Here is a 243,978-nt window from a genome sequence, read left to right on the forward strand (position 1 = left end):
TGATGGGGGTTAACCTGGATTAACCCTGAAGCTGGGCCCAGGCTTCATCTTTCATATCACCTGCCAACCCAGGTCCAGCCCTTTGTCCCTGGGGGACCGAGGAAAGGGTCAAGCTAAGGGGTCACCTACCAGGTCTTTTCTCAGGTTGAACCAGTCTGGCTGGATTGGGTGGGGAGGGGTGGGGGCCTCCAATTCCCGATACTATGCAAATGTATGCAAATGACATGACTGTCGTCTTGTCCACCCTAGCTTCTGCGGCAGGAGGGTCTTCTTAGCAGTTCTGAGGGGGAGGTGCTGGGGGCAAGAGGAGGCCCTCCGGAGGGAGGACAGACACCCCCACCCAACTCCTCACCCCTGGCCAGGACCTTCCTTGGGTGGGGGGAAGTGCGAGCCGAGCCGCCTGACTAATGGGCTCATGATTCATCGCTGGGCTCTTGTCTGCACTAATTGGCTCTGCTGGCCGCTTGATTCATGGCAGGGAGCCGGGCTCTGGGGGACCCCCGTGTCCCTCCCCCGCCTCCCACCCAGGATGGCTTCGTGAGGCTTTTAGATCTAGGATCCGTTCCAAGGGACTACTGCCCGGCATCCATCACTGCTGACAGACTGGGACTCCAGGAAGGGGGTGCAAGCGCTGCACCAAGCTGCCATCTGATGCTTCCGACCCCGTCCTAGCCACCCCAGCCTAGCCAGAGAGGGCTATGCAAAGCCTGAGGTCTCAGGGAGCAACACAGGGGAACTCTAGGTAGGTGTGGGTGGTGAGGGGTGGTCTTCTAGAAGAAGGGGAGATAGGATGCGGTTGGAAATGGAAAGAGCGTGGGGGGCAAGAGGAAAGGCTTGGGCAGAAGCGTGGAAGCAAATGAGGGTCTGGCTCAAAGGAAAGAGGGGATTGTGAGAGATGAGGCTGGGGAGTGGCTCAAAGCAGAGACCCGTAGTGCCCCAAAGTTTTGTCTGAAGTTGCACAGAGCAAGACGAAAGAGACCTGAGGCTTTGTTTGGGAAATAGCTGTGTGGCCTTTGCTAACTAGCCCGAGCTTCCACATCTCAGGACCCTTAGTAGAAGACAATCACCCCTAGTCAGAGACACTCTTGGGGACCTTCCTCTGCCAGTGTCTTAGTCCCGGCATCCAAGACTCCTGGGTTTGTCATTCATTAGACTCCATGATGTCAAAAAGTGTCCACCGTTACCTGCGCTCCCAGGGACAGGGAATTGGTGGGGACTCCAGCCCTGGACAGGGACACTCCCCACTCCTTCCTCCAGAGCATCTCACTACACAGAGAGATTTTCAAGCTCTCCCAGGCCCCTGACGTCTGCATGCCACACCTGGGCTGAGACAGCGTATGAAGCCACACCCTCAGGCTGGACAGGGGCCGCTGTCCACCCTCACTGCCAGAAACAGGGTCCCGGCTGGTCAGAGCAGGACAGGGGGCTGGAAAGAGCCTGGTTCTGGAGCCCTAGAAATGCCTCCCGTGGGAATCTGTGAATGAACAACTGTCCCACGGCCTCTGCAGAGGGAAGCCTGAGGCAGGAGATGAATGGAGAACAGTCCACAGCGAGGCACCGCCAGCCCCTCGGCCACTGCGGCCAGGAGCCCAGGCATCATCTCCACGCCCCCCTTTGACCCTCTGCCACAGCCAGTTATCAGCAGAGCCTGCTGGCTCTCATTCCAAACCAAACCTGCAGCAGGCTCCTCTCCCGGTCTCCACGGCCGCCGGTGGCCGCTGGTCAAACACTGTGAAGAGCCTGGGTCTTGCTTCCCTTCCCGGCCCCCACTCCGGCACCTATAATCCATTCTCTCCGTGGCAGCCGGCTCTTTCGAAAACATAAATCAGATCTTGTCACTCCCCTAGCAAAACCTTCTCATGGTTCCCCATCACAGTTAGCAGAAAATTCACCCTCCTCGCCTTGCCTCGCAGGGCCTCCGGCCACCCCTGTGACCCACTTCCAGCCGTCTCGTCCCCTCACTCTGGCCTTGCTCTGGCTCCGAATCTGCCAGGCATCAGGGCCTCTGCACCAGCTGTTTCAGGGCCTTTGCAAAGGCTGTTCCTTCTGTCCAGAGAGCTTTCCCCCCAGTTCTACGTACAGCTGGCTCCTTGGCCTTCAGGCGTCGCCACCTCCTCAGAGAGGCCGCTCTGACCACTCCATCTGTTGCAGGTACTCCCTATCACGCTGGTCTGTTTTATTGTCTTCAAACCCTTAAAGCTGCGGAATAAATTCTCATTTATTTGCTTGAAAAGCAGCACTCCCTCTCAGAGTCCCTCCCTGCGCTGGCTGTTGTTCTTCAGGGGTGGCTCCCAGAATTCTGAAGGTTGAATGAAGGGCTTAAAAGGCAGGCCTTCCCACCAGCTTTTCCTAATGGAATATTTTTCGACTTTCTGTGTGAAGTGTTTGTTTTCTCCACGCCCTTTCCCCGCAGCTGGATGCTGGCTCTCTCCCGTGGTCAGTCCAACCTCTTCACAGCCTCCTTCTCTGTCCTTATCACTGCCTCCTCCAAGCAGGAAACTTAGGGTCAGAGCTGCGGTGGGGATGGGGGGTTGGTCACCAGAGTGTGGTTCCCCACCTCCCCCTTAAGGTCTTCGTGGCTTTGTAATGAGATAGGCGGCTTGTGGGTTCCTGAAGCTGGTGGGGAGGGGCAGTGTCCCGGAGTCCAGCACCCTCTACACCACCGTACCCCCCGGGAGGAGGAGCCAAAGGAGGCTGTGTCAGGAGAGAGGATCTCCCATCTAGCTGGGGGTGGCCACACCCTCTAGGGCCACTGCCACTAGGCCAGGAAGTCCTTCCAACCTAGTATCCATCCACACTGCTGTAATTCAAGCTCTCAAGTGACCCGAGTGGCCCTAATTATCCCATAGGATTTATTTATTTCCCTTCCTCTACTCCATACAGAAGAAACTGCAGGTTGGGTGAGAAGGTCAAGTTCATGCTCTCAGTGCTTAGAGGCCAGGGACAACAGGGAAAGGCTTTGATCTACAATGAGCAATTATCCAGGTTGGAGAAACAAATCCCCATTTTCCAGATGGAAAAACTGAGGCCTGGAAGGCTGGTTGGTTCCACCTGTCTAAAGCCAGGTTCTTCCTGTTACTCCCTGTCTCCTTCCCCAGGGGACTTTACATAACCTCCCTCCCTCCACCTCCCCCACCAAGAGGATTCCCTGACATTCCTGAGCATCCTCTGCTGCTCCTCTACTCCTTCCTTCCCTTCGGAGGGCGGGGCCTCCTAAAGGAATGTGACCTTTGACCCTGATGGTGGCCACTGCCAGCTCTGCCCGGTGCCCACACCTGAGAGAGGCTGCTTGCCTTTTTTAGCCAACTCAGTGAGCACTCTCTTCCTTCTCTGAGCCTCAGTTTCTCCATTTGCGCAGTGAGCCCAAGGGTCCTTTCTAGCTGTGCAGCCTTTTGTTCTGTGAGGTCCATCTAGCTGGGGACCTGGGGGAGGCGGTCAACACACAAACAAGGGGACACGGAGTGCCGAGAAAGGGGAGCAGGAGGAGACTGGAGTACCGTTCTGAGACCTGCCACTTTGGCCTCTCTCTCATCCTCCTCATTGTATTTTTTCACTAACCCTCTTCTTCCCTGGGCCAAAGCTGCTAACCATGAACAAGAAAACTGGTGAGAAGGCAATGGAGGTAAGTAGCAGAAGGAATGGGAGGACCCCCCTCCCATGGGGCCGCCCCCACCTGCTCTTAGCCATCTCTCCCCAACCACTGTTGGCTGAGAAAGGAGGCACAGCCCACTCTGGGGGCTACCACTGACTGGGAGCTACAGGCCGTTAGGGTTCGCATCTAAAGGGGGAGGCACAGCCCCTGCACTCGGGCCGCTTTGAGAGCAGAGGTCTGCCTGGCCTAAGGCAGCTCTTCCCCAATGTCTGTGACATCAAGGCAGGAAGACTGATGCTGCTCCAACCCCAGGAGAGACTTGGCAGCCGCCCCAGCTCCTGGGGGCTCAGAGAGGGTGAGACAGGGGTCTGAGACCACCCTGTGAGTAAGCCACTAAGACTGTGGGGGGGATAAGCCCATTCTTGGGGGCACTGGGAAAGGGGCAAGAACCCCAACAGGTTGAATTTCCAAAAAATGCGCCCGGATCAAGCATACTTTCCCAGCCATCCTGAGTGTGGTTTTAAATGGAAAACATAGCCCATGAGGGCAGAGCATGTTTAGATGAAGAGAGCCCCTCCCTCCCCCACCCGTCTAGGCAAACATGTGATTATATTTATTTCTCAGGCTTGGGAGGCCTGATTGTCACCCCGCCCCTCCGCCCAGCTAGGGGCACAGAGGCCTATGCTTTACCGCCAGCGCCAGGGGGTTCATCGCCCAGGAGCTTGGGGGTGGTAGAGAGCTGCCAGGCTCAGAGGGGGAAAATAAGTTTCGGGCCCCTGCACTGGCTGGCTGGAGTGACGTGGCCAGCCTCGCTTTTCTCCATCCATGAAATGGAGTTGGGCCGACCTTGTGTGGTAGCCAGTCTCCAATGTGGCCCCGTGAGACTCCCCTCCTGGTTTTCAAGTTCTGAGTCCCTTCCCCCTTGAACAGGGCCAAGCGGTGGAACCAACAGAATAGTGCAGAAACGACAGTGTGACTTTCAAGGTGGGGTCATAAAAGAAGCATGGCTTCTTCCTTGTTCTCTTCTAGGTCTCCTGCTCGCGGGGAGAGCAACTGCGGTGTCGTAAGGACACTCCAGCTGTCCTACGGAGAGGCCCGGGTGCCGAGGCCTCCAGCCCACAGCCAGCCTAGCACCGGGGCGGCGCACATCTCGGAAGAGGATCCTGCAGCTCCCGTAATGCCTTCAGGTGACCGCAGCCCTCCCTGACATCTGCCTGTGACCTTTCAAGAGACCTCTAGCCAGAACTACGCAGCTAAGCTGCTCCCAAATTCTTAACTCACGGAAACTATGTGAGATTAAAAAAAAAAAATGGTAGAAATTGTTTAAGACTTCTATGCTTTAGGATAATTTGTACGCAGCAATAATATACCCTCGCAGTCCCGTATCCTTGGGGCTTGGACCACACCTGCAGCTGCCCGCCACATCTATCAGTCTCGGGCCCTGGGGTGTCCCTCTTTTCGGCACCTCTGCACCGCCCTGGAAGAAGACTCATCTTGGGCGGCACATTAAATACATTGTAACATGTAATCGCAAAAAAAAAACCCCAAACAACTCATCATGTTTTAAGTAAATCTAAGATTTTGTGTTGGGCCGCATTCACCGCCACCCTGCGCCGCATGTGGCCCGCAGGCTGCAGGTGGGTCGCCCCTGCACCCCATTTTTGCCACCCCCTCAATGCTAGAGCCAGCCTTCTTTAGTTTTTCTCCCCTGTTAGTGTTTTCCAAACTAGCTTGAGCTTAACAATCACCAGGGACTCTTGTAAAAAACACTTAGTCCCCCAGAGCATCTAAGTCACCCCAGTGAGTCTTAGGACCCACAAATCTTGAAAACTCTCACCTATGTAGAAGTTTCTTATTTAGCTCCTAGCACACAGTAGTCATTCAATAAATTTTTTTTTTTTCAGAAGTTCTGTTTCTACCATTACCTTCTCATGGGACACCCCGTCATGGACACATACACCGTGTAGCAGCTTCTGGGCTAAGCGTTAACCTATTTGATTCTCACTCCTCTGAAGTAGTCAGGGCTAGAAAGCTGTGAGGCTGGGGTTTGAACCCAGCTCCTTCCCGCTCTATTAAAGCTCACTCGTAACCACTTCCCCACAGTCTCCCGCGAAAGCCACCATCACCCACTGTGGCTGGGGTCCCTCAGGGCTGCCTTCGGACCCTCCTCTCAAGGCCGTTCCAGCTCATCCCACTTTGTTGCAATTTGATCCAATACTCAGTTCTGCTCCCTCCCTTGTGCCATGTGAGCTCTCCTTGCCTCCCAACCCCTGCCTTCACTAAATCCTACGCCAGCTTCCCCTTCCTTCCATCCCAACCATATTCTATGGCTCCCTCTGCCAGGAATATGAGGCTCCCTCATATTCTGAGCTGCCCCCTCTGTTCTCCCCGTTTCTCCGTCCTGGGTCTAAGCTGAGGTCACGGGTGCATCTATCTGGACATCCGACTCACCTCCACCTGCCCCAGCCTAAAGGCTCCACAAGGGCCAGAGACTCCGTCCAGGGCTTACTCTGCTCAGCTGCAGTTTGCATCAATCCCTTGATTTCTCTGAGCTCCAGGTGGCATCTAAAACCTGCCTCCCATGAGGTGCAGGGAAGGTTAGATGAGATTGTGACTTAGAAGAGCACCTTGAATTTGTAAAGTGCTGTGTAAGTGCAAAGGGTTAATAGACCTGAGCTTTTCCAATATGACCTCTGCCCACACTCCCCCGCCCACCCGCACACACCCTCACTCCCTTCACTGCAGTCCGTGAGTTATACCCACCCTCCCCAACACCCCAAGTCTTTGTTGGTGCTGCTTCACTACCTGGAAGGCTCTCCTCTTTCATCTCTGCCTGGTTAACTTCCTTTCACCCTTCTCAGACCAGCTCAAGTGTCACTGCCTCCATGAAGCCCTCCTCTGGCAGATGCACTGACTTCCATCCACTTGGTGGGTGCCTTTGTCACCCTTGTCGCCATTGTATATCTATCTCTCCCAGGAGACCACCTTATTTACCTCTGCATATATGCACGTAGCGGGCACTCGATAAATGCACAGTAGCTTTGCATTCCCTGCTATACACTCCAGTCCTACTTAATAGTGGTTCATTGTTTTTCCTTGCTATCTGCAAACACTTTCTCTCCCAAATAAGTCTTTAGGACTCACGACTCCTACCTCCCTAAAAAATTCTCGATTAATTACCTTCTTTCTGCAAAAAGAACAAAAATGAGGCATGACTGTGGTCTGGCACTCAGCCTCCCTCCCTGGGCCTGGGACAGACACAAAGGCACGGGAGTGGGGGGGGTGCCGGCGGGTAGGAGGCTCTAGCACCCCACCCTCACCCAACGGGAATTGGCTTTGGCTTTGCTGTTGTGGGGGATTGGGCGGGGGGTCAGTGTTTGGTTTTCTGGCATTTCATTTATGTCTTGGAGGTTGTCTTGGGCTGTCAGGGGACCGGGGAAGAGGAGCCAGAACTGGTGACGGGTTGTCTCTGTGAGCAGCCCCTGCCATCCCATTGGCTTCCTCCCTGTGTTGAAGGCAAGATCAAACATCAAATATGGCCTGGCTGGTGCCAGGGCTAATGGAGCTGGGTGAGCATCTTCCAGATGTGTGCAGCTGTTTTCTCCCACTCCCCATCCAGAGTCTTGGGCTAGGAGATCCATGTCAGCTGCTCTGTGGGTCCCAGGTCCCCAGGTTTCAGGGCTGAGGAGGCTGGTCTCCCCTTCTGCCACCTCTGACCCCAGTTCCCCACTGAATGAGACTCACCTTCCTCCCATCCTCCCCTTCTATGTAAGTATTCTTTTAACATACTAGTCCTTGCTGCACAGCCTGCATCCTTCCTACCATAGGAGAATATCTCCTGGGACTGGAGGAAGGTAGGGGAGGAGAAATTCAGGCAGAGGGGCAGGAAAGAGGAAAGCTCGAGATGATTCAACAGAGGGAAATGTAGGGAGATAATAAAATATGTGAAGCTCAAGTTAATTAGAAAATGGGAGCGCCCCACTTCCAGGCACTCAGCCGTCACAGAGGACATCAGCCTCTTAGCCGCCCAAGTCCCTCTTCCCAAATGCTATAAGCTTCTAATAAGGATGTCATACAATTGAATTTATTACGAACTTAATTGTTTACAGAAATTTACCCAGCCGCAGACATTAACTGGGAGGAATGACCTAGTGGGAATATGGGAAAGCTGGAGAAAGAGATGAAGAGGAGGGAATGGAATGGCGAACAAGAGAGATGGGGAGAAAAGAAGGAGGGAAAAGGGGAAGAGATAAAGGAGGCGGGGCACCGTGAAGAAGGGAGCAAGGCAGGAAGGAGTCCGGAGAAGGCGGGAGTCAGTCAGGCGAGAGAGTGCTGTGTGGAGAATGAATGGACCCATTAGCCCCTGGAAGCACCGGGCCCGAGACGGAGGGGCTGCAGTGACACCTCACACAGGTCCACGGGCTGGGGAAGGGCAGAATTTCCAGGACTGATGCAAAGACAAGGAGGCTTGTCATGCGAATGTGTGGAATACTTTTGCAGGATGGCATGTTGGCTTGATGGGAGCAGTGGGCTGGCTCCTTAGGCAGAGCCCTGGCTGGATCTACAACCGCCCCTCTCCCCAGTCCCCTCTGCCTACATCACATCGTCCTTTTCCTTGGCTATCCACTGCCTCACCCCGGCACACACAAATATACAGAGACATTCATTCATTCATTCATTCAACAAACATGAGCAAGTGGCAGGCATCAAGCACTGTCCTAGACACCAACATGGCACCTATTGTCAAAGAGCTTGTAGGGACAGATGTAGACATAGTCTATGACAATAGGACAATAGGAGAAACCACAGAGCCTGGCGTGCTGTAGGCAGCTAATGGCTATTTGTTGAATAAATAATGTGAACATGTTGCTGGGGAGCAGAGCGGAGAGCAGGGCTCACGGCCTGTGGGAGCTGGCCAGGTTGCGCAAGGGGGCAGCACTTGGACAGCACTCAGGCGACTCCGAGCTCTTGGAAGTCAGGGGCTGTGCCCTAGTTATTCTTGGGTTCTACCACCCAGCTCCTGGCACAGAGCAGAAGCACAGTAAGTGTTTGGTAAATGAATGATGCATTTGTTGGGAGCATTTGGATTGTCAATCCAGAAAGCCATCTCAACTGGCTTCAACAAAAAAAGAGAATTTACGGTTCCACATAACTGAAATTTCCTGGAGTAGGGTTAGGGTCAAGGTCCAGGCAGAGCTGGGTGCAGGCGCTAAGTGTTGCCGCTGAGCACCTCCTGGTACTGCTCTCTTCTTATGTTGGCATTCGTCTCAGCCAGGCTCTCCCCAAGGGCTAGTAAGAAGGCTTACAAGGCTCACGATATTCAAGCTCGGCACCCCAGCATGAAGAAAGCACTTCCCTCCCTATAGTCTCAAAGAAAACCCAGGGATGACTCTCATTGGGCGGACTTAGTGATATGCCCATGCTTGAACCAATCACATGGCTCGGGGAATTGTCTCTCTACGTCACTAGGCTTTGGTCACGTGACCATATCTGGAGTGGGCAGAGGGGTGAATGAAGGCAGAGTGAAAGTAAGCTTCTCCCCACAAAAGAGTTGGGAAGAGGAGGTTTCACATGAGCTAAAAAGTGTGAAGTGATGCTGGGCGACAGATGTCCGTGACAAATGAATAGGTGAATGATTGGACAAATAAATTGGGTCTTGAAGGGTGAATAGGAGTTGAGCAGGTAGAGAAAAAGAGAGAGGGTCACCTTATGTGTATGTGCGCACACATCGAGCCTGATTCACATTCTGTTTTATATTTGTTCCTGGCTGCCCATCCATGTCTGCCCCCATCTGCGTGTCTGGATCATCCTGGAAGCCCCAGAGGGCAGGGACATTGTCTGCTACACTCCATCTGGGCACTGCCCAGGCCTGTCCATTTAGACACTTAATCAAGGCTATTCAGGCCCTGCAGCCTCCCTGCCCTGCAAGCAGGGTGCTCTGTCCCTCCTCCAGCCGATCTGGGCTAGGTCAGGCCACTGCCCAGTCCTGGGGGCGGGGTGGGAGCTGTGAAGGGCCAAAGACGTGAGAAGGAGATGATGGGGACCCCCCTGCCCACATTCTCTTCTGTTCATCTGGGGATTCCTCTCTGCCTTTTGTAAGGCACCGGCAAGTCCTAGAAAAGACATTTGTGAGTTGTAAACATAATAATTTAACACTAAAGGAGAGTTTTTCAAAAGGAAAAAACAGGCCCTGGCCGGGTAACTCAGTTGGTCAGAGAGTTGTTCCAGTACATCAAGGCTGTGGGTTCAATCGCCAGGCAGTCATGTACACGAGTCAACCAGTGGATGCATCAGCAAGTGGAACAACAAATCAACGTTTCTCTCTCTTTTTCTCCTTTCCTTTCTATCTCTAAAATCAATCAATAAAAAATTTTTTAAATAAAATGAATAAAAAAGAAACCCCCCCACATATAATTGTTCCCTTCTGGTCCTTGAGCACATAGCATAATTTAATTTACATAGAGATGCAATTCCACTTTTTTCTACTTATTAGTCTCCTGGTGCTGCTCCTTGCTTCCTAATATAGTTTTTAATGTCTACATAAAGTTCATAGAGGGGCATGCCTTTTTTGACTTTCCTGACCCTCCATGGATGGTGTTTAGGCTGCTGTTGGTTCATCTGCTCCTTCATTCATTCACTCCTTTATCCGTGCATTCATTCACCCACAGGCCTATACCAGGCAAGGGCGATGCCCAGACAGATAACAGACACAATCACTCTCCTCCCTAAGGGGCTGAGCACCCAGACGGAGAGAGAAGGCAATCGCTGACCATGTCACAGTGCCCTGGTCGCAGGGGGTCTCAGCGTGCCTAAAGTTCACGTGAGCCAAAACAGAGGGTTTCCTGGAGGTGAAGAGACGGTTCCAAAGGGGAGCGTGGTGGGCAATGAGGCTGGAGAAATGGATCGGGGTGATCAGCGTCACTGGCTGCGTTTTTTTCTTTGGCTGAGTTCTTGTCCCTCCCCTGCTACCAGGGCTTCATTTGTTTGTTTGAGCATTCGCACGCTCGCTCGCTCGTTCATTCCTGCCCGCCTCCCTCAGGGCAGGCACAAGGCTGGGTGCGGGCGCCACCGGGGACCTTCTGTGGGGCAGTCAGCAGGCCTCTCAGACTCTGGGGTAGATGCTACAAGTTGGGCAGGGGAGGAATAGGGCACCCAGGGAGAAGGAAGGGATGAGAAGGGAGTTATTTTTGATTTAGCAAGAAAGCATCTTGAGATCCAGAGGTGGGCAGAGGTTGAGGGCCATGTCATGAGCACCCCCATAAACCTTGGGTGACTCTCTACCCCCACTGCTGGTCCACTGGAGGAGAGGCCTCCAAAGAGGGCTGGGATGGCAGAGGGACCTCAAAAGGCAGAGGAAGGAGAGAAAAGCCGCGGGGAAATTACACGTTTCCGACGCTGCCTGGGCCGTGGTAATGAGAACCAGAGAAGGGGCTAATGGAGATCAGATTGCCCGCGGGCTGGCTCCCAGCAGCCCCTCCCCAGCTTGCTGAAAGGAGAGGCCCAGAGACAGGATGTAGGTGGGAAAGAGCCGCTCTCCCCACCTGGTCCATCCCTTAATCTCAGCTGGAGGAGGAGGACCAGGTGGACTGCAACCGGAGGCTGGGAGGCTGCTGGGGGTGATGAGAGAGTGAGTCAGCCCCCCAGGCCGGGAGTTCCACAAGCAGCCTACAATTAGTAGGTCAGCAACCTGCCCCATGCCTGGGACCCTCTGCCCATGAAAGGCCAGGGTGGGCTGCGCAGAAGAAAAAGAACCTGAGCTGACCCCCCCGCTCCCCGCCCCCAGGGAACTCCCAGCCTGATGGAAGAGACTCAGACTGGACAGCCTCCATTATGGGGCGGGGGCCACAGCCCCGCTCTCGGGGACCCCAGTCTGGTGAGCAGGGTGCCTGCTGCAAAGGTTCACCTTCCGGGGGAGAAGGCGTGTCCCCCTGGAGGGGCTCACAACAAGGGGTTCGTTAAGGAAGATAAAACTAGCATTGCCACTAGGATTAGTGCTTCTCCTAGTGCTGCTAGTAATAATAACAGCCATCTCGAACTGAGCAGTCATTTCGTGCCAGACCCCTGGTTAAGATTTTTTTATATGTTTAACCTCATTTAATCTTCACGGCAGCCTCAGGAGGACGAAAGGGCTGAAGTTACAGCCGTTGGGCCGAAGGGTAAGCCAGAGTTCAGAGGACAGAAATCACCTGCTCAAGATCATGCACTTGAGGGAGCTCCGCCGGCACCGGCCTCCCAGGTCTCTGTGTCAGCCGGCCCGGGGACCTGGGCCCCAAGCGGCCTAGGCGCACTGAGCCAGAGCCGCCTCTCCCCTGTCTCCCTCTCCTTCTGTCCATCTCTACGTCTGGCTCCCAGTCTCTGCTTTTCTCTCCTTCTCTTGAGCTCAGCCCCCTTTCTCCTTCACTCTGTGCTTCTGCTTCTGTCTCATTTCTCTCTTTCTGTCTCTCCCTTCTCTCTTCTCCTCTGACTCAATCTCTGTGTGCCACCCCCCCGCACCCTCCCCCCGCCCCCGCTCAATCCTCCACCCACGTCCAGCAGGGCCCTTGGTCCAGAGAGACAATGAGCAGATCCCATGGGAGGCCTGCTTGTTCTTGGCCTGGGTCCCTTCCCCCGAGGGCAGGGAGCCGGGAGCCAGGGCCAGCCTGTTGGGGGCCGCTCAGGGACTTGGGTGGGGCACACAGGCCACGTGATGTCTCAAAGGATGTCAACAACTTGAGGAGAGGAGACACGGGGGGATCTTGACGTGAGGCAGCTGGACACAGGCAGGTGGCCCCAGAGCATCTCATGGGGTCTCTGTCAAGGGTCATGGGACAAGGTGGGCATGCAAACGCCCCTCCCACCCCTTCTCTTCCTTGTCACTCTTTTCCCTCCCTGCCCTTTTCCTACCTCTCTTCCTCCTTTCTCCACCCTCAGTTTTCTCCTCTCTCCTCTCTTTCTTTCTCCTCTCTCCTTCCTGTTTTCTCTGCCTCTCTGCACTCATTCAGGGCTTGCATTTTCTCAATCCCTCTCTCTTTCCCCCTTCCCATCCCTCCTCCCCCACTATCGATTGGTCTCCCCAGCTCTAGCCTACACAGAGGCCTTGGATGTGCTCATGGTCTTGCTTTAAATTTATTGCCCAGTAAAGGAGGAGGCAGATGGAAGTCTCCACCACTCCACCCGCTCCTGCTATGTCTCATTGCAACAAAAGCCAATCGAGACCCAAATGTCGTCCATCAAATACACCAATACGGGGTTATTTATAGGCTACCTCCTTCTAAAAAAGCCGAGTGTTTTCTCTCCCTCTCTCTTTCTCTTTTCCTCTCTCTCTCTCTCTCCCCTCTTTGCACATTCCCAGCTCATGAGTGAGGGGACAGTCAGATTCAATATTTGAAAAGCTGCACAATGAGGTTCCCATCCCTCAGATTCTAGGGTAGGGGGGCGTAGAGTGTCTTGATTGGAAATGAATTAATTAGAAGTGAGGCTCTTCAAGTCTCCGAGTTGGGTTATTTATAGTGTTCAGTTAATTTTGATAATTAACACTGGGGAAGAAAATCGAGTTCCGGGCAAGGCAATGCCCGCCAACAGAGACACGCTTCCCGCCCTGTCGCCTACCCCTCCCCACGCTGCTCCATTTGGACTGTCAAAATAGGCTACTTACTCCCTGCCATGGAGTTCCTGGTTTTTCTAAAAGTAGAATGAAGGAGGGAAGGCCAAAGATATGAGGGCTGCTTGGCCAAAAAGCTGTTTCAGAGAAGTGGGGGACTCGGGCTGTGGGATCCAGGTTTCCGGGTTCCCATCCATCTAGCATCAAGTCTGTATCCCTCTCCTCTCCTGGCTAAATTTCCTTCCTGGAGAAGCAGGTGCCAGGCTGCTAGCCTGGATGTTATTTGCAGTGTAGCCCATGAACTGGGAGAGTAGAGGAGGCTACACCCAAGGTCTGGGCATACACGCCCATTCTACTAAAGCAGCCATAGAGAGAGGGGCCAACAGGCTGCTGGGAACCAGAGACAGCCAGACTCGAGCCACCAGATTTGGAAGGAGAGAGGGTGGCCCGGGAGCCACTTTTAAAGACGTAGGAGGTTTTGACCTGGAGCTTGCTGCCTGTCCCTGGGGGAAGGATGGGCATTCCAACTAGAGAGTATGATCTGGAAGAGGCCTTGAGAGTACCCCAACATGCATGGCCAGCTCCATCTCAATCTGTTTGCCTCCTGCGTCTCTAATGCTGCCCCAAACTGAGTGCTCAGCATTCCCGTGCACAGTGCTCCCTTCTAGACCCTGTGCTTGACTTTCCTTCCCTCCCTGTCCTGGTGAGGTTCTCCCGTGGGTCAAGGCCAAAGGCACCTGTGACCTACCCTGGAAGCTTTGGTGAGTTGGTGGCTCCCCCTCCTCCTGTTCTGCTAATCTTGTCTGATGGAACTCACGGTGGAGGATGGGGAACTGGTGGTAGAGATGGGACTGGAAAGATATGAGGTGGGGCAGAGGGGTGAGCTCTGAAGGACCCTGAATGCCTCTCTGCAGGATATGACCCCTTCCCAAAGCTGATGGGAACTGCTTGCTTCCCTGCCTGGGAGGTGGGTGGTGGGTTGGGCTCTGGGCTGCCTCCCAACATCAGGATGATTCACCAGGAAGAGATCTCTTTTTTCCTCCCTGGGGTTAAGGACCAACTCCTTGCTCCTGAGTGGAGGGCAGATGGGACCGCCCAGCACAGGTACAGGAAGCCGTGGGAGGCCTTTCTCCCTGGGCCCAGGCGGCCACGTCTGCAGTCCGCTCCCCCACCGGAGTGCAGAGGCAGTCGGGGACACAAAGGGGAACTTCAAACGCTAAAGTCCTCGCTTACACTCCAGAGGGAAGCACGGCTCCAAGGTTTGCCAAGGGCTGGGGCCAGACCGGAAGTGCAATTGGTGACCAAGGGCCGTGGGCTCCTGTTGTTCCTGCAGCCTGTGCCAGCTCCCCGGCCCTTCCCTCCTTCCCTCCTCCCCCTGCGGATGTTCTCAGGTGTCTCAACCAAATCTCTCCTCCTGCCACTCCTCCTCCCGACCTCCTGATCTCTGATAGAAGGAGGGGGAGAGGGAAGGGTAGAGTCTTCCTGCTGGCTTACTTCCTGCTCCGCATCTCCCCACCTTTGTGACAAACATGCTGTGCACCTGCCTCACCCCCTTCCCTTCCCACAGCCCTCCCGCACCATCCCGCACAGCCCTCCCAGCTGTTTCCTGGGTCTGTGGTCCTCCTGCGGGAAGCCTGCCCAGGCCACTCGCTGCCCCACTGCCTGCACCCCGTTGTTCATGAGTATCCTGGGCCACTGCTGTGTTTTCTTCTAGGTTGTTTTGCAAGTTACAGATCCATTTCTCACTTTCTATCCTGAATTCTCAGACCCCAGCCCTTCTTGAGGACAGTGACCTGTTCCCACCCCAGACTGGAGGCTCCCCTGTAGTGAGGACCCATGGAGATGGAACGCCTTCTGCTCTTCATGCCACTCCTGCCCCCAAATGCAGGGTGCTGTCTGCCTACCCTCCTGCCCCTGGTCTGGCTCTGTCTCCAGAGCCCAAAGGACTTGGGGCTCCCGCTGCCCTCTGGGAACAGGGCCCGAGGGCATATGGCAGCTCCAGGCCAGGCCCCTGACCCCAGGCCACCAAGAGCCAACCCTCAGGCATCTCTGAGTGTTTTCCCCCCACTTCAGCCCAGGGGCCTTTGGGGAGCCACTATTCCGGCTCCAGCTTCCTCTGAACGAAGAGCACATTTTTAATTAAAGTGGAAAAAGAGCTGAAAATCTGTTCGCATTTAATCATCTTGACGACCTTTTTGCTTAAGAGTTTCCAGCTGAGGGGGGATATTGAGGGGGAGGCAAAAAGCATTTCTCAAGACTGGGCCTGGGTCGGGCGAAGGAGGGAGAGCCTCTTACGGGGATGAATAATGGAAGAGGAGCAGAGGTGGCTGGGGCTCTGAGTGCCGACTCAGCGCTTTCCTCTACCCTCTGGCTCCTTCAGGAGGCGGCCCCGCTCGCCCGCCTGCACCTGCCTCCCTTCCGCAGAGCACCCCGTGGCTGGGATGGGCTGGGGCTGGACCAGAGGAGCTGGCTTCCACTTCCCAGGGAGCAGGAGCGGGAGCAGGAACGGAAGCAGGGGCACAGATGGGAAACAGCCCTGAGAGGGCCAGTGAGCAGTCCCAGGGAGCTGGGGCGATGCTGAAGGGGGAACCGCCACCCACAGCCTCCCAGCCCAGGGCCTTCTTTCCCACATCCTGCTGAAACTGATCTAAAATTCCCTTCCTTGCACTGGACCCACTGAGTGACTTAGAACATGTCATGTACTCCTCTGGGCCTCAGTTTCCCCGACTGCAGATGGCCTCTGGGGGTGGCTTCCACGTCTAAAATCCGAGTCCTGGCCTTCCTGCCAGGAGCGTGAACTACTCCTGCTTAATGCGGGAACCCCTTAGACTAGGAGATCCCGAAGGGCATGGCTTGTCTTCCCTCCTCCATCCCTTTGAGAGTGTGGGAAAGGACAGTGACTTTGAAGTTCCTCTCTGTGTCCCAGGTCCATTTCTGTGCTCCTCTGGAAGAGTAGACTGCAGCCTAGAGACTGCGTCCCTCTCTTCAGAGCAGAGGGACTTCCAGCGCAAGAGCCCAGTCTGCCCCCTCAGACTGGAGTTTCCCCCAGGACAGGGCTGTCTCTTCTCCTGCCTCAGGCGGGCGCATGCGTGCATCAGCAAGTTTGGTGGGTGTGACTGAGACGGCTGGCGCAGGAAGAGCTGGCCACCCAGGCCTCTGTTCTTCAATGCCCAGCCCCGTCTCAGGGCTCCCAGCCCAACAGATCCAGCCTTGGGATGGGTGGGTGGGACTGAGGAGGGGCCCTCCTCCTCCAGCTCCTCCCCCTTTCTGAGCCCTCTTGAGGGTCTTCTCTCGACTGTAAGACTTAACAGACTGTACGTCCATGCCCTTTACCCTCCCTTGCTGGAAACCAACCCAGACAATTGCACTTGACCCCACTTCCCAGACGAGCCAGAGTGAAGATAAGCTTGGGCCTGGGCTGTCTCCTCCCCCAGCGATTCCCGTGGGAATTGGGCTGAGCCTGAGGATTGTCACAACTCTGGCTCTTATCTACAGCAGGAAGGCGCGAAGCCGGGGTCTCCAGTGCTGAAATGTCATCTCCCCCCTCATCCGGTCCCCAGCCTGCCAGCAGCAGCATCGAGTACAACAAGAGTAATTGACATCTTTCCGGCTCTCCTGACTTGCAAAGCATACTCACTCAATACCTCGCTGACTCCTCCGAGCTCTGAGGGACTGGCATCTTATGCTCGTCTTACGTAATGGCTCCAGGCAAGGGATGAGGACTAGCCTGAGGGCACACAGCAAGTAAGGTGTAGCCTGGCCCCAGGGTTTTCAGACGCCTCACCTTTTCTTCCCACCTGCTGACTTCACACTGCTCCAGCCCTGGGGTAGCCCTACTCGGTTTTTCTTTAATATGTCTTGGCTGTCCTTAGATGCAGGATAAAAAGTGAGAGAGAAACCCTGGCTGGTGTGGCTCAGTTGGTTGGAGCATCGTCCCTTACACCGCAGGGTTGGAAGTTTGACTCCTGGTCAGGTCATACACCTAGGTTGTTGGCTCAATGCCTGCCTCGGGCCCCGATGGGAGGCAACCAACTGATGTTCCTCTTTCTCTCTCAAATCATTAAATATATACTTTAAAAAATTTTTAAGGGAGACAGAGGACTGAATCCTTCAGGATTGCAGGGCAGCTCTCCCATCCTGCAGGGATGGGAAGAATCAAAGTTGAGAGGCGGGAGGAATTTCCTAGAAAAGGCCACCTGAGGGGACGTGCACCACAGAGATGAGGGCAGAGGCTGGATCAAAAGGCCGGGGAGGGATGGCCCCTCAAGTCAGCAAGGAAGGTGGGTGCCCTGAGGCATGGTGAGTGTACCCTTAATCTCTCCCCTTGTACCCTTACCACCAGGCCTAAAACTCTCCATTCAAGCACTTGGGTATAGCATGGCCCTCTCTGGACACCCCTTCTCCAAGACACAAAATCTGGGGAAATGAACTCCCTACTGCCTACGTGAATGACTTGATTGGCTCTTGTGATTCCTTGGCAAGAGGTATGGGTACAGAATGGCGCACAGGTGGGAGGGAGGCCAGCCTTTGAAGGAAGAGAAAAGACTGCAAATGAGAAGATGGAAGCCTTTGACCAATTCTACTGTTATGTCAAAGGAAGAGGGAAGACAACTCTCATGGGAGTGTAACCCATGGACGGGCTTGGAGGTGGGAAGGCTGATGAATGTAGGTCAGACAGGCCCCTTGCAGGACGGGGTGGAGGCTGGAAGGGAGCCTGGCCTCAGGCTGGAGCAGGCGGAGGGGGCGGGGGCACTGTGCAACTGGCCCACTTTGATGCTCCAGTTAATCTAACTGGACTCCAAAATTGACTAATTCCTCCCACCCCTCTCACTACTAGGGCAGCTCCAGAATCAAACCGCATTGACTCCAAACCAGTCCCTGGGCCCCGCCCTGTCCCCTTATTGGTCAGGCCCCCCTTGTGGCCCAGAAAGAGTCAGCTCCGAGGTAATCACTGCATCACGCTTCAAAGCCACCGAGCCAGCTCCTAATGGGGGGCAGCAGGTTTCACTTACCTTGCCTGGCCGCCTGCCCGGGGCAGATGGGATGCAGCTGGGGAAGGCCCAGGACCCCGCCCCCGCCCCCCTCCTCTCAGAAGTTGTTGTCTCCTTGCCCATCTCCTTTCACCCTTCCTCTGGTTGGACATGGAACTGGGGGTAGGGGAGCCGATTCTCCCAAAGCAGGAAAAGTGAGCGTTCACTGAGAGAGCTTAGAAATCACACCTTTGATCCAGCCTCTGCCCTCACCTCTGGGGTACACATCCCCTAACTCATTCCTGTAGGCCAGGCAGGGATCATCCCCTGGCTTGCCTCTGCCTGTCCTCCCTAGGCCCCCCAAGCCCCCCCAAGCCCAGACTCTCTGATGCGTGTCAGCAGGGCACCTGAGTGGTAGCCCTGGAGAGCAGAGCGCAGTCCCTCGGGTGCGTTGGTGCTGTCTCCCCAACTCACCGTAGCGCAGACCGGAGGGGCTGGGATGAAGAGGAGGGGTGACCTGGACTCGGGGGTTAACATGGAGAAGTGTCACCATGGGGGACCCTGCACAATACAGTGGCCAGTTAAGGTACCACTGCTTCTTTCCAGGGATCCTTGGGCAAGTAGCTTAACTTCTTCGCTCCTCGGTCTTTTCATCTGTAAAATGGGGATCCCAGGACTTTCTTCATGGAAGTGGGGATCCAAGGAGAGAATTGTGTGAATCGCCTGGCCCTTAGGCCGTCTCAATAAATGGGGGTTTTCATTTCTGTCCAGAAGCGGGCTGGGGCTGCAGGCTGGTTCCCTAGGGATGGACACGGGGAGCTGTGAGCAGGGTTCTTCAGAGGGCCTGAAGTGAGGGGTCCCCATGGAACGGGAGAACAGGGAGTGTGAGTTAGGAGCTTGCCTTCCTGAAGGGGCAGGGTGACGGCAGCGGGGGTGGAATGAACAGGGCACGTGCAAACCCATTTCAACTCCTGACAATGCAACGTGACTCGCCGCTCCCACTCCCAGCTCCACGTGGAACTGCAATGATTTTCTCCACCCGTTCACCGTAGAGTCACTATTAGGTCCAGGAAGCCCCAGTCTATATGTGCAACTCTGTTGTTCTGGGGGACCTGGGAGATGGTTCTAGGGGACCCTCCCATGAAAATGGCTGCCTCCTTGCCCCTGCCTTTCTGCTCCCACTTGCAGCCAGCTCCTGAGCCCACGCCCATGCCCGTCCTAGAGTGGGGGCTGCCAGTGCTGAGGATCGGGGGGCGAAGTGGCTCGGTCAGAGAGCAGTTTTTGAAGGACACTCATGTTTGAGGCCAGGAGTCAGGAGTCGCAACCATTATGGCGTTAGGATCGGGCAGGCAGTGACTTCACAGGGCCCCTGACATTGTTCCAAGGACAAGGGTCGGACCCGAGTCCTGGGCACCTCGGGAGCCCGGGCCCTGCTGCTGTGGCGAGGATGCGGATGCCGGTGACGGCGGTGCGGCAGTCGCGGTGGTGATGGAGATGACTGTGGGCCTGGGGTAATGGCGGCGTTGGCCGTGGTGGCTCTGGCGGTGATGCGGGTGTCATGATGCTGGTGGCCACAGTGGTGCTGGTTTTCGTATATGTGGCTATGATGGTGACAGTGGTGGTGATCGTGGTCATGGTGGCCGTCCCAGCAAAGGTACATCCCGACCGCGGCTGTGCGGTCCACAATATGGCCAAGCCAAGGGGTCACATGGTAAAATAATCCTTCGCATCAAACACCTAGCGCCCTAGGACATCAGCTTCACGAGGGCAGCTGCTGTTGTTCCCTGCTGCACCCCCAGTGCCTGGAATGGTGGGTGGCATAGAGGACTCGCTCAACACAGCTGTGTTGGGCAAGTAAAAGGGGGCGGGGTCTCTCCTTGTGAGGAGCACTGTTACCTTATTTGCTCTTCACTGTGCCCGTTCAAGGTGGGGACTTTTAAAAAATTCCCATTTTATAGATGAGGACACTGAGGCAGAGAGGGATGACTTAACCTGCTTAAGACCACCCGAGAGTGAGCCCCGTGGGGGTGGGGCGGTCCGCGGAGCTATTTATAGCCAGATCTGCCCGACTCTCAGTTCAGGGCCCTGTCCTCTCCAAACTTCGCGGAGCTCCTCTCTGTGCGGTCAGCGGCGCTTCATCAGGGTCCGTGTGTGGGCTTCATCATAGAAATACTGCTAATAATAGTAACAATTGCTGTTTGTAATTGTTCGAGTAAGGCTTAAATGATCAAGACCATGGAAATTATTAATAACCCAGGCCCAGCCATGGTAGTGTGGGTCATATTAAAATGTGTTGAGATGGGTAACCTTGGCAATAATAGTAACTGGGATCATAAATTAATAACAGGAGTATTTAAATTAATGCCACACTGTGGATACTCTTGGTGGTAGTAAGCAGTTCAGTGTTGCTGTTAGTACTAATGTTGCCCCTTCCTGCCTTCCATGAATTCAGCTGAAAGGAAAGGCAGGCCCATAAAAGCAGTGGAGAAGGAGACAGCTCAGAGGTGCTCCCTGTCCCAGAGGCGGGACTCCTCAGTGATTTCTAAAGACGGGGAGCTGCCGGCTTATGCCCAGCCATCCTGGGGGTGGCTCATCCACATTCATGCCCAGCGTTGTCTATTGTGTCCTCCCTGCAGCTCTCCCCCTGGAGTTTGTCGGTTGCACAGGAAATTCACGGGGCAAAAATTTCTCCCCATGAATGAATGAATCAGCTTCAGCTGATCTAGGAAATCACCTACCAACTGCACGCACATCCTCTTCACAATTGCACTGATCTCTCCTTCCTGTGATGTGGGAGATAAGTGCTATTTTTTTCAAAGTCGAAAATGAGGTCCATGCATGGCCAAGATCAGGGTGCTGGCATGGCTTTTGTAGACGTGCCTCCCACAGCTCTGTGCTGCAGGGCCTTCATGTCTGGGAACCAGGAAAGAGTGGGTACAGGCAATGGTGAGCATCAAGTTGTGTGTGTTGTGGCGGGGGAGTTCTTCCCACCAAAAGACTGCGGGCACACTCCCTGATTGCTGGGCCTGTGACTTGGACCTGCCAAGATTTCTGGCGCACAGTGAGTGCGGAATGATTGCCTGGCACATGGATGGGTCTTTGGATGTGAGTCCATCCAACCACTTTTCCATTTATTCCTTTCTACAGACCTTTCTGAACACCTATTGGGTACCAGGCATTCAGATAAGAAACCATAGACCCTTCCTGCAGGAAACTCATAAGCTAATGGAAATAGTCTAGAGGAGGTATATTGTTGAGAATACATCTGTGTGTGTATGGGTGTTAAGTGTGTGTGTTCATGAATGTGTGTGTGCACTTGTGCAAGAGACTGCTTGTGAGGGCTTGTGTGGAGGTGACAAGTACATGTATGTATATGTGTGTGAATGTGTAGGTATGTGTTTGTTATGGCCGCATGTGTAATGAGCGTGCATGTGTGCTTGAGTGTGGAGCTGCACAAACATGTGTAGAATGGGCAGGTCCACATCAATGCATGAGGATGGTGTGGGCATATGTGGTACATAAGTACATATTTGTGAGCTGAGAGTGTGTGTATTCCTGTGTTTTGCCTGCGTACTTGCGACCCCTTCAAACCCACCTTTTGAGAATTCAGGTGATATTGGGATGGACCTCACCTTGAATGTTCCATGGTCAGGCCATCCGCTACTCCTCTCTGCCCCTCTCCCTAGGCCTTTGCACTGGGAAGGGGCAGAGGTAGGGGTAGGAGATGGACCAGAAGATGACAGGCAGGGCGGGCAGTGGGCATCTTGCTGATAAAGGCTGGGCAGGAGCCGAGCACCAGAGGAGAAGCTGAAGCCAGATGCCGGGGACGGATGGCAGAGGAAGATGGGTAAGGGCGGATCCTGCGGGTAAGCGCAGCCTGAGGGGAGCCGGCGCCGCCCTGGTCCGGGGCCCACAGCATCCGGGACAGATGCGCCCTAGCGCGGGCCGGGCGCTCTGGGTACCGGGGCGAGGTAGTGGAGAGGCTCTGAGGGCCGGGGCGCGGAGAAACTGCAGAGGGGCACGCGGACGCGTCTCCCCGCGCACCCTCCCTTCCCCTCTCTCCCCTCCCTGAGGCAGCGGGGAGGGCGGGCGCGGTTCCGGGGGTGGGCGGGCTGGGCGGGGAGGAGGCGGGGCCGCCGCACTGGCTTCTCCCAGCCCCTCCCGCCCGCAGCCAAAGGGAGCGGAGCCTCGGCCAGCTCCGGGGGGCGGGTGCCGGAGCGCATCACAGCCCTATCCGTCTGCGGAGCGGACTAACTGGAAGCCGGGCGCTGCCTCGGGAGGCGGACGATGCGGGCAGGTGCTGCGGGCTGCGCCATGGACCGGCCGCGCCTGCTGCCGCCGCTGCTGCTGCTGCTTCTCCTGGGGGTGAGTGTCGCCCGAGGGGAGCCCACTCCCTTACCCGGGACCGGAGTCCCGGTGGGTTCAGGTTTCCCCGAGGGAAAACAGTACAGAGCGTTGGGGTCCCCGGTGCTGGGGCTGGATAGCGGGAGAGGAGCTCTGGTGCCAGGATCCGCGGAGGAGCGTCTAGGGTTCTCAGGGCGCGGAGGAGACCCTGGGATCCAGGACAGAGATGCGGGCCGGAGGTGCGCACGGAGGCGGGTGCTCAGGTACATGGGCGTGTGTGTGGAGAAGCCGGGAAGGGTCTCTGAGGAGGAGGTCCTGGAGCCCTTGGATGCCTGGGCTCTTTGGAAGAGGGCGCTTTAATGCTGGGATCTCCAGGCGACTTTCCCGCTGAGCTTCTTGATTTCTGAAGGGTCGTGGGATGGGACCCCAGGCTAGGGAAGGATGAAGAATGGGACGGGGACTAGAGATGTGAGAGGGGAGCGGGGCTGGAGACGAGGGGATGGAACAATGGGGGAGGAGGCCGAAGCGACAGAGGGGACCCGGCATCGGACAATGAGGACTGGCCAGACAATGGGGGGGAGGGGCGTGGGAGGGAGCGCTTCGGGGAGTGGGGGTCGTCGGTTCTGACGAGACAGAAAGTGGGTTGCGGAGGGTTGAAAAGGGACGGCGGCGAGGGAGGTAGAGAGATGGAAGCAAAATGAAAGAGGACGGAGAAGGAAGAGCGGACCGCCCTAAGGTGGTTGGGGCCCCGCGGGCCCGCCGAGGGACAGAGTCCAGAAGAGAGAGCAGAGGAACGGAGGTTTCCCGCTCCTGTCGCACGCTCTTTCTCGCGGCCTGGCCCAGGCGGGGAATTGCGCTGGGGATCCGAGGTTGGGAAGGGAGCGCCCACTTTGCCGGGGCGAACCCGTTCCCCTGATTCCCCCTCGACTCACGGGCTGCTCCGAAGCGCTTAGTCTTGCGCTTTGAAGCGGCACAGCGGACAGGAAGGGATGGAGTGGGCGTTGTCTGACCGGATCCGGCCGCCGCCAAGTCTCGGGGTGCAGAGCGCCGGACGCGTCAGGCTGGGAAGCTCTGGGCTCGCGTGCAGCACAGGGTCGCGCCGGCGATGGCGACCCACAGGGGGCGCTGCGGCGTGAGGGTAGTGCCCTCCGCAGCTGCGGGCGCCACTGGGGCTGCGCGTCCGCCCCCCATTAAGTTAAGTGACCCGGACACAGCAGCGCCCGCTGTTCTCTCCGCTCCAGCGACCAGATCCGTGGGGATTCCGCCCGCGCCCCGCCCAACTTTCGGATGAGGACGCTGAGCTCAGATTCTGACTGGGTAAAGGACTGCGGGTCATCCTAAACATCTAAGTCCGCCAGGTACTTCTGGCTAGATAATCAAGATTTGTGACCTGGTGTGGGACCATGAACGCAGTGCTCTGGAAGGTTTAGCAAAGGAGGTGTCCTCAGTCGACCTGCCACCTTCATTCATCTGGGAGCATCGCGCTCCCAGATCCCCGTTTTTCAGACGTGGAGACTGAGGCTCTGAGACTTGAAACAACTTAGCTTAGATCCCACGCGCAAGTTGAGCCAGAGTCCTAGCTGGACTGCCCCTCACCTGATTCCCAGCTGAGCATTGCCCGTACCTTTTAAGGGGGGCAGCCCGGCGTCCCAGCTCCGAGTAAGAGCCGCATTTCTCGGCGGGGTGGGTTTGACAACATCCCAAATTAGGCCAGTGGTGTAATACGGAGGCTGGGTGAGTAGAGGCCCTCTCCGGGCGCTGGCCCCCATTCCGAAGCTCAGACAGGTTCCCTGGATCTGTCCATACCTATGGCTTTCTCCAGGGATTTGGGAGTGACTGTTCGCGCACGTCTGCTAACTGCGCGTGTTAGAAATGCTTCCCCGCCGGGAAGAGGAACCGGGAGGTGGGACCGGGGCGGACAGTAGTGTAGATCCCCGAGGGGCGAGGGGGTGGGCTTCGGACCGGGGCTGGAGGGAGTGTCTCCCCAGTGGAGAAGAGGCGAGGAAGGAGAGCTCGGCGTGGAGGGCCTGGGGGCTGAGGGAGGCGGACTCCGCGCAGGATCCGCCGCCCGCGGCCCCTGCGGCTCTCGCCGCCGCCTCGCCGCTGCGCTCTGCGGGCTGGCCCTGCGCACCGCGGCGCTCCGAGTTCTTCCTGGGCCGCAGCGGGAGAGTGCTGAAACCAGAGCGCGCGTCCCGGCGGGTCCGCTGGCCGGCCGCGCCGGTAATGGAGGCACTTTGTCATTCAGACGTCTGTAACCGGAGCCGCGGGGCTGGCTAATGCGCCTAATAGGGATGCAGTGAGGGCAGCAAATGGGAGAACGCAAGCAGCCGGCTGGGGGAGGCGGCTCCGGGAAGGAACGTGTCCCCGCCCGGCCGTGCCAGCCCGGTCCCACTCGCGCACACAGATTCTTCCCTGGGGGCGAGGGGTGGGGCGGCGGGAATAATAAAATTGGTTGAGTGCCTACTGTGTGACATGCGCTGCCCTGGATAATTTCTCTTGCGCTATTTAATCCTTATAAGGTCCCAGCAGAGCAAATCTAGTTACTCCCATTTTACAGTTGAGGAAGCTGAACCTCCCAGACTTTCAGGCACAAAACCAGGCGCCCCCAGTAAGTAAGGGGTGGAGCCCTCGGAATCCAGGATGCTTGGCTCGGAGCTTCTCTTTCTTCCGTGCGCCAGCCCCCTCTCCCTTCCGGAGCACGGAGGGAGGCGTGGCCCTGAGTCGCTAACTAGCCCTGGAGATCACATCCCTGTCCTATGACCTTGGTACCAAAGTTTGGAACTGGGTCTCTTGGCTCCACGCAGAGGCCCCGCTCCCTCAAAGTCTTCATGTGGCATCGTCCTCAGCAATTAGCTTTCCTCTTCTAACCCAAACTCAGCCCCTAGCTAAAGGGGTGCGGGTGGGGGGCATATGCCGGTGCCTCCCCTGGGTTTGCAGCGACCTCAAAAGACCCTCCACATATTTGAAAAATCTTCAGCACTATGGCAGTCGCTAATGGCTCCATTCACCTATGGAGCCCTTTGCCGGAGCTGTTGTGAATCGTTAGGATTTATCACACTGAAGCATTCATATTCAAATTCTTTCAACTATTTTGGTGTGGTTTCTATTTTGTCTAATTTTAAAAAAATGTTTTAGATTATTAAGTCAGTTTATCTAAGGGTACTTAGTTTCTTGAAAGCTTTGAAATGGCACAAATAAAATGATTGCAAACATTTTCAAAAGTGGGATGAAATCATCCAATCAAATTGGAAATGAGTAAGTGTAATAAATGTAAATTTCAGGCAACTGCTTCTATCATTTTGGTAAATTGGCCATTTTGGAGCAATTAGCCTGGATCCTAGTCATCCCTCCTGGCTTCCCAAGACTGCCCTGGCTTGAACCAAGAGAGGTATGGCAGGGGCCACACATCAGGCCACTTAGCAGGGGGACCTCAGTGGGCCTCAGTTTCCCCATCTGTCAGAGAGGGGAGGAAGGCATTCCCTCAAGTCTTTTCCTCGCAGCATCTTGTCTTCTGGACTAGCTGTTTGGGGTGGCATTTCCTCTCTCTCACAAGACTGGTTTCCCACAGAAATCAGGGACCATGTCTCATTAGAAACTCCGATTTCATATAATGCCTGATAAACAGTTGCTGAATTACTTAACTTCAGGGAGAGAAATTACCCATCCTCCTTTGGTCCCCATGCCTTCCTCAAGCTACCCGGTGGCTACATCTTTATATCTATGTTGCACCCTCCTCTTAGATGGGTTCCTCTTTTGTGGGATGGCTAAACTGCCCCCCTCCACTACCTCCTCCCCAGGCTTGACAGTTCACTTTCCCTAAGGCAAGAGGCCTTTTTGACCTAACATTTATTCTAGTACACACCAGGCACTTATCCTATTATATACCAGAGAGATTTGCATAAACTATTTAATTTTCACAGCAACCCTGAGCAGTAGATACTAGCACCCAGTGTTTTAGAGGGGAAAACTGAGGCTCAGAGAGATTGAGAATTCACCCAAAGTAACATACTATTAAGTATCAGATCTGCAATGTTTTAAAAAATTATTTACTGACTTGAAAGAGAGAGAGGAAAACATCAATTTGTTGTTCCCCTTATTTATGCCTTCATTGGTTGAGTCTCCTATGTGCCGTGACTGGGGATCGAACCTGCAACCTTGGCGTATTGGGGGACTACAGTCCAATCAACTGAACTACCCATTGAGAGCTGCAATGTTTTGAAATAGGAAACAAATCAATCACGGGAAACACAAGGTCACAAAGTATGTGGCCTTGATTCCAAATGCCAGACTTGGGAGAAGAGAAGAAGAAGAAAGAAGAAAGGTTGCAGCAGGGAGAGCAGGCTTCAGAGAAGAGGGGCTTGTGGGAGGCTGCCACTCCACCCACATCTACGGCAGACAGAGCCCCTCAGCTAACCGGAGCGTGGGTCTTTACTGACCTTAACTAACTGGAACACAGCCAAAAGCCACAAAGGAAGCCAGAGAGACCTTGGAAAAGAGAAAAGAGGGCTCCCAGCATGTATAAACATCTTATTCATTTAATGCTTACAGCAACCCTATAGGTACTGCCATGACCTAATGAGGAAGACACTGAGGCACAGAGAAATTCAAAACTGGTCCCAGGTCACCTCGCTCTAGGTGATGAGCCAGGATTCAGAGTCATAGAGGCCGGCCGCTGAGGACAAAGGCAGTATAGCTCACACTTTTAACTCAAAAAATTGATACCCCCCCCCCCCCCCCCACCATTCAGATCCTACCTACACTCATTTTATACACATTCCCGCTGAGGCTAGTTACCTAGTTTCTGGAGATTCGACAAGACCTAAATGATTAAAATGGTGGGATGGGCACTCAGGTCATGCTCCAGGAGCAGCAAGAATTGACAACTGATATCTGGACGGGCAGGGAAGAGACAGAAAGAAGTATTTTAAAAAGCTGACAGGAGAGCTCAAAGAGATGAGAGTGTGGTAATTTGGGATAAAGATGACAAGGGCTTCACTGCATAGCAGCCCAGAATAATCACTGGTGTAAATAGTGAGTCCCTGAGTCATGGGGAAACCATGAAGATATGTTCCTGAGTCAGAGAACGGCGCAGCCTCCATGGTTAAAATGAAAAACATCAGGTGATTAGAGCAGCAACTCTTTGACGTGTGGGAAAGCTCAGCTATGGGGACACCAGTCCCCTGGGGTTCTATGAGGTCTCTATTTTGTGCCAGGTACCATGTCAGGCCCTGGGTCAGCCACAGATGGGCCCTCGACCCTTTACAGTCCAGCAGGGAGTCCTGTAAAGTGTCAGAGCGGACACAAATAGTCAACTGGGAGACCATAGGAGGGGGTAATTCTGCATGATCTGTGAGGGGTGGGGGACACAGGCCCACTTCCTTGAGGAAGTGATATTTAAGCAGAGCCCTAAAAGGATGAAAAGAAATCCAAACAGACCCTTCTGGAATCTCACTTGCCTATTGGGGGAAAGTCTGTATCTGGGACTCCCCCCAAGACTTCTGGTCTGCACATGTTCCCAGCACTGTGTTCCTCCCACCTGGGAGGAGATGGTGGCAACACCCAAGGTCCCCCTTCTAGGCTGCCTGCACCCTCCTGCTGGTCACTTGAGGACCACAGGCTGCCTCTTGGTCTGATCCAATCTGTCCATCTCCCTGCCTCCACCTAACCCTGGTGAGATCTCAGGATATCTCAAAAGGACTGGAGGGAAGGAGTGTTCTTGGCCGTGGTCTGGTCAATGAGGATGCAGATGAATGTCCAAAATGACCTCCTGCGCTCCCCTCTGCTCCCACAACCAACCTGAGGGCCCACGCTTCCTCTCAGTACCGAATGGGAGCTGCATGGTCTGGGGCTGGGGAAACAGGCTTGGGAGTTTTATTAGACATGAAAATTTTTTTTTTTTTTTTTTTAAGGAACAGAAACATAAAGCAAGCTGCCAGCAGCCCCTCCCTCTTGGGAATCTGGTGCTAAATCGTTCCATCCATGAGCAAAGATGCCTCGGCGGCAGGAACCCGACTCCCCTTTCCTCTGGTTCCAGAGCCGCTCCCCCTGGCTGCATGGGGGGCAGGGCGGGGGAGGGGCTGGTGGCTGGAAATCAAACCCTGGTGAGAAAGTGGTGAGAGCCACCACTTTCTCATCATTGATAACAGGCAGCCCTTGCGCACGTCTTGGCGCCACACTCTCGCCTGTTGGCTGGCCTTTGCTCTGGCCCTGAGCTGTAGCTCTCAGTCTATGTGGAGAGGTGGAGGCTCAGAGAGGGAGAGCAGGGAAGGCCAGAGCTCCCAGCGCAGTCAGGATTTCAACCTACGACCCACACCCCTCTGTCTTGTGTTCTTGGGTACAGATACCTCCCGTTGGATATATAACACACGAAACAGTAGAATTCAGGGCCCGGAATAGAGAGGGCCCTGCTAGCCTTCGTTAGGAAAAGGCTCTCATCTGTGTAGGTGCAGCCTGCAGGTGTGCACCTTCATAAACGGCATTTTCACTGGACTTCAGCTTCCAGTTGCCCCCTTGGCTGGAAGCCCTGGGCAAGCTGCAACGTATCCAACCGTTCACGAGGTCCCTAACTGAAGGCCCTCTGCGGGGCCTCAAGCTGCTGTCCCCATGTGGAGCATCCTTGAGAAACTAAGAGTTGCTGTAGCCCCAAGATGAACTTTGCAGAGGGTCGGCATGGGAGGCTCTGACCTCACACCCCCAGCAGCCTGCAAGGGTCGCTGGCCCCCTCTGCCTTTCTTCCTGCCAGCTTTGATGTGCCTAATACCTCCATGGTGAGCTCATCCAGGCCCAGGTGGTTCCAATAGAAGGCTTTAGGAGGGGGTGTTTGATCCCTCAGAAGATACTCCTTCTCCTTTCTCTTGCCAGTCTGACCTTCTGATCCCCGCCCCCACCACCCAGGTGTCCTTCGGAGGTGCCAAGGAGGCATGCGTCACAGACCTGTACACTCACAGCGGGGAGTGCTGCAAAGCCTGCAACCTAGGAGAGGGCGTGGCCCAGCCTTGTGGAGCCAACCAGACAGTGTGTGAGCCCTGCCTGGACAGTGAGTAACGGGTGGCAGGTGGGGAAAGGGGAGAGGAATGGAAGGGAGCCAGGGGCTGGGGAGGAGCATGTTCAGGAGAGGCTTACAAATCCTCTGCTTCCTGGCAGGGTCTCCTGCCCACCACTGCATGGGCACCAGAAGTGGGTCTGATGCAGGCTAGGAGGCAGAGAGGGGAAGCTGAGAATGGGTGAGAGAGGTATGCAGAGGAAGGAGGGGAACCTGATGGGGGATCCCGAGGGGGAGCCCCTTCCCAGCCTCCAAGCAGAGAAGCCAGATAGCAGAGTGTGGCCAGGTGGGAAGAGTAGCTGATACTAACACAAGCTAAAAATATCATCTGCACTGCAAAATCAATGGCTGCCACTTGCCCTCGGGTGTTTTGGAGGGGGGAGGGCAAGAGGATCAAATCCTGGTTGCCCAGGAGACTGACCTTGGGGGATCCTGGGAGGGCGTGGCCACCCCTCCCCCCAAGACCCACTGCTCTCCAGCTCCAACTAAGGAAGTAGAGCTTTCCAGAGGCAGCAGGGATGGGGCCTGGAGTATTGGAAGGAAGTCCTTCTGGTGGGGCGATGTCAGCTGGGGGGCTGTGGCCATTCCTACCTGAGATTTCCTTGGGAAGGGGAGAGAATCCTGTCTTTCAGGGCTGCTGCAGGAGGTAGGACGAGGGACGGTGGGGCTGGGGTCTCAATTCTGTGCGCTTCTGAGTCAGGAGCCTCAGCCATACAGGCTGCCCCCAGCCTCAGTTGCTGCCTTCAGGCAACAGGCTCAGTACTCTTTTCCTGACCCTGCCCGGAAACCTTTCCTCGCTGCCAACAGGCAGATCCTGCCTTCTAACCTGGCACTCAAAGCCCGTCTGGAGGGCCTGTGGTAACCGCACTCCAGTCTATAATCACTCTGGGAACGAGGGTGCAGGAACGGGGAACCCTGAACCCACCTGCCAGCCCGGTCTTACTCCGGATGCCTCCCACCACCACCAGCAGCCCCTGCACGTCTCCACCCTTCAGGCAACCGCGGCTCCTTGGTGCTCCCAAACACACCGTTTTCCTGTCTCTGTGTTTATGAATCCTGTACTCCATCCCCCGGCGTAGAGATGCCTAGGACTGCATGGGGAGGCTGGACATCCTGTGAAGCCTCACCATCTGGCCACCTGCCCTGGCCTAACAGGGTTTCCATACCAGGGAAGGACTGGCCAACTACTGCCTACCCTGCAGCCGCCCAAGGTTGCCCCTCCCATTTCCCAGGGGCCTCTCCCCACTGGACCCTAAGTCTCCCAGGATGGGGCCCCACTCACCGTCAGTCAAAGCAAGGGGTGGGGAAGAAGAGCCTGGGAGAGGAAGGCTCTGGCATCTCTGGGGAGGGGGAGGGGCGGCGCGCTCGAGGTGGTGGCAGGAATCCTCCCTCCCATTTCCTCCGTCTGTTCCCCTCCTTTTCCCTCCGCCCCCCACTCCCCACCAGCTGCATTAACAGGCCGCCTTTACAAGCCCACTTTATGGAATGGAGACCCCAGTGGACCTTCCCTCTATCCTCAAAACGTTTCCACAAGGAAACCCATTAAGCTCCTGCCTTCATTCTCTGCCAAAAAAGACCACATTTTTCCCACCCCCTAAAACCCTCTCCCAGGAATTTTCTGCTAATTTTCTGTATTTTCCCATGAGCAGGGCCCTCCCTTCCCCTCCCGGGTGACTATACCCAACCCCCTGCCACATGCCAACCAGATAGGAGCCTCTTATTTGTTTAAATTGGAAATCCTGCCTTTCTGCTGTCTGACTGTATCTCTGCTACTGAAGTTCACCGTACTTATCATTGCTCACCCCATGGGGCCCAGCATTTATAGGATCCCTGCTGTGTGTCAAGGGCTTTACAGTGGAATTTCACTTACTCCTCACCATAACCCTGAGAGTGGAGATAGTATTCCCTATTTTACAGAGAAAGGAAAAAAAACAAACAAACTCAGAGACGTTAAGTAAAACATCCAAAGTCACACAGCTAATTAGTGATGGAAGCCTTTCTGAATCCAGATCTGCCTGCTCCCTATGGAGAGAAACACAGGGGTCCTTCTGCCAGAACTGACTGTCTTTTCTTCTCTCCTTCCCCAATTTCTTTCCCTTTCACTTCCGTCTGGTTCTAGTCTTTGCTTCTCCACCCACCTCCCCCAAGATGATGACCCACTGCTCCCTCTTGTCTCTTGGTGCCTTTAGAGAACTTTGAGATCAGACCCTACAACAGGCCTTGATTTCCCTTCAAGGAGATGCTGCTCTCTCTACCTGTGCTTCCGCATTCTGAGCCGACCTTCCCTGGTCCTCAGGTTGCTAAATCGCTGCTCTTTCTCCCCTTGGAGCCAGGATGCATCCTCTTGGCTTCAGATTGGCGCGAGTTCCCCGCCCTGGGCTGGAAGGGGTGAAGGGGACTTGCTCTGTGCCTCCCCTTTTCTTCACAGGGAACTGAGGACCCCCGTGTCCCTGGCGTCCCTCCCCTTATTATGGAGCTCACACCCATTAATTAAGAGAGCAGGAGTTGAGATTGAGCTTGGAAATCTCCCCTTTGTGCCATTTGAAAGGGCAGAGGATGCTATGTGCACGTCCTTATTGCTTTCCAGCTTCAATCCTTCCTGCTGTACCTGAACTTGCTTGCCGGGATTCCCATCCCCACCCTCAAGAGCCAAGGCTGGTGCGCCGTGGGGGAAATTACTCCGTCTAACCCAATTACTCCCAGTTACTCCCAGTTACTCCCACATCTGATCCCCAGCCTGTGGCAGGGCAGCTGAGGCGGGAGGTTCCCTGGGGAAGGCCCCATACCTGGGCTGGCTTCACCACCCAGCTCTGGCCTGCGGGGAGGGCTGGGTGGGAACCACGCTCCGATTATTCCTTAATCTTGCTGGGAACAAGGGTACAGGGCTCAGAGCTCTCTAAGAGAATTTGCCGGGAAATTTACCTGCGCCAGCTGGGGTCACCCTGCCAAGCCTCAGGGCCATGGCTTCCGCGGCCTGCACAGCCTGGGGCTTCTGATCTTCTTCCTCCTTCCCAGTGTGCTGCCACAGGCTTTCACAGACCTGGAATCAGCACCGCAGCGTGGAGGGTGGGAATCTGTGGGGGTGTGAGGCTGGACGTGGGAGTCAGTGCCCGGGCCGCGGGTGGAGGAGGGCAGGAGGACCTGAAGCCCCTGCGACCCTAAAGGCAGGCGGCTAAAGTGTGGGCCTGCCGCTGCCCCCCCATCCGCTTGCCCGCAGGCGTGACGTTCTCAGACGTGGTGAGCGCCACTGAGCCGTGTAAGCCGTGTACCGAGTGCGTGGGCCTGCAGAGCATGTCAGCGCCCTGCGTGGAGGCTGACGACGCTGTGTGCCGCTGCGCTTATGGCTACTACCAGGACGAGACGACGGGCCGCTGCGAGGCGTGCCGCGTGTGCGAGGCGGGCTCGGGCCTCGTGTTCTCATGCCAGGACAAGCAGAACACCGTGTGCGAGGAGTGTCCCGATGGCACGTATTCCGACGAGGCCAACCACGTGGACCCGTGCCTGCCGTGCACCGTGTGCGAGGACACCGAGCGCCAGGTGCGCGAGTGCACGCGCTGGGCCGACGCCGAGTGCGAGGGTGAGCGCGCCGCGGGCCGGCTGCAGGCGGGGGAAGGGCGCCCCCTGGGGGTCGGGAAGGGCCAGGCCTGGCCTTGAGCAGCGGCCACCTTCCCTGAAACCTGTCAGAGGAAGTGACTTCTATCCTTCTCAGCAAAGGCCCCCTTTCACTCTTTCGTCATTTCGGCTAAGTGTTTGGAAAGCCATCATCATCCTCCCAGGCCGCAGCTACTACATTCTAACTCATTTTCCAGGGCTCATTAATCTGTGGCTGCTAGCTGGGGATTGGACAGGTCGCAGATAAGCAGCTGGAAAGTGGCCACTGTAAGCAGAGCACAGAGCAAACACATTTGATCCTTCAGGCAGGTTTTCTGAACTGGAAAAGGGGCTGGAGGACCCTCAGGAGTTGGGACCCTTGCCCTCCGAGGCCTGGTCTAGGTCCATGCTGGTTTGTGGCCTTGGAGCCTAAGATGGGGTCTACCCTGTCACTTGCTATCTGAGCGATGTTAGTAAAGGAGGTCACTCTTGTCTTGGACCTCAGTTTCCCCACTGGTCATATGGTTACTAGTGTTGTTGTGGGTTAGAGAAGGTGGCTGGTCTGTTTTCAACTTGTGGTATCTGGGTGTGGGATCAACAGTCATTTCACAGTTTAGTGAAGGATGATGTTGGACCCAGGGGACGCTAAGGAAGTCATGGGGGAAGGGCTTTTGGGGAGGAGTAAGAAGAGGAGCGGCAGGAGCCCAAGGATGAAGAGGCAGGGCGCATGTGGAGGCCTCCGCTGGCTTCCCCGGCGGGTGTATGGGAGTTGGGTGTGCCCACCTTAGCCAGGCACAGGTCCGAAGGAGACGGCGTGATTCCTGGGATGGGGGGAGCAAGCACCATGGCATCAGAGAAGAACAGTTTTGGTCTTTGTTGGTGACATCTGTCCCGGGGAGATGGGTGCGCTTTCCCACCGCAGGGAGAGGTGGACGATGCCTTTACTTTCTATCGCCCTGTGGCTGGGTGCCCATTTAGCTATTTCCCTAACCCGCAGGATACCCTCACTCCGAGCAGGCAACGCAGCGCCTCCTTTAGGGAGCCCCAGGTTCAATGCCTCAGTCTGATGAGAGAGAAGGTCCCAGCACTCAGTTTCCAGGAAATCCCTCATTCTGGTGGAGGCAGCACAGCCTCTGCCTTCAGTCAGCCACCTCCAGCCTGACCCTGGCTCCCACACAGCCGTGCCTGCCACCGCCCACCCTTTCTGGCTCAGGGAGCTCAGGTGCAGAGGGCTGTTAAGCTGGGCTGTGGCCAGGTGTGCGTGTGCAGCTTTCTGTCTTGGGGTGCGGGGTGGGAGGACTGGGGTACAGAACATCGCCGTTCTGGTGGCGACTGCCCGGGGCTAGGAGACAAGCAAGTGGCGCCAGGCACAGGGCAGAGCAGGGAGGGAGTTTCAGCAGCTGGCAACAGGCAGGCACGCAGCACAGCTCCATGAGCAAGTTCAGACGAGTTGGTGGGGAGACTTAGTCAGGGGCGCAGTTAAAGCAAAGAAAGGTGGCGCTGGAGGAGGGGTGGGCTGTGCGGTACTGGGGTAGTCACAGATTTCTCCCAGATAGCAACCCGCTTTCCCAGTCACCCCAAAGGCGGAGGTACCCCAAGGGCTCTGTTTATCCTCGCCCCTCTGTCCCTCTTCACTCCGGCCTCTGAAGGGTTAAGTGTCAGCTCTGGGGCACAGGACACATTTCAGGAAACTGGATTTGACTCAGGGTTTGGTGCCCCCTTCCCCTCCAGTGCGTTCTACTATCTTGCACATACATTTCAGGTGTCGACATGGTGACTCACCCGCCCTTGGGGCAGAAGCGCAGGCCCTCCCCTTTGCCCTAGTGAAATTTGGATTTAGGAGGGATAACCCGGTCTCTCTTTCCACCCCCGGGTCTGACAGCTCCCATTCCGGAAACGGCTGTCAGAACCTGCCAAGGGCTTAGCGGGTTGGAATGCTAGTGGACACGGCCACATCTGGATCTCATCCCCCCAGCCCCCATCAGAGGGTATTGGAGAAATGCGGGGGCAGTGCCCCGGACAGCGCTGTCTTCAGCCTGGCCTGTCCCTTATCACCGTCTCTCAGCCCTTCCCATTGCTCTGGAGTCTCTGTCCTGGCCTGATTCACTGCCATACCTTCAGCCTCAGGGCTCAGGCTGCCCCACCCTCTGGCCCCATTTCCTAACGGGGCAAGAGCAGACCCTCCCCAGTCTTAACGCCCCATCGGGGGCTGCCAAAGACAGGGCTCTGTCTCCTCCACTTCCCACCCCACCCTCTCAACCCCCTCCCAGGACTGAGATGCTGGGAGGTGGGATGGGGCAGCGGATGGCAGCCCCCTCCCCAGTGCCAGACAAATGGATTCCAGATTCACATCTGGGACCCTTACCCCTCAGAAGGTGCTGAAAACCAGGCCCTTTGAAGCTTCTTAGTCTTGAACCAAGGAGGCCCAGAGACCAGTGGGCACCTTTGACTCCAACTTGGGTGGGCGAACTGGGAGATGGGTGGGGCTGAGCTAAAGAGCAAAATGCCTTCCCCATTATCCCATTGGCATGTCCTCTCTGCCTTCCCTCCCAGCCCCGGGTGTGGGAAGTGAGGACAGGTGGGGAAAGCAGCTTTGCCCGGACAGGTACCCTCAGGCCATCCAGAGCCCACAACCCTAGGAACTGCCCCCACCTGGGTGGCAGAATGGAAAATCCCACCCACTGGGGCCAGGACGTAGCCAGGTGCCCTGCCAGGGAGGCTGGCAGTGCCTGGCTGGCATGAGAGGGCCTAGGTGGGTGGCAAGGGACAGTCTCCTGCCCCCTGAGGTGCTAGGCAGTGCCTGCTCCAGAGGCCCTCTCTCCACCAACAGCCTGCTTCCTCCCCAAGGAGGGTACAGCTACTTGACACTCTCTTCTCTCGGTGGCAAGATCAGATGGAGTGAGGGCCATGCGGGGCAGGAAACGGGCTAGGTAGGCACTGTCCAAGGACTGGCGGGAGGGAAGCAACCCTACATGGCACCCTCGCCCTGCCCAAGCCTAGAGATGAGACAGCAGAGACTGGAAAGGAGGCTGGGTGCCAGCTTGGGGGAGGTGGGGTGGGGCAGGGTACCTGGGCACCCTCATCCTTCCTTAAGACATGGGTAACTGGAGCCATTGGAGCAACCGGGGGCCAGAGAGGTTACAACATTTCCTAGAGCGCTTCCAGCGAGAGGCTTCCCGGGCTTACCTTCTCTTCTTCGTGTGCACACTTTCATGCCAGGTTCTGGGCCTCCAGGGGAGGCAGCATAGATTCCTAGGACCACAGCTACCCCCAAGATGGCAGGGGGCTTAGAGAGCATCTCTCTTAATATCCGCATTCTGTGGACAGGGAAATGGAGGTCTTGAGAGTTGAAGGGACTGATCCAAAGTCACACAGCAAGTCAGTGACCCAGCCAAGGGGCACTTAGGTCTCCTGATTGCCAGGCTCTTGCTCTTCTCCCTCATCATGACATCATGTACGCATGTCCAGCCCTCCCCCACCCATGTAACGCCTGGGCAACGAGCACCTGGAGCAGGCTGGGCTCAGGAAGAAGCGCGGGGTGGGTCAGATCATAAAGGGGGGCCTGAGGGGTGTGGGCGCTCAACGCTGTCACCCTTCCTCCCAGAGATCCCTGGCCGCTGGATCACGCGGTCCACTCCCCCTGAGGGCTCAGACAGCACGTCCCCCAGCACCCAGGAGCCCGAGGCGCCTCCAGAGCAAGACCTTGTGGCTAGCACCATGGCCGATGTGGCGACTACAGTGATGGGTAGCTCCCAGCCCGTGGTGACCCGAGGCTCCACGGACAACCTCATCCCCGTCTACTGCTCCATCCTGGCCGCCGTGGTTGTGGGGCTCGTGGCCTACATCGCCTTCAAGAGGTGAGAGAAGGGGTGGGGGAGAGAGAAGGGGACCTTTGCTCTCAAGGTGGGCTTTACTGCGACCTTGACCTGAAAGTGCACATGCTCTTTTAACTCAACCCCAAACCAAGCTCTTCCCCTCTCAGCATTAGCTGCTCCACACCAGGGCATGGCAGGTGAACAGGAGGTAGGGAGGGTGACTGTCCCCGTCCTGTCCCGGTCAGGACCACCCCACTCTCATGTTGCTCCCTCCTTGGGCTCCCCAGCCCGCAGCTGCACATGGAAAGCATGCTTTACCAGCTGCCTCTGTCCTCAGTCCCCGAACCCCACATACGCACACACGGCTCCCTACATGCATATGTCTCTTCCCTCCAACCTAACACTCAGGAAGCCGTGGCATCCACACCCAGAAACCCAGGGTGTGCAAGAACTCCCAGATGGCAAATGTTTAAGTGCATTTTTCATATTTTAAAAAAATCAAAGTAATATATGCTTGTTTGAGAGAATACAAACAAGAGTAATGTCTTGTAAAGCAAAAGGCAAAAGCTCCCTTTTTTCTCCCCAAATCCTCCCTCTTTCATCATCAGAATCTGTTTGGATCTGTTCTAGTCATTTTCTGTGCATTTATAAACACAGGCACATAAAACTTTTTACATAATATACATTATACGTAAATACACAGGCAAATATATATTTTAGTGGGATCACACTCTACATATTTCTACAACTCCTTCACTCATCTCCCTCAGGAGAGCTTCCTTTGGGACATACAGATTATCTGATTGTCTATAACCACTCGTTCAGTAATACGGATGGGTCATAATTTATTTAAGCAGCCTCCTATTGAGGGACATTTGGTTTGTTTTCAGTTTTTTCTTAGTGCTCATAATAGTAGAGGAAGTCCTTGTACTATATGTGTCCTGCACACATGTGTGAATAATTTATAAGGGTGTACTGGGAGAAGCGGGATTCTAGAAAGTCAGTCATTTATGCGTCATTCATTCCATGGACATTTACTGAGCACGTGCCGTGTGCACCGAGCCCTGGTGCCTCTGTCCTCTCGGTGCTTCCAGCCTAGGTCGGGGCAGCTGTGTGGAGAAAGGAGAACCTTAGGCACGGGGGCTGGGGTTAGAGCTGGGTACCTCCCACGCCCCTGGCCCCTACGCAGCGGAGCACAGACGCCTTGGCCACTTGGCTGGTGCGGCCCCTCCCCGCTGAGGCCGGGCCTACGCTCTGGCTCCAGGTGGAACAGCTGCAAGCAGAACAAGCAAGGAGCCAACAGCCGGACCGTGAACCAGACCCCCCCACCCGAAGGAGAAAAACTCCACAGCGACAGTGGCATCTCTGTGGACAGCCAGAGCCTACATGACCAGCAACCCCACACACAGACGGCCGCGGGCCAGGGTGAGCAGCAGGGTGGGGAAGGGGATTGAGGCAGGGTGATCAGGCGTGATTAAGGTTAGACTGTAGGAAGGACTGCCAGAGAGGCTGGTGACCGTGCCTCTGGGTAGGACAGAAGATGAGGGAAGGGGAGGGGTGGGAGGTACTTTCCTGTGGAGCGACTGGGAAATGGAGGATTTGACAAATTGGAGCATCCAGACTCATCAAGCTAATTGTGCCCCCTGGGGCTAATTACTCCCCCCAAGTGGCTGCAATTAGCCTCCTGCCCTGGACTTTTAAGGAACAAGTAGTTAATTATGTCCCATAATTTTAGTGGCCCATAACCCAGCTCCAGGACACTTGCTGCAGTTGAGTCTGGGACTTAAAACTCCCGTCTCCTCCTCTGCTTTGATTAATTGCTGGGGGGCGGGGAAGGCATTAGGGAGTAGGAAGAGTGCTGGGGCTGGGCGGGGGGCGGGGGGCATGGGAGTCAGCGTCCCTGCCTGGCCCCTCCACAGCCTGGCCCCCAATCCGGGACCTCATCTTAGCCATCCTTGGGGGGCCATAGGCCCTGGAGGCCTCCCCAGATTGGGAGGAGAAATGTCTCAGCCCTTCTCAGACGCCCAGACACACTGGGGGTGGGGTGGGGCCTGGCGGATACTGTCTGACATCCCCTGGGTTCTTGGCAGCCCTCAAGGGGGACGGAGGCCTCTACAGCAGCCTGCCACCGGCCAAGCGGGAGGAGGTGGAGAAGCTGCTCAACGGCTCTGCGGGGGACACCTGGCGGCACCTGGCAGACGAGCTGGGCTACCAGCCTGAGCACATAGACTCCTTCACCCACGAGGCCTGCCCGGTCCGGGCCCTGCTCGCCAGCTGGGCCGCCCAGGACAGCGCTACGCTCGACGCCCTCCTGGCTGCCCTGCGCCGCATCCAGCGAGCCGACATTGTCGAGAGCCTTTGCAGCGAGTCCACTGCCACGTCCCCTGTGTGAGCGGACCCCGGAGCCCCTGCCCTGCCCCGACTCCAGTGACTGATGCTCCAGCCAATCCCCATGGGCCAGCATCAGAGCTGAGCTCTCTGGGGCAGGGCCGAGGCGCCCGGGCCCCTAAACCACAGCCCTGTCGTTGCCCCTTGTGGCCCCATCGCTTCTGACCACACTCCCTCTCCAGCACCGGAAGTGCCCCTGCTGCCTCTCCCACTGTGTCCCCCCTGCCCCCTCACCATCCTGGCCTTCTGCTCCTCCTCCCCACACTTCTAGATGGGCCAGCACCTCCCACCGCAGCAGGTGCCATACCTGGAGGGCTGACACCGGGATCGTGTTGGGGGTGATGATAAGGCCCCAGAGACTCAGAGAGAGAGACTGAGGAACCAGAGCCATGGACTCTACACTGTGAACTTGGGGAATGAGGGAGCATCATCGTGGCCTAAACCCTCCTTCAGCCCCCACCACGTCTCCCCTCTGGCCTAAGATGAAGAGAATCATATGCTTGTCAGAGCCGGCAGGGAGTTGGTTTGAAGTCTAGTCCACCCTCCTTGTTTTACATACAGGACACTGAGGCCCAGGGAGAGGCAGTGACTGGCCCAAAGCCACTCACTGATCGGGCGGCCAAATGTGGGCTGGCCTTCTCCTCTCTGAACGAGGGGCACAGGCCTCAGGTTTTCTTAAGAGCTGGGAGAGATGAGCCAGGTGACCCTCTGGGAAATGTCTTGCAGCCAAATCCGGTCCACCCTCCCCCACCTCCAGGCCTGTTCAACCCCCATGGAGATGGGATGCTTTTCCCAAAGCCTGGTCCATTGATCCCTCATGACCCGGGTCAGGTTTGGGGGTTTGTGGAAAGGGGTGCTGCTTCCTTCTTCCTGTCCCCCCTCAGGTGTGTCAGTGTGGCATCTGTGATGTGGCCCAGTCTGTAGGTGCCCTCCGTCCCTGCCCTGTGTTGGCAACAACCCAGCGCCAACACAGGCGGTACTGGGGGTCAGGGGCTAAGGACCCCCCGCCCGCAACACAGATACACACACATCCACACACACACAGGATGAGAAATCTTTTCTCCACAAGTTCCTTCTCTTGGGCTGGGACCGGATCCTGCCCGGGGCGGCTGCCAGACAAGCATCACAGGGAATTGAACTCTGCTTGCTGTCTTCCCTCGCCCCCGGGTCTGGCAGGCCAAGGACGGCTGAGGCTTGGGCTGGCGCCGGTCTTCCAAGGGCCTGCGCATGGAGGAATGTTCCCCACATCCCCGCCTTCCCTGAAGCCACGGGTTCGGCTGGGCCCCGAAGGTTGCAATGAAGAAAAGTGGACCAGTGTGGGAAAGGAGCAAGGAAGAATTGAGTTAAACTGTAGCCAGCCCCTAGATGGTTTGTCCCAAGTTTAGAGGACCCTACAAAGGACAGTTTTTCCCTAGCTTGGGGCCAGGAAGGGGCCTGGAGGTCCCTCCCGGACTGTTCTGTTTTGCTTGATGTTGGAATGAGTGGCTCCCCTGTCTATTTAGCATGAACGAGCCCAGAGCAGGGTGTGCACTGACAGCCACCCCCTCCCCCGCCCAGGGTTCTCCCAGCCCCCTGTAAGGGACTGGGAGCGTTGTATGTAGATGGCATTTCTTTTACTTCAGTCTGTGATGGGAGGAGGAAACTCACCTGCTGTCCCCTCACTTGTGCACCTGGGAGTGGGACAGAGTCTGAGTGTATTTATTTTCCTCCCCAGCAGTCAGGGAGGGGGGTTGGGGGTGGCAAGTATGTTTTAGCATGTGTTTGGTTCTGGGGCCCCTCCTGCCTCCCTTTGGGCCGAGATGGAACCCTTTTGGCCTCCTAGCAGGGGGCTGCGAGCTCCAGACTCCCTGACACCTTCCCCTTGCATCCTGTGTAATCATTTCTTGGGCCCTCCTGAAACTTACACATAAAACATAAATGATGAACATTAAATAGCAAAGAAAGAAAGTTTGTGCCGTGATTTTCTGGAAATCCACGTGTTTTGAGTTGGCAGAGTTTTCTATGCATCATAGGGACCCAGGTAGAATTTCCAACGCAGTTCCTGTCCTGTTTTCCTGCTGCACACGCACACACCACATGGGGAACTTCTAACAGAAATCCAGCAAATTCACGTGTACTAGCCATGGAGTTAATTTATGTGGGATAGGGAAGGAGTGGGGGCCCTTTGCCCCCAGACCTTGGAGAGGGAAGGTGAAAATGGCCATGCAGGAAGCCGGCCAGCTGTGAGTTTGACCAGATGTCAGAAGTGAAAGTGACCACAGGGGAGCCAGAGGCTTGCTTGAAGGGCCAGGTCACAACCCTGCGGCTCCCAGCCACCCACATGGCCTGGAAGACAATCCACCACCACCACCTCCCCCCAGCCCCAAACACATGCACAAGCACAGGGCCTGGCTCCAGATGGCCAGGAGGAGGCCTGGCTGGCCTGACCTGGCCCCTCCCTTGCGGCTCTCCCAGGCAGGTCCCAACCTTGGCTCCTGCCAGCCTGGCTTTGAGCCCTGCCTGGCCCAGGCCTGGGAGCACCCTGGGCTGCAGGGTTCCGGGCCCCAGGCCTCTTTCCTTCTTCTAGGCTGGCCAGGCAGCTGGTCAGAGCTGCTCAGCCCCTGCTGATCCCTCGGCCAGGTCCCCCGCTGGGGCTGGCTTGTGGTTGTTGGGAAAAGCTCAGGAGGTTTGCTCTTCCCGGAAAGAAAAGCAAACAAGCCTTCCTGATCTCAAAATCGTGGGAGGGGCCAGCGGAGCCCCTGCCAAGAGTGAAGCATGAGTTGGAGGGGCAGCTGTCTTCCATCTTCCAGCCCCAGGCTGTGAGGGTTGTGAGGAAGGTGTATGTGGGCCGTGCGCATAGGTAGGAGAAATGACGGTGGGACTTGGGTAACACCCAGTGTACGGTGTGATGGGGAGATGGTCTCCTTCTCGAGGGAGCCTCCCATCTGATGGGAGACAGAGTCCCAGACTCGAGGACCCCTTCCAATCTGACAAGGGAGGTGCTATTCCTGTCCTAAGGAAATCCCATTGTGATTTGGTGAAGGAGAGCCGGTTGCTGCCTGTGTGAATGAGGGAGACACAAATCCCTGCCTTCAGCAATCTTACGTCCTTGAGGGGGAGATAGCAGACAAGCCCTGGATGGTGTGCAGTGCCATGCTAGGGGTGAGTGGGAGGTCTCAGTCCAGACCCTCACCTACCACGCCTTAGGGAAGGTTTCTTAGAACAGAGACATTGAATCTGAGTCCTTAGGGATGAGTGGAATCAACGAGCTCGGGGAGGACAGTGTTCCTGGCAGAGAAACCAGCTCAACAAAGACCCTTGAGAGAGCAGAGCACACAGGGCCGGGGAGGCTCCTGAGCCCAGAGCCCAGAAAGCGAGCCGAGGTCAGCGGGGCCAGACGGAGAAGGGCTTGCGAAGAGACATGCTGAAGCATCTGACGGCATCCTTAGGCCTCTGCGGAGCCTCTGAGGGTGGTGAGCGGGGGTTTCCACAGACAGATTTCCAGTGTCGAGCGCACTGGCTCTGGCTGCAGTATGTGGGGCGAGGGGGCAGCAGGACGGGCGGAGGTGGAGTCCGCGGGGGCCCGAAGCCCAGAAGGGGCCACGAGGATGGCGAAGAGAAGGCATTCTAAAACTGGCTCAGAGCACGCGGGATTGGCTGAGGGGTACAGAGGTGGCTTAGGGCTCTCGGATGGGGGTGGATTCGGGGGGCAGAAAACCTTGAAGACATTGTACCAGATATTTGCACTCCCACCACCAAACTGTGGAAAACCCGTTTGCCCTTCTTCAGCTTAACCTCCACCCCTTTTCTCCTGTTCCCCCCTGAGGGCTAATGAAAATGCTTTGTGACCTTCCCATCTTTTTTTTCTGCTTTATTTATTTTTTAAAGATTTTACTTATTTATTTTTAGACAGAGGGGAAGGGAGGGAGAAAGAGAGGGAGAGACACATCAATGTGTGTGGTTGCCTCTCACGCGCCCCGCACTGGGGACCTGACCCACAACCCAGGCATGTGTGCCGACTGGGGGTCAAACTGGTGACCCTTTGGTTCTCAGGCCGGCGCTCAATCCACTGAGCCACACCAGCCAGGGCATTTTTCTTTATTTTTATTGTTGACATTATTGCAGATGTCCCCATGTCCCCCTCCCTTCCCCCAGCTCCCCATCTTTAATGTGGCCTCTGAGTGCTGCATGAGGCCCCTGCCAGCTCTTCCAGACACCCTCTTTGTCAATCTGTTCTCCGCCCGACCAGCCATCCTACAATTTCTCAAGCTCCGATGATCCCTCTAGCCACGAGGCTTTGGCATATGCTGTCCCTTCTGTCTGGAACACTCTTTCCCCTTCTTTTCCAAGTTACCTCCCAGTTCAGTGCTACCTTGGGGAAGCTCTCACCATACTCTGGACCCAAATTAAGCTTCTCGAGTCCACGTTCAGAGAACACCACGTTGCACTCATTTTCTTTAGACCGCTTATCTCCCTGTGCAATTAGGCACCCGTCTGAGTGATTATTTGATTACTGTAAACTCCAGAAAACCAGAGACAGGGTCTGGTTTTGCTCACTTTCTAATCCTAAGCACCTTGACTGGCATAGAGCTAGCACCCAATAAAACTTTGTTGACTAAATGAATGGAGTGCTCCAAAGCAGCCCTGTCCAATAGAAACAGAATACAAGTGACATATGTGATTTTCAAGTTTTTAGTGGCCACATTTTACAAAATGAAAAAGAAGCAGATGAGATGAACTTAATATATTTCATTTAGCCCAAGGTAGCTAAAGTTTTACTTCAAGAAGTCTTACTTAATATTTTAAGATTAATGAAGTATGTTATTTTTGTCCTACTGAGTCTTCAAAATTCAGAGTATATTTTATTCTTACAGCACATCTCAGTTTGGACTAGCCCCATGGCAAGAGCTCAGGGGCCACATGTGGCGGCGGCTATCACATCGGGCCGCTCCAGAGCTTCACACGTCCCAGAGCAGGGACTCATTCTGAGCCCCCAGTGGGCTCAGAGGACAGGGAGAGGCTCTCTTGCTTCTTTCCGTCTCCTTGGACCTGAGACCTGTATTCCCTTCCCCCTCCCCCACCCCCTCTACCCCTGTCCCCCATCCCTAAGGCCTCTCTCCTCTTCGCTCAGGCTGGCAGAATGGCTCTTTTGCTCTTTTTCTCTATCATTCTCTAGGCTAGAGGGCAAGACCCTTTATCTTCGCTGGCCCATCAGAGCCCCTTCTCTTTCCCTAGTGCCTCCCTCCTTTCATCCAGCGAAATGAAGCCGAGATGAGGCTTGGAACAATGTGAAAAGCCTCTCCATGCAGGCGGAGGGGTGTGTGTGGGGGGGCCACTGAGCTTGTAGCCTCATGCTGCAGGGGAACGAGGGGCTGGGCGAACGAGGGGCTGGGCCAGAGCTGGGGTCAGGAGACATTCCCCATGATGCTCTTGGCTGAGTGGTCTGCTGACCATATGCCTGGGGGACGCAGCTCCTCTGATAATGCAAAGCAGATTCCTCCCTAGCTTTGTGGCATCTGGTGTGCAGAAGGCCAGGGGACAAGACTGAGCACGAGGAATCTGGGTGCAGAAGAGCTGAGGCAAGGAGGGCTCTATCAGTCTCATGCCCCCTCATCTCTGACTCCTCCCAACACCTTTGCTCTTGTGTTGACACCCTCCCCTCCCAGCTACACCAGGCTCCTCTTCAGCCATCTGCTTTCCCTGGGCCCTGGCCGTGGATTCCAGATGACTCTCCAGCCCCACCAAAGATCCCCAGTTCTCAGCACAAATCCTTGGGGGTCTGTGATGCCACACGTTCATTCAGGTGGGCACCCAGTTTTCTTCCCAAGGCAAGACCAGGGTGGCCCTTTCATCCCTACATGAAGGGTGATTCTTCCAAGATTCAACAGAAAGTTAGGACTCCTCAGTTCCACACCTCAATTCGACCTATTCCACTGCCCCAGCTGTCAGAGGAGTGGCCAGGAACATTTCCCTAAGGCTCCGTCATGAAAGAACACTCAGGAACATTCCGATTCTCACCCAGCACCCCTCCCAGGGCACTCCATCTTGCCCTCTTCCCACAGCATCCGGGCGCTTCCCAATCCCTGTGCTCCTTTCCCGGTAATCCCTGCTCCAGCTGTTTGCAGCTACCTTCCCAAAGGGCTCCTGGGAAAGGTGAGGCTGGGTCTCCTCCCCGTGATGACTGCTCCCTTTGGAAAAGTCTGGGAATGTTCCCATCCCCACCCCTTATTCTGACGACGCATAGAACCTGGGGGTCCTTTTGCGTCATGCAGTGAGGGCCTGATGCTCCCCTGAGAAGCCCTGAACACTCTCTGACCTGGGCCTGGGGCTCAGGGTCCACTTTCCAGGGACCCAGCCCTGCCCCAGGGCCTAAGTCTTCAACCAGAGGTCCAGATGGTTCTCATCTACTCCTACGGACCTTGGGATGCCACCGGGCCACCTCGGATATGCGGGCCAGGGGCACAGAGCATCCAGGCTCCCATCCCTCAACCTTGGGACCGAGGGAAGCCACCCCATGACTTCCTGGAAGATGATTCCAGAATTCAGAAGTCAGCCACCTGGGAGGTCCCCTCTTCTCACCCTTTGTATCAGTTCAGATTCTTCGTGATGCAAGGAGAAAACCCAACCCAGGGTGGTTCAAGAGAATTTACTCTCCATCAGAAGTGAAAGGTCCAGCGGGTATAGGTGGCTCTAAGCCCAGCTTGATTCAGAGGCTCTGACAACATCCCAAGACCCAGTTTCTCCCTCTCCGTCTCTTGTCCCCATTTCCTCCCAAAGACAATTCCCTTGGGGTGGTAAGATGGCTGCAAAGCTTCAGGTTCAATCTCTCGGGAAAAAGAGCCTCAACTCCCTGAATTTCAGAGCAAGTCTTCGGGTGTCCTTGGCTCCGATTGGCCCATTCCCAGGAATGGTGATCACTGATTGGCTAAGGTGGAGGTCCTTGCCCGGGCCGATTTCTCAGGCAGGCATTGCCCTGTCTAAAGCATCTGGGACTGAGAGTGGGGGACACTGAGGTACAGTTTGAAAAGGGGCTCTTTCCTCCTCACCAGGAATCCGGGCGACACTCCATCCCCAGCCCCAAGTGTGTCTTTCTAGTAAGGATCGCCATGAAAGAGCACAGACACAGCAGCACAAGAGCGTCCAGGAGGCACTGGGGATCTGCGGAGGGAAGAAGTCCTCCTGGCTGCAGGGACCCCGGGGGAAGCCCCGGAGGGGGCGGCCCTGACAGGAATTTTGAAGCTTTGAAGAATGCACAGGATTTGGACTATGGGGATGGAAAATACGTGGGGATAACATTTCCAGCAAACAGCTGGAGCGAAGACAAAAGAATGAGAAGTGAGGCTCGGTTAACTTTGGCATAAATAATAATGAGAACTAACTGAAAATCAGGCCAGGTCTAGCAAGGACCGGAATGCCAGGCTGAGGAACTGGACAGGGGAGGGGGCGGCCAGGAGGCTGTCTGAGCGGCCGTGGTCTGGAGGGAGGAAGGAGCTAGAGGCCTTCCTTACTAGACCAGCTGGGAGGTTGGCGCTTCAGCCACAGAAACCAGCAGTGGGGAGGAAAAGGGGGAAGCAATTCAGGAAACATTAAGAATGGAGAATGAACTAGCCTTGGCACTGGATCAGATGGGAAAAAGCAAGGCAGAGGGGGGTCTCCATGGCGCCCTGTCTCCAGCTTTGGCAGCTGAAGGGAGACAGAGCCCTGGACGAGGGGCATGCACTTGTGGAGGGTCAAGAACTCCCTGTTGAGCTGGCAAAGTCTGTGGGACGTTCAGAGAGCAAGGCAAGGGGTATGGTTATACACGTCAGGAACTCAGGAAAATTCCAAGGCTACAGGAAATTCCAGGGAATGGATTATAACCATCTGCCAGCCACTTGGTGAGGTCCCCCTGCGACAGAAGTAGAAAGAGCCCTTTGGCCTAGGCCAAGGAAAATGAGGCAGAGATGTTCAAGGTGGGGGGTGGGGCCAGGGTCTTGCAGCACCAAGGAAGCCTGAGAAAGGAGCAAGTTCCCAGGAGGAGGCAGCAGGTGATCCAGATGCAGGTGCTGCAGGGAGTTCTGGGAGGGAGAAAGCTGGGATGAGCCCCTAGGTTGGACTGTAGGTGGTGCCGGGGACCGATGGCAGTGGATGGAGGAGGGGTGGCAGGTGAGACAGTGGAGATGGCCCTCTCTATGAAAAGTTCCTCCTCAAAGCTTTGCTGGGAGGGGAGCAGGCAGGGCATGCCCTGGGGTGAGGAGGGACTTCATTAGGGGAAAGAGGAGGAAGGATGTGATCTCCAAGGTCAGAGAGTTTTGAGGGTCCACACTGGATGGCTCAAGCCATCCCTCTCAACTTGGACTCCACAGGATAGTTCCACCAGCCCGGCCACTCCGTGTGAAATTCCACAACCGTGAGGCTCCAAGCTTTCTTCAAGGGGTTCAGCTTTCATCCTCCAGGTCCTACCTCTCTTCTTGTCCCAGCCATCTTGCCCTCTACCCCCCACCCATTCTCCAGCCCCCCCCACATCCATCTCAGGAGCCGATGGTGCAGGATGAATTAGCAAGAGCCAGTGCCTTGTTCTCAAGGAGCTCAAAGTTCAGTTAAAACGAAAAGATAAGTTGTCTAAAAAAGTGGGGCTGGATTCTGCGGGAAGAACCACAACCTAGATCTCCTGTCAAGACACCACCTCTTTGAGACTTTAATGAGCAACCTCACTCCATCCCTTCCAGCGAATGGCTGCAGGCCAGGGCAGGACTGCAGAACTGCCAGCATCAACATAGGCTCCTGCAGAATCCACCTTGGCAGCTCTGGGCATAAAGCCCCGCCTCTTCCTGGGGTAACACATGGACTGGGCATGTGCCCAGAGAGTGCCACATGCCTGTCAGGCTGGAGCCTGTCTCATGCCTCTCCAGGGAGGCTGCCAGAAGCCCCGGAGCAGGGCCAACCCAGAACAGTGACTCAGGCTCGGAGTAAGGGCTGGGAGGGAAGGCTGCGGCCCAGGCCAGATCGTGGCAACCCTGCTCCTGCCACCAGGTGCCTGACGGGTCAAAGGTCAGCGGAGGGAGCGTGGGTGCCAGGAGCAGGGCCTTGGCTTCCCTTCTGGGAGCGGGGCAATGCCTCTCTTGGCGAGAGAGAAGTCTGCTTGGGTGACTGGCATAGAGGCTTTCTCAGTCTGACCCAAACTCAGATTTGATGCCCAAATGCCAGGCAGCCCTCCGTCGAGGACAAAGGGGTAGCCACAGTCCAGGCCTGGGAGGGCATGTCCCTAAGGCCTGCAGTGAGGATAAGACTGAGGTAGGGCTCTCAGCGGGGTCTAGCCTGATTCCCTGGGCTCTGGGCTCTGGTTTGGCCTCGAAGTTGGGGAGAGGGCCTGGAGAGGCCAGGGGACCTTAAGGGACCAGGGCTGACCACAGCCGCTGAAGTGGGTGAACAAGCAACACAGCACCTTTGAACTGGGCTGCTGGAGACACTGCGTAATGATAACAGAATGACATTTGAAACTTTACAAAGCACTTTCGCCACTGTAATTTCACATGATTGTCTCCCTAGTGCTGCCAGAGAAGCATTAGTGGACCCACTTTAGAGAAGAGACACCCAAGGATTTGCCCAAGGCCCCATGATAGTAAGTGGCAGAGCCGGCCTGGGAGGCAGATACGGCTCCCCAGCACCCTCCTCTCCTGTTTTTCCCCTGTGGCAGGCTGGGTCCGCTGCCACTGTGCTGAGGGTGCAGGTGGTTGTGCTGAGGGTGGGGTGGGGGGACACAAAGGGTTTGTGTGGGGAGGCAGGGAACCTGTGGCGGGGACGGGAATTCACACATGGGGGTGAAAGTGGAAGATAAGCTGACCTCATCTGAGTATTTCCAAAGTTTCATTTTCCCTTCTAGAGTCCCCTACTCCCTCCCGCAAAGAGTGGCAGGGACAGCTGGAATCCACGAGGGGAAGAAGAATGAGGATCCCCGTTCAGAGCCCCGTATCTTACCCTCAGTGCCACCAGCAGCACCCCCTCCCCTCTGCTCCCAGCCCCGACCCAGGCTGCAGGGGACCGGCACCACTGGGAGCCAGGCGCAGAGCACGTGGGCCAGGCCTGGTCGGGAGGGCAGAAGGCCACCGTGGTCCCCTTCTGCCTATTCCCAAGGCCCCACCACTCTGCCTGTCCACGGGGACTCCCCAGGGCCAGAGACCTCAGTCTAGGACTCTGCTTGTTCAAGACACCACACCCCCTCTCTATTCTGGGCTCTGCTGGACCCTCCCTGGGTCCCTGAAATGAAGGCTTCGAGGCCCACCTGCAAGAACACTTCCCACTTTTGCTGCTGGTTATTTTGGCCCCATCACCCAAGGACGTAAGTGGAAAGGATGTGAGCTTAAAAGTCACACAGTCCTGGGTTCAAACCCTGGCCTTGCCACCTCCCTGCTGGGATCTTGGGCAAGGTAGTCACATGTGGTCATTGAGCCTTTGTTCTCAGATGTAAAACGGGAAGAAATAGCAGCCCCCTTGGAGATTCACTATACAACTTAAAGCTTTAAGGGTAGACCTAGCACAACCTTAGGTCACAGAGGTTATCTGAGTCATTAGCATGCTATCCTGGCATCAGAGGCCACCATAAGAGCCTCATCCTGCCCTTCCAGCCTGGCTCCCACCTGCAGCCAGCTGGGTGTCTTGTGTTCCCCAAGTACAGCCTGTGCCTCCCACTGGGACCTTTGCGGCTGCGTCTGCTGCCGGCGGGGCCCTCTCCCCAACCCCACCTGTGGCCACATCCCTTTCCCAGCTCCTCCCAGAAGCCCTCCCAGATCTCCCCCTCATGTTTCCTCCAGGATCTCCTCAGCACTTTGCATAAAAAGAACTCCATTACATCTTTGAGTCCTTGCTTTATGTCTTTTACTAAACTATAAGCTGATTCATTTCTGCAGCTCTCTCTCTTCCCACCGAACCCCTCCCCCCAGGCCCTTGTGCATAGTAGGTGCTCAAGAGCCCATGGAGTGCCAACTGTGTTTTTCTTCCATGGAGCGAGCCTCCCTGCCCCCTGCTCGGGCCCACTGCCACACGGAGCCTTCGCACCATCCAACAGGGACAGAGCGCTGCCAATCAAGGAGAACCCGGAACCTGACTGTATTCAGACAGAAGGAGTGGGAGAGTGGAGAAAGGGAAGCATATTCACGGGGGACCAGTCCCGTGACTTAATCCAGCTTGACACAGTTTGGCAAAGCAGTTCAAGTTGTCCCTCTGACTCCAGCCAGACCAGCAGCTCGCGCCATCCCCCACTCTTGGCTGACAATAGAGAGAAGGAGAAGCGACCCACAGACACCAATTGTGAGACAGGCGTAGCTGGGGGCCCCCAGGCAGGAGCCGGAGGCAGGCTGAGGGGTGAGGGGAAGTCAGGTCAGGGATGATGGCCGAGCTTGGCTGCAGCTGGCGCAGGGCTGGAGACTAATACACCAGACACCTGCCTGCCTTCTGGGCTGCTCCCCCTACACACCCTCCCTGCTCCACCCCGTTTTAGATTTCTAGTGACATCCCCTCTTCATTTCACCTGAACTGTAAGCTCCTTGAGATTAAGGGACTGGCTCTTGCTAATAAATCCACCGCACCCAGTGCTGTGCTTGAGGAGCACCTGACAGTGTCGGTGCCCTGCCGCACAGGTGAGGAACAGGAGGCTCGGAGAGGCACGTGACTCTCCCAAGGCTGCACCATGGATGCACAGCTGACATGGGAACCCATTTGTGACATCGGGCCTCCAAATACACTGGACTCTTCTCACGTCCCCTGGAGACGGGGCATCTCAAGGGCAAGATATTATCTGCCAACAAATCCCCAAAGCTCAGCAAATTCTGGAGGCTTCTGGAGCAGAAAGTGGGCTCCTTGCTCGACACCCATAAACTCCCAGGTCTCCCCCAAAGTGACCTCCTAGCTTAGAAGGCCCTGAGCAGGGTCACTTGCTCCTGACCAGGAGAGCTTCTCTCCCAGTTTTGCAACAAACCTCTACCTCGCCACCTTTCTTGGTTGCCCAGCTCCACTGGAGAGGACCAGGGGGCAGGGAGGGGAAGCAGCCAGTGGGGCACGTGGTCAGCAGCTCAGGGGCCTGATGCCCAGGTCCCAAGCTTTTTCGAATTCTGAACCGTCTGCATAAATAGTAAAGCTCTACACTCCCCCTTTGGCCTACCTTAGGTCTAACCTCAGTGTCTTCTGCTATTTAAAGCAGACAAAAGTTGCTTAGAGCAGCCTTAAGAAGCCCCCAGACTGACAGGAAAGGCATGATTCTTTTTTCTGGTCAGCTCCCAACCTGGCGGTCATACTTGGAGGGCAGCAGAGAGACAAAGGGCAGGGGTGGCCAGTGCAAGGGATCTGGCGGGAGGCAAAGGGAAGGCGACATGCCTGGGCAGGGAACGAAGGGAAGGAAGCTGGGCTGGAGGAAGAGCCAGGGGAAGGGCCTGGGGTGGAAGGGGAGACTTGCGGGGGTGGGGGCGGGGGCGGGGGCGGAGGCCGCCTGCCAGGGCTTGCAGAGGGAGTGGAGATGGCTGAACGGGCCGGTTGGCGGGGCAGGACCCCTGGAGGCCCCCCGATCCTGGACTGGGCTCCAGCAGAGAAACCTAAGCCTGTGGGCCCTCCCCCTTCCCAATCCTCCCGTGCTAAAAAGCCCACGACATTTACGATTTAGGAGGGTAAAGAGCCTGAGAAACAATTGCAGACCATATGGATTTGTTTCCTGGGTTAAAAAAAAAAAAAATCCCTCTAATTGGGCAGGGGGAAAAGACATTGGCCTCTGTCTCAAGGCCCCTGGATTCAATTACCACCCAACCCCCCACTAGCGCTGTGGCCCTTCCCACCCGCACCACGCTGGAGCGCAGGGTGGCGCCCTGCAAAGGGGTGGCCCAGGGGAGACAGCAAGGGGTGCGGTGGGGACCGGCGGGAGCTGGTGGCGGAGCCAGGGGGCTCAATGTTTTTACTCAAGTCCGATAGACTTGATATTAAATCTCCTTGAGGCCGTGGCGGGTCCTCACCCTCAGCCCTTCTTCTCATCCGTGGGAAGGACAAGGTCTTGGGACAGGATCCCCTTGGAATCCCTTTTTCTCTCTGCCAGGAAAAACTCCTTGACTTTAGAGGAAAACGAAATTGTTGCACAAGGTGAGAGGTGGAATTATGGGTGTTTCCCCCCAAAATGTTTTTATTGGTGTGATACTTTTTCTACAATAAATGGAAACAATTCATGAAAAAGTCCCTCGTCTTCCACCTGCGCTCTGGGTTCCCCCTGAGGACCCTGCCCCCTCAGTCCATAAACAGCCTCCCACTTCTCTCATCCTATAAACACCTTCTCTGAAACCCGCCCCCCTCTCAACCCTCTGTCCTCTCGCCTTCCCTGGCAACCTCCAGACTGAGGGAAGAGGAGGTTCACCCTCCTCCCTCCCACCCGCAAGCAGCAGTCCCCGCTCTCCTCCGGCCCCACGCAGGCCTCCTTCCTCGAGGGGTCCAATCTACATTCCCAGGCCGCCCCCTCCCAGCCTCCCTGAGCCTCCGTTCCGAGGGACACACTAAACGGAAACAGAAACACACTTTCCCGGAAGCAGAAACCCTGTCCTTCCGGCGCTGCCCGACTCTGAACCACCGCCCCACCGGCGCCAGGTCGGCTCACTGCAGCAGGGCCAGGGCGCTGGCTCTCCTTCTGGGCCCTTTATTCTCTCCAGGCCCTGCTGTCCTCCTGCGTCACATGACCCGCTGCAGGGTGGCCCCTGTGCCACTCTAAATGGCCCGAGTCTGTTACCGCAGCCCCGCCTCTCTCCAAACCCCATTTTCTGGTTGCCCTTTAGAAACTACCTTTCGCATGTGCTACCAACATCTGAAACTCAACATGCTCAAAATACAAGAAGAATTCATTCTTTATCTTCACCACTCCTCCAAAAACAAAGCAGTAACAAAAGTTCCTTCCTCAGTGCTTTGTTCTTTCTTCTTTGTAAATTAATAAACTGGATTTTGCGGAGCAGTTTTAGGTTCCCTGCAAAATTGAGTGGAAAGCACCCAGAGTCTCCATAGACCGCTGCCTCTGTCCCCCCAACACAACCCTCCCCCACTACCTGTGTCTTGCACTGCAGCGGTGCATTTGTTACAACTGATGAACCTACATTGACGCATAATTATCATCTAAAGCCCATATTTACATTTGAGTTCATTTTTTTATGTTGTGCAGTCTATGGATTGGGGCAAATGTATAGTGATATGTACCCACCATTGTGGTATCTTACAGAACAATTTCACTTTCCTAAAAATCCTTGTGCCCCGGCTATTCACCCCTCACACTCCCCTCTCCTGGCAACCACTGATCATTTTACAGTCTCCATAATTTTGCTTTTTCCAGAATATCACATAGTTGGAGTTATACACTACGGAGCCTTTTCAGATTGACTTCTTTCACCTAGTAATGCATATTTAAGATTCCTCCATAAAGTCTTGATTTGATAGCTCATTTCTTTTTAGTGTTGAATACTATTCCATTGTCCAGATATACTACAGTTTATTTATCCATCCACCTACTGATGGGCATCGTGGTTGCTTCTAAGTTTTTGGCAATTACCCGTATGCAGATAGCTGCTATAAATACCCATGTGCAGGTTTTTGAGTGGATATAAGTTTTCAATTTATTTGAGTGAATACCAAGAAACACAACTGCTGGATCTTATGTTAAGAGTATGTTAGTTTAGGGAAAAAATGCAATAAAAAATAAACTATTTAATAAAAAGAGTATGTTAGTTTAGTAAGAAACTGTCAAAGTGTCTTCCAACGTAGCTGTACCATTTTGCAATTGCGCCAGCAATGTAGGAGAATTCCTTTTGTTCCACCTGCTCCCCAGCATTCGGTGTATCAGTGTTTTAGATTTTGGCCATCCTATTAGGTAGTGCTAGCTCATTGTTGTTTTAATTTGTAACTCCATGAGGACGTATGGTGCTTAAGATCTTTTCATATGCTTACTTGCCATTTGTATATCTGCTTTGGTGAGGTGTCTGTTAAGGTCTTTTGCCCATTTTTTAATCAAGTTGTTCATTTTCTTACTGTTAAGTTTTAAGAGTTCTTTGTATATGTTGGACAACAGTGTCTTATCAGATATGCATTTTTGCAAATATTTTCTCTCAGTCAGTGGCTTGTCCTCTCATTCCCTTTACATTTTCTTTCACAGAGCAGAAGATTTAAATTTTTGATGAAGTCCAGTTTATCAATCATTTCTTTCTTTGATTGTGCCTTTGGTAATATATCTAAAATGTCAACGCCATAATGAGCAAAACATAGATTCATTCACTGAGGACCCTGTATGCCAGGCAGGCTGCTAAGCATTTTTGCATTTAGTCCTCTCAGGAAACTATAGGGCAGCTACTGTGTAGATAAATAATGTGGACAAGATCACATAGCTAGTAAGTGGTGGGATGAAGATGTTGAACTAATCGTGACTCCCACATTCCTTACTAACTGAAAAAGAAGGTAGGCAACCTAAGATACTGTAACAGTGTTTCTTAAATATGAGGAATGTGTGAACCCTTTTTCAAGCTCTCACAGATCTCCCCCTCACTACATGTAGGGTCAACCTGAGAATGTAAAAGGGGCAACATAATAGACCCGACGGGCTCGGGAGGCTGCATGGCCGGCCTGACAGGCTAAGCGATCGAAGTTAACCTCACAGGACGGCCTGATCGGAAATTGCTAACCGGGCAGGCCACGTCGGGAGTCACATCCCAGGCGTGTGTCTCCTACTGCAAAGGTCAGTCTTTGCCATAAGCGAGGCCTGTCCATTGTTCTTCTGCATCTAAGATAGCATTCCTTTGAAATGTCAAAGTAATTTTTGTGTCCAGATCCCTCACAGGCACAATCCCTGGTACCAAACCATAAAATCATGGAACTCCTCATTGTTACCTGGTAAATATTAAATGTGAGCTATCCCGTACCCACCAAGGTAAAAGAAGTATGTATCTCTCCATTGTTATCCAATCTTAGAGATGACTGCACTTTGCTTTCCTCTGCCTCCCTAATCTACCACCAATGGACTTCATGTAACCTTCCTTATGTCCTCTCATTTTATTCTAAATTCATGAAAAGAAATGCAAAACTGCCAAAAAAAAGTTATCACCATAACCAAGGCCAATTAGGTTTTCTTCTATGTTATCCTCTACTATACATTCTTTTTGTGAAGGATGTAAAGTCTGTCTAGAATCTTTTTTTTTTTTTTTTTTTTGGCACATGGAGATTTAGTTGTTCCAGAACCATTTGTTGAAAAGACTAACTTTTCTCCATTACATTATCTTTGCTCCTTTGTCAAAGATCAGTTGGTGGTATTTACATTGCTCTGTTTCTGGGCTCTCTACTCTGTTCCTTGATCTATTTGACTATTCTTTCACTAACACCACACTGTTTTGATTACCATAGTTTTATAGTAGGCCTTTAAGAGCAGTATCAGTCTTCTGATTTTTTTCCTCTTCTCCTCATCCTCCTTCTTCTTTTTTATTATGAGGATTGATTTATTAAAGCTGGGGATGGTGAAACAAAGAAGAGTTTAGCACAGAAGAAGCAAAAGGAGAGCCTGGGCTGGGCTGTCTTAGCTCACTGGGAAGTCAGAGAAAAGGGGGCTTTGGGGACAGGTTCAGAGGATCAGCCTGGGACAGGCTGCCAGCTGCTTGTTGCCTTAGAGTTTTGGAGACCTGTTTTTCTCCTTCTATACTGAGTCAGTTATTCTGGGTCTTTTGCCTCTCCATTTACATTTTATAATCAGATTGCTAGTATCCGCCAAATAACTTGTTCGCATTTTTATTAGAGTTGCATTATATCTATAGATCAAGTTGTGATTGAGATCTTGACAAAATTCAGTCTTCTTATCCATGAACATGGAATATCTCTCAATTTATTTAGTTCTTTTATCAGAGTTTTGTGGTTTTCCTCATATAGATCTTGTACATATTTTGTTAGATTTATATCTAAGTATTTCATTTGGGGAGATGCTAATGTAAGTGGTAAAGTGTTTTTTTAGATTCAAATTCCACTTGTTCATTGCTGGTATAGGAAAGTGATTGCTTTTTGTACATTAACCTTATATATATCACTTATTAGCTTCAGGAGGGTTTTTTGTAGGGTTTTTTTTTTTCAGATTTTCTTTCTTTTAATGATTTTATTGATTTATTTCTAGAGAGAGGGGAAAAGAGGGAGAGAAACAGTAATGGGTTGCCTCTCTCATGCCCCCAACTGTGGACCTGGTGCACAACCCAGGCATGTGCCCTGACCGGGACTTGAACCAGAAATCCCTCGATCTGCATGCTGGCACTCAGTCCACTGAGCCACACCAGCCAGGGCTCAGATTTTCTATTTAGATGATCATGTCATCTGTGAACAAAGACAGCTCGATATTTTCCTTCTCATAACTTTTATTTTTTCCTCTCATTTTGCTGAATTAGCTAGAATCCCCAGTGCAATGTTGAAAAGCAGTGACGAGATGGGCATCCTTGCCTTGTTCCTGATCTTGGTGAGAAAGCATTGAGTTTCTCACCATTTAGTATGATGTTAGCTATAGGTTTCTTGTAGGTGTATGTTACCGAGTTGAGGAATTTCCCCTCTATTCCTAATTTACTGATAGTTTTTTTAATATCATATGAGTGTTGAATTTTGTTAAGTGATTTTTCTGTACCTATTGATATGATCATGTAATTTTCTTTTTTAGCCTACGGAGGTGATAGATTATATGAATTGATTTTCAAATATTGAACAAGCTCTGCATACTGAAATAAATCCCACTGGTTGTAATATATAATTCTTTTTCTACATTGTTGGATTCAATTTGCTAATCTTTTGTTGAGGATATTTGCATCTATGCTCATGAGAGATTTTGGTCTGTGGTTTTCTTTTTTATAATGTCTTTGTCTGGTAGTTAGAAAGTATTCTATCTTCTGGAAAAGATTATAGAGAATCAGTATAATTTCTTCCTTAAATATTTGGTAAAATTCACCCATCTGGGCTTAATGCTTTGTTTGGAAACATAATTAGCTATTGATTAATTTTTAAAATAAATACAGGCCTTTTCGTGCCCTGGCTGGCGTGGCTCAGTGGATTGGGTGCCGGCCTGAAAACCAGAGGGTTGGCAGTTTGATTCTCAGTTGGGGCACATGCCTGGGTTGCAGACCAGGTCCCCAGTGTGGGGCACACAAGTGGCAGCCACACATTGATGTTTCTCTCCCTCTCTTTCTCACTCCCTTCTAAAAATAAATAAATAAAATCTTTTTAAAAAAATAAATACAGATCTTTTCAGATTGTCATTAATACTCTGTTTTTAACTGATGACACTTTCACCCGCGCAGGCTGAGAAACTTGGTCACCACTAGCTCCATTTCATCCCAATTTCTAACTGCAAACCAGACTGCAACTACCTTTGTTCAGGTCTGCCTCCCTCCAGAGTAACTGAGGGTTTGGAAGCCAGGTTCCTAGGGACTAAGAGCGTTGTTTCGATATGAGCACTCACCAGCTGTGTGACCTTCGACAGGAAATTGAATTGGTTTCAATTCCCCTATTTATAAAATGACAAGGATTGGCTGTCACAGTCACACTGTATCACGGCGCACCACTGGGCTCGCCAGTGAACAACATTTATGAGGCCAAATGCTCTTTGTCTGTTGTTGTTTTCACAAGGATCGACTTCTAGACAAATCACAGAAGACTTGTCTATGGCTATAGCCTAGAAGGTAAATGTGAGTGACTGATGTTGCAAATATAGTTCCCAGCAGCTGAGGAGTAGAAGGAAGAGAAAAAGGGAGCATGGCCCTGTAGTGTCAACCTGGCAACTTGATGAACGTGCAGATGCCCAGCCTCCCCTCCCCAGTTCCGATATGGATGCAGGGTTGCTGGGAGGAGGCTGGGCCTCTGAACCCCGGGCGATTCTGCTGCAGCCTCTGGTCTGGGATTCTACCCTGAGAGGCAGCACTCCGAGCAATGGGCATCTTTCCCCCAAAGAGTTGCTGGGAAGGGAGACAACCTGATAATCTCGGGGCTTTAAGAGTCTCCCAGGCAGATGGGGAACGGAGGGCACTAGGGGACGTTCTGGGAAGGACCCTAGGCAAGCTGGGGCGGGGGACTGTCGGCACCCCTTTAAAATCCCCTGTGCCCTGGGCTCCCTCCCATCCCAGATCTTATCTTTGGGTGCCTGTCCCTGGATGGAGCTTTCCCTGGAGCACCCCTGGACCCCCAGGGTAGGAGGAGGGGGCAGATCAAAGGGCAGCCTCCCCGACAAGGGAACCTGAGATGCCTTCTTTGTCTGAACCCCAGAGAGGCCCAGCCAGAGACAGGGTGGGTGGGAGCCCTGGGCCAGTGGCTGGGCTGGGGGTGGGAGTGTCAGCGGAGAAACCAAATCCTGCTGTATTCACTGTGGACAAAAGGAAGGGCTTGGAGAGGGTCCGGCTCCTCTCACCAGCTGTTCTGACTGGAGGCTCTGGCAAGGTCTTGGGACATCTGAATCAGGGTCTCTTCGGGGGCAGGAAAGTCTCAAAGCAGGTGGCAGTTCATACCCCTGTTGGCTGGGGACCTGGGTCCACTCACCAAGCCCCACTTTTAGCGGATTCCAAGTTACCCACAACTAAGAAGTGTCCTTGGCACAGAGCTGGGGGGGAGGGTTGAGTAGGAAGTAGCCCCGCCCAGATTCTCCCATCTCAGACACCCCCTGACATTCCCATCCCTCCTTGGAGAGCTGGCCGACCTCTCGGGCGTAACACTATCCCCAGGCTCTGGGCTCCCCCACATCTGGATCCCCAGCTGCCAGCCTCCCTGGAAGCTGTGAACTCTTCCCCTGCAGCCAACAACAGCAGAAGAGCCAAGGGCGGCAGCAGCTGTCCTTTTGGGGCTGTCTGGGTCACAAGCAGGCGCCTGGGCTCTGTAGGGGGGTGTGGAGTGGGGAGGATCCGTGTTTCACCTGCCTCTATGGTAATTTGGGGCCTTACAGTTGGTGTTAGGATTGGGGGGCAATGTTTGTGATATAGTTAGCCTTGTGCCAGAGTTGGTCTAAATTCAAGGACACTCAGAGACGAGGACCCCAAAACCATGCCCCCCACAAGTCGCCCACTTGGATTTTATGTGGATTCCCAGGCCAAATCCCCAGTATATTTGGGCCAGACCCAGAGGTGGAGACGGGTGGGGGCGGGGCGAGGTAAACCCAGCGGAGGTGGGCCTGCAAAGGCCTGAATTTAACCTCCCCTTCTCCGGGGTTCTCTCACATCCATGACCCTCCCCTCAGCATCGCTCCCTGAGGCTCATTGCCTCAAGCCCACCCAGATTACTTGCCCAATTTGTTTGTTTTTTTAAATATCACAGTTTCCATGGGTCAGAGTCTGGGTCCAACTTAACTGGACCTTCTACTCAGGGCCTCCCAGGCTGTGGTCAAGGTGTTGGCTAAGCTATATTCCTTCTTGAGCTTGAGGTCCTCTTCCAAACTCACACAGCTGTTGGCAGTATTCAGTTCCTGCCGCTGCAGGACTGCGGTCCTGATTTCCTTGCCGGAGGCCAGTGGGGGCTGCTCTCCGCTCCTAGAGGCTGCCCACAGTTCCTGGCCGCAAGGCCCTCTCCTAACTCCTTGCTGCAGGGCAGGTTACTTCTCGGCAGCAGGAGGATCTCGTGACCTCGGGAAGGCTCTCCGTGACCTTTTTAAGAGATTGCACCTGATTAAGCAAGGCCCAACAGAACCACCTCCCTTTTTTAAAGATTTTATTTATCTATTTTTAGAGATAGGGGAAGGGAGGGAGAAAGAAAGGGAGAAGAAATATCACTGTGAGAAAGAAACACTGATCTGTTACCTCCCGTACATGCCCCAACCTCAGGACAGAACCTGCAACCCAGGCAGGTGCCCTGACCCAGAATCAAACCAGCGACCTTTTGCTTTGCGGGACAATGCCCAACCAACTGAGCCACACCAGTGGGCTCATTTCCCTTTTGATATCTGAAAATAAACTGATTTGGAATCTTAATTACATCTGTAAAGCCCCTTGACGTCTGTCATATTCTATTGGCTAGGAGCAAGTCACAGGTTCTGCCCGTGTTCAAGGGGAGCGGGTCATATGAGGTTGTAGCTCATTGGGGATCACCTTAGTGTGTCTCTGCCACATCAGCCACTCAGGGTCTTGGTAAGGTCCCTGCTCTTCCTCCCACAGACTTCCGCCGCTTCTGCACCGTGAGGCCTTGAGCCTGCTGATAGCCCCGGGAGGGGCCAGGTGTGGGCCATTTCTTTTTCGACTTCCATGCAACAAAGGGCTGTTGAATGTGCCCGAGGCATGCTGGGAATATGCAGGTTGGTGAGGCTGTGACTCCGGCCACTGGGACGCCCGTCCTCCTGAGGGAGGCCCACTCCAGATAAAGAAGCCACTTTAGACCTTTAGGAGAGTCCGGGGGAGCTTGTCAAGGGAGGGGTACCCTGAGCTGATCCTGCTGGGATTTTGAAGACAAACAAAGTGGAGGATGGGCAAGGGAAAGGGCTTTTAGGGCTAAAAGACAGCTTTCAGGAAGTGAGTTTGGGGAACAATGTGGCTGTTGACTGCAGGCCTTTCAGTGAGAAAGCCGATGAGGGAGGGCTCAGGAAGCCATGAACGTGAACTTCTGTGAGCAGGAAAAGGACGTGATGATATCTTGTCATGGACACCTCTTGAGAGCCCCATCTCCCTCCGTATATTGAGCTTCCACTATGAGCCAGACACTGAGTTTGGTGCTGGGAACACAGTGTTAAATCAGCAGAGAGGGGACCCTCGGGGATCTTAGAGAAGAGTCAGGGACACAGACATTAACTAAATCATCAATTACATCTGGAATATGAGCTGAAAAGAAAGAATAGGGTATTGTAAGCACAAAGAAAAGGCGCCCTGACCTAGTCTGCCGAGTCCTAGAGGCCTGGGGTGGGGTGGGGTGGGGTGGGGTGGGGTCGGGGGAGCCGCTCTGGTGGCTGGTGTATCACAGCCCAGCAGGAAGAAGAGAGAGAACAGGTGGGCGCCTCGCCTGCTTCACATACACACGTTCAGTCTAAAAGCAGCCTCCCTATCCCTAATTGTCATTCTCTCTCAAGGCAAGGGCCATAGACACACACTCTGTGCACCCAGCTCTGAGCTAGCACACTTCCTCTACCTTCACACGCTGCTGAAGGGAAAGAACCTTAACTTTCCTGCGCAGAGCAGAGACCCTCAGTCAGGGGCACGACTCCACGTCCCCAGGCGATGAGAGCTCCCTTGGACCTTCATCCCTTTGTACTACCATAGCAGGTCCAGGGGACCCTGCCCTACTGCCGGTCCTTCTCTGCACACCCATCCCCAGATGTTCTCACGCCCCATTGCCCCAGACACAGCCCCAGACAGCTGCACAGCTGGCTGTCCGGCGTGTGGGACAACGGGCCTGCCAATAGCTCTGGGAAGGAGGGCAAACAGGAGACGCCTCAGACAAACAGTGGACTCCCTGAGCCAAAGCATACATCGGTCAGAGGCCTGAGCAGGCAGGCTGACTGCAGTGAGGGGTGTACGTAACCCCTTCTGTCCCAGCTCAGCTCCAAGGAGTCCCCGTGTACTCATCACTGCCATTCCCTTGCCCTCCAGCCAGATGTCCCCACCCTTCAGCCACCCCAGCAGGCACTCTCTGGCTGGACAGGGAAAGCCTTTCTTGCTCCCCAGGAAAGAGTTTCTTTCTCTTTCTTCCTTCCTTCCTTCCTTCCTTCCTTCCTTCCTTCCTTCCTTCCTTCCTTCCTTCCTTCCTTCCTTCCTTCCTTCTTTCCATTCATTCCTTCATTCATTGTTACAGGAACAAGACACAGTCATTGCCCACAAGGAGCTGGGATCTGGAAGTCCTTCCTGTTGCCTGGCCTTGCTCCTGCTCTCTGGCTTGGTCACTGCTGTCCATCTGGCATGGCAGCTGCTGACTGCTCCTCTCTGATCTCCGATTCCCCCTCTGCTTCCAGGCAGGGAAACGAGAAATGGGTCTAGGAATAGCAGGCGAAATGGTGGTGACAGGGTCTGGAGGAGCCTCCAGCACCTTCCTGTCCCAGGGGCGTTGCTTTGCTCTGGAGGCCGCACAGCAACAGCGACGCAGGGAAACCTGAGCTCCCATCTCAGCCCCACCCGCTAAACTTGCATCCCTGGACAAGTTCCTGAGGTCTCAGCGGACCGGTTTCTAAGATGTCAATAAACGCAGGAGCTGCCTTAGGAGGGCTCGGAGGGTGAAAGGAGGTAGCGTGTGCAAAGGCCCCAGACTGGCACCGCACCCGGAGCTGCTCTGCTACTGTTCTGGCAGCCTCCGCACCGAGCAGCTCCAGGCAGAGACAGTGTCTGCGCCATCTTGAACTCACACTTTAGTGGCCCAGGCGGACGCGGAACATGTAAACAATCAGCAAGCGAGAGCATCCTGGCCATGACAGGTGACAGGAAAGAACTCAGAGGGGGCGAGCAGGAGTCTGGACAGATGGATAGGAGACAGCGTGGGAAGGGCTGGGCTGTTTAGAGACCGGCTGTGTGCCTGCCTCTCCAGCGTGTCCTGGTGTGCAGTGGAGATTTAAAGGTGAGCAGCAGCCAGGCCCTGCACCTGAGGCTTTGCAGTCTGACTAGTGCTCGGGGAGACAGAGGGTTACAGAAGCAGAGAGCAGGCATCCTTCCCCGGACAGGCGGCGGGGGGTGGGGTGGGGGAGAAAGCCTTGGGGTATTGGAGAGAATGTTGAGGCTGGGAGGAAGTAGGGAAGGCCTGGGAGACTGCGTGTGGAAGGAGGGGGGACATAGAGTTGGGACATTCTTCTGGGGCACTGGGGAGCCGTAGGAGGTTTGAGGTCCAGAAACGACTGTTTGGATGTGGGTTTGAGAAAGATCACTCTGGCAGCGATGAGGAAAAGAGATGGGAAGGGCTGGCCCAGGGGAGGCGGGGGCCCAGGGTGGGGCCAAGACTCCATTTAGGAGAAAAATCAGCAGCTCCTGGTGACTGACTGGACTGCAGGGAAGGAATGGGGTTCTCCCTAGGAGCTGGCCTCTGACCCATCCCGCACCTACAGTTCCACCCACCTCTACAGCATCTGCTGGGGGCCAGACATCGGGGCAACCACGAACAAGCCAGATGAGGGGTCTCGGGTAGATGCCAACCAGTGGGCGAGACAGGCATTAAACAAACCACACTGGGAGGCATGGCTCCTGAGTTATTAAAGGAAAGTGGGACAGGCGGCCCACTCTAGACCGGAGCTCGCTGAGGGCAGCGGCCTTGTTTCCCCTTCACCCTGGAGAGGCCTGAGGTCAGGGCAATGTTTTCTCCATGAGGCCAGAGGCTCCTGGAGGGAAGGTCTGTTTCCCGTCCAGCCCCAGGTGCTGCCTGCTCCTGCATCTCCCTGGGGGCCAGGACCAGTCATCCTGAAACACTCACCAGCCACCCACTGTTTCCTGACCTGAACCCCCTGCTCGGGGGCAGCAGGGTCACCTGCACTTTCTCAGAAGCACCTCTCGGGGGTGTGGCCGGGCCAGGGGAGGGTCAGCTCGCACAGAAGTTCTCCACTGCCCGCTGCCCTCCCCCCAGCTCCAGCCCTGGTGGCCTGCTCTCCCCCAGCCCTGACCTCACGCAGCTGCTGAGCTTGGGGGCAACTGCTGCCTGCTGCATGGGGCTAGATGGACACTGGGCAGAGGCCAAGGGCCACACGCACCCTCAGGGGGGACCTGAGGGCAGGGCCAGGGTTGGAGGAAGACCCAGGAAAGGTTGCTAGAACAAGGAGGATCTAGACAAAGAGCTGGGAGAAAGGGGCCTTAGCCTTTGCCCGTAATTCCTATGGGCCTTGGGTCAGCCCCTTTGGTTCTATTGGCCTGTTTTCTCGTGGGCCTGGAATGGTCACTGCAGTCCCTTCTGGTCCTCACATTCTTTTTATTCTAACAGGCACAATCCTTCTTGGAAAACCGAAAGGTCAGGAGTTACCTCATGTGAGAACTCGATGAAGCCAAATGAGAGGCAACACCACAGCGTGAGATATTCGAGACTGACGCTAGGAGGACTTCTGGAAGGAAGGGATGTGAGCCTCTGGACAGGCCCTGTGTCACCGCTTTCCAGGGCTCCATCTGGCTGGACCGCGAGAGGGACCTGTGGCCAAGGCAGTATTGGTGGATACCTCCTGCCCTTGTCACAGGGTTGGGCACTTTGTCCTGGGTGGGTTGGGTCTCCCTTCCAGGCACTCGGGAGGTTTGACTTTTGACTTTTGACTTAGTCATGGAGCAAGGCTGTTTGTCCACTCACCCCATGCCACTAGGATGGTGCAGAGCCAAGAGCTGGCTTTGAGGTTGGTGGCACGGCCGCTGCCTTCAGGAAGCTCCCGACAATAGGACAGGCACTGACCCCTGGGAGCTCCAATCAGAGGGGCACACAGCTCTTATTTTCAGGGGCCCCAATAGGATAGAAGAGGCACAGGCCCTGCCTCAGATAAAAGGCCTATAGCATGGAGAAATGACCCAGGATTAGGCAGATCCCAAGTCCCCCCCTCTGGAGGCAGCTGGACCCCCAGCTGCGTGTGAATCTGAAACTGGATCAGGGAAGCAGAGATGGCAACATGCCCAGCATTATGGTGGGGAGCTTATGGGGGCGAGGAAACCACGCACTCCCTGCCCCTGGCCTTTCGTAGGCATGTGCTTGGGTGTAAGGAAGACGGGTAAGTCCAAGCGCAGGTGGAGGCTATGTGCACATCTGCAGGCGGATGTCCTGATACCTGTGCACAGGCCTGGGGGGTGGGTGTGCCCAGGTCATGCGCTGGCGAGCACACTCCACGCAGAGGCTTTGCAGAGTCTGCAAGCGTGTGACATGCAGCTGTGTGTGCTGCGTGTGCAGCCCATGTGCATGAGTCAGGATGCTGGCCCCTGGGGAGCTAGAAGCCTGGGCTGGGTCTCTGTCTGGGCCTCAGCCCCATGAGGTCATGCCAGGTGACCTGCGAGCCCTCCCTGGGCCTTGGGCGCCTAGCACACAGGAGGGGCGAGGGCTGGGTGAAGCTTCCCCAGCTCCATCCCATCGGTCTGGGCTCTGAGCTCCAGGGGAAGCCCCAGGGCCCCTGCACACCCACCTCCAAGCCTTCTGTCTGCCCTTAATCCTTCGCCTTTGCGCCCAACAACTGCGCCCAGCCAGCGAACGCAGACCAGGCCAGCTGCCACTGTGACATCCATTCTCCATGGTGGGCCTGGGGGCTCCCACCCAACTCCTCCAACTCTCTCACCCTTCTCCCTCCCCATTGCACCCATGCCAGGGGATTAGGCAGGTGGCACCTGGAAGCTTCCGTGGCCATGGCATCTCTCATGGCATCTCAGTTTACTAGACAAAGAGGAAGGATCAAGGTGACAAGGGGCTGCTCCCAGCACCCCCAGAGTCGCGCTTTCCACTTCCCCTGCCTCCAGGGCTCCAGGAGGACTCCTGGGGCCCCAGCCCAGGTCCGAAAGGAGAAGTGCACTTATTTGCATATCACTTACATCTGATTTGCCTGTGCCTCCTGGCTGGCCATTTCTAGGCAACCCTGGAATTCTGACCTCACAGGATGCTGAGCCTTTCCCAGGGCTTGTTTCTTTCCATCCCCCCTGGGGCCAGATTCCTCCTAAGGGTCATCACATACATATACACATACACACTCACACATGTGCATGTGTGAGTTCTGTCTCCTGAACTTATTTATGCACATGCACAAGGGTATACCAGCCTGCACCCACGTGCAAAAACTCCGAGTGCCAGTGCTACCCCCGCGTGCTCTCACCTGTGCCCCGTGGGAGATGCACCGAGTATACACTCACCCAGGCAACTGCACGGATGCCCACGGTTCTGTGTCTTCACACACTAAAATTTACACACATTTGTCTACACTTTTGCCCCCATAGCCCCAGTACACCCTGCACACGCAGATAAGTGCCCGGGCACCCACCACTCAGTTTCACCTCTGCACAAGGTGCATGAGTCAGGGCTGGCTGCCAGTGAGGTACTCCGAACAGCAGACCCCACCCAGGCCCTCAGATGGGCAGGACTGGCAGGGGTCCCCCTGAGTGACTCTTTTGGGGGAGGCAGTGCTAATCCAGTGGCTATCTCTTAGTGGCTTTACCACCAGTGACCCCTGGAACACCCCAGTCAGAGCGGCAGTCCTTCAGTCAGAGCTCTGTCTCCACAGAATGGCTTCACCCTGAATTTTCTCTTATCTCAGATGCCTCCCTCCCAGGCTCCCGCCCTTACTCATCTCCAAACACAGCTTCCTTAGGGGGCCCTGCCTTCTGACTTTACGCACCCTGCTCCCTGCTAAAAACATCTCCCTGCCTCCTCCGCCATTAACACTCACACCTCTCTGCCTTTGCCTCCTGTTCCCTCTTCCTAGATGTGCATCTCTCCCTGTCCACTGGGCACATCCCTATACATTCTTCAAGTCCCACTTCAAATGTCACCTCCTCGTGAAACCTTCTCTAGTCTCACCAGACGGAAGTGATCGTTCCTCGCTCCACGCCTCCAGGGGCAGAGCCATGAGGTGGAAAGACAGGGATGGCGCTGAACATCTGTAGAGGCGATGTGTAGTGGCGCTGGGAGCTGCGATCCTCCATTTGTAAAGAGGGGCCGGGGGACTTTTCTGAAAACTGTAATTATGTGGAAAGCACTTTTGTTTAAATTATATTTGTGTTTATTTGGGGAGAAGAGCACGGGCACCAGCATCAGACAGTGATGCGTCCGTCCTTTCTGCTGTGCACATTTAGGTGAGTGTTGCAGCCTCTCTGGGCCTCAGTTTCCTTGTCTGTAACATGGGCTCACTGTAGGGGATTATGAGGACCCATAACAGCTCAAACATTTGTGGCCTGAATTTTCATTTAATTGAAGAGTACATATTAATTTGACTCAAAGGGTTTTTGCTCATTTCTCTATCTCCTCACTGGACTGGAACTTCTGTGAGAGCAAAGGCAATGTGTCTATCTACAAAATGGGGATAACAATACAACAGACCACATATGCTTATAGTAAAGATTAAATGAATTAATTCACGTAGTGTGCTAAGAGCTCCTGGCACTACATACTCAGTGTTTGCTATTATAGTTATTACATACCCTATTGTTTAATTCTTACAACCACCTTGTGTTATTGGAGATATTGTTATCCAACTTTACAGGTAGGGAAAGTGAGCCTCAGGCCATTTAGGGGCTTCCTTGCCAAAGACACACTGTGAGCAAGTATCGGGACCCAGATTTGGCTTTCACAGACTCTTAACCATGCATCAGGATGTGATGGTACTAGAGACACTCATCCAATATCAGGCCCAGGACTTCCTGATACCACTGATTTATCCATGGCCACACCACTAACTGTGTCCATACAGCATATGGGCTTGGGCTCCATCTGGTCTCAGTAACCAATGATAACGTGGGGATACCCTGGAAAGGAACTGCCCGTTGGCCTGATCCCCATAGCTAACTGAGGTTCATCAGTACCATCCTGAGAACAGGATTCCATATGGGGAGGGGGAATCAGAGTGAGGGCCTGGGGTATGGGGTCTTTGTCCACACTGGCCCACGGTGCTGATCAGTAAAGCCCTCCCCTCTTATCCGTTCAGCATCCCAGCCCAGAGCCCCTGGCTGGAGAGACACTCCACTCCAAAGTCATGCAAGGAGTGCTGGGACCCTCCTCCTGGGAAGCTTGTCCTAGAACGTGTTTCCCTGCAGCCCCACTGGCCAGGCCTCATTCACACCACACTTCTACTACATACCCTGGGCCAACAACCTAATGGGGCCCCTCTGTTCAGCCGGGGAGGGCCCTGGGGGCCATGGAGGGCCAGGGAAATAGACACATAGGTTTCTCCTGTGGCCGCTGAGCAAAAGCTAAGTCAGAGAGTGATTCTTTTTTTTTCTTTGTTAAAGATTTTATGTATTTATTTTTAGAGAGAGGGGAAGGGAGGGAGAAAGAGAGGGAGAGAAACATCAATGTACAAGAGATACTTCCATTGGTTGCCTCTCATACGCTCCCAACTGGGGACCTGGCCAGCAGCCCTGACTGGGAATCAAACCAGCAACCTTTTGGTTCATGGACCACTCAGTCCACTGAGCTGCACCAGCCAGGGCCTGAGAGTGATTGTTTCACAGTGGGGCTTGCCCAGCTCCCAGAATCAGTGAGATCCCCTTTCCCTGGCCCTGCTGGGGGCATGGCCAACAGCAGCCGGAGTCCTCAATGTTCTCCTGCGTCTGGTACCCTGTACACCCAGTCAACTTCAGGGACGGGTGGCCGGAATAGCCAGAATGCCAGGAGGGACAAACGACATCTAAGAGGCTGCAGAACTTCCTCTGATCCCGGGACAAGATATACCTAAGAGCCTGCCAGGCCTGAGACGGCAGAGTCAAAGAGGCATGAAACAGGGAAGAAGGAACTTCCTTGGGATGAGATGAAGCGAGACATGGGAGGGAGACGCATACAGCTCAAGGCTGACCCTGCCCACAGATGTCGCAGGCTGGACCCAGCCGGGGGAGGGATGTAGAGAGGGGGAGGGGAGGCAGAGTATAGAGGGAGGGAGGCGTGGAAGGAATGACTTCTTGAGCTCCTTTAGGCTCCGGATCCAGCCTGCCCTCTTCATCCCAAACTCAAAGAAGCGGACACTCTAGTCCTGCAGACACCCTAGAGTGACCAGGGCTGCACAGAGAATTACCCCGTGGACAGGCAGCTCAGCGGTGGACGCTGGGGCACACCCAGGACTGCCGCGGCAGGGAACCGCTCGGGAAGGCGCCGAGCCGGGCTCGGTGCCGCGGCGCCGCAGCGCCCTCTGTTGTCCGGAGGCAGAGGCTGCCTGTTCAGAGCTTCACGGTGATTGGAGCGACAGGGTGCCTGCCTGCCGGGCCCAAACCAAATTCCCTTGAGTCCCAAGAGTCAGCCCCGAGTGAGGCGGTCATCCAACCTGGGAAGACCTTGAAGAGTCCTGCGACAACCCCTACTTTATTGCTGGGTAAACTGAAGAGAGGAAACTACCCCCAAAATAGGCTGGGGTCACGGATTGGACTAAGGGGCGATATCGCAGCGGTGGTGTCCTGGGATGGCCAGGGATGAGTCACCAGGCCAGCCATGTTCCCCACCAACCACCCCAAATCAACCCACATCCGGACGGCTCCAAACAAGTCTCCAGCCCAGCCTCTGTCTCCCACCCCTTCTACCCAAACCCCCTCCTGTAACGATTCTAGAACCTGCCCGTGTCCCCACCAACCCCCTCCTCTGCTACCATAACCCCAAACCTCTTCAGCCCACTCTGACCCCCCAGCCTCAGGTGACTACCTGCGCTCCCCAACACACCAATTTCCCACATAAAGCCTTCTGCTTTTTAATTTTTCCCCCCAGGAAATGAAAACTTTAATTTTTCTTTTCTTAATTAACTTTATTGGATTTTCTTTTTAATTACAAACCATAGCACTGCATGTTCTTTGTAGCAGTTTAAACAAACTAGAGGGATCTAAAGAAAAAGTTGATCATCTCCTCTCTCCCTTTCCAGCCCCACAGCCCTGAAGTCACTAATGTGGCTGAAGGAGTGCTCTCTCCCCCTTATATTTCTCTAGGGTGGTTCACTCCACAAGAAGTTTTGAAATCTACAATGCGTTGGACCTGGTGCTAAGCCTGGGCTACTGGAGCAAATAAAACAGCGCAGAGTCCTCTATCCTAATGGGGCTTACGTTCTAGTCAGGGAGAGGAAGCAATAGGCAGTGAATTAAAATATTTCAAATAGTAATGAATTATCAGGGGTGGGGGCAAGTGGCGGGGTGATGGGCTGGGAGTGATGGGGCCTGGGGCAGGGACCAGGCTGCACTGAATGGCGTTGCTAGGGAAGGGCTCTAGCAAATGAGGTGGGACATTTGAGTTGAGCCCCAGTAGAGGGCACTGTGGGCCGCTGTGAGGGGTTTGAATGTTACTCTAAGGGCACCAGAAAGCCACTGAGAGCATAACGACCCCCGGGTGTCCACTGGGTGGAGAATGGATTGAAGGTGGGCCAGTGTGGCTGCTGGGGGACAAATGGAGATAGAAAGATAAATAGATAGTCCTTCTTAAGTAAAAATGGGTTCAGACAACACACATGGCTCTGCCCCGGCTCTTTTTCCTTCGGTACTTCCAGGTGGGAACGGGCAGCTCTCCCTCCAGAGGGGTGGCAGCTCCCTCTCTGGGCGGCAGGCGCCCACCTTCGTTTTTTCCAATCTGAAGGGTAAAAAAAGTACATCACAACAATTTGAGGAACAAAATGAATAAAGTACTATTGGATTATAACCCGAAATGTAACATTAATATTCATGAGCCCATACTGATTTAAATATGCAAGCGATTGAATACAGTAATAAATAGAGCAGGGGAGAAGAGACAAATCTCCTGTGCAAAAGAATTCCAAATAAATGATGTGGATACTTCATCCTAAAAGAGGGGATCATCCCTCTTTTAGGATCCCTCCCCCCCTTAATTGTAGCCTGCACATAATGTGTTCCTTGTAAAGAGTACAGCATAGGAAGAAGTGGGCTGGGAGGGAAGGGGATAATTTACAGTGAAGACACCTGACAAGCACTACTTCAGCCAGGTGATCAAGGTCAACTTCGGATCATAAATCACATTGATGCTCTGCAGCCTTGACGTGATGCGCTAAAAGTGAAATTTTACCTCTGTGGTCACCTTCCCCAAAGCCCACTGCCCTAGTCTGTGAGAAAAACATCAGACAAATTCCAGTAGAGGGGAATTCTACAAAGCACCTGACCAGTACCCCTCAAATTGTGAAAGTCGTCATAAACAAGACAAGTCTGAGAAAAGGTCACAGTCAAGAGGAGTCTAAAGAGACTAAATGTAAAGGGGTATCCTGGATGGGATCCTGGAACAGAAAAAGGTCATGAGATAAAAACTAAGAACATGAGCGTAAACTATGCACTTTAGTTAATAATACTAAATGTAGTCCATATTGGTTCTTTAATTGTAACAAAAGTACCATTTGTAAGTTATTAATATTTTGGGAAACTATACTGGGCAGTAGTCTATGGGAACTCTCTGTACTTTCTGCTCTATCTTCTCTGTAAGTCTAAGACTGTTCTAAAAAAAATAAAGTCTATTGATTTAAAAATACATATCTCATTGTTTTTTGTTTGTATCTCCCCCCTACTGAGGCCAAGTCTCTTTTCATATAGATGTTCTGTTAATTGTTTTTTACAGTTGTGCACATTCTTTATTTTTGTATTTTTCTTATTGGTTCATAAAAATTTTTAAAAGATTTTATTTATTTTTAGTGAGAGGGGAAGGGAGGGAGAAAAAGAGGGAAACATAAGTGTGTGTTTGCCTCTCGCACGCCCCCTACTGGGGACCTGGCCCGCAACCCAGGCCCATGCCCTGACTGGGAACCCCTTTGGTTCCCAGGCTGGCACTCAATCCACTGACCCACACTAGCCAGGTAAAAATTCTTTCATAGAAAGGATATTAACCCTTTGTTATACGTGTTTCAAATATTTTTTCCCCAGTCTATTGTTGGTCTTTTTATTTTGTTTATGGGAATTTACATCAGTCAAAAATACTTTTTTTCATAACCAAATCTTTCTTTTTCTTTTTCCTTTTTTTTTTTTTTTTATGGTTTCTGGGTTTCCTGTCCTTTCAGGGTTAAAGAATTATTCTTCTAAATTTTCTTCTAATATTTTTAGTTTTTATATCAGTTTCAATCTTTAATCTGGGATCTGTTTTGTCAGGTGGAAGGGGAGAATTGGGCTTTATTTTTTTCCAGGTGGATCACAAAAATGACAGCACAGTTAATTAAACAAATCGACCTTCCCCCTCAACTGATGTTTCCCCTTGACAGGTAATAAGCTCCCCTGTGGATCCTTGAATCTACTTCCGTGAGACCATCTTCCCCAGTTCTCCATGCTGTGATCAATGTCCAGCTCAGAAGGCCGCACCTCCCTTCTCCTAGAAGGCTGTAACCACCAGCCCATTCCTCCCAGCTGGGCTTAGCCTTTCCATTTCCTGCCTGCCCCTGCAGAATCCATTCATTGCACACACGTGTATTGACCTCCTTCTCGGTGCCAGGTGCTAGAACTGAGAAGACTGTCTCTGTTGACTTCTGGGGAAGAAAGAAGGGAGAACAAAGTGCAATGATGCTGTGAGGTCGGGTGACTCTGGAGGTACAATGGTAGGAGTCATCCATTTCAGAAAAGCGTCAAGAAGAAAATGATGCCCAAGTATTGGGAAACGCCCTGTCTGGTTTCAGGGACTGTAGCCCCGCTGACAGGCAAGAGGGCCCCAAGGCTGGAAATAATAAAGGAGGCCTTGGGAAAAACAGGCCACTGAGGAGACAAAACCTGTCCCACTGGCAGGGGCTGCGCCCCTGCCTCCTTCATATTACCCTGCTTGGCCCCGTGATGGTTGATTGTTGATGATGGGTAAGTTCTCTCATGAGGAGAGATGACCTAAGACAGACATCAGCCGGTATGGGCAGCAGACAAGGACTTGGGGGGACACAGAGAAAGGGCAAAAAGGCCTGCACCCCTCTGCTCGGCTTCGACTTGGCCAGAGTCCTCATTGTATCTGAAAGAAGTCTCCTTATCTCTTGGTGGCTCTGCCCCGCCCACCTGGCTCAGGCTTGAAACAATACTAAAGGCAGGTTCAGCCCTAAACTGGATCGGGCGGTTCCTGGGGACAATCAGGCCCAGAAGTAAGTTCCTTTAAGCATGCTTTGTTCTTCCCTCAAAAGCGATGATAATCTGCTCATACTGAGAAGAAGATTTACATTATTAATAGACTCTGACCTGAGGCAGATCTCTTGCGTTCCTCTAATTGTTATCTATGATCTCTATTTCTTTCTGTAAACATAGCCTTTTGACATTGGTTGATGAGCTTTGTTGTATACGCCTGCGCATTTGGTTCTCAATAAAAGCCTTTGGACATGGGGGCTCGGGGTCTTCCCCACTAGACGGATAAGCCATGTCCCCTCTCCTGGCAAACAGAGAGGTATTTGTGACGACTCATGTTTATTCCCCCCATCTGTGACACCCTTGGGATGGGCTCTGCAGAATCCAGAGCCCTGCTCCCTCCTCAGCTGGCTCCAGACAGTAACCCTCAGATCCAGGAGCCCCACACTCCCTGCAAATGCATCGTTTCCTGTGACAACTGAGCTGGGGGAAGTTACCTGTGGTGAGCAGGTGTTTGCCACACAGCCAAGAAGAAAGGGGAGGTCGGGTGGAGGGAACAGCATGTGCAAAGCGCAGAGGCAAGGCCTGGTGTGTTTGGGGAGCTGCAAATGTCTCAGAGGCCACAGCAAGGGAGACAAGAAGGGAAGGTAAGTAGGGCCAGAGCTCTCTGGAAGGTATGCTGGAGACGTTGGGCTTTCTCCTGAGAAGCAGCACATTGGCATGTTGTGGTGGGTATACCCACGTTCATTTTTCCATATCCACATTGCACCTGTGTTATCATCATCTTACTACTTTTCTTTCAATTAGCTACTTCTTTTCCCCTAAAATAAATTCAACTTAAAGGGATGTGTGTTACTTCCATAACAGGAAACTTGTCTCACTTGCTATAAATAAAAGGGAGTTGAAAAGCCTTAAATGAAACATATTTCCATGAAAATTAAAATTGTTCATCTGTAATATAAATAAAAGGAACCTCCCAGCCAACACAACAAATACTTCACTTCAGGATACACCAGTGCAGTGGGTAAAGGTGTGGGCTCTGGAAGCCAGAAGAGTATTAGCTGTGGATCCTTGGGGAAGTCACCTTATCTCTAGAAGCCTCCGTTTTCTCATCTGTAAAATGTGGCAGTAATAGAACCTACCTCATTGAGTGGCGCAATTAAACAAGAATTTGGTTAACACATAGTGAGTGCTGTCAATATGTCTTGGCAAGTTTGGGACCATGGAAGCCTTCTCTGAGGACTTGAAACAGGAGAAGGGCACCATCTAGTTTGCATCTTACAAATCAGTCTCCCTCTGGCTGTAGGGTGGGTAAGGAAAGCTGGGAGAGGCCCGTGCAGGGCTGCTGCGGTCCCAGCAAACAAGGATGGAATCCTGAAGCCTGCGGTGGGGTGGAGGAGATACAACTGGGTATCAGGGAAAGAGACCAGAGGCAAGCCTGGCGCCAAGATTCCGATGAGGTGAAGTGGGTGGCTCTTCCTGGAGCGGGGAACATAGGAAGCCACAGGTTTATGGGTCAGAACCTGCTGAGCATGATTTTGTTTACCCTGAGTTGGCGCAGTCTGTGGAATCCCATGCCCAGAAATGGCCGACTTTAGACCTGGCATTGAGGAATGAGTAAGTTAAGGTCCAGCCCCCACCAGCTTGCAATGTCCCTGGTGGGTGAGTTTGCAGGGAGCAGGCGTGGGCAGCCACACTCCCATGGTGCTTCAGGCAGAACAGGGTTAAGAAAAGCATTTCCAGGTGGTGTCCTTCCAGTTGCCCTCTCCATATCTTCTGCTGGGCTCTAGGCCTCTGTGACTGCAGGCGACCCCTCCTGGGAACTGCCAGGACTGAGGACCTTTGCAGGCCATGGTCATTCCCAGGCTCATTTCTCCCCGTGTGCTGCCCTACATTGTCCCCATTGAAATCTTGGGGGGCTGGAGCACCAACGTGGACCAGTAATGACCCCAAATGGCCATTACTAAGGGAGAACACCATCGTCTTTCTCCTGAACTCCTTGGTGTGTCATCTGGTTACACCCCAACCCTGCCCCTTCCTCAGTGGGCCTTGACTCCCCTCTGCACCATCTCTAATCTGATTTGGATGGAAGACCTAGATTCCATCTCCCCAGCAGAAGCCCAGGTCATGGCTGCTCTGGGAATCCCTTCTACCTCCCAGGTTGCCCCGACGGTGTCTGCTTCCCTCCCGCCCCTCCCCCCACCCAGCGCGGCCCAGCGGTGCAGGCTGTGAAGAAGTTCTCAGTACGGGTTCTTTGTGGCGTGGAGGTAGCGGCTGTTCTCCCCTCTGCCGCCAGGTGTCACCACCGGCCTGGAAATGAAAGGCGCAGCCAGGCCCGGGCGACGGACGCCAGAAAAGGACAGATGCGTCCCGGCAGCCCGGTGCGGAGGGGTGGGGACGCTCCGGGAGGGAAGTTTTGACTCCTGGAGGTGCCTGCCACTTGCTACTGTAGCCCCAACTTCCACTGGGGGTCCAGAGAGCCGCCAGCCCCCTGAATTCAGGCCGACGTGGCGGAATCTCAGGAGGTAAACCTGTGGGCCAGAGATGCAGGAGAGCTTGTGGACCCTGGGGTGCCCTGCCTCTAGACCCACCCCGCACCCCTTCCATGAAGAGGAAGCGGAATTTCTCACTATAGAGGTTACATCGACCCACTTCACAAACAGCGGACCTGAGGCTCCTTTCGGTTTCCCAATTTGCAGGAACCCTCTCTCCCCTTCCCAGTCAAGGCTATTTGCACTAGAGTAGTTCCCTGCAAGCTCCTGGAATTTGAAAATCTGAATACCTCCGTGAATGCGAATATAACAATAGCCAGAGTTTATTGAGCATTTACTATGTGCCAGAGGCTGTTCTCAACAACCTTATATGGGGATACAGTTATTATATCCATGAAGAAACCGAGGCACAGAGAGGTGAAGTAATTTGCCGAACACACTGGCAAAACCAGAATTACGACCCAGGCGATCTGGCTCCAGAGCCATTCGTTGTTTTAAGGAATCTTTATTAAGCTCCTCAGCTCCAGGTGAGCAGAGAGGATCTGAGCATCCGTAGGCTCTGGGGGACCTCGCGCTTTGGCGGGTTCCACCTCCACTTTCTTGCTTCGACAAAACACCCACGAGGGGCGCCCCAAGTGCCCACCAGGTGGCGTGCGAACCCCACTCGCCTCCGACGCGCCACGCCCACGCGCCTCTCCATCGCCCCCTGTGGGAGTTGGCGTGGACCACAGCAACGCTGGTCCAGCCGACAGGTGACGCCCAGGTGATCTGGTGCCAGGTGTCGGCTCCCGGTCAGGTGTTGGCTCCCTGACAGACCCCCTGCAGTCTGGCGACCCAGCTCAGGCCATTTTCTCCCACTTGCTCCTCACCTGCGAAGCCACCTGAGATGTAGCAGGAAGGAGCATGACCAGGCTCCTTCAGTTCAGTGTGTCACTGTTTACAAAGCGCTTTCCACCAGCTCATTTCAGACTAAAGACCAGGGCGTACTGGGCGCCCAGCAGAGGGCCAGGTGCTCTCACATTCAGCGCCTCACCCCATGAGATGAGCAGTACGAGATCCCCTTTTACATACAGGGAAGTGGAGGAGAGATTCACCCCAGGTCACCCAGAAAGCAGATCTCAGAAACCGACTCTTAATCCAGGGCTGCTGGGCTCCATGGCCTCACCCCTCCCACTCTACAAGAACACTGGTGGGAACCTTTACCAGCTGGAGGTCCCTCCTGGCTGGCGGGTCCTGTGAGAGGCAGAGGTATAGACAAAATGACCTCAAAGCCTGAGGTGTGCGCGGTTCGGGATGTTAGTGAGCAGCTTCCCTCTGGACCTTCCGACCAGGGCTCTCCCATCTGCCCCCTTGGCTCCCTTGCCCTGCCCCAGCTCTGCCCCCCCATCTCCCCTCCTTCCTTCCTATGTGACTGGCCCTAGCAGCCCCATGTACACCCTCTCAAGATGGGTCCTTTGCAAACTCTTCACACTTTCGCCTCAGGTGATTCTCAAGGTTTGTACTTATCCCCTTCTTGTCCCTCCAGTCAGAACTCCACTCTGCACCCAGTGATTCAGCGATGCGCCCCGGCTCCCTGAAGCACCCACACTCTACCTGTCCAGGACAGGGGGCTGCATCTCCCCCTGCCAGCCTGCTCCTTGTCCTGTGCCCTCAGGCCAGAAAACTGGAGGTCATCTTTGACTCCTCACACCTGATCCTGGAGTCTAATGCCTCTCCATTCCGCCCCTTAAACATCCTTCGAGATCACTGCGTCCTCCCATCCCGATGGCTGCTGCGCCAACTCAGGCCGCCACCACCCGCCAGCGTCCTGTCTCACCCATCCTCCCAAACCCACCTCCACACTGAGGTCTGAGTGATCTTTCCAGTGATTGTTCTAATGTGCAAATCTGATCCCTGTTAAAAAAAAACAACTTGAAATTAAAAAAAGAAAAACACCTTAATCACAGGACAAAACCCCCAAACCTTCACTAGATCCATTCCCCACCCATCTCTCTGGCTCTCTGGCTCACAGCCCCCAACCCTCATCCCCACCCGCACCTCCTTCACTGAACTCCTTCAGCTCCTCCAAAGCACGGAAGCCTTCCTTAGCACGCACTGCTCTTAGCGTGCCCTGCTCCCTCGGCCTGGAAGGCCCCTTCCCCAGCTCCATGGCTGGCCACGGCCTCCTCATCCTTTAGACCTCCACTGAAGTGTCACATCTCTCAGACTTGCCCCTGACTCCTTCAAGGTAAATGGCGGTTCCTCTTTAGTTTCTCTGCTCTCTGTTGCTGTTCTTCCTTCATCCCACTTGCCACCCTCGTGGAGCTTGTGTTTTCTTGGGCTTAACTGTTTCATCTCTGTCTCTCCCAAAGCCCAAACCTCCCATGCGAATAAGTACTGCAGCCTCTCCGTTCCCAGCTGTACCCCGACACCCAGCCTAGGGCCCAGACATAAAAGTGGACGCTGGATAACTATTTGTAGAACAAATGACTTTTTTCTTTCATCTCGTCTTCATCAGAACCCTGTCCCAGCCTTGCTTTCATCTCTGGCCTTTGCATGAGTTGCTTCCTCTGCCTGGAAGGTTCTTTCCTTTCCCTCCTACCTGGGCTTATCCGCATATCACAAGAAAATTTATCTGGGATTTGTCCTTGGGCCCCTCTTTTGAATCAGGGTGTCCTTCTGGGCTCTGCTAGTCCCCTCTACATAGCACTCTATGATAACACTTTAAAATTGCAGACCACCAGGTACCTATGAATGATAATTAACAATAACCACCTTCTCCCACCTCTCCCCCTGGACCGCTCTGCTTCAGCTGCCCAAGAGCATCCACTCTCTGCCTTTCAAACCCTCAGGAACCCCACTTCCCATTCATTCAATGCGCGCTGATCAGGTGCCTGCAGCACTGGAGAGGCAGGGGGGAGGGGGAGGGAAATAGACTCTTCCAAGGGTGAGGCTGAAGCAAGTGAAGGCCCTGGAAGTGCTAAGTAAGTGGTCAGCCAACCCGCATCCAGGGTGCAAACTGGGGCTGAGGAGGCTGGGTGTGGGCTGAGGGGTGGGGCTAGTGTGTTGAGTCCTGCCCGCTTTCTTGATCACGCGTCTGCAGTTGGCAGGGTGTGGCGCGGCAGGGGGTGGGGCGGGGGGTGGGGGTGGGGGGGGCTGGCGGACACTGAGAGGTGGGCCTGAATGGCAGGCGTGCCGGGGGCTACCCCCAGCACAGCTGTGCACTGTTTTCCCACCCTGCGAGCAACTGGAGGGACTGAGGGTGGGTACAGCTGCCGGGGGAATCTCAGCCAAACTCGGTGTTCTCTGTTCTCTTTCCACCTTTCCAGGCCACGCCGCTCTTTTGAGCTGCTTCTCGTTCTCTCTTTCTGGATGCTCCCCCCACACCGGAGTTTGTCAGAGTGAAGTCCGGAGGTCACCTCCATCGGCATCGTGAGGGGCAGCGCAGGGGATTATAAAAATACATGCTAATGGACCACCAACTACCAATTAAGTTTCCCTGGGGTGGGACCCTAGAATCTGTGTGTACAGTAAACCCGACTCTACTGAGGACACTTGAGTCGGACAGCCCCTTCCACCACCTGCTCCCCTTGCCCCTGGCTGCCCGTTCCTGCCCAAGGGCCTTTGGGAGCTGTCCTTCTTCTGCTCACCCCTAAATGCCAGAGTGCTCGGCACTCCGCGATCCAGCCCCTTGCTCCTGTTGTGTATCCACACCCTCAGCACCCCATGAAAGGATCAAGTCAGCGCCATTTGCTATTGTGGCACCATCTGCTGAGCAGGCCTGTGACCTTGCTAAACATGCTGCCTTTTTACCCTTCTGAGCTTAGGTCCCCAGGACTGAAAATGACCAGAAAGCAAGAACAGAGCTAACCGCTCCCTATGGCCACAGGTACGGTAACATTGAAACGAACTGCAGCCTCACGTTACAGCAGCCCCGATGGCCCAGGGGCCACCCAGCGGCAACCCCCCACCCTCTTGTAATCCAATTAGAACCCAGTAAAAGCTCAAAGCCCCCATCTCTCCACGCCATGCCCTCTCCTTTCTTGGACAGTGAATAAAAACGTTACTCTCTGTGCTCGCTTCTCTTTGTGAATTCTTTCACAGCGCGCATCACCGACCACCCTAACACCCAAGGCTCGACTTCCTTCTGCCCTGGCATGGCCAACAGCACCCAACCTTGACATGACCAAAGCTGACCCTACCACCCGCTCTCCCCAAAGCGCACCTTCCTTCCCTCTCCTGCGGCGCCCATCTCAGCAAGCATCCTGCCTGTTGCCCAAGCCAGAAACTTGAGTATCATGCCTGACTCCCTTTCTCCCCTCCTCTCTCGCCTCAGTAACCGCCAGATCCTGATGATTTTACTTTCTAAAGGTGTTTCAGCCTCTCCTCCCCTCCTCCTCACCACCTCACGTCAGACCATTGCATTTATCTCCTGACTGGTTCTCTCCTTCTAGTCTCTCATCTTTCCAGTGAACTCTCCAAAAGCTTCCTAAAATGCAAATCTATAATCACCATCCTCCTTATTAAAATCCTTCACTAGATCCTCATAAACAAAAGCCCTAATCCCTTGACCTGACACAGGAGGCCCTTCATCAGCCGGGCCCAGCCTTCTGCCCCAGCTTCCTCTTCTCCCCTCTGCGCTCCAGTAACAGCAAACTGCGTCCCCTTCTAGCCTCTAGACCTTTGATTAGTCAGTGCCTCCTGCCAGGAATAGCCCTGGCCCGGCTCATTCCTCCTCATAACTTTGGCATCACCTCCTCCGGGAAGCCGTTTCTGACCTGCCCTGCCCCTGTCTCCACCATCCTTGGTGCATCCATAATGCCTGGTACAGGAATCTATTATTCCATTCACCACACTGAGTTATAATCATTGATTTCCATGTCTTGGTTCAGCACTAGCCAGTGAGATCCTTGAGGGCAGGGACGGTGTCCCATTCATCTCTGTATCCCAGCCCCTGGCCTGGTGCCTGACACTGAGGACAGGCTTGATTACTGGTTGATGGATGAATGCGGAGGGGAAACTTGAAGGAAGCGAGAGCCAGGAGTGGCCAAGGGGGCAGTGAGGGTGAGCCTGGCAGGAGGCGCAGGCAGAGCAAATGTGTGGGAAGTGGAAAGGCGAGAACTTCCCTTTATTGCACTCCCACGACTGCACGCCAGCCATTGTGCCTGCGCTTTGTTTGTACATTTTGTCTCATTTAGTTCTTGCAACAGATCAGGAAACTGGCATCAGAGAACCAAAGCAACCTGCCCAAGGTCACACAGCGGGGCCTGGGGTGGAATCCAGAGCTGTCTGGCTTGCAAAGCTGTACTTTTTCTGCTGGGCCACACTGCTCTCCTGAGGACAGGGCCTCCTGCAGATGTACAAGGAGTGGGCCCAGCTTTGCCTCTGCCTAGCTGAGCACCGGAACCAGCTGCCCACGCTCAGGCGGACAGCTTCTCCCTCCCAGCCGGACAGGAGGCCCCAAGGCCAAACAAGGATTTATCTGTTTCTTCCTCCCCTGGTGTTTGGGGTCTCCGGCTAGACATTCACACCTCGCCACCACCACTAGGGAAGGGCTGCTGTACCTGGTGCCGCCCAGGGTGCCTGGGGAAGGCAGGGGGCTCTGTGACGCTGTCTGGGTTCTGCAGAAGCTGTCTCCCTCATTGCACTTGGCCCAGGCTGGTATTAAGATTCATCTGCATTCTTAGCGCACCCGCCTGGCAGATGGTGGGGGAGGAGGCTGGGTGCCTGCTGAGGGCTGCAGCCAGAGACCAAGCGGAGACTCGAGGGCCACAGAGCAGAGTGCCCACCCACTGGGCCCTGTGGGTCCAGTCCTGGGCCCAGCCCAGGCTGGGGCCATTCCAAATGCTGGGGTACTTCCTCACCCTCACAGCCTTCAAAGGGTTCTAGGACCTGACCTTTGCCTTTTTCTAAGGATTAAAGGGCCCCTAAATTCCAGGAAGGAAGTGTGGAGATTAGTGGGAGGAGGGTCCTGCCTTTGGGAATCTCATATCAGGGTCTTGTTTTTCCTCGTTGCCCTGGAAATTTGCAGAGACCAGAGGCAACCAGGGGCCCCAGTGGAATAGAAAGCGCATGTCCCAGCCTAGTGACAAAGGAGCAGCCACCACAGAGGCCTTGCCCACTTCACTATCCAGCTTCTCAGGAGGTTTACTCTGGACCCCAGCCCCAGAATCTAGCCTGACCCCTAGCAGCCTTTTCAGCCCAGAGCTTTAGCCAAAAGTTTCCTGTCACAGTGATTGCACTGAAGTGTGTGTGTGTGAGTGTGTGTGTGTGTGTGTGTGTGTGTGTGTGTTAGGGGGTGAGAACAGTTATTCCAGCCCCCCTGACTAAAGTAGAAGAGGAAAGGAACTGACATCATAACAAAAGGAGTACAGGCTAGACACCCAGAAGAACTTCCCTCAGCACAGAAGCAAGTCTTACAGATACAAAGTGGACTTTTGACTGAGGGGAGAAGTTGCAATAAGGAAGACTTTTTTTGTTTTGTATTTTGTTGGAATGGGTTTTGTTTTTGTTTCGTTGTTTTGTTTTTGTTGGAATGGGTTTAGAAAATACGGTCTTTCCAAATTCCAGGTCTCCTGGGGTTGAGGGTAGGGCAGCAGATGCCTACCGCCCTGCCAGAGGGGTGGGGAAGGTAGGGTACCTAACCCCACGCTACTACCCTCTCCCTGCCACCACCCCCTCCTCCCCGCCCCGACCAGCCTCCTTTGTCCTGGGTCCCCGAGCTGCGGGCCGGCAGGGGAGGAGTTAACTATGGAGGTACCGGCTGGGCTCACCGTACCTGCCGCCGCCGCCGCCGCCGCCGCCGCCGCCGCCGCCGCCGCCGCCTGTAGGAGGGACGAGGAGGCAGGAGCCGCCTGGGCGCCAGGAGCGCTCCAGTCTGGCGGGTGCTGCGCCGGGAGCGGCGGCCGGGTTCGGCGCCGCCAGGGGCGTCCGCCAGGGGGCGCGCCACGACGGGGCGGGAGGGGCCGTCTGGTCAGGGAAATTAGCACTAGGGACGGGCGCGCGCGCGGGTCCCCAGCACATCTGGGCGAGAGCGGCGCCGCTGGAACCGAGGGGGGCGCCGAGCGCAGATCTGGAGCGGCAGAGCCACCTTGCAGCTGGGGCCCCTGGAGGCGCTCCGGGCGCACATCTGGGACCTCGAGAGGGGGCCGCGGGGCGCGCATCTGGCCCAGGGAAAGGGGGCGGCGGCTGCACAGCTGGACCGAAGGGGGCGGGGTCGGTCCGAGGCGACTGGCAGAAGCAAGGGCCGCGAGTCGCCAGCGACCGGAGCATGGGACGGCGCTCCTGAAAAGAGCAGGCGTGAGGCAGGGGCCTGGGACCCCGAGAGGAAAAGATAGAAAGGGGCCAGAGAGCAAAGGAAGAGGATGCAACTGACTCGCTGCTGCTTCGTGTTCCTAGTGCAGGGCAGCCTCTATCTGGTAAGCCGTCCGCGGGGAGCTGCGCGGAGGGCAGGGGCTCGGAGGACTGGGGGAGAGCGCGGGAAGCTTCCGAGCCCGGAAACTTTCTCCCTTCCCCCCCGGATCTCTGGGATGGAGGGAACGCCTGGAGGCTGGGGGAGAGGGCGGGTCTGAGACCGAAGAAGGTGCAGAAAGGGTTAATGGGGGCGGAGAGCGGGTGCTTGGCTGGCCCACCCATTCGGCCGCTGGTGGCGGGAGGTGCGACCGGCACGAGGGAAAAGGCTGGCAGCTAGGTCGCCAAGGGTTACCCGACCCTTTCCAGGAGCCCGGGCCGCGTGGAGGGGGCCAAGGGGTGGGCTGTGGAGCTGGTGACTCGTCAAGTCAGGGGGCTTGGGCTTTATCCTGATCTCGGGGACCCACAGGGCCCCGGGCTGCGGGTCCCCTAGCGCGCCGAGCCGGTCCAGGCGGGGTCAGCCCCTGCGTCCCTCGCTCCCGCTCCCTCCCGCTCCCGCCCTCCCCGCCTGTTGTTTTCCTCTCCTCTCCCGGCTGCGCGCAGCCCGAGCCCCACAGGACCTGGGCAGGCGGCTCCCGCCCCGGGCTCTCGCGGCAGCTGAGCTGGGCACCCAGATCCCGCTCCTCTTGCTGTTGCCTGCGGCTGCCCGGGGGCCCAGGACGCCGGGGAACACCACCCTAGGCCCCAGCCCAGGTCTCAACTCCTTTGCGACCCAGCGCCCCACCCCCCATCCTGTCTTGGGGGAGCCTCAGCTCCACATCTGGATCTGCCCCTTTCCTCACAACAATAATCCCCTTGGCCATCTCCCCTTGGCCGTCTCCCCTTTGCCACTTATTGCGTGGAGGAACCGTTCCCTTCTCACATCCCACCTGCGGCCCTTCTCCCCATCCTCCGTCCATTCACCTGTGGCCCCCGGGGGCCAAGTGCACACCCATCCGTAGCCTTTAGCCCCCAGGAGCCTGCCCTCCTGCTGCCCTACCCCGTCCCTGGGGCCTGGCAGGCAGGGCCACTGCTCACATCCTCAGGCACGGCCAGGGTCAGAACAGGGAGCGCGTAGACCCCACACCCCTTTGGAGCCCTCCGTTATCCAGCCCTCGGGCACCCCCCCATCCTCATCCCAGGGACAACAGCAAATCCAGATGCCACCCAGCTGTGAACAGGTGCCCCTGGTGCTGGTAACACAGCCGCAGAGGGTAAGCGCTCTCGTCAAAGGCTGAGCAGACGCGCCAGGCGACTGCCCTCAGGAAACCTTGTCTGCTCCTGGATGCCCTCCAGAGCCGTCCCGTGTTTGCGCTCGGTCAGGCTGTCCTGCTGGCCCTCGCCGCAGCTCTTCCAGGAAGCCTCCCCCGGAGGCGCCTGTTGCCAGAGTGGTCCGGCAGAGCTCTGGTGGTTTTACAGGCGATTCGGGTTGGGGATGGGGCTTGGATAAAGCCCCTCCAGAGGACACATCTGGTCTGTGAGCCTGGGCGTGTGCGGAGGAGCGGGAGGGCCAATCCTAGGTGACTTAGCCTTGCAGTGATGTAACCTCTGAATGCCGGGGCCCTCATCTGTGAAATGGGAATAAGAACTCCTACCTCAGAGTGCAAGTAATGTCCTGGCATGTCACCATCAGTGGTCCCCGTGGGAGTGTTCGGCTTTCCCCTCTCTTGGCCATCCTCAGTGTGGAATTCACTCCAGATTCCCCCAGCCCCGCAAGTCCTCTTGCACTTATACTTGAGAGAGAATGTCTCTGGGCTCTGTTTTCTGATTCCATTGCCTGTTGGTTGTCGTTGCCTCTGAGAGTAGGAACTGTCCTAGGGTGGGGTGGTGCCTCAGCCAGCAGACTAGAAAGTCCCAAAAGGCAGGGGCTGTACTTCTGTCAAACCGGGGCCTCTTCTAGCTTTGGGACAGAGCTTGCCTCCCTGACCTGGGGCTCTTAGAGGGCAGAGACTGCGGCTCCCCCACCAGCCTGGGATTCCACCGAGGCAGGGACTCTGCCTCTCCAGTGTCTGGGGGCTCTGTCAGCGCCGGGATAGGCTTCTGCCATCAGAGAGCGGCTCTTCCAAGATCAGGAGTTGGGCTTCCTCCCTGAGGTTGGGCACTCCCCGGGGGCGGGGGCCACGGACCGCTGGAGGCATGGTCCACTGGAGAGAATTCTCATCCCTCCTTTTAGACTTTGAATAGTGGCCGGAGGCAAGGCAGTGGGGAGAAGAGGTGGAGGGGGGCAGCCTGAGTGTCAGAACATGAGCTGGGAGCATGGCAGCAGCCGCAGCATGCACCCAGCCCCCCAGCACAAACGGGCAGCGTGCAGGGCCCTTCAGCCCCAAGTCAGTGGAGAGAAAGACGACGCTGGCAGTGGGAAGCAATTGACTAGAACTCCTGGGTCCTCTGGGGACAGGGCTCTCACACTTATCCCAACTCCCTCCACAGGTCATCTGTGGCCAGGAGGATGGGCATCCTGGCTCAGAGGACCCTGAGCATGATGACCACGAAAGCCAGCCCCAGCCCCGGATGCCTCGGAAGCGGGGCCACATCTCACCTAAGTCCCGCCCCCTGGCCAACTCCACTCTCCTAGGTCTGCTGGCTCCACCTGGAGAGGCCTGGGGGTTCCTTGGGCAGCCCCCCAACCGCCCGAACCATAGCCCCTCGCCTTCCGCCAAGGTGAAGAAGATCTTCGGCTGGGGCGACTTCTACTCCAACATCAAGACGGTCACCCTGAACCTGCTTGTCACGGGGAAGATTGTGGACCACGGGAACGGGACCTTCAGCGTCCACTTCCGACACAACGCCACTGGCCAGGGCAACATCTCCATCAGCCTCGTGCCCCCTAGTAAAGCCGTAGAGTTCCACCAGGAGCAACAGATCTTCATTGAAGCCAAGGCCTCCAAAATCTTCAACTGCCGAATGGAGTGGGAGAAGGTGGAACGGGGTCGCCGGACCTCCCTCTGCACCCACGACCCAGCCAAGACCTGCTCCCGAGACCACGCTCAGAGTTCAGCCACCTGGAGCTGCTCCCAGCCCTTCAAAGTCGTCTGCGTCTACATCGCCTTCTACAGCACGGACTACAGGCTGGTCCAGAAGGTGTGCCCAGATTACAACTACCACAGCGATACTCCTTACTACCCCTCCGGCTGACCCTGAGCAGGCCACAGAGGCCAGGCCGGGCCGGGCCTGGAAGGACAGACCTGCCCACGCAGGAGGCCATCTGTCTGGACACTGGGCAGGGAAGGGGAGGGGCCTCAGGCAGGGAATGGGATGGAGGGAAGGAGGCGCCACGCTGGGCCAGGGCCAAGTCTCACGTGGCGGGGAAGGGGTCTCAAGTGCTGGCCCCATCCTGAGGTTGTGGAGCGACGAGGGCACAGGTGCACTGGAGGAGGAGTGGGTTCTCCATGTAGCCTCACAGGGTGTCCCCACTGAGCCACAGGTGGGTGCTGTGTCCAGGAAGCCCCTGGCGCTGGCAGACCAGCGTGGCCTCAATAAAGCATGGAGAGGAGCCGGGAGCCTTGGCTCCCTCCCTGCCATCCTGAGACAGGACAGCAACGAGGAGAGGGCTATTCCATCAGCATGGACGCCAAGGAGGTTGGGAGGGGTGGCGGAAGTGGGCCTCCTGGGAGCCAGCACCGGGGGCGGAGAAGGAGGAGCTCTCCAGCCCACTCAGTGGGCAGCCTTGAGCCCCTTTTGCTGGACTGTGGGCTGAGCTCCGCTTGAGACTGAAGTGGTGACTTTGGAGTCTTTGATGTCGTGACATATAGATCATCTGCCATCTGCCCCCAGCCTGGCCACCCCTTTCCAAAATGTCCTCTCCTGCTGTTGTTCCCCCACCCCTCCTCATGCTGATGGGACATCCTTCCTTCAGCTGAGACAGGGGGTGATCATGGTTCCCCAGCACCAGGGCCATAGTTGGAAGTCCCCCTGTACCGCTGTGCACCCCTCCTCCAACCCACCCCTCCACTGCTGGCTCCTCTGGGAGCATCCTTGTCCAGCGAGCCACCTTTCAATAGTCAGTCTTGCCTGTCAGATCGGGGCTGGGGGGAGATGTTGCCTCCCCTCTTGGCTGTGGGGTTGGGGGGGCCAGACCACGGAGGGTGTGCTGGACCTGTTCCGTGGTGTCTGTCTGTGGGGGGGTGGGGGGTGGGGGAGGTCTTGTGAAATCACCTGATTGTCAACTTCTGTGTGCCGAATCTTGTTCTTGGAGCAGGGAATAAAGCTTTCCCAGGGCATTGGATTCTCGTCAGGGGAAAGGGCCCCCGGGTGCCCCATCGTCCAGCCAGCAGGGCTCCCGGGCGCGCACAGCTGTGAGTGGCGGCGGCTGCCAAAGCAGCTCAGGGAGGGAGAGCTGGTAGGAGGGAGGGGCCACGGAAGGGTGTTTCTTGTTACCCCCCTGGATTGCCACCTGGGTGGGCCCAGTGGGGGTCCCAGGTCCATCAGTATTTTACTCTGTGGCCTTGGACAAGTCCACTCTCTGGGTCTCTTTCCATTCCTTCTCTATAAAATGAGGAGCTGGCCCAGCCCAGAGGTTCTTGAATGCAGATGGGCCTCTGTACCAACACGAAGGTTGGTTAAAACAGATTTCTGGGTCCCTTCCCAAGTAGGTTTGGGTGGGGCATAAGAATTTTCCTTTCTATCCAAGGCCCAGGTAGATGCTCCTGCTCCGGGCTCAGGGATCACACTTTGAGGACAGCTCAGATGACCTCTAAGCCCCTCCCTGGCTCTGGCTGCCCAGGATGAGGACGCACCTCTGACACTCTCTCCCAGCTGCGACTTGCCTCTGCTTCTCCGGGGGAGGTGTCCTGGGAAGGGTTCTTTCCGGGAATCAGGGGTGTTGGTTTTTCAGTCTGACGACCTTATAGTGAAAGAACAGGCCATGGTGGAGTGGGGACAGACGGGGACTTAAAAGCAGCCATTCCCCTGCCGCAGCCCGTAAGAGGACCTCAGAATGGGCGGCTGCCGGTGGGAGTTGGCTGGGCCCTTTGGAGCTCAGTGAGGGGAAGGCTAGACCCTCGCTACCAAGATCAGAGTGTCCTCTCCAGAGGTCACTCTAGGCCTGGAGGCCAGCACTCAGGTCCCCTGGGCCCCTTTTGGCCATGCAGCCAGTTAGGAGAGTCCTGGCATGAGGGGAAGATGGCCCCGCCACCCCCAGCCTGTCCTTCCTGCCCAGCAGCGGTCAGCACGGACCAGTCTCCCTCATGCTGCAGAGCAGAGCTGGATGGGGCCTTAGGAGCCACCTTGCATAAAGTGACTCAGAAAGGGCATGTGATTTGAGCTCATACTCCTATTCCAGCTTCTTTGCCCTGCATCGTGTTTCCTGGGGCATCTCTCCTGGGCAGACTTGAGATACTCCCCGACTGCTCCACGCCACTTTCTCCCTTCGCACCATGGGAAAGGGGACTCAGTGTTCAAAGTGGCTCGGGGCCTCAAGCCCTGCCGCAGGGGGCTTGCAGTTGTAGAATCTGGTGCATTGTCCCACGGGCAGATGCCCAACCACCAGGCACCGGGGAGGAGCCCCTCCCACAGCCCTGTGGGGACCAGAGGACCAGAGGGGGGCGGGGAGTAGCAAGTGGTGGCCCTGGGGCCCCCCTCTGTCGGGCCTGGCTGAACTAACAGCAGGACCCGGGGACACTCTGACCCACCCCCTCCGGCTCCTCTCCTCCTGTGGAGAGCCAGATGCTGCCGACAGCTGGAGGGCCGGCCTGCCTGGCACACAGCTCTGCCTGCGCAGGGGGTGGGTTCATCTTAATAACTTCATTTCACCCGCGCACACATTCTGCAGCCTCACCCTCCTTTTCTGCCTTTCCCATCACCCGGCTGCTCTTCTCAGCTAGGATCTTGCTGACAGATATCCTCCGAAATCGTAATTCTTTTGGAATCACCCTCTGGGCCCTACTATTCTTGACATCGCCATAATTCCTGCACCCTATTTATCTTCACAAGGGTAAGGGGTCCAGCCAGCTGCCTCTGGCTGCAAAGGCCAACCTCTGCTGCCTTGGTGAGCAATGTCTATGGCATCCCCCTGGGAGTTGGACCCCATCACTGAGATGGATGCCCCCCTTCCCCACCTCTGCCCTTCAGTGACCAGGCTCTGGTCCCACGGTCCCGTTCCCCCAGTGCTCACTGCGGGCTGGTTCTTGTCTCCCCCATCCTAGCGGAGTCTCTAGAGCGTGCCTACCAGGCCAGGGGCTCTTTGAGTTCATGGCATAGTGTCTCCCCATCAGACTGGGAACCAGGGTCTGTGCCTTCCGCAACAGACTGGAGTTTCCCTGAGGGTAAGACCTGCAATGTGGACATGGGGGGAGGGGGAGCTTGTTCTTTTTTAAGCATCAGAGCACCTGGAGAACAACTCTACCCTTCGGACTTGGCACCGGCGCTGTTTGGGCCTCATCATTTGCATCTCTCATGGGGTGAGTCTTCCCAGCAGCCTGTGAAGCTAATTGGAGGGGATACCCATTAGGGCCACTGGCAGCAAGGCTGAGTCTTCCCCTGATGAAGCTGAAGGCAAAAGCAAATGGGTGTCTGGGTCCCTCCCCCCTCATCTTCCTTTCCTGGGATGAGCAAGCAGGAACTGAGTCACCCCCTTCCCCCTCTTTGGCAAGAACGCTGGTGACCTTGCATGTGGCAGGCTCCCTTGGCAAGGCCCATTGCTCAGAGACACAGGAGGCGGTGGGCGGGCAGGGAAGCTCAGAGGAGGGTGTGTACAGGGGGTGGGAGCAGCAGAGGGCATGGGCTGACCAGGGGCCTGGATTATCAAGTGGATGTGTGTAGGGCCGTGGTCCCCAACCTTTTTGGCACCAGGGACTGATTTTTCCATGAGCGGGGTGGTGGGCGGCAGGGACAGCGGATGGAGCTCGGGGCGGTGGGGGAGGGGCGGTCAGGAGGTGGAGCTCAGGCGAGCTTCTCTCTCTGCCGATTCCTAACAGGCCACCAACCCGACCAGTACCGGTCCTGGCCCGGGCGCTGGGGACCTCTGGTGGAGGGGGGTGTGGGGGACACAATGAGCCAGTTGCTCTGTGTTGGAAACTGATCCAATGTCATGGTTGGGAGTGGGAGAGAGAAATGTTACTTCCAAAGACCCTGAGTCTTCCCATACTGTCAGGAGAACTGGAGGCTGGGGTGACAGGCGAGGGGAGGCGCCACCAGCCTCACTGGGCAGAGGCAAGGTCAGGTGGGGGCAGCACCTGCCGATTATGCCGAAGTCCTGGAGTGGCAACTGCTGCCATCAACAAGGCACAAATGCCAGAAGAGACCTGGAACTCAGCAATTGGGGGCGGGCTTTCCTCCCGCAGGGGAGGGTCCTGTTTCCTGTTGACCTGCCAAGCTCAAAGCCTGACCTGCTAACACGCAACCCAAAAGAAAGATGCCTGGTTCCTCATCTCAGGGCCACCTGGCTGGATGGTCCCAAGACACAAGCTGGCACTTCCTGAACCACAGAGCCTGCCAGTGAACTGGCAACATAAGTGCTGTGGGAAGAACTATCTGGGTCCCAACCCTGGGTCTGTAATTTATTACCTAGGTGGCTTGGACAAATGATATAATCTCCCAGAGCCTCCGTATGTGAAAAACTAGCATCTATCTCCCTTGGAGCATTGTTGGGAGAATTAGATAAGCTGTTGAACAAATGTAACTTCCTCCTCTTTGTTTCTGGAGATGGGCTGATGTTGATTTCAGCCTTGTTCCTGAGGTGGCTAGGTGACAGGACCTGGCTAGAGGTAGCAGACCCGGCTGGGTGCCTGTCCTGGCTCTGCCCCCTAACGCATGTGACAGAGATCACTAATCACTTTATGACATCCATTCCCCCTTTCTCCATAGTAATGGAATCCTCTGTTTTTAACTGGGCACATGGCTGCCTGAAATAAATACATTTCTCTGCCTCCCTTGTGCCAAGATGTGATCAAGTGACTAAGATATGGGCAGTGATGTAGCAAAAGGGTCATTAGGCAACTTTCAGAAATCTTAAGACAGTTTGGCCCTTCTTTGTTCCATCCTCCATCCTGCTGCCTGGAATATGTATGTGATTGCTGGAGCTCTCGCTGCCTTCCGAGGCCATGAGAGTAAGAACCATAGCCTAGAAATGACTGGAAATATTCCCTGAAAAATTTGTGGGACAGAAATATCATACCAGCCCCAGGCTGCTTACCTTCAGACTTTTATGCGAGAGAAGAATCAAATTTCTATCTTATTTCTATCAAGCTTCTCTCTTATTGGGCCTCCATTTCTAGCAGTTAAATCTTGTCCCAGCTGATCCAGTGGATGTGTATGGTGAACACTTTACTTCTGTGGACCTCAGTCTCCTCAGTAGTAGAAATGAGATCGTGCTCAGGTATCTTGCGGCACGTCCAAGGTTTTATAGACTCACAGACAAGAATGACACGGGAAAGCTCTGGTCCTCGGCCCTGTCCCCGGCATCCAAGTGCACAGCTTCCATCTGGGGAGGTGGGGCGCCTTGCAGCTGCACTGCAGGGAGCCGCTGAAGGGCTCAGAAGGATTCCCTAGTCCTGTCTTGAAGGCCCCTAGTCCCGCACACGCCTCAGTCCCCATTCACATTCTAATATTGGTGACACAGAATCCTCGTTAGGGGCCTGACGGATCCCAGCCAGATGGGATCCTAATTTAATTAAAAACCTTTAATTACCTGCGACAACACAGCATTGGAAGTCCAGTGCAGAAGGGGGCCCAGGATGGGAGGAGAACGGTTGACGGAGCAGAGCACTGGCTGGCCTCCCAATACTCAGGGAGCTCGCGGCCGGCTCTTCGGCCTGTCTCCCACGTGGAGACAAAGGCGCATGCTGCACGGACCAGCCAGTGTGGCCCGCGCTTCAGGCCAGGTCGGCAGCCAAGTCGGGGCGTAGGGCAGACCGGGCCTCGGGGAGCGGAGCGCCAGGCTCTCGAGCCTGAAGCTGCCAGCGTTGGTTTCGTGCTTGCCCTGAGAACAGCACAGACTTCAGACTCAGCTCTGAGCTCTCCTGAGCCCCTGGCCATGCCTGGGACACCGGGTGGGAGCAGGCGTGGACCCCATGCCTCCTGAATTAACCTGGTGTAAGAAGCAGGGGCACCTCTGCACTCACCAAAAGAAACCTGTGCCCTTCAAACTGTGACTTTCCTCAGGGGTCATCCCCCTGGGGAGTGGACGAAAGGGAGCTTTAGAAGGGCCAGGTAGTTTCTTGGGGACTAGTAAGGATACCCCTCTCCTCGGCGCTGTGCCTCAACTGGCTCCTCTCTCTGAAGGCAGAAGGAGGGAGCCCGGGCCAGCCCAGCCCAGAGTCTCGGCAGGGACAGATTCAGAAACCCAGACTCTCTGAGCTGGTCTATTTTTAAGCTTTGTGGATATCATACGTTAACACCCTTCTGTTCTCTTAGTACTTACTCATTCAACAAATATTGGTTAATAAAGCCTCTCTAAGTTCCAGCTGGTCTCCACGGTGCCAGGAGATCCAGGTGAAGAGGTTTCGGTTCACATCTGAGCCATTGTCTGAAAGGAAATGTTCTGCCAGGGCCAGGGTGAGGCCAGTGGCTGGTTGAAGGGAGAAATCCCAAAAGGAAAGAAACTCGGGGGGAAAGCGTAGGAGTCCCTAAGCCACACCACTCTCGACCCAGAAGTTCTCCTTAGGAAGCCGAAGCTGGGAGGCTCTGTAGTTTGCACGGCTGAACACGCCCCCCAGTCTCGCGGCCCTCTGCTCCCCCCTCCCACCCCATCCCCTCTTCCAGCACTCGGCTCCAGCTCCACACTCATCTTGCTTCCTCTGTGGTCCTCTGAGGAGCCTGCTCCCAACTCTGACACAGGTTGAGTCTGGAGTGCTTTGAACCTTCCAATTTGGGGACAGCAGGAAATGCAGATGCCCCTGCCTTTGACTAACAAGAAACTGGACCCAGGAGTTGTCTCCCCTGCAGACTGGAGACCGTGAGAGCAGGGGCCATGTGCCCCAGTCCTGTTGGCCCGGAGGCTGCCCAGAGGCGGGAGGTCCTGCTCTCAGGTGTATCTAGTGAGCTCCCTGGACCCAGGTATCCTGCATACCACGCTCTCCGTGGGTGCAAGGAAGTGGTCCCCAGGAGGCCTCATTGGACGTTGTGCCAAGGTGTGAGCACAGCCTTCACTCTGTCAACTTGAGAGAGGAGGTAACGACAGGGTGACAAGCCGCTGTCTCTTCTCCAACATGTCCAGGTCCTCCGGCTAGAAGAGACCTGGATTAGCTCCTGGGGCACAGAGCGGGCACTGAGAGTCATAGGAAAAGCCAAGGCCTCCGGCTCCCAACCCACTGCTGCTCTTCGCCTCATAGCAGGCTTCCTCGCCCCAGCCCCCTTGCATGGCTTGTGGATAGTCCCACCTGGCGATAAGTGGCCTGCTCAGTCCCAGGGAGCCTAGACTCCCCCACCTTGGGCTCAAAGCAAGACTGCCCAACTATGATGTGTTTAAAGGGAAGTTGGAGCCCTGGCTGGTGTGGCTTAGTAGACTGAGCGGCCGGCTGGTTCAATTCCCAGTCAGGGCACATGCCTTGGTTGCAGGCCAGGTCCCCAGTTGGGGGCGTGTGAGATGCAACCAATCGATGTATCTCTTGCACATCGATGTTTCTCTTTCTCTCCCCCTTCCCTTCTCTCTAAAAATGAAGAAATAAAATCTTTAAAGGGAGTTGGGCTTGAGTCTTAGCTGTCATGTGATTTTGATCTAGTCACCTCGCCTCCCGGGGTCTTAGGTGGCAGTGCGCCCCCAACTTGCTCACTGGTAACTGTGAGGGGCAAACTGGCTCTGTGAACAGTGGCATCATGTCAGTGCAGGACTATTGCCATCTAGCTCCACGCCCAACTTTCCCACCTTCCCAGGGCTCGCAGAATACCAGAGCCTGCTACGAAGGGGGAGGGCTGATTTTCTTTCCAGGGTAGGCTGTGTAGCGTGGCCATTGAGAACACGGATTCCGGAGCCAGGCTGCCTAATTGTAGGTGCTGGGCAAGCGACTGTACGTCTTTGTGTCTCAGTTTCCCCACCTGTAAAATGAGGATGATCTTTACCAGCCCGAGGGCTGTTGTGAGTTGGACCGTGTAAAGCAGCTGGAACGGGGTTTGGCACAGAGCAAGCAGTGCTGGAGCAAGCGGCTCAGAGCGCCAGCCCCGCACTGCAGGGGATCGTGGCCTCGCTTGGGCCCGGGTGGGCGGCGAATGGCCACGGGCACTCGCTCCTTCTGCAGGAGGGACGTGCAGGAAAAACCCCATAGGGGAGGCTGGAGTTCTGTGAGGTCTACAAAAGATGACATGTATACAAAGGAACATACTTTTGTTCTCCTTGATCCTGGCCAAGAAACTGGGCACTTGGTTACATTCCTGCTGCTGCTGGGGCCTGGAATCCTACATTCTGGACTCGGGAAGCCCCAGTGGCCCAGAGGGGGTTCCTGTGTACAGTTCCCCGGACCGCTGCCCATAAACATAACAAGGCTCAGAGAGTGCAGGTGGCCAAAGGGTCTTTATTTAGAAGCACAGGGTTCAATGCCCAGGGCGGCCAGCCACACGCACTTCCCAGGCTGAGGCAGCCTGCCGCGGAGAGCCCCGCTGCCCCGGCCCTGGCCCCCCTCGCACCCCTCCAACACCCTGATTTCTCTCCCTGCCCCGCCTGCAGGTCACCTCCACTGATAGGTCAGTTTCTCATCAGCCTGGATGGTCTGGGGGCCCTTGCTGGCGCCCCTGGGTACTGGCGTGTGAAGAGTGCCCAGCTTGGACTGTACCTGAGAGTGAGTCCCTGGGGACTGAGCCTTGCGTGACCCATTTCTTCCGCACTGTGAGGAGGGCCAAGTGTGTGGGGTACACACAGGGCCTGGCCAGTCAATCTTGACTCATGGGTGAACTCTGAATTCAATTTCTACCGTGGGTGTCTTTCACAAGGACAGGAAAAAGGGAAGAGACACACAGGTCAAGGGGCAGCTAAACCTCGCAGGGCGGCATCTGCAATAGACGAGAATGATGCTGGTTTGGGGAAATTGGGGGTAAGTGAGGGATACAAGAGGGTGGAAAGGTGTATGAACACCCCGTTTACCAGTCTTGGCAGCTCGCGGGCCTGGGAGGGGAGGGGCCTGTTGCTGTTCGGTCAGGCTCTGCCATCTGCCACATCTCAGCGGAGATCAGCACTGGAGGGCTTGTAGGCAGAGATTTTTTTTTTTCCCCTTTCTTTTTTTTTTTTTTAATGCAGCAGGATCAGGCTCAAGATGTCACTCTAGTGAACGGGTCTAGAGACGGGGTAGAGAAATGTCTAGGAAAACAGGAGAGAAATAAAATGGAAGCTTCTATGCTCCAGGAGGAAGGAAGATCAAGGGCAGAAAAGGAAGGAAAAAAACAAGCTAAAGAAGAAAAGTGTAGAAAAGATGGGCCTCATTTAGCAGGTACACTCACCCATCTTTCCCCGGCCCCTCAGAGATAGCAACGGTCCAAGGACCAGAGCTCCTGGGTCCGAAAGTTACTTGCGTCTTCTCCGCAAGCCCGATTTTCACACCTATTAACACAAGGTGAAGGGCTCCTGCCCTGCCTCGTGCCTCCCTCTCCGGAATGCCGGGTGTCAAGCGCTCCTAGCTTTTGGAGATTTTAACAATGACGACAGTGATGATCATAAATGAATGGAAGAGTTACACCAGGTGGCTGAGAGATTTGGCGCAGGCAGGCTCTTTCCTGAGACCACCGTGGACTCCCCAGCCCCAGCACCTTACAGCAGGCGAGAGCCTCAGAGCGCCTGGGATGCTTTCTCCACAGGTAATCCTGTTTCAGGAGATTCCCACTCTCCTGAAGGTGCCCATTCCCGTGTCTTATTATAGATCTAGATTCTCTTCCAAGAAATCCTAAAAGGAAATGGACTCAAAAGACTGCATATGGCTTAGGTTAGAACCTATGAGAATGAAGTAGTGGTAACATAACCTTAGCATGAGTTCACCTTTCCAGAGCCCTTGTTGAATGGCAGTCACTGTGTTAAGGACTTGACATGTACTTTCCTCATTAATGTCCCAGGAGAACTCTACGAGATAGGCCCAGGTTGCAGATGAGAAAACTGAGGCTTACCAGGCAAGGACTTCGGCCGGCATCACGAGTGTGGCGGGAGGCCGCTGGGCTGTAGATGCTGCGCTCTGCAGACACCCACCGGGGCTGGGCCCTGAGTGCAGCCTGCACTCTTCCCCACTCTTCCGCAGCAACAGTCAGGCCACTCCTCACCCACCCTTTCCAGGGATTCTCAGCCATTGACCTTACTTCCTACTTACCACCGAAAAACACACACATCCCCCAGAGAAAAACGTGCTCAACTTCCCAAAGGTCAGACAAATCCTCTAGTGTCTGCAGGACTCTCCTCAAACCCAGAGAGGGTGCCCCCCCTGTTCCTAAGGCCACCGCACCTCCTCCTCCCAGCCCTCCCAGAATGTCAGGGCACAGATTACCTGCTCTCTGCTGGACCTTGGAGTGCTCGCTGCTTCCTTTCTACTGGATGCTTCCTACCAGCTTTAAACATGCTCATGTTGCTTTCGTTCTATAGGAAAAGGCAAAACACTTCCCCTTACTCATTTCCCTCCTCCGGTAACTGCCTCAATTTTGTCCCTCCCTTCACAGCCACACCTCAAAGACTTGCCTGTACGCTTGTCTTCTTCCTCGCCTCCTGCCCACTCCTCACCTCCCCCCAACTGGGGTCTCTTCCCTGAAGCGGCTCGGGCTGAAGTCACCATTGACTTTCATGATGCTAGCTCCAACGAGCATTTTAAAATTCTTTTTCTTATTCTACAGTATTTGATACTTTCAACAATTCTGTATCAGTTCTCTTCATTTATATATTTTCTTCATATCTCGGCCAGTTCTTCTCCTCCTTTGTGGCCTACCTTCTTTGACCAGCCTTTAACTATAAGAGTTTCTTAAGGTTTTGTCCTGGGCTCCCTTCTCTCCTCACTCTGCATTTCTTGGAAATCTAACAGATCCCAGGACTTCAATTATACCTACAAACCAGTTATCTCCCCAGAACCTTCTTTCCAGGCTCACCCTCTCCTCTGAGATCTAGGCTCGTAAGTTCAACAGCCCACGTATCACCCCCACGTGGATCTCTCAAGGCATCTCAGAATCACCAAGTAAAATGAAATTAACAATCAAATCTTCATCTAGCCTGTTTATACTCCCACCAATCACTACTTCGGTGAATCCGTCCTAGTCACCTCTTCCTCCTTACTCTATCCAACCCATCACCAAGTCCCGTCAAATTTGTCCCCTACATCCCTCAAATCTACACTTTTCCAGGTCTGCCACCTCCCTCATTCAAGTTGAATTATCTCCTGCCTTCCTCCATTCCTACTTCCAACATTAACTTTCCTATATTCTAGCTAAAGAACTCATTAAAATGAAACTCTTGTGCCCTCGCTGGTTTGGCTCAGGGGATTGAGGGCCGGCCTGCGAACCAAAGGCTCACCAAATTCAATTCCCATTTGGGGCACATGCCTGGGTTGCAGGTCAGGTCCCCGGTACAGGGGCCCAAGAGGCAACCACATGATTTTCTCTCCTGTTTCTCTCTTCCTTCCCCTCTAAAAATAAATAAAATCTTCTTAAAAATTTAGAAAAATGAAACTCTTGTCACCCCTCTTAAAACTCAAAGGTTTTCCGACCGTGCTTAGCATAAGACCTGTAAGGTCTAACCGTGACCTGTCTTGCTCTCAGGCCTCCCCTGGCCCAGCCGCCAGCCCTCTCCGGGCTCCTGGAGTGCACCACGCTCCCTCCTGTCTCAGTGCTGACGCGTGCGATTTCTGTGAGGAGCATGCCTCTCTCACGTTACCGAGTCGACAGCTCCTCATCCTTCAGCTCTTACTTTCAAAACCTGCTTTTTTGGGGGAAGCCTGTCTGGATCTCCCAGATGAGATGAATCCCCCACTCCCAGGCTGTCACAAGCCCTATCCATTTCATTCAGAGCACTCACCCTGGTGGGACACTATGTGTTGGGGGGATTACTAAGGCCACTCTCTCCCCATTAGACGCAGTTTTGCTCATTGGTTATCCCTAGAAACTAGCGTAGTCCCTGACACACCACCTAGTGAATGTATAAATAACTTGCTAGTAAAGGAAACAGAAAGGATTCTAAGAATTCCTTCTTAAAAGGCTGAACCAAGGCAGAGTTATTAAAACTTCGGTGGGTGTAGAAGACCCTAGGGATTCTCCCCCGTTGTATGCCCTTTCGTTTTCCTCTTTAACTTGTGCAGAGGGACGGGGGGCGGGAAGGGCCCACCATGGAGACCACAGCACCCTGGAATGCCTGGGGGTTATACTGGACAATGTGTCAGGGCATATGCCTAGTTCTCATTAGTGTTTTGGTAAAACACACACTTCCAGTACTGGTAAGAGGTATAAAAATATTTAGCCAGAGATTAAAATGTGTACTATGACCCTTGGTTGATGTATGCATGTCAATTTGTCTATAGATTCTAGAAAGGCAGCACTTTACCATTACATTAGGTGAGTGCATTTTAAAGTGATGTGGGGTAACAGGAAACAAGGTGGCGAACAGATGTTGGAGGAAAAACTTGAGACCACACCAGCAAGTGGTGCGATGGAACTTGTTCACACTGGTTCTCTACAGCCAATTGTTGTAGTGTCAGGAATTTTGAGAGCTCTCTGTTGAGTGGTCAATTACAAAATAAGTTGTATTTACAATTAACAGCAGATAATACTCAAAACTCATCTCTTCCCAATTACTTTACACTCTACTACCATGCGTGCTCTTGAGGTTATATACATGTTTATCGGTACAGCGCGAACTCTCGAGAACGGCAAGCTGTGCATCCCTTCCCGACTCCACACCCAGGCAGGGGTGTCCAACCTGCAGCCCACACGCCGCCCAGCACAAAACCATCGACTTACTTAAAACCTTTGTTTTGCTCATCAGCTTTTGTTAGTTTGTGTATTTGTGTGGCCCGAGACATCTCTCCTCCTTCCAGTGTGGCCCAGAGATGCCAAAAGGCTGGACACCCCTGCATGAGTAACATCTCCCTGGAAGTTTGAAACGGGCCACGGGGGAAGCATTAATCCATGGAAACAGACAAATGCTGCCAATGAGAGCTTGTATTTTGGGGAAGTTGAACGTTAGGCGTTTAGCAGCGCACCGCTGAACCAGGCCACCGGCTCACGGAAACACTGGAAGGGTTTACAGTGAGCGTGAAGCAAACTGACTAGGAAGATGGTTGAAGTAGTACAGACACATGTGCCTGTCTTTAAGAAACCATTCTCAGCTGCCGCTGCCGAGACCAAGATGGCCGGGAGATTCGCCTCCTTTATCAAGAACGCTTGGGCCAAGGACCTGTGCTGGTCGCGTCCTTCACCATCGCCGGCCTCACTATAACCGTGTCCTTCTTCAGCCCCTACACCAAGTACGCTGCCATGATCAACCAGGTCACTCCCTACAACTACCCAGTGCCCGTCCGAGATGATGGGAACATGCCCGACGTGCCCAGCCACCCCCAGGGCCCCCAGGGCCCACGCCTGGAGTGGCTGAAGAAGCTGTGAATACCTCCACTGACTGGGAGGACATCCCCCTCCCCTATGGCCCACAATAAAAATGTGAAAACTGAAAAAAAAAAAAAGAAAGAAAGAAACCATTCTCAAAATTGTGTTAGGGTTGAAGGTACTTGTTTTTTCTCAATTTAAAGCTATAATTATTCTATAAACATGACTTTTATTACAAATACCAGTTATGAAAGTATCTGTAACTTTATGGAACAACCTGTACACGATGACTTCTAGACAAAAATAGATGTGTTGACTAAGTTGAGACATAAGTTCTTAAGGTGGGTGGGAGAGGTTCCCTTCCTCTCTCCCTGCCAAAGTTCTGGAAGGAGTAGCTTACACTCAATCTGTTTGCTTACCTTCTCGTCGGTCTTGGCTTCTGCCTCCATCATTTGACAGAAGCTGCTCTAAGGCAACCACTGACCTCCTTTTGGCTAACTTCACTGTCTTCTCTGTGCTCAAGGCCACGCCCTTGCCTCTGCCAGCAGACTGAGTTAGTGGGGCAGAAATCCTACCCTCCGCCTCAGCCCTAGCCTCACACAATGTGTGGCACCTTCTCGGTGCTCGGCCATTGTTTGCTAATCAGTGGCCCGAGTTTTCATTTCTGTGACCTAGAGTACCTCACCTCAGTTTTCTGGATGTCTGTTTTCTCCAACATGAAAGGAAGATGAACTATCTAGGGGGGCCCTTTTTTTCCCCTTCAGTGTGTCCAGATCTCCCCTTTAAGGATCTTGAGGACTGAAGCTTTCCCCGCTTCAAGTGGGCAACAGGAGCAGGTCTGTCCTCCTTACTGTCAGACAAACTCTTGGATTTTTGCTCTTTGTTCTTGGACCTACGTCCCAAAACTATTCCTTTGCCTTTTGTTGCTTCTTGGCTCAGAGCCAGGGTGATTGACCTTGAGGAGGTTACATTATCACCTTCCTTAGCTCTCCACCTGGGATGCCTGGGAGCTGCACAAGACAAGCCAGCAAGCATTCAAAGCTCCTGTGAGATCTGTGAACTGCGGGCCGGCGCTACGTGCCCCTACTCGAGGTACACCTATTTTATCTCCACAACATTCTCCTCCTAGAGTTGATCCCCTTCAACGCATTAACCATGCCCATTGCTTGTACTGAATTCCCGCAACTCTGAACTTTTTTCGCAAGAGTTGCAGGAATCTGAACTGAAGAGCACTCCACGTGCCGGCTCCCACGCCAGCCTTCCAGGGTTCCCAGATAGGGAGTGATCATCTTTGCTAATGGCTTAGTGGCACAAAGATCCATCCTCAGTCAACAATATTCAAGTTTCCACTCTCATCTGGAGGTCAAAGCTTCTGGTTCTCCCAGCTCATTATCCCAAACACTGATCGTCCTACATTTGCTTTCTTGCTCACTGTCTCCATGAGGTGTGCACCTATTGGGTCAAAGGCCCCAACGTGGCACAGTCACCTCTAAAATTAAAAGGGGAATAACATATCCACCTTGTGCACACACGTACGGAAAGAGCAGTCCAGCAATACTCACCTGAATGTTAGATGAGTCAGCTAACCATCAGAAATGAATCTAAATGATTCAGGGCAGAGTTCAGTGAAAAGTCGGGAGATAAAGAAACACACTGGGCCCAGGCTGATTAAAAAGATAATTAGTTGTGGAAAATAAGATTGGGCTCCAGCCAAGAATTTGTTTTTGACAAAGATAAACCAAAGGATCCAATAGAGTCATGTTGGGAGAATTTAGTTGTTCTTTTACAGGAGTCGAAGAGCCAGAACAAAGCAACAGTCAGTTTCAAAGTGCAACTCAACTCCCCCTCTGTTTGTTGTTCTGCTTATAAACATACAAGCTGCTTCCTTTCATCTGCACAGGGCTCGCACAATATGGAGAATCCATAATAGGTTTAAACCAGATTTATAAATAAATGTGCAGAGTGGTGGTCAAGCCAGAGATCTTTTTGGCCTAAGAAAAGATCTTAATGTCTCTGGCTGGAATTTTTTAAAAAAAGGAATCTCTTTAAAGACCTAAAAGGCCAGCTGACTTACCAGAGATAAGGAAAAGGCAGCTCTCACCTAAAAAGTTAAAACCCATAAAGGTGTTTGAGAGGCCCAGTAACAAGAGAGAGAGATTTAACCTCCACATAGGGAATGGGAGCAATTCTCCGTGGATGGCTCACTGTCTCCATGTCCAGATGCGGGGGGCTGACAACGGAGGAGGAGAGCGGGGCCGCGACACCAGATACGCTATTTGGACCTGAAACAGCGACACCAAAGGTTCAGTGCAATGTCTTGCCTGAAATATTGTTTTGATAAATAAGCCATCTCCTTGTGGGACTCAAATCTCCAACTGTTCCACTGGCACGGACATCTCTGCAGTGACAGCACATGCCCCAGATTGCGGAGTTAACGTGAATTAAATTTCAGATGTGGGGGAGCTAAGGGAGGGGGTGGCGGCAGTGGGAGGGTTATGAACAGTATGCTGGGGCTCTGATGTTGTCACAACCAGATGGCTTCAACTGTATCATTTAAATCAAAACAAACACGTCCAGAAATAATGTAATAACGACAGGAGAAGCATGGAGTAGCTTCACCTGTACCTGAAACACTAATAGCTTTGTACCCACAGTAAGTCCCACACCAGAAAGTCCAAAATACTGGAAAATCCCAGCAGAGACCTTCACCCTGCCAGAAGCTTGTCACCAGGGTTGCTGCCCTCCGGAGGACAAGTGCTCTGAACCCCCCGCCCCCGGCCCCACAGCTTTCTATGAATGAAGAGGAAAGCAAATCTGAAGTCTGGTTTGTCCTCCGGGAACCTCCGAAGAGCAAGCAAGCAAAGGCATCTTTCCAGAGCTTTGCTCCCGCTATTCCCACAGAAAGGAAGCCTTGCCTCATACTTCATACCTAAATATTTCACCAAAGAAACCTGCTTCAGTTACTGACAATCTCTTCAGGGTTCTACATTAGAAGAACTGTCACTCAGCACTTCTGTGATCTTAGGCAAGTCCCTTGTTCTCTGGGTTTCTACTTCTCTTATCTATAAAATGGGAAGATACTTATCACTTGCCCCACCAAACTCAAGTTGTTGGGAAGTTCAGATGAGATGCTGTGCAGGCAAGGTTTGCTGAGAGCTGCTGAGCGAGCGGTTACCTGAGAGACCGTGTGGGCAGCGGAGGCTGTGCGTGCCCTGATCCCCAGAGCTGTGTGCTGGGCTGGGCTGGGCAGTGAGGGCCGAGGCGGCGCAGGGGCAGCAGCCAGAACACAGAGAACTGGGTACTTCCTCACATAGGTGACACTTGGGAGGAAACTGAAAAGCGCAACGGCGTGGTTGGTTTCCAATAAGCAAATCCTGTCTTTGATTATATTGATAATAGATCTTATTTAACTCCATTGCAGGGGTGGCCAGATACATGAAAGCGGAAATATTTGCAAAGGCCAAGGTCACTGAAGGGAAATGGAAGATGAACCATGTCGAGTTGCCACCTCGGGTTTCAAATAAGACACACCTTGGCCAGGTGGCCAATGCATTTCCCAGTGCGTCCCCCTGTCCTGTCGCACACTGCTGCGGGAAAGGCCGAAGGGGCCCCGGGCATTCTCGTGAGCTCACTGGGAATTCAGACATTACCTTTTCTGAAAACACATCAAGTCAGTGACAGAACCAGTCAGAGATAATAACGTCCCTTTATTTAACCGCCACATTCATGTCCCCTTGATCTTTTTATATTTCACTAGAAAGGACATTGAGAGTAGGTCTTCAAACAGGTAGGGTGCGGAGAGCCCGCTTTCATCACCTGCCTTGGCAGGAGCCTGATCCCCAGTAGAATGTGCCCTGTGAGACACTCAGGGAGGACAAGAGACTGGCAGATGCTGGTAGTAGCTCACCAGGGAAGCGTGAGATTAGGGAGATGTAATAAATCCCCACTACTCAGATACTTCAAACAAAATCTCTGCAAGCTGAAGGATCGAACTAGGCCTTCAAAATCCCTTAAGGAACTCAGACCCAAAAGACAAACCAAATGAGTGAAACAAAAGACCAGAGATACCACACAGTACAAAATAGTCATTATTTATATTTTCAAAAAGAAAAAAAATTAACATTTGGAACTTCTCCCCTGTAGGAAGAGGGGTGAACTGGGAGGAACAGGACTGGCTCCTATGCAGGCGCAGGTACGAACAGCTGAGCAATCGGGGCTGGGGTTTTTTTCACACAGCATTAATAATAAAATTTCCTTTTCTTTTCTCTTCTTTTTGTTTTGTGTTTTGTTTTTTTAGAAAAGGGGGCGGGGAAGGGAGGAGAAATAAAATCAGAGAAAAATGCCAAAAAACATTTTCCACAATATCTAAAAACAGAGAACCATAGTTCTTGTCAAGACGGTATGAATTCTGGGCGAATTTTTTTTTTTCCAGTTTTCAACACTAATAAAGATTTTCTGCAAAAGCCACCACCACATCAGAACACTCATCTTCCAGATCAAATAACCTCCTTCCCCTTTTGCCTTCACTTGTCATTTTTCATAAAGGGATAAAAGGATATATTCTGTTCTTGCAAACAGTAAGTGCTAACAACAAGAGAGCTCTTCTGATACTTGTATGGTGGTGAGGAGTTTTTCACAAATATCCAAGTTTTAGCACAGTTGGATGGACTGAAATTTCTCTCAATATAAATAGTACTGAAATCCACAAACTGATTTTTGAGAAATTCTGCAAAAATCCTTTCTTCTTTCCTTTTCTTTCCCCTTGTCTTAAAACTAAATGTCCTTCTTCCTTTTTCCTTTTTGCTCCAGGCACCTGACGATTTGTTCTGCTCAGTCAGATGCAGACAGGTTTCTCCAGGTACCACACCGCTAGGATGTCCTCAGGGCCAGCGCGTAAACCGAACCCCCACAGGATCAAGTTCGGCCAGGCCGAAGGGGACACAGTGACACAGCAACAGGGTTTTCATAGGTTGAACAGCCCCGAGTCCCTGGCCCTTCCCTCCCCCCGTTTCCCCCAAGTTTATTTAGTGCTGCTTTAAAAGTCTGGGGCCACAGTGCAGTCTTTCCCCCCACAGCAGAGTAAAAGCTCCACAGATTGCGCTGTCTACCTGGTGGTCAGTGGCAGCAACAGTGGCTGCTGCTTCTGGAAAATAAACGGAGTCTTACAACTGGCAGGATCTTAGGATTGCTTCAGGCGCTTGCGTGGGGGTCCCAGAAAGGGGCACTGTGCTGAAGCCAGAGAGCGGTACGCCTCAGCCACCAAGTGGGGATGTGACACCACCATGGACTTCCACCCGGAGGTCTCCAAGACATCCGAAGCGTGACTAGGAGAAATGTGGAGAGATGGGTTACTGAAGAGTGAGTGAAGAGTAATTCCGCAGCCTCCCAGATAGCCTACCTTCCCAGAGTTGGCAAGAAACACTCAAAAAGAAAACCTTTAATATGCATAAGAATTTGCCTGTTTAGATGGTGTGCAGAAAGCTGATCAGACTGTGGCTGCTGAACTCCAAAACCCAGGACTTTGTCCCGAAGTGTTATCAACTACAAGGTGAAGTGCTCCTCAGGCTCTTCTCTACTCTGTCCATGCTCTTTAGGTGGCTAATGAAGGGACAGCTCGGAGCTTCCTCCCGGCTCTGCCATTTACTAGTGCCCTCACTAACCACAGAGCAGATCAGAGCCCGGGGCCTATCTGACTATAAAAAGGAGGGGGTACTCACCACCCTTCACTGAGTGGTTAAATCTACAAAGCATCAAGTGCCTGCCCAGCACAGAATGAGCACTCACTAGGACCAGCATTTGGTGGTCTTCCTCTTGTGCCTCAATCGATAACTCCTTTAAAATAACCTCACAAACAGACTTGGCAGACATTGCTTCCCATTTAGGGGCATTTTTTGCGTTGAATAGTGTTCACTATCCACCTGGCAACCTCTTAGAGCCGTCTCACTCCAGAACTCCTACCGCGAGGGCTTTTTAAGGCCTGCTCCTTTTCCTTAGGCTTTCTCCAACTTTTTCTTCACAGAGGGCAAGGGAGCAGAACATGCCCCAGAGAACTATTTCACAATGTAATATGGCCAGGTCATTTGTCATTTAAGGTTGAAGGAACAGATCCACTAGAATGAACATTTCTTTCTCAAAACTGTATTTAACAACCTCATCTACTGATGATCCCTTCTCCTTTCCCCATTCCACAACGAACCATTAAATGTATTTTACCAACTCATAAAAACACACTTCTGCTCTCCCAGAGATCTACATGCCTTTTATTAAGTCAGTGAATGTGAAGGAAAGATGCTGTCATTAGGGGCATACAGCTTTTTCTGGCCAGCAAGTTATCGTTTTCATCAATTCTGATCACTACAAGGAAGTAAAACACTTCACTCAGCAATCAAATTAGACCCATGAAGGCAAACCCGTCTTCCACACTGTCAAGATGAAGGGAGAGATGAAAACTCTCTACTTACTACTAAAAGGTTAATGAAGCTTCTTGACTATTTTATTCACTAATTCAAAGTCTTTCTCATTTCTCTAGCTCTCCCAACTACCCCGCAAGAAGAACTTTGAAGATGCCAACTCACTAGTTGATGAAATCCACTGCCTGAGTTTTCAATTGATCTGCGCTGTGGAGGTCAGCCAAGATGAGAATTTCTGCGGCGTTCTCCACGGAGAGGTTGCTGCAGAGGGCATCCTCACACATGACCTTTAAACGCTCCAGGGCATACTGTAAAACACGGGCACCGCTGTCAGAGCCGGGACCGCTCTGGGCTGCGCGCGTTGGAAGTTGTTTTCTGCCGCAGTGCCGTCATGTAACGGACACCTGGATAAAACTGCAGGCTGTGGGAGGGTACTGCTGCAATTCTATAACATAACCGTACTCCAAAGGCTGAAATGAAGATGGCTGGAAAAGCTTGCATACCTACCATTCCAGTTCTACAGTCTACCTATGAGAAAAAAGGCAATTACGAAGTAGACCCACATCCTCAAGTGTACTCTGTCCCAACCATGTTTAAAGTGTTTCTTACTCCATCACCACCCACCCTTACAAGGAGGCGTCACTCTCTCTCATGTCACCAGGGACATTACATTTTAAATTTCTGCAACCTTTTTATTTAGAGCCAGACTGGAGTGAAGCACAATCCTTTCTACTTAAGCACTGCCACTAGCCCGGCAGGGCACCCCGACTGGACAGTCAGGCTGTGGAAAGGAGCCCCGCGGTGACATTCACCAGCATCTCTGCCACCAGTTGTTCCTGAATGAGGATCAACTAAGGCCTCGTTTTAAACAGAGACGGATAAATAGAGTCCTGCTTTACTGGGGTTGAGGTTAAGATTCTCAGGGTAGAAGAACAAAGCACCAAAGACCATGGATCCACTTTCAGTCCCAAAACGTCCTCTCTTCCAAGTAAAGGGTAGAAATGCTTTGGAAATGAAAGTCGAGGTTAATACTGGGCACATCTGATTTACTTGATTTGTTTTGATGCAACTGTACTCCTTGCTCTCAAATATGAGATTATGAACTTACTAAAGAACTTCAGGGATAGGAGGAGGAAGGGATTAAAAAAAAAAGCACAAAATAAAATGTCATTAATCAGGTCACAGGAAAAGGGTTTGGTTGAGGGTATCCAGTCTCCATACAGATCCCATCTCAGGAGCCTCCGAACACAATGACACAGCACTCCTCCAGGCTGAGTCACGGCAACCAAATCAGGACCACTTTATTTTGTAACTCCTGGGTGAGGAGGCATATCTGCCGGCGCTGTGACCTCCTGTAGCAAAGAGGGAGTTTTATTGGTTTTGGTGGAGCTTTAATTTTTTACATTTGAGTAACTGGAAAACGGTTTCCATGGAAAACAGGAATGACACTAGACAAGCAAGAAATTGGGTTTTTGTTTTAAAGGCTGGAAAAGGTTGAGTAAATGTTCAGCTTCTACACTGTGCTGCACAGAATATTCTTCTTATCCTTTCCCAATTCATTCTTTTAAAAGGGTTTTTACTGTGAATAGCTCTGATCCCTACTGCACAATTAGACAAAAGTAGCCACTCTTGTCCCTTGGGAGACGAAGTTTTTTTCTTAATTATACTTCTGAAAAACCTGCCTAATGGCAGTGCTTACCCGAGAGATTGAAATTGTGTCTCCCAGGCCTGGCCAATGTGTTTTGTTTTGTTTTTGGTCTAATTACACATGTTCCCAGGAGACTGGAAAAGCTCAGAAGAAGCCGTTTCAGCCTGTAGGGTAAATTCTAGATGTTTAGAGCCTTCCATGAAAGATTTCTTATTCTGTTTTCCTGAAGCTCACAAGCAGGTATAAAGGTAAAAATGTTTTCAAATAAGCTTGGAGCAAAGAGTATCTAAGGGGACATTTTGCAAAAACACCCTTCAGTTACTCCTCATTCATAAATTTATATAATGCTCTGCTATCACTGAACTGCTTTATCTTTGAAAACCGTAAATTAACACATTGTACACACTGTACATCCTTAGAATGTCAGTTCAGGCTGATCCCCTTGCTCTGTGCGCTTACAGTAGGTTCCTAGAAGGTTCCCAGTAGGTTGTCTGGCTGAGAGGCAGAAATGAAAGTCCAGGGACACCGACTGTCTAACCCTGGCTCTGAGGGGAAGCAACCCTGAGCCTCAGTATTGCTACACTCGATCTTAGCCAAAGGCCCAGAGCTCACACTGTATGTTTTCTTACTATCTCCACTGGAAGCAAGTTTTCTCTGGTCAGAACTGAGCTAGACTGGAAGGGCGTGGGATGTTCACATTGCTTGTACTAGTAAAGTCTTGAAAGGTGATAAACAGGACACAGTCATTATTCAGTCCTTTTCATCTGTAGCATTGATTGGGTTTACTTGCCTTATCCTCTACAAGCACTCCAAAAGGTGGATCAATAAAGATAAAACATCCACCGCAAACACAGGTACTTTCTTCTGTCCTCAGGGGTGCAAAGGAAGGTGAAAGGAGACTATTCTCATGAGCGAATCCTGACAGGCTCTATGTCCTTCCATCAGAGCCAGCTTTGCCCTCAAACAGGTGCTGCAGCCTCCGGCAGGAGGCGGCGGCCCTTCCGGCAGAGAACCATCTTTCTCACAGGGTCTCCTACTGCCCAGGTTTAAGCCCTTTGACAAACTCGCCTCAACTCCCCTTCCCAACACAAGAAAGGCTTCCATGGGATCAACAATAATCTCACACACACACGCCTGCCGTGTTTCCTCAGACCACCGGGCCTTGGAGGGCAGGTTACTGAGTCCTCTTTGATGTATTTACACAATGAAAGTTTTCCAAAGTGTGTTTTACAGAACATGAATCCCAGGAGTGATCCTTGAGGAAAAGAATTCCGGGGTTAAATAAATTGGAGAAACGCTATCATATTCCCTTTCACACCAACTCAAGTGTGCACACAACCTACTAAAGGTTCTGAGAAATCCTGCAATAAAACAGCAACACACAACAGCCCCCATGTGACTTGGTTCAACTCAGTATCTCATTAACCATTTTCCCCCAAGCTTATTTTGGGAATCACTAGCACGTTGTTTCAGGTAATCACCATTATTTCCTTGCTAAGATCCATGTTTTTATTTTCACACCTTTTCTCAAATCAAAATGTATCCTACAATCAAAGTATACGTTTACTGTAGGAGTATCTCTTATTTCCCAAAGAGCTTTGATCATCTTATAATTTTGAATAATTCAATAACTACTTGGGGGAAAGTTAAAAATGCTAACCAGGACACCGGATAAAAGATTATTCTCTTACTGAAAAAGTTTAAATAAAAGTTAATGAACTCAAGAACATGTTATAAATTATAAGGCCAAGTCATCAATTATAAATCCAAATGTTAGTATTATCTGAGCCTTTAACATCACTATGGTTAAATTCGAGATGGGGAAGAGAGGTTAACGGCAAACTTCTTCTTTTCCAAAGGTAGGGTGACTGTATAATTTACTATTCAAAGCAGGACACTTTTGAAAATGAAAAGAGCGCAATCAATGATTGTGCTGTAACACAAGCATAAACCAGGACTGTCCAGCCAAAATAACGCATGCGCTCATCGCACCCACAATGCAGCACAGCAGCCCCGTCCTGAAACTCAAGGGGTCACAGAAACTCCTGGTCTTGTGATTATTTTTCTGTTCCTATCTCACCTTGTCAGCAGCTGCCAGCAAGTCATCAGCCATTTTGTCCAGGTTCGGAGCCTTCCCCGTGTAGATGAAGCACATCATCTCCTTAAAAACTTCAGGCTCCACATCATTAATTTCAACCCGATTCTGTGTCAGAAAAACTGGAAGTGAGAAAACGTCCCCAACAGAATAAAATGCCTAAACAATTTTCTTCTTTTTAAAATCCTCACCCAAGGATATGTGTATTGATTTTAGAGAGAGAAGAAGAGAGTAAGGGAGCAGGAGAGAGGGAGAGAACCGTGACTGTGGAAGAGGAACATCGACCGGCCTGCCTGCTGTACTGGTTTGCCTCCCGCTGGTGTACGGGACAGCGCTCTAGCCAACCGAGCAGCCTGGCCAAGGCCCTGAACAATTTTACTTTAAGCACTGGTGAGGGGAGAGGCTCGCATCATTTAAAACCTAACATGAATGGAAAACTGCTCTTTGTCATATTTGATTATAACAGCCTTTCTCTGTCATGTGTACCGCCTTTATTTTCTCAAACATAACAGCAAGACAACTGTTTCTTTCATTTTCACCTTTCTTTTCTTGAATAGAAACACACGTCTAACACCTTCACCCTCAAATGTTTGGATGATCTGCCCAGCATAGAGGGAGTCTGCTTTACCTAGAATCCTTTTGGACTACCTCTCTCTGCTCTCACAACGTATCTGTTCAGGGAGTTTGTACTCCATTTCAGTAACACAGTAAGAAAAAATAATTAGAAAAACAAATCTTCTGCCAGATTGGAAAAATCATGTGAATCTGGTCACCTAGCTAAAAGACATATTTTTATCCAGATACATACCTTTTTGCTCTCCTCCATTTCATGTTCAAACATGGCACTAAACACTGGAGAACGAGCTAGAAAGTGAAAGGCAACAGACACAAATGTGGTTATCACATTGTAATCTCTTGGTTCTTCTGTTCTGTAGAGGATGTCATTTTCTTTCCTTTTACACTGGTACAGGAAAGGATCTTAGCCTCAAATTATGCCAGAATTATAAAATTCCTTTCTTCTTACATTATACCAATAAGTGAATAATTATAACACATAGGGGAAAAATAAATTGCTACTTTTAAAATAATTTATTAGCTCGATTCTGACCATTCACATTCTAGGGAAATTACTTAAATTACCTATGTTGGATGAAAATGATATCTCCGGGTAGACTGCGGGGTTCAAATGGAAGGTCCTTTAGGGTCTGTCCAGGTAGGATGTTCTGATACCTAGATTTTTGCCTGGAACAATGACACCTACTTTTCCCACTTTCAGAGACCACACAGCAAGGAAGTCAAGAACAAGGCTCAACAGGATCCACTAATGCAAGGAAATGCATGCTTGTTTATGGCAAGTTTTCTATTCCTTTAAGCCTTGCATCCTCAACAAGATGATAACAACCCAAAGAAGCAAAAAACATCTTAGATATTACAATCACTTGTGGCCCTTCAAAGATCAACCCTACCTAACAAAATCTTATTCCATAGCATTTAATGTCTCTCATTAGGGATAATTTAATTTTTTCCCTTAGGGGTGGGAGTAATAAAAAAATAATGCCCAATTTTAGTCTAATGAACACTATAAATAATAAGTAAACTTAATTTTAACCATGAAAGTTAAGATGGCTAAGAACTCAAATTTTATCATGGATTTTGGTGAAAATTGAGACTACCAATCTTTACCTAAGAGAGGAAGAACAGATGGAAAATACGGTAGGACATTGAGCTAACAGGTAATTGGAACTTTGACCTACAGTTTATGTCAGAAAGGACTAATTTTAGATCTGCCATTTTTTAACCACATAATCTTGGACAAATCACTTAACCCTCTGAGCTTCAACATTTTAATCTATTTCAAAGGATATTAATTTTTCATTGTTCTTATTTCAGAGGGCTATACTAAAAGGTACTAAATAAATATATTACAGAAGTTGAAGACTAAAGGGCTGGTGCTTCTAATAAAGAGGGAAGGGGCGAAAGCAGTGATATGCTAGAGGGTCTGCAGTGGACAGACAGAAGCTGACGTTATAAGAATAAATAAAAGCTCCTGGTGAGAATAAGCAGAGTGAAAACAGGGCTGATGGGTGAAGAAGAGGACGGTCACACACTAGAAGCAGCAAGAGCACCAGAAGAAAACTAGGAGAAAGAAATCATGTAATATATGAGTCCCTCCAAGTTTAAAAACTAGCAGGTCACATAACTTTGGAAAACTGCTTTTACTACATGAAGGTGAACTGAGGATAAGTGGGAGGAGACAAGTAGAGACGGTGAATTGCTAACTTAAGAAACTCAGCTCTGAAATAAAAGAGAAAGAGTAACGGGAGGGAGAAGCCTGAGCCTGTGTACAGGCTGAGGGTTAAAAGGCAACAGGAGAAAGAGAAGTTGAAGATACTAGAGAACAGCGTGTAAGTGACAGAGTAAGGCTTCTAAGAAGGCAGGATGGATGGGATGGGAAACAGAAGTGGCAAGCCTAGTCTGCTTTGGACACAAGGAAGAACATGCCTACCACTAAGAATGCAGGGGAAAGTACAGGTAAGGTGAGAGGCAAGGGCTAAAGGAAAAGGCCTCAATTTTCTCCCGGAAGTAGCAAGGTCGTTCTTTAGGAGATGTAAAGTAGAATGGTAAGGGTTTGAAGTACCTATTGTTGAGAAAAAGAAAGGGAGCTGGCTAACTGTAGAAAAAGTTCTTGGCAGGGCTGAGGGACTAGCTGAGTATGGGATCGCTAACTTAGGAGCTATGATGATATTCTTTTTTTAAATTATATTTTATTGATTGATGTTTGATAAATTTATTTATTGATGGTTTTTTAATTGATTTTATCGATGCTATTACAGTTCCAATTTTTCCCCTTATCCCCTCACCCAGCGACCCCCACTCCCTCAGGCAGTCTCCACACCGTTGTTCATGCCCACAGCCTGTGCAAGTTCTTTGGTTACTCCCTTTCCTATACTGTACTTTGCATCCCCATGGCTACCTATCTGTACTTCTTAACCCCCTCACCTCTTCACTCATTCCCCCGCAACTCCCTCCCATTCGGCAACCATCGAAATGCTCTCCGTATCCATGATTCTGTCTCCGTTCTTGTTTGCTTAGTGTGCTTTTTTAGATTCAATTGTTGATAGATATCTATTTATTGTCACTTTATTGTCAATAGTTTTGATCTTCTTTTTCTTAAGTCCCTTTCACATTTCGTATAATAATGGTTTGGTGATGATGAACTTTAGTTTTTTGTTGTCTGTGAAGCTCTTTATCTGTCCTTCGATTCTAAATGGCAGCTTTGCTGAGTAGAGCAATCTTAGCTGTGGGTCTCTGCTTTTCATGACTTTGAATATTTCTTGCCAATCCCTTCTAGTCTGCAAAGTTTCTTCTGAAAAATCAGCTGACAGTCTTATGGGTACTCCAGATGTGTATTTTAGAATAACTGAGCTGAGGGTCTTGGTAAGAAATTTGTTGCCTGAAGGTTCATGCTACTTCCTTTTGTCTTATGGCCTAAGCAGAAGTTATGGCTGGCTGCTATGTTTTCACATGAGGTAAAGTTGGTTCTGCCTTATCAGTTCCTCCTCTGTCTTAAAGATATTAAATTAAAATTTTAAATTATCTCTAATGTGTGACATTAAATACTAAGTAATAAGATTTTTATTAGGTAGGGTTGAGCTTTGAAGGGCCACACATGATAGAATAAGACCTGATCCTTCCTGCCACTGGCAATATTCTCATTCTTCTAATGTTTATATGGAAGAAAGGGCTAAGACTTTCAGGGCTGGGGACTTAGCTAGATGTGAGTTTAGTCCTGAGTCCAAAATCCTCTGTTACACCCTAAGTCCCTGTCTAGGGACTAATGTCTATTATCTTAACCTGTGTTTTGACATCTGTTCTTAGATGCCACGGCATTCAATACACATCATCATCCACCCCTTGAAAATGGTGGCCTAAGTCCACTACAGAGAGGGAAAACAAATATTTTTATGAAGAGTTACCTTTTTGGTTATGACAAGTAACATTACAATGTAAAAATATATTTAGTTGCAATTTTTTTGCACTAGTTCAAAGGCTGAAGTTACTCAAAAAAGTAATTATGCAGCCACTGTTCTTCCTTTTTTCACCAAAACTAACGCTCCCCATGAATAAAAACTAACCTGCTAAGATAGCTTTGTGGGCCTGGAATTCCTGGCCAGCAACACACAAACAACAGTCTGTGAACCGGGAATTCTCCCACAGTCCTCCTAACTCATCAGCCAACCGGCACTCGGGGACCTTCACCATATTCATGGTATTCTGGCCAGAAATGTTGACGGAATCTTGCACCACACTCACCTGTGGAAGACAAAGAAACACAGTCTAAAGCTTTTGTTACCAGGAATTTTCTTCCCAACAAGAAGAGGGATGATTTTTACCTCACTGATATAGTACATTCAGATATTAATGTTAGTCATAAAAACCACCTCCACAAATCAAGGCTCCATCCTCTGGATCAAGTAATTTCCAACCTATCACAACCATCCTTAGTCTACACCACCTCAGGAAAATGGGGACAGAGAAAAATCTACTTCTCCTCCAATTTCTAATAAGCTCCACCTCCCCTTCCCTGAAAACCTGGGCAAAGCCGTCAGAGGAAAATTACTGATAGAAACAAATGTTAAACCTCAAGTATTTACCTTATTCTGTCTTAAGCAAAAAGGTTAAATACAAAGAACTCCTATAGAAACTACCATTTAAACTCTTCAGAGAGAAAACCCTAACACACCTAAAAGCACTTCACTTACTTCAGTTAGGTCTGGAACTTGAAAATAAAATGCAGTTTTCAGAGGGCCTGATAAATAATTGGCACTTCCTCACAAATGTTAGTTTAATGGACAGGGGTTGGAAGACCATTCTGGTAGTGACAACTGAGTGGGCATCGCACACCATTTATACCCGTACTCAGTCGTTTGTGAAAATGATACACAAGATGGCTGGCTCCAGCTAGACATGCACTTACAGCTTTGGAACAGAATGATGAGAACAGGTTTAAAGAGGGATCCAACTTGCCACCATGGCTGCAGCAGCAGCATGTTTTAACCAGTTGAATTAACAGTTCAGCCTAGATAAAAAAAACCAAGGTAACTTCTAGATAGGTCAGGGAAAGTCAGATAAGTTTGTTAGTATACCAAATACAAGGATTTATAAATCATATAACATTATAAAATAAACGTAAGTTACCAAACTGAAGATAAGATTCAGCAGATCAGCCTTCTGCCTAACAACCACTACTATGCTTCATTTCCTACATCGTATTGGGTTAGAAATGTTAAAATCAAAAGGAATTCATAAACCTTGGGACTCAGCTCTCCCACTCTTGCTATTCCTATGACTTAGATGAGAAAGGGAGCTTAAGGACATCCTAAATGACCCAAATTTCTTTTAACCTTCAAGATGGAAATCATTCCCTTCAAAGCAGTCATAAACCCTGAGGAAAAGTTAATGCCCCATCCAAATGGCCCATGGTCCATTCTGTGCAGGAGTGATATACATACTATCAGGTCAAGAAATTTATTCATTTATTTAAAATGAGCTGTTATAGTCTTGAGCAATGAAGCAGCCAAGTAATCAATTATGAATGTACTTAGCATCAGCAGCACATTTATCAGAGCAAAATTATAACGTTATTTTAACAGCCTGAAACCCAGCACAAACTACCACATAGAGATTCTCTCTTATCCTATGTAAGATCTCTAATTTGGTTCAGGCATTCTCTCATATTAGTACCTTCACTTCTTTGATATAACATCAATAACAAAAGTAGAAGTTGCCTGTTTCCAGCTGTAGCTTCAAAATATAGCCGAATACATTTTTTTTAAAAAGGAAAAGATCAAGTAAATCCAAGCCAACTTCCTCATAGAGGAAGGCAAGAATCTCTTGGGATGACCAATGAAGGGAATAGAGAATGCTTTTGGCACTAGGTCCTAAGCCTGAATTAAACCAGGATGACAGGAGCCAAAAGTCATTAACACTTGATGGCAATTTACTAGACTGGGTAAAATGAATTGGGAAGAGATGAGGTGAATTTCAAACTATGGTTACCAGTGGACTCTCTATTAGTTAGGCATGTGCTTGGTAATAAGGAGGGGCTCAAAACTGTGACTCCTCTTGCAGGGACAATTCCTTTCTCTAGACAGACAGCAACACAGCAGGAAGGAGAATGCAGTACCTTTACTGTTTAAGCCAGACTTGTTCTGCAAATATATGAAGCCTGGTGCCTCCAGAGCTCTGAATGTCTGGCACCTCTTATCAACATTAAATATGCTTAATTAAAAATAAATTTTAAATGGCATTCACAAATGAGTCTTCAGAGCCCATACTTTTAACTTAGAAAGGGATTGTTTTTCCTCTGCAAATGATGCTGCTAAAATGAAACCATTTTGAGAAAAACTAAAGATTTTTTTTAAATGCCTATAAAGCTGACTATGGAGACTCATTCAGAATTATAGCTGTTAAGATGACGTGATTATCACATTTATGTCATCTTATAAATGACTGCATGAAAATGTCTCAGGAAGGCTCAATAATCCTCTGAATTTCAAGTTGTAAAAGGGCCTCACTTTTAAGGTCAATTCCTTTTCTTAAAAAAGAAAATTTCATAGAAGACTAAAGATTGTGCCAATTCTTGTACAATTATCTAATTGTCAAACATAAAAAGTAAAAAAAAAAAACCAATGAAATATATTTTTTAACCTTTATATAAATAAAACAATTGAGGGAGAAAAAGACTCTACATATAGACTGTTCATAGCAGCAGTACTATTTCTAATCAAAAAACTAGCAAGAATCTCAATATCCATAGACGAGAGAATAAACGGTTGTATAGCCACATAACTATTATACAGCACTGAAAGTGAATGAACTACATAGTTACCTCCACAATATAAAGTTTGGAAACATGTGAAAAGAACAAGTCCTAGATGACAACCTACATTCTGACACCATTTTTATAAAGCTCAAAACCAATCAAATGTAAAAATATATTATTCAGGCATATAAATAATAAGCAAGCAGATGACAACATACAATTCAAAATAGCTATTTAATATCTTCTAAGTGGGGAAGATAACAGGTCTAAGGGATAGAGAGGAAATATAGGTCAATTCCAAGTTACTGGTGATGTTGGGTTGCAGGTTTACTACATTACCATGTTTTATAACCTATAATAATGTTATATATTAAATCACCACTTTTGTAGGGCAGAAACAGTCAAATATTGGCATTTTCATATGGTTCAATGAATATATCCAAATAATCCATTAATAAAATTATAAAAAAGAATAAATAGACCCACATATTTAAAATTTGGCAAAAATCATATTCCCAGGCTATGAAGGGATATTGTATGTTTGAGAAGGAAAGGAGTATTTTAAGAGTTAACTATTTCAAATTTTCTAATGGTATTTCATATTTCAATTATAATTGCAACACAATGAAGGTGGAATATATACATTTTCATTGTTAACAACTACCTGTTTTCAATATAAAGAAATGGAGAGAAGTGTCAACAGAAGCTAAAATATTTCAAGTAGATTTTCTATGGTCGAAATTATTAAAGAGAAAATTAAAAGTGTAAAGCTTTCATGATTCTGTTTCATTACCAAAATAAATACCCTCTGTTAAGAACACTCAGTAGAGCCCATGTTTCCCTGTGTGGACGGCACTCAGCCCCACTTGGCGCAGCAGAGCAGACTACAGGCAGAAAATGGAAAGCTGACACTGGTTTGCTGCACAATGTGAGGAAAAAATTACCTGACCTCCCTAGGCTCTGCTTCCCTCCCCAGCAACATGAAATGAAGATAACAGAACTAATAGACAATCTTAGCTCAAAGGATTGTGAAAAGAGACAATCAAAGGAATGCTTTGAAAATGCTTCCAAATACATTAACTAAGCAACATCAACTTGGAAGAATTGTCCCATTCCCTAATAGTCAGACAAAAACATCACTAAGGATTGAAAATGAATCCAGTGCAGCACATTATAAACAAGACCACCCATTTGTCATTTTCAGAGTCTGCAATCTAATTTCATTTAAATATTCATTAACAGTAATACTACTGAAATAAAGCCCAAACACACAAATGAGTGATTCTCAGTCTTGTACCTTAGGATTCCCCCCTCTGTGGCCTCTGGGAACATCCAAAAAAAAAAAAACCCAAACATCATTTATGAAACAACTATACTTATTGCATCATGATAGGACAGAAGTGTCTGGGCCAAAGGTTGAGTGAGGAATGCAGAAGTCGAGTATTTATAATCTAAATTTGTTTGTGAACATCAGCTTCATAAAAGCCTCTAAATAATTAAAAAAAATACTAACTAAACCGATAATAAATAAAATATAAATACAAACTAAAATAAACTTGTATGTGTATTTTCCATAGATAAAATGGAGCAACAGGTCAAAGGCAGAGAACTTGCACCGAAGCGCGATCCAGCTTTGTAAAGCACTAAGAACTCAGATGAGCTGCAGACATTTTAAAAACCCACACATCCAACACACACCCCCACGCAACTGTCTTGCAATGCTGAATGCTACTAAGTCCACAGAGAGCCTTGGAACAGAAACGAGTCTCACTAGGCACAAGCCCAAGTACGAGAAGCAACACTCAGCACCTGTGGCCAACAGAGAAGTGTGAGAGGAACAGATGGCGTACCTGGTCCGATGGTAAGAAACCGACGGCATCAGCAGAACCCAGCAGACGTTTCCCTGCTCAACATCTCCTCATTTCCAAAGTGTCATCTCACTTCCCTTCTAAGTCAGTGAGGCAAATCTAAACTTAACCACAGGATTTCTCCTAAGAGAATTTTATATGGGGAAGAGAAGGGGGAGAGAGCGCCTCAATCTTAACCACAGGATGAGAGATTGCCAAGTGAGGGCAGGATAATTGGTTTCCAAATCAAGAATGTCAATACAGGGTTGGAACAGATTAGGGGAGGAGGGAAGCATACAAGAAAAAACTGGATGGACCTACTGTGGACTTGAAGATGCTGCAATAAAGGTTATGGCACGGCCTGAAACACCAGATGCAATATTTAGAGGAGATAGCTTTCTTCACAGAACAGTTAAGACTGGCTTTCATTTCCAACAGAAATTAGAATTTTCCACTATTTTTAAATTTTTCTGAAATTTAGGTCTTTAAGATAGGTGAAGATTAAATTGATGGACAGTTTATATAACATCTGACCTCCCAGAAAAACCACCTAATTGTTTTTATTCTTTACTTGAGCAACTGAGTATGTAACTACTTAGATTTATGTGGAATTCAAATTTCAAGCTCAACAGACAGAAAGTAATTGCAACAATTTCTGTATTTATCTAGATGTCATCACGTTAGTATTTCCTTCTTTTATTTAGAAATTGGAAAGAAGAAAAGGTAGCTATTGTGCCAACTGCATTTTGTGTATTCAGTGTGGCATTTTAATAAACTACCTCTAAAACTTCCTAACCACCAGGAACTATTCTGTGTAAATAATCAATGAGCTGTGACTCAGAAAAGAAGCCTGGTACTACTGGCCAGGCCTCTTCTACAAAAGGGCAAGATTCCTAAGGGACACTCTTCCCGGCTGCACAGGTGGTGACATGCCTTTGGAACTGTCATTAACTCACAGCGTGAACCTATTATTATAGGGAACTTGCCTGCATCCCGCCCATGAAAGTACAGTGGTCATTCTCATCAAGTGCAGCTGCTCAGAAAGTGGTTCCTTGACCGTACATACAATGCATAGGAAACACTGACATCTAAGTTGACTAGAGGTTTTATTCACTTATTACACTGTGAGCTTATGAGTATTTATAAATGTACTGATAATAGCATGAAACAACTTATTAGTATATGCTCATTAAAGAAACCACTTTCTAACTCCCTCTCAGTTTAGGAATTTTACATCAAGCCTTCTCTTGAAAACCCAGAAAGGCTCCTAGGTTGTTTGGTGAGAGAAGGGCTCTCCCAGCTGACTACAGATAACTCTCAGCTAACTAGTTAGCTTTGCCTAATCTTCACTCTAGAAAAGAGGGTTCTTGCCTTCCTATTTCACAATTACTCTAGCAAGACAAATTGGAGATATTCAACATCTGGTAAGTCATTTAGTTCAAAGAGCAGAAAAGGAAAGCAATCTATAGTCAAACATATGTGGACTTCATACTCAAGGAGAAGCCATAAAGTTTCAGGAACAAATATATGCATGTACCTGCTGGCCATTCTCCTCAGCTTGACGTGACAGTCCCTTCCAAATGCTATCTGAAAAAGCCAAAATCCTGACCCAAGCAATTCAAAAACCATAAATATCAGGATTGTACACTATCTTTGTTTTTAAGAACAGTAACAAGTGGAAAGCTGAGATGCCCAACAACCTTGATATCACAGCAGTTTTCAGTCACATAAATAATGCTGGTGCAGCACCACTCCACTTGGGGGTTTTATCACTCTCCGTCCCTGGCACAGCACACTTCATCTGCCAATACTGATCCGGCCTAGGTATTGCTAGTCTCACAATGGGGTAGAAGCACTCACCTCACAGAAGAGGGTAAGCTTGTCATCAGGGAGAAGCCCGTTGGCTTCATCCAAGAGAAAATCTCTACGGATGAATTTTTTGAAGCCCCAGTCTTTGCCTTGCACAAACCTATATGCCCGTTGACTCTCTGAGGTGAAAAAAAAGTCATATTTAGGGTTACTCAAAAGATCAGATCAAATCTACAACTTGTCAGTGTATGAAGTTGTTGGATGTGAAAATGAAGAATTGATAAAGAAGAGGACATTTACCCATAGCTTTGGTTTCTTCTCCCTTGGCATTCAGGATGGAGAATTTGAATTTTGCCCGAACTTCACTCTTTGGACAGCTGACCAGTAACAGGTAAAGTGACAGGTAATCTTTGCTTTCTTCATCTAGCCCTTTTGGGTTTACTCTCAAACACCTGCCCAAAACAGATAGGAAAAAAAAAATGCTGAAAGCATCCACACTTATAGGTTGGTGAAGCGATAGGAGAGAACTAGAACATCAGAATCAAGAGAGGGAGATGTTTTAAAAACAGACGAACCTAGTCCTGAAAACCAGGAAATTCTGATTTAACAGAATGACTACTTAGGAACCACTTTTCTAGAGCAACCTGAGTCAACTTTTAAAAAGTAAATAACAAAAATAGAAGGGCATTCTAGAATCTGACAACACATCCCTTACATCTCTGCCTCTTTCCTCATAATATCCCAAATCCTTCTTTTTCCCCTTAAAATATTTTAAAAGTCAGGCTACTGTAACCCTCGATCTCAGGAGGGGCAGCCCTTCATTTGGGACTGTGGCAAAACCATGAAAAGTAAGTGTCAACAAGCCCTTTAATATGCCCTTGGGAGAGAAAAAGTATTCAAGAGAAGTATGTGAACAACACACAATCTTTTAAAGATATTTTATCAATCTGGCAATAATATTGTAAGATTAAAATAAGGGAGGCGGCCTTGGAGGAAGTAGAGGTAAAAGTAAACTCCCATTACACAGGGTATAGCTCCAAGCAATAGAGTCAGAGATGTCAATCTGTTACCAATGAATCAAAACAAAATTCAGACAGAATTTAATAGGTTCAAGTGAGTTAAGTTGTAAATGTCAGTTGAACTGCATGTGGTTCAGATACTGCTTCTACCAGAAGACCATATGTATCCTTAGGCCTTGCCAGTGTTATGACTCCTCTCTCAAACAGGTGGCCCAATCAATGCCTCTCTAGGGAGTGCATATGCCACTTATATCTCTTTGCATTGTGCTAAAGATGTAGATTTAAATATAATACCTAAGAATAAGCATTCTCTCGGCTCCAAGTAGTACATTGCTTAATGTACATAGCCAACAAATACCAAATGAGGAGTTATTTAACTCTTCAATGGTTTATCAGAGGTCAAAAGAAGTCGTCCACAGACAATGTCCTGGTCTCTGCAGTGAGTACATGACTGTATCCTTAACTGCCTACTCCTTCTAAAGAGGACGCATGGTTTGGATGGGACTGACCACCCCCTCAGATGGTACTCCCCTTGCTTCAGGGATCAAGGGAATGCAGACCCAAACCAATCAGCACAGGTGTGACATATTCTTGGCCACAAAGTTCAGAGGAAGTTCAAAGACTTCTATCGGATGGTAGTGGGTTACGCTCATTACTAATGTGAGTCATCCTTTAACCACAAGAGAAATTAGACTTGAGGTCTCCAACAGTGTGGAGAGCAGAGACAGACGGGGTGCTTAATCTACACACTGGGCTGCTGGATCAAACTAAGCTTCAAAACCATCCTACTCCCTGGGCATTCCAGTTATATAGGCAAATAAATCTTTATTTTTCAAAAAATGGGCAACTTAAAAGTCAAGAGGCTGTATGTTAAAATCTAGATTTCTTACTTTTCTTGAACAATCAGAAAAATCTGGCAATGGTCAGTCCTTGTTCACACATAGCTACAGTCAGCTGCAACTCAGCAACCACCACCCCTTTTAGAAACACACTCACTAGGTTTGCTTAGCAGTCAATGCTTATACCAGATATGGGTGTTGTTTACAACACTGACCCGCTTTACTCATTTACATTAGCCTACAACTGAGACGCAAAAAAAAAAAAAAAAAAAAAAAAGATTTGTGCAGTGTATGGAGAAGGTGCTGTGACTGATCGAACGTGTCAAAAGTGGTTTGTGAAGTTTCGTGCTGAAGATTTCTTGCTGGACGATGCTACATGGTTGGATAGACTAGTTGAAGTTGACAATGTCAAATTGAGACATTAACTGAGAACAATTAGTGTAATACCACACAGGAGATAGCTGACATAACTCTAGATATCCAAATCAAAAAAGTTATTGGCAAAAATTTAAAATTTGTGTCTTTTTATTTTACGAAAAAACCATACAGACTTTTTGGCCAACCCAATAGCAAGCATTTATATACATATATATATGTACAAGGCACTGTTCTAGGCACTGGGGAATACGTTAAGCACAAATTCTCTGTCTCTAAAAATCTTACATTCTAGTCAGTCTCCCTGTAAAACCAAGCAAAACAGGCAACTTTTAGAAAAATTTTTATAGCTAGATGTACAGTTCCTCACCATTTCAGTTTATCATTGGCTCCTGATGAAAATGTTGAACTTTTAATGACTTCACCCATTTCCTCCCGGCAAAAGCTAAAGTTATTGATGGTCCACATGTAGGAGAATTTCACTACCTTGATCTGTTGATAGAAAACCAGGAAGCAATTAAATAGCAAGTGGGCAATTTAGACACCAGACCGCAGGTCAGATCGCTGTGCCCCCTCCTCCCTGCCCTCCTTGTGATCCCCAGAGGAAGGCAGCGCTGTCCGGACAGCATGGAGGCGCAGCTTTTTGCATTTTAGGCTCCTCATCCACATTTTAAGAAATCTCAGTGACCAGCTGCTTTCATAACCTCTCTCAGCTTCTGAGAAATGCTGAATGGGAAGTGAGAAAAACATGCACAAAGTTGGGAAAGCAGATGATAAGCCACACCTAAAATGAGCCTCTGCTCAGAGCAATGTTTGACAATTGAGACGCTGACACCACGCTACCTGGGGTCACAAATCTCAAACCTAGTTTCCTTCTGAGCTGCCCAACAGAGGAACACATTTCCATCAAGGAGGATGTAAGTGGATGTAGTTTCAAAAATTTCTCCCTTTCAACCTCCAGTGAAAAACACCGGCCCTAGGGTATTCAGATTCCACTTGGAGAACAAAGGAATGGAAAGCTGACAAGTACCTCATCTATCTACTATTTAGCAGTTATGTGCCAGAGAAAGTAAAAACCCCAACTTAGAAAGAAATCTTATTCCTCTTGTCCACCAAATCCTCCCAAGATGCAAGATTTACAGGGCGAAAACATGAACTTACCTGTGTGTAGCACCAGCTCTCAGCTACAGGGCCACTCGACATTTCTGCCGGAGGTGGAGGACTTGGAACCCTTGACATCGCCAGTTTGAAGGTTAAACGAGATTTCCAAAGTTAGGGACAAAGATTTCTGTTCTCTCTTCACCCTGGTTGACCCAAGAAGCAAAAGAATGTTTTAGATTAATGGCATATTATCCTCCTATTTCTGTCTGACCTTCTAGAGACTGGAAACTTTGTCTCCTACCTAGAATTTACGTCTATCATTCAAATGACTCCTTAGAATTCTGGTCCCAAATTTAAATGTTAACCTTGGAAATCACCTAATCCAATCTAGTCTCCTAGTCACAATTATATCACCCTATTTTAATCCTCTGCACAATACTTAATGTTATCTTACCAAATGAATTTACTCAAGGGGCATGTAAAGTACACCTATGAAAAGGCTGCCTGAAGAGGAGAGTGAACAGTGAACACCACAAACTATGCCACTGGCTCCTTCACTTGGGACACAAACACTCTACTCCTAAAGGAATATGACCTCGTTACCTCTCTTCCTACTGTCTCACTTTCTCTTACACTTCAGTACAAACTAATGAAGAGCAGTCTCCCATTCCTCAACCCACTGCCAGCCGCTCTCTTGAACGGCAACATTTACCCTTTTCTTAGATGTGTTCCTTTCTCTGCACCATTAGAGACCTCTCTTCACTTATACCCCATCACTATTCAATTTTTTACATTCCTTGCTCTTGGCCTTTCTGTTTTCTGATCATCCCTCAATCTCTTTTGTTGGATTCTCTTCCTCTACTATTGCTCCCCAAGGTTTAATCCTCAGTCATTTTCTCAATCTACATTCACTTTCATGGCAATTTTATCCATCCCAACAGTGTCAAATTTCTCCCTTTACACAAGTATTTCCCAAATCTCGCTAACTTTGACCTCACATAAACCTCTGACCGTTTTCAAGTAACTGCTACACATTTCAGCAGGGTGTCCCAGTAGCAAATCAAATTCAATTAAAAATTCTCTCCTCCAGGGCCTTCAGGGCCTTTCAAAACAAAAAAGCCCCTTAAAAAATTGGTGAATTTGGTTTCAATCTTTTAAGTACCATAAAGCCAAACAGAAAAAAAGTGTGCATCACATGACAAAGAAATAATTTCATTAATATACAAATTTATATGTAAATTGTTTCTATGAAAGCATTGAGAAAGGCCAGCTACTCTACAAAAATGTCATTCACAAAAAAGAAAACGAAATTGCTCTAAAACATTTTATACCTATCAGACCTGCAAGAAAAAAAGAATCAACCAAACCACGTATGGGGATATAGGAGCTCTCTCATATGCGGTTGTTGGGAAAGTGTATTTTGGATGGGAATTTGGCCATTTCTAGTGAAGTTGAGTATACGTGTACACTAAGACTCAGCAATTCTACTTTTAACTAAAGTACTGCACTAGAATAGTGGTTATTGAATCTTAGCATGCATCAGAAGCACCTGATAAATAGAAACACCCTCAGAGTTTCTAATTCAGAGGTCTGGAATAAGCCCAAGATTTTCCAATCCTAACAAAGTTCCCAGGTGATCCTGGAACCATACTGGATGAGAACCATCACCCTAGAGAAACTGCATATGGGCACAGGAAGACATAGACAAGGGTGTTCAGTGTTGCATTGTTTATAACAGTGAAAAACTAGAAACAAACTGCAAATCCATTTGAAGGAAAAGGTAATTAAATTGGGTTATTTTCATATAATGGAAAACTGTATTTTAGAATTAAAATTAATTAAGTAGATCTACAGCACCTTGGAGACAAAATCAAACACAGTGCTAATAAAAAAAATCAACTTTTGCAATGTCATGTGTAGTAAATTATTTATACAAATTTAGATTATATATTATTTACAGATTGCAGTAGAAGTAAAAGAAATGACAAGCTATTCATCAGATTCATGATAGGAGAGCAAGGGAAAAGAATGAGGCTGGGAAAATAATATGAGACATTTCAAGTTGATCTCTCGTATTTCTTTTAAAATAAGATGATCTGAGGCAAATATACAAAAATGTCTGTTAGGTTTGGGATAGCTATTTGAGTTTGTAGTTTTCTGCTCTTCCCCCCGCCCCCAAACATTGTATTAATTGTAGGAATGAAGTAAGGATGTGTTTCATTATATCACATATTGTTTGGAGAAATTTCTTTCTTGAATACTGGTTTGTTTTTAGCTATGGACAGACAATATGAATCTCACCATGTTGCTCTATTTGCTTGGCTACTAAAAAACCCTGAGACAAATTTGTGAGATGTCTCTTGAAGCTATATTATTATTCCATTTGCTCATTCTATAGTAGCTTTATTATTTACTTACTATTGTTATTCCATTTGCTATAATTCCATCAACTGATTACTCTTTTTAAGTATGTAAAGTATTTTTGGGAACTGCCTCAAATCATTTCAAGAAAGAAGTATAAATGAACCAAAAAACTCTCAATTCATACAAAGTCACTGATCACTTAAATAAAAATCATGGAGGAGGAGGAGTAAGATTGAGTTGTACCCTCACGGAGTAATACCATTGGTATTACCACAGTCCCCACTGGTTTTAAACACTATTCTACAGGCATTTACAACTAAAGCATCCCATGTAGTCACAGATGGAGTTAATCTTCCACACGATGTGCTGTTTCACTGAAGTGAGCAAATGAAGCATTGCACTGGCATTTGAGCCTCCTGGGTTCATGCAATCCATGATTCTATAACATCAAGAGACCAAATGCTACACTGGATCACCTATGATCCAGGTAGGCTTGCACTTGATGGAAAACATATTCTCATAGAACTGTTTATTTGTCAGTAGAGGCCCGAATGAAATTTAAAAATTCCTACTTGAAATTATCTTTTGGGCAGGTTAGCAATGAAGATGTGAATTTTACATGTTAAAAGCATAAAATTAGGCTCTGGAGGTGTCGCATGAAGGCTCAGCTCTATACTGAGCAATCATAAAATACAAATTTGAGTTTGTTTTTAAGTTTAAAAAAACTTCAAATTTACCTAACAATTAACAATTTAAGAATTCGCTAAGTCAGAGAAAAGGACAACTTTAAAAATAAGTTTATTTTAATGGCTTAATTGTTGCTACTGAACCATGGTTCATTATTACAACCAGAAAGAAAAAATACTACTTTGGTCTTGGCCATTTTTTTTCTTTTTTACTTCTCACTCATTTTGTAGCCAAGCCTTTATTTTATTTTATTTTTTAGTAATATCACCTTTCTTCCAATTTAAAAAAATATGGCCAACCCAGCAGCTGGGAAAACTGGAGAATCAGCCTTAGATGCTGAGGAGCTCTAACCACACAACCTGCTGAGAGGGAAATTGACTAGGATAGCACAAGTCTAATTAATTTCACTCATAGCAGGCACCATGAGCAAAGTGTAGCCTGGTGTTACATGAACTCTCTAGCACTTCATGCCAACTGCTGCAGATACCCAGCAGAAAAACAATTTTAGAAAAGTGGAGGTCTATTCCAGGGTCATGGTTTGAGAACCTCTGTAGGAGACAACTAGCACCAGAATACAAGTATATCGTTCTTGACTTCAAACAAGTTAAGACAAACTGTCCAAGTTCCCAAATGAAAAATGTATTCTCCAAAGCTTAGCAAATATCCCAGTATGTTGATAACCCTGATGCTGAGCATATCTGTTATATACCATCATTTATTTTCTTGTTCAGTGTATTAAATCCAGACCTGTGAGGCTATACTTCTTCTGAATCACACCAAGAAATAAACTTACCCATATTTTGCTGTGTATAAAGTGCACCCTTTTGCCCAAATTTTTGAGGGAAAAATAAGGATGCACATTTTACATGGGCAACACTGAACCGTGTGTGCACATTATACACAGCAAAATATGGTAAAGTATCTATAGACTGTAATACTGCTCAAATTCCAATGAAGGTAGTATCAGTTAGCAACTAATAACAATCTCTAACAGAGTGTTTCCTAGCAGGTATTATGATGCACCGATAATGCTTTCAATCGAACCTACACAGTACACTTCTTTTCTGCCTATGAACACTTCTGTTGCCTCTAGCAGATTTTTAAAAGGAACTTGAAACTACTCTTTGTGTCCCCTTTACCACCTAGCACAGCTGGCCTGGAACAAGGCATTCAGCAAAAATACTTCGATGACTGGAAACATCTATCCAGTTGCATTCAAGTTCATTAACTTTTGTTTGCTTCTTTCACATATCTCTAAAAGAGACCTTTGAACAGTGCTGAGTATATTAGATTTGCAATGTAATGAAAATCATTAATTTGTTCTTTTGGATGAGGTACAAACAAAGCCAAAAACTCCTAGCCTGGCACTCTCAAGTTTCAGCCCTGGTAAAATTGAGTTTTCATCCAGTATTAAGTGTATCTTCATTCTACACAGAGAAAAAGATATTATAATTTCTTTCATTTTGAAAACAAATGAGTAATTTGAACTCTTATATAATCAGGACTCTTTCAGGACAGAAGATGAATTTCCTGTACAACAGGGGGAAGTGCTGCAATAGTTTAACGTGCAGTATATGTAGAGCTAAGCTAGCACATTCTCTGAAAAGTGTTACATAGACAATTTATGTAGTTATTTTTTTATCCTTCTTTTATTATCTATAAGCATTCCTCCACCTTTGATCTAATTCAGTCATCCACAGAATTTTTAAAAAGAAAATCAACATCAGGCGTGCTATACACAATATCTATGAGTTAGCCTTATAGCCATCAGCCTTCAAAACTACAGGAATAAGATTGTAGATGTATCAGACTGAACCATATAATTGTTCTGTAGGCCAAATATCAGCAATTTTATGTGGTTCAACATAATACACAAACATGTGCAAGCTGGATGGCTGGGAACATAGCTTCTTGCCAAAGAATGGTTTGCTAGGGGCTTTTTAAAAGCCTATCACTTTTTCTTTCTTTCTTTCTTTCTTTTTTTTTTTTTTTGGTTTAAAGACTTGTACAGTTTCCAAGTAAGGAAAAATCCCAATGTCATAACTATTTTAAACCTGAGAGACATTTGCATTTTCCAAAACAGAAGAAGCCAAAAAGATTGTTGACAACTGAGAGAAATGGAGATAGAAATGGGGGTGGGGGAAGAGAGAGAGAAGAGGAAGAGAAAACTAAACTATAGAAAGACTTGGGTATACTTTTGAGTAACTGATGTGACTTCAAAAGAGCATTTGTGTTTCTTCTATTACAGTGTCTTCAACTGTATACAGTCCAGGAAGTAGTAACTTCTTTTTCATGACCCCAAGGACAGATTATTATAGGTCATACTGACTTTCTCTGTTGCAAGGTTTGAATAACTTTTGAATATTTGTTACAGGTAAACTTTTTGCAGCTCAATCTAGTCTAACCAAATACTTTTTAAAATGTATTTCTGTAAAACTTAGAAGTACTTCTTCAAATAAAACTAAGAGCGATCAGCAAAGGAAAGTCTGGGTTTCTCTTGTCCGTTATCAGGTTCATGCTTTATCAAATTTATAAATTAAAGGTGACTACTTTTTAAAAATTGAAACATAACTGGACAAATAACATTGTTTTTTAATTCCTTACGAGAGGTATTTAGTATTAAGTGAATCTAAATATAAAGAAAAAAAAGTCAACAGCCTAAAAGAAAAATGGGCAAAGAACAATTAATAGTTTACAGAACTATAAATACCAAAGGTTCTTAAATATGTGAAGATATGTTAAACTTTCATTCGTAAGATGATAAATGAAAATCAAACTGCTTATTGATTCACCCAGTGAGTTGGCAAAGATCAAAATGTTTGATAATACTTGCCCAGGGTAAGAACATTTCTGATTAGAGCATAACTTGCTATAATCTCCATGAAGGGAAATGTATATAAGAATGAATAAGAAATGCATATATCCTTTGATCCAACAATTCTACTTCTAGAAATCAACCCTACTAATGCATTTAATATGACAAATATAAAATATTTCTCATGGTAACACTATTTGCAATGACAAAAGAATGGAAATAATGTAAAAGTCTATCAATAGGGATTTGATTAAATTATGACTCAGACAATAAGCACCTGTTAAAAAAAGAAATGAGGATCATTCTATTTAAAGAGGCAAAAATATTTGTTTTAATATATATTAAAAAATATATATCTCTATATATGGTATATATAAATAAATCTATAAAGATAGGGACACTAGTTACTTTCAAGGAAGGAAACTGGATACTTGGGAAGAATTTCGATTGTATTACCTTTTTACTTTCTGAATTTTGAACTATGTAACTATATTACTTTTTCAAATAATAAATTAAAAATATTTGACCCTGGTCAGGTAGCTCAGTTGGTTAGAGCACTGTCCCTATAAACCATGGTTGTGGGTTCCAGTCTGGGTCTGGGCACATGCAAGAATCAATCAATGAATGCATAAATAAGTGGAACAACAAATCAATGTTTCTCTTTCTCCCACCCCACTCCTTTCTCTCTCTGTCCCTCCCTCCCTCTCTCTAAAATCAATACTGTAAATAAAATAAGTAAAATTTAAAGGAATCAGCAGCATTTACAAATAATTTTTAGAAGTTATGAGATGGTTTATAAATGAGACCCTTATGAAAGACAAGACAGGAATTATTCAGTGGCTTCCGCTATCTGAAGAATAATCTACCTTCTGTCGTGGCAGCCAAGTCCTCAGAGCACCGCCCTGACCTCATCTCACACTTACGCTCTCGAATCACCAGGCTTTGGTCATGCAGGCCTTTAATTCTGTTTGGTGAACACATCAGGCTCTTTCCTCCACCTACAAAGCTCTTCCCTCCCTCAGTTCTTTCTGTAGCTGGTTCCTTCTTGTCTTTTAGATATCCTATCAAATGTAGTATCTTTCTGATCACACAATCTAAAGCCCACTTCTAGCCTATCCCTTTCAGCATACTACCCTATCTTATTTTCTTTATTACCATCAACTGAAATTATCTCGTTTTAATTTTTTTACCTGTCCATCGTCTTCCCCACTAGAAGTGAAGCTCAATGAGAGAAGGGCATCCCCATGTGCCTAATGGGGCATAACAGATACTCAATAAATATTTGCCCAATGAAATTGTTGTTCAATAACTGAACTCACTTGTCTTTTGGGGCCATATTTTTCCTTAATGAGTGCTAGTTAAAATATTAAAAATTTGGGAGTTGCTAAGTGAATAACAGCATAAAAATCAAGGTATTCTTCTAAAACAAAAGAACATTTAAAACATTAACAGTTCATCTCACTCTAATTTTTAAAAATTCATTCAATACATTCCAAAACTATACTCTTCTTTGATTAAAAAAAAATCCAAGAAAACTTGGGAGAAAAGGGCTGAATGAAAAGTTCCTGAATTCACAAGACAACAATAATAAGCAGATTTTCTGGAATAAGTCAATCCTGCTTATAGAACATACCATTACAGCAGTTGTCAGGAATTCAGGCTAGACTCTTAAGTTATTTCAAGTTAAGTTCTACATAATAAAATTCCAATATATTGATAAAATGAGGCAGATCCTTAGCATGCACTTAGATTTGATCTATATCACACTATCTGACATGGATTTTATTCCCTCAAAATTGATTGGCATGCAGAGAAAAGATAATTAACATTAAATATATAGCTGTCAAACATATATATATATATATATAGCGTAACATATATAGCATGTATATGTTATATAAATATACATAAACATATCTTTAAAACATGTCTAGATACATAACTAAGTTTTTTCTATACCAGGCTAAGATGTAGAATATGTTTCCTGCCACAGCCAAATATTTATCTAATTAAGAATTAAATTGTTCTTGGAACTGTTACTATATAAGTAAAACTCAGAAACAGGTATAATATTATGTAAGCATGTCAGTACTTTTAAAGATCATCCCAGTTTATAAATATCTTTTAGGCAAGCATAGACTCTAAAATAAATGTAAGGATTAGGTATATTCACAGTACATAAGTTGTTTATTTTTCCTTCTTCTCCTCAATATAAATGTTATAAGATAGAGTTTATAGAATAGCCTGGCTAGTAAGTCTCATCCAGACGAAGTCAAGATAAACAAAAAGGTACATGAAAGAATCTCACATCACAGAAAGCAGTGGAAAAACCAACAAAATGCTCCCACTGACTCCCATACCTCAGTGTATGCTAGCTGTTTACAGTCTTACTGCTCTTTACTACAGGTTATAAATAACTACAAAGTGTCCTTGTCCCCAAGGAGACCTTAGCAGCCAGCTCAAAGGTTAAAATATGGAATAATTCTCACTTTGGATGCAACTTTTCCAGCTAGCAAAATAATCAAAGAACGGAAAAATGTACTGCCAATTTAAGTTAAGGGCTGGGGAATCATTCCCTTCTACTGAAAAATATCCATTATGCAAGAGTTGTTGACATAGACATATTAGCATAATTCCCTACCCCCAAAATACGTCCAGGGCGAATGTATGCATGCTCTGCTCCAAATGCAGAGGTCTCTCCTGGACAGAGGCAGGCAGAGGAAGAGCCTGGTAGGACTGTCTCCTCAGACCTTGAAAAGACTTTGTGAGTTTTGTTCTTGATGTTTAATTTAGACAAAGGTGACTATTGAGCTACTTACATATACAAAACAATACTGGAGAGAAAAAAATTCCTGTCTCCATTTGGATGGAGGAGACAGCAGAATAAACCATGGTTGCAACCACCAGAGATTTCATAAGACCTGGGTTAACACCATCAGGTGATATGCTGCTATTGTTAATTACAGAACCACCACTAGGAAAATAAAAAATTCCTCCAACTGCTTAAAGAAAAGAAAAAAGGCAGATAGGGTTCATATTAAGCCTCTTCACACATCACTTTCAAACTCCATCATTTGGGAGATGTCTGAAATGGAATGACATGAATCCAAATCAGCAAACAAACCTGATTATAAAGGGGCTACTTCACTTCAAAGTGGGTCTCTGTTCCAAAGGAAAACACATTTAGAAATGGAGTTAGATAGGCAAAACCAAACAATGAGCAACTTCTCTCTTTTCCTGAATTATAATAATGTGTTGATTCCACTGAATGGCTTCAGAGAAAATCTCTAAGGCTACAAAGAGCAAAGTTAGGAAAGATGAAGATTTTAACACATCCCAAGTGTTATCAAAGATTTCTCCTCTAGGTTGAGGAAATTTATTCTAAAATGAGCTGGAACAGAGTTTTTAAAAAGAAAGATGGGATGGGGAGAGGGAAGGAGGGAGAGGAGGGGAAGGGGGAAGGCCATAGGGGAAGGGGAATGGGGGACAGAGGGGAAAAAACCTTATGGATAAGATTCTATTTATATATAATTATATTCCCAAAGTTGTTTTGAGATTTTAAAGGTTCTTCACCCTTCCAATACAACTATGAAGAACCTTATAAAATCCAAACAGTAAACAGATGAAAGGCTTGGCCCTAATACAATTTAAGTGTGCCCAATCTATAAGGATTTCAAAAACAGAAGAGTTATTACATGAAACAAATAGGGAGAGGCTGGGTAATCCCACAGGGTCCCCTCTTTATAGAAGCCAAATTCAACATACAGTTCTCTTTTGCCATCTATACTTTAGCCAAGCCATTTAAAATATTTCTTGCTACATAATTTGGCTTCAGAAAGGGCCCAAGGCAAACATATCAAAAAATAAAGTCTAAATTGGTCTTACGACATACAATTTAGAATAACTTAGAAGATGAAAAGGTCCATCTGCTCTAGAAGATCTGGTATACGAGGGGCCTCCCAAAACCTGGAATTTATTTATAAAAATTGTGTATTTATTCCTACATGTTTACCTTACATGTCACCTTCAAAGTGCTCTCCATTTGATGCAATACATCTATCGGGACCTTTTGTTCACTACTCAAAACAGTTTTTGAACTCATGATTTTGATGCCTTTTAGTGCTTCTGCTGTTTTTTGTTTCTCCTCTTCCATATCAGCAAAACGTTTCCCGCTGACAACTTTTTCATCTGGGGGAATCACCAGGGTGAGATCGGGTGCATAGGGAGGGTGGGGTACTTGAGGGGGGCAGTCAGGCCGTTTTTGGTCAAAAAATGCTGACCACTCAGCAACGTGTGGGCAGTTGCACTGGTAAAAACATCCGTCATGAAATGGGCAGACATGTTGAAAGATTCTTCAAAAAAAATTCACTGAAGCCAAATGCAAGCCTCTCACAGCACCACCAGCTGGTACCCTGATACACGGGTTCTTAGAACACTCATCCAGAGGGGGAAACCTGCACTAGAAGGGACCCTCCCTTCAGAAAATAACTCCCAGTTTTTTGGGGGGGGGACCCTCTCACTAATTATATGGGCAACCAAGTCTCTTCAGCATTAACTACTATAATACTACCTAGCTTAAAAAACGTTTAAAGTACTGAATCAGTATTTTCTGGAGATACTTCTTTATGAAATACCTAGACCTCCCTCTATGAAAGATCGAAGTAAACATAAGCTTTCATCTTCTTTAATTATGGTCTTAACTGAAGAAATATGATGACTGAAGAAATAGTATGATTTACATGGACCCATGCTCCTTGCCTAGCAAATGTAGGCAGGAAAGTCTCTTTTTTTCTGAAGTTATTAAAATAAGCCAATTTCTATGTAAATGTTAAGGTTCTAACTAACCTAAATGGAACTAAGGATGGTCAGGAAGTTTTCAGCTTTAAATGCTCATTCCAAAATTCATGACACAAGGAAAGAGTAAAACCACACAGGCAGACAAACCTAGGGAAGGTGAGACAGAATGTCTGTCTTAACAGAATTTCCTTGCTCCCAATGATTTGTGTCAGAATTTAAAAGATTAACATGCAATAACACCTATTCTACCCACTAAAACAATGTAAAAACATACATAAACATTTGAGGCAAGATCTCTTACCACAGAGTAAAACTTTTAAGATGCTAGCCACAGGCATGGCCAGCTAGCTCAGTTGGTTAGAGTATCATTCCTACATGCCAAGGTTGTGAGTTTGATCCCAGATCAGGGTACATAAAAGAAACAATCAATGAATGCATAAATAAGTGGAACAACAAACAATGTTTCTATCTCCTTTCCTCTCTCTCTGAAATCAATTAAAAATAAATAAACAAATAAATTACATATGTTTAAAAAAAAAGAAAAGAAAAAAACCCACAATGCTAGCCAGGACGGTAGAAAGATCTTTTAAAGTTACCCACAGAGAGACGGGCCCTAAGGTACATACACAAAGGCAATGTGCTCTAAATCAAACTCCTTTTACAGAGTACAATGAAACCTCTGAATTGCACAGGGGAGTCTACTTTTTGGCATCTCTGAGCCACACATTAAATACACAAACACTAACAAAAACCTATGAGCAGATAAAAGGTTTTAAGTAAATTTACGATTTTGTGTTGGGCTGCATTCATAGCCATCCTGGGCCACAAGGGCCATGGGTGGACATCCCTGGGGCGGGGGCGGGGCGGTTAAAGTATCTCCTTTTCTAAACTCCAACACTAATTTCCCTGAAGATCTTTCCTAGGGAGAAAAATAACCTTACTCTAAGGTCTCAAAATCATGTATTATCAACTGTTAATTAAAAATTTAAATCCAAACATCTTTCTCCCCTTCACCCTCAGTATAAAGCCTAACCCTATCTATATACAACAGTTACCACAGAAGACCTGCATAACTTTGGTTTACACTAGGAAAGAATATTTAGAATAAAAGTTCTTTTTGAAGGCATTTATAAAAATGTTTCTTTCACAGTTTGTAATGCTCTTTTTTTTTTTTTAAATACCACCTTACAGGCTTACCTTATATGACTCCCAACTTTACAGATCATTTGCACTGAAGTGAAAGAGAAGATTATACTCAAGACGTGTATTTTTTAAAGTCATGGTAAATATTTCTATGCATTTCATTCTACTTTTTTTCCTCATCATTTTATACTATATTTAAAATAAAACTATGTAAAAACTCACCAAGTCAGTAGGAAGGCTAATTTCTCTTGTCTAACAGGAAATCTCTGTTGGAAATAGAGATGATGAAGCAGATTTAACTGGATTCTGAATCTCACACAAGTCCTCCTTACTTTGGCTATTCTGAAATGGGAAAAATCTTATAAAAGCAGGCGATAAATTTGCTAGGATTTACATATCAAAATTATCATTCTTCTATCTCTAGTCCTGAGTGCTCTATTTTTTAGTCATTTTTCAAAAAGACACTACTTAACAATTAAAGTCAGAAAATCTAAGCTAATTCTTCTAATGAAATGACCTATGAATGTAGCAAACATGAAATAAGTGGCTTGCCCCACATCAAGAGAGGAGGGATCACTTTTGCCAGCTACCTCACAAAATATTTAAAAAATAACTATTAAGTTTTTGTGTAAAATACCCTTTTAAAAAAGTGTTCTATGGGTCAATTACACCAACACAATATGCATTTAAACAAAGCAATGTAACCAATAGCTTTTCATTTTTTTTTTTTTAGATTTTATTCATTTATTTTTAGAGAGAGGATAAGGGACGGAGAAAGAGAGGAAGAGAAACGTAAATGTGTGAGAGAAACATGACTGGTGCCTCTCTCGCGCCCCCAGCCGGGTGTGTGCCCCAACCAGGAATCAAACCGTTGACCTTTCATTTTGCAGGATGACACCCAACCCACTGAGCCACATTAGATAGGGCTGTGTCCTATAGTTTTAATAAACATCTATCACCCTGAGGTTCCTATTGAAGACAGGTGAGATAACCTGGCTAAACAACACAACTATACCACCCTAAAAATCTACCATATCCTACAAAGTGACTCAACAGAAACAGGAATAAAAGTGTTGCAAGGCTTCACTTTTAAGGACCCTTATATAGGCAGAAAATTCTGGTGCTGTCTTCCCTTTTGCAGGAAAATGAAGTACTGCATACACTGGGGGTAATTCTTTAAAAACAGAATCTTTTCTTGAAAATGTAAACACTCTCTTTAACTGTTACACTGTACAAATAAGCTTCTCTTATTTTGGTAAACCAAATCTGGTTACTATCAGTAATGGAATGAGCCCTCACCAAAAACGGTCTTAAACTACTGGTATTAAAACAGAACAGTCATGCTCAGAAGATTTAAGAGTAGCAAGACTCAAGCTGAATTCATTTAATAAATATTTACTGAACACCAACTATGCACGACAGTCTTTGCGATATAACCATTAAAAAGTGAATAAAAGACAAGGTCGCTGACCCTCTGAGGGTCTAGACAGACACATGCCTTTAAGATTTTATAAGTAACCACATCTTATGCAGAAGTTAGTAATGAACTTTAACAGATAAAAATGCTCTGGAAAAGCCAAAACCAATACCTTTAGTCCTTTACTCTCCCTATACATGTATTTTAAGTTTAAGGTTTTTGGTGTCTCAGTTAATTTGGTAGAATAAACACTTTTAGGCCCAAAAGATTAGTAAAGTTTAAAGAGTCTGACAATACTGGTAAGAACTAAGAAGAATAGGGACACTCTCACACTCTTGGTAGAAGGACAAATTAGTACAACCACTTTGGAAAAAGGGTTTATTATCTAATAAAACTAAGGACCCAGCAATTTCACTCTCAAAGATGGCCCAGAGAAACTCCTGCAAATTTCTGCCAGCACACTTTAAAAAAAAAAAAAGAATGTTCAAAGCAGCAGCGTTCATAACAGCCAAAGAACATCAACAGCAGAATGGCTACATAAATTGTGGCACAGTATATTCATATAATAGATGCTATATGGCAATAAAATTAAACTACAGGTCTACATAATGACATGGATGACAGCTACAAACATACTGTTAGGTTCCGAAAGAAGACACAAAAGAACGCTTACAATATTATTCCATTTACATAAAGTTCAAAAGCAGGCAAAATTAAACTGTATTGGTTTGCAATAAAACCTAGGTGGTAAAATCACAACCTAAGGAAATAATTAACATAAATGTCAGACTAGTCATAACTCTGAGCAAAAAAGTACGGGTTATACACTAGAAGGGGCACAGAGCACGCTTCTTCTGGGTGCTAGCAATGATATATTTCTAGGTCTTATTGGTAGTTATATAGATTTTTTAATAATTAATCTTTATATAGTTATGTTGTATATTTTTCTGCTGTACTTCATAATGAAAATGTTCAACACATATGTTAAAATAATCCTACAGAGTGTGTATGTGTATATATGGGTGTGTGTGTGTGTGTGTGTGTGTACACACACACACAATTGTGTTGACCCTTGAACAACACAATTTTGAACTGCATGGGTCCACTTATACATGGATTTTTTTTCAATAAATACTGTAAATGTATTTTTTCTTCTATGATTTTAATATAATTTCCTTTTCTCTATTGTACTTTATTGCATGAATACAGTATATAATACATATATAACCTACAAAACGTACTGATCAACTGTTATTAGTAAGGCTTCCGGTCAACAGTAGGCTATTAGTATAGTTCAATTTTTGGGAAGGCAAAGTTATATACAGATTTTCAACTGCATGGGGGATTGGCATTCCTAACCCCTGAACTGTTGAAGGGTCAATTTTGTGTATGTAAATTTAATATGTTTATTGAATATATTTAATATTTATTATAAATAATATATTTATTCCCCCAATGTCTAAGGGTAAATAAATGTCTTGCACAGAATACACCCTTGATCCACCACCATCACCACCCAAGGCAATTTAGGATGAGAACTCAGTAACAGCAGGGCCACTCAGGAATGAATACCTACAGACAAACATTCTTACTACACTTCCTTCCTTTGAATTTATATGCAATATATGAGATCTGTATTTCAGGAAAATTTTCAATACTGACACAAACATTTAAATCTATGTATATCTACTCACCTGGAGCCATTACTTAATATCCAAATTATTATAAGAAAAAAGCAAAGCCAGGATATAACTATTTTTGGTATTACTGTTTTAGTTTAAGTGCGGCCTGTGATGAAACTTCCAATGACGTCCCATCTCACTCCAAGTAAAAGCCAAGATCCTTACAATGGCTGAAAGGCCCTACACAATCTGCACATCATTACCTCATCAGCCTCATCTCCAGTTACATTCTCCTGAGCTCACCTGTTCCAGCCACACTGCCCTTCTTTGCTGTTGTTCCTCAAACAAAAGAGGCTTGTTCCTGCCTCAAGGCTTTCTACTTGCCTCTCTCTCTACCTGAATACTCTTCCTTGAGATATTCTCTTGGCACACTAGCTAACATTGTTGGGTCTTTCCATAATGGTCACCATCTTTGCAAAGCCTAGCCTACACTCTTAAAAATGTAATCCCCAACCCTGTAACCCCAATTGTAGTCCTCCTTCACTACTTTTTTTCCTGTAGCACTTAAAGTCAGCTGCCTTACTGTATTTGGAACGCACGAACGCAGACTGTTGTCTGTTTTGTTGCTGCACTGCATCAGTGTCTGGCATGTGGAAGGCCAGAAATAAATACTTATTTAATAAATGATTGAATTAATCTTTTCTTTTGGATTTCTCTTGAAAGATTAGATAGTGACTCCATATAGTCAAAACAAAGAAACAAACAATGTTTCCCCTCTCTAGATGTCAAAGTTAATATCAAAGGCTGTTTTACTAAGAAGTTTCAGGTTTATGTTCTTGTTAACATTAAGGAGTCACAGGTAAGACTTATATAAAGTTGACACAAACTAAATTGTATTTTCCCCTAAAAATGTTCAGTGCCTGCTTTAATAACAATGCTGGGAGAGCCCAGAGCGCCAAGAGCCCTCCTGTATTGCCGGTGCAAGTACACACTGGCACAATCGCCGGGAAGCTACCTGACAAGATGCAGCATGAAGACTGAGTGACTGCTTCCTTTAGCTATACTTTTTGTTATTTTGAAGTTTAAAAAAAATAACCACATTTTACCTTTTCTTTTTTTAATCCCTACCAAAGGACTGTTTTGTTTTGTTTTGTTTTTTGTTGCTTTGAGGCAGGAGAAATAGAGGGGGGAACATCGATGTGAGAGAGGAACATCAATTGCGTGCCTTCTCATTCGTGCTCCAGCCAGGGATTGAACCTGCCACCTGGGTATGTGCCCTGAACGAGAACTGAACCCACGACCGTTCGGTCCATGGGACGACACTCCAGCAGAGCCACACCAGCCAGGGCAAGCACATTTTACTTTTATTGTCAGCGGGAGAGAAAAGGTGTTTTTAAAAAATTTTGCAAACAAAACAATTTCAAGAAGTTCTTTACATTACCTTTTGACTAACATGGAAACAATAAATGCTTCTATTGGATATTCAGATGAAATAGCCCAAGAAGGAGAGTACATACAGTTTGGAAAATAATATTATTTTTGACTTAGAAACTAAAATTTTTTATGGAGAGTTTCCAGAGTAGAAGGGAAAACAAAACTCCATGGTGTTCATGTTCCATCTTTATTCTAAAGAAAGATTTAAAATAGAAACATTTCTCCACGGGATAAAAATGCGGGATTGATGTGATAAAGTGCAGGTAACAAACTCCATTCAAACTTCATGATTACAATGGCATAAGGAAGATAATTCACTAATCAAAGCCTATGGGGTGACCTGACAGGTACTCCTGAGCACACAGGTGGAGCTTATTCTCTTGATGAAATACTTCACCACAGTTAAAGATGAAGTAAGCCTAGGTCCAAACGTTACTTTCCAACCATACTACTTATGGCCTGAACCATATCATAAGACTTAATAAATCTAGGGAAAATACACAGCCATCTGATATTCTACAGTTACTTATTACTAAGATTTCCACTTTAAGTTTTAAGTTTTATTGTTTTATTGTTTAAGCATATAAATTCTTCTCAAATTCTTTGATACATTCCTGAGATGACTATATATTCATATGAGGTAGCTGCCCAAACTAGTTAAAGAATTCCTACTCAAAGACTCGTAGCAGGCGGAGTTATTATTAGAGAAGAGTAACGGTTTTTCACTTGTAACACTTCAGCATTCCAAGTGCTCAAAGCTCTGAAATAGGATCCACGTTTAAAGAGAAAAAATATGGAATACAAAAATTAAAAATATACTCAATCTCACAATAATGAATAGAAGTACAGTGGATTTAAAGACTCCAAAATAAATAAATGAAAACCACTGGTCATTGGAATATATGGTCCCTGAACAAAATTTACCTATTACCTAATAATTCTAACGTAAGGTGGAGGCTTATATTTTTTAAATGATTAATTTGACTTAGAACACTCCAAGAAACTCCTTCATAAATATCAACTATATTTGGACCATGCTGAACTTATAAGGTAACATAATAACTGTATGAACTGGATTGGAGATCACTAAATTGGCCTATAGTTAGTGGGCAGGGAATGTTCTAGGAGTTAAAAAGTAGTAAAAGAAAACTTAGAGGGGGGGAAAGCTGAGTAGTTATTGACACTTATGGAAAACAGCTATTGGATATGAGACAATAAAATCACAAAATATTAACATGCAAAAGGTTGCCCAATTTATCAGATTCCAGAAAGAATCCATAGAAAATGAAATTTTCAGGGCCTCTGGCCTTAGAAAAAGATTGTCATTCCAAGTTATGGAAGATTTTCCTCATCCCTTTCTCTTCCTCAAATGATCCCTTCCTCTCTTCAAAGTGGTAGAAAAAGGTGGAAAATTCAAATAAAAAGACTCTTAGACCCTGGCTGGTGTGGCTCAGTGGGCTGAGTGCCAGCCTGTGAACTGAAAGGTTGCCAGTTCAATTCTCAATTAGGGCACATGCCTGGGTTGTGGGCCATGTACCCAGTTTGGGGCGTGAGAGAGGCAACCAATCAATGTCTCTCTCCCTCCCTTCCCCTCTCTGAAAATGAATAAATAAAATCTTTAAAAAAATAAAGATACTTAGAATAGAATCAAACCACAAAAGCAACAACAACAAGCAGAAAGGAGGAAGAAAAGAAAACCATAAGGGGTATGTTTGAGGTTTCTGTCCACTAAAGTTTTGTCTTTAATGGCAAAAAAAAAAAAAAGAAGAAGAAAACAACTTATATATCCATCAAAGGGTTTTGGAAAAACTGTGAAACAGTCATACAGTGAAACAAAAATAAAACAGCTAAAATGAGGGACTTAGATCTATACACATCCAAATGAACAGACAAGAATAAATGGAAAAAAGACTTCCATAGAATTTATTTATATATTTCTTACACACATTCATATACTTCACACACACACACACACACACACACACACACACACACACACGCATGCATGCACTGCACTGGAAGAATGCACACTAAACTTATGGTAACAGGTTGTCTCTGGTGAGTGAGGGGGGGGAAAGAACTGAGAAGTGAATAAAGAGGACTTTAGTTGAAGGTGTTTGTCACAATCTCTAGTTGTCTGGCTTTTTGAAAAAACTTTTCAAAAACAATGAAGTCAGAGGAAAAAGTAAATGAGAAATGCTTTTAAAAAATTGACATCAGAGCAATATTTTCAATAACCAATAATGTTATTGGAATCAAACCAAAAAAAGCCAGTGAATTCAGTCCCTGTCTTCTCAATAATGAGAAGTCCAGCTTTTGTTGGTAAAATATTTTCCCAGTTGGTGGAAATTACATAGCACAGGGGCTACCTGAAAAGGGAGGGAGTAAACAGACTGATTTCATATACTTCAGTAAAAAAGTACATTTTAAATAAAAATAATACAGTAATCCAGCATATCTTCAGGGAGACTATAAATCCTTAAAAAGAACCATGTTTCCACGGAGCACCTTCACTCTCCTTTCTACCCTTCTAACCTCTGCAGACCTCTGTTCTGTTCCACCTTCTAACCTTCTGTAGACTTGTCCTCCACCTTTCCCTAATTTTACGCATTTCCCTCTCTACAGACCCATCCCTCCTTCTTCTTCAAAAAATTCAAAAATTTGAGGATTAAAATCGCCTCAAAATTTTAATACCTATACTCAAAGACAGATTTTTTTAAAGAAAACTTGAAACTTTCTGAAATGACTTAAGCTTTTCCTCCTCTTTCAAATATGTTTTTCCTCCTTCTTCTTTTACCTTTTCCATCCCCAACCTGTTTTTTTCCTTCCATTTTTATTTATTTTCAATTGATTTTTTTAGAGAGAAACATTGATTTGTTGCTCCACTTATTTAGGCATTCATCGGTTGCTCTTTGTACGTGCCCTGACCAGGGATCAAACCCGCAGCCTCGATGATCGGGACGACACTCTAACCAACTGGGCTACCTGGCCAGGGCCAACAGTTGCTTTCAACTGCTAGCAAGCCTCTGGCATGTTTATACATTTCACTTCTTAAGGAAAAGATACTCGCAAGTAAACCAAAGAAAATCCCATTCCACAGCTCAAAGGTCACATAAAGGGGGGAAAACACTAAAGTACAAAATACTAACCATATTTTGCTGCCTTTCCGTTTGATTTGATGGCTAAGGATAAAGTTCTAATGACCTAATGAGAGAGCAAAACCAAAGCTGCTTGTACATTTTATCATCTTTATAGCATTATAAATGTACCTGGAATCCTCTATTTCACAAGGTACTTGGGTTAAGAATAATAAGCCCACTTAGAATATGTCTGTACAGTTGGATAATACAGCACAGTAGAATCATAACCTCAAGATTCACAGTACAGGTACAACCTATACACTCCCACCTCATCCACCTGGTCTGAGAGAGAGAGAGAGAGAGAGAGAGAGAGAGAAACAAAAACTTCTAAGGTCCTTTTTTGTTAAATGCTTAAAGCTATATAAGCATTCTCTCAAAAGCACTATTCAGTGCTTCAGTCTTCAAAGTACTTTGACATTCATGATCTTATTTGGGATTTTAAACATTTCTGTAAGGCATGCAGGGCAAGTATTTTACAAATAAAGATACAGAAGCTCAGAGCTTAAAAATCTGTCACGGTCGCACAGCTATTAAGGGGTCTGAGTTCAGAATTTAAGTCTTTCACTTCCTAATCCAATACTTTACAATTCATGTGACCAGCTGATTCTTAGATCAAGTACAGTCTCGTATTCAACATGTAGAAACTGGAAAAATATATGATAGAAGGCACATTCATATACCCTATCTTCTGATTCCAATTTCATTTTCAAGTGGTAACTCTGTTGAAAAGTATGCTCTTTTGTTCTAATGAATTCTGAGCACCGTTATTTTTTTAGAGATTTTTTTATTTATTAACTTTTAAAGAGAGGGGAAGGGAGGGAGGAAGAGCAGGAGAGAAACACCGACATGAGAGAAACACTGATCGGTTGCCTTTCGTACACACACCAAGTGGGGACCGAACCTGCAAGCCAGGCATGTACCCTGACCAGGAATCAAACCGGTGACCCCTTACTTTGTGGAATGACACCCAACCAACTAAGCCACACAGGTCAGGGACTGTGCCCCATTATTAATGGAAACTTGGGCAAACTGTTGATAGGTTTGCGCCCATCTACTTTCAAGACTGGACCCTGGGAACAAATCACATATCCTAATACTTTTAGAATGACTCTCCATGCTTTAATACCTAATCACCATTAATTTAAAAAAATAAAATGTCTACTGTTCTAACATGCCAGAGTAATTTTTGAGTCTGATTTTCTGAGGAATCAGTGTCTTTTTCTCTGGAGATCTCTAGCTTCCTTCTTCCATAAGATTACAGAATTTGAAAATAAAGTTTCTCTCATTACCTACCTATACTCAATTTGAGATATCTAACATGACTAAACACTAAATGGCACCATCTTACACCCAGTTGCTCAACCTAAAACCTATCTTTTCATATCCAATCTATCAGCGAGTCCTGTCAGCTGTCCTGCTCCCTAATATATTCCACATTTACCCATTTTAATTTTATCCATTTCTGTGCAGTTTTCTCTTAGCTAAACCAGTGTTAACTGGTTTCTAACTGATCTCCTAACTTACTCTATAGCACAATCTAGTCTCCACATAGCGGCTACAATGAACTTTTAAAAAAGAAATCAGCCCTGGCTGATGTGGCTCAGTGGACTGAGCACCAGCCTGTGAACCAAAAGGTTGCTGGTTCAATTCCTACTCAGGGCACATGCTGGGTTGTGGGCCAAGTCCCCAGCTGGAGGCATGCAAGAGACAACCCATTGGTGTTTATATCTTTTGAAAAGGCCTTCTCTGATTACAGTCAAAAGTAGCAGCCCCACTCCCACCTTCTATGAATGTGTTTTATGTGAATTAATCCTCTACACTGTCTACAGTCTCCAACCTGATCCTCTCTTCTGAGTGCACTTATAATACTGACATTCTGGTCCTGCAAAGCTAAAAATCAGAACCTAGACAGTGGACGGCTCTGCAAATATAGTGTCCAGTTCAAAGTCAGAAGTAGCACCCTGATCTTTTTCTTTTTAGCATCCAACAGAAACTCTACTAAATTTTCTTTTAGGTATACATTTTTTAAAGAAAGCCATTGTTAATCTTTGAAATGTTTCCTATTATACCCATTTATGTTTCTCTTTTTAAAAAGTATAATATCAAGTATCTAGACTCAGTCATTATTTTTTATTTGCCTTAAAGAAATCACTAGTTTTTCTGACCACTAAGCCTTACTCTATAGTACATAGTTTACTTTCTATCAATTAAGGAAAATGACAACTAATGATAATGGAACTAGGAATCTGTAATCTGTTTTCTGAGATGCAAAACTGGCTTACAAATAGAAAAATAAAGATAGAAATAAGAGTATTTTTGGAGATGGAGATGTAAATAATACCAACAGTTTTAACAAATGCCTTAAAGAGTGATAATAAAAAAAAAAAAAAAACTTGCTAATACTGCTTAATTTTTCAGGACTAAAAGACCAAAGTGCTCTGAATAACGTAAAAGGAATTCTTTGCTATTAGCCTGACTACATTCTGAGGGCAAGGGACTTGCGCCCCGAGTACCCTGCATTGTGCCTGGCACACATTAGGTGCTTCATAAACGCCTGGTGAATCAAGAAATTAGTAAAATAATTATAGACATATAAAAGGAACTAATGAACATCCAGTCAAATGATTTTGTTTTACATATCAGGAACCTGAACCCCAAAGCAGCTCAGCGGCTGGCCCAATGTGATACAGTAAGCGCCAGAGGCCAGGAGCAGAGCTGAGACCAAAGCCCAAGCTATTCTACTACCTCCCTATAATTATGTTGGAAAAAGGTGCTGGGCTCAAGAACTTCAACGAGGGTAAGTGAAAAATAATGCATTGGTGAAAAACAATCACACTGTAATTAAGGACATTGAGTTCAGTAATTATTTGAAGTGCAAAAGGAAAGAACTTGATGAGGCACTACATTTGCCCTTTATATAGAGTCCAAATGGACCAAATTCTTCTCTCCATTATCAGAAAGGATACTGAAAACAAATCAGAAAACACATCAAACACTGACATCCTCCAACCTAGCTTTAAAGCCTTACCTAATATGACTATTCAAATTAAGTCAACTACCCAATTCCTTTGCTTGTTCACAACAGAATTAAAATGCTTATGCACACTGGATTCCTAAGTATGTAGGGTTACAAAAGCAAATTTGCAACTCTCTTTGTTCTTGGCCCCCTGTAACCTTTTCTCCTTTCAATTCAACCAAACCTTTACTGATTAAAACTGCACAGACATGATTTGATGCTGATCCTCAAGATGTGAAAAGGCTGTACTCTATTTCCTGAAAATTCTTTCCTTTGAAAAGCAAAGATTCATCTTATCAGCCTAACCAAATTATTATCAAATAGAGTGCCTATTCTGAGAAAGGCCTATGGATAATTTAAATTATGGAAGAGTAATATTCTCCACCTATAAAGTAGTAGAATCACAAGCAAAGATAGATTTTTATTGTAAGTCCAACAACTAACTAATCTTTACATTAATGTTTCTATTGCTTGAATCTTAAAGTCAATCAACCATAACAAAAAATTCAATGAATGCAATTTAGATGCCCAGTCGCAAGGTGAACAGAATACCAGCCTCACCACTACCAATTTCTTTAGAATGACTTGGTTTAAATAAAGAAAAAATGTTTCTGGCTTTAAAGGACCAGAAAAAGGTTCAACTTACAGCTAAAAGAAAAACTGCTCATATTTTCAAGGACAGAAATTCTCATTCATATAAATATTCCTCCTCTAAAAAATTTACTACCATCTTTTACAGTACACTTTGCCTTTAAATAGCAAGCCAGTAAGAAATCGCAAAAATTGTTTTTCTTCTCTTTCTATTCACTTCTGGATATTAGACAAACAAAAACTCAGTAAAATCAATTTTATAAATCTAGAATAGTCAGGTATTCAAGTCAAAAGGGGAAGCTTTGGACTCTAGACACAAACTCACTTCAAAAAATAAATACTTACACAAGTCAAATATAAATCCACTTTTAAAGGAATGAATCTCCAAAGGTACAAAATGTGGGCAAGAGTTTCCACTACCACTTTACTGCCAGAGGTAAGACTTTAAGAACTGTTAAAAAAAAAAAAAAAATCTGTCAATTGACTTCCTTCCAGTCAAGATGGCAGTGTAGGCAGACATGGCTCACTTCCTCTCACAACCCCATAAAAAATTACAACTAAAATATAAAATAACCATCACTCAGAACCTTCAGAAATCCAGACGACTGGAAGTCTGACAACTACGGAATTGAAGAAACTACATCCATCCAGACTAGCGGGGTGGCAGGGGTGCTGCAGACGAGGAGCGGGCTGGTCCTACCGCAATGAGTGGTAGATAAAAACTCAGGAGGGGTATCTCAGGAGCAAGGAGTCCCAGACCCACACCAAACTCCCCAGCCCAGGGTTCCAGTGACAGGAAGATAAGTCCCTACAACTTCTGGCTACAAAAACGAGCAGGGATTGACTCAGTAGAAGAAACTGCTGGAGCCCCAAGCAGTTCCTCTTAAAGAACCCACACACGGCCTCACCTACTCAGACTCACTCCTTCTGAGCTCCAGCAGCAGGGCAGCAGCTTGAAAAGCGCCAGTGACGTACACTGAGAAACTGAAATGTCTGGCATTAAGGTGAGCAAAAGCCATTGTGCCTTTCCTGAACCCTCCCCCAAAAGAGCCAGCAAGCTGGTGCCATACCTGAGACTCCATCAACCTGGCTAACATTGCCCTGCCCTGGAGATCCCCTGAGACTCCACCTCACCTAACTTCTGGGCCCACCCAAGCTGTTTTTCCACATGAATGGCTGGTCCTGACTCCTGCTTCACAACTTCCTAAATCCTGTCCAACAAGTAACAGCTGGCTTCAGTGGGCCCCAGGCCTGGCACTAGCAGTAGCCAGCCTAGATTCACAGCTTGGCTTCACATGGGAATCTCTAAGCCCAGCACAAGTAGCAGCCATCTCATATTGCTTTATAACTCATGCAGAATGGCCCTGCGCAAAACACAAGTAGGGGCTGACCATGCCCTGCAGCACTCAGTAAACCCCAGAGCCTGTACACCCAGTGGACAGCTACAGATCACATCGAAGCACCACCACCCTGCCCCTGCACAGCTGATCCTCCATGGAGGTCAGTGGTCAGAGCCAGCCCTTGCAGCTGTCTGGCCTGGGTAAATTCTTCCCACTGACCTGCAAACAGCAATCAAGGCTCAACTACAAGAGAAAGGTGTACTCAGCCCACATGAAGGGTGCATCTCAGGTACTCAGCTTGGGTGACAGGGGAGGCTGTGCCACTGGACCCTACAGAATACCTACTACATTAGGCCACGCTGCCAAGACAGGGAAGTCAAAGCAGCTCTACCTAATACATAGAAACAAACACAGGGAGGCTGCCCAAAATGAGGAGACAAAGAAACATAGCCCAAATCAAAGAACAGATCAAAACTCCAGAAAAAGAACCAAACAAAATGGAGATAAGCAATCTATCAGACAAAGAGTTCAAAACACTGGTTATAAAGATGCTCAAGGAACTCAGTGAGGACCTTAACGGCATAAAAAAGATCCAGTCAGAAACAAAGGATACACTAACTGAAATAAAGAACCATTTTACACGGAAACAGTAGTAGACTGGATGAAGCCGAGAATTAAATCAATGATTTGGAACATAAGGAACCAAAAAACCACCAATCAGAACAACAGGAAGAAAAGAGAATCCAAAAAATCAAGGATAGTATAAGCAGCCTCTGGGACAACTTCAAGAGGTCCAACATTTGCATCATAGGGTAGCAGAAAGAGAAGAGAAAGAGCAAGAAATTGGAACTTTGAAAAAATAATGAAAGAAGACTTCCCTAATTTGGTAAAGTAGATAGACCTGCAAGTCCAGAAAGCACAGAGTCCCAAACAAGATGGATGCAAAGAGGCCCACTCTAAGACACATTAAAATTAAAATGCCAGAGGTTAGAGATAAGAGACATCTTAAAAGCAGCAAGAGAAGAGCAGTTAGTTAGCTACAGGGGAGTACCCATAAGACTGCCAGCTGATTTGTAAAAAGAAACTTTGCAGGCTAGAAGGGATTGGCAAGAAATATTCAAAGTCATGAAAAAGAGGGACCCACAGCTAAGATTGCTCTACTCAGCAAAGCTGCCATTTAGAATCGAAGGGCAGATAAAGAGCTTCCCAGACAAGAAAAACTAAAGGAGTTCATCATCACTAAACCATTGTTATATGAAATGTTAAAGGGACTTAAGGAAAAGAAGATGAAAACTATTAACTGTAAAATGGCAATAAATACATATCAATCAATAATTGAATCTAAAGATAAACTAATCAAACAAGAAGAACAGAGACAAAAATCATGGATACAGAGAGCATTTGATGGTTGCCAGATGACTGGGGGTTATGAGTGAAGGGGTGAAGCGGTGAGGGGATTAAGAAGTACAGATAGGTAGTCAGAGAACCGCCATGGGGATGTAAAGGACAGCACAGGAAATAGAGAAGCAAAGATCTTATATGCATGACCCATGGACATGAACAATGGTGGGGAGTGCCTGAGGTAGCGGGGGCTGCTGTGTGGAGAGGGAAAAGGGGGAATGAATCAGGACAACTGTAACAGCATAATCAATAAAATATAATTTAAAAAAAGAATTTAAAATTTAAAAAAAAAAACTATCTTAGGAAGGTCGACGTTTTAGTGGGTCTTCCGAAATCAATCTTCACAACAAAAAAAGACATATTTAAATAAACTTTTAGAATAAGAATAGAACAAGTCAATATATTCATAAGTTTTTGCCTTCCTTGGGACCTGAATTCTAGTGCAAGCTTTTCACATACTTTCCAAAATCTGAATTTTCTCATTTTTAAATTGAGTGCAACTGCCCAAGAATCTCAGTTATCTCCTTTGGAAATACTGTTAAAATTATATCTGCCTCTCTTCATACATGCTTTTTAAAATGAAAAGCAATACACATACAGAATAATTCAAAAGCTATAGACACTCAAATCCCTCTTCCAAAGCCTAAAGATAACTACTGTTTTCTTTTGTATTCTCAGAAACAAATAAAAAACACACAAAACCAAAAAGTGAGCATGTACCAGGAAACACACACATATTACATTCTCTCATATTCCCATGTAGCCACACATACACCTTACTCTTTTTCTAAAGGTTGCAAAGAATTCTACTATACACTGATGTGTGGTTGTCAGGATTTTGCTACTGCAAACAATGTAGCAGATAAGTGTATCTAAACATAAGTGCAAGCAAGCCCAAGAACCTGTGCATTGTTTATTTTGATAGATATTGCCAAACTGCCCTACAAAATGTTGTAGGGACAATACATATTCCCAACACAACTGTCTGATTCTCCATACTTCCGAGCATCGATCCTCTTGATACACTATTCATCTAGGACGGCCAGAGACAGAAAGACATACACAAACCTTAAGCAGAAGAGCCAATGAGGTTTAGACCCTTTCCCCCCAGAAAAAAGGCCAGAAATATCTTTTATGATAAAGTGGAAAAGTGCCAGCCAAAAATATACCAGAAATGATGTGTGGTATTTGTCTGTTTACAAGATCTAAGTGTTGTTGTTTCCTTCAGATGTTTGTAAAAGAAGATATTGATAAAAAATAAATTTTGGGGGCATGACAGGGATACACAAAGAGAGTAGGTGAGCAACTTGTATTGCAGATTCTATTAATTACAAGGAGAACTAGTTGTGTCATAGATCAGGATATGGATTTAATAACATGTATGACTAAATTCCTCCACATACAATCTGGCCACTTTTATCCAGAGATGGTTATCCACAGTAAGAAGTCAGTTTAGTTCCTTATCTTTATCACTGACAAAGGATCCCTGTTATTTCAGCTTTTTACCCCAAAATTAACTGGAATAGTGCATTATTGTGGAGGTAATAAAAGTGTTAATAGCTGCAGCCAGAGGTGACCTCTGAAAATGGTTCGCTGTTCACTTGACCCAGAAAACAACATAAAATTATGCAAATCAGGAAGTTCAAATCTTCATGTTCACTTTAAGAACACTAGTGAAACTGCCCAGGCCACCAAGGTATGCATATTCAAAAAGCCAAAGCATCTGTAGGATGTCACTTTACAGAAGCAATGTGTGCCATTCCGTCCTTACAGTGGAGGAGTTGGTAAGTGTGCTCAAGCCAAAGAGTAGAGATGGATGCAGGGTTGGTGGCCCAAAAAGAATGCTGAAGTTTTGCTGCACATGCTTAAAAATGCCAAAAGTAATGCTGAACTTATGGGTTTAGATGTAGATTCTCTGGTCATTGAGCACATCCAGGTGAACAAAACTCCTAAAATGTGGCACAGAACTTGCAGAGCTCATGGCAGATTAACACACACATAAGCTCTCAGACCTGCCACACTGCAATGACCCTTACTGAAAAGGGCAAACTGTTCTTAAACCAGAAAAGGAGTTTGCACAGAAGAAAAAGATATCTCAGAAGAAACTGAAGAAACAAAAACTTGTGGCCTGGGAGTAAAGTCAGCATAAAATAAATACTAATAAAAAGTTTTTAAAAAGTGTTAATAAAACACATAGGAAGGAACTCTTGCTGTATATTAAAAGTGTTTTTTATTAAATAACTGGAATAATGCCAAGCATGTAGTAGATAATAAATAACTGTTAAGTTATTCACACTACCCACTCTGAAAATTATCATCTTTATTTAACAGGAAGTATTTGCAAAGGACCATGTGAATATCAGGCAACTCTAGGAATATGGTATCTGTGTGTATGAGAGAGAGAGAGGGAGGGAATGTGTGTGTGTATAGGGGGAACATATAAGTTTCTAAAAACAAAATAAATATAGACAAAAATTCTCATTTTACTGTCCCATAATTTGCTATTATAGCTGATAATTTGAACTGCATGGGTCTACCTATAAGCAAAATATTTTCAATAAATATATAGTTGGCCCTCTGTATCCTCAGGTTTCCCATCTGCAGATTCCACGGATGTGGAGAGCCAAGTCTGTGCACTGTTCTATACCACTGTATGTAAGGAACCTGAGCATCCTAAGATTTTCGTGGCTGCCCACAGTGGGTCCTGGAACCAATCTCCAACAGATACTGAGGGATGACTGTAGTTAAGTGTTTGGGAAGTCAGAAGTTATACATCAATTTTCAACTGCGTGGGGATCAGTACCCCAGCCCCCACATTGTTCAATGGTCAACTGTTTAAGTATTATATCTTCAGTTGTAGTATGCTATCAAATTGGGTCGGGGGGAGAAAACATACTTTGGTCTTACACGAAAATGTGAAAAAAATTTAATTTATAATCAGGGAAATGCAGTAATATCTAAATGCAGTATGTTTGTTTCCAGCAGAAGCTCCCTCTAATTTTATAAGTAGGAAAATACAATTTAGGAACACTCAATGTGAGATTATTCCCAACACATTCTTTTCCTCTCCTCACCCAAGTAAACCAACTATATCCAACATTAATTCTCTTAAGAAAACTGCTCCCAGTTTCTTTTATTATCAGGGATCACTTAAAAAAAAAAAAAAGCAATTTTATGCATTAATAGGAAAGCACTTAGAATCAAGGTGAGCCTTATATATACCTATACATAAAATAACCAAGCACAGCATGTCCTATACTGAGGGCCAGAAGCATCTCCTTTAAAATGAGGTGATCTTCTCAACCCTAGTTCTGACTGCATCACAAATGATCAGTGCCAATGCCAGACACTGGACTCAGAACACACAGTTCAGGTACCCAATAAACCATCAACTGGGAAAGGGAAGGGGAAGTTGAACTAAACAGGCCACAAAGTCAAATAAAAGGGTTACTTTGCAAGGGTCCTGCCTATGATACTATCAAAAAATCACGTGGGAGGTCCCCAAATTCCAATACTAATACAGAATTCCTTACCTGTACGCATATGATTTGGATAGGCCCTTTAAGATTGACTGGGGCTGAATAAAAAGTCTTCTAGGTGTTGGCAAATTCTACTGAAGGGAGTTCAATTTCCCATCTACCAGGCTGAATTCCACAGATTTGTATAAATATTTTAGGTTAAGAGTTTTCAAATAAAAATTATAAATCAAAGAAGAGCAAATATTCCAATCACATAACGAAAGAGGCGGCCTCAGACTAAAATGAAATAATTACATCCCTCAATACAATCTACTGTTTCCAAGACACACAAAAATCTGTTTCTTGGACTTGAGATTGGTATTAAGTACAGGGGATGAAAAAAAGAAAATAACTATTTGAAATTAATCCAAAAAATCAAATCTAAAGACATCCAATTTAACACTGAGCTTGTACTCAAGTCAAAAACAAAGTAAAGCAATATTTGGTTGGGTTCCTGTGACACGGCAAGCTACTATGACATAAAAGAAAATAATGGTTCATGATTGGCTGTAGACAGTCTGGTAACCAAAGTGCGTATTTATTGGTTACTGCCCATACTTGCCACAAAAGTTTATCCAATCAAATCATGTAATGCAAATAACCTCCAAAGATAAGTAGTTTGGGTTTTTTTTCATTGCATGAGTTTTCACTGAGTATGTACTGTATACAAGGCACAGTAGTCAAGGCACAGTCCAGTAGAGGAATGGAGGTGTCATCCATTGCTGCATAAAAATTGCCAAAAACTAATTCCAATGTCCTTGAGACTTCCACATAACTTATAATTAACCCAATCAGCTCTATAAATATTGCGTGTCTATAAACTTTGACTTTCATAACAGATATTAATTTAGCTAATTCAAATTATCTTTACATTACAGTTGGCAATAAAGTTAATACTGTTATCCTCATTATTCTAGAATGAAATTATGATCTTTATTTTAATTCCTACCATCATTAAAGATGAAAACTTATTTAAAAAAAGAAACTTTAAAAAAATACTATAGATATACATAGTGAAATCACTCACAATTTATTGGGGGGAAAAAGGCTGGAGTCAATATAGTGCTCACTATCCAATCTGTAGATTCTTCAGCTCCTTTGTTGTCTCCCTGTCTTCAAACAGTGATAACTGAGTAGGAAGAGAATAGATAAATTTAAGTCTCCATTTTCTTATTTGTGAGCCTGATTAAAGAACTGGTGACAAAGTTTAGAGGAATTTGTTAAAATGAGGTTTTGGCATTATAAAAAGTTCTAATCAGATACTGCTAAAAGAACACAGGAAAAAAGCACCCACAGAACTCTGGCATAAACTCTGAATGCATTTTTTTTTAAAAACAATTTTTTTTTAACATACAGTAAAATTTACCTTTTGTATAAAATTATACAGTCTGTGAATTTTGACAAAATTCACATGTAATCACCACCACAATCAAAATAACAAAACAGTTTTCCTGTGAATTTTAGGACAAGCTTAAATAGTTATCCAAAGGGCTTACTTCGAAAGATTTCTACCAAGTAAAAGCAGATAAAACAGGACCTAAAAATTTAAACAAAGATTTACTGAAAATAGAGGAATACTGGCCCCTGTCTACTTTTACTCGTGCCTTCTAGCCAATTCAAATCACTACAAATCACCTCCATTTCTTAAATTCCCATGGCATCTGTTACCACATGCAAGCGTATCTCTTCTGTACCACAAACTAACTTCCTGCTACGAGATGTTTTGTGGGTGTACAAATTCAGCAAGTCCAAAATGGAAGCCCATCTTCCTCCCGTCCCCCAAACACCCTGTTTTCCAGTAATCCTGCCATTCATCCAAGTACTCAAACTAGAAACCCTGGAGTTATCCTTAACTTCCAAGCTCCCTCACTACCCCCATACCTCCACTTCTTGCCCCCAATTTAGTCAATCGCCATGTCTTATCAATTTTACCTCAGATATATATCCCAAAATGGTCTATTTCTCTTGATCCCCACAGCCAACCACCAGCTTAATCAGTTCAGAACATTAGTATACTGCAGTATTACCTTAATGTATGCAATACTTTCTTGTTTCATTCCTGTAGAATAAGCTGTTTTTTCACCACAGCATCTTTGCATATAATGTTTTCTCTACCCAAAATGCCTTTCCTTCATTTTTGGAAACATCTACTCTAATCTCTACAAATAAAATTAAATGCTCTCTCCTCATCACTCTTAATGTGTAAACCTCTTGCTGTTGTAATTATTCGTCTTTTCCACTAGATTGAGAGTACCAAGAGGGCACTTAAGTGTGTTATATATTCACCTTGGTAAGACTCATGTCTAGACAGTGCCCAGCAAATAGTAGATGCTTAATAAATGTTTTTAAAAACAAATGAATGAATATATCATAATCCAGATAAAATGACTTCCCTTTGTTAAGATTCCATGTTTACCAAGTGATCTTTTGCTTAGCCCAACACAGTAGTTGTATGATTTTGGGCAAGTTACTTATAAACCTTTCTGTGCCTCAGATTCCTCATCTGTAAAATACAGGTAGAGAATAACTTTCTCATGCCCTGGCTGGTGTGGCTCAGTGGATTAGATACCAGCCTGCAAACCAAAGGGTAGCCAATTTGATTCCCTGTCAGGCCACATGCCTGGGTTGCAGGCTGGGTCCCCAGCTGGAGGCGCACCAGAGGCAACCACACATAGATGTTTCTCTCCCTCTCTTTCTCCATCCCTTCCCCTCTCTCTAAAAATAAATAAATAAAATCTTTTTTTAATTAAAAAAAAAAAGAATACCTCTCCCATAAGGTTACTGTGAAGATTAAATGAGTTAAAGACATGTCAAATGCTTAGAGTAATACCTGACACATAGAAAGTGCGCCATAAACATTAGCTATTGTTATTAGTTTATTTAAAAAAATTTTTAGATTGTATTTATTTATTTTAGAGAGAGGGGACGGGAAGGAGAGAGGGACACATCAATGTGTGGTTGCCTCTCAAGTGCCCCCTACTGGGGACCCAGCCTGCAACCCAGGCATGTACCCTGACTAGGAATCAAACCGGCGACCCTTTGGTTTGTAGACTGGCACTCAATCCACTGAACTACACCAGCCAGGGCTGTTATTAGTTTTTTAACAATACATAATGCTAGCATAAGAATGGACTGAGCAGACATGTTTTCTCGATCATGGAAAAAACTACCCCTCAGTGTACATGAGGGTTTATCTCTCAGCCCCTTGCAGTTTGGTTAGCCACTTCCCCATAAGACCAATCACCCTGGTGAGGATGAAGAAATGGAGTTTATGTGCAAAACAGGAACAGGTCCGGAATCTTGAAGATCGGAATCATCAAGTTAGCAGCATCCTAACAGGACTTGTAAGAAGAGCTAGCTGGTCACCTATGACACCTTACCTTGGTTCCCTCTAAAGGCAACATTTTGGTCAAAGATAGTACAATTTAGTGAAAAGAATGTGAGGCTAGGAGGGAGATACTTAAACTATGTCACTAATTAGCTTTGAACATGATTGTGTACTTTCAAGAGAAAGTCTCTGAGTTTAAAACACTACTAGTCATCTCTCAATGATCTACACTGTGGAGCTGAAAAGTAGTATGATTAATTCAAAACAGATAGTAAAAAAGAAATCCTTAACATTTTACTTTAGAATGTATTGTGTAATTTCTCCTATAGATTTATATCCAAAATTGTATCTGGGCTGAACTAATAATAAAACGTATTTACACAGCCTGGCCATACATTAAAAACATCTGGGGAGTGAATTAAATGTAAAAGAAGGAAACCAGCATGAGATAAATTCCTGCAGATAATTTACATGAGGATTATTTAAAACTGACTATTATTACACAATAATTCCTCTCAACCTCACAGCATCCTCTTGAGGCTCAATCTTAGCCATTAAATTTTTTCAAACAAAAATCTCTAAATGTCACTTAGAAATAAATGATGAGAACAACTGAGTGCTTAAAGGTGAATCAAAATAAACCTCTGAAGCCATGAGAGAATCATCCAATTGAGGATTTTTGCTGCCATAGGTGTAGAGGTACATGATTGTGCCTAAAAACCCAGAAGTGAGTATCAGCCTAACTACATGCCAATTTATTGCATAAAATCAAGATATTCTTTAAAGATCATGTAGCAATTTCAGTGCCAGAAAGTACATCAGTGACTACCTTGTCTAAATCCTTTAATTTTATAGAAGAAACTGAGATACACAAAAGTTGCAATATGTCTGTAAAAATATACATTAAAATAAATATTTAAGTAATGGGAAGTTCATTAAAAACTTGAGATATAATTGACATATAACATTTTATTAGTTTTAGGTGTACAACATATGATTTGGTATGTGTATATATTGTGAAATGATTACCACAGTAAGTTAACATCCATTACCACACATAATTACAAATAACATTTTTTCTTGTAATGAGAACTTGGAAGATCTAGAAGTACATTATTTAAATAATTCACTTGTAAATAACCTTCTATATTTCTTATAAAGAGACTTTAATATATTCAGCTTTGCTTAAATGAGGCCACATCTATTTATCTGCTTTATTTTATACATCCATACTGTACAACTTCAGATGTCCTAAAAATTGGCCAGCTAGGATGTACCTTTAATCCTGTACAAGCCTATCCACTACACCACAACATGAATCATCCTCTCTCATTAGTCCAAACTCTACTTGTCAGCTCATAGGTGCAATCATGTATCTTTGTTTCCCTCCATGTGTCTTCCTCAAATTTGTTCATACCATTCTGAAAGCCAGGAACATTCTCCTACTTTCTATTTTAGTATCTCCCTTCTGGATCCAGGTCAAAGCTTTTCCAAATCACCCCAGTTCACTCTGAATTCTTATAGTACTTACTATTACTTTCTTAGCAGTTAACAAATGTTACTTAGAATCTCTTACCTGATAATTAACATAAGATGCCCAGAAATGTAACTGTTTTTTGTATATGTCTTTGTCTATCCCCAAAATTCTCTTTTGGCAGGTCTAGTGGGACCTAGGAATAGGTACTTAAAAACCAAAAGAGCTGGTAGAAGAATAAAATTGATTTTTCCCTTTATGAAAATGTCCTTTCATGCTGTTTAAATTTCCTTTAAAGTATAAAAATATTTAAAGCTTAGGAAAAAATAGAACATTGCATACCCTTTGACACAGAAATTCCTTTTCATTATATAATAATTTATATACATGGATTTTCATCATAGCATAATTTATAAGCAAAAACTGGAGAAAAAGGGTCCTGGCTGGTATGTCTCAGTGGACTGAGCACCAGATTGTGAAGCAAAGGGTCACTGGTTCGAATCCCAGTCAGGGCGCATGACTGGGTTGTGGGACAGGCCCCCAGTGGGGGGGTGCATGAGAAGCAACCACACATTGATGTTTCTCTCCCTCTTTCTCCCTCCCTTTCCCTCTCTCTAAAAATAAATAAATAAATAAACAAATAAATAAAATCTCTTTAAAAAGTTTTTAAAAACTGGAGATAAAGGAAGTTCATTAGTAGGGAATTGGCCAAATAAAATATGATGCATCTATAAAGCAGAATTCTATGTGTTTACTTTAAAAAATTATTTTTAGTAACAAGTTTTTTTTAATTTTTAAATTTATTTTTTCTATTTTTCCATTTGTATTACAGAAAAAGCAAATCTTATTCTGAAAAAAAATACAGTATAGATTTTGAAATTACACACAACTCTTTTTAAGAATTTGTGTGTATAATGCATTACTCACATTTACTATTATCACCAGCACTTACGGAGTGACACACCACCTCATGGAGAGAAAAAATCCCTAACAATGCATCAAAGTCTAGATGCAATTAACTTCCCTGCTGTTTTCATGCTGTTTCTTCAAGCAAGCAGTTTCTGAAATAAGTGACCAATAATTTTCACTGGAAGAAGTTTCCCACCTATGCAGAGTAGGTTTCCATAAGAGGTGACAGGGTGTCAATGAGTCAAGTCGTCATCAAGACAAGTTATATTCCAAAGGTCAGCCAGCACCAGCACCACCGCATCATCAGACCACCAAGGCGGAGAGGAACTACCACTGGTCGATTTGACATCTCTGGTCAACAGATTTGAGTGCTGTGGTATGCTAAGACCCTGTACACTAAGACACTGTGTCTTTGTGCTGACAGGATTTCAACTGCAATGGCTCCCACAGCCATTCCACTGCAGATGCTCATCCACATGCACACCTTAGCAAGGATCTCTTGGAATGTTCTCGACTTCCCAGACATCAAATTCTGAATTTTCCTTTCTGAACTCCTATTCCCTTTACCAAGAGGAAGGGAAGAATCAAGATGAGAAAACAGCAAGTGCAGAAGCCCAGGAGGAGGATCTAGCTGAGTATATTGTATTGGAAGAATGGAAGAAGAGCCAGTGCAGCTTTGACACGATGAACAAAGGAAAACACTGTACCAGAAACAGGAAAGGACTGTATATATCTCAGAGGGCCTAACAGGTCATGATAAAGATTTTGGATGTTGTTATTTTCATAAATTTTGCCATTCCCATGGTGAATCAGTTACATATAAATGAAACCCAAATCTATGTTTAAAACCTCATCTGCTCTTTCAAAACCCAGTATAAGAGATTCAACTGCCTACCTGCTAGGCAGCCTCTCCTAAATGACAATACATGCAAAGTCAAACACTATCTTTTTTCTCAAACCAGCTCCTTCTGCCTATTTTATATCTGCTGACAGACCAATCACTCATCCAGATTTAATATCTCAAAGCTATCTTTTATTCCTTCCTATTGTCCACTGCCACTAGATGCGGGCTCCACAGGTCCTCAAATCTCTAACCTACTCTTTCTATCCTGGCCCCACTGCTACTGCTCTAATTTACATTATCACCAATTCTTGTTGAAATTACTGGGATAGGCTAACCAGTTCTTTCCTCATCAAATTTACCCTATCTGATGTCATTTAGATACTTTTAAGACCACCAATAAGCAGATAAAATATAAATTAACTCAAGTTCTGACTTTAAGCCCCACTCATATATTTCTGCCTACCTAACGTATTTATAGCTAGCTTCATTCACATCTCAAATTTAACATGTCTAAAACTGAACTCCTGATTTCCGATCTTCCCTCCAAACCCCACACCTCCTCCTCCTATTCCTCTATCCACCACTCCCCTCTTAGTAAGTGGCACCTCTACCCATCCAACTGCTTGAGCCAGAAACCTGGGAATCGTCCTTGACACTTTCTTCTCCCTCAACTCCTACATTCAATCTATAATTAAATGAATTCTTTCTTTAACACACTTCCTAAATCCATCTACTTCTCTCCATTGCCTCTGCCGCCAAGTCCTACCTGCAAAGGTTCTTATTTAAGTGATATGAGGTGCAGCCCAGGCAGCAGGATTTTTAAAAGTTCCTCTGGCGATTCTAACATACCAGTAAGGGTGAGAACCTCTGCTCTAGAGCTTCTCCCACGAACCTCTGTGACCTCATTTCTACCACTTTCTCCTTTGCTCACAACTCCAGCCACACTGGCTGCCTTGCTGGTTCCTTGAATTTGTCAGGCACGTACATTCCTAATGGTTTTTGCTCTTGCTATTCCCTCTGTCTGGAGCTCTGATTCACGCCTTTACCTTCTATATTCAAACATTACATTTTCAGTGATTTAGTGAGATGGTTCCTGGCCCTTCCATCTAAAATTGTAACTCCACCCCAACATTCCCTATCTCTTTCTCCAGCTTTGTTTTTCTCCTTGGGACTTACCACTTTTTAACATACCATATATTTTACTTATCTTGTTTATATACTTTATGAAACCAGGGATTTTTGTCTGTTTTGGTCCTCAACTATATTCCGAGCACCCAGAATAACATCTCACATAAGGTAGATAATTAATATTTAACTCCACAGTGAGGCCTTCCCAGATTCGATTCCCCCAACTAAATATAATTTCCCTATTATTCCTCTAATATGGATTTATTCCTTTCCTTCATAACATTTACAGTCATTTATAATTATATTTATGTTTATTTGTTGAAGTTCCTTTCCTAGACTATAAATTCTATGAGAATAAGAACATTCTGTTTGGTTCACCATTTTACCGGGTATGGGAAAAGTAGGTTTACAGTTGTGTGTACATGAAACACAGAGTATATTCTTGTATTATTTCCTGTATTAATTTCCATACAAACAACTATAAACCTACTTTTGTCCCATAGGTTTGAGTATGCAAAAACAGTTTATCGTATTATAATTTATTGTTATATTATTTTTCATATAAACAACTGTAAACTTACTCTTGCCCCACTCTGTATATACCACTCCTCATGCTTAAGCGGCACAGGGTAACTATTTTAAAATATAGCCAATGAGCCCTGGCTGGTGTGCCTCAGTGGATGGAGTGCCAGCCTGCAAACCAAAGGGCCACAGGTTCAATTCCCAGTCAGGGCACAGACCTGGGTTGTGGGTCAGGTCCCCAATAGGGGGCATGTGAGAGGCAACCACACACTGATGTTTCTCTCACTCTTTCTCCATCCCTTTCCCTCTCTCTAAAAGTAAATAAATAAAATCTTTAAAAAATAGTCAACGAATAAAATAATAAATGAATGCAGCCAAATACATTTCTGATCATATTATTTTTCAACCAAAAACTTTCCAAGTCTCTCCATCACTTATCACATTAAACACGAACTGCCTGGCCCTGGTAGAAAACCTTCCGTGTTCTGGGCCAACTTACCTTCCTGTCTTACCCCCCATTATTCCATGCATCTTTTGCTTCAGCAATACTTAGGCTAGTGAGCCATTTTTTTAAAGTTATTTACACTGTTCATTATTTCTGGCACACACTCAATACTACTAAGAATGCATTTCTCCACCTCCACATTTTTGTTCATGACTCCTTCTGCCTGAGTTCCCTCCCCATTTCTGCCAATTAAAATTCTAGTTTTCAAAATACCTACCCTTCAAAACCCAGATGAAATGCAACCTTCACAAAGACGGTCCTGACTCTCACCCCACCTTCCCCAATGGAATGACCTCTTCCTCTTCTAAACACTCAAATGTGCTATACTGGTTTAATCCCCTACTCTTTTGAGTACATACCCTTCTCCCACCTTTTACAAAACTTTTTGTTTATGGTTAATAGATATTTGTTGAAATGAAGGCAGTGAACACCATTACTCCTTTCTGTCATAAAACATTTAAATTGGGAAGGGGGAAGTTACAAGGCTGGAATGTTACTCCCTTCTATGCCTTTTCTGAAAAAGCAAGATCTTCCCAAATGGAATTTTTAGAGCTCAGATTTTTAAATGTATTCAACTGCTTGAAAAAAAAATGTTAAATGCAATGTGCTACTATGATGACATAAATTTCAGAAGCTGTATTAAAATGAGTTACCATAAGATTATCACATACTTGAAAGAACAGCTAGGTGAACATCTGAATACCTTAACTTCTGTTGTCTGAAAACAGTAATTACTAGAAAAACATTGTTGTTCAACAAGAAATCTAAAACATTTTAAGATCTTTTAAAATACCCCATTCATTTTTACATCACATTAGTCACATCCTAGTAACCCAGTAAAATTCTACCATGAAACGCTAGTTATACTTCAAGTTATAGACTTATGTTTCCCTACCCACAACCTCTCATAAAGTTGTGGTCCCCAAAGTGTAGTCTGTGTATCCCTGGAGGTCCCTTTCAAGGAGTCCATGAAGTCAAAACTATTTTCGTAATACTAAGAAACTGTTTGCCTTTTTCATTATGTTGACATTTCCACTGGTGGTATAAAATCAATAATGGGTAAAACTGCTTATGCCTTAGCATAAATCAAGGTAATAGCATCAAACTGTACCAGTGTCATATATTTTTTACCACCATATACTGATGATTTTTAAAAAGTCAATTTCACTTAATATTTCTGATGAAGCAATAAAAATTATTAACTTTATACATCTAAACTCTTGAGTACAGGTCTTTTTAAATATTTGGTGTGATGGCCCTGGCTGGTGTGGCTCAGTTGGTTGGAGTGCCGCCCCATAAACCAAAAGATTGTGGTTTGACTCACAGTCAGGGCACATGCCTAGGTTATGGGTACAGTCCCCAGTCGAGGTGCATATGAGAGGCAACCAATGGATGTTTCTCTTTCACACTGATGTTTCTCTTTCTCTCCCACTTCCTCTCTCCCTCCCTACCTTCCCCTCTCTATAAAATCAATGAGCAAGTCCTCCGGTGAAGATAAATAAGTAAATAAATAAATATTCTATGTGAAACGAGAAGTATGCAAAAAGCACTTCTGCAGGATACTCAAGTACAATGATTTTCTCTAGGAAAAGCACATGTGACTATTTGAGTTGTGAGCTGAACTGCTTTTTTCACAGAACATTACTTTTACTTGGAACAAAACACAAACTAGTTATTCAGACACTGACTATTTAGCAGACATTTTCTTGAAAATGAAGTGAGTCTGTCACTTCAAGGAAAACAACTGACAGTATTTGTTGCCAATGATAAAACCTAAACCTTTAATCAAAACTTAGAAATTAGGAAATCTTGTGGCTGCTTGACAGGTTCCAATAGCTTTTCTGATGAGATGGGTGGTGATATTAACTAACGTGCAGGGTTTTCTCTTCAATCCTCACTGGAGGATATATTCATTGATGAGAGGGGGAAGAGAGAGGGAAAAGTGGGGAGGCGGGGGGGGAGAGAGAGAGAGAAAGAGAGAGAGAAATGTCAATGAGAGAAAGATTGATCAGTTGCCTCAGTATCCACCCTCCGGGGATCCACCCACTGGGGATCAGATCTGCAACCTTTTGGTGTATGGGACAACACTCCAACTGAGTCATGCAGCCAGGGCAACTAAGGTGGCTTTTTGATATGGCACCATAAAACATGTCATTTGGAAGATTTGCCTAACTCAATGAACCAATGTTTCCCAAGCAACCAATGCATGATACTATAAAATCATATATAGGTAAAAGGTCCATTCAAAGTGCAAGACATGTATTTTAATGTAACAGTAACATCGATATGATTTCAGATTCCACACTGCCTAAGAAAGTACCATTTTTCAAGTTTTGGTGTAGTACCATAGAAGAATATGCACAACTGTCTGAAAATAGTCCTCCTTTTTCCAACTACATCATTTGAGGCCGTATTTTATTTATATACTTCAACCAAAACAATCTATCATATCAGACTGAAAACACAAGAAATGAGAATCTAGCTGTCTTCTATTAAGAGGATATTTAAGAGATTTTCAAAAATGTTTAAAAAAAGCCACTCTTCTCACTAATGTTTTAAAAAGATTTTTATTTATTTTTAGAGAGAGGGGAAGGGAGGGAGAAAGAAAGGGAGAGAAACATTGATTGGTTGCCTCTCACACGCCCCAATCTGGGGATCTGGCCCTTCCAAACTGGTGACCTTTCGGTTTGCAGGCTGGTACTCAATCCACTGATCCACACCAGCCAGGGCTCACTAATATTTTTCAGTTATTTACATAAAAATACAGGGGTCGGCAAAAGTAAGTTTACAATTGTAATACCAATAAATACAATAATTAATAAATAATAATACAAGAATAAACTGTTTCACGTACTCATAACTGTAAACCTACTTTTGCCCACCCCTGCATATTATTTATGTTAACATAAGATAGACTTTAATAATCAGTATTTCTAAAATGTTTTCCATTTTTATTTCTAATTTAGTTCATATCAATAGATATAAGCCACATAAACAAAAGTTCTTGGGGTCCCCAATAATTTTTTAAGAGTATACATAGTCCTGAGACCAAAGAGTTTGAGCCCCACTGCTCTGAAAGAATCTCCCTCTTATTCTTGCCACTCCCAACATTACTGTTTGTACCTAATCTCCCTTCCTCGTATCCTCAACCACAGTTGAATCTGGGACAGATATCTGGCCCAAGAGAAATCAAGCCATAGACCGACCAAATCAGATATCACTCAGGAATCTGAATTACGTCTCAGGGATACTGAGGTCTATTTATGGTGGAATACTAGAGTCTATTAACTCTTATTGCTAAAGTCCTTGGAACTGCTTTTGTTCCAGCCCTTTCTGAGGCTTGACTGTTCAGCTTTTCATTGGATTCTGTGACAGCTATTTCCTCTTGATAAATTTTTTATATGAGCTATTTTAAATACATTTTTTTTCCTCCATTTGAAAGATCAGATCCCTATATAAAAATAAAAACCGCTCCCAAAAAACTAAAAATTAAATGGAAATTGTAGGTTCATGCAGAACAAGAGAAAAACTTGATCAGCTGCTAGGTAAGGGAGGCTTAATTTTTTTTTTCTTTTTTTGGAGAAAACCACTCTACGTATCATGTCAATATATTTTAGACAGCACATGGCTTCCATTAAAATATACCAATCTGACAAGGGTTTTTCAGAGAAGCTGATAAAGAAAAAAAGAACAAGGTTAGGGAGACTTGTTCTACCAGACATGAACAATTACTACAAAGCTACGATAATTAAGTACACAAACAGACTAATAGTGCAGGGTAGAAAATACAGGTACACTCACTCATATATTTGGAAGCATAAAGTGGTAGGGGGATTAATAAATGATGTTGGGGTCCCTGGTTAACCCTATGAGAAAAAAACTAGATCCCTATTTCACACCAAATACCAAAATAAATTCTAAGTGGATTAGAGACCTAAATGTAAAAAGCAAAACTCTGAAACTTTTAGGAGATAATATAGGATGTAAATATAACCTCAGTATAGGGAGTCCTTTATTCAGAAACAAAAAACACATACTACAAAGGAAAAACATAATAAATCTGATTCTGTTAAAATTTAAAACTTAGTTTCAGTATGATAAAGTTAAAAAAACAAAATACACTCATTAGGATGACTACTATTTTAAAAAAACAAAACAGAAAATAACAAGTGTTGTGGAGGGCGTAGAGAAATTGGAATCCTTGTGTACTGTTGGTAATAACATAAAATAGTGCAGCCACTACGTTAGAGTATGGCAGTTCCTCAAAAAAAAAATTAAAAATAGAATTATCCTATGATTCAGCAATTCCACTTCTGGGTATATGTCCAAAAGAACTGAAAGCAGGGTCTCAAAGAGATATGTTTACAATGTTCATAGCAGCATTATTCACAATAGCCAAAAGATGAAAGCAATCCAAGTGTCCATCAACAGATGAATAAACACATACAACGGAGTATCATCCAGCTTTAAAAAGGAAGGAAATTCTGACACTTGCCACAACATGGATGAATCTCATGGACATTATGCTAAGTGAAATAAGCCAGATACAAAAGGACAAATACTGCTCATATGACGTATCTAAAGTAGTCAAAATCAGCCCTGGCTGGTGTGGCTCAGTGGACTGAGTGCTGAGTGCTGGCCTGCAAACAAAAGGGTTGCCGGTTCCATTCCCAGTCAGGGCACATGCCTGGGTTGTGGGCCAGGCTCCCCAGTAGGAGGCGCTCGAGAGGCAACCACACATTGATGTTTCTTTCCCCCTCTCTAAAAATAAATAAATAAAATCTTTAAAAAAAGAAAAAGGAGTCAAAATCACAGAAAGCAGTACCTGTTTCTAAACACCAGAAAAGAATTACATAAATCTCAAATTAAGGAGATGAATGATTACATATACATTTTTCTGACAAATAAATAGGAAGAATCAGAGGCTTTCAGAAAACTACTGCAAGCCCTTCTTTGATGTAGAAGGTCCCATTGCAAGATTTATGCCAACAGCTTCTTAAAAAGGAAGAGTCAAGAAAAAAGGTCTTCGTGGTCAAATAAGGGTTACTGTCTGCATGTTTAATCCCCACTCTGAGGTCTGCATCCAGCTCTCCTAAAGCGGCATGACCAGCTTTGCCACACAGAGCAGGTAGGCAACTCCTGCTCTATTAAAACATGACCATAGCTGTTGGAATGAAGGCCCAAGTATTTCCTAAAGAGGCTATACTTTAGAATACTTAGAATCTTTTTTCCCCATAATGAGAGTTTGTCAAAAACAAAAGTAGAAGAAACTACTGGATCTTAGTAACAAATGTGTCAGCACAGCCTTTTGGAGTGATTCACCACACCTGAAAACGAACACAAGAAACAGGTGTGCTTCCCTCAATACACAACCCGAATTTAACATGGAGCCAGTATTGTTTTGTGGAACCAGGTTGAGAATAATGTTATAATGTCTGGAATTAAATATGACTAGATGGTGGAAAGAAAAACAAATTTCAGATAAATATCAGAATACTGTTATTGTCAGGCTTTGAATAATTTGAAATCAGGTTATTCAAATAAGATTACTCAAAATACTCCTACTTCACAGGAGTCTAATAAAACAGTTTCTGCTAAGGTAGGAATTAGTCCAGCCCCTAAAACCAGCTTCAGAATGCAGTTCCACTGTATCTTTCATTTGTATTAATCTTTACTAGTGTGATAGAGTTTCAGACAACACTGTGGATGCACCAACATTTCTCCTGAGTCTACAGGACACAGCAAACCAAAGGGTCACACTATTCGATTCTCAGTCAGGACACATGCTTGGGTTGCCGGCCAGGTCCCCAGTAGGGGGCGCTCGAGAGGCAACCACACATTGATGTTTCTCGCCCTCTTTCTCCCTCCCTTCCCCTCTTTCTAAAAATAAATGAAAATCCTAAAAAAAAAAAAAGAAGTTTCTATTAAAAAAAAAAAAGGAAACCCACAGGATTCAGCACTGTTCCAGACCAAGACAGCTAGATATTAGAGCTCATGACCTATCTGAAAATTTTCCCTAATTAACAACAATTTGTCTCACTGCTTTTTCATTCTGAAAATCTAGTGATAATGGAAAAAAATATGCTATTACAGCATAATCTTACATAACACTCCAACTGTCTGGAGAAATGCATGTAAATTGAGGAAAAGAAAGACAAATAAAATACTTGTGCATGCATACACACACAAACACACACAAAGGTGTTTTTATGTAACAGTCAAAACCTCACATCTCCCAGGAAGCTTATAAACACAATTTCTGTCTCCAAAGTTCATTTTGTGTACCTTTCATCTCAGAAAAAAAGCAACGCTGCTCATGAGAGAAGAAATTCCCCAGTGTCTTCTACAGTTAGCCTTGTATTAAGGTGGTAGGGGAGTGTAAGGAAGCAATGCTCTCTTCAGAGATACTACCTGTCTTTCACAAAGGATATTCAAGAAAAGAAATCCGTGAAGTCTAAGATCCAGAATCCAGCAATGCCAGTGGCACAGAAATGAGTCGAACACTAGGTGCATTGTGTTAAAATAAAGGCACCTTTATTTTAGAATTTGGTTCCAGAAGCTCCATAGGGAGATAAACAGCACGATTTACTAAAAGGGAAGAAAATGTGATACACACAGACACACACACACATGCACGCGCACACACAGAGAAAGAGAGAGAAAGAGAGAGAGAGAGAGAGAGAGGCACGAGGGTCCCACATGTGGGACAAGAAAATACAAAGCATGCCACAAGCGTCTTGTACTAGAGGGCAAGGAAGTGCTCATGCACCAAGCTTTTAGGGCTTCCACAGGCCAAATATAGGACATCTTGAACATCAAAGAAAAGTAAATTTTGATAAAGCATAAAATAAATTAAAATCCCCAAGTCTATACTGATACTAAAAAAAAATAATAATAATTCACCACCATTAGAGGTGATTACTGATACTAAAATAAAATAATAATAATTCACCACCATTAGAGGAGATTACATCTCCTTACTCAGAAAATTGTTAAAGGGAAAATTAAGGATTTACTTGAACTGTTTGGTAGAAATTATAATTTATTCCTAACTGATGTGGGAAATTTTACAGAATATTGGGGGAATGAGAATTAGAAAATTACCATTTTGCAACAACCAAAGAAATAACTGGCCAGGATCATCATGATCAGGTGAAAGGCTGCTGGAGAAGTGTAATAGTATAGTGTCAAAGTGTCACCACTCTGCAGATTACTTGCTAATTACAAAGGAAAAAAAAAGTCTTTTCAATAGAGACGCATGGTTATTTTTCATCTTAAAAAAGTGACCAAACTCAGCAACAACAGTGAAACATTACAACATTACATTTCTCTTACCCTCATAGTCACGTCAAAGTGATGCACTACAAGGTACAGAGCAACACCTATGAAGTATTTGTATCAAAATGTTTAACATAATTCTAATCAAGCCTTTAGACTTCACTGCCAGTTTATAGGAAATACAGGAATAAAGGAACAAATTAAATAAAACTATGTGAAAACAATCAGAAAATCCTAGAAGTGACATATTCTATAATACAAATGGTATTAAGAAATTACTGCTAATTGCCATAACTATGGCAATGTATTGTAAGAACAATTAAGTAAAACAATGTATTTTAAGAAAAAGCATCTAACATATTCAAAGTACTAAAGTATTAATGTCGTACGTGTGATGTCTGCAATATAAAAATTTATATATATAAACACACATGCACCTATTTAAAGCAAATATAGTAAAATGAGAACAACTGGCAAGGGTGTTCAACCTTTTGACGTCTTTGGGCCACACTGGAAGAATAAGAGGTGTCTTGGGCCACATATTAAATACACAAAGACTCGTGAAAACTGATGAGCAAAAAAAAAAAAAAGGCTTTAAGTAAATTTTCAATTTTGTGTTGGGCCGCATTCATAGACATTCTGGGCCACTGGTGGCCCACAGGCCACGGGTTGGACACCCCTGATAGGGATAACTGATATAAAGATCATAACTGTACTATTCTTTCCGTTCTTCTGTACATTTAAATTTCTTCACTTAAACAATTGGGTGAAAAAAAAAGTGGGGCTCAAAATGCACTTCTTCCAGGAAGGCATTCCAAATGAACTCTCCTAAAACTATTAATCCTTTGTTAACAAAGTCCTCTCAGCATAGAACAGTGTATTAATGTTCCTGTTCTGTTTTCTGTTCTTTATTATTTCATATACTCAATAGATCTGGTTTTCCAACAGGACTGTAAGCTCCTTCAGGAACATTTTTTCATGCTTTTCTATTTCCTCACAGTTCATAGTGAAGTATTTTGCAGCCACCAGACTTTTAAAAAGTAGTAGTACCTCCCTGGCTGGTACGGCTCAGTGGATTGAGTGCCTGCCAGCGAACCAAAGGGTGGCCGGTTTGATTCCCAGTCAGGGCATATGCCTGGGTTGCCGACCAGGTCCCCAGCAGGGGGCGCTCAAGAGGCAACCGCACTCTGATGTTTCTCTTCCTCTCCGTCTCCCTCCCTTCCCCTCTCTAAAAATAAATAAATTCTTTTAAAAAAAAAAAGTAGTAGTACCAATATTCTGTGTAGGTACTCAGTAAAGTACCTTAACTGAGTTGGCTTTTCAGTTCCTCAGCAGAATGGCAGTTCACTTGTATAAAGCAATCTGAGTCACAGATATCAAAAGATCCTACCACTTCACTTAGGGACTTAGAGAAGTTGACATATAAAAACTGGCATCTAAAAGTTAAAGAAATTAGAATACAGGTTTTGCATGTCTTCCCAGCACTGTCATGGGTTTGGTGTGTCCAGGCATACGACTTCACTCCCATGACATGATTTTTCAGTTGCATACTATCTTCCACCACCACCCCCATCTGCAAAACAGTGACAGTATTTATCCACAACTCCTGGTTGTAATAAAGCTTAACAAGCTACATAATGAACTTTAAAATCTTTAATAAAAGACTGCACACAGATAAAAAAAAGTGACAGTACAGTGTTAGTGACAAAACAGGCAGGCTCATCCTCTGCTGTTAGGTATATAAATTCATACAACCTTGATGGATAGCAATTTAACAATACTGAACATTAAAAATGCCTATATCCTCTGATTCAGCCCTTCCACTATGAATTGACCCAACAGGCACCCATGTACATAAAAAGTACATATAAGAAATTAATCACAGCTCGGGAAACAACCTAAGTATCCAAAAAGAGCTAAATGAATCATGGTACATCTATACAATGGAATACATGCCAGCATTTAAAAAGAGGTATTCTGTGTACTGTATTAACTGATGGCCGAGATATATTAAATAAGAAAAGCAAAATGCAGAATAATATGTACAGTTTCTTGCCATTTGTTTAAAACAACAATTAAAAATAAAAGCATCAAAGAATATATAACTGTGTATGCTTGTTCAAGCATCGACCATCTCTGGAAGGGCAAATAAGATACAGGTAACAACAATTTCCTTTGGGGAGAGTAACAAGATCAATAAAAGTAGGACAGTAGAAAAAGGATTTTTCACTTTTTCTGTGTACCTTTTGAATTTTGTTTCAAATGTTTGTAAATGTGTTACTCGTTTTAAAGAGTTATTTTTTAAACATGGCTCTGCACCAATAAGAATGATTTAACGACACTACTCATCTTAATCCTAAAAGCATGTTATCCTTTGGTATCATAACAATTTTAAATGAGGCTTCAGTGAATTCAACCAAATGAAACATTTCCAGATAAAAACAAAGCATCCTAGAAGATAGAAGCCTGCCAAGAAGAATGGACATTTATTATCTCAAGAGTTTTACTTCAGGGTTTTACCAGAACCTGATGAAAGTCTGGACATAGACAACATTAACCACTAGGAACAGCTCTGAAAGAAGTAGTCACTGAAGTACCAAATGGACACCAACCACGCCCACCCTAAGTGTTAACACTCCTCATGTTCACACAAGGAAAAAAAGATGACTTCTCCAGCTCTTTCCCAGGGCAAGGAATGATATATGCCCTCCAAATTCCTGTTTCCTCAGTGTCATCTCTTGGCTCCACTGTAACCATGGCAACATAAAACAGCACAAAAGACAGCTGAACCACGCAAAGGCTACAGTTAAATGGGAAAGTGAAAAAAGAATATACCCATATACTTTAAGGTCCAAGAACATAAGGTCCTAGAATTAAAAATGGCAGTCAAAAAAGCCTTGAGAGAAGAACACTGAAAAAAGAACACAAAAGAAAGAGAACAGAAAATAAGACTTACTAATATATCCCATTCCCAGTTATCCAGATAGGAGACAGAGTTGGCAAAGATATCCGAAAAACACAGAAAATGCACCCCGTCCTGCCACCCACACCCCCCTCCCCCGGGCGCCCAACAATTTGGCTATTCATCCGAGTGCTATTCAGCAAACCTTCTGTTTGTGAGGGTTTATCATTTCCTCACCCGATTCTGGTGACACAGGAAGAGAAACAGCAAAGTATGCAAAAGAGTGGCAACACGGGAGCAAATTAAAGGACCATGCATAATCTGCCACCAGGGCCTCGATCACTGAAATATTACTGTAGTTTAAAGTTTCTAGTTTCAAATTGCTGTTTGTAACTTGCACTCTCATTACCTAGAGTTAAAACCTCCACTGGATAAGTTATTGTCCACCAGTAGTTTCAGATTGCTTTTGTTTTCATGTGATGTTCACAGAGCATCAATAATGCACACAGCTAAAACGAAAGCGCTCAAGATTTTCTTTTACAAAAAAACAAACAAACAGGTAAATAGGTCACACAAATAAGAGACCCGGAGATGAGAGAACCTTGGTATCTTTATTTACAGCTACAACTCTAAACCTTCCTTGTGTGCTCTTTATCTATACCTTATCTACTTCTGTGAAAATAATTAAGAGTTTTGCTAAAAGGAAACTCCCCCTTACTTTCTTTTTTATGACCCTTAGTCCTCCTCAAAAATCCTTCCAAAATCCCCTGCCAGAGTAATTGAATGGGTTTGGACTCCTATTCCAAAATTTAGGGGATATCTGCATTAAAGGTAGAGCATGATGATGGGAGCAAAGTAATGCTAGAACTGTAAGTTGTAGTGACAGTTTCAAAAGGAGGGTCAGAGTGGGGCACGTTGGCTCCAGGAAGCGTTTGTAGCCTGGGAGTCTCTAAGGCAACACCAGATGCAAACCGTGCTCTGTCAATAAGTCCCTCAAATAATTTAAATTCTTCCTTTTGGATAGGAGCAACAGGATCACTATCTGGCTGCAAGTCTAGCCCATTGCTGAGGAAGAACGCGGGCGCGTGGTCAAGGGGCTCTTTATCCCGCAGGTCCCTGCAACACAGCGATGCGCATGCGCCCCGAGGGCAGCGAACAAGCACCCCAAGCTCGTTCACACTCGCGCATGCGCAGTCACCCATCTCGCCGCAGGCGACAGCTCGCTATTTGGCAAGGGGGATGGGGCTGGGAAAATGATGTGGGGGGGGCGCTAAAGGCAGGGGGCGCGTTTGTGTCTCCTGAATGCTTGGGATTGAGAGAAGAAACGGTTGATTAAGCTCTGGCATTCACAAGTCACGTAACCCGGGATGTGGGAAAAGAGGTAAAAAAGAGTAAGTGTGTGCCTGGAGGAGGGGGCGGGTGGAGGGGGGGGGTCAATCACCTCTTAAGGGAGGCGCCCCCTACTCCGACAGGACAACCCTCTCCCTCGACTCTCCTCCCCCCAACTCACCTGAGAGCGGCGGCAACAGCTGCTGGTCCCCGTCCCCCTGCGCTCGCCTCATACTGTCCGCAACATCCGGGACCTGCGGGACCGCCGATACACAAATACACACACTCTCTGAACGCGCACACTCACACACACACACACACACCGACACACACCGGCCGGGGCGTCATGGCGTCAGCACGTCGACGCAGCGAGCGCGCACCCGCCGGGCCCCACCCCGCGCGGCCTCCGCCCCCTCTACTCCCCCCGCACCCGGGTTCTCCTGCCCCTCCTCCTTCTTCCTCGAGACTCCGCCTACTTTCCCCTAGCGCGCATGCGTCCCAGGGATCGCACAGATCCCGGAGATTTGAAGGGAAGGAGGGGCCTTAGAAGAAAGAGGCGGGAACTCGTAGGGGGTCGCGTGCGGAGTCCCGCAGGATGCTCCGAGGTGCGAGGATCAAATAGAGGCAAAGCGAGGGGAGGGGAGGCGTGGGCAGTGTAACAATAAAGGCATTTAACAACAGCAACTTATATTTGCAAGAAATTTATGAATTACCAACAACTTTTACATGCATTACCTCGTTTTTTCTGTCAGGAAAATGGTTTTTGGACTTTATGATAATGCTAGAGATTCTTTTAGTGAAATTTAGTATTTAGAAACAAAAATAAGGAGGACCATGCTGGGGCAGGGAAGGCAGGCATGTAAGTGACGACTGGAAAGAAGCTGATTCAGTGATAATTTGTTGTCTTGGACACCTGGGTCCCCAGTTGGCAACGTGTCCTAGCTCCCAAGGGTCATCAGTGATTCCTGAGTTTAGGGTATCTTGGCCCTGCAAGGAAAAATAAGTCATTTCCCAGTTACAGTAATAATATCAGGAAATGGGTATTTATTATTGCTACAATTCTTTTCTTTAGCTTAAACTTTAAAAATTAGTTTTACTGAATCCAGCTAAATAATCCAGAGCAGGCATTGTCTCTTACATACTGAGACAGTAGCATTATGTATATGCACACACATAGACACACACACACACACACACACACACACACACACACACATGCAGATGCCTAAGGAGACATTGGACCCACATGAGCAACCAAATGTACCTGTAGGGCATGGGGTGACAAAGTGTGGGCCCTGCCTTGGGAAAAGCTTCTGGAAGACCTACTGCTGTGGGACTGTCTCCTGGAGATGGTGCTCACTGTCTCCTGCCACGAGCAGGCTGGCGCCAGGTGGCTGGTGAGTCTGTTTGGCAAGGAAGGCTGGGAGCACCTGGGCAAAGCCTCAGGGGTTTGGAAAGAAACCCCTGACAATACCAGGCTGCCTTCCACTTTCAAGTACGTAGGCAGACCCTCCAACCCCACAGCTTAAAATGTCCTAGGAATCATGGACAAAAAACACCTCAACCCCCCTAGAGCTTGGCCAAACCGGATTTCAGTAAAAATGATCAAGATATGGAGATTCTAAATTTGCACCCATCCCTCTTGAAACAAAAAGAGCTTTTGTCACCTATTAGGCTGATGCTTGAAACTTTCCAATTAGATTCCACCCAACATTACTATCAACAAACAGTCATTCCTTCAGCTGAAGCCAGCGAGATTTTTAGTCCTTGTGAAAATGCAAAGCGCCCCACAGGTAACCCAGTAACCAGCTACTAGTAATTGACTCCTGGTGTCATGAGGCTGTGGGTTCTTGACTTTAGATTTCATAGGACAATGGGGTGGCGGGGGGCGGGGGGAGTACTCACTCCTTGAAGGGAGGGGCATGGAGGTGGGGAAGGGATGCAAAGCAAGAAAACAGGAGGCAGGGACAACACACTTTAGCTACCTTACAGGTTGGGCTAATCATTACAGGTTAGTCAGATTCATCCTGGGACCTGGGAGGGGACTCCTCCGGGGCTAGTGAGTCTGCCAGCAACTTGTCAAGGCTGGCCTTGAATCCCCAGAGATCTGGGAAGGACATGAGAGTCCCGTCCACATCTGTAGCCTGATGCAATAAGGCTCCCATTCTACTGTGGGGACCACACTACGCACCTGAGAGGTGATCCCACCAGCCTCTGGACAAAGGACTTTGATTTGGTGTAGATCTTATTAAATGACTGTAGACGTCCTTGGAAGCACTGTGTGGAAGAATTTTAAACAGCTTCTCCTTTTTAATATGCACTTCCTCTTTGGTTTTAATTATTTTGTTCCTACATTTTCCCTTTCAATTTACTAAAATCTAGAAATGTAATTAGAGCAGAGGCTGGGCTCAGAGAAAGCTGCCAGGATTTCTACAACATGATTAAATATACTAGGCATCCCTTTAGTGTGGGACTGAAAAATAGGATTCTCATTATCATCTTTCCTTATCCAGGGAAGAATCGGCACCACATACAGATACGGATTTATTGAAAACGCAGCCCTAATTAAAAACTCACCCAGCCTCTTGACAAGGTCTGAGGGGGGTGGGAGAGTGCAGCTATTTCATTATTTCCTCCATTCACTGTTTTGTTGTTGTAACCATGAGAAGAAGCCCCCCTCACAACTCTGTTCTCAGAATAAAATTCTCTCCTCAGGAGGGACTTAATGAGGCTTTTATCTATGCAACAACAATCAAGCTTACAATGGCACCAATTCAATTCACTGCCCCTTGTGACGGTAGGAAACATGCAGAACTCATTTTCTTAATTCCAAAACACAAATGACAAAGTGTTCTTTGGCCATCAGGAACCAGGTCTGGGCTAGGGCTGTGTCCCAAATGACCCTGAGACGTCTGGTATTTATTCAGCCAACAAGGACTTTCAACTCCATTTTACAGTCTGGTAAGCAAAGGCATTGTTTCCCTCGAAGCTGTAGGGAGATAAAGATAGACAGAATGGGACGGAAGATGAGTAAAACTCCCATTTTGATTGTAAGCACTGTTGGAAGATGAAGTCCCCTCCTCTCCATACAGTTGTTCAGATGGCCAGTCAATGAATGCCCGGCCCAATGGCCTGCCATGGTGGAGCTCCACATGGAAATCAGAGATGGACAGGCAGGAAGATCCTTAGTAGGGACGTGGTCCTGTGCTCTGAAGGTCTCCAGTCTAAAGAAACAGAGACAGATGACACACCCTGGAACAGAGGTGGAAGACATGCCAAGAACACATCAATGAAGTTACGCTGGGGCCACGATGGGGTTAATAGAAATTAGCAGTGGAAAAATATTTATGGATGGATTAAATTTCACACTGTGGCTTAATGAGTGAGATTCAGCCTCAGTATCTGGAGACTTAAGTTCAAACCCAGCACTGACACTGTAATATAAACTTGGACAAATGTCTCTGAGCCTCAGTTTTTGCATCAAAACAATGGAGAAAGTAATGCCCAACATATCATATTGTTGTGAGAATTAACTGAGATAATATTTGAACATAGCACAGTCCCCAGTAAAGAGTAGACCCCGCTGATTTATGGAGACGTTGCTGAATGTGGCTTCTTAGGGTAAGTGTTCGTACAGTACCAACTGGTCTTCGAGCCCCACTCTAATCTGTGTACCATGCTCATTCTTTTTCTCTGTGCCCCTTTTAGGGGACCATGAAATCAAGGAAACAGCATAGACTTCTCAGCCAGAGCAGTGCCACTTGCTAGCTGGCATCCCTGAACAAGCTCTTCGATTAGGGAGTCTGTTTCCTCACAGGTTGGTCAGAGTTTCTGGTTGCAAGAACTGCACCAACTCTGCCTATATCAACCAAAAGTGGAATTTACTGAAGAAACATCTCTGGCTTCCAAAATTGACAGGAGCTAAAGAACCAGACCTGGAAATTCGGCTGAAAAACCAAAGGCTAGTAGAGGAAGAACAATCTTCTTTAGCAGGCCACTCTGGCCAGGAGGTCCAACGGCTGGGCCTGCCCCAAAGTGCCACCACCAGACACGTGGTCACAGCTGCTGCCACTGGGAAGGATTCTAACCTTCCTTCCATCTGTGTGCCCCATGGTCAGCACCTTGTTGGCCGATCCCAGGCCACATCCTGAGACCTAACCACCATGGTGGGCAACAAAGAAAGATCTTGCTGCCCCGGTGTCTACTGTGTAATATCCGATACTCCTTCTCACTGACATTATCTATCGCAGGGGACTCATCCCAAAGAGGAAGCCTGTCAGATGCTGGACTGCCAACCCTCCCATCTCATCTGTGAAATGGGGCATTCATTACAGGGTAGTAAGCAGCATGGAACGACATGACATTTGTTCAAAAGTGCTTGGCACTTAAAAGGCATTCTGTTACCTCACTTCCCTCTTTAATAAAACAAAAAGCTTGGAATGGTGTAGTTACCTGAGGATTTGATCAATGTCCTTATAGTTATTGACATTTCTGAGTTTTCAACCTAGAAAGATGGCTAGGAAACATGTTATCTGAAGAGTAGAGTAGCTGGTAAAGAGACAGCAGTGGGAAAGAGAGGAGAGGAAATGGTAAGTTCGAAAGTGTCTAGCTTTTCTTTGATTTCTGTCTGGAATTGACAACACAGCTCCATCTCTGCCTGATTCACCTTTAAAACAGGCCTAAAAATTGCCTGAAGTCGTTGCTTCAAAACAAGCTGTTAGCGGATTAACATTTGTTTTCAACAAAGAATGTATTACCAAATACAGATTTTCACCATTATGAATTATTCCCAGTGGGTATTTTTGGTCTTATTCTGATTGGGATTGATCTACCACCTGTTGGCATTTGCCCTAAAATAACATTTTCCTAAATGTAGATAATTAGTTTAGCATAAACATTTTTTTTTCTCTTCCTCAACTCAAATAGCAAATACTTTGAATTCTACAATTTTAGATTACCCTAGCCATGGCTCTACTTTATCAAAGTGAATTGATTTCAATGGAAAGTTTACTCTACGTTTGAATCCTATTTTGAAAAGGGAATTTAATCTAAAATTCAATTATAGAAGGTCTGTGCCAAAGTGAACAGTCAACTAGCACTTACTGAATGCTCCCTGTGTACAGAGCTCTACCTACCTAACCACAGGAGAACGCAGAAGAAATAGAAATGTTGTCCCTATTCACAGAGTTTTCAGTTCCCGAAAAAAAATAAAATTCAAAACTGGAAGGAACCGCAAAGATTCTCCAACCCAGTGGCTTTTTAATGGTACTTGCTTCTCAAGCTCTGGGCTTCTGAAAATTTGTCTCAAGGGCTCCACAGCTGGTCAAACGGGGCTGGGGTAGAACAAGCCAAGCCAGTCTGGTTCTCTTGCCATTCATTCAGGCCAGAAACTAGGTGTCATTCTTGCCTCTTCTCTTTCTCTGATACTTCACATCTAATCCATCAGAAATCCCTGTAAATTCTCGTTTCAAACCCTCCCACTTTGTCTGTCTTCCCTGTCCTATCCGTGTTCTAGCCATGATCCCCTTTTGCCTGAACCACAATGAGAGGGTCTTAATTAGGACCCTAGAGGATTCCTAATTCTTTGCTTGGCCCTCAATCCCTTCTTCACTCAGCACCCAGGCCAATCTAATTAAAACTTAAGTCACATCATGCTGACCCCTGCTTAAGACCTTTAAATGGCTTCTCGTGGTACCAAGAATAAAATCCATAATTTGTACTGCCCACAAAGAGCCTTGTATTCAACCACGTTTCGTGTCCCTTCCTCCCATCTTCACTTTAACCTAGGCATCTATCAATGTCTAGAACTGATAAAACCCGTCAGGCCCTTTCCCTTCACGGGCCTTTGTACTCACTGCTCCCTCTTGTCTGCAACACGTCCCCCCCTAGCTCTTCACCTCGGTGGTCCTGCCTCTCCTTTCAGATCTCAGTTTAATTTTCACATCCACAGAGAGCCTTCTCTGACCACCCAACTAATCCAAAATAAGGGCCTTCAGTTATTTTCTATCAAGGTCCTCTGTTTACTTCCTTTACAACACTAATGACAATTTGTAATTGTTCTGAGTATTTACTTATGTATTATCAGTCTCCCCTCCTCGTTTGTCAGCCTCACAGGGACCTGTCTGCTTTGCGCCCCATAATGTCCCAGCATTCAGCACAGCGCTGACACATAGAAGGTGGCTAGTAAATAATGAATGAATGAACAAATGAACGAAAGCCCTGGTCTTATCTGGAATGTGAGAAAAGGCTGAAATAGAGATCCAAAGCCTGAGGGGAAGGTTAATAAGTAAAGGGTGTGGAGAAAGGGGTAAGGAAGGAAAGCAGCCCAGAGAGCAGGAAGTTTTTTAGAAACTGAAGGAAAATTTGTGTGACTGGAGTAAAGGGAACAAATGGAAGTCTGTGGGAGGTGGGTCAAAAGGGTTAGGCAGAACCAGCCAGCATCTCTCGCCCAGGATCCGTTCCAAACCACAGGAGAGCTCGTGGTAGGAGAAGGAGGAAGTGAGTGCTGGAGGCCAACAACAAAAGACCTTTGCTCCTGGTTTTCCTTCTACCTCTTCGGCAGCTTGCTTTAGCCATCCTTTGAATATCGGCTTTCCTTGGATCCTGTTCATTTCCTTTCCTCTTCACACTGTCCTCACTTGCCTTGAGATCGCTCATTCACTCTCACAGCTCCACTGCCATCCATCTGCTGAAGAATATTCCACATCTATCTTGAGCCAGGTCTTTCTCTTGAGCTCTAGACTTACACACCCAATTACCAACCCAACACCTTCAGTTGGATGCCCCGTAGGCACTAAGAGTCAGCAGACTCAAATCTCGCTTCTCCTCCAGTGATCTCTGTCTCACCAAGCAGCTCTAGCCTGGAACTGGGAATTATTCCTGACTTCTCAAGCCCACTTCTAATCCACCACCAGGTTCAGGCAATTCTATGCTTTAGTTATCTCCCAGCTCTGCCTACTTCCTTCCATCTTCTTGACACGTCCCCAATTCTTCCTTGGATCATAGCAGCCTCCTTACCTGCCTCTCAGCCTCTGGTCTTTCCCCCCTTCAGTTCATTCTCTGCTCTGCAGCAAAAGTGAGCTTTCTAAAATGCCAATCTGCTCCAGTCACTTCTTTGCATACAGCCCCTCAATGGCTCCCCTTTGCCCTCTAGATACTCAAGTCCACATTCCTTTACAGGAGAGAAAGGCTCTTTTGCACTGACCATGCCTCGGCCTCTAAGGGATCTCTCTTAAGCCTCCCAATGCCGCTGAGCAATATGGTTTCTAGTCATACACAGAACTACTTTCAATTCCCTGAGTAAACCAAGTTCTTCTTTTTTGCTCACGCTGTTACCTCTTCCCAGAACAGTCATCTCCACACCTTCCTCTGTCCCCACCCCCACCTTCCCCAGGTTAATTCTCTGCTGAGTCTCCAGGCTTTGATTTACCTATACGTCCCTCCAGGAAGCTGGGCATTTCCCCTCCCACTGCAATATCGCCTGATTCTTGGTTGCCCGATACCCTCTCTGTGTTGGGGACAGGGATTCCTCTTCTGTTTTGTCTATGGTATTTCCAGCACCAAGCAGCATTCCTGGTACATAATAAGTATTCAGAGAAATGCTTGTGTGATGAATAAATGGATGAATGAGTGAAATAAATACTCCTTTCAGGAACTTGGTTGCTGGAGTTTCATGCACAAAAGCGTCCAGCAGCTTCCTCTTCCTGCATCCACTGTTCGACCACAGGCTGGTCAGCAGGCTGGTCAGCAGCCTGTGAGAACTCTGAACACTGGCCCAAGGGGCTCCTTGACTCACACCCGGTGCTGGGAGCCTGGCCTTGCCTTAAAAGGCCACCTTATTGAAAAGTGCCTATGATGGCATTTATGAGCTCTATTTTTATCTATGTTGAAAAAGTCTCAAAGTTAATCCCCAAGCCAAGGACATGAAACTCAGGAACGTGGATGAGCAAGGAAGCATCTATGAAATGCCTGTGAGTCACAGCTTTGTTTTCCATGGCAAGGGCCTTCATTCCTTTCCATCACTGGGTCCTTGTTTCTAAGGACTGTCTGACTCTAAAAAGCTTTTGATCCCATGTTCATTAAAACTAGATCCTGCAGCCCTTAATGGTCTATGAAATGGTGTTGTCTTCCCTTAGATTCTCTTAGCTCTGCTGGGGCCCTCAGAGCAGAACACAGAACGGATTGCCAAACATCTCCCAGTCTACTCAGACGAGCTTTCCACCTCCGTCCCTGAATAGATATGAACTGTAGGTGATAGGTAGCGCTGCTACAGCCGCAGGAAAGAAGGAGGCAGGGTGGCCAGAGGAGAGGGCTCCCAATGAGTCTGGCCAAAGAAATAATTGGACAGAAGCTACAGAAACGAGGAGAGTAACCCAGCAGGGCTGGCAAGCGAGTGGAGGGCCTGTGCCAGGGAAAGGATTTGCCATCAGAATGGCGGGAAGGGAGGAGGGAGTGTGGAGAGAGGAAAATGCCAGTGAAGGATGGAAGGAAGGCAGGAAGGGCAGGCAGGAGTAAGCAGGAAGCAGCAGCAGAGATGGAAAGAAGTGAAGAGGAGAGAGGGAACACGAATTCCTTTTAATCCGAGTGAAGTAATTTGGAAAAAGAGAATGTTGGAGAGTCAGACGGAGGCCCCAGAGAAACAGCCCTGCTCTCTCCGCCACAGTGTATTAGACCTGAAAGCCACTGGGGAGTGTATCAATGAAAGTTCTCGCTCTCAGATTCAAGGTACTGACTTTGCCACCATCCCTGCCTCTGGGAATTCAGGAAAGATGGATTTTGTCCAAGGGCGCTGGATTGAAGCCACTGTGGAATCTCTCTCCCCTTTCCCTTAGCAAAAGCCTAAACAATTCAGGGTGCACGCCACACTGTTTCTGCACTTTCCCTCATTCCCCCTCCTCCCACCAGCACGCCCCCCCAGCCCAGGCTCACAGCTGCCCTACGTGCCTGTGCCTCTTATGGGACAGGGACCAGGTTTGGAGCTTGAAGTCTGGGCCACGTCAGCACTGCCTGGAAGAACGATTGCTTCCTGGAAAGTCTTGCTTCAAAGCTTCTAGCTGGCCAAGTGCTGGTGGGAAACAAGAGGGACACTGGAGGCTGGAGGTGGCTTTGGCTTTCAAGATATCGCTCGCTAGAGAGAGGATCATGGGATACAAATTTCCATAGTCTATCTTAACAAGTGATTCCAGTGTACTTCAGGCTATCCAATACCCTCTACCCTCTCCAATTCAGAAAATTGCATTTTCCAGGCCTCACAAGAGACTTCAGAGCCAAGATGGAGGCTCTGATTCCTAAACGGTCTAGTTACTTCTTCTGAAAACTAGACAAAATATAACTTTCTAAGCCTCGGATGTCTGTTTTCCAAAGATGTGTCCTTATTCATTGGGGCAGCAAGAATACATATGGAATGCTCTGTGTGGGCTCAAGGCCGCAGCCTCTCTTGATAGAAAGGACAGGCTACCAGTAGGAGAAACCAGCAGGCTGCTTCAGCGGTTGAGCTCCTGCTCTGTCTCCGGGGCAGCGGGGAGGTGGGGGGAGGGGGGAGGCTGTGACAGGCAGTCTAAGCCACCCCCACCCTTCTCTTTAACTTGGCAGTTCTGATCCCCAATGCAGGGTGAAGGGTCATATTGATGATCTCACTTTGGACACGTGAGAAGAGAAAGCACTTTACTTTGCCCCCCGCCAACTGCTTGCTATGCAATGGGCACTCTAGCGGGCAGGCAGTGGGTGGCAACAGCTGCCAGATACCTTCCCCCGAGGATGTATCAGTTGGAGCCAAAAGCCTGTATAAGCTCCCTCTGATCTCTGCGCCAGGGACCACAGGCCCTGGAAGGAAGCCAGGTGTCCACCATGAGCCTTGCATGCCTCTCCTCCCTGTCCTCTGCCACGAATGGGGAGGGTTGGCTTGGGAGCCCACCAAGAAAGGGGCTGGTGGTTCTTAGACACAGTTTTCCACTGTCACACTTGCTAACATGGGAACTCACTCTCATGCACACGTGCACACTCAGAAATAACTAGTTTCAGGCTTTCTTGTTCCATGTACCCCACACCCAAAGCAGCTGGAATAAAAACTCCCATCAATAAACTTGTTCTCGGTTTGCCTCCTTCCTCCCTCCCTTCTTTTGGCCCTTCCACGAGCATTTATAGATGTTTGACTGGCACCTACCATGTGCCAGCCACTGTGTTAGGGGCTAAAGACACAAGAACACAGTCTCAGGGGAGAAAGTATATATGAATACTAATCAGAGGCAAGACAACGATGCAGTGTTACATGATGGTGGGTGGCAAACTGGTGGCCACAGGCCAAGTCTGACCTTTAGGCACGCTTAGTGTGGCTGGAAAGAATTTTTAAAAATTGGGAAAGTTCACGTAAAAAATCAGTATTTCCATCTTTTCTTTTCTTTCTTTCTTTTTTGAAATAGCAGATGTGGCAACAATTGGAAGGAGGTGAAAAGCCACTGTCCCCTTTAGCTGGGACCCACATTCTCAGTTTGTCCCAGGCCACACCTCCCCACCTCTCCAACTCACCCCCTTCCCTATTAATTCAACGGGCTCTTCATTCACCCATGTTCCCTGCAATGACTGTGCAGATGTTAGAATACAGCCCCCTTAAAATGAAAAGTCACCAGAAGACCCAGAACAGAGAACCATTAACTCTGCTCCAGGAAGTCAGATGCGTTAACCCTTGAACTAAGTCCAAGTACCTCACTGATGTAATTACTTATTGTTTCTCCCCCTCCCCCCATCGTAACATGCACAAGGGAAGGGGTGTGGTCGGACACCTTCTTCACAGTAAGTCCGGCGAGTGGCACAGAACCCGCTACACGGTTGGTCTCAATATGTACTTGCTTGTTGAGTGAATGGAGTCACTAGAAGCACCAGGTGGAAAAGGGAATTCCAAGTGAGGGAACTGTGGGCACAAAAGCACACAGTAAACAGTGTAGAGGGAAACTGCAAATAGTTCCGTGGTGAATGGGGGTGCCGGGAAGTGTGAGGTGGGTGGGGTCGCGCCGGGCAGAAGCAGCGGCAGTGGAGCAGGGGAAATAAACTCCGGGGGATGCCGAAGAGCTTTAGATGCCGCAGTAAGTTACCCAGGGAACCTTGGACGTGACTTAAGGAGTGAAGTGACAGCATCAGTCTCTGTTTCACAGAGGTAACTCTGGCAGAGTGGTGGGTGGACAGAAGCGAGCTCCAGAGGGAGATGAAAGCATCAGATAGAATTCCATTCAATGCTCCCCATTACCTTTCTGAGGCCCCTGAAACTTCCCTGGGATCTAGTTAAAGAAAACGGTGCCCCCTGCTGACTAAGCCTGGGCTTGCGCCTCCCCTGGGCCAAGAGGGAAATTAAGTTTGGCCCTGAAGAAAATTACCTGGAAGCCCTGAGCACGAAATTGCAAGTGATGTATCTGAGAGTACCTGCCTTTTCCTCGGAAAAGAAGGGCCCATGAGAACATGTGTGATAATGACTAATGCCACAAACAGCCTTGTCAGATAAATACAGAATGCTGGCTAAATTTGAATTTCAGATAAACAACATAATTGTTTGGTATATCTCAAGTAATGTATGAATAATTTTTAGATTAAGTATGTCTAAAATTACGGCTTGTTTATCTGAAATTCAAATTTAGCTGGGCATTCTTTATTTTTATTCACTAAATCTGACAATCCTAGACAGCGTGTGTGGCGGAGCTGGGAGACAAGCAACGACACTGGATGGGTTGCTGTCCTCGGTGTCCCTGCAATCTCAGCCCCACCCCTCCACAGCAGCAGAGCGGAGACGATGATTTCTCATGTTTTGCAGTGGCGCCCAGTTCCATGACTCGGTTTGGGAAATCATTTTTATTGAAATGAATCCCCTTAGTACAAGACCCTGTACAGTGTACATGGACTCCTTTGAGAACCCAGAGAGAGCTGTGGATTCTTTTTTACAGAAAAATGACACCTGTGTAAGGGCTTATGCTATTACACACACACACTTTTACATAAAATTTCAGGGAGTTCCCAGCCTTCCTGTAAGAGTGACACCTTCCTTCTAGGGATGTGGCCTGAATGTGGCAGTTCTAGATTCTGAGTAGGAGGAAATGGTGCTTAGTCAAAACCTAAGCTGAAACACGGCGCTTCTATCGGCTCTGGCCACCCACATACCATGACGAAACAGAAGTGGGCAGGAAGAAAGAGTCCGTTTCTCCCCTTGGGAAATGCCTTGAACCTTTTCCCTCTTTCATCTCCCCCAGAACCAACAGGGAAACAGGGAGTCAGGCATATTGGGACAGAAAGCCCAGCAGCCCTCAGGGGCTTGCACCTCACCCGAGTGGAGGGCGCCGAATGAAATCACCCCTCATTCCAAGACCCTCTTGGTTCCCCTTCCCATTCTTCTTGCCGTGACAGGCATAGCCCACTGGTTCCCTGCCTGAAGGCTGTCTCTCTCAGAAATTGGCTTTCACCAGTAGGTGAGACCTTCCCGAGTAAGTTCTGGACACTGAGCTGGGTGAGCAAAGCCATGGCCTGGACATTCTGGGAGTAGGGAAGCTGAGTCCTAACTGGGACGCCTCCTGGCCCCCACAGCCTGCTCCCAGCCCTGTAGGGGGAAGGCAAGGGCGGCCTAGGTCAGGGAGCACGGTTTTCACTCTCAGAATATTCTAGATGATGTAAAGCCTCACTGCAGGTTGCTTTCATCTTTGTCAGCCTGCTTAGGTGACATTCCTGTTCCTACTGTATTGTGGAATACAGCCCCCGAACTGACCTAGTTGTAGCAAATGAACAATCATAATGAGATACCCAATCACGATGTTTTAAGTTGAAGATTTTCTGCAATTAAGAAAGTTACTTTATCTCATTTTCTATATGATTTCCAACTATACTTTCTTTGGGAGAAAGGTCCTTTATTCTAAAAGATAGCTTTCCCTGAAGTTTTTAAGAGTTAAAATGTCCGTTTATAAGCCATTACATGGTGATACCTGATTTTTTAAAATGTCCTTATCTGAAAAAAAAGGCCAGCATACGTATGCCAGCCTTCCAAATTATTTGGAAGTCTCCTAGAACAGGAAATCCAAACAGCGGGGCTTAGCTCACTGACCTGTCCTGAGGAAAAGTGGAGACTCGGGACACCTCGGGGCCCTGCCCTCCCACAGTTGAGACCTTCAGCTGACGAACGTCAGGCCCCCTGTTCCAAACACGGAGACCTGTTTCCAGCCCAAGCTCTCCCCAGGAGTGTTGTAAAGATGAAGTGTCAGGGACCAACAAGCATTGGGAGAGGAGGAGCTCAACAAACACAGGAGATTGCTGCTCCTAAAGACAGCTGGTGTTCTCGGCGGGAAGGGCCAAATGATCCCGCAGAGACCCAGGTCAATTTCTCTGCCAGGGCATCCGGGGAGAGTGACCAGCACCATTCACGGTGTGCAAACTGTTCCACTGACGAGTGGGAGCAGGCTGCCGGGGCAATGTGTCTCCTGAGGAGCTTTGCTCCTCCCCGCAAAAGGGCCCGGGTCCCAGACACAACTAGAACTCGGAGAACTTTGAGTTCTGGCTAACCGCTCAGGGACAGGCCCAGGGACCTCCCGCAGGTTACCCAACCTCCCCTAACTTGTTTTTTCACTTCTAGAAGGTGCGGATGCTTGCTCAGTCCTCTTCATGAGGGTGTCACAGGTCTGTGAGAAAACAAACACATCTTGCATTCCTAAATACCTCACTTTAAAGATTAGCCAGTGTTTAATTTGTCTCATTAAATCCTTTGAAAAACAATGTATAATCTTTCTTTCTTCTAATGTTTAATTCCAGAAGAGCTTTCTCCGTGGTTTTACTCCAGATCACACTTGCGGGCCACTCCCTTTGCCGCACGCTGAGGTGCACAGGGCATGGAAGCGCCACTTTACCTGGGGCCTGAGCACGAGCAGCTGAGGTGGACCTGATGCGCTGACCAAAACAGACTTAAGTACAGTCCACCCCACACTAAGAACAGGGTCTGGAAAAATCTGTGCTGGTTCCCTCCCTTCCACTCACAGCAGAGAACACACTGCACGTGAAAGTCCTTTGATCTTCAGAAACCGGAGGCACCAGGCTGCCCAGGGTTAGGAACCAACAATACTGCTGTTTGAACTTGTCTGGAATTCCACATTCATCAGCCCTATTACAACTCCAGAGCGCTGCTGAGTCGAGTCTAATCTAGTGCTCAGTTCCCGTGATCCTGTAGGTAAGTATGCCATCCCAGACAAACTGGCAGCTTACACGACAGACATTTTCAAATCTTCCAATTGAGCCGAAAGACGTCCCACTGCAGAGCCACTCTTCTGCGTGAGCTCTCGCTCGGAACGACTGGAGGCAGCAGCAGGGACAGGAGCCAGGCAGTTTAAAACCCCATTCTCTGCTCAGCGGTGGCGCCAAAGCTCACTTCCTCCTCCTTTCATCTTCCCTCGCTCTCTCCAGCTCAAGCCTCGCCTTGCCCGGACACCTTCCTTCATGGTTACCCTTGAACGCCTGAGACACAATAATTTGTTTGCCCATCTCCCTTCTAGACCATGAACCCCCTAAAGGCTAAGAACCAGTGCTACTCAACTTTGAACTTCAAGCATATCCACAGTATGTGGCACACAAAAAGGGCAGGGGACTCAACGAATATACCAGAACTGGGCCTCTAGCCCATTGTTGGTAGGACACGCTTGCTTTAGGATCAGGTTGAGAGCCGAGCCAAGTTGTTGCAAATTCTGTCTTGCTCTTGGTGACTAGTATTAGGCATATTTGACTCAGCTAGTTGGAAATGGCAGGGGGTAGAGGGAGGGGATTGGTCTGATAGCTGGGAAATGTCTCTTGTTGAAACAGTAGGCCCCTGGCCCTGTTAACATGCTCGAACTCCCTACCTAATCCACAGGAGAAGATCACTCCAATAGAGAAGGAGCTAATTGATGCAACTTTCAGGATGAAAAACACGCAGCAGGGAGAGAGGTGAAGGAAGGAAGTTCAGCCAGATGCACGTAAAACCTCTCCTCTCAAGGAGTTCAAACTGAGAGGGGGCCTTTAGGGCCAGAGCTGCAGTGACATCCGGGCCCCTAGAGGGGGAGGTGTGTGCAAATGAGGCAGGGCTTGAAAGGCTGGGCGGGGGGGTGGCGAGGCAGGGCTCAGGAAGGAGGCTGGGCTCCCATCTGGAGAGCCCAGGGGCTGGAGCTGCTGAACAGATGGAGTGAAAGTTGCAGCTGGTGGAAATGCACTTTCATGTGTAAAGTGCGGTCCCTGGAGGATTGTGAATTCCAGCTCTGAAGGCAGCAGTGGGCAGGTGGCTCTGCTCCATGCTCCGCCTCCTCCCCCCACTGCCACCCAGAAAACTCGACAGCGGCTCCATGCCAGGACTGAGCCACCATGCCTTCCGCCAGCATCCCTTTTCAAAAGACAGAAGCTGGCATGGTGACACCTTGCTACAGCCAGGATGGCACGGAGGACTGCAATGCTTTAGCAGCTGAAGGGGCAGGAAAAGAGGAAGGATTAATCCAGCCACCCCAGGAGGCGACCAGGTGGACTGAGAACAGACACAGAGATGGAAAGGGAATGAGACTTTCCAAAGCTGTTCATGACACACATTTGGGTTTCCACTTTTGGGTGAGCTTTGGGTGATGGGGAGGCAATGGAAAAATGGGAAAACACAGCAGACTCTGAGGCTCTGGGATCGGTTTACCCCAACCTCAAGAGAAGTTTCTTGCCCCAGCAAGTGGCTCAGTTAGTCGGAGCACCATCCCACACACCAAAAGGCTGTAGGTTCAATCCCCGAGACTGGTCCCCGGTCGGGGAGCATACAAGAGGCAGATGATCGATTTTTCTCTCTCATATCAATGTTTCTCTCCCCCCCCCCACCCCCTTCCTTTCTCTATAAAATCAATAAATATATCCTTGGGTGAGGATATAAAAAGAAAATTTTTTAAAAGAGAAGTTTCTTGAGGAGAGAATATGTATAGTTTTTTAAAGAGAAATATTTGCCCACCAGAGCTTTAAGAAAGTGGTTTTTTACATTCTATGGCTCTCACACAGCCACCTGTCCTGGCATATTTAGATCCTTACCTGTGGGAATGGAGGACGCAAGCACAGCTATACAGTCTATTCAAGTTCCTCCCTGTAATGGTCAGGCTCTTGAAGGAATTAGCTACCCAACCAGGTTAACCACGCCCGAGCGGCAGCAGCTCGAGCAACAAGCATCAGGCTCTGCTGCTTCCCTCTCTCTCGATCTGCGTTAGGCTGTGCTCCAGGTCATCAAGAAAAGAAACCTGCCAACTCTGGCTTGTTAAAATCCAAGTACTTTTTTTTTTTTTAGAATATGTGATTTTGCTTCCTCTAAAAACAAAAACAAAAACAGATGGGAGCCCAGTCCTTTATCCCTATTATGTCCATTTTCCCAAGAGATCACGATTTGAAATAATAACTTAAATATTCTTGCAGTGGAGGTAGTCTCTCTCTTCCTAATGGGATGTCTTCTTGGCTCCTTTCCCAAATTTGGCATCAAGACCAAGACCTACGGAAAGGGAGAAAATGGGCTGAGTGTTATGAGGAAAACGAAAACCTATTAACGATTTAGGGGACAAAGAAAAGGTCAGCCAAGGCTCCCCAAAATTGGGGCTTTAAGTAAAACTATTGTCCAAACATGGGTTTTATAAAGCGTCCTCAGAGAAAGAGAATGGCATCAAATGAACGAAATCACCAAGCTACTGGTAATCACACACACACATATATGTAATACAGCAAGACTGAAACATAAGAGTCAAAATTTCTAAACTTGTTCCCTCATCTCATCCATAGCAAGCACAAGTAGGGAATAAGCATGATGCTTTTACCCTGTTCAGTGTCTAGGGAAGCCTGAGTCACCGGAAGGAAATCACTAAAATGAAATGCTCATTAGGAAGGCGGGACTAGAGGTAAGGCTTCCTTTTCTTTTTTAAAAAAAGTTTCCTCATGACATAGGAATTCTACTTCTGGGTGTTTCTCCAAAGAAAATGAGAACACTAATTCAACAAAATGTGTGTCCATTCCAAGATTATTTACAATAGCCAAAACATGGAGGCAACCAGGTATCTATCAGTAGGTGAATGGATAAAGATGTGATATATGTGAATGACTATTTGTCAGAAGTAAAAAAGGAATGACATCAAACCTTGCCATTTGCAACACCATGGATGGACCTAAAGAGTGTTACACTAAGTGAAGTGAGTCAGACAAAGACAGACAAATACTGTATCACTTCACTTATACATGGAATCTAAAAACAAACAAACATAACAAAACAAAAATAGATTCATAGAACCAAAGAAAAACTGATGGCTGCCAAGGGGGAAGGCGGATGGGAAGATGGGTGAAAAAGGCAAAGAGGAATAAGAGGTACAAACTTCCAGTTATAAAATAAGCCACGGAGATGCAGTGAACAGCACAGGAAATATGGACAATAATATTGTAATAACTTGGCATGGTGACAAATCATAACTAGACTTAGCATGATCACATCATCAGGCATAAAAACGTCAAATCATTATGCTGTATATCCGAAACAAATATACTACTGTATGGCAACCATACTTTCATTTACCAAAACTTTTTAAAGTTTTCCCTAAAATCACTAAACAAATTTCATAAATATACAAGTAAATTTCAGGGGGAAAAACATAACAAAGCTCTGTCACTCTCTCTCTGTGTGGTCCAGAGACGCCTGCTCTGGATGGAACTTACCCAAGAACACGAGCACAGTGCCCACCCACTGCATAGGGCTGATGGGGTTGGCAAAGAGGATCACAGAGGCCAAAATGGTGAAGAACTTTCGAGTTGTAGTGATGATAGAGCATGTCAGGGGACCAAAATACACGACCGTCATGAAGATGAAGCTCTAGAGAGAGACAGAGAAAGGCAGAGTCAGTTTCGTCCCGGGGTAATTGCCACAAGGTCTCAAGTCTGTAACAGGACATCGGCTAATCTTGCCACCCCTCTTCTACCAGCCAAGCCAGTCTCTTGGGGAGGCCGAACCACCCCCTCTCAAGGCACTCACCTGACCCAGGGCACTGGTTAGGCCAAAGAGCAGGATATTATAGATGATGGTAGGGTACCTTTCAGCAAAGCTCAAGAATTCCCAGAGCTCCCCCGTGAAGAGGATTCCTAGGAAGAAATGTCAAAAGATGAATGGTGCATCTTGTGTGCCCACAGCCCTGCATATGCCTACAGACGGCCCGCTACAGTAATCTGAAAGGGAGCAGGATGTGGGGAATATATGGAATGAGCTTTAATTATCCCATCAGGCATCCTTGTCCTATTTTTTTCTTTTTTAAAGACGTTACTTATTTATTTTTAGAGAGAGGGGAAAGGAGGGAGAAAGAAAGGGAGAGAAACATCAGTGTATGGTTGCCTCTCATGCATCCTGTACTGGGGACCTGGTCCGCAACCCAGGCATGTGCCCTGACTAGGAATCGAACCTGCAACCTCTGGTTCGCAGGCCGGCACTCAATCCACTGAGCCACACCAACCAGGGCCTTTTTCTATTTTTCTGATAAGAGTAACTAAAGTCTCTTCCAAAAAAGGCTTGAAAGTTAATTAGTTACTTCTGCCAAAAGTGACTGAAAGCAGAGATCCTCAGATGTAACGGAGATATTGATCCACATCTCTCTAGCCCAAGGCAGCCAAGCACTGGTCACCTCCAGCCGTCAGCAGCCTCCTCTATAAATTCCAACAAGCTTTATGAAAAATACTTCCTATATGTGCCCGGGTTTGGAAAAGGTTATGAAGTACTGGTCTAGAAGTAAATGCATTCACTTTTGAACTATATTCAATCTATACCATATACCAGTGTCTCACCTCCCTTAGAAGAGGATGAGTTCCCAAGGCACCGCTCTGTCCTACTGCCGAGAGCCCTCCCACATTACCTAGCACAGTATCCCCAGATTGTGCCAGGAACGAGTAGCAAGCAGCGCCTGCCAATGACGGTTCCTCCAGGACAATTCTTAGGAGCTTGGACATACGGGTATCTTAGAGTCAAGGCAGGACTCTGGCCCGGGCAAAGTTAGCAGGTGGCATCTGAGCTAGAGATCAACTGGATAAGGGCAGTCTGCCCTCTGGTGATACAGGGAAAGAACAGCAGAATTGCTCCTTACCAGCTCCGAGCAGCAGTGTTGACCAAAGGTTAATGTTCAACATCATGTGGTTGGAGCCTGTTTGGTAATGAGCCCGCATGTGGTCCTGGGAAACACCTGTCAGTCCGTCCAGGGTCAGGGATAACAACTGGGGAAAAAAAGGTGCGACCTGCAGTGAGAAGGCCAACAGTGCCCCTCCCTCACCCAGGACACAGGATTCTCATCTTTCTGAGACTCCTCAGAAAGCTGTTGCCTTAGGACAGAAGCCTCGGAACAAAATACTGCCATATGGTCACACGTGGAGGATGGGGAGGAGCCATGCAAGCTCCCTTGTCCCCAGGCACTAGAATGACAGGCTCTCTGAGCCACGCAGTTGTAATATAATCAGAACAGGGCAGGAAGCCTACCACTGCCCAAAGCAATGCCACGGAGCCTGGGGTGCAGGGACCTACAACAGGTTGGGGGGAGCCGCATACATTCTTCCATTAAACCTAAACAGAGAAAACCTACTCCCAGCACGTTAGGGAGTAGGAGGAGCCTCCTGTCTTGGAGGAGAGGCTGGATTCCACGGTCACACTGCCTGGATTAGAATCCTGCGCAGCATTAACCACTAACTGACACTTAATAGCCATGGCAAGAGACTTAACCTCTCTGTTTCAGTTTCTTCATCTGTAAAATGGAAATAATACTACCTATGTTATGAGGTTATTGTTGTAAAAATTAATCAATTAGTACATAAAACTCTTGAAACAGTGCCTAAATACATAGTAAGCAATAGCTACTATATTATTGCTTATTTTCAACTCTGGCTTCCAGGTTTCTCAGAAAGCCACAGAGACACACTATCCTTTCATTCTTTGCTCTCAGATCTCTGTGATATCACACCAGCATTTAGACACAAGCCTCTGAGTCATCCCTTTCCATGGAGTGCTGAGCTGCAATCAAATATTTCAGTCTTCCTTCTTTGGCCTTAGCAGAGCCAGGGGCCATGAAGCAAGAGACAAAGATCAGAAATGGGGGCAAGGGAACACCACAGCCTCCCTCAAGACATATAACTGGCCTTTCGCCTGGCAAGGGGGAGTTTTTCCTCGGTTAAGATTACTGGAAAAGGCTGCCCTTCCCACCAGGATCGCATACCAGGAGCAGCTCTCCATAGCCAATTGTGTGCTCTTCCATCCCAACTACTTTCTTGGGTTTGTACATGAAAAGGGCCACTCCAGCCACAATTAGCAACACACACAGGTACTTGGCCATTGGGTACTTCTTCTTCAAGAGGGTCACTCCAAGGAGCATGACTACAGGGGAAAAAAAGAGAGTAAAAAATTCAGGCACCTGTAGGCATTGATAAGTCCTACACTCTCCTCCTAGGAGCCAAAAAGAGGCTCATGGGAGAAAAGAATATCTGAGAAGGAAGGCCGACAGATGATAAGAGGAGGGTGAGGCTGGCACCTAGACAGAGAGGATTGAGCAACAGGGCCGAGCAGAGTACAAGGCAGGGAAAAGGCAGAGAACCAAGATGAAAGGTCCAAGAACGAACAGGACAAAGGTGGGCAGAGTGAGGAAGAATGAAAGGTTGAGAGAAAGTAACTGATGATCAAAATGGAGTTTAGGGTGTCTAATGGCAATGTAAACACATGGGACACGGAAGTGACTGACCACGTGAAGCTTCTAGCTCCCAGCCTATCCATACCAACACCAAAAGAATTGATACAAATGACAGGATGGCAGGGGAGGATTGGGGGATGTCCTGGAGAAAGCTATGCTAGGATGACGGAGCCTGAAGGGATGCAGAGCTCTAGAGGAGGAGGTGAGAGCTTATTAGAGGAAAAGCGAGGATGGAAGACGGGAGACCATCTTCTTCTGCTTACCTGGAATTGGTTTGCAGGATTTACCAAGGACCTGAAATTAAATGCAGCAAATAATTTCTGAGCATCTGGGACGTGCCAGGTACGATGCTAGGTGCTGCGCTGAGTAACTGGGGGCCTGCACCAGAGACTGCAGCCTCAGAACGCAGCCCTACTGTGGCTGACCCTCCCCCACTAAACCTCACATTGATGGTTCTTTGCATTCCAAAGTTCTCAAACACGCTCTTTTTTATTTAAGTTACAGACCTGTGGAGAGAATCCTTAATCCTTTTCATATAACTTTCGAGCCAACCCTCATCCCATCCTGAGGTTTCACCTGAGTTGGGTAGTTGACAAACTGTAGTGCTGAGTTGCTGGAGACCATGGCACCCAGATAGGAGATAGAACAGGCAGCATAGAGCCAGCTCCGAGTACGGTCCACCCTGGCAGTGTCAAAAAACTGGATCACTGGGAGAAGACAAAAAAAAAAAAAAAACAGACAAGAAAAACCTGGTGCGAAAAACCTAGAATGGACCACTGAGCAGAAGTCGAAGCCACATGAAAGGAACTTGCCTGTCAAATAAGATAAGAAGTACAAACTGTTTCTGTCCTTTTGCCCTGGGAAATCTCTGCAGATTATTCAACTTTCCAATCCCGCCTAAACTTAACATGAGACCACATCCTGGGCAGGGGTGGGGCACTCATTCAGTTCAACAGACTAGTTAGCCTGCTGCTAGCCCCCAGGGAACAGAGAAAAAAGCTCAAACCATATTTGAGGCTGACACATAAAGGGAATTCAAAGGGACAAAAAAAAAAAAATAAAAAAAAAAAAAATTAAGCAGTCTCCCCAGGAATCTGAAGTACAGAAGGCCTGTTCTCTGCACATTTCTGACTCAGCTGCTCTAATTTAAGGACATAGGGTTTTACTTTGTGCCAAAGCCATGAGTTTTATGGACTGAACAGGGAGGCAGGCTGTTTGAAAGAGAATGTGGATCTTGAGAGTTAGACCTTAAGGCTGGATCACTGCCTAATGCCTAGAATACAAAGAGAAGGGGGCACATAACAATTACTATTTAGGTACTCACAGATCTTGGCAAACACAGCATTGATCACACACTGGATAAAGACCAAAGTTAAGGCAAAAGTGAACTTCTCCTGCTTGGCTCCCTCCCCATACTTTCCTCTTGTTCTACGAATAAAATGCATGAGAAAGAAAGGGGAAAAATCAGTATATTTCCTTCCGTGTCATCTAGTATGTTCAGAGCCACTGAAAGCTTTGAAATGATCTTGCCTCTCTGGATGTCCGGAGTTTGGTGAGCATCACTGGGCTCATTTACTAAAGGAGCCGATTTTATTGGATTTAGAAACTAGACATCCCAACCTGCTAATCCCGTAGCCTGGGACAAGAATATCCGTAAAGGATGGTGTTAGAAGAAATGTAGGAAATTAGATCGTAAAATGAGGCACCGCAGGCAGCAGAAGGGATTTGGGCTACAGCAGTAAGGCCGAGGGCGAAGGCGTCTACTGCCTGTAGCATCATCTAGGAGTTCCAAAGTGGAACCGGCACAGGTCAGGGAAACCTGTTTTGGGGCATAAGCCTCCGCCTCTAAAACCCAGACCCATAGAACCAACAGGGGAAAAAAGGCAATTAAGGGAAGATAAAGCACCAGCTCTTGAGACTCCAAAGACCAACTTTCGGTTTTGGAAATCTGGAAAGGCTGAGCCGCGCTGCATAGGTGTTGGGGTGCTGGAAGGGCGGAGGGCAAGAGAAAACACTGGGGGCAGGGGCGTGAAGACTGCGAACCCGGCCACAGGCTAGGGGAAGGAGGCGGGATAGCGGGGAATGTCTGCTTTGCGACCCCTGGGACCCTCTTACATCTTTTCCTGCAGGATCCCATAATAGAAATAGCAGACAAAGACGCCGAGGAAGCAGAGCGGCAGGCGCAGCCGGTCGGGCACTAGGGAGCTGCTAGCGGCCATGAGACGCCCGGACGACCCGACCGGAGACCCGCTCACAGCCGGCAGCGGCAGCGGCGGCGACAGCTCCAGTCGGACATCGCCGACCGGCGACAGGGGCCTCATAGGAGCTGCATGCGACCGCCGCTCGACAGGGCCCAACAGCCACCGCCAGAACTGCCAGCTCAGGGACGCCGAGGGGGAAACTCCTCAGAACGCATTAACCGCGTCCAAGAAAAGGAACCCCACCCTGGGACCTTGTCTTCATCCCTGGTGGCCAGGAAAGCTGGCGGCCCGGAGGTTAATTTCTTGCCCTCCAGATTTTTCCGATCAGGCAATTCCGAGGACAACTGCAACCTGGAACTCAGTGGGGCGACCTAGGAGGTGCGCGGGCGTGGGGTGATGATGTAGAAGGATGTGGAGGTCGCCGATTGGCTGCGCTGTGTGAGGGCAGACAGGTGGGCAGGGAGGTGATGCGGGAGGCTGGGCAAATCGAATAGTCTTCTGCCCGGTCGGCCGTCAGGCTTCTACTGGGTCCTAACGCCATGAAATTCTCAGTGGAGCCTTAGCGCCCCCTAGCCGCTGACCTGCGTCAGCGACTCTACCCTCTCTACCAAAAGAACGTTCAAGGCCCGGCGTTTGAGAACGATCCTCCTTCTAAAACGCTTAATTCACTAAGCTTCCAAGGGCGGCAGGACTCTGATCCCAGCTTCTTCACGTCGAGGCGGGGCAGCCTACGCACTGACACCTAAATTCCGAGCCACAGTTTTCTATCTCTAAGCTAGGAATAATTAGTAACAGCCACCTTGTCACCTATCGACTGTTCAAATGAGCTGAGGTTTGTGAAGGTGTTTTATAAATTGTGAAGTGTGCTGTGCACGTTTAAAATATTGATTCCTGATTCTTTCTCAACTCTAATCTTATTTCCTCACATCCTGGAGGTGGAAATGGAAGCTTACTGAAGTGAATTTTCTTTAGGGTCTCACAACTTACCAACCACAGAGCAAACCCACCCGCTGCCCTCCAAATTCTTTCCTATTAATGAGCTCCTTGGTGGACCCCTCCCTTATCCAAGTATTGGACTTTCACCTGCTGGCACCAAGAGCTGGGACCAGACAGACCCCAGGTCTTTCCTCTGCCACCCCAAACCTTCACTTATTTGCACTTGGGGCTGCTATCTGGGTAGAGGCTCCTTCTCCCCTTCTAGCTGCCTGCTCCTTTGGCACAGCCTCCAACAAAGGAAGGAAACTCAGGGCAGCACCACACCCATCACTCTGGGCCTGACTCACTAAGACTTTGGGGACTAGGCCAACTATCTCTCGGGGGAGGGATGAGAGAGAAGGTGGGGTCTGTTCTAAATCCCCCTCTCCTTTACATTAGTGGGGGAGGAAGAACCCCCCATACATTAGCTCAGGCCTAGTGTCTTAAGCACTGAATCGGTCAGTGATTCCAGGGCACCACGCAGCAGCTGGGTAAGAACTGGGGTCCAGTTCCTAGCTCTACCTCTTCACCAGCTGGGATTTCAAACAATTCCCTTGACCTGAGTCAAGTTTCCTCAACTGAAATTAGTGGAGATATAATAACAAGTGGGAGAGCGCCGCGGTTAGAAGCATGGGCACTGGATTCAAATGATTTGGGTCTCAAACCCAGCATCGTATCTCTGGGGTAAAGTTGTTCAATCTTTCTGTCCTTACTCATGAGTATAGTGGGATTTATCACATTTCTCTCATTGGGTTGTTTTAATATTTCAATAACATTTTATGCAAGCACTTAACAGGGCTATCTGATGCTTAACAAGCCAGCACATTGTAGTGGGGATAGCTGCCTCAGGGGTCTGTCCCAAGGTCTCTCAGACAGCTACAGCTGTAGTTATTTTGACTGCCCCCTGTGGCGGTCCACTTTTTCATCTGTACAAAGGGGATTAATCTGTCTGTTGTGGAAACGCTTTGTGAATTGCAAGGCGCCCCTCAAAATGTAGGGATGGTTATTCTCACTTCCCCCAAAAGCCTAAGAGCTCTTACAGGTACGGCACTATAATAGGGGAGGGACAGCAAAAGGACAAGGACAGTTTCTTCTACTAGTGAAGAGCACCCACAATGTCACCTTGTTCCCCACTGGTCACCCTCCTTTCCTCTGAGACCCATCCTCCCTAGGGAGCTTTTCCAGACTCCCTCAGGAAAGAACGACTTCTTCATTGCACCTCCACTGCACTCTTCAGTCTGAACAGCCTTTCTTTCCATGGATCCACTGTTTGTATGTCCATGCATGGAACCCAAGCCTAGTGGCTCGAGGACAGGGACTCACATTCAGCATCATTATGTGTTAAGTAAAGGTTCCTCTTAGAGATAAGGATGAAGTGATCAATGTAATACCCTCAATCTCCATCCCACTCCCCACCCCCACCCCCAAATACTGGACAGAACCTCAAGCTGCTGGGAATACTTATTTATTTGGTCTATTAACAACAAGATCTGCAAAAACACAACTTCTAAACACAGGATAAGAAAACTTGAACATCAACATTCTTCAGTTTTGTGAAGCTCTGCAATACGGAAAATATACAAACTTCAAACAGCTGCAAAAATAGTGTCTTTGGGAGAAAATAGAGTTTCTACATTGATACAAGAAAAATAGGCATTTTTCTAATCCAACCCAGTCCTGGGGCAGGTGGAGGGTATAGAGTCACCACTTGCCGCCTGGAGGAATGCCAGCTCTCCCTCCCCCACCTACCCACCTGGGGCTGGGCAGGCTAGGCTGCTGCTTAAGACAATCTTAGTCAGGATGAAAGCGAGATGAAATGCCACTGGGGAAAACGCTAGGTTCCCCATACTGCCAGCAGCTGGATTGGTCAAGTGTTATGGCCCTTTAGGGCTGCTTTGGTCAGCTCCTTCCGTGAGAGGGAAGCGTGGGGATGGAGGCTGAGAGGATGGGGGTGTCTATTTCAGGTCTCCTCTTCTGCGTCCGTGGAGGTGAGGGAAGGAAATCTGTGGTGTCCTCTCTCCGCTGATCATGGCCAGCTTGCTCCGTGACAAGGACAAGGGCCCTGTATACAGTCCTTTGGACTCACACCCAGGGGTGGGGGGCCCAAGATCTTCTGGGTGAGTTTTCCACCACATAAGAGGGGTGGCAAGAACACAGGTATGACTTGTGAGCTGCCCAGCTGCTAGTGGAGAAGGCAGGTACCCTCCCATTCGGAGGGGACAGTGTCCATCAGAAAGGGGACCCGGGGCTTTGACACAATAAATGAAAGTGCTCGAAGGCCGAGAGGGAAGGGCTCCTTTATCCCCCACCTCGGGGGAGCCAGGGAGGGCCTGCCACCAAGGCACTGGGCTCCGTGGTAGAGTGGTGGTGGGGGCCCTCAGACCACCAGGGAGCTCTGGAAAAGCACGGGCTCTTCTGAGGGCGGGCTGTGCTGCCACGGCTCGAATGGCAGCGAGGAGGCCTTGGGGGCCTCTGGATCCTTCCGAGGTGGCGGCCTGGGGCTGGCAGGAGGAAGGGGGGACCCCGGGCTCGAGGGGCAGTTGCGGAAGATGAAGCCCATGCTGGGGAAGAGGGGCTTCATCAAGCTGACGGGGCAGAAGGCTGAGCCGGTCGGGTTGAAGTGGACTTTGTTCTTGTCAGGACAGGAAGTCAGGAAGGCTAGGTCAGGACCTGGAGACCTGGAGGATGGAGAAAGAAACACAGATACACATGTGTGTGTACACACACACACACGGAGATACAACCAGTGAGAAGAGATGAGAGATGCCCCCGGCTCAGGGGAGTAGAGCTGGGTCTCTGCTCAAACTGGATGGTAACTTGACCGAAACCCGGTATGTCACAGAGCAACAACCAGGCTGTAGGCTCCTCAGCTCTTCATGTAGTAGAAATATGGCCAAACAACAGGAAGTCTACTGTAGCTAGAAACAGGAGGGATTGAAGCTAGACAGGAAGAACTTCCTGACCATGTAATTTTAGCAGAGACTAAGGGATCTCTTATCTTGGGAGATTTCATCAGTAAACAGTGTTTTGGGGGCAGACTCCTTGCCTGACAGCAGACATCCAGGCAAGTGACATTCTAAGACTTTGTAGAGTCTAAAGCAGGGTTTCTCAGCCTCGGCACTACTGACATTTTGGGCTGGATAATTCCCGGTTGTGGGGGGGCTGTCCTGTGCCTTACAGGATGTTTAATGGCATCCCTGGCCCCTACCCACTAGGTGCCAGTAGCACCTGATTCTCTTCCCCGTCCCCTGTCCCCCGCCCCCACCAGCTGTGACAACAAAAAATGTCTCCTGACATTGCCAAATGTCTCCTAAGGGTAAAAGTTATCCCCCATTGAAATGCACTATTCTAAAGAATCTCACTCTTGAGCGTACTGGAAAGGTGTGATTTTCAAAATCCTTGCTGGGAGGGAAGGATAGCAACCATTGTGAGACAGGGAGCCAGACCTTGCTAGATCCAGGGTCTAACTCACCATGTGGTCTCGGTCTTGGCCTGAACTGTCTCTCTCACCTTTGATGCGAAGAGAATCATCCCTGCCCTTCTGATCATGCAGAGGAAATGAAAGGATAAAAGGAGGTTAGGTCGGAGAGTTCTAGAATAAGGAATCCATATGATAAAAAAAGAAAACAAGAAGTGTATAACCATGTTTCAAGGATGAAAGAGGTGGCAAGCTGCTGGTTGTGAGGATTCTGGGTAGGAAGACAAATATGTAGGAAGATGGGGGAAGCTCTATGGCCAATGGTTCCCACTGACTACCTTTTTCTTGAAGTATAACACGTATACAGAAAAATGCATTTAGTGTATGGCTTAATAAAAGTTGGTATCCATTCTAATTGTAGATTCTAAGAATTCCAAACCCAGGAAGAAGAGCGAGGCATGAGGAAGAGGGCAGAGGTTGGCATGGAGTAAGCGAAGAGTGGGAGGAAGCGAAGGCCGGAGCCCCTGAGGACTCCCCGGTAGCAAAATGTCCCCTGACCAAGCAGGTTTAAAAAGGATCCTGTTTCCTAGAGGGATCAGGGAGGGGCAGGAGAAGAAACGGTCTCGGTGTGTGCAGGGGCACACGAGGAAGGCGACCGAGAAACCAAGTGACGTTTAAGATGACCCTGAACAGCTTGAGTCCCTCCCTGGGAATCCCAGGCCATCTTACAGGGCCAGGAGGCAGGAAGAAGAAAATTAGTGTTTTGTGGCAAAAGAGCCTCTAAATGCAAGAACTTCCCAGTAGTGAAGTTGACACAATGGAGAGCCCCCAATGAGCTGAGAATTTCCATCCCGGGATATCTTAGAAAGTGAGTGATAGATGAGCCCCTGTCTTAAAGGGTGGCCACTGGGGCAGAAAGCTGGACGAGATGACTTTAAGACTTCTTCTGACACTGAGTCTACAAAACAATCAAGGCAAGCAACCACCTAATTTCCACAAGCATTCCAGGTTGTAATTACTCAGCTATAACATGGACTGGGGGAGGGCACAAGGGTCCAGAGTCTGCTGCACATCCTGGCCTCTTCCCCCAACGTCCCCTCAGAGGGCCCGGGGTTCTGGAGAGATACCAGGCAGCAGTGATGATGCGAGAACACCCCAGTGGCTCTGGTTTTCTCCTTCACTCCTTCTCCGGGTTACGTACGTACCTGCTGCTACTACCGTGCGTTGTCCTCTCCCTTACCTGAGATACAAATGGAGCGCTCGAGGTCACAAACCCTGTCCTGGCTAAATGTCCACTCATACACCATGACTAAACTTCCTGACTACCATGGAAACCACAACTTCCATGGTCGATCTGACTTAATGAATATTAAAGTTGGTGGGGGCGGGGGGAGAGGGAGAAACGTGCTCTCAGGGTGCCTATCCGAGGGGGCTGGCTGTGTGGGAATGGGGAAAGATTGGCTGGCATTTCTCTCTGCTACGGGGAGGGAATTGTAGTGATCAATGTAAGAATGGCTTCTGAATTGTCCGATTGGGTTTGGGAATATTCCACAGTCCTCTTACTTGTAAGGACTGGAAATTTCTGCCTTGACATTCATGACACTTGAACCACTGTAGCTGCAGGATGAAGACTTGACTCACAAGCAATTAGAAAGCTGTTTAGGTTCTCCCGCCCCTCCAGGGGGGAATAAGACATTTTTCATCTCTGCCCTAAGGGAACTAATATATTCTCTCTCTCTCTCTCTCTCTTTTCTCCTCTCTCTCTCTCTCTCTCTCTTTCCCTCTCTCTCTCTCTAGCAAATTCTCACAACTTCCCCAGGGGTGGAAAAAAAATAGAAGAAGCAAAGGGTTTAGGTTTCAGAGCTCTTTCCTTTCCAGCTCCTGCTGCGCTTGTGGCTGGCATGTGGGCAGAGAGCAGGTTTCTATGGAGATAATGATAAGCAAAGATTTAAGTGCTCAGAGTAGGTAATGTCAACAAGTTTGATCATGGAAAATCTGCAATACCAATAATCTAAAGTTGACAGCACCTCTAGGACGACAGGGTGAGTCAAGACTAAAGCTGGGCCTGTCAGGTGGGCCAACACAGAGCTAACTCCCCATCCCTGTCCCTTCCCCCTGAGGTACTCACGTGGCCTCTTCAAACACGCGCACTCTCTCACAGCCTTCCGGGGGCTCCCGTTTGAAGACGTAGCTGTGATTGGGCCGAGGGGAAGAGGCAAAGGCAAGGACTGGAGATGGGCTGCCATCTTCAAGGAAGGCTGGGTGGCCTGGAGAGGGGGCTGCAAACAGAGCAAGGCTGAGGCCAGTGGCGCTGAAGGAAAGAGCCCCACCCTCAGCTCGGGCCTGAGGTAGAGGGAAGAGGCTGGGGGGCACGCTAAGGCAGGGGGCGGGCGGTTTGTCTCTACTCTACCTTAGAAGATCTTTGAGGCAGCTTACAAAAAAGCATATCCTCTTACACAGGACAAAAAAAAACCCCAAACCCAAACAAACCCAATACAGTTGAATTGATGGAGAAATCAAGTCTAATACCAATTTATATTCCCAGGAAAGAAACAGCAATTGCAACTCCAAGTCTCAGACTTAAAGGAATCCTAACTTCTGTGTCTCTGCCTTCTTCCAATACTGCACCGCCCGGCCTGCCAACATACCACAGCTTCTTCCTTTCCACAGCCTTGAAAATCTATCCCTTCTTCCAGGAAGAGCTCTTGCACTGACTCAGAGAAGCAATCTTTACTCAACCCCACTCATGGGATAAAATTCCTCTTGCTTTTCACACAGCAAATGTACTTTGCCTAGGTTGCAAATATTGACTTTATCTGTATTTATCTCACATTTATTCCTTATTACTCTATGCTCTGTTTACCTCTGTGTATTGTTAGATCATGCCCTTGGCTAGCCTACCTCATGGGGTTGCTGTGAGAAGTGAATAAGGCAATACAGGCAGCAGTGCTTTATAAGGTAAGGATCGTTACTACCGGGAGGAGGGACTCATAGCTTCTCCTGTTCATGATGCGGTAGAGCAGAGCCGAAAGTAGAGATTTGGAGTCAGAAAGCTTGGGTTTCCTTCTGGGTCAAACCAGGTGACCGTGGGCACATTCTCTTATTTTATGTCATTTACAGCCACCCTGAGACCTATTGCTGGTAATGGGTACTGTGGACACCTGAACAGACTCAAGGATTTTCCTGTCAAAATGGGGATGGGAGGGAGTGCTTCTTCGGATCACAGTGAGGATGAAATAAAAGTATAGGTGCAGGGACTTTATGTAAATTATAAATCAGAATCGATATGAAGGAGCATTATTATCACTGGTCTAATGTACGAAGTAAAGATGACGCAAAAAGATATTCTAGTTGGCTGGTAAATAAAAACGTCAGGCCTGAAACCAATTAGAGACAGAAAGGGAGTGTAGGCTCCGCTGCACCCCTGAGTAGGTCCTGCTGCCCCGGCCTCCTCAGCTTACCTTTGTCGCTGGGGATGGATGCCAGCTCCTCAGTGGTGCCCCGATGTTCGTCACGGCTGGTTGGGCCCGAAGGCTGGGGGGATGTCAGGGGCATGGAGGGGGAGCTGGAGAGGTTGCCAGGCTCCAGGAGGAGGAGGGGGTGATCACAGCTGCCACTCTGGGGGGGAGCTGGGGCGCGGTGCCCATCAGGGATGTCAAGGATCTGCCAGGGAAAGGGTGGGTGGTGACTCAGGCCTGATTCTCTGGGCCTGCAGAGCTGCGGGGACCCTCGGCCTCCCCACTTTGCCCTTGTTGTCATTCCCTATATGTAACACCCAGCGACAACAGGACACCGTTTCCTCAAGTCACTGATTTCCCGACCCCCCCAAGCCAATCTAAGGGAAAACCCCTCCTATTTCTCCCCCAGCGCTTCGATCTTTTCTCTTGCAGTACTTGCAGACTAATTTATAATGATACATTTATTTGAATGGCTTCTCAATATGGCACCCCCATCAAGCTGTAAGCCTCACGAGGGCAGGGACCAGAGGTGTGCCAGCCACTAGGACACCGTGCCACTGCAGGCCACCATAGGGCAAGTATGCAGATTATCATCATATATTAAATATCCCGCCCTCCCTGTCCCATTTGATAGTACTTGTCCCCACAGCTCCCCAAATTGTGTGCCTGTGTTTGGGTGGGTATAAAATCCTACATATACGCAAATTTAAAATCAACCAGCAAGTAAATAATAAATTCAGGGGTGTGCCCACGAGAATTATATTAATACTGCCCAACTGGCATTCCCTGATTGCACTGTGTCAGTATAAAAATGTGCCTGAGAGTGCAGAAAAGGTAGTAAACAATTCCGCCTGGGAGTGCGGCAGGGAAGGAGGCTGCACGGGGGCCCTGGGCCTGAAGGATGAAGAATGTGTGACACCAGGCAGAGAGGGAGGGAAGGAAGTGGTAACACGGGCAACGGGCTGGTTCAACCGAGCACGGGGGCGACAGTGCCAGCGCCAAGTATGCGGAACAGTGAGCCGGTGCTTCGGCTGAAGAATGACGTCTTGCTCATCCCTCCTTTCTGGGACCCTCTTCTCTGCCAGCCCCTGCTCCTTCTGTCAATTCGCCACCACAAAGCCTTTCCCAGGTGCACCCACCCCAGCTCTGCTGTAGCCACAGTCTGTGACCCCAGAGGGCAAGAGTCCCGCCCCGCAGCCCCCGCGTCCAGACTCAGCACGGCCCGCCTGTCGGCGCCCAGGCCCCACTCACCCGCAGCAGCTCCTCCTCGCCCTGCTCCTTCACAAACACCTCCTCCAGCTCTTGGTTGAGCCCTTCCAGGCTCCTGTGCAGGCAGGGGCTGAGTCGAAGGACGGGGGACCCTGAGGGGAAGCTGGGAGGAGACGCCTGAGGGGGAAGCGAATGAAGCACTCACTGAAACCAACCAAGCCCCGGCAGTTGCCAGTTCTGACTGGGGGTAACCGTCATGTCTACACAGCAACACCAAGCGAGTAAAGGAGGGGATGGGGACAGTTACTGGTTGCAATAGGTCCACTCAGGGGGCTTTTCTCCAGAAGTTAGAGCTTTGAGAGGTCTCGATGATTTTATAGGCTGCAGGAGCATCACAGCCTCATTGTACAGGGGATGAGGGTGGAGGAGAGAGAAATTCAGAACAGTAGGAAGCTCTTCCAATGTTATTCACCAAGTCGAAGTTTGCATTAAAGCTTCACCCAGGCACCCATGTGGCCACCGGGCATGCGGTTGGGCTCTGCTGCTCAACCTGAGAGGTTCTGCCCCCGCGGTCGGGGGATGGGTGGGGGGCCATGGAAGACGACAAAGGGGAGAGGTCGGGGGGTGGGGTAGGGGGGACGTACCCTCAGTGTTCCGCGCACAGCGTGGTCCCCTTGGAGTGGGGAGCCTCGCTCCTTCTCTTTCCCACTGCGGCTCAACTTTGTCCTCTGCAGCTGTAGCTTCAACTTGGTAATCTGGTGGCCCAGAGAAAGGGAGAGGAGAGGCAGGTAAAGCAAAGCAGAGGTGCACTGGGTCCCTCTTGACAGGCGTGGCTCCCGCCAGAGGTGCATGAAAATGCGTAAAAGGGAGATGGCAGTTAATGTTCCATCTCAAAATACCTCGGTGGTGCTTGTCAAAACCATGCTGATAGGTTCATCAGGCAAGCTGTGTACCTCACTGACTCGACTACTTGGTTTTTCAAATTACCATGTAGTCTATAGATGAATCAGTTTCCAAAAACTTTAAAATATGCAACACTGAAATCATTTTTTGTCTTTCACAGATTCTAAAGGCATGGAATACTACTCTCTATTAATAGAAATGGGAAATGATGTTTTTGAATTCACTCCCCACGTACATTCACAACTATCTCAAAGGCCCTGAGACCAGGAAGGATGGAAGGATTTCCCCCCATTTTAAAACAGGCTGCACTGAGCAAGGAACAAGCTCTCCAGTAGGAATATCACATTTTGTGTCAACTCCCATTTCCTGTAATAGTTATAGATCATCATCAACCCTTTTGCACTATTCTCCCTGTCACATTTGGAACCCTGGATCTACTTGCCTCAGTGGCAAATACTCAGGAGGAGCAGAGCTATTTAAACATGGGCCGAGGAAGGGCTGGGCGGAGGGGGATAAAGGAGGAAAAACTGGGACAACTGTAAAGCATAAACAACCCAATGTTTTAATTTAAAAAATAAATTAATTAAATAAATATGGGCCTAAATTAAATGGAATTCAGAGGGTAGATCTGCTGCCCACAGCCATGAAGTATATAACTACTGCCAAAAAAAAAAAGTGCTTTTAGTTTTGCTATTGGGGATCATTCAACCATGACTCCATGCTTAGTGCAAATAACTTGCTTACTCTGATAATTACAAACTTTAAATACTTTGTATTTTCCACCAGCCTGAAACACTTCGAATTTTTTCTCTGTTCTTGCAACCAAGAGGGCAGAAGCGACTCTCCCTGTAAAGGGGTGGAGGGCGACTCCTAGCAACGTGGCCACATCAGGGGCTGCCCCATGGCATGGCAGACAGAACTGGCTGGGGAGCCCTGGAATTCCAGTCTGCGGCCTCCTCTCCTCAACCTCAATGACTGGAACCCTCCTGAGAGAGAAGGAGCGCCAAAAAGCGCTGGGAGCAATAGCTATCTTCTTCTTCTTTTAAAACTGAGGCTGGATGAAGAGGTAAGTGTAACAGTCCATGCAGCTGGGGCTTCTCAGTTCCCAGGAACTCACTCCGTATCTTCCTCCAGTCTCTGAACCGCTTATCTGGATCCAACCTCAAAGTAAAGTGAGAACAATGGGGCTCCCACCCTGTGCTTGGCTGCTGAAGGGCACCAGCAGTCACGGGCCAAGCCCCTGCTGGCAGGAGGGTCTTGGCTCCAAAGGCCTGGCCACCAGGTGGCTGGGAAGCAGCTGCAAAGAAGCCATCTCATTAGGAAAAGGCTACGTGGACAAGTGGAAGTATGAGTCCACTCTGGAGCAGGTACGCCTGCGGGGCTGGGGGTAGACAAGAGGCATTGCTCAGGCCAGGAAGCCAAAGGGGGCAGTTACCTCTTTGCGGTGGTCTGTGCTGCCCCAGGACGCTGAGCGCTTGTGTGTACAGGAGCTGGCCCGCTCCCCTTCAAGCTCTTGCCAGGACAGGGGGGTCTGCAGGGAGAGGAACCCAGTGAGACAGAGCAGCTACTCAGGCAGGCTCAGGGGAAACAGATACGCCCTTCCCTGGACAGAGGCAGTGGCTCTTCAAAGTCTTCTCTGTCATCTGCTCATCAACCTCCTCAGCCCGGTCGGCCCTTGTGATTCTTTCAGGCTTCTCCACCGGCACTTCCTCTGTCCCAATCACCTTCCTCCAGGAAACCTGATGAGCCAGCAAGGCCAAGCTGCTCTTTACTCTCTCACGACTTTTATACACGGATGAGAGGTCCGGCTCTCCCGGGCGCTCTCAACAGTGAGCTCGAGCACTGCCCTCTCTGGCCCTGCCAGCTGCAGGAGGGCGCAGACGCGGGGACCCGCTGGCATCTTCGATTCTCGTTCCCTCTCTGTGCCCAGCACAGGCCCAGGTTTCTGGGAGCCTAATGAAAACCACTTACTAGACAGGACTCTGTTGAGGAATCATTAATTGGAAAAGGAGGAAAAAATGTCAACAGAGCTCCCCCTCCCTCCATCCCTGGCCGGAGCAGGAGACGGCTGTGTCAGGCAGTGCCTCAGGTTTGCTCCGTGGTCTCCCCGAGTGCACAGTCAGCGCTGGGGGCCCTCCTGGATGTGCACGGCAGGCGACGCCTTCGGAAAGGAGGGAGCCAGAATTCGGAATGCAGCCCTGACTCCTGACCCCTCTTGGCTCTATCACAGCTCCTTCTCCTGTTCTCTCGTGAGAACAGGGTCGTCAGTCTGCTGGCCTCCCTCCCCTGCTGCACAGAGACAAAGTTGGCCCAACATGGAGGCAGGGGGAGTTTGTAGACCCACTTCCTGAGCCCCCACCCAAGGGAGGAAGCTGTTGGCTCTAAGCACGAAGCAGGACAAGATCCCTCCCCACCACCAACATCCCTATTTCCATTCCAAGGGAGGGGCCCAAGGGGGAATGCGCCAGTGGAACCAGTTCCTCTCTAACTTCTTTGCACAGGCTGCCAAAACCATGAGGGCCTGGGAACCGTCTCCTCCAACAGATTGCTGACCTCCCCTGAGAGGTTGCTGCAAACAAAAAGAGGGAGGAAAAGAGAGAAAAACCCAACAACTCAACACCCAACAGCTGCTAAGAAGAGCTCAGCAGGGGCAGTGTGAGCGGGACTGTGGGAGCAGCGCGCCCTGTGCGACAGCTGCCATGGACAGGGGCCGCCGAGCGCTCGACTCCCAGGCCCTGCCTTCCCTCCGCTGCCCGCTGATCCGACAGACCTCTGCTGGGCTGTGTGACACAGCCAGGCTGGGACACACGCCCCGCCCTCCTTCCCTGAGGCTAGCCCCACAGGGCGACGATCAGAGATCCACGCCCCACAATTCCCTTCTTTAGGAAAAGAGTGGCCAGCACCCTCCAGGCCCCCACCGCAGAGCCCTCGAGGTGAAGCTGCCTCTGACAGTCTGTGGAAACCAAGCAGCTGTCTCCTTCCAAATGTCTCCATCTTTACACCGGAGCTGGCAGACAGAACCTCGAACAAGGCTGCTGCACAGACTGAGGAGTGGGGAGGGCGCCTACCTCTCCCACAGGCCCGTCGGCCCAGCAGACACCTTCCTGCCTGGGCTCCAAAGCCAACCCCAGATGGCCAGCTCTGCTGATCAAAGTGCTAAGTCCCACACTGGCCTGTGGTCCCAGGAACTACAGAGGAGAGACGACAAAGGCTGAGGGGATGAGCCCATTTCCCCTCCTCCAGGAAGATCCTGTTCTCACAGGTGGGTGGTGAGAGGCAAAAACAGCCACATTCGGGCTGCCACCAGTTCTTCTAACATCCCTGGCAAACTCTTCAACTGCCTTCTTCCTTGTGAGATATGTGAGGGGGTGGAAGGAGAAATGTAGGCTCGCGCTGGAGTTTAGAAAGGATATAAAAATTCATGGCAGCAGGGATCATCTCCTCTCAATCCATTTTACCCCCGGCTTTCTCTGCTCTGGAATAGCTTCCAGCAACTACCGCCTCCTCTGTAAACTGTGCCACCCAGGCCATCGCTTGGCCTCAGCACCCCCCGGGGCGTAGCTGCTGGAAGCAACCCTCTCACCCTCCGTCCCAGGAGCTCTCCTCTCCACCTTTGGCTCTCCGTGCTACCCAGGCAAACCCAGCTCCTTTTCCTTACTCGTGCACTCAGTGAGTAGCTACTGAATGCCAGCTGTGTGTTGGGTACTGCTCCAGGTGCTGGGGACACCACAGCGCACAAAACAACAGAACTCCTCATCCCCTGTGAGTTGAGTTTCAACCTGATGAGTACTCAAGAGAAAAATACACCAAAGAAAGGGTCTGGGAATGCTGGGGCGGGGGAGGGAGAAGGGGCACCGACATGATTTTAAATGTCCAGGAGTCTCAGTGAAAAGTCATGTCTGAAGGAAAACACGAAGGGGACGAGAGAATGGGCCACGTGCACATCTGAGGTAAGAGTGACCTAGACGTAGGGGAGAGCAAGTGCCAAGGTCCTGGAGCAGGAGCGAGCCTACTGTGCTCAAGAATGATGAGGAGGCCGGTGCAGCTGGAGCAGAGTGAGCCAGGGGTGCAGCACTAGGAGATGTCATTAGGTGTGACAGATTGAAAAACGGTCCCCCAAAGTAACATGTCTTAATCCCTGGAACATGTAAATGTTACCTTAGGTGATAAAGTTTTTGCAGATATGATTAAGGTGGAAAGATTATCTTGGGTTATCTGAGTGGCCTTAAGTGCCATTACAAGTATTCTTATGAGAGAGAGAGACATAAGGAGATTAGATACACACAGAAGAAAAGGCAATGTGACCATGGAGACAGAGACTGAAGTGACGTGGCCATAAGCCAAAGAATGCTGGCAGCCACCAGAAGCTGGAAGATGCAAGGAATGGATCTCCCAAAGAGCCTCTGGAGAAAGGGTAGCCCTTGCCAGCACCTTGATCTTGGCCCAGTGAAATGGAATTTGGACTTCTGGCCTCCAGAACTGTGAGAGAATAAATTTTTCTGTTTTGAGTCACTAAGTTTGAGGTAATTTGTTACAGCAGCTTTGGTACCTAATACACAAGGTTATGCTGTGTTTGAAGCTGTTTTTATCGTGGCCTCGAGTATTCTTAAGGTGGGCACGTGCACTGGTGTGGTCTTTGGCCCCTCCCACTGAATTGGGAGCACCAAGAGTGGGGACCAATGCCCTGCCTCTTACTTTCAGTGTCCCTGGGTGCACAGGCCCCTCTTCTCTTGGGTCCCATCAAAGAGGTCCGGGCCAAGGTCTCCCTGGAGCACAGAGAAGTCACAGCTATTGAAGGCTACCCTTCAAAGAGCGACCCTTTATGGCACAACAGGGGCCAAGCCGCACTCTGTGACAGCACTGTAAGTAGTCACTCTAGATGATCCTTTGGAAGTAGGGTAGAGCCAGAGCCCAGCACATCAAAGCCATGTTTGTCAAAGGGACTTATGCACTGGAACAGATCTGTTTGAACATCCTGGCCCGGAGGGAGCAGCTGAAGAAGAAGCGGGGCTATTTACTAGCCATGAGCGGCATCAGCCAACTTTGCAGATGATGCTTGGATTATGCAAAGCCGAATGTGGATTGGACCAAGGAAGCCTTGCCTGGATCCTGGGATCCCAGAGCAACATGTGGAAGGGTAACTGGGTGTGGGGATGGAGGGGACATTTCCAAAGAGCACCCTGATAGAACAAGAAGGCAGGGGCCAGATGGAGCTGAATAGCCCTCTCAACTACAGTCCATTTCTCTGCCCTCAACCCAGTTAAGTTTCTACCTGAACTCTGAGACGGGGAGAGTTCTGGTCGTGTTGTCTCCAGTGACGCTGGCAAAGCCCAGCTGGGCCCTGGAAACATAACCCGGGGTACCTGCACACAGCACCGGGCAGTGTGCTGCCTGGCCTAGTACAGATGGTCCAAAACTACGTGCTGAAATGGAATCAAGCAGAAAATCAGCCCCCCGGGACTCTGGCCAGGCAGAGACAGGAAAGACGCTGAGGGGGGCCTGCTGGCCAACTCTGAGAGCTCTGGCTGCAGGTGGCCAAGGCCATCATCTCTGGCCCTACAATGACTATGCAACCCTCACATTTTCCATCATGAACCCATTTTCAAACATTCTATGCTGCTGTCACACCATATGCTGAACAACTGGTCCTGTTCATCAGTTTGGAAAACAGGCGCTGTGCCCAGGCCCCCACACCCACAGAGGAAGGCCCGTGATGCGCAGGCTGAACTGCGTGTCATCACTCAATGCTGAGGCCCTGGCTTGGGAAAAGGAGGAAGACGCTACACAGCGAGGGCAAGTCCAGAATGGGAAGTCTTCCCAAACAAAGCATGCCACCGCTGCCTCTGGCCCTCAGGACACTCCACGAGGTTTGTCAAGGACTTGCGCTATTTTATTTTTTTTCCAAAGGGTAAGTGAGGCCTCGAGAAAGAGTCTGTCCTAGAGGCTTCCCCACCTCACCTGGAGCGTGCAGAGGAAGTGGGGCTGGGGGTGAGTAGAAGAGCAGGTACCCAGGGCCCCAGCTGTCTGCAGGATGAGAACAGCAGCAGGGGAACTTTGCTCAAACAGCCATTCCAGCTGTGGTGAGACCACTTCCTCCCTCCAGAAGAGTGTAAGAAGACTCAAATGCTTTGCAGAGCAAGAAGAGAGAGGGGTGACCGCAACCGGCATGTGGTGCCATCGCCGCCGGGCTCAGCCGCCAGGAGAGGCCAGCCCAAAGCACTTGGTGGCCGGTTCTGGCTTACCAGCTGACCTGGGGGAAGGGCGGTCCAGAGAGGAGAAGACATATTCAGGTTGATCTGGAGAATCCTGACAAAGTTATCCGGATGGCAGTGACTGCACAGAGGCCCTCCTCATCCTCCCTGGCTGGCCACTCTGCGGCCAGTTCCTGTTGCTCCGGAGCCCTTCCTTGTACTCGCCAAGCTGGTCTCTGGGAGACCTGGTCATCCTTCCGCCATTGCCCATCCTGCCTCAGAACATGCTGCAACTCCAGGCACTCCTTCCCCAGTTACCACATTCATACCCCCTCTCCTTCCTGGGACAGCCCACTTCCCAATCAGATCCACCCGCCTCCCTTCCTCCCCGGCCCCCAATACTCGGGTCGCCCAGCTCTCCACGTCAGAGTCTGAATCGCCTGGGGACTCCCTGTGCTATACGCTGTGCCTGCCTAGAGCTTAAAACACAGCTAAGCCAGGGAGGGCATACTAGGCCTGTTGGCAACCTGATACATTGGAGAACGGAGAGTATTTCACGCCACCTTCTGCCTTGTGAGGAAGCCGCATGAATGCTATCTAAATGGCAGGTGTTTTGTGCTCGCTGCCCAGGTCTGAAACTAGCTTGGAATGGACAGGGCCCTTGCTTGCTCTAGGGGGGTTCGGAGAACGTAGCTGAACAACGGCTCCCTGACTTCGCTGCAAAGCAGGCCCCCAGAATACCAAGGTTGATGGGATCTCCAAATGTGCACACTGGCTGCTGGTTCTGGAGGTGGAGGTCGGGGGCGAGTGAGAGGTGTAGGGGGGAAAATGTCCAAGAGCAGAAGTGAAGGCCAGCCAGATATAGTGGGTGTGTTATACTGGTGAGGCTGGAGGAGAAAGGGTAGAAGGTGGGGTAGGGTGGGAAGAGGCCCTCTCAGCTCAAAAGAATAAGGGAAACGATCTATTTTTAACAATTTGAAAGCTTTCAAGGACTTTGGTAGATCCCATCTCCCTACCTTTCCTCTACCCTTCCCCACACTCCCTTGTATCTCCCTGATGAAAAGTCTCCCTCATCTCTAGTCTCTGCTGGGTGACAGACCCTTGCTCAATAGGGAGATGCCAGGAGAGCCCCAGGGCACCACGCTGTAATCCAAGTGTAGAAGAAGGTAGCCAGCTTATGCCAGGCCAGGGACTCGAGCAGGAATTTGAACGGAGCCCAAACCCTAGAAGCAGAAAATTCCCAGAAGGCCAGGAATGAAAGATGGGCAGAGCGCATATTTTGGTTTGGATGCCTACGTTGATCAGAATTCTCCCACCTCCTGGCTGCAGCCACAATATTGACAGGTTGCTAAGAGTTCCTCGAGGGCTGGAGCCCATCCCGGGGAAAAAGGAAAGCTGCACAGCCCGGCCTTGCCAGACCCATGGAGGCGCATCGCTGACCTCTGTCTTGCCGTGGCAAGAAGCCCAGACTTGTTATATAAAAGATCTGGCCTGCAGCTGGAACCTGAGCAGCAATGCACAGCCCAGAGCCCATGCCTCTCGATGCAGCCAGCTAACATCCGAGGCCAATCCTGCCTTGAGATGACAAAGAGCATGCTACCCGAGGAGTGGGGTGGAGGCTTCCTAGAAGGCTGGCGGTGGGGAGTGACAGAGACAGGCTACATGGAAGCCTGCCGTCTGACAAAAAGGGATGCGATCATGAGCTCACACACGCGAAGCAACCTCAAGTCCTGCCCATCCAGGAGGCCCTCCTTGTCTACGTACATTATTTGGGCTAAACACTTCTCCCAAAAGAGAAAGGGTTGCGTGTGCTCCAGGCCTGTGAGGGAAAAGCATAACCTATCCTGCCTGCCCTTCTCGAAGGGTACAGGGAACAACAGTGCCCAGGGCTCCTGGGAAGTAGACCTACTCTGTTTGCCACCTGGAGTGTGCTTTCCCTTCACGTTCTAGTCTTAGGTCTAAAGAGGGCCATCGATTTCAACTGTAGTAAATTCTTATAGTTTCAAGGTAGGGTATTCCCAGGAGAATTCCCCTCCTCTGCAAAGGGCCAGACATTTGGCCCCATCTCATCCCTTGGCTGTCTGTTCACTGGCCTTCATGGGACTGGCATCCAGACTCAGAGGCCAAATCTTGTTCTCATTTCCTTATTCTTCATTTCAACATGCCAAGAACAGTACTGGGCATTCAGACATTCACTAACAACATTTGAAAATGGATCTTGTTAAAAAAATAAATAAAAGAAAGGGCCTGACGTGATGTGCTCAGAGGGGAGGTAGGGAAAAGTGAGTGAACAAAACACTTTCACATTTGGCCATTGCCCCACCAATGGGCAGGCCGACTGGGCACATACCCTCCCTCCCCGCCTCCAGCCTGTAAAGGAAGAACTGGCTTAACCAATACCCCCAGGACGCTGCTTTGCCTCTGAGCCATATCCTTCTTCCTGAGGACAACTCATTTTTTCTGAAGTTCAACAGGAATGGGTTTAAACTGCATCAAAAGGGGGAAGATTTGACTCTTAACAACCAAACTGCTAAGACTGTTAAAGTCCTGAATTGGATTTAAAAGTATCTTTGTATAATTTCATGGTTAAGATGACTTCTTGCTCAGGCTAACATGATCTTATTCAAAAACTGACAAATGGATTAGATGATCTAAGGCAATTGCTTCCAAGTTTCTGATTCTTAATGAAAAGACTGCCGTGAGGAAAAGGGGACCTAGGCTCCACAGGACTCCGATGCGTCCACTGAAATCCCAGATGGGGATGCTGGCTAGGGGTCAGCTCGCCCTCATCTCAGAGCCTCCACGCCTATTGCTCCAGTGAGATCTATCCTGGCTCAGCACACTTTTTGGCCACCTCTTCCAGCTGTCTGGGGAATACAAACTCAATTGAATTCTGGCCCCAGTTTAATTTTAGCAAGGTAAATCTCATTTTTTAAAATCCAGAATAAATTCCAAAATCAACTCTTGCTTACCCACACGTGAATATTCAAGCCAAACTGAAAAACCCAGATTGACTTCTCTCTCCAACCCACCAGGTGGAATGCAAACTCATTTTCAGGTAAGTTTACAAAGAAAATCAAGCTGGTAAACATTAGATGATGAAAAACTACATGGTGAATATGTACAGCCAAAACCCACACAAATAATTTCAAGGACTGAGAGTCGGTGAGTAGACCAAAGGCCTCCTCAGCCAGCCCCCTCCCCCATCTTATCCCTTATCCAGTTAGAAGAGAGCATTACCTGGGTGGCCTTGTCATTGGTACAGCAGGTGAACGCCCCATCCGCATCTCGTGGCCACTGGCCCAGAAGGTACGAGCTGAGGATGGTGTCCAGGGAGAATGTACGTCGGACCTGGGGTGGCTGAGGCCGACACATTGGCTTTTCTGGGGCCACCGAACATGGGACGCTGGCTGGAAGAGAGCACAGCATGCCCCTTGACATCAGCAGAGTGGAAAAAGACATGGAAGCCAACCTTCTCTCTTCCAGGAAGCCTCACCTTAGCGCCACCCCGTCACTTGTATCCACACCCTCCTGAAGGAATTTGAAGCTGCCCATAAAAGCACACGCAGTCTGTGGAGAGCTCTCCTGTCTTAACCAGCTGGCTACTATCACTGGAAACAATTTACACCATCTTACTTTAGACTGGGGTGACTTTATATACATGTCCTCCATCTTCTTCCTGTTTCTAATGGACTATAAACTGTGAACTCTGGAATTTCCATTCTGAGTTTCCTGGGAACAGGGCTGTTTCCCATCATTAGAGAGGGAACTTGAAGTGGGCAAAAACCAAGTTTTCTTCCTTGCATCTCCTGCCCTTCTTCCTCCCTCCAGTACTCACTGCAGGGCTCCTAGGCACTGCACAAATTCAGTCAACTAAAGGGGGGACCCTTTATACTTCCTTCAGGTCTGGTTAGTCCCAGGGAACCTAGGTGCCTGGGACAGATGATATAATAATGACTCTCAGTTATCCGAGACTGAGACATCAGCTTAGGGGAATATCCAAGTCTTCTTCTCAGACTTCTGACTAAATGGGACAAAAATAAAGGAATCATAAATGCATTCACTTTATTTTTACCTTGGCTAAAGCTTTCTGGGAGAAGGTAAAAGTGGAGACTGTTGATAACATGTGAGGGTTCTGGAATCATCTGTAAGTTTCAATCATCTGGGTGGGCTGTGTTTTCCATGACCACATTCAAAACACTCTACTGATTTAAGATCTGTAAGGCTCTTCCCTTTAAACAGAACAAAATGCTTTCACATCTGTACTAGCCCCTTGAAAATCCATGTGTGCATTAAGAGCAGCAAAAGGAACTGGGGGTTGTAGATATAAATAAACTTGAAGAGCTTTACATTTAAAAAGACACTAACAGGTTGGCAGTTCCTCAAAAAGTTAAACATAGAATTATCATATGATCCAGCAATTCCGCTTCTTGGTATATATACAAAGAATTGAAAACGGAGTCTCAAAGAAACATTCGTGCACTCCTGTTCATAGCAGCATTACTGACGATAGAGAGAAGGCGGAAACCCGGGTGTTCATCGACGGATGGATGGATGAACCAAATGTGGTCTATACATGCAATGAAATGTTAGTTTCAAAAAGGAATGGAATCCTGATACATGCTACAACATGGATGAAACTTCCAGCACTCTATTAAGTAAAATAAATGACACGAAAGGACAAATAGTGTCCTTAGGCAAATGATCCCACTTAGGCAAATTCCTAGGGACAGAAAGTAGGACAAAGGTTACCAGGGCTTAGGGGGAGAAGTGTTTGGGGGTCGTTGTTTAACGGGCACGGAGTTTCTGCTGGGGATGATACAGACATTCTGGAAACGGACAGTCATGACGGCCGCACAGCCCTGTGAATGTAATTAATGCCACTGGGCTGCAAAGGTGAAAAATGGTTAAAAGGTAAATTTTATGTTATCTATATTTTACTACAGTAAAAAGGAAAATACAATCTATGTTCCCCAAATCCATTTAAGTATTTACATACTCGTACATTATGACATAATTTTAATCAATATGAAATGCACATTATGTTCTACTTTGTTCTATCCTATTCATATAACCATTTCTAACAATCAACAGTCTACACTTTATTTTTAATGACTACATAATATTCCACCAGGTATAGATACACAGTAGTGTGCTTAGCCATTCCCATATTTTTGGACATTTGCAGGGGGGGAGCGGGGGGTCTCTTCTCTTCCCGTTTTGTATGTCATAAATAATACTGCATGGACAGCTTTTAGTCTCAGTTTTTATCTAATTCCTAGCATATTTTAAGTCATCTCCCTCAGCCATCATGTAGTATGAGCTAATTTAAAACAAACTTAAAATGATTTGTAATTACAAAAGTAGTTAAGCATAAATGGATTGTGGAAAAGTCAAGCTATAAAACAAAACAAAACAAAACAAAAAAACTCCTCAACTCTCAACACCCAGAGATAATCACTGGTAATACTATGAGGATAATATACTATCCTTCTAGGCCTTGCCCTTTGCATGAAATTGAAATCATACTGTACATAATCATTTTGCAAGGTTTTGCCTTTAATATAATAAACACCTCTCCAAATCAACATATACTGATCTACAACACATCCTTTTAAATGATCTTAACATTTCTGCTGAAACTCTTTACAGGCCCTCTTCCAAACATGGTAGTCAAAGTCCTCACGCTCTGGTCCCACTTACCTGTCCCTTACACTTCACCCCTCTTCAAAGTCTCTATGTCCTGGACAAACTACACTACACACTGCTTCCCACCCATGCCCCCGGCCTCCCCTCCTCTGCGGTTTGCACGTGCCCAGGGTTGAAACCTCCCCTGTCCACCCAGACCAGCCTGACCACCTGCCTCCACCTCCACAGAGCCTTCTGAATCCCCTGGGAGAAATGTCTCAGGATTTTCTGATTTCCTCCAGCACTTTGTATCCTCCTAGTACTTATCATCCCCTCTCTCGGATGATGGATATTTGTAACTCCTAGATAATAAACAACCTGCAGCCAACGACTATCTCTAATTTATCTTTGTCCCCCTTCCAGGGACAAAGCAGAGGGCTGGTGATTGGCAGGTTCCTAAGTATTTGCATATAATCAAAAAACTCTTACTGCAAGGTAAACCTAGTCTAATTATGTCATGGATTCTAAGTCTGTCTGCACATCCAAGCTCAGCCCACTCCCCAGGAATAAAGACTCCAGAGCTGCTCATCTCATTTCCTCTCTCAGAGGCTCAGCATGGCCCAGCCTCTTTCTTCCCTATCGTGTGCTTTGTCACCCAGTAAGTCAATGACAGGCATGCTGGGTTCAAGTCCCATCTTCATGTCCTACACTAGCTTTTCAACCACTCATCTTCCTCTTCTGTGCTTAAGATCAAAAAGCAGCAATCAGATATTTCTGGGAGCTTCTAACCTGTTTTCGCAGCCAAGTCAGACACCAAAATGCTGTCCCCTGTGGCCCTCCTCTACTGTCTTGAAGAGCCCAGTGGGGAGGTGGGGGCTCTGGAAAAACAAGTTTACAAGATAACATGATGGTGAAGCAAAGAAGCAGTGGGCAGCCGATGAGCCAGAGACTGGTATAAAGGCCAAAAGGCCACGATTCCTGACGGCCGCATCATCATCGTGCGAAGGCAGAGAGAGGCCGGTGGCTCCAGGGCTGAGAAAGGAGTGATGGGGAGAAGGATTTCTTGGAGATGCCTCGCCCAGCCCCTCAGCGGACGTTGCTCCCTGTGCTCTCCTGTGCCTGCGTAGTCCCCGAGTGCTGTCCCACCCCCACAGAGCTTGTGTGTGTGTGTCATCGCCTATTCTCCCATTAGCTCTCGGGGTGCTAGGCAAAGACTGGTAAGGAAACCAAGGCACAGAGAATCCCAGTCTCAGATTGGATTCAGTCACCTGGCAAGTCAGAGGCAGCCCTAGACCTAAATCCAAGCCTCCTGCCTCCTACGTCAGCCAGTTGTCGGCGGCTGGGGCCCTCCTGCATGAGGAACACCCTCTGAGGCTGCTGGGACACCTGCCGGGACACCTGGGAGAAGGGTTGCCTCTTTAGCTCCTTTGCAGGGAGGGAGATGATAGGCCTGACCGGGTGGCCTGCAACGACTTCTTTTGCTTTTGGGGGTTTTGTTTTTGTTTTTTTTAGAAGCCTTTGAAACCTGGGGTAAAGCATTCTGCTATCTCCTGAGGACAACTGAAATCACATCCATTTTATATCAGTTCCCATTACCCTTCAGAGCCCATTCATCCGTGAGCTATAGCAGGACTCCAATCTCGCTCAGCAATCAGACGTGGCACTTTACTCCCAGTACTCACTCTAAGGACCACTCAGAATCCTGGAATTTGATGTGAGACTCCAGCCACCCACTTGGGTCAGCCCTGTGCTTTCTGGCCACTTCTGACCAAAGTTATTCACAAAAACTCTGAGGACTTCATGGGCCCTGACTTATGTACTCCTACATAACCAGAAGAAAGAAAAACAACAACAACAAAAATCTAACCAACAAAACAAAAAAGATAAAATACAAAAAAAAAAAAAGAAAAGGGTGGGGGAGGGAAGGCCAGGAGGAAGGGGTTAAGAGATAAGAAGGTTAAGAGATAGTCGATGGTATGGGAAAAACCAAGCACCCTAATCCAGACCCAGCGGCTAGACCTGCAAGGATCTCACCACAGCTAAACTGAACTAGAGGACTTGCCTCAGTTTCTTTTCCTTAAATGAGACAGCTGGGCCTCAGCCCTATTTCTGCAGTGACCACATCCTCGTGCAGGGTGTTGGCACAGCTCCTAGCCAGCCACAAGATGACAGAGTTACCTCAGCAAGGACCTCTCCCCTCCCAAACCCCCAAATTCTTGGCATGTCCCAGCCCCTCAGGGACTATAAAATGCCATGTTTCCTTCATGGCCAGAAAGGAAGGGAGATAGGCACTTAAAAAATTAAATTTTGGTAGGGGAAAATAAAATCTATCACTTATTTCAAAAACCTCATCCGGAATGGTTTGGGGAGCACCTGCTAATTTGGGCACCAAAATTGATTAAGGGTTAAACTGAGGGGTCAAATTCCTTCTAAATGCAATACCAGCCAAAGCCAAAATCAGACACTGACATGTTTTGCTCATCCTCGGAAAGGCTACAGGCTGGAGCCGTGCGGCCCCCCAAGCACCCGGGCCTTCAGGTGGGAGAGACCTAGTTCCGACGCAGGGCCGCCCTCACTGTGCTGTGAGGGCAGCCGCTGCCGTGCCGCCTCCCCGGCTGCTCTCCCCTCTGGCAAACAGGAGCACAGTCGGGCCTTGTAGGGGCGCTGGAGAGAACAGGTGAGATGCGGATACGCTTTAGTCTTCATTACCTAGATGAGGTCAAACCAAATGTCAATGAACCCCTCCCCCATCATAATTCTTTAGGATTGGGGGGTGAGCGAGCCTAGAAAGAGGAGACTGCCCAGAAAAAGAGAGCAGAGTGAGTTCTTGCCACCACGACCCCCTGGGGAGGTGCACATCTGCACAAACCCCTTCCCCTTACTAGGGACAGTCTAACCCAGCATGGACGCCACCTTGAATAAATGGCGCAGGGCTGAAAATATAACTGCCTGTAGACGTGGGCATCAGCTGCTGTGGGTCAGCACTCAAGTGGTGCTACCCACTGAGAACTAACTACCTCAGTTAGAAACATCCCCTGAGAAAGTTCACGAGTGAGTGCAGTGGAGATAGGAACTCACCCACTTATCCCTCATGGGCATGCCAGAAAGATCTGGGTAGTGGGATTTGCTCTGCAACTGTGTGATTATGGTTAAAAGAGAAGAAGCACTGAAAGGTCACAACGGTTGCTTGTGGTTGGCAGATGAACTGGTTTCATTTCTGGAAAGTACCCCTCTCCGATTTGGGAAATGGGGAGTGAAGTAAGACAATCGGCTCTCCTATCTGAGAAGAGACGCCCATACCATGACAGGCCATGACAAAGCAGCAGGCTGCCGGGGCACTGGCTGGGTGGCTGCGGGAGGGTGGAGTGTCCTGTTTACAGCACTGCGGGGTATTATCGGCCCATCGCATGCAGCAGCCTCCGCGGCTCAACCACCTGGTGAAGTACCTTGGCACGGGGCCAGGCCATTGCACCGTGTAGCTGATCAGTGGCGGATGCTTTGGTTCTTGGGCAACAGCAAATGGAAAAAACAAAACAAAACAGCACACACCGGAGATAACAAGCCTTAGGTGCTATCTTCCAGAGTCACTTGGCCCTGTCTCCCAACTGCTGCATTTTTATGGCTTTAGGGAGAGGGGACTCTGAGCGAAGAGGACCAGCAGTCAAGTGTCTGTGCACTGGGGGAGGGTCTCTAGGGAGGAGGGCACACACACAGCAGGTAAGACACTGGACCAAGAGTGGCCAGGAGTGTGCTCAGCAGACCGATTCCTTCAGTAAGCAGATCTGGAGCACCCACCACAAGCCAGCTCTGTGATAAGCACTGGTGATACAGGAAGAGCAGAAGCAGCTGCTAACAAGGCTGATGCCATCCCTAAGCACCTGAAGTTACCACAGCCAAAGCCTCTTCAGAAGGGTCACCAAGTCGTCTCTGCTGCTCTCATCCCTGGCTGGAAATCTGCTCAGGCCTGATCACACCAGCAAACCCCCACACCCGGTACCCGAAGAACGATGACAGCTCTTAGAAGGGCAAGAAGGGGTCAGGGGAAGAAGGCAGGCAGCGGATGACGCAGGAAGTGAGGTGTTTGTGGCTGCCCTTCTGAACTTAGCAGAGATGGACTGCGGGGTGGAAGCTTAGCAGCTTATGAGGAAAAATCAGGCCCTGACCAAAGGGTCCTGGCTGAGCATGTAAGGGGCTATTCCATTTATTTTACCCTCAGGGAGGAAAAGCCTGGAAATAAGACAAGGCTATGCTCCACCTATCTTCTGTTAGCATGGCGCATAGTGATCCCAAAATACCCAAGGACTTCAGAAGGAAGAAGAGAAAGACAGCCAATGAGACCTCACACATGGCAAGAGCTCAACAACTAGCAGGTCCAACAAACAAGTTATGAGTCACTTTCTCATGTTGTTGGGCTTTGAAGCATTAGCGCTAGTCTTCTCGCCTCCCCCCTTAAAGAGAAAATAACTCTTTATAACAGAAACTGTACATGTGTTGGAGGAAGTAAGAAAATGCAGATGAAAATTGAAAAATAAAAACCATGCATGCCCCCAGAGAGCACCACTGTGCACATCTTTTCTCTCTTCATGTACATATGTATGCATGTATATTTTTAATAAAATGAGATCATGTTATACACATTTTCCTACAATCTGTTTTTTTCAGTAACTGATCTGCACTTAGGAAGGACAAGCAGGCTGGGCAGGGCAGCCCAGGAAGATGAGGCAGGGCACATGGTTTGCACATGGAGGGAATAGCCCTGCCCTGTCCTGTCCCTTAGCTGTGATGCAGCGGCTCGGAGGGGGACGGGGGGAGTTAATCTGGAGAAGAGCAAAGTAAAACAGGGATTCAGAATTTCTAAACATTCCCCCAATAACAGAATTGCAGTAAGTAGGGGGAGTCCCTCCTAGCAGCTTCACAGGGATTATTTTTCCATTTCTGTGCATGTGCTGGGATTAAACAGTGCAGTCTTCTGAGCTCCCGTGCTCCAGCACCGCTTAACTGCTTAACTCAGGGACATGCGGGTTTTGGAGGGAAGTTGTGGTCAAACTGAAATCCCCAATATGACTGTATAAGAGTTAGAAGCCCTCCTTGGAAAGCCCAAGGAGACCCCATCCATCCCAGCTGGGAAAATTAAACTTGGGCCTTTGAACACTCCTTTCAACACCAAGCAATAGCTCATTTCAACCATATTAGGGAGAAGAAACCAAAGAAACTAGATTAAAAAGGAAGAAGAAATAAACAGTAACATCACATTTCCCTTACCAGAAGGCTTACCCAATGAGAAAAAAGTGATGAGATTTGTATACGCATGAGAACCTTCTCAGGCCCTCAATTAATTACCGACTCTATATTTAAGTGTGTAGCTCAAATAAAAGCATTTCTGGCTACATGTCTGACTCCCCAGGGTGCAGACCACATCTATAGGCAGCTGGGGAGAAGAGTCAGGACAAACCCATCTGGAGATGTCATTGTGGGGAAAAAAATAAGGAATACGCTCACTTTTTACCACCAGAAAGAGAAAAAGGGTGATCTCTGTGTGCATGTGTGTGTAGAAAGAGTAGACAGCAGTTACTTAAACTTTTTGTTCAATTCTTAAGAAGCTGCAGTTTGAAGAAAAGGAAGTGGGGTGAACTTTTCACCTTTTATCTGAATTCTCTGAAGAGTTCTGTAGGATTCTGACATTCTTAAAACAAAATACTAGCAATTACTGATAGGAGCAGGGTTTCCTTTGGAATGTTTGGCCTTTACAAAAATAACAGAAATAGCACATAGCCTAGCCCTATCTCCCTAAAATAAAAGTAGTAGTAGTAGTAGTAGTAGTAGTAGTAGCAGCAGCAGCAGCAGCAGCAGCAGCAGCAGCAGCAATCCTCATTCTGCAGTTTTTGGGAGTGATGAATTTCTGGCTGGTCTATAAACTCAGAGGACAGGTATAAAGCCTTCAGTATCTTCATTTCTCACAATGATCTGATTCTTATCAAGCAGAGAAGAAATCACAACAACCGGTCAGCTCTTAGGTAGTCTTTTAAGAAGAACCAGAGACTGAGGCAGTTCACCTGTAACACATACTGTGAGAGGACAATTGTGATTCAAGCTGCACCCTGATTTGTTTCAAATGTGTGCCCTCCATACATTCTCATGAATTCTCCTCTGGAAGAGGGGGCAGGGCTTCCAAGTGTTACAGGTGGGGGATCCACGATATACCCTCAGGTAGACAGGTGAACGGGCTTCTCCAATGCCACAGAGCAAATTGAGACGCAGGCCTTTTCCCCAACAGGCTTTTGAAAGTACAGTTCCCATCCTTGCATTTTATTGTCAGACTCAACTGTCATAGGACTGCCTGACCGCCTAGTTCCAGGAACCACTCCATGGTTCAGAAGGATTCCCTTCCTTCTCCTTGCTAGGAACCAGGAAGATCATACATACCTGGGTCTCAGGAGCACTGTTTCACCCACTGGCATGTTGGGCAAGGGGAAGAAGACAAGATATGAGGGATCCCTTTTCTAGTGAGGAAAGCGGAAAGTGAGTGAAAGAAAGGAAAGAATAGTTACAGGTAACTTCCAAATAATGAAAATAATTTTTCCTTTGAACCATGACTAGCTCCACCCAGCCTGCTTTCCCTGGACCTCAAACTTCTAGACAGCAACGAATGTGTAAGCAACTGATGCTCAATTGATCATTAGCCAAAGTTATATAAAATACTTAGGTTTTGACAGAATGTGATGGCCCCATTTTGTTGCTTTCCCCTCAATGATTCCAACATCCACCTCACCTTTTTTAATCTTTTGAACTGAGCATGTCAATGCTTACATCATTAGTGTTAATTCAGAACTGGCTTTATGCATTCCCACCAATATCCCAATCAGGGAGTCATCAATGGCTGCCAGAACTAGTGCGGGAAAGGTTGTGGGGAAGAGAATATTTACATAATGCCAGAGTATCACCCCATGAACCGATTATTAAGAGAATTTTTTAGTATTATTTTAAATATATGTTTACAGTGGGAAATGTGGTGATCACTACCTCCGGTGATCAAACTTAGTGATGAACATTCTGTGCTTAACCCATCAAATGCTCTTGCCGAAATGTCTTATTCGAATCAAATCAGGCCCCAGACCTAACTTCTCATTTGCATGAAATACAGGGGATAGAGGAACAAGTTAAATGCCACCATGAGGAAAGAGAAAAATCAAGAATGTGGGACAGCCAGAAAATGGTCCATGCTTTTCAAAAGTCATTAAATCAAATACATAGTAACAGAAGATGACTTGACTTTGGGTGGCAGGCACACAATGCAACATACAGATCATGTATCATAGGAAATTATACACTTGAAACCTATGTGTCACTATGAACCAATGTCACCCCGATAAGTTTAATAAAAAAGAAAATAAAGTCATTAAAAAAAAACCCAAACAAACAAGCAAAAAACAGGGGAGGGGAGTGGAGTTCTAGATAGAGAGACTTTTTAAAAAACACATAACCAAACAAGAACCTTGACACTGGATCCTGGATCAAAAACAAAACCCCAAAAAAAAAAGAGCCATCAAAGGGGAGACTGAAAATGGACTAGATATGAGATGGTATGGACTTACAGGTTTCTTTAGTGTAATAATGATATTGTGATTAGTGGAAGGATGCCCTTATTCCCAGGAGATGCCACTGAAGCAAAGGGTAAAGTGTCATGGTATTTGCAACTTATTTTCAAATGGTTCACCGAAAAAGCACATATGGATGCACATATGGATGTCTCTCTAGACACACATATACATACTATACAGAATAAGAGAAGTGAGATTAGGCATTTACGGCTAAAAGTTATCAGCGAGTCTAGGTGATGAATAAATGGGTGTGCATTGTGCTTACAACTTTTCTGTAGGTTTAATTTTTCCAAAATAAAGTTGTGAGAAATTTAAAAAACAAAAACTGGCTTAATTTGGGAAGACAGGAATTCACTTCACTCCTCAGCAAGGATCTAAACCCTTTAGCATTTCAGTCTAGGCAAGTTATAGTCAAATTCACTTGGGTCACTGCTCTGGATTTCTAATTTGGGGAAAGAGAAGATGGGCGAGAAAAAATGAAACAGTGAATGAGGCTTAATCTGAGGCACGGAATTGAAAGATGTAAATCAGTATAAGGTCGAATAAAGATACTACTAAGTGAAGGAGACTTTAAGCCATATTGAGAAGTGTCACGTCATCCCAGGAATAAGAGCTAGACTGGGGGCAGAATTAAAGGGTTTTTGTAGGTCCAGAAACACAGTTGAAGCTGGATATAACCTCATATATGTCCAGCCAAATTACCCTGGGCATCCATGTGCCATTATTGTTCTTCCAAAGGAATGCAGAAACCAGTTAAATCCTAGGGAAGACGGATAAGAATGGCTAAAGAAAAAGCAGGTGCATCCCAGGAGAGAGGTGAAATGAATCAGAATTTATCAGTCTTCTGAGTGGGTACAAAGATGAAGGACATTAAAAAAGACTCCAGTTAGGAGTCTAGCTGGGTGAAATGAAGAACTTGCTCACCAGAACTGAATGAGGGAGACTGCAGAATCTACCGAAGAACAACTTCAGGAAGAGATAATTATATGCTCCCAGATGTCTCAGTGTTCACCCCCAGAAGGCAGGATGTTACATCAGAACAGTCTGAGCCTCCACTGGTTCTAGAATTCCCCAACTATTAAAGGGTAAATAAGAGATGGTCCCTGAGCAATTCAGCTGAATTGAAAGCTCAGAGTCCACATTACCATCTGGGGCAAAATAAGGGGAGAAGACAAGACCCAAAGTCAAGGGGAGACTTGCTGATTAAACAGCTGTGTTGTGGGCTCCCAGATGATCTCTCCCACCTCCTCCCCCAAGCAGAGTATAAATAGCGCTCAATTTACCTGTGGCAAGCCACAAGCAGGTCTAATCACATGGCTGGGCCAGCCTGGAGTGAACACCTGGTTGACATACATGCTCAGAGGGCAGGTTTGCTCACTTGCTGCACCTCACTCGTTTGCAATCTGTCAGGACCTCTGCTTTTATCCCTGACTCTGATGCATTTTGTTCTGGATTGAGGGTAGAAGCAGGGCTATAGAGAGCAATTGTTAGCTGTGTTCCTCAGGGCCAGGAAGGTACAGTCACAGGATCTGCTTTGCCTTCAGGGTCTAAAATCCTATTAGGATCACTCTGCTCAACCTTCACAGCCTTGAAAAGATATGGGGGCCATTTAGTCCTCCCTGCATGAAGACCCCTCTGGTTATCTCATCTCCTTACTCCAGTTCTACTCTGTGTCCCTGGCTTCAAAGAGGAGATACCCAGGAGACCACTACACCCCACCTAGTGGTTCTCTACCAAGCCCGACATTCTGGAACTGACCCAGCCTGACCTCAGCTCAGTGACAAACTCCCAGGCTGTGCCTACAGGTGGAAAAACCCCAGTGTGCTGGGCAACCTTCCAGGTCAGCCCCTGCTCTTGCCAGTTGTTCTGATCTCCTAAGGGAGGCTCAAAGGTTGTGTATGGCCTCCCTAGTAAACCTAGCCTGTACAGCAAGATTAGATGGCCCCTCCAGAAAGGTCTGACACTGGGAAAATTTGTTCTCCTATTAGCATATAACTGACCACTGATGACTTCACAGCAGGATGCTTGTCAGCTCACCTCACCACGTGCGCTTCCAGTCACTGAAGGTAAGTTACAGCATCGTCCCCTGTATAAGATAGCCTTTTTATCTGCTTTTCTATCAAGAGCTGCTTAACAGTAATGTCACCTTCTTTTCTAAGTCAGGTAAAGAAAAGGCTTTGCTTATCCTCCTGAAGCAAAGGTAGACAGCTTGGAATATTAATTACCAAGACATCCTATCCAGGCCTCTAAGAACTGGAAGAAGGAAAAGGCTCAGTTGTCACTGTCCCCTCTAGGCAGACTTTGGCCATTTGCGCAGCGGCCCCTACACAGACCTCTAAGCTGCAGACAACCCAATGGGTTGTCATCCTCCGCATCATGACCTGATTCTGGATGCCCATCCACCCAGCGCTTATGCTGGGGTAGAACAGAGCCAAGAAGAATCAGGGAACAGTGGGGACAGCAGATATAACTTGGTAACTGCCTAAGAACAATCTAAGTATGTAAGCTGGGCAATAATATAGTAAGTGCCCATGGGTGTATTTTACATAACTGGCTAGAGCCCATAAAAAGAATTCCTTGATGCCAACTTAACCACAGTCTTATGGCTTCAGAGTAGCTACAGGGAGACATTTCAGATAAAGGACAAACACTAAAGCTGAAGACTTTTTAAAACCTGTTTTTTTCTATGTTAAGAAACACGACAGAGCCTTGGGTGGTGTGGCTCAGTGGATCGAGCACCAGTCTGCGTGCTCACTGGCTGAAAGTCACCGTGAAGTGAAAGGTCGCTGGTTCAATTCCCAGTCAGGGCACAAGCCTGGGTTGTGGGCCAGGTCCTCAGGTGGGAGCATGTGAGAGGCAACTGATTGATGTTTCTCTCCCTTTCTTTCTCCCTACCTCCCCCTTTCTCTATAAATAAATAAATATATATATATACAAAACCTAGTAGGACTCATTTACCTACCCGAATTCTGGAAACTACAGGAAATATCAGTAAGCAAAAATGTCAGGAATAATTCAAGTGCCTTAAGGGAGCACAGATGGATATATAAAATGTGGTTTGGTGTGAGAGAAGCCAGGAAGTAAAGATCAGTGTCTGGACCTCTAAACCCGTCTGCTTAGCAGTGATTACCAGGTCCACCCCTCCTGGGCCCTGTAGTATGTGGAAGGTTTCATTGACTAAGAGTGAGACATGCCTTTGTGTTTAAGTTGGGACTCCTGTCCACTAGGTAAGTAAGACGTGCCGCAGTAAACCTCGTAGACGCCTTCTCTCAGGCTCCCGCACGTTCCCAAGGCAGTCAATACAAAAAACCAAAGGAGAAAGCTGTCTGGCTCAGGCCCATAACCTGGTATTGTTTTCTAAACCAAATTTAACTCTTTTCCCCCCTCAGATCTCTACTATAAAAATGCAAAGTAGTATTACTCCGATTCTGTGTATTTTAAGAAATGAAGGGAGTAGAGTGAGAGCAGAGTAAGAGTGTTTCTTAGAATAAGGATGCAGTTTTTCCCAAGAAGGTACCTGGAACCCCCGGATATGCTCGGTGCGCTTCGGCAGACTGCTGCAGCCCTACCGATCCCCCTGCGGGGTCAACGTGGGGAAGGGACTGGGCGCGGACACACGGCAGCAGGCACCCAGGCAGTCTCCGAATCTGATGTCACCTTGTTCAGCTTGACTAGGAAGGACAAGATGAAGTCTCCTGAGAGGTGGCCTACTACAATGGTCAGTACCTGGGCCCAAATCCTGCCTCTGCCCCAGGGTTCTACGTGAACTCAGATGAGTCACTGACTTCTCTGGGCTTCAGTTGTTCGGTCTGTTAAATGGGAAGAATAGGAGATGTTATGAGGATGGTAGAAGAAAACTTCTACCAGGGTACAGTCAAATTAGTTTGCATATACTCATTTTATAAACTTTTTACTTAGAAATGATTTCAAACTTAAGAGATGAAAGAACAAGAATAGTACATAGAACAACCATATAACCTTTATCCAGATCTGCCTATTGTTAAATATTTGCCCCACTTGCTTTATCATTTGCTCTCTTTCATGTGTACTTTTTCTCACATGCATATACACTTTCCCACATTCACACTGGACACACATTCAGATATACACACACATACTATCCTTTGTTGGGTTTCTGTGTGGTGTTCTATTTGAAAACAACAAGGAAGTGTCAGAAGGTGGGAGGTTCAAGATGAAGAGAAAGCAAAAGGGGCCTTGCTACTTGGTGGTGATTCCATAGCTCTGCTTCCTTCTCCCTGCTTCCAATGCAAACAGCAAGCATTCAAGTGTTCTGATTTAGAGATGAACTATAACATGGACAGGAACCAGAAAAAATACTTGTTACAAAAGATAGTTGGTTATTCTTGTCTTTTTCTTTAAGCAACAAAAACGACAAAAAACAACCACAAAGCATTTATATGAACCATGGAAATTTCTTTATTATACAGAATAGTTTTTGTATTTGTTACAATGGGATTTTATTTTACGAAGTTGGAAAGTAACTGGGAAAGAAAGGTTCTATATAAGCATCCGGTTACTAGAACATAAAGAGTTCTACACAGAATCTGGTTTGGTAAGAGAGGTAAGGAGGTAAGACCGCCCATAACCCTGTTGAAAGGGTTAGGTAACCTCTATGAAGCAAGCCAGGCAATTCTGCATGATACCAAGTCCCTAGATAGACCTTCTCCTGAATTCAAGTCCCTGGTGTTCCCCTTACTGGGCATATGCTTGTCTTAGAAAGGCACTACCATGCACCACAATGACTCCAGCCCCAGTTTACCTAAAGCTAAGAGGGGGAGACATGCTTGGTGGGGTGGGGGGGTCATGCTGGGGGTGTCAGGGCAAGGTTTGTCCCAGGGGTTCCCTACATGGAGGACTATGCTGTCATCATGATGGAATGCCAGCTACACTGAGCCATCAATATAGGTACGCACCACCCACATTTATTCGTAGTTGCTTTTTTTGGGTTCCACATTGTCACACACAAGACACCCTTTCCTATAAGCTCCATCTTAAGAGAATCTCCATATGACCCCAAGCTCAGGAAAAGTGAGCTACTAGGAATTTGGTGCAAATCTACCTGCAGTGAAAGGACATCCAGTATTCAGCTCAGTCTCCTTGGCCTCTCACCCATATCCACATTTAAGCCTAAAGCCAGGTAGTCTGGCTTTTATTTATTTATTTTTTTTTTACAAAAATCATTATAAAATCCATGACCCCACAGAGGCAGGAAAACCCTGCCTGCCTCCTGGGCCCTATCTGTCCCTGGTTAGCTTCTCATTCCACATGGAAATTGCTTATCTCCAACCAGTAGGAAACACTCAAAAGCCACCACCACATTACACATATAATGTAATAACCACTACCTTCCTCTTAGCCACATCACGTGGATAATCAGATCTATCGGGTGCTAAAGGAACAAACAGACTTCTTTGAAGCCCACTTTCCTTTCCAAGTCTCAAATCTGGTCAACTGAACAAACGACTTTTTGCTCCTGGCAGAAGGGAAACCAAGGCCGGGCACGTGCTGGGCAGGCAGCAGAGGATGCCAGCTGGGGAGGACAGTCACGCCAGGCTGTCCAGGCTCCGTGGGGAGAGTCCTGGGATCAGGAGCAAAAGGGCTTTCTTTGTCACATGGTTTTGGGCAAGTCACTTCCTTTCTTGGCCTCAGTTTCCTTATCTGCAATAACAACTAAATGCCACCTGCAGGACTGTTGTGCACATGAAAGAGAAACATTCGAGAGTACCAGCTATGAGTAACAAAGAGCTGAACAAATGGTACGCGTTGTCAAAGTTAAACACCTGTACTCTCCACTTCCCAGAAAAATGCGGGTGAATTTGGGGGTCTACCAGAATTGGGATTTGCAAACTCTTCCCTTCCACAAGGCACCTGTTTTAGTTGTCTCCCGTGAACACAGAACTACCCAGGATTTCGGTTCCAATGAGGAAAAGTCCAGGTGCTGCTCAGTGTAAAGATGTGCACACAGCCCGTGGATGTGACTCATACTGCCCTTCTCTCCCCAATCTCTGAATCCAGACTATGTAATGCTGTGAAAGCTCTCTGGTTGCATCCCCTCTGTCATGCCAAATGCTATCCACCTCCACCCTCCACCCCAGTGTGTATGTCATATCTGATGGGCATGAGTTACAAAGACAATCCCAAACAGGGGCCACGCGGCAGGTTTTCAGCCAGCTTGCAGGTGTGGGGCAGGGAGCGCACGTGTTATCAACGGTGGTTCTCTCAAAGCTGTGTGGGCGATCAAACGTGCACAGAGCACAGAAAACCCTTCAAGGGAAGGCAGTGTGTGGGGTAGAGAAGAGAAGGGAAAAGGAGGTTAAAAGAAGCTGCCTTTCTTTTCTCCCAATCACATTTTTTACTCTTTTCAAAGTTACGCCAGCCAAGGGGGTTTATAAACCATTCTAAGCCGCTAGGCCTGTGGTTGTCAACTTTAAAGGCAGGGAACACAGACTCCATGGATGACAGTGTTTGTGTCCAGGGGCTGAAGGGTGATAATGAGCTTCTCTTTCCAGGATTTCCCCACATGGTCGGGAAGAGGAGACACAGCAGTGCTCTGTATCACCGGATGGCACCTGGCTTGGGAGTGGGCTTCCAGCCTGATCACTCGACTGAAGCCACCGAAGGGGCCAACAGACAACTCTGCTCCCTGGCCTAGATAAAAGTTACCGGCTCAGACTTCGTCTTCCTGCTTTCCTTTGCTATGTTTTAGCACTACTAGGAATTTGGTGCGAATCTATCTGCAGTGAAAGGACATCCAGTATTCATCTCAGTCTCCTTGGCCTCTCACCCATATCCACATTTACGCCTAAAGCCAGGTAGTCTGGCTTTTTTACAAAAATCATTATAAGATCCTAAACATTGGCTGTTTCCATGGATCAACGTGGTAACTAACTACCCAAGTCACCCTCTGGCTTTATGTGTGTGGGGAAGAGAGTCTACCAGCCTAGCAATGACATCCATGGAAATGCCACGTCTTTGCCATCAGCTGGGCTTCAAGCCCAATGACCAAGATGAATAGTGATTGTGAGAGAGAAAAAGAGAGAGAGAGAGAGAGAGGCTAACACTTGGGGGTGGGAGGGTGCTTATAAGTAGCTGAAGAGAGGTGTTATAAAGGGGGCACAATGTTGGGGACCAGAAGTGGGAAAAACTACTTCAAGTGAGCCTGGGGGAAGTGTGGCTCACTCTCCCCACCCCTGTTGCCTTTCCAGCAACTCAATCCAACAAGTATTTATTGAGCACGACACTCCCCATCTGCCCTGGCCCTCCCTCTGCAAAAACACTCAAATCTGTTCAAGCTGCAGGGTGAGTTCCATTGCACTTAAACTTGAAACATGAGGTGCCTACCTTTTAAAAAGGCAGGCACACAATTTCCAGCATGAGGCAGAAGGGACTAAAGAGATTTGAGAAAGCTAAGGAATACGACTGACTAAACGAGGCCGCACCAATGCTACTTCTGAAAGGGAGACGAGAGAGGAAAAACTTAACCTCAGGGAGAATAATTTGATGTCCAATTAAAAAAAAAAAAAAAGCCTACTCACAATCCAGTCCTCTAATTAACTCCACCTAACACTGCATACAGTATTCCCTCATCCTATGCTGACTCCAGCTTGAATTTACATTTCATTCACTTGTAGACATGTTAGTTATTTGCTTTTCAAGTTGTATATTTAATCCTAACTTTGTCTCTCAAGGAGGTTAGATCTCAATGCTCTCCTGCATGTTTTCATTTTGGGTCAGATGATGAGGGATTCAGGTGGCAGAGCTAGTGGTAAAGTAGACTATGCTTGTTAACATAGACCCCCACCCCCTCAAAAAGCCACCCGCCATTCGCAATATAGGGAGTACGGGGTCAAGTAAGGGGCCTCCTATACTTACAATTCTGCCCTGCCGAAGACTGCACATTCTCTAATAAGTTATCTTCAGTCACTTCTGTGAGAAACCCCCCAACTTCCCACCCCTACTCATAGGTTTGCTGCTTCAGATCAATCAAAACCCTTTGAGGAGTCTTCCCAGGCCTCCCCCAACTTCCACCCCTTTTATGAGGGAGCTGGAAGCAGAACTGCTAATGTGCAGGCAGGGCTGAGCCCAAGGCACTCCATCCACCCCCAGCGTCAGCTGCCCGTGGCTCGTGAGCAGGGCAGGGTAAGTGTCTGTACACAGCCCGGACTGCAGCTCCAGGTTCCCCAGGGGCTGGAGTTAGAAGTTTTCCTATTATGAAATACTTTGATAGCATTCTTTCAAGCCTGTTAAAGCTACCTTTGATTAGCTGTGGTGCTCCCACACAGCAAAAGTCAACTGAGGCTTATTGGAGCCTGAGGATAAACATTTAAATGGCTCCAAGTCGGGCAGTCAGCTTTGTAGTGACCCTGAGGAAATGGGTGGAAGAGAAAGCAAAGTGCCAGGATGAGTTTTAAAAACGAGGAGGTCTGGTGGGGACCAGGAGCTGGAGGCCTGAGCGTGCGCGGCCAGCTGTACAGAGCCTCCCACCATACAGCTATTCCCAGCAACGGCCCTGCTCCCAAGCCCCCCATGACTGGAGAGGAAACGGAGCACAGATAATTTATAACTTCAAATATAGTCCCCAACTCTTTTTTCTCTGAGATCAGGATTTGTTTGACCTAATAATGTGAACAGAATCAGCTAATGTTTGGTTAATTCATAACCCTGCAAACCAAGTAATGGGTGCCCTCTGTGAAGATTCAATTCAGGTGAAGGTAAAAAGCTGACCAGTTCTCCCACTCATCTTTCCTCTGCTTCCACTCTTCCCTGCTCCTTCTTCTATTCATCTCACAGGACAGTAAAATTCATTAACCCACAAAGGGATTGGCCCCTCTCACTAAACTAACTTCCTGGGGGGCACCCATCTTGGCTCTGAACTGGGAAGGAAACAAAGGTTTTCCCTTCCAGCCCCTTAAAAGGGCTCCTCTGGAGCAAGAGTAAGCCCAAGTAAGTCTAGTAAAACATATGAGCAAGTGTCAAATAGCATCTGATATATAGTGTCGATAAGAACTCAAAACCAGACCTGGCCCCTGGAACATGCCACACCCTGAAGTCTAAATCCTTTGGCACAAAGGCTCTCCCTGAGAATCCAGAGGAGGCTCGATTTCTAACTGCTCCATTAAGATCAAGGAACAGCGTGGCCTTGGTGCCCACCACACCATCCAGTGTAACCTAGCAGAAAATGCAGGGAACGTGTTCTGGGGCTATTAAAGCCCACCAGCCAATGGGACAACCCTCATATTTTGCAACCCGGCTTCAAATTCTCTAGAGATGTATCTGTATCTAGAACCAGAGAAAACGATGTCGTCTTACCGCTAACACTCCACTGTTGTTTTCACCCCTCCTCCTCAGACTTCAAATGGTTGAAAATATCCTAGCTCTATGTTACGTAAGTGAAGAACATCCCATATGTACATAATCCTTTGCTATCCAAATACAGAACACACAGGCCCACACTCCTTTGGGTATCAAGGAATAAAGCAGTTAGACAGTGTGGCCTCCAGCTTCAAGGATGCCATCGCTGATGACAACATATGAATGAGATACTTCAGCAGTGCATTTTGCTGACCATGTGCCTGGTACTAGCAAAGCTGTCAAATGCAAGTTAGCAGTGTCGGGCTGGGAAGTGCCTGGTGTGTTTAATGCTTCCCAGACAGAAGCTGCCTCACTCACAGGGCTTTGAAGAACAACCATAGCTCTTAAAGGATTTTAACTGTATCCCCAGCTTCATTATACCAAGATGGCTCTTTGGCATAGAAATGTTGCACTCTAAAAACCTAAATAATGGGGGTATGTATCTGTATTTGTATAAAACATTTGTGGATAGAAGGACTCAGTATATTAAAAATGATGTCATTTTCCCCCAAACTGGTCTACAAATTAAATGCAATTCCACTAACATTTAGGGTGGAGGGGAGTTGCACTCTATTCTAATCTCCAGATTATTTCTGGCACCAGGGTCCAAAAGGACCATGGTTTGAGGGCTCCCTCCCAGCGTCTCCCAAAAGCAACCTCCTTTTATGTGGTTCCATACTTATCTAAACACCCATCATCCTCCAAGAACTAAGTTTTCAAAGCACTGAATGGAAAGGAATTTAGTAACTACCAATAGCATTGCTAATAACAATGCTGCCTTATATTCATTGAAATGACCATCCTGGAGAACCTAATCAACATTTAAAATAAACCCTTCCCATGTCCCTGTGGGGAAGCCAGTATTTTAGGGCAGCCAATGACTACTGCCAGCTCACAATGATCTGTTCAGAAAAATAAAAGGTAAGGAGAAAAATCCAAAACAGGAGACAAACCTAAGGTAATTTCCATCTCATTTTAAAATGTGTTCACTGCAGTGGTGAGTTGTTAGGTTTGCAAGGTAGTTAGGTGGGAAGGGGGTACAAATTTGCCTAACAGTTAAGCTTTTACGTAAATCCAAATTAGTTTATGTCTACTGAGCGCACGTCACCTGAAAACAGAGGGGATGGGCAGCCTGGATTCACATGTGCTAACCTTCCACAAAGACTGGAACTGACTGGAAGCTGATAACACCTTTTCTTTCCCCTAAAATACGCATAGGGACACAGGTTTCTTAGTGCTTTTTACTGCCTTAGGATTTCAACAATATTCCTGACCCTTATTCCCACATAAAGATCAGTTTCAAATATATAGGAATAATGGTCAGGAACATTGTTTAAGACAAGAATAGGCCAACTTTTCCTGTTAAGTGGCATTTTTTTTTTTGTCTTTGCAAGCCAAATGGTCTCTAGCACAACTACTCAACTCTGTCCTTGTTGTGCAAAAGCAGACACAGACAATACCTCAGTGAAGAAGCATGGCTGTGTTCCAATAAAACTTTATTTACAAAAACAGGCAGAAGCCTGCATTTGGCCTGAAGGCCCTAATTGCCAACCCCTGGCTGAAGGAGGTTCATGGTAGGCAAAGGAGGTACAGGGGCAGTATTTGGCTCCCCCAGCACCCATCTAGCTCCAGGGGAGAAGAATTTGCAAAGCTGGATTAGATATTAGCTTCATTCTAGGGATACGGAGACAGAAACACTTAAAAGGACAGGAAGACTAGAACCCAAAACAATTTACCTCTTAGTCCCATTTTGTCCATCATCAGTAGTCCTGGAAGAACATAAACATTAACAGCCTCCAAGAGACATAAGATACAAACAAGAATTTAATTAAAGGAGGAATTGCAGTCAGAACTTTATCCTGGGTTTCTATTACCCACTAGTGGCTCGTAGCTTTCTTAGAGTTGACCTTTATTTTTCTCTATTCTGTCTTCCACACCTCTAGCCCAGGCTCATAAAATGAAGCCAGTCCTCACTTTACGAAGACATCCCTTGTGGATGAATAGCCACAGAAGGTAAATCTTGCTCTTTACAACATAACCATTTTTTACAAGGTCTAATATATCTTGTCAAGAACACAACAGAGTGTGTGGTGGAGAGATAACTGCACAGCGCTGAGCACCACATCACTTTGAGATGGGAAACAGAAACGATGACGACACTTAATTGTTCCTGAAACCTGGTCCCAGCTCACCTGCCTTTTTAAACAGTTGGGTTTCAGAGCCTTTTTTTAAAAAGCTCATTTTAAAAGATGAGGGAATAAAAGTGCAAAGGGAGGCCCTGAAATTCTGAAACCTGCAGTACTGGTTTCAGACCAATATGGGCTTGCTCTTTGAAGCCTGAAAAGGCAATGGGCTCTGGCCAACAGTGCTCTCACCTTGACAAGGTGGAGAGAATAACAACAATATAAGCAGCAGCAAACACTTCTATAGCACCTTCCATGGGCCAAATACTGTTCTAAGCACTTTGTATCTATGACCTCATTTGATTCTCATGATGCTGATATTATTCACATTTTACAGATGAGGAAACTGAGGCACAACAGTTAAATAACTCCCTCCAAACCACATGGCTATGAAATGGCAGAATCTGGTTTTGAAACTCAGGCATTCTGGCACTCAAAGCCATTCTCTTAAGGGTTTATAACTGCAAAGCCATTTCCTTCTCTCACATATGGCCTAGAATGGAAACAATCTGAATACACATAAAGGCTAAAGTTAACATGCAGAAGACCTGATCTCTTCCAAACAGAAGGCCAGGTACATTCCTTTAATGTCTGGCCACAAAGGAGTGGCCAGGCTCAGGCTACTCTTTCTTTTTATCTGTACTCTCCTCTGCCTCACTGAAAATCTACAGATAATCTTGCCACACACTAGATAAGTGCCTTATTAATGCCTCTAGGATAGTAATAGGTGAAGAAATAATCCATCAGCCCAATCCCTAAGCAAGAGACTACTGACCTTGCCCTAAATAATTTGACAGGTAATGCAGAACACTAGTTTCCTATGTTTTTACCAGTGCCTTAGGGCCCCTGGCCCTATAAAAATAGCAGGCCATGTAAAGAACCCAGTCATCCAAACCTATACTCATCTCCTTTCCACACCATCCACCAGTGTTTGTCTTTTTAATATAGGTGCTATGGCAGACATAGAATAACTGCTCTAAAATATTACTGCTAATAGATTTCCAGCTACTACACATGCAGGCTTTCTGTTGACTTCTACCAAAAGTGACTAAGGTTCTGGTGCTTGCTGTTATACTAAGTTCCCTGGATTCCAAGGAAGTCCAAACAAAACCAACAGGTTTGTAGCCTTGTGGTTTACTTTACAGTTCATGATAGGTAGGAGTTTGTGCATTACTTTGCTCTATACCGCCAGATTCTACGCATACTTTTACTAGTTGGTCACCATCTTGCTACCAGATTTGACCAAGTTTCTGCATTCCAAGATGCAATGCTAACATTTACAATAAGGTCCAGACAGACTTGGACTTTGTATTTCAGAGACCCTCTTAATCCCATTCTTACCTATAAGGCACTGTAACAGCTATACTTTCAGGAGGGGGATGTGCAGCCACTCAGCTTAGCAATCACAAAAAGCTCAAGAAACTCTGGTTTAGAGAATGTCATTAACTGTTAGATGGCAGGGTCCATGACTTTTGTACATTTGGTAGACGCTAAGGCTTTGGGAGTGTGCAATGATCTTTTCACATATGGTGCGAATCAAATGCAAGTCTCACTTTCAACTTACTGCCAACCTCTTCATGCAAGTAGGTTAGGTTCCCTTTCCTACTCCTTACTGCCTGTATGGCGGGGGCGGGGGGGGGGGGGGGGGGCGGGCATCAGAGCTATGAGTGTGAAAGTCAGGTAAGCTTACTCCTCTGTAGTTTCCCCACACCCACATCGAGCTGCTATTAAGACACAGTTTCAGTGGTGATGAGAAAGTAGGGGTATTTGTCACAAGTGTACTTGATTGTAGCCCTCACCCCACTGCCACGTTGGCTGGCAATACCCAGGACAAAACGGCCTTGGTACGGAGAGGAGGAAAAGGCAGGGTGCAAGCTGCCCAGGTCCCTTTCCCTTTCTCTCTTTCTCTCTCTCTCTCTCTCTCTCTCTCTCTCTCTCTCTCTCTCTCACACACACACACACACACACACACACACACACACACAAGCGCGCGACGGCTGGAATGAGACAGCCATATTAAACAGGTCAATGATCTGGGAACATATAACTCTTGGGACACAACAAGAGGAATGCAGGGAATAGGAGCGGAGCGTTTGTACCTATCCAAAGCCGCTAAACTAACTTACTCCAACGACTCAGATGAAATCAGCTCCAGGAGGTGGCATAAAGGAAAGAGCACGAGAAGCGGTGGGGAAATAAACTCCAGAGCTATAGAGCGGGATGCTGGGGCCAAACTCAAGTAGGAAAAGTAACACATGGCTCCACTGGACTCTCCTCTATGCCCTTCCCCCTCCCCATGCAGACGCCCAGCGCCCACCGGCCCCTGACTCCAGCGCCATCCCCGCACAAGGCGCCCCCATCAGGCGCCACTTACTTCTTCCTCACACCTTGCTGCTACCCCTGCATCTTCCACTCACCCCCACACGACACCTCTGCCACTTTATGGTTACGCCCCCAAAGCCAGCCTCCATCTGCCAGGTCCCTCCCCTCAGCTCCCGGCTCCCTACACCCAGGACACAGTCCCGGCGGTGCACCCCGAGTTCATGGCTCCTCGCTCTCGCTCCCTCCGCCCTCTCAGACTTTGTGCGACCCCCTTTCTCTTTCCTCGCCCCCATCCACTTTCCCCTCACACTTCTTCACAATGCCCCTCCCCCCACCACGCGGCCCCCTCCCCCAACGGCTCCTCCCCCGGCACCCGCTCCAGGCCCAGCTCACCTGCGCGGCCACCCCCGTCCCGGCGCTGGTGCGGCTGCTGCAGCTGGAAGGGGACCGTGGCCCTGAGCGGCTGCAGCCCAGCCCGGGGGGAGCCGGCGGGGGCTGGAGGAGAGCAGCCCCGCCGGAGCCCCCCTGCCCCTCCGCGCCCCGGCCCCCAGGCACCTCCGCCTCTGCCGCCCGCTGCGGCCCCCGCCATCGCCCGCCCGACTCCCTGCCTGCCTCGGCCCCACAGCGAGCCCCGCACAGCCCCCAACCCCCGTTGCGGCTGCTTATCTGCCCTACGAGGCGGAGACCGGCCCCCTTAACCCGGAGCTCCCATTGGCCTACGGAGTCCCAGACCTCTCCTTCCAACCAATCCTCGGCTTGGTCGTCCCTTCCCAGAGGTTAACTGGTCAATATGCCTAGCGATCCAACCCTAAACTCCACCCCCATCGCGCCCCCGCCTGCTTTCGCACGTCCGAGGGGCCGCTGATTGGTTTGCCCAGAAGAGGGCTGGTTCTCCAACGCCCCCAATGAAAAGACGGAGAAAAGGGGAGCGTCACACCCAGTCCCAGGTAGTATGCAAATACAATGTCACGTGACGTCAGACTGAGCGGGGGCGGGACCAGCCGTAAGATGGAATCAGGCATTGAAATCATCCTTGAGGGTAGGGAGGAGTGTCAAACTTTCAGAAGTTGAGTCCTCGCAAGCACCAAGAAAGTGATAATTTCAAAAAACATTATTTTTTGTTTAATTTAAAAACAGTTTCGAACCCTCAGGATCTTAGTGCTGCTTGCAAGCTCCATAGAGTCTACAAAGTAAAGCAAAGTTTGCACATATTTGCATGCGATTTGCATTATATGGCTACCGAACTTCATGTGACACCCACACTTGTCTTTCTCCACGTTTCCAAGTTCTTGGTGTTGATCCAGCTTAAAAAAAAAAAAAAGAAAAAAAGAAAAGAAAACGCTGTTAGCACGTAAATTAAATTGCGACTGTAAAGGAGCAGGAATTTCTCTTCAGGATCGCGCATTTCCAGTCTAGCTCAGCATAGTGGAAGGAATAAAGAGACTGAAAAACTTGCTCAAATCTGCAAGGTGACTCCACGCTAAATCCTGGTCTTCTCAATTCAATGCTCTCTGACCAACAAGTCAAAATGAGACTGGATGGTCCCCAAAGAGAATGCATGCAGTTGTGAAAATCACACACTAGAATGCGTAAGAAGACATCTGTGGAAGAAAACAGCATTTAAGTTACTATTAAAAATTATTACTCTTCAAAAGAAAAACATTATTAACCTTAGTATTTATTAATCATTTTGTTCTACATATGGACAAAGCAAAAGGCAACCAACTGTGGATTGTCTGCGATAAGGGACCATCCAAATAATTGGACAATTCCCTCCAGATTTATATTTAGCTATGAATTCTAATTTTGATCTTGCTACAAATTTATCTTTCTATTTCTGTTTTTGCCCAGTTTAATGTTAAAATGAAGATATTCCCTGAAGCCATGCTAACTAATCAGAGAAAAGGAGGCAATCTGGAAGCGTGCTGCAAGGCAAGAGGTTATTCTGGGATTAAATATTGAAAGCAGATAATACCCAAAGTGGATATTCAAGAGTTGGGTGAATATTAAAATAAGCCTACATACACAGAACAAATTGAGGCAATGAAACAACCTGAAGAAAGGCTTTCTTTGCAGAGTGTACTCTTGCAGCTCTGAAGGATTTACTGCAAGATCTGACATTTGAAATCTTTTTTATTGTCTGAGAAATGCTGTACTCCTTTTCCATGAAGAGGGCAACTTTACCAAAAGAAGATAGGAATGAACAAAAGCTGATGAACTGATAAAAACTCAATCTTTATGCATTTAACCCTTTTATTAAAAAAATCTTGCAGTTTATAAGACTGCTCAATCCTTCGAATTAGCTCAAAGTTCATATATATGTAAATCCTCATAACAATCTGGAATAAGAAAAGCATAGATTCTTGTTATGGTGCAAGTAGGGAAACTGGAGCCCAAAAAAGGTGAGTCATTTTAATTCCTAGCTCAGATCTCTGTGAGATCTTATTGGACCACCCTGTTTCACATCTCTATTAATAACAGTAATGGTATCAGCCACCATTCACTGAGTCCCTTTATCCAGGCTAGGTACATGTTAAACACTGTGCTTACATTATCACATTTAATGCTCATGACCATATCAATGATATGAATATTATTTCCTCTTCATTGAGGCTTTAGAAAGAAATAGCATGCCCAAGATTATTCATGCATCCTGAATCCAGAGCTGAACTCCTAATCTCTGTTCTTGTAAAAACATTCTTATGAACACAGAAGGCTTACTATTTATATTTTGCATAGAGAATCTCCAAAGATGCACCTTTGGCTGAGACGTTAAAGTTAACAGTTGTCTAGCATTTTATAGCTTTTACACATATTATTTCATTAAATTTTCACAATAGGCATGTAAAATACAAAATGCAGATATTGTTTCTAGTTTACAGAAGACTAAGTCACAGAGGCTAGATGACTTAACCAAGATCATCCACTTACTAAAGAGCAGATCATAGGTCTTTTGACTCCAGATTCATCTTGAAATCTGTTCTTGCCTCACAACTTATTCCATTTTAGAACTCCTCAACATGTAAATTCTCAGTCATAGGAGAGGGTGAGTGATTTTTTAAAATTGTTTGAGCCACACAGTGTGTGTGTTAGAGGTAAAAGTCTTAGAATTAAGAATCTTGAAATACTTCGGGCAAGTGGTGCCCTTTCTTTATGCCAGAATCATTTCTGTTGCATCCACTTCACAGAGTTGCTGTAAAGATAAAATGGCATTTATTGGACAAACCCATTCTTCCCCTGGAGAGGAGGGTAATGTGGGTAGTCTCGGGGACATGGGATTTAAATTTTGTTCCAAAACCAAGTTACCAAGAATTGAGGGCCTGGACAGTGGAAGAAGAGCCAGAGGAGGCTGCACAGCTGAAGATTCGGATCTTCAGAGTCCAGGGAGTCCTGGTCCTTCCTGATAAGTTGCTGGCAAAAGACACTAAAGTTGACCTAGCTGGAGGAGTGAGAAGGCAGGCAGGCATAGGAGATCCCTGTCCTCTCCTTATCCAGGTATCATGCCCAACCAGCTGTCTCTTATTGCCTTCTCTATCACTGATAGCTTCTCCTGGCCCCGGGCATGATGGGGGATCAATGCCTGTCTGTCTCCTCCAATAAAAGAAGCCATGACTTTGAGGAGGGTGGGTGCTGCTAAGGGGAGATGTCTTGCCTTTACAAAGCATCTTGTAGCTTACAAGAAACCTTTGTCACTGTCCCCTGTCATCCTTATCAACACAATTGACATTAATATACTCATCACAAATTTATTGAAATGACCAATATGTGCCGGACACTGAACTAGGTGCTAGCCAAGAATGTTCAGAGACATGCTCTCGACACTGGCGTTCACAGCCCAGTGAGCCTTGAAACCAGTTTGCAGGAGTGGTGTGGGAATAGCAACTATTCCAATGGAGCCATGACCTGGTTCCTGCTTTCAGGGACTTCTGGTCAGAGGCAGGCACTCATAAACATCAGAAGTGGAGAACTGCATATACCAGGTATAGCAATAAATTGTTTTTCATCTAGTGGAGAATTATTTGCCTCAGAGAGCTCCAATAACACATCTTACTCAGTCCCTTGATCCCAGCCTGTTCTTAGGATGTCCACAGATGTCACAATAAATGAGGACTCAAGGAATTGGAGGGATTTTTTTTCTACAGGTGTGTTTCAGAGGTAGAGCCACTACCCAGGCAGTCCCGATAAGCCCCAAGAGTCTTAGAAGCTGCAGAAGGCTGAGGGACTACCACGGATAAGGCTGTGGGGCACGCTGGCAGATCAGAGGGTCAGCGGGGAGCCTTACCCTGCTGGCTACTGAAGTGAGAGAAGGCTGCAATGTCATAGTCAAGAGGAGCTTTCCAGGTCTGAAGGCACTGTCCAGTCCTACTTCCAGGGCACCTTGACCCACACCCCTGTGCATTTATGGCACAATAACTAACGAGAACGGGAATTCCAAATCACCATTTTTGTCCTCCAAAATCTGGCACTCAGTAGTAATTTTTCAGCACAGAATAAAGAAGTTCTGATATCCCTTGGTACCTGGGGGACTGGACTTCCTGGTAAATGTCTAAGTGCTTACGTCTCTGGCCCCCAGGGTTCCAAAATTATAAAACAGAAAATAAGATGACGCACACACACAGTGCCTCTTTTCGACCTACCTCCTTTCCTCAGCTTCTGTCTGAAATGTCAGGCCTCGCTCCTCAGGGAATGAGATCCTGAGGAAATGGGGTCAGAACTAAAGGAGCAGAGCAGCCTGAGAGGAATTGGGAAGGAGGGTTGAGGGAATGAATGAGGTTATGGGAACAGAGTAGGGAGGGGGTCCTAGCCCTTAATACCTCTCCCACTCTGGTGGCCTCCCTCTCCCTATATCCCTTTTCTCTTACTCCCAAGGTAACCAGATGGCCTGGATTTTGACCTTCGGTACTCTACCTGACACATTTTATCCCTTGCTGGGACCCACCCACCACTTTCTGTCCTCTGGCTTAGTTATCTCGCTTGTTCGTTCTCCTTTATTCAGACTGTATGGCATTCACTCCTTAACTCTTTTCCTCTCTCTTGGTGGAATTTGAATTTTCTTGCTAAACTGCAGATTTTTTAAAATTAAGATTCCTCATCCTTGACAATAGAGGAGATTGCAGAAGTTTTAAAACAGATAAAGAGTAGATGTAGGATCAGAGATACCAACATTTTGGAATACTGGATCTAGTGGCACCCTGTGAAAAA

General features: G+C 47.9%; 5 protein-coding genes and 1 pseudogene across 9 annotated transcripts; 3 read left to right on the forward strand and 3 right to left on the reverse strand.

Annotated features, from left to right (window-relative positions):
• The first annotated feature begins 22,360 nt into the window (after window positions 1-22,360).
• Window positions 22,361-41,232, forward strand: NGFR (nerve growth factor receptor). The gene is made up of 6 exons (XM_054585514.1): window positions 22,361-22,507; window positions 29,381-29,522; window positions 32,746-33,105; window positions 36,724-36,976; window positions 38,199-38,359; window positions 39,025-41,232. The coding sequence occupies exons 1-6, from the start codon at window positions 22,430-22,432 to the stop codon at window positions 39,324-39,326; spliced, it is 1,296 nt and encodes a 431-aa protein (XP_054441489.1). The 5' UTR covers window positions 22,361-22,429; the 3' UTR covers window positions 39,327-41,232.
• A 41,370-nt stretch (window positions 41,233-82,602) lies between these two features.
• NXPH3 (neurexophilin 3) lies at window positions 82,603-86,748 on the forward strand. The gene is made up of 2 exons (XM_054585515.1): window positions 82,603-82,768; window positions 85,170-86,748. The coding sequence occupies exons 1-2, from the start codon at window positions 82,715-82,717 to the stop codon at window positions 85,872-85,874; spliced, it is 759 nt and encodes a 252-aa protein (XP_054441490.1). The 5' UTR covers window positions 82,603-82,714; the 3' UTR covers window positions 85,875-86,748.
• A 12,219-nt stretch (window positions 86,749-98,967) lies between these two features.
• On the forward strand, window positions 98,968-99,300 carry LOC129080221 (NADH dehydrogenase [ubiquinone] 1 alpha subcomplex subunit 3-like; annotated as a pseudogene).
• A 3,605-nt stretch (window positions 99,301-102,905) lies between these two features.
• On the reverse strand, window positions 102,906-173,013 carry SPOP (speckle type BTB/POZ protein). Of its 5 annotated transcripts, XM_054585376.1 has the most exons (13): window positions 172,816-173,013; window positions 153,443-153,544; window positions 135,159-135,202; window positions 134,991-135,024; window positions 123,191-123,333; window positions 122,400-122,521; window positions 120,097-120,248; window positions 119,848-119,975; window positions 113,451-113,628; window positions 110,123-110,178; window positions 109,300-109,422; window positions 105,737-105,879; window positions 102,906-104,485 (listed from the first exon to the last, which is right to left on the reverse strand). In XM_054585376.1, exons 5-13 carry the CDS (start codon window positions 123,266-123,268, stop codon window positions 104,341-104,343), a joined length of 1,125 nt encoding a protein of 374 aa, XP_054441351.1. In that variant the 5' UTR covers window positions 123,269-123,333; window positions 134,991-135,024; window positions 135,159-135,202; window positions 153,443-153,544; window positions 172,816-173,013; the 3' UTR covers window positions 102,906-104,340. The 5 variants fall into 5 exon arrangements, with proteins under 5 accessions (XP_054441351.1, XP_054441348.1, XP_054441350.1 ...); XM_054585373.1 differs by lacking the exon at window positions 134,991-135,024; XM_054585375.1 differs by lacking the exon at window positions 134,991-135,024 and having other exon boundaries at window positions 135,159-135,278.
• A 15,584-nt stretch (window positions 173,014-188,597) lies between these two features.
• SLC35B1 (solute carrier family 35 member B1) lies at window positions 188,598-195,668 on the reverse strand. Its single transcript, XM_054585378.1, has 9 exons — window positions 195,434-195,668; window positions 194,643-194,746; window positions 193,895-194,025; window positions 193,582-193,612; window positions 192,851-193,008; window positions 191,735-191,861; window positions 190,639-190,745; window positions 190,326-190,479; window positions 188,598-189,120 (listed from the first exon to the last, which is right to left on the reverse strand). Exons 1-9 carry the CDS (start codon window positions 195,637-195,639, stop codon window positions 189,068-189,070), a joined length of 1,071 nt encoding a protein of 356 aa, XP_054441353.1. The 5' UTR covers window positions 195,640-195,668; the 3' UTR covers window positions 188,598-189,067.
• A 2,281-nt stretch (window positions 195,669-197,949) lies between these two features.
• On the reverse strand, window positions 197,950-239,365 carry FAM117A (family with sequence similarity 117 member A). Its single transcript, XM_054585379.1, has 8 exons — window positions 239,170-239,365; window positions 214,914-215,083; window positions 206,918-207,013; window positions 205,224-205,334; window positions 204,622-204,756; window positions 203,374-203,575; window positions 202,041-202,191; window positions 197,950-199,172 (listed from the first exon to the last, which is right to left on the reverse strand). The coding sequence occupies exons 1-8, from the start codon at window positions 239,363-239,365 to the stop codon at window positions 198,872-198,874; spliced, it is 1,362 nt and encodes a 453-aa protein (XP_054441354.1). The 3' UTR covers window positions 197,950-198,871.
• Window positions 239,366-243,978: the final 4,613 nt, after the last annotated feature.

The sequence above is a fragment of the Pteronotus mesoamericanus genome, unplaced genomic scaffold (assembly GCF_021234165.1).
Source record: "Pteronotus mesoamericanus isolate MK-2021 breed Mesoamerican mustached bat unplaced genomic scaffold, CSHL_Meso_final contig_84, whole genome shotgun sequence".
In the NCBI taxonomy this organism is placed as follows: Eukaryota; Metazoa; Chordata; class Mammalia; order Chiroptera; family Mormoopidae; genus Pteronotus; species Pteronotus mesoamericanus.

What these genes read in the sequence shown, in the direction of transcription:
- NGFR (XM_054585514.1), top strand. Translation starts at nt 22,430, where the DNA reads ATGCGGGCAGGTGCTGCGGGCTGCGCCATGGACCGGCCGCGCCTGCTG. An exon ending in GTGTGAGCCCTGCCTGGACA is followed by an intron (nt 29,523 to 32,745) that starts GTGAGTAACGGG and finishes GCTTGCCCGCAG; the next exon opens with GCGTGACGTTCTCAGACGTG. An exon ending in GCCTACATCGCCTTCAAGAG is followed by an intron (nt 36,977 to 38,198) that starts GTGAGAGAAGGG and finishes CTCTGGCTCCAG; the next exon opens with GTGGAACAGCTGCAAGCAGA.
- NXPH3 (XM_054585515.1), top strand. Translation starts at nt 82,715, where the DNA reads ATGCAACTGACTCGCTGCTGCTTCGTGTTCCTAGTGCAGGGCAGCCTC. An exon ending in TGCAGGGCAGCCTCTATCTG is followed by an intron (nt 82,769 to 85,169) that starts GTAAGCCGTCCG and finishes CTCCCTCCACAG; the next exon opens with GTCATCTGTGGCCAGGAGGA.
- SPOP (XM_054585374.1), bottom strand. Translation starts at nt 123,268, where the DNA reads ATGTCAAGGGTTCCAAGTCCTCCACCTCCGGCAGAAATGTCGAGTGGC. An exon ending in GCCAATGATAAACTGAAATG is followed by an intron (nt 120,249 to 122,399) that starts GTGAGGAACTGT and finishes TGTTTTGGGCAG; the next exon opens with GTGTTTGAGAGTAAACCCAA. An exon ending in AGCTTACCCTCTTCTGTGAG is followed by an intron (nt 113,629 to 119,847) that starts GTGAGTGCTTCT and finishes TGTCTTCCACAG; the next exon opens with GTGAGTGTGGTGCAAGATTC.
- SLC35B1 (XM_054585378.1), bottom strand. Translation starts at nt 195,639, where the DNA reads ATGAGGCCCCTGTCGCCGGTCGGCGATGTCCGACTGGAGCTGTCGCCG. An exon ending in TTGTCAACTACCCAACTCAG is followed by an intron (nt 193,613 to 193,894) that starts GTGAAACCTCAG and finishes ATTTAATTTCAG; the next exon opens with GTCCTTGGTAAATCCTGCAA. An exon ending in CACTGTGCTCGTGTTCTTGG is followed by an intron (nt 189,121 to 190,325) that starts GTAAGTTCCATC and finishes CCCTTTCCGTAG; the next exon opens with GTCTTGGTCTTGATGCCAAA.
- FAM117A (XM_054585379.1), bottom strand. Translation starts at nt 239,365, where the DNA reads ATGGCGGGGGCCGCAGCGGGCGGCAGAGGCGGAGGTGCCTGGGGGCCG. An exon ending in GCGAGGAGGAGCTGCTGCGG is followed by an intron (nt 203,576 to 204,621) that starts GTGAGTGGGGCC and finishes TTTCCCTGGCAG; the next exon opens with ATCCTTGACATCCCTGATGG. An exon ending in CGCGTGTTTGAAGAGGCCAC is followed by an intron (nt 199,173 to 202,040) that starts GTGAGTACCTCA and finishes TCCATCCTCCAG; the next exon opens with GTCTCCAGGTCCTGACCTAG.